This window comes from Hyla sarda, chromosome 6, assembly GCF_029499605.1.
Source record: "Hyla sarda isolate aHylSar1 chromosome 6, aHylSar1.hap1, whole genome shotgun sequence".
Lineage (NCBI taxonomy): Eukaryota > Metazoa > Chordata > Amphibia > Anura > Hylidae > Hyla > Hyla sarda.
In genome coordinates this window covers 53,800,000-54,073,497 of record NC_079194.1, presented here as the reverse complement: position 1 = coordinate 54,073,497, position 273,498 = coordinate 53,800,000, and the positions used below count along the sequence as shown (strand labels likewise).

Below are 273,498 nucleotides of genomic sequence, written 5' to 3'. Positions count from 1 at the left end.
AATTAAACAGATTTGTAAATGACTTCTATTAAAAACTATTTATCCTTCCAGTACTTTTTAGCAGCTGTATGCTACAGAGGAAATTCTTTTCTTTTTGAATTTCTTTTTTGTCTGGTCCACAGTGCTCTCTGCTGACACCTGATGCCCGTAGTAGGAATTGTCCAGAGCAGGAGAAAATCCCCTTTGCAAACCTATGCTGCTCTGGACAGTTCCTGATACGGACAGAGGTGTCAGTAGAGAGCACTGTGGTCAAGACAAAAAAGTAAATTCAAAAAGAAAAGAATTTCCTCTGTAGCATACAGCTGCTAAAAAGTACTGGAAGGGTAAAGATTTTTTAATAGAAGTAATTTACAAATCTGTTTAACTTTCTGGCATCAGTTTATTTTAAAAAATAAGTTTTTCACCACTGGACTACCCCTTTAAAGTAGAAAGAATAGGGAGAGGTGCATGGTAGCAGTCTTCACTCCCTGGCTTGCAGCAATCTGCATCATGTGGCCCCATTATAAGTCTATTGCAGCATTTTCCAACCAGAGTGCCTCCAGCTGTTGCAAAACTACCACTCCCAGCATGCCCGGACAGCCTTTGGCTGTCCGGGCATGCTGGGAGCTGTAGTTTTGCAACAGCTGGAGGCACCCTGGTTGGAAAATACTGGTCTATAGAGACATCCTGTGAAGTGGGATGTAGACTGCCTGGAGCCAGTGAGTGAAGAACGCTACTGAGTGCTTCTCCTTGCTTATTCTACAAATTGATGAGGGTCTCAGTAAAAGCGATACATGCCCTACTAGATATACAAATAGAAGGTTTGCAGCAGCACTCTTGGTCAGAAAAAGTGCATTTTTTGATTAAAATTTGTCCCCCTCATGAGCAGGAGTGCTGCTGTAAACCTTCTATTTGTATACTGTGTGTTTGCCACAGCAGCGTGCACCCGTGTATTAGGTGCTGGCTATTTTTGTGAGTTTTTTTTGGAATGCAAGTGAGGGGGAGTGGCAACCCTCCATGGATCCTGCACAGTGGCGTTGCTAGGGTTGGTGTCACCCGGTGCGGTAGAAAATGGTGTCACCCCCATACCTCCCCCCCCCCCCCCCTCAGTAAGTTTTTAGCCTGTTGTGACAGACACCACTGTTGTAGTGCATTGTGAGAAATTCCAGTATAATAATCAGATATACCAGTTGCCACAGAATGGGAAAGTGTTAAAGAAGTTTTCACCATTGAAATATACAGCTCCCAGAATAACTTAAAGGGGTACTCCACTGGAAAACATTTTCTTTTATATCAACTGGTGCCAGAAAGTTAAACAGATTTTTAAATTACTTCTATTTAAAATCTTAATCCTTACGGTACTTATAAGCTGTTGTATTCTCCCCAGGAAGTTGTGTAGTTCTTTCCAGTCTGTCCACAGTGCTCTGTCTGTCCATGCTCTGTCTGTCCACCGCCACACACTGTACCCTCTGAATATAAATCTGCCACATACTGTACCCTCTGAATATACCGCCACACACTGTGCCCTCTGAATATAAATCTGCCACATACTGTACCCTCTGAATATAAATCTGGTGGTGTTGCTAGTTGATGATGGGGGTGCTAGTACTGGGGAGGTGTTGCTGGAGGATGATGAGGGTGCCACTGGCCATCCCCCCTGGCAGTATCACCCCCATCGTCCATCGGCAGGATCATCCCCCTGGCAGGAGCACCCCCATCATCCACCATCAGGATCTGCTGATGGAGGTGCTGCTGCTGGGGGGGGGGGGGGTTGCTGGTGGATGATGAGGGTGCTACTGCCAGGGGGGGGGAGCATTAGGTAGGCAGCAGTTCCCCCACTTAAGGTAGGTAGCAGTTCCCCCACATTAGGTAGGTAACAGTTCTCCACATTGGGTAGGTAGCAGTTCCCCCACATTAGGTAGGTAGCAGTTTCCCCACATTAGGTAGCATAGATTCCCCACATTTGGTACCAGTTACCCCACATTAGGTAGTAATTTCCCCACATTAAGTAGCACAGATTCCACACATAAGGTAGCACAAATTCCACACATTAGGTAGAAGTTTCCCCACATTAGGTAGCACAGAATCCCCACATTAGGTAGCAGTTTTCCCACATTATGTAGCAGCCTTCACACATTAGGTAGCAATTTTCCAACATTAGGTAGCAGTTTCCCCACATTAGGTAGCATAGATTCCCCACATTTGGTAGTAGTTTCCCCCCATTAGGCCGCAGGTTCCCTTGTATGTTCCCCACAATAGGTCAAAGTCTCCCCACATTAGATCGCTGGTTCAAACAAACCCCCCCTCCCCCCACACAAAAAAAAAACACACACACACACAACACAGAGACACACACACACATAGATAGATAGAGAGAGACACACACACACACAGACAGAGAGCCACACACAGAGATAGCGACAGACACACACAGTCACACACACAGAGAGACACACACTCACAGTCACACACACACAAACAGAGAGAGACAGACACTCACTCACCCATCCAGCGCAGCGCTTCTTCTCTCCGGTCGCTCAGCGAGTGACGTCACGTCCTCCTGTGCCAGCCCTGCGGAGGGACGTCGGACCGGCGCAACAGAAGACGTGGGGGCGCAGGCCGGTTCACTGTGCAGGTGACGGGGGGGGGGGGGGGGGGGGGGGCTGTGCTAGTATGGAGACGCAACAAGTGAGGACCGGGGGGGGATGCTCTTACAGAGGCAGCGCAAGTGGGGGGCTGCTAGTATGGAGACAGGCAGCGCAACTGAGGACCGGCGGCGTACCTGGTGTCACCCCATCAGGATGGTGTCACCCGGTGCGGGCCGCACCCCCCGCACCCCGGTCGCAACGCCACTGATCCTGCATGTCACCCAGTAAGAGGCAATGGGGGAGATTTATCAAAACCTGTCCAGAGGAAAAGTTGCTGAGTTGCCCATAGCAACCAATCAGATCGCTACTTTCATTTTCTAAAGGGCCTGTGCAAAATGAAAGAAGCGATCTGATTGGTTGCTATGGGCAACTGGACCACTTTTTCCTCTGCACAAGTTTTGATAAATCTTCCCCTATATGCCCAGCAGAGGTGAGCGTCTTAGGGTCCTATCCCAAGTGAGGCCACCTCCCCGTGGTGGATGGGGGACACATCTTGATCAAAAAGTGCCCTAAGAGCCTCCATTTTTTGCTGCCGAAAACCTTCTGTTTGTATACTTTGTATTTGCCACAGCAGCGTGCACCCATTATTAGGTAGTTGTGCTGGCTATTATTGCAGGTTTTTTTTGCCTCACCAGATACATTATACAGGTGAATCTTGAAAAAATGTGAATATTGTGCAAAAATTCATTGTATTTCATTAATGCAACTTGAGAGGAAAGAAAGCATGAAGTACTCCGGTGGAAAAAACACATTTTTTTTTTAAATCAACTGGTGCCAGAAAAGTTAAACAGATTTATAAATGACTTCTATCTCAAAATCTTAATCCTTCCAGTACTTATCAGCTGCTGTATACTACAGAGGAAGTTTGATTCTTTCTGTCTGACCACAGTGCTCTCTGCTGACACCTCTGTCCATGTCAGGAACTGTCCAGAGCAGGAAAAAATCCCCATAGCAAACCTATCCTCCTCTGGACAGTTCCTGACATGGACAGAGGTGTCATCAGAGAGCACTGTGGTCAGACAGAAAATAAATTAAAAAAGGAAAAGAACTTCCTTTGTAGTATACAGCAGCTGATTATACAGCAGCAGAAAATCCCCATAGCAAACATAAGCTGCTCTGGACAGTTCCTAAAATGGACAGAGATGTCAGCAGAGAGAACTGTGCTCGTGATGTCAGCAGAGAGCTCTGTGTTCCAAAAAGAAAATAATTTACTATGTAGTATTCAGCAGCTAATAAGTACTGGAAGGATTAAGATTTTTAAATTAAAGTAATTTACAAATCTGTTAACTTTGTGGCATCAGTTGATTTTAAAATAATATGTTTTCCAACGGAGTACCCCTTTAATGAAGCACAGTGGACCAACACCAGCAGATGACATGGCTCCCCAAATCATAGTAATGGGGGAGGGGGGGTTGTCATGAGCTGTAACCTGTATTACTAAAAGAAATTAACTTTGCACCATATTCTATTTTTTTGGGTTTCACCTGTAAATGCTAAAAATGACAGAAGAGCACCTTATAATGTGATATGTTTTATATATCATATGGATAAACCAGGTGAGAGAAAAAATCGCTGTCGGGCAATTGCTTACCTGGTGTTGTTGTGTAGTTAAATAATTACTAATAATTTAATGTGTAAAACGTGACTTTAATTCATACTATGGATAAATATGAGCCAAAATGAAAAGAAAGGGTTAAAAACCCAGCACAACTACACTAATGTGTGTTTACATTCATAGTCGCTATATGAACATACACTATATGTCAACGGTAACCGGGACACACCTTCCGTGTGTGTCCAGGAGCAAACAGTGTAATGTGCTGTTGTCAAAGACACTAACTCCCCCTAACATGTTTCATCACCTTAGTGATGTCCTCAGAGGTTATGGGGGGGGAAGTGAGAGGAAATGCATTGGCAAGGTTTGTTTTTTTTTTAAAGAGGTTATCCAGGAATAAAAAAAAAACAGGGCTAATTTCTTAAAAAAAAAAAAAGCTTCACCTCTGTCCCAAGGTTGTGAACAACTTGGCTCCATTCACTTCAAAGGAACTGAGCTGGAGAACCACACCCAACTGGGAGACAGAAATTACCTCTGTTTTTCTATTTCTGCATAACCCCTTTAAAGGGGTTGTGCGCTGCCCTGACTTTCGGAGCTCTGCTCACAGCGTCCAGAAGTTCATTACTCCGAACGCTGTGTGCGGGCTTCCGTGTTCGCGGCCCCTCGTGACGTCTCGCCCGCCCCCTCTACCAAAGTCTATGGGAAGGGGGCGTGACAGCGGTCGCGCCCCCTTCCCATAGACTTTCGTTGAGGGGGCGGGCGAGACGTCACGAGGGGGCGGGCGAGACGTCACTAGGGGGCGCTGACAAAACCACTTGACATGAGGAGATGAATCACCAGGAAAAAGGCGCTGACATAATTAATCAGAAATAGAAGGCAATACAGAACATATCACTGGATCAGGGAGTAGATACAGAATACACCACCAGACAGCCAGGAACTATACAGTCACAATATTAGGTCACAAGGAACAAGATTTTGTGTAGCATTACTATCTGGTATATTATGTGAGGATAATTGTTAAATGTATATTATAGTTTAGTTTTTTGCTTTTTTGTCAGTATATGGGATTTGTTGTGGGGAGTGGAGGGAACCCAAGCTTCATAGAGGGAGTATTCCATACTTTACGCTATTGTAACAGATCATGTATATTTATCAAGTGAAGATTCAAAGTGATAACTATTGTCTTCCTTGTTTTATCAGGATGAAATTTTCAGAGCCATGGCCAAGTGGGGAAAAATGGTAAGACCTCTCTGCTACAGGCTATCTACTGGAATTATAGTTTATGGGGTACTCCGGTCAAAAACTTTTCTTTTTTTTTTTTTTTTTTTTTAATCCACTGGTTCCAGAAAGTTATACAGATTTATAAATTACTTCTATTAAAAAAAATTTTTAGGAGCTGTATACCACAAAGGAAATGCTTCTCTTTTTGGATTTCTCTTCTGTCACGACCACAGTTCTCTCTGCTGACCTCTGCTGTCCATTTTAGGAACTGTCCAATGCAGCATATGTTTGCTATGGAGATTTTCTCCTGCTTGGGACAGTTACTAAAATGGACAGCAGAGACCAGCAGAGAGCACTGTGGTTGTGACAGAAGAGAAATCCAAAAAGAAAAGCATTTCCACTGTAGTATACAGCCCCTAAAAAGTCCTGGAAGGATTAAGATTTTTTAATAGAAGTAATTTACAAATCTGTTTAACTTTCTGGCACCGGTTGATCTAAAAAAAAAAACAAAAAAAAAATAAAGTTTTCCATGGGAGTACCCCTTTAGGTATAAAATTGTTCTTTTACTTGATCTTGGTAATTGCATGACTGCTTCTGTGCATAAAGGACGAATCTGCTATCCCCACTTACCATTTTTGCTACTGATAGACCAGCACTACTCTTTTTATAGAGACCAACAACAGCCTCCTCTGTGTGTTGCTCAGCTATAAATCATATAAATCAAGAAACAGACTTTCAGCACTCACCAAGAACATTATAGTCAGGTGTTCTATTGCAGCACAATTGGTCTGGACGCAGACTGGGTAGCAGCCATTTTGCGCACCTCCATGCTCTTTCTATGGCCCAAGGAAGTGACCCACTCTGTGTCCAGACCACATGTGCTGCAATAAGACGCCTGACTTTAATGTTCCACGAGTGCCACAAATCTGTTTCTTTACACTCTGCCTTGCATAATCTTTATTGAGATATATGAAAGCGCCCAGATCCCAGACACCAGGCATGACTAACACAAACGTTATGTTATTTTATATCATAGGGGGAATGGCATAAATTAAAGGAAAACTGTCAGGAGAGTCACCCGCACTAACCAATGGTACTGGCTAGTAGTTCGGGTGATGCTAATTAAAACTATGCCTACCATGCCCGGATCTATTGCGGCATTCGTCTGTTATCTTCATAATTGCGATTATGCAAATGAACAGTCAGTGGTACGGGAGGAGTTACTGTCAGCGGCCACGGCCATCTTGGATCATCAGCACATGCTCAGTAAGAGTGAATACAGAGCAGGGAAGCAGAGGGGATTGTATGGATACGTATGAGCCGGCCGAGCACTGAACGAACAGAGCTGACGTCACAGTGCCCGAGGCAGACATTGTAACTCCGTCCATGCCACTGACTGCTCACTTACATAATAACAATTATGAAGATAACGGATCAACACCGCAACAGATCACTCGCACTACCGGCCAGAACTACTGGTTAGTGCGGGTGACTCTGCTGACAGTTTCCCTTTAAAGCATACCTGTCAGGTCCCACACAAAAAAACAAAACTGTTATATGTTACTCAGTACCTCATCCTGATCATGGACATGTAATTTTTTATGTCTCTATCACCCATATTTCACTAAAATAGCATATTACAGCTGCTCAATGTCTTTTCCATCTTGTCAAAGGGAGGGGGCGTGCCTATCTCTTGCCTTCACTGTGATGACTCCTCCCCCTCCCTCACTCTGCCTACAGCTTTTGCAAAACTACAACTCCCAGCATGCCCAGACATCCTTTGACGGTCCAGGCATGCTTGAAGTTGTAGTTTTGCAAAAGCTGGAGGTTTGGTAAAACTGTGTTACAGCAGTGTTGCTGCAGGCCTTGTCCATCAGCCATCTCGTGTCCATGACCCTTGGACACCCTCATGCTGCAGTGTCCCAAGAGGTATGGGGATCCCTAGTGGTGGGATTTCAAATGCAGTTTTCTTTAATAAAATGTGAAATTGTAAAGAAATATATTAGAAAAACTATTGTTTTGCCAAGATGTACAACATATAAAAAGTTTTTATGTCTGACAGTTCCCATTAAAAGCAAAAACAGAAAACACCAAATTGAATTAGTACAATCCCCCCACCAAAAAAAATTGTAAACAAGAACCCCCCAAAATGAAGGCAATACAACGTCTGACTAAAAAAAAAAACCCCTGATATGTCAATGGAAAAATTAAAGGTAAGGGCCAAAATGTGGGTTGGAAGAAGGTGTTAAAAACAAAAGAAATCTGCCAATAAATAAATAAAAAATAATCAGAACAAAAAAAATTTGAAATAATAAAATATTTATTAGATATAAATGATGGTCAATTTCACTACATTTTGCACAAAAAAAATTACAACAAGGATTTCTTTGTGGGTCCTAAAGATATCTGCTTTAGAGATGAAATGATTCGGTAGTAATAACATCAACAACTTCTAAAGGTGTCACATCTTCTACCACAGTGTACGGTAAAATTTCACTTTCAGGGGAAACGATTTCATGTTTATACAATATATAACAATGTTATCTAAGACAAAAGACTCCCGTGCCAAAACTGTGGTCTGCAAATGAGTTTAACAGCGAAAGGAAATGGGCAGATCGCCGAAGAAGAAGAATAAACACAAGTCAGCGAGTATCTGGGATATTTATGGCCGCAGCGTGTTCATTTTTCACACTAACATCCTCATGTAAGAGCTTTATAAACAAAACACATGCCCTGTGTGAAGACACAATGCAATCCTACAGGAGACTTTTTAGTCACGGAGAAAAGCTTTAGAAATATTTCACCTACCAATTATTTAAAGGGGTACTTCGCCCACAGGCAAAGGATAGGGGATAAGATGTCTGATCGCGGGGGTCCCGCCACTAAGACCCCCCGTGATTTCCGTGCCGCCACCGTGCCGCACCCAGCATTCTAAACAGTATGTTTAGAACACTGGGTTTGGGAGGCCGGAGACATGATGTCATGCCACGCCCCCTCCATTCATGTCTATGGGAGGGGGTGTGACAGCCGCCACGCCCCTTCCCATAGACATGACTGGAGGGGGTGTGTCGTGACTTCACGTCTCCGACTGTCCTTATCGGGTACGGGTCCTGCACAGAGATCTCGATCAGACAACTTATCCTCTATCCTTTGGATAGGAGAATAAGATGTCTGTGGGTGGAATGCCCCTTTAGGGTACGTTCACACGGGCAGATTTATTTGCTGGTTTCCCGCTGCGTATTTGAAAGAGGGCGGGCTCTTCTCGGCTGTCTGCAGCAGATTTTCCGCTGCGTAATTTCCGCTGCGGAAAATCCGCTGCAGACCCTACTGACTTCAATGGGGCTTGAGGCGGATTTTCCGAAGTGGAAATTCTGCAGCGGAAAATCTGCTGCGGACAACCGCCCACTTTCAAATACGCAGCGGGAAACCCGCAAATAGATCCGCCCGTGTGAACGTACCCTTAATATGTAATCCTTATGGAAGAGGGTAGATAATGTGATATTTTTTTTTCTTTACTTTAAAAAGTTGCAGAAAATATGTGTAATCTGTTTTTTTCTGGAGCCTGGCAACTACTCTATTATTAGCAGAAGGGATGAGGAACACAGAACGTTTAGGTGCCTGAATGAATGGAGAAAGTACTAGGAAACCCAGCATACCGTGCAGCTAGCAGCAAGATCACATGATCGCAGGATAGCTAATCATTGCCTGCATTATATGACATACAGCTCCCAGGCCAATCAGGAGACAGCATAGTGGTGGTTTTAAGAGGCTGGTAAAACCCTATACCAGTGTCTTCCAATCAGGGTGCCTCCAGCTGTTGCAAAACTACAACTCCCAGCATGCCCGGACAGCCAAAGGCTGTCCGGGCATGCTGGGATTTGTAGTTTTGCAACAGCTGGAGGCACCCTGGTTGGGAAACATTGCCCTTTGCGCTGCATTGCAACCGCCATCTTGGAGAGAAAGCTGTGAGAGTGCAGTGCACAGGAACTACTGATCCCAGAAAGCCTTTACAATTCTAATAGAAAGCAAGCTGGGCAAAGCATTGAACAGTGGGCTGACCTGTATTAAGTGTTTATAGTGAATGTTAAAGGGGTACTCCGGTGGAAAACTATTTTTTTCATATCAACTGCCTCCAAAATGTTACACAGATTTCTAAATTTCTGCCATTTTTGAGAGTTTTTTTTAGTAGTTTTTTATCTGCATTAAAAAAAATGTATATTATTTTTTTGTAGTTGTTGTTGTTGGTATATTGATGTATTCTTTCTGGATAACTTATCTGATTTAATAAATGACATTGAACTTTATACTGTGGATCAGTACAATAACGGTACAATACCAAATGTATATACTTTTTATTATGTTGTACTTCTTTTGAATAAATAAAATATTTTATTCTGACACCTGTAAATCGTATTCTCTTCTACGGACTTTAGTGAGGGATCATTTTTTTAGGGTGAGATGTAGGTTTTTATTGACACAATTTTTTGGGTAGATGGGACCTTGCGATCACTTTTTAAACCATATTTTTGGGGAAGGCTAGGTGACCAGAAAACAGTAATTCCAGCACTGTATATTTTTCTCTGATTGCATTCACCATTCACCATGCAGGATAAATCATTTTAAATGCTTTTCTTTTATATATTGAATAGGTTAAACACTTGTGGGTTTCCTATGTTTAAAAAAAACAAACAAAAAAAAATTAGGGGACATAAAGGTGTATTCTGGTGAAGAACATTTTTTTTTTCTCCTATCAACTGGCTCCAGAACGTTACAGAGATTTGTAAATTACTTCTATTAAAAAATCATAATCCTTCCTTATCAATTAATCCTTTTTTTTTTTACTTTATTTTAGCATCAATATATTTAATCAGACATTCAGGAGTCTGTGAAAGCTGAATGACACACATAGTGACAGCTATGTTGATCAGCATCCAGCTTTACTAGGAACAGATAGAAAATGTATGCATAAAAACTACTGTGCAGTGATTTGCAGTCAGGCTGCTCCCAGACTCAGAGCAGATGAGTCATCACAGTGAGGGAGAGAGATGGACACGCCCCCTCCACATGGCAAGATAACAAAGCAAGTGAGCAAGATATAAATGCTATTTGTTGGGGATATATAGGTCCAAGACAAATAAAAATATTTGTACATGATCAGGATTAGGTACTGAGTAACATATCCCTTTTTTGCACTATGACAGGTACGCTTTAACTTTCTGGAGCCAGTTGATATGAAAAAAATAGTTTTTCACTGGAATATCCCTTTAAGCAATTACTTGATTGCTTGTACAATACAATACAATACAATACAATAATGAGACCAAAAGAAGAAACTTCAAAAGGAGAAATTCCAACACTCCAGGATGGTAAAGAAAAATATATCCAACTTTATTAAAAATATATAATTAAAACAGGTCCAGGCAGACTACAATAACCAGTAAAACCAACACATTTTGGGAAATCCTTTCTTACAGTCTGTGACTGATGTGTTTCAGAAAACCCTTTCTCAAGGTCTGTGATAGACATTGAGAAATGGTTTTTTTTTTAAATGCTTGCTTTACTGGTCATTGTAGTCCGTCCAGACCTGTTGTAACAATATTTCTTCAATTAAGTTGGATATCTTTTTTTATATACCATCCTGGATTGCTGGAACGTCTCCTTTTGGAGTTCTCTTGATATCTTTTCCAGACGGTTGTTGGTTTTCATTGCATCATCGGACGCTGGATACATAAAGTGGTGAGCTGTTACTTTTCTCTGTTTACCTTATAATACAATTCTACTGTATTTCAGTGTATTGTTCTGTGACCTTCAGCAGGGTATACTAGAAGCATTAAGATGGCTGGGCATGCGGTCTTCATCATAACTGAAAAAAGTGTGAGTGGGTTGTATGTATTATTCTACACTGAGTAGGCTGCCATGTTTATCACTCAGCACCCATTAATTGTGTTGCATGGGCCAATCGGATGACAGAGAGGGTCACCACTGGCTCTCTAACCAGGTAAACGTCATAGTGGCTATTGATCATGGCAGCTAGGGGGTGAAACGGACGGGATAAGAGTTATTACCAATCAGATCCATTGAACTTGAAACCAGACTCAACATACAATGCTACTTCGGCTGTCTGGGCATGCTGGGAGTTGTAGTTTCGCAACAGCTGGAGGCACCCTGGTTGGGAAATACTGCACTAGCGGTGTCACAAGAATGCTGCAGCACTACGCAAATAGCGTAGGGCTAACGTAGGCAGCGATAGGAGCCTAGCGTTAGCCCTACGCTATTTGCGTAGTACTGCGCATGCGCAGAATAAATTAACTTTGGGGGAGTAGCCGACTCCGGGCGGGGAGGCCGGCACAGCCCACAGTGACTCATGTTAGCGATGAGTCACCGGGCGAAGATGGCGCGGGATCGTGAAGAAGACGCGGTCGAGCGTCATCAAAGGACCCAGCTTCCAGCCAGATGGAAAAGCGAGGAGAAGTCCGGGAAGAAGCCGACATGGACAACGTGAGTATATTACAATGTGATATAACTTTTATTAATGCTTCATTTCCCCCATAAACAGGTTGCGTCAGAGTACTCCTTTAAGATTTTTTAATAGAAGTAATTTACTAATCTGTTTAACTTTCTGGAGCCAGTTGATATATATAAAAAAAAGTTTTTCCCTGAATAACCCCTTTAATCCTCACTTTTTCCAATTTTTGGGGCTTCAGAACCAATTACCAGGTTTCCATAGAGTTATGGTCTCAACATACAATGGTCGTCCTGGAACCAATTCATATTGTAACTTGAGGGATTACTGTACATCTAATGTTGGGAATCAGTTAATGCGGTTATTCTGCAATACTGACAGATGATACAGACGTCAGAATAACTAGGAAGTTTACAGGAGAATGCATGACATCACCACTTTGATATTAAAAACTTAATTTCTTAGTCTCTTTGACTCTTGTCCCAGATTTTTGGTTTTTCCGTGCTCGATTTTTTTCTTCCGCATGATGATATTATCATTATTGTTTCCACAGTAACAGGATACCTAACAAGACTGCGGTCAATGAGCAGGGCCTCTGGGGAGCGACGGCCTATAAATATTTCAGATGTGTATATATACTTTACAAAAACTGACGGATGAAAAACACCAAGAAAGGGAAATGGGGTGACCTTAATCTGATTTTCCCACGGGTTTTGGATGAGTACATCAAATGTTTAAACACTTGGAAGTGACGAGAAAAAAACATCTCAGATCTTTCTATCACATATGGTAATCTTTATGAGGAGCTGCGACAAGGAACAGATGGCTGTAGATTTGTCAGAGTGTCCTGTCCTTAATATCCGGGGAATTAGAGAGAATTTGTATTTTCATCAATAAAATGTTATTAGAAAAAAAAATATATATATAATAATAATAATAAAAAAATATATATACGGTATATATATATATATATATATTAAATGGGATGAGTATTTAACTCAGGGAGAGTTCACCACTCCTTTCAAGGGCCACTAAGCACTCCGCAAGCATTCTGGGTAGGGGAATATGCAAATCAGCTCATTACATCACCTTTTCAGGCGATGTTCCCTAGTATCAGCTTAGCTCCAGTTACGGAATATAAAAAGCTAATTGGGATTAATGCCAAGCCAGAACTCTCTCTCCAGAAGGAAAGAGTACCCATCTGCAGACAGCTATTTCGGGGTACTATGTGATATATATATATCTATCTATCACATACTGTAATATAATATAGTAAATAATATAAAAAAAATCACAGCTTAGAGTTGCCATCTAAAGAGCTTTGTTTATTTGTATTGTTATGTTGTGCGCTTTACTGAAAGGACGGTAAGTATTAAAGGGGTATTCCAGGCCAAAACTTTTTTTTTATATATCAACTGGCTCCGGAAAGTTAAACAGATTTGTAAATTAGTTATTAGCTTCTGAAGTTGAGTTGTTGTTTTCTGTCTAACTGCTTTCTGATGACTCACGTCCCGGGAGCTGTGCAGCTCCTATGGGGATATTCTCCCATCATGCACAGCTCCCGGGACGTGACATCATCATTGAGCAGTTAGACAGAAAACTTCAGAAGCTAATAACTATTGGAAGGATTAAGATTTTTTAATAGAAGTAATTTACAAATCTGTTTAACTTTCCGGAGCCAGTTGATATATATATATATATATATATATATATATAAAAAAAAGGTTTTGCCTGGAATACCCCTTTAAAGGTGATCAGAACATTTTGTTGCGAACGCTTGAAGCGGGAGTCAGGGGTCATGACGTCATGGCCATGCTCCCTCGTGACACCACGCCCCCTCCCATAGACTTGCATTGAGGAGGCGTGGCCGTGACATCATGACCCCCCCGCCGCCGGCACCCAGCATTCTAAATGAACGCCAGGTGCTGCACAGAGATTGCGGGGTCCCAGCTGCGGGATCCCTGTGATCAGACATCTTATCCCCTATCCATGATACGATGTCTAGGGGCGGAGTAACCCTTTAAGTTCAGGGTTCTGGCTGAATGAAGAATATTCCTGCTTTATTGAGGTAATAAACTTGGACATGACAGAAAAAAATTTCACACCATTAGTTTCAATGCATATAAATCTGCCCTCTCAAATATCACAATGCAATGCATATGTCTTTTTTTTTTTCTTCTCCTTTATTTGTTTCTCAGTAAACTATGTATCCCTCTCACACATACACAGTCCCTTAGGTTAAAAAGAGAGATAGATGCATAAAGTTCAACATTTTTCAGATCAGTTATTCATCAATCATGGCTAAATTGACTATAACCCTAAGGCCAGGTTCACACAGCATAATATTCTCAGACGTTTTAAATTTTTAGGTCATACCGTATATACTCGAGTATAAGCCGATGGGGTGGGCGATTTTTCGTGCTGAAATCACCCCCCTCAGCTTATACTCGAGTGAACTCTCCGCCCTCAGTGGTCTTCAACCTGCGGACCTCCAGAGATTTCAAAACTACAACTCCCAGCAAGCCCGGACAGCCATCGGCTGTCCGGGCATGCTGGGAGTTGTAGTTTTGAAACATCTGGAGGTCCGCAGGTTGAAGATCACTGCCTGGGCCTTCGCTTCGCGCCCGGCCGCGGAATAATGACGTTGCCTTGACAACGACGCACAGGGACGTTGCTTATGATCGTCCCTGTGCGTCGTCATCAAGGCAACGTCATTATTCCGGGGCAGGGCGTGAAGCGCGCAGAAGAGGGCCCCCCCCGGTGAAGATGGACAGCCCGGAACGACTATCCCTCCCCACCGGATGGTCCCTGCAGCACAGATGGCCCGGACTAGCTCACCCTAATGTCCCGCCGAGCGGAGGTGAGTACAAAACTAAAGGGGGGGGGGGGGAAGGGGATCTGTCCGGGCATGCTGGGAGTTGTAGTTTTGGAACATCTGGAGGTCCGCAGGTTGAAGACCACTGTTAAATCAGACATTGACAAGATGATGAAGGGGGGGGGGTGGGATGATGACAGGGGGATGATGATGAAGGGGGGATGATGAAGGGGGGATGATGAAGGGGGGATGATGAAGGGGGGATGATAAGACCCACGGTTGGACTGGTTCTTGCAGCTGTAAATCAGACACATCAGCTACCGACCTCAGGCGGTGTTCTCACAATCAGTTTTTAACGAGCAGTTTTTAAATCTAAAAACAAGAAAGAATTTTAAATAAAAAGTCTCAGTCTTGTGTACATTTATATAACCCTTAAAAGGTGAAAAGCTTTTTTTTTTTTTTTTTTTTTTTAAATCAACTGGTGCCAGAAAGTTAAACAGATTTGTAAATTACTTCTATTAAAAAAATCTTAAACCTTCCTGTACTTATTAGCTGCTGAATACTACAGTGGAAATTCTGCTGACATCTCTGTCCATTTTAGGAACTGTCCAGAGTAAAAGGAAATCCCCATAGCAAACATATGCTGTTCTGGACAGTTCCTAAAATGGACAGAGATGTCAGCAGAGAGCACTGTGCTCATGATGTCAGCAGAGAGCTCTGTGTTTCAAAAAGAAAAGAATTTCCGCTGTAGTATTCAGCAGCTAATAAGTACAAGAAGGATTAAGATTTATTTTTATAGAAGTAATTTACAAATATGTTTAACTTTCTGGCACCAGTTGATTTAAAAAAAAAAAAAAAAAAGTTTTCACCGGAGTACCCCTTTAAAGGGGTACTCCACTGCCCCAGCGTTCTGAACATTTTCTTCCAAATGCTGGGTGTGGGCTGCAGGGGTCGTGACATCCCCAGCGGCGGGACCCCACGATCAGGCAAATTATACCCTATCCTTTGGATAAGTTGTCAGCATGGTAGTACCCCTTTAATTCTCACTTTTTCCTATTTTTGGATGACATTTTGGTGCCTTTAGAACCAATTACCAGGTTTCCATAGAGTTCTGGTCTCAACATACAATGGTTTCAACATACAATGGCCGTCCCAGAACCAATTAATGTTGTAACTTGAGGGTCCACTGTATATAGTAATGTGCAAAAGTAAGGACACTGTAAAAGTAGGTTTTCATTTTAAGCATATGTGGATATATCAATATTTGATCTCCAGTCATGAGTACAGGGATGCAACTAAAGAAACTAAAAATAAAATAAAATTCACACATATGCTTCTGAAATGTGTAGGAATGTAAAAACTGCTTTTGCCCCTTTTGAAACAAAAGACCTCCAGGAGGAATTTCTTCTCTCGGTGAATTAGTCTTTGTCACCGACTTTAGAATAACGTTGATTCAGAAGCCCTGGTGTTCAAGGGGAAAGGAAAAACAAACACGTAAAAGTTAGCACCTCCAAATAAGTGACAGAAATCCTGAGGCAAACAAAGATACAACAGCAATGTGAAGGCACTAACATGGAAACATGCAGTATTTTATTAAATTTTTTACCATTTTAGTGGAATATGCCCATAGCAACCAATCAGATCGCTTCTTTCATTTTTCATAGACCTTTTTAACCTCTTAAGGACCCATGACGTAGTGGTACGTCATGAGTCCGCTCCCGATCTATAATGCGGGACCACGGCTGGGACCTGTGGCTAAAAGCACGCAGCACTGATCGCGGTGCTGCGCGCTATTAACCCTTTAGACGCGGCGTTCAAAGTTGAACAACGCGTCTACAGTGAAAGTAAAACCATGCCGGTTAGCTCAGGGAGCTGTTCGGGATCGCCGCGGCATCCCGAACAGCTTACGTGACAGCTGGAGGATCCCTACCTGCCTCCATGCTGTCCGATAGCCGAATGACTGCTCAGTGCCTGAGATCCAGGCATGCGCAGTCAAGCGGCAGAATCATCGATCAATGGTTTCCTATGAGAAACCAGTGATCAATGTAAAAGATCAGTGTGTGCAGTGTTATAGGTCCCTGTAAGGATTCCTCCTTGGGGATTAGCTCCGGGATCGTCCTGGTCACTTGCCACGGGACTCGTTCCTCACAATAACACCACAGACCACAGTTCCGCATACAAGTCTGGCTCCTCGCCAGCTTTATTTCCACAGGTTGCAGGTAAAACAAAACATAAACAGGAACAAAATAAAGTCCTAGACTGTCTGGTCACTGACTACATATATCAGCATGCCCTGACTACGAACTGGTGAGCTACCCTCAGCCAGTTAAACATATGACTCCTGCAACCTGTTACTCAGAGTTCACACCACTTCTTCGACCACTCACAGCACCTTCTGCGTGTTACCTAAACAGGGCCTGTGTGTCTCCCCTCTAACAGCCAGCATACTGTTTCCCAGGGAGAGCCCCAACTATTCTGTTTCCTTTCCTTTTGAACATTCTTTCCCTTCCTGATACCTCATTAATCAGGCCACAGGTGGAGCATTCTGCAGAGTTAGCAAGGGAAATACACCCTTTCCTTGCCACACTGCCACAGTCCCTATTGGAGCTATAACACTGCAAAAAAAAGTGGGAAAAAAAAGTGAATAAAGATCATTTAACCCCTTCCCTAATAAAAGTTTGAATCACCCCCCTTTTCCCATTAAAAAAAAACAAATAATAATAAAAATAAACATGTGGTATTGCCACGTGTGAAAATGTCCGAATTATAAAAATATATCGTTAGTTAAACCACACGGTCAATGGCGTACGCGCAAAAAAATTCCAAAGTCCAAAATAGTGCATTTTTGGTCACTTTTTACATCATGAAAAAAATGAATAAAAAGCGATCAAAAAGTCCAATCAATACAAAAATGGTACCGCTAAAAACTTCAGATCACGGCGCAAAAAATTAGCCCTCATACCGCCCCATATAGGGAAAAATTTTTAAGTTATAGGGGTCAGAAGATGACAATTTTAAACGTTTAAATTTTCCTGCATGTAGTTATGATTTTTTCAGAAGTGCGACAAAATCAAACCTATATAAGTAGGGGATCATTTTAATCGTATGGACCTACAGAATAAAGATAAGTTGTCATTTTTACCGAAAAATGTACTGCGCAGAAACGAAAGCCCCGAAAAGTTACAAAATGGTGTTTTTTTCTTAAATTTTGTCTCACAATGATTTTTTTGTAAAATGACTGACATCATTACAATGTAGAATTGGTGTAGCAAAAAATAAGCCATCATATGGATTTTTAGGTGCAAAATTGAAAGTTATGATTTTTTAAAGGTAAGGAGGAAAAAAACAAAAATGCAAAAACGGAAAAACCCCGGGTCCTTAAGGGGTTAAAATTGAAAGAAGCAATCTGATTGGTTGCTATGGGCAACTCAGCAACTTTTCCTCTGCACAGGTTTTGATAAATCTCTCACATGGTGTCAACAGAAAAGGGCCTTATTTAACCCCTTAAGGACTCCGCACATTTGGGCCCTGAGGACACAGTCAATTTTCATTTTTGTGTTTATTTTATTTATTTTTTTCCTCTTGGCCTTATTAGGCTGTGTTCACACAGTGTTTTTCCAGACATATTTCATTTGTTAAAAAATGCACTTACATTAATGTGCTCCATGGAAGTCTATGGGGAAGTGGTTGTCTGGGCACACAATGGGCCTCATTTACTAAGCTGAAACCGACCAGTTTTTGGCTGGTTATTTTGTCTGAGACATGTCTGCACCAGTGTGTGCCAGTGTGCGCCTGAAAAATCAGACAAACCCCAAAGGGGGCGTGGTCTGTCGCGAAAGGGGTGTGGTCGACCAAAAGGGGCGTGGTTTCACAACCCGACCGATTTACTATGGAATTCACAGAAAATCCTGTGGATAAATGGCTGGAAATATCGACCTAGAAAAAGCTGGTCAGAAAATGTTCCCGACTTTTCCCAATAGTAAATAGAGAGGGATCCTGCATGTCTGAAACAACTTTTCCCACTAGTAAAAACCCGAAACTCTTAGTAAATGAGGCCCAATATGTAAAAAATACAGTTACATTTTTGCAGCAGCATGTCACTTATTTACACGGCTGCAAAAATGCGGATGTATTTTTTACACATTGCGTGATAAATTTTACAAATTAAATACAGTGATCCCTCAACTTATTGTATCCCTCAAGATACAATATTCTCACCATACAGGGGTCTTTTCTGGACCATTGTAACTTGAAACTAGACTCAACATACAATACTACAGACAGCCCAGATCTGTGATACATGTCAATGGCTGGAAGAACTGACCAATCGGAATGGGCATTCACTTCTAAAACCCCTGTATTACTGAAGTGCATGCACTGAATTCCTGTCTGGTAGCGCCCCCTACAGTACAGGGAGGTACTACACGTTCTGTACTACTCTTTACCTGTGCCACAGTTAGCTGCTCCTTTGGACATCAGGTGAGGGCGGCTCCATTTAAAAAAAACATTTTAGGACATTGTGTACTGTACAGGACCCTGAAGAAGCTCCTGTCCTCTACATAGACAGTGATTACAGCTCCCAGCAGATCTTTCTTTTTTTTATATATATAAGGATTTGCTTTATCTATATTAGTTATCTACTTATTTTTCTTTAACCTTCACTTTTACCTATTTTTGGATGACATTTTGGGGCTTCAGAACCAATTACCAGGTTTCCATAGAGTTATGGTCTCAACATACAATGGTTGCCACTATTGCCTCATGAAAATGCTGTGGGAGCGGCGAAACATGTAGAGGCTGGCAATAGAGTAGCATTTTAAGCGATATCTGACTGGCCAAATACAGTGTGGTCACTGCAGGACCATATACATTTCAGAGGAGGTTTTTACCCCCAAACCATCATATATTTATCTTTATCAGTGGCCAGAAGGGTATCAGTTTTCATCACTTCTTTGTGTTGGTCGTCTTTACATTAAATATTTTATATGCCAAAAATAAAAGTGAAGTTTTAGGGGTTCAATATAATTTAGAGTTTTTCACCCCGGGCGACGGCCCAGGGGTTTAGTTAATTGTTGACTCCAGTTTTTGGAACAGTTTGTTCCAAACACTGAGCAGCAGAGTACCCCTTTACTTCCTCAGCATTGAGATCTCCATGTTTTTATGCTGTCGGGTATAATCTTCATTGGTGTAAACCATTTCCTAATAAACCTGAAAGCTTAGAGACATACAATACTCACATGCTATTGTTACGCCGAGCGCTCCGGGTCCCTGCTCCTCCCCGGAGCGCTCTCGGCGCTCGTCTCTGTGCAGCGCCCCGGTCAGACCCGCTGACCGGGAGCGCTGCACTGGTGTCACCGGCGGGGATGTGATCCGCGTAGCGGGACCCACCCGTCTGCGGGTCGCATCCCAATCTCCTCACCTGCCCCGTCCTCTGGCTGTTCAGTCCCGGTGCGCGCGGCCCCGCTCTCTAGGGGCGCGCGCGCGCGCCGGCTCTCTGAAATTTAAAGGGCCAGTGCACCATTAATTGGTGCCTGGCCCAATCAGTACCTGCACCTGTGCCATGTATATAAAACCCACTTCCCCTTCCTGTTCTTGCCGGATCTTGTTGCCTTGTGCCCTGTGAAAGCGTTTAGTGTGTTCCCAAGCCTGTGTACCCAGACCTTCTGCTGTTGCCCCTGACTACGACTCTTGCTGCCTGCCCTGACCTTCTGCTACGTCCGACCTTGCTCTTGGCCTTGTCCCTGTGTACCGCGCCTGTCCCAGCTGTCAGCTGGGGTTGAGTCGCTATCGGGTGGACCGACCTGGGGGTTACCTGCCGCTGCAAGTCCATCCCGCTTTGTGGCGGGCTCTGGTGAAAACCAGTAACCCCTTAGACTCCGTTCCCCTGGTACGGCCCACGTCATCACCTCACTGACACAGAGGGTCCACCACCAGTATCCTCGCTGCATACCAGTCCGGATCCTGACAGCTATTTTTTTGTAGTATTTTTGTAATGTCAAACCTTTCATGATACCTCCTGTGGAATATTGATAGAATATTTCTTCAGTCCACCCTCCTAATGTTCTTCCTTTACTTGCAGTTACCTTTTTGCTGAATGTTTTCTTTCTAGTCTTCTCCCCCGAGATGCACTCGTCTTATAACAGCTGGATGGTACCATTTCATTCTGTCTTTAGATTATGAAGTCTCATGCATTTTACATGTAAGAAATTTGACGCTCTGGACACTCCTGGACATTGTCACACACAGGCAGTGACCTACATTTCTACCCTGTGAGTGTCCGTCCCTGCACAATAAAAGAGACCCAATTACTGCCTTTAAGGGACTTGGTTACATGAATTTATGTGTCCCTATCTGTCCTTTTGGATTTTTTCAGTTTATTTGAGACCCTCAAGAAACGAAGGCACCAATGCCCAGTTGATGGAATGTTACATTATAATTGAACCCCAGGTGAATGCAAACTGTACTCTTCATTGACAGTGTTATAGCCAGACAGCCAAACGTTCTACAGTTCACATTTGCCTAAAAATGAGTCAATTATGTGGGAACTATTAAAGGGGTACTTCGGTGGAAAACAATTTTTTTTAAATCAACTGGTGCCAGAAAGTTAAACAGATTTGTAAATGACTTCTATTTAAAAATCTTAATCCTTCCAGTACTTATCAGATGCTGTATATTACAGAGGAAGTTGAGTTGTTCTTTTCTGTCTGACCACAGTGCTCTCTGCTGACACCTCTGTTCATGTGAGGAACTGTCCAGAGTAGGAGCAAATCCCCATAGAAAACCTCTCCTGCTCTGGACAGTTCCTGACATGGACAGAGGTGTCAGCAGAGAGCACTGTGGTAGACAACTTAACTTCCTCTGTAGTATAGAGCAGCTGATAAGTACCGGAAGGATTAAGATTTTTAAATAGAAGTAATTTACAAATCTGTTTAACTTTCTGGCACCAGTTGATTTAAAAAATAAAATAGTTTTCCACCGGAGTACCCCTTTAACCTGTTCAGGACCCAGGGCGTAATTTTACGCCCCGGCGCCCTGGTATTTAAGGACCCAGGGCGTAAACTTACGCCCTGACGTTTTCCGAAATCCTTCAGCAGGCATCCAGGGCAAACGCCGAACGGGGCCATGTAGGTCCCCCATGTCGGTGATCGCCGAAAATCGCAAGGGAAATCGCCCTTGTGATCTGCGGTGATACCGGGCTGATCAGGTCTCTGTGACCCGACCGCCCGGTAATTTTGCATGATCCCGGCTGTCACAGACAGCCAGGACCATGCTGAAGTATAGGAGCGAGGTGGCAAGCCTGCCACCTCCTCCGATCCCCTGCGATCCGTCGGTTAACTAACCGACCAATTGCAAGGGGGGGGGGGCGGTTACTTCCTCCCGTCCTGCCCGGCCCCTGAAAGTCCAGAGAGGACAGGAGGAAGACCGGAGGACGCGGCGGGGGACGGGGGAGTGCTGGGGACCGGCCCCGGTACTTACCTTGTCCCTGAAGACCCGGATCCCGGCGATGAAGACGGCGGCGGCGGCGACAGGTGAGTGGATCTTCAGCCGCGGTCGGGCCCTTTACAGCAATGCACGTCGCCGTAAAGCGAGATGCATTGCTGTAATGGGACCCTGTATACTACAACTCCCAGCATGCCCAGACAGCCCTTGGCGTCTGGGCATGCTGGGCGTTGCAGTTTTGCAACATCTGGAGGTCCACAGTTTGGAGACCACTGTGCCCTTCCAGATGTTGCAAAACTACACATCCTCAGCATGCCCTTATAGTCCAGGCAGCTGGGAGTTGTAGTTCTGTAACATCTGGCCCTTCAGATGTTGCAGAACTACAACTCCCAGCATGCCTGGACAGTTTTGGCATACTGGGAGTTGTAGTTTTGCAACATCTGGAAGGGCACAGATTGGGAACCACTGTATTAGTGGTCTGCAAACGGTAGTCCTCCAGATGTTGCAAAACTACAACTCCAAGCATGCTGGGAGTTGTAGTTCGGCAACATGTGGCTCTAAAGATGTTGCCGAAATACTTCTTCCAGCATGCCTGAGAATGTTTGGGAGTAGTGGTTTTGCAACAACTGGAGGCACACTGGTTGGGAAACATTGTCTGTTTCCTAACTCAGTGTTTTCCAACCCGTGTGCCTCCAGCTGTTGCAAAACTATAACTACCAGCATGCACTGATAGACTGTACATGCTGGGAGTTGTAGTTTTGCAACAGATGGAGGTCCCCCCCCCTGTGAATGTACAGGGTACATTCACATGGGCAGGGGGCTTACAGTGAGTATCAGGCTGCAAGTTTGCGATGCAGCAAATTTTGCTCGGCAGCTCAAACTCGCAGCGGGAAACTCACTGTAATCCCCCGCCCGTGTGACTGTACCCCAAAAACACTACACTAACACAAAATAAAATAAAAAGTAAAAAACACTACATATACACATACCCCTACACAGCCCCCCTCCCCTCCCCAATAAAAATGAAAAACGTCTGGTACGCCACTGTTTCCAAAATGGAGCCTCCAGCTGTTGCAAAACAACAACTCCCAGTATTGTCGGACAGCCGTTAACTGTCCAAGCATGCTGGGAGTTTTGCAACAGCTGGAGGCACCCTGTTTGGGAATCACTGGCGTAGAATACCCCTATGTCCACCCCTATGCAAATCCCTAATTCAGGCCTCAAATGCGCATGGCGCTCTCTCACTTCGGAGCCCTGTCGTATTTCAAGGCAACAGTTTAGGGCCACATATGGGTATCGCCGTACTCGGGAGAAATTGCCTAACAAGTTTTGGGGGGCTTTTTCTCCTTTCACCCCTTATGAAAAGGTGAAGTTGGGGTCTACACCAGCATGTTAGTGTGAAAAATTTAATTTTTTACACTAACATGCTGGTGTTGCCCTATACTTTTCATTTTGACAAGAGGTTAAAGGGAAAAAAGCCCCCCAATATTTGTAATGCAATTTCTCCCGACTACGGAGATACCCCATATGTGGGCGTAAAGTCCTCGGGCGTGCACAACAAGGCCCAGAAGGGAGAGTGCACCATGTACATTTGAGGTGATTTGCAGAGGGGTGGCTGATTGTTACAGCCGTTTTGACAAACGCAAAAAAAAAAAAAAAAACACATGTGACCCCATTTCGGAAACTACACCCCTCACAGAATGTAATGAGGGGTGCAGTGAGAATTTACCCCCCACTGGTGTCTGACAGAGCTTTGGAACAGTGGGCTGTGCAAATAAAAAATTTTGTACAGCCCACTGTTTCAAAGATCTGAAAGACACCAGTGGGGGGTAAATGCTCACTGTACCCATTGTTACGTTCCTCAAGGGGTCTAGTTTCCAAAATGGTATGCCATGGGGGATTATTTTGCTGTCCTGGCACTATAGGGATTTCCTAAATGCGACATGCCCACCGAGCAAAATTTGCTCTCAAAAAGCCAAATATGACTCCTTCTCTTCTGAGCATTGTAGTTCACCCGTAGTGCACTTCTGGTCAACTTATGGGGTACCTCCAAACTCAGAGGAGATGGGGTTACAAATTTTGGGGGGTATTTTCTGCTATTAACCCTTGCATAAATGTGAAATTTGGGGGGGAAACACACATTTTAGTGACATTTTTTTTTTTTTACGTTTGCAAAAGTCGTGAAACCCCTGTGGGGTATTAAGGCTCACTTTATTTCTTGTTACGTTCCTCAAGGGGTCTAGTTTCCAAAATGGTATGCCATGTGGTTTTTTTTTGCTGTCCTGGCACCATAGGGATTTCCTAAATGCGACATGCCCACCGAGCAAAATTTGCTCTCAAAAAGCCAAATATGACTCCTTCTCTTCTGAGCATTGTAGTTCGCCTGAAGTGGACTTCTGGTCAACTTATGGGGTACCTCCAAACTCAGAGGAGATGGGTTTACAAATTTTGGGGGGTATTTTCTGCTATTAACCCTTGCAAAAATGTGAAATTTGGGGGGGAAACACACATTTTAGTGAAATTATTTTTTTTTTTAACGTTTGCAAAAGTCGTGAAACCCCTGTGGGGTATTAAGGCTCACTTTATTCCTTGTTACGTTCCTCAAGGGCTCTAGTTTCCAAAATGGTATGCCATGTGGGGGGGGGGTTTGCTGTTCTGGCACCATAGGGGCTTTCTAAATGCAACATGCCCCCCAAAAACCATTTCAGAAAAACGTACTCTCCAAAATTCCCTTGTCGCTCCTTCGCTTCTGAGCCCTCTACTGCGCCCGCCGAACACTTTACATAGACATATGAGGTATGTGCTTCCTCGAGAGAAATTGGGCTACAAAAATAACAATCCATTTTCTCCTTTTACCCCTTGTAAAAGTTCTAAAATTTGGTTTACAAGAATATGCGAGTGTAAAAAATGAAGATTGTGAATTTTCTCCTTCACTTTGCTGCTATTCCTGTGAAACACCTAAAGGGTTAAAATGCTGACTGAATGTAATTTTGAATACTTTGGGGGTGCAGTTTTTATAATGGGGTCATTTGTGGGGTATTTGTAATATGAAGACCCTTCAAATCCACTTCAAACCTGAACTGGTCCCTGAAAAATTGTGATTTTGGAAATTTTGAGAAAAATTGGAAAATTGCTGCTGAACTTTGAAGCCCTCTGGTGTCTTCCAAAAGTAAAAACACGTCAATTTTATGATGCAAACATAAAGTAGACATATTGTATATGTGAATTAAAAATTTTTTTGGGGAATATCCATTTTCCTTACAAGCAGAGAGTTTCAAAGTTAGAAAAATGCTAAATTTTCAAATTTTTCATCAAATTTGGGGATTTTTCACCAAGAAAGGATGCAAGTTACCACAAAATTTTACCACTATGTTAAAGTAGAATATGTCACGAAAAAACAATCTCGGAATCAGAATTATAACTAAAAGCATTCCAGAGTTATTAATGTTTAAAGTGACAGTGGTCAGATGTGCAAAAAATGGCCGGGTCCTAAGGTGTAAAATGGCTGGGTCCTTAAGGAGTTAATAGTTCCCACATAATTGAAAAATTTTTGGGCAAATGCGTACTGTAAAATGTTTGTCTGTCTTTCAAAAAGAAAAGAACTTCCTCTGTTGTATACAGCAGCTGATAAGTACTGCAAGGATTTTAAAAAAAATTAATAATATTCATTTACAAATCTGTTTAACTTTCTGGCACCAATTGATTTAAAAAAAAAAAAAATAGTTTTCCACCAGTGTACCCCTTTAAGTCTAAGGAAAGAATAATTCTTGATGCTATAAAAGAAGAGAAGTCGACCAGTTGTCACTTTTCCTACAAACCTACCTATACTAAGACCAATCCTTAGACTCTGCTGCTACGACAGGTGGTTTAAAGTAATTTTTTACAAAAATGAACACAAAGCCCACACTTCTCAAGGTAAATTCCTCAATCAGCAATGCTGCAGGTATCTCTTTGGCGAGAATAGCATTTCTTTATATCAACAATGGAAAACAGGGAAGTGCTATAAAACTTAAAGGAAAACTGTTAGCTTGCTCCCCCCGCACTAACCAGCGGTACTGGCTATGATGGCTACTGTGCCCAGATCCGCCCGGCCAAAATCTTCATTTTTCCTTGTTATGTGCTAACTGGCACAGGTGGGGTAACTGGCATTCTGACATCATCGGCCACCGGCCGTAGCACCACCCAGCTCTTCAATATTCCTCCCCTCCGCCTCTCCCTTTTCATTACAGAGCGGGGAGAAAAGGGAGAGAGGCGGAAGGAGGGAAAGATTATTGATGAGCTGGGTGGCGCTGCGGCCAGCAGCCGCTGACGTCAGAGTGCCAGTTACCCCGCCTGTGCCAGTACCACTGGTTAGTGCGGGGGAGCAAGCTGACAGTTTTCCTTTAAAACTGTCAGCTTAAATTAAATTAAATACATAAAATTCACACCAGTAGTTGCATGTATGACACTATGTCAGGTAAGGTGACCTGAAGTAGACGACACCACTAAACAGAAATTATTCCCACAATATTGTTGCATGATGCTTAACACCATCCTTCCTACGCATTTCAATCATGCGGCATGCATTACATCATCAGGGGGAATTAGCAGTGTATAAAAAGCATAGGTAAGGCTATCAAGCATGAAGAAGTGGTGGCTTGCAATAATTACAGTAAGGGTGCATTCACACCACGTTTTGTACATACGGGTGGCGGATCCGGCGGGGGGAGGGGCAAACTGGGCGCTCCCGTACCCCGGCCGGATCAGCCCGTGACTCCATTTACTTTAATGATATGACCAGAGTCAAACGGTGATTGAGTATTGAGTATTGAGCCGTATACGGTTTCGGACCGGAGCTTAAACCGTAGTATACTACGGTTTTAGGTCCGGTCAGGAAACCACATACGGCTCAAAACTGAGCAGACCGGAGTCACCGTTTGACTCAGGTCGGATCATTAAAGTAAATGGAGTCACGGGCTGATCCGGCCAGGGTACCGGAGCATCCGGTTTGCCCCTCACCCCACTCACCCCCCCCCCCCCCCCGGATCCGGCACCCGTATGTACAAAACGTGGTGTGAATGCACCCTAACAGCCAACACTCCAGTTTGGGAGAATTTCTAATGCATTATTAGCTGAATAGAAGTCTTTGACCTTGAAATGGACGATTTGGGGGCAGGTTATGCTGAACTCTGGTCAACAACTTGGTTAACATAACACCTGCCGTTTCACTTGCACTTTCTTTGTGCAAATAATCTCAATCTTTAAAATGACATGTTAACTGTTGGTTACAAACAAGTCCTGTAGAAACAAGTGAGTGAATTAATGAATATTTTCCTTTATTTAAAAATAGGTCCCATTGCCAAGTCATTGTAAGTGTTGTGGGAATCCATAATAAAACACGGGCTTGTTTCCTGTAATCAGGTTAAAGGGGTACTCCGGCTCTAAGACATTTTATAATCTACCCAAAAGATAGGGAATAAGATGTCTGGTCGCAGGGACTCCCGCAATCTTCCATGCAGCATCCTGCTATCATCACCCTCCGGAGCGAACATGGGACAACTGTGATCAGGCATCTTATTCCCTATCCTTTGGATAGGGGATAAGATCTCTTAGGGCCGGAGTACCCCTTTAAATCTAAGCAAAGTAGTCACGACCGTACAGCCCGGTCGGGTTGATGACACACTAGGGATACTCCACCCTTTAAGCCCATCTTAATATGTAAACCTTTCCTGCCCAGAACAATCATTTGGAAAGGCTTGCTCAGGAAATCCCATCACTGCTCAGAAGTTATTGTTATCAGCATGTAGGAAGATATTCCAGTAACTGAGATATCCCGAGCCTCCCATCATATTTATAACCATTTCATGACCGGGCGGTGCACTGACCTGTACCACAAGGCATATTTAATAGAAACAAGCCAAAGCAAAGGGCATAACCAGAAATCACGGTCAGATATAGGCCCCCACCTTTTCGAAAGCCCTAAAAACTTTACTAATTTTATTTATTATTAAGTTAATGTTTAATGTCATTTTATAACACGTTTATAGGGGGAGCTCCATTAATACTGATGAACCCGGCAAGCAGAGATGGGCGAATTTTTCAAAAATTGGATTTGGGCGATTCGTCAAATTTTCCGAAAAAAATTGGCTCAATCCGAATATTTTTGCGGCGAATCACTATTTAAAGCGGCTATTTCTGGCCTACAGAATCGCTATTAGAATCACTGCCGCAGAGCGGCACAATGACAGAGTCTGGATGTGGCAGAAGGGTCGGGAGACCATATAGCGTCACAATTGAAGAGAATAAAGAGATTTTTTTTACAGTAATACACCCCAGTATGGTTGCAATAGAAAAAAAGTATTCTCTCTCTCTCACTCTCTCTCTGAACTGTTCCTGCCTGCACTATGGTTGCTTTCAGTCTTTGAATGGGGATTGCTCCCAGTTCTGAACTCAATTGGTAAATTCTGAAACAACTTCTGAACTGTCCCTGCCTGCACTATGGTTGCTTGCAGTCTTTGAATGGGGAGTGCTTCCTGTGATAATCTCCATTGGCAGACTATGAAACGACTTCTAAACTCTCCCTGCCAGCCTGCAGTTATGTGGACTTCAGGTCAATGGATTTCCCCTGTGCTGATCTGTATTGTCAGTAATGCTGATTAGTGACCGCACAGTGTCTGTTCTCTCTCAAGCCAGAACAAATGCGTGCTTGATGTGAATGCATTCACCGCTGTAAAGTTCTGTATTGGCAATAACGATGATTAATGACCTCTGGAGGATTCTGGCTTAAAAGAAAAATGTCAGGTCAGACATTTCTTTTTTAACCATAGTAGCAAAGAGCATGTCAGGTGTGGTGGGCAAACCTGAGACTTTATTATATGTTAACTTCAACTCATATTGTTCACTTCAACTATGTATTGCCTTAGTAAAAGTTCCATTAGGAGCCTCCGTTGCAGATGCCATAAAAAAATCCCAGGTGAAATAGAGGAGCATACAGCGCTATTTTGTCCTATAAAAATCCAGGCATTGTAATGGTAACCCAATGGACCCTATTACAATCAATGGGATCAATGGCCCCATTGGTGTTTACCATGCAGGTGATACAGTCCTATTGTTATTTTGTTGTTCTGCTCCTATCCGGAAGCAGAACAACAAAACTAATAAAATTGCCTTTTTTCCATCAGCCAAGTGTAAAAGAGGTGGGACCTAACTGCTCAAGTGCCAGCCCCTCCTTGACTGATATACAGGGCTCTAAATATCATGGATGGCTTTGAGGCGAATGTGAGAAAGAAGGTGTGCCAGGTTGTGGCACTTAAGCAGTTTGGCCCCATCTCCTTGACACTTGGCTAAGAAATTAAAAAAAAGGCAGTTTTATAGCAGCAGAACAACAAAAATAACAATTGAGGCTGCAACCCCCTGTGATGGACATCAATGGTTCCTGACAGATCCCTCTGACTGTGATAGGGTCTGTGGCAGCGTCTGGACACTTGGCTGAAAAGGAAACAGCATGCAACAGTGTCTGCAGCTCTTAGCAGAAAATAGGGCTGACAAATTCCCAATTACAATTTAATTTAATTACATTTACAAGTTCCTGTTACCATAGACTTACACTATACAAAAATGGATCTGTCAGGATCATCAGGACAGAAAAATGAGACAGTCTTGTTTTGTCTGTCCTGGTGAAAAAAACTGATCGTGGTGGAAACATGTGAAATAGCAGGCCCATTTAAAACCTATAATTCCTTCAATGGATCCAATCACAAAAAGTTTGAAAAAAAACAAGTTTGGGTAAAAAAAAAACTGCCAACAGGACCTAATATCAGCATTAGTTTTAATAAATGTCCCCCTCTTTTATGGTGCATGAGCCCCCCAGTCCTGTCCCAGTTTATTCTTTTGTGTCTAATAAATTGTGTCACATGAATCGGTGTAGATAGACTAATATTGTGCTCCTGCACCCTGGAGTATGTACAGATACTACTGTATATATAAAGAGACTAATGAAGTGTTATACTGTGATGTGTGTTAGGAGACTGGTGATCTGCTGAATATGCTGAGAAAGAGAGACAGCAATGTGTGATGTGCTAGAACTATGTGCGCAACATTAATATTTATATAGCTGCACAATTCAGCCACAGTTTCAGAGAGTTACTATATACAGTAACCCCCCGACCTACGATGGCCCCGACATATGATAAAATCGACATACGATGGCCTCTCAGAGGCCATCGCATGTCGATGTCAGCATCGACATACGATGCTTTTATATGTCGGGGCCATCGCATTAACTGCTATCCGACAGCGCAAAATGCTTAAGCTGCTATCGGATAGAAGTTTAAGCATCCCTGGCAGGTTCGCTTACCTATTCCCGCTGCTCCGGGTCCACTTCGCGATCCTCCGGTGTCTTGCGCATCTTCTCCAGGGTCCGGGCCTTGCTTTCCGGCGTCGTTATTGCGTCACTATGCACGCCGCGACGGCGCAGCAGCGTAATAACGTCACCAGAAAGCGAGGCCCGGACCCTGCAGAAGATGCGGAAGAAGCCGGAGGATCGCGAAGAAGACAGCAGAGCAGCGGGACAGCATCGGGAGCCCCTGGGAGACCATCGGGAGCGGTGAGGACCTGGTCCGGCGCGACGGGGACAGGTGAGTACAGCTTCCTATACTTTACATTGCACGGATCCCTCAACATACGATGGATTCGACAAACGATGGGTCGTTTGGAACGAATTACCATCGTATGTTGAGGGACCACTGTATATATATATATATATATATATATATAGATAGTGCCATACAGTGCCCAGAAAAAGAATATATACATTTGCTGGAGATATTTTAGCAAATTATTACATTTAACATTGCTAAACTTGCGAAAAAAATTACCCATATAGATACTGTGTCATACTGTGCACTGGAGCACGCTTGATAGAGAAAAACATTTCTATTACTATTTTCTTCAACTTAGTTTTCAGCTTTTCTGTGTAGACTACAACAGGTCAGCAGAGTCATCTCATTAGATATTAAGACCATTAAGCAGGCTGTGAATATTATAGGTCATCTGTATGCAAGGTAATGGTCTGAAGCCAGACACCCCATTAAAGTTAAAAGGTAACAGCTGCCCATTGAATGATTTGATCGGCAAAGAGTGCAAGGAGTTGGGCCTCCATGAATCGGATATTGATGGCCTATCCTGAGGATTGAAGCCGGCAATAAAAACCAAAACCTGGAAAACCATGTTTACGCCTTGATTAATATGTAATAATAAAGGAACTGAACTAGTATTTTTTTTTTTGTTGTTGTTGCCGTTTTGCTTAGGCAAGTCTTGTTACCATCTATCTAACAAAGTACACTGCAAGGGAACACTTAAACAACACAATGTAACTCCAAGTCAATGACACTTCTGTGAAATCACACTGTCCACTCAGGACAATCAATTTCACAATCAATTTCATATGCTGTTGTGCAAATGGAACAGACAACAGGTGGAAATTATAGGCAATTAGCAAGACAACCCCAATAAAGGAGTGTATCTGCAGGTGGTGACCACAGACTACTTCTCAGTTCCTATGCTTCCTGGCTGATGTTCTGGTCACTTTTGAATGTTGGCGGTGCTTTCACTCTAGTGGTAGCATGAGACGGAGTCTACAACCCACACAAGAGGCTCAGGTAGTGCAGCTCATCCAGGATGACACATCAATGCGAGCTGTGGCAAGAAGGTTTGCTGTGTCTGTCAGCATAGTGTCCAGAGCATGGAGGCGCTACCAGGAGACAGGCCAGTACATCAGGAGACATGGAGGAGGCCGTAGGAGGGCAACAACCCAGCAGCAGGACCACTACCTCTGCCTTTGTGCAATCAGGAGAACTGCAAGAGCCCTGCGAAATGACATCCAGCAGGCCACAAATGTGCATGTGTCCACTCAAACGGTCAGAAACAGACTCCATGAGGGTGGTAGAAGGGCCCGACGTCCACAGGTGGGGGTTGTGCTTACAGCCAACACTGTGCAGGACGTTTGCCATTTGCCAGAGAATACCAATATTGGCAAATTTGCCACTGGCACCCTGTGCTCTTCACAGATGAAAGCAGGTTCACACTGGGCACATGTGACAGATGTGACTGGAGTCTGGAGACACTGTGGAGAATGTTCTGCTACCTGCACCATCCTCCAGCATGACCGGTTTGGCGGTGGGTAAGTAATGGTGTGGGGTGGCATTTTTGGGGGGGCCCCACAGCCCTCCATGTGCTTGCCAGAGGTTGCCTGACTGCCATTAGGTACCGAGATGAGATCCTCAGATCCCTTGTGAGACTATATGCTGGTGCGGTTGGCCCTCCTAATCCAAGACGATGTTAGACCTCATGTGCCTAAAGTGTGTCAGCAGTTCCTGCAAGAGGAAGACATTGATGCTATGGACTGACCCGCCCTTTTCCCATACCTGAGCACATCTGGGATATCATGTCTTGCTCATCCATAAACACCACGTTGCACCACAGACTGTCCAGGAGCATGCCGAGATGTTGTAGGGAGGTCATACTGGCACGTGGAGGCCACACACACTACTGAACTTTGAGTATGACTCCATATCCAGACCTCCATGGGTTGATAAATTTGATTTCCATTGATAATTTTTGTGTGATTTTGTTGTCACCACATTCAACTATGTAAAGGCGAAAGTATATCATACGATTCGTTCATTCATTCAGATCTAGGATGTGTTATCTTAGTGTTCCCTTTATTTATTTTTTGAGCAGTGAACAAATCGCACTATAAATAGACAGAATTTCAGATCCCACCATTTGTTTAGTAGAACACCACATGGTGTGGTGGCAGGTGTGTGATGCCGGGCAGATATTGTTTCCCTAGGGGCAGATGGCATTAACCCCTTGTATTCATTACGCCATGGCATGGTTTAGCCTATAACCACCCGAAGGTATACCGCTGGATCCTGGGCTAGGCACAGGGGCAATAAAGACTCATACACCAAGTTACGGACAACGGTAGCTTTCCTGAGGATAGACAGATGGTAAAGTCTATGCAGTTTAGTCAGGGCCCAACGAGGTGACTAGTGATGCGGAGACCTTAAGGGCTTGCCGGGACTTGTAGTAGGACTGGACAATTGAATGCAGACCACGCTGACTTGACAGATAAAAGGGACTGACTTGACTCACAAATCTGTGACTTTAGCTTACTTGACTTGATTGTAGCTGCAGGACTTGACTTTGAGGCCTCCAACACTCTGGACACACACACTAGGCACGACTGCGCACGACCTCAGCTTAGCAGAAGAGCAGAGCTCAAAGAGAGAGAAGCTCCACCCAGGGCTTATATGGGGGAGACTAGCAGGGAGCCCATAGGTCACTCTTGGGATCACCTGGTCACTGGTACCTCCTGGGTAACAATCACATGACATATCACATGGTATAACTCTTAAAGCAACGTTACATTTTATAACACTTTACATGGTAAAACATATTTACAAAGGGGAAACAAGTAAAGGGGGCCTTGAGGACACTGAAGGAAGCTGCCTGACAGGACAGCAGGAGCACGGGGTAAAAACTCCCATACTGGGCCAATGCAATGGCATAATGAAAGAGGACTCTCCTCACTATTATTGGGTAACTGGGTTTCCTATTGATCCAATCAGGGACTCAGGAACCCACAGTAAATCAGCAGTTGAGACCTCAAAAGGCCCCAGTGCTGTCTGTACAATAGGCCTGTTGTACACTAAGGGGAGTATTTATCAAATGGCAGAAAGTAAAAAAAAAAATTTAGATTTTTTTGCCATGGACGCCAAATGGGCATGGCTTCAAACAAAGGCTCGCTGGTATTATATAGAGGCATCCACCTGAGTACAAATCCAGTGAATCTGTGTGCTGGGGGGGGGGATTAATTTAGTATCATTCCCCCCCCCCCCCCCCCCCCCCCAAGTGCTGTACTAATAACAGCCTGATTCATAGTGACACAGAGGATAATGTAATAGCATAAAAAAGAATGCTAATACTGTTATAACAAACATGTCACACCATAAATTCCTTACCGGCATAGAAAATGTCATAAAAATAAACATGGGGAAAAATGACAGAATTGCATGTACTTGTGCTTTACAGGAAAGAATACACCAATCACCAATGGGCATCAATAGTAGGCATCAATACACCAACCACAGAGCAGCATCATAACTGGTCCCAGATAAAGCATTGATATATAAGGACACTTTAGGCCACCCAGACAGAACAGGTAGAAAGGAACAAACAAAGTCCTATTTAAAGTATAAGAGACAAGTGTTTTTTGGTGTCAGTGTCGTGTGAACTGGGTGCTCTATAAACCCAGGAATACAGCAGTCCTCAGAAAAAACCACGTACACCAATACAGTGATCCCTCAACTTACAATGGCCTCAACATACACTGCTCAAAAAAATAAAGGGAACACTAAGATAACACATCCTAGATCTGAATGAATGAACTAATCATATGAAATATTTTCGTCTTTACATAGTTGAATGCGCTGACAACAAAATCACACAAAAATTATCAATGGAAATCAAATGTATTAACCCATGGAGGTCTGGATATAGAGTCACACTCAAAATCAAAGTGGAAAACCACACTACAGGCTGATCCAACTTTGAAGTAATGTCTTTAACCTGTTAAGGACCCAGGGTGTACCTGTACGCCCTGAGTCCGCTCCCGATCTATAACAAGGGGCCACGGCAACGGCCGGGACCCGTGGCTAATAGTGCGCGGCATTGATCGTGCTGCCGTGCGCTATTAACCCTTTAGACGCGGCGTTAAAAGTTGAATGCCCCGTCTAAAATGAAAGTGAAACCATGCCGGTTAGCTCAGGGAGCTGTTCGGGATAGCTGCGTTGAAATCGCAGCATCCCGAACAGCTTACAGGACAGCTGGAGGGTCCCTACCTGCCTCCTCGCTGTCCGATCGCCGAATGACTGCTCAGTGCCTGAGATCCAGGCATGAGCAGTCAAGCGGCAGAATCATCGATCACTGGTTTCTTATGAGAAACCAGTGATCAATGTAATAGATCAGTGTGTGCAGTGTTATAGGTCCCTATGGGAGCTATAACATTGCAAAAAAAAAGTGAAAAAAAAAGTGAAAAAAAAAAGTGAATAAAGATCATTTAACTCCTCCCCTATTAAAAGTTTGAATCACCCCCTTTTCCCATAAAAAAAAAAACAGTGTAAATAAAAATAAACATATGTGGTATCGGCGCATGCGTAAATGTCCGAATTATAAAAATATATCATTAATTAAACCGCATGGTCAATGGCGTGTGCGCAAAAAAATTCCAAAGTCCAAAATAGTTTGTCACTTTTTATATCATGAATCAATAAGTCCTATCAATGCAAAAATGGTACCGATAAAAACTTCAGATCACGGCGCAAAAAATGAGCCCTCATACCGCCCCATAAGCGGAAAAATAAAAAAGTTATAGGGGTCAGAAAATGACAATTTTAAACGTATAAATTATCCTACATGTAGTTTTGATTTTTTCCAGAAGTACGACAAAATCAAACCTACATAAGTAGGGTATCATTTTAACCGTATGGACCTACAGACTAAAAAGAAGGTATAATTTTTACCGAAAAATGTACTGTGCAGAAACGGAAGCCCCCAAAAGTTACAAAATGGCGTTTTTTTTTTTCAATTTTGTCTCACATTGATTTTTTTTTCGTTTTGCAGTAGATTTTTGGGTAAAATGACTGATGTCATTACAAAGTAGAATTGGTGGCGCAAAAAATAAGCCATCATATGCATCATTTTTAGGTGAAAGATTGAAAGAGTTAGGATTTTTTAAAGGTAAGGAGGAAAAAACGAAAATGCAAAAACGGAAAAACCCCGGGTCCTTAAGGGGTTAAAACAAGTCAAAATGAGGCTCAGTAGTGTGTGTGGCCTCCATGTGCCCGTATGACCTCCCTACAATGCCTGGGCATGCTCCTGATGAGGTGGCGGATGGTCTCTTGGGGGATGTCCTCCCAGACTAAAGCATCCGCCAACTCCTGGACAGTCAGAGGTGCAACGTGGCGTTGGTGGATGGAGTGAGGCATGATGTCCCAGATGTGCTCAATCGGATTCAGGTCTGGGGAATGGGTAGGCCAGTCGATAGCATCAATGCCTCCCTCTTGCAGGAACTGCTGACACACTGCAGCCACATGAGGTCTAGCATTGTCTTGCATTAGGAGGAACCCAGGGCCAACTACACCAGCATATGGTCTCACAAGGGGTCTGAGGATCTCTTAAAGCCTAAACAGGATTGGCCATTTCCAAAGGCTGTCAGGGCATGCTGGGAGTTGCAAATTTTGCGACAGCTGGAGGCACTCTGTTTGGAAAACACTGGAGTAAGACTTCTAGTATACTGTGTTTTATATGGCATTAAGGCTTCCAGTATACTGTATTCCATAAGGGGTTAATGTTTACAGTATACTGGATTCCAGAGCCATCACTTGCATATTACATCCGTATTAGGAAGAACTTGTCTCTGTCCATCACCATCTGCAAATATTTTTGAGAGGTGAGCAAAACCAGAGGTTAAGTAGATAGAAAGGAAATTTAGTAAACTAAAGAAGACATTGTACACATCCTAAAAAAAAAAGTATGAGAAAGGAAGTGAAGAGATGGAATGGTAAAGACAGACAGTGCAAACATTCCTCCTTAGACGTCATTGATACCAGGAAAGGCTCTCTAAGTGTATGTATCTCCTAGATTTTTTTTTTTTTTTTTGCTGATTAGAACCAGATACTGGAACATGATCTTTTTTCTAATCAGTTTCTATTTTCTAATAATATTTTTTTTTTATAATGGGGGCCTGCTCCATTGACATCAATGGGAAAGGTTTCTGGGCATCCTCTGTGACCTTTAAAGGGGTACTCCGGCCCTAATACATCTTATCCCCTATGCAAAGGAAAGGAAATAAGATGTCTGATTGTGGGAGTCCCTGCCCTATGGGGACTAAACAATTGTATATGTGTGTATACATATATACACTGCTCAAAAAAATTTAAGGAACACTAAGATAACACATCCTAGATCTGAATGAATTAACTAATCGTATAAAATACTTTCGTCTTTACATAGTTGAATGTGCTGACAACAAAATCACACAAAAATGATCAATGGAAATCAAATTTATCAACCCATGGAGGTCTGGATATGGAGTCACACTCAAAATCAAAGTGGAAAAACAGTACAGGCTGATCCAACTTTATGTAATGTCCTTAAAACAAGTCCCAATGAGGCTCAGTAGTGTGTGTGGCCTACACGTGCCCATATGACCTCCCTACAACATCTGGGCATTCTCCTGATGAGGTGGCGGATGGTCTCCTGAGGGATGTCCTCCCAGACCTGGACTAAAGCATCCGCCAACTCCTGAACAGTCTGTAGTGCAACGTGGTGTTGGTGGATGGAGCGAGACATGATGTCCCAGATGTGCTCAATCGGATTCAGGTCTGGGGAACGGGCAGGCCAGTCCATAGCATCAATGCCTTCCTCTTGCAGGAACTGCTAACACACTCCAGCCACATGAGGTCTAGCATTGTCTTGCATTAGGAGGAACCCAGGGCCAACCTTACCAGCATATAGTCTCACAAGGGGTCTGAGGATCTCATCTCGGTACCTAATGGCAGTCAGGATACCTCTGGCAAGCACATGGAGGGCTGTGCAGCCCCCCCAAAGAAATGCCACCCCACACCATTACTGACCACCCGCCAAACAGGCAGCAGAACATTCTCCACAGCGTGTCCAGACTGTCACATGTGCTCAGTGTGAACCTGCTTTCATCTGTGAAGAGTACAGGGTGCCAGTGGCGAATTTGACAGTCTTGATGTTCTCTGGCAAATGCCAAACGTCCTGCACGGTGTTGGCACAACCCCCACTTGTGGACATCAGGCCCTCATACCAGCCTCATGGAGTCTGTTTCTGACCATTTGAGTGGACACATGTACATTTGTGGCCTGCTGGAGGTCATTTTTCAGAGCTCTTGCAGTGCTCCTCCTTGCACAAAGGTGGAGGTATCGGTCCTGCTGCTGGGTTGATGCCTTCCTACGACCTCCTCCACATCTCCTGATGTACTGGCCTGTCTCCTGGTAGCGCCTCCATTCTTTGGACAGTACGCTGACAGACAAAGCAAACCTTCTTGCCACAGCTCGCATTGATTTGCCATCCTGGATGAGCTGCAATACCTGAGACACTTGTGTGGGTTGTAGACTCTGTTTCATGCTACCACTAGAGTGAAAGCACCGGCAGCATTCAAAAGTGACCAAAACATCAGCCAGGAAGCAAAGGAACTGAGAAGTGGTCTGTGGTCACCACCTGTAGAACCACTTCTTTATTGGGGGTGTCTTGCTAACTGCCTATAATTTCCACTTGTTGTCTGTTCCATTTCCACAACAGCATGTGAGATTGATTGTCAATCAGTGTTCTTCCTGAGAGGACAGTGGGATTTCACAGAAGTGTCATTGACTTAGAGTTACATTGTGTTGTTTAAGTGTTCCCTTTATTTTTTTGAGCAGTGTATATTTTATGGCTCCACAATATATCACAATCCTAAGTGAATTGTGATAATTGGGGACTGCGATATGTTGATGAAGCCCTTTGCTAAATTTTGTGATTAACCCCTTCCCGCAGAATGTCATATATAAACGCCGGGTTGTGCAGTGCGTTCGCGCATCCCGGCGTTTATAAATGACATTCAGTTAACCCGGCGATGCGCAGCACCGCACGGGTTAACTGGCAGAAGTCCCGCTGTTTCCAGCAGGGGACAACTTCTGCTTCACCCCCAGGACCATCAATTGATGGTCCTGGTCAGCGATCACTGTGATTGGTCCCTGTGGACCAATCACAGTGATCTGGGGTGAAAGTTCAGATCCCCCGCACTGCCCGCCCCTGGAAGTCGGGCAGAACGGGGGACGAAGGCTGCGGGGGCTCGCGGGGACCTGCGGCATTCGGGGGGAACACGCGGGGACCGGCGGACTTACCTGATCCAGCGGCGGGACCGAGGAGCAGCGCGGGACCGGCCACGTGGACGAGCAGCGACGGGTAAGTATGTGGTCCTCAGAGGCAGCAGTGAAGATCTTCACTGCTGCTTCTAGGAGTCTGAAAACTACAACTCCCAGCATGCCTAGACAGCCTTTGGCTGTCTGGGCATGCTGGGAGTTGTAGTTTTGCAACATCTGGAGGGCCCCAGTTTGGAGACCATTGTATAATGGTCTCCAATCTGTGCTCTTCCAGCTGTTGCAAAACTACAACTCCCAGCATGCACTGACTGTCCAGGCATGCTGGGAGTTTTAGTTAAGCAACATCTGGCCCTTCAGATGTTGCCGAACTACAACTCCCAGCATGCCCTTCAGCTGTCTGGGCATGCTGGGAGTTGTAGTTTTGCAACAGCTGGAGACACACTGGTTGGGAAACATTGTTTCTAACTCAGTGTTTCCTAACCTGTGTGCCTCCAGCTGTTGCAAAACTATAACTCCCAGCATGCACTAAAAGACCATGCATGCTGGGAGTTGTAGTTTTGCAACATCTGGAGGGCCCCAGTTTGGAGACCATTGTATAATGGTCTCCAATCTGTGCTCTTCCAGCTGTTGCAAAACTACAACTCCCAGTATGCACTGACTGTCCAGGCATGCTGGGAGTTTTAGTTCAGCAACATCTGGCCCTTCAGATGTTGCCGTACTACAACTCCCAGCATGCCCTTCAGCTGTCTGGGCATGCTGGGAGTTGTAGTTTTGCAACAACTGGAGACACACTGGTTGGGAAACATTGCCTGTTTCTAACTCAGTGTTTCCTAACCTGTGTGCCTCCAGCTGTTGCAAAACTATGACTCCCAGCATGCACTAACAGACCATGCATGCTGGGAGTTGTGGTTTTGCAACAGCTGATGCAAGCCCCCCCCCCCCCCGCCCCGCCACCCCCGTGAATGTACAGGGTACATTCACATGGGCGAGGCTTTTACAGTGGGTTTCTCGCATCTTGAGATGCAGCAAATTTTGCGCTGGGAAACTCGCTGTAATCCCCCGCCCATGTGACTGTACCCTAAAAACACTACACTACACTAACACAAAATAAAATAAAAAGTTAAAAACACTACATATACACATACCCTTACACAGCCCCCCTCCCCCAATAAGAACGTCCGGTACACCACTGTTTCCAAAGCAGAGCCTCCAGCTGTTGAAAAACAACAACTCCCAGTATTGTCGGACAGCCGTTGACTGTCCAGGCATGCTGGGAGTTTTGCAACAGCTGGAGGCACCCTGTTTGGGAATCACTGGCGTAGAATACCCCTATGTCCACCCCTTTGCAAATCCCTAATTTAGGCCTCAAATGCACATGGCGCTCTCACTTTGGAGCCCTGTCGTATTTCAGGGCAACAGTTTAGGGCGACATATGGGGTATCGCCGTACTCGGGAGAAATTGCGTTACAAGGTTTGGGGGGCTTTTTCTTCTTTAACCCTTCATGAAAAGGAAATGTTGGGGTCTACACCAGAATGTTAGTGTAAAAATTTTTTATTTTTTACACTAACATGCTGATGTTGCCCTATACTTTACATTTTCACAAGAGGTAAAAGGGAAAAAAGCCCCCCAAAATTTGTAACGCAATTTCTCCCGACTACAGAGATACCCCATATGTGAGCGCAAAGTGCTCTGGGGGCGCACAACAAGGCCCAGAAGGGAGAGCGCACCATGTACATTTGAGGTGATTTGCACAGGGGTGGCTGATTGTTACAGCGGTTTTGACAAACGCAAAAAAAACAAAACCCCACATGTGACCCCATTTCGGAAACGACACCCCTCACAGAATGTAATGAGGGGTGCAGTGAGAATTTACCCCCCACAGGTGTCTGACGGATCTTTGGAACAGTGGTCCATGAAAATGAAAACTTGTACAGCCCACTGTTCCAAAGATCTGTCAGACACCAGTGGGGGGCAAATGCTCACTGTACCCCTTGTTACGTTCCTCAAGGGGTCTAGTTTCCAAAATGGTATGCCATTTGTGTTTTTTTTTGCTGTTCTGGCACCATAGGGGCTTCCTAAATGCGATATGCCCCCCGAGCAAAATTTGCTCTCAAAAAGCCAAATATGACTCCTTCTCTTCTGAGCATTGTAGCTCGCCCATAGTGCACTTCAGGTCAACTTATGGGGTACCTCCATACTCAGAAGAGATGGGGTTACAAATTTTGGGGAGTATTTTCTGCTATTAACCCTTGCAAAAAGGTGAAATTAGGGGGGAAACACACATTTTAGTGGAAATTTTTTTTTTTTTTTTTTACATATGCAAAAGTCATGAAACACCTGTGGGGTAATAAGGCTCACTTTATTCCTTATTACATTCCTCAAGGGGTCTAGTTTCCAAAATGGTATGCCATGTGGGTATTTTTTGCTGTTCTGGCACCATAGGGGCTTCCTAAATGCGACATGCCCCCCGAGCAAAATTTGCTCTCAAAAAGCCAAATATGACTCCTTCTCTTCTGAGCATTGTAGTTCACCCATAGTGCACTTCAGGTCAACTTATGGGGTACCTCCATACTCAGAAGAGAAGGGGTTACAAATATTGGGGGGTATTTCCTGCTATTAACCCTTGGAAAAATGTGAAATTTGGGGGGAAACACACATTTTAGTGAAAAAAAATATATATTTTTTACATATGCAAAAGTCGTGAAACACCTGTGGGGTATTAAGGCTCACTTTATTCCTTGTTACGTACCTCAAGGGGTCTAGTTTCCAAAATGGTATGCCATGTGAGGATTTTTTGCTGTTCTGGCACCATAAGGGCTTCCTAAATGCAACATGCCCCCAAAAACCATTTCAGAAAAATGTACTCTCCAAAATCCCCTTGTCGCTCCTTCCCTTCTGAGCCCTCTACTGCGCCCGCCGAACACTTTACATAGACATATGAGGTATGTGCTTACTCGAGAGAAATTGGGCTACAAATATAAGTATACATTTTCTCCTTTTACCCCTTGTAAAAATTTAAAAATTGGGTCTACAAGAACATGCGAGTGTAAAAAATGAAGATTGTGAATTTTCTCCTTCACTTTGCTTCTATTCCTGTGAAACACCTAAAGGGTTAAAATGATGACTGAATGTCATTTTGAATACTTTGTGGGGTGCAGTTTTTATAATGGGGTCTTTTGTGGGGTATTTCTAATATGAAGACCCTTCAAATCCACTTCAAACCTGAACTGGTCCCTGAAAAATAGTGAGTTTGAAAATTTTGTGAAAAATTGGAAAATTGCTGCTGAACTTTGAAGCCCTCTGGTGTCTTCCAAAAGTAAAAACTCGTCACTTTTACGATGCAAACATAAAGTAGACATATTGTATATGTGAATAAAAATTTTTTTTATTTGTAATATACATTTTCCTTACAAGCAGAGAGCTTCAAAGTTAGAAAAATGCAAAATTTTCAAATTTTTCATCAAATTTTAGGATTTTTCACAAGGAAAGGATGCAAGTTACCACAAAAATTTACCACCATGTTAAAGTAGAATATGTCACGAAAAAACAATCTCGGAATCAGAATGATAACTAAAAGCATTCCAGAGTTATTAATGTTTAAAGTGACAGTGGTCAGATGTGCAAAAAACGCTCTGGTCCTTAAGGCCAAAATGGGCTTGGTCCTGAAGGGGTTAAACAGTGGCCCGCACAGCGGTAAGCTAAGCTCCCGTACAGCATGGCCCGGCTCGACCCTCCACTGCCATGGGGACTATTACTTGCATTCTTGTGATTGCAGACACCGATCAATGCTGTGCCATAGGCAGAGCATTAATCAATGCTATCGGTGCTACACTACTACAGGTTGCTGAGGCTGCTTGTATTTTAGGAGCGCCAATCAGACAGGACGGACGAAGGTAGGGAACCTCCGCCCATCCTCTCAGCTGATCGGGTCCCGGTAGCATTTTTCCGTGGGTGTCCCAATTAGCTCCACTAAGCTATCGGCAGTCACTTTGGCATTTAAGATGCTGCAATCAATTTTGATTGTTGCATCTAAAGGGTTAATGCCGAACATCACTCAGATCAGTGATGTTCAGCATTAACCAGTATGAAGCGAGCTCAGGAGCTTCATACACCTGCTGCATGACTGTGCTGTTTATTAACGGCGACCAGCCGTGGTGGGGTTAACCTCCTCCCAGTACTGGACACTGCTAGGAGAGACCGTGCGCGGCACAGTGGAGGGCCGAGCCGGGCCATGCTGCACGGGAGCTTAGCTTACCGTTGTGCGGACCACTGTTTAATCGCAAAATTTTGCGAAGGGCTGCATCGACATATCCCAATCCCCAATTATCGCAATTCAATTGGCATTGTGGTATATCATGGAGCCCTAATACATATATATATATATATATATATATATATATATATATATATACACACACATGTGGTTGCGGGGTGTGTGGTGCAGGGCAAATGTTGTTACCCTAGGGGCAGATGGCACTAACCCCTTGTATTCATTACGCCAGGGCGTGGTTTAGCCTTTAACCACCTGAAGGTATACCACTGGATCCTGGGCCAGGCACGGGGGCAATAAAGAATCCGATGCCAAGTTACGGACAACGGTAACATTACTGAGGGTAGACAGTTGGTAAAGTCTATACAGTTCAGCCAGGGCCCAAGGAGGTGACCAGTGATGCAGAGACCTTAAAGGGGTTATCCAGGACAAAACTTTTTTTTATATATCAACTGGCTCCAGAAAGTTAAACAGATTTTTCTATAAAAAAAAATCTTAATCCTTTCAGTACTTATGAGCTTCTGAAGTTAAGGTTGTTCTTTTCTGTCTAAGTGCCCTCTGATGACACGTGTCTCGGGAACCACCCAGTTTAGAAGCAAATCCCCATATCAAACCTCTTCTAAACTGGGCGGTTCCCGAGAGACGTGTCATCAGAGAACACTTAGACAGAAAAGAACAACCTTAACTTCAGAAGCTCATAAGTACTGAAAGGAATTTAGATTTTTTAATAGAAGTAATTTACAAATCTGTTTAAATCTGAAGTAATTTACAAAACTCTATCGCAGTGAGTTAGGCCCGAGCCTTGCGGCAACGGCTGAGTAATTCAGAATAGAGAGTGTATCAATCCCCAGACACTCTGCAGCATCACCGGACCTAATATAACCCCTAAATACGGACCGATCTGCAAATATCTACCCTAAATTCAGAGACTTTCTAAATAGCTCAAGGTCTGCAACAACTGTCAGTCACCGAGCAATATACGGACTGTTTGTTTGAGACTGTTACTGTGCCTTGGATGTATCGTAAGCACTTAAGTAAAGTTGTTCAAGGTCAATCTCCTTGTGGACCTTCAGTCATTTCATGCACCTATCGTTACTGGGAAGGGTGGCGATAGGCCGGAGCATTACCTCAGCATACCAGCCCTCAGCCTGGCGTCACAAACTATAGGGTTAACATTAACCCCTCATATACCGATACCATACCACCACTATCATACACCCCCCAAGGGCTACCACAAAGCCTTTTTGGCGTTGCACGAATAGGATTCGGGTGTGTGCCTGCTATTGCCACTAGTGAAAGTGTACTCCCCCCTAAGAAGTGAACTTTATTAATGTACTGTGATTTATACACCGGAGTAAGGGGTTGCGCACACGGTGCTGTGTGGAGGAAGTGCGCATGTAAAGTAAGGGGGAGGCGAACAGTACAGCGGAGCTACTACGGGACATCCCGGCGCACGTGATCCAGAGGCCCCGTCCACCGAAGCTCTCAGTGCCGCGGCGCCCATCTTGTCGGAGCCTAGTGCCAGAAACCAACAAAGAGAGACAGCTCAGCGCGGGAAAAGGCGCAGAGTGCGACAACGGGCTGGAAGCTGTGAGGAACCAGAACAGTACGGGAATCTGAGACATCAGATTGCTGAATTGAAGTCCCGCATAGAGTCGATTCAGCTGTCGATCAACGCACTCAAATTTCAATTAAAGGCTGTTGAGTTTCAGGTCACTGCTCTCAAATTTGAAATCTACGCTCTCAAGTTTGGGACCTAGGAATCCAAGATCTATGTAAAGGGCCAGCATACCAAATACAGAGATGTCAGAACCTGCAGTCCCACAGTCCCGCCTGAACAGCAAGGGGGCAATGCAATGGGGTCTCCATCCCAAGCCAGAAGAATGTTGCCGCCTTCACCAACGCTCTCGACCTCACAAGGACGTGCTCTGCCTGTGATGCCAGCAAGACCTCCAGCACAGGTGGAACAGGACCCAACCAGTCCACCTTCAGTCTCTCCCTATGTGTTGGGAGCCCCAGTCGCTGCACCTGTCTTCTTGGGGAATCCTGTGCTTTCCACCTACAATGGTGACCCTTTTACATTAAGAGACTTTAAAGAAAAATTCTACAGCCTCTTTGCATTTTATACACTTCCCCCTCATCAACAGGTACAGCTGCTTCTGGGACAACTCCAGGGACCCACCTTGGAAGAACTTCGCACCTGGCCAGCGGCTGATAAGGCCACAGTGGGACAGATTTTTGAAGGACTTTTTCAAGTGTTTGAATCACATTCCCCCTCGGAGGTACGCCTCCGACTCTATGAACGATGCCAGAAGCCAGGTGAGACCCTTCAAGCATATGCAGTGGCTTTGCAGAGCGCATTAGAGGCAGTACAGCAGTTGGACGTCATCACACCCGATCAGGGCAATCGAGTACTGATGGACCGTTTTATAGAAGGGGCGTTAAACAAATGGGACAAGGCCCAACTTAGGATGCTGGCCGTGCAAAATCCCGACATGGCTTTCCCAGCTTTTAAGAGACTTGCGGTTAAAGTAATAGAGTCGGGACCTCAGACTGAGGAGATTAGTGTCCCCGCTGCTGAATCTCCGGGGCCCGCGCCCCAGCCGCCTGTCCCTTCTCAATCTGCCCCACCAACACCTTCTTCTAGTCCTTGGACAGCTGACTTACAAGACATTAAATAGGACATTGAACAGTTAGCCAAGGCCTTTAAAGAAATGGCGGTACGGCCAAATCCTTCTAGATCTGCAACACCACCACCTAAGAAGAATGACCCTCGCCCTGTTACTCCATCTAGTATCCCTCCTGTGAGACCACCTGGGAGTCAGAGACCCGTCTGTAGCTATTGTAACAAGAAAGGACACTGGAAGAGCCAATGCTGGGCTTTAAACGGGCATCCCCTGGAGTCGAGGACCGCACCCCAGGAGTAGAGGTTGAAGGTCCAGAATAAACCACCGACAAGAAGGGGCTGTCTATGTATGTAGCTTCTTGTCCTTATGTACAGGTGATGATTGAAGGTGTCCGGTTACAAGCTCTGATAGATACGGGATCTCAGGTATCCACTATTCCACAGGGGGTTTTCTATAAGTACTGGGGCCCAGAAAGGTTGTGTGACCCTCAGGAAGCGGAGTTCAGAGTAATTGCAGGGAACGGGAAACCAGTACCCAGGCATGGTTACTGGAAGCCCACGTGCAGGTGGGAAAACATGTGTTAGGAAGACAGGTGGTGATAGTCACAAATGTTAGGGATGAGGGGGCAGCTGATTTCATTTTAGGCATGAATATTATGAGGCACTGTTTTGATGATATTGTCTGTGCACTGCATGCATCTCTCCCTCACTTGTCACCCCCAGGCCGGCGAGCTGCACAACACCACCTCAAAATCCTCCAAGCAGAACAGAAATTCGTAAATCATCAAGGAGAAATCTGTCGAGTAAGGATTCAAGATATCCGAGCCGTTAGTCTACAGCCACAGACAGAGACAATTATTTGGTGCCGTACCCGACCCGGGGGGAAAAAATCAAGATTACCAAGCGCTCTTGCAACCCCTTCTACTGGAAGATTGTCCCTTGTTGCGAGCTGCTAGAAGCCTGGTAACCGTACGGAATGGGAAGGTCCGAGTGAGACTTATTAATCTCTCTCAAGTTGCGGTCCAACTACCCAAGTATACCCCAGTGGCTACTCTATACCATCTAGATGTCCGAGATGTAGTCTCAAAGTCACAGGTGGTCCAACGAGGACCTGACCAGAATCCTGCGGAACCTTGGTGGAACCAACTACAGATAGGAGACGAAGATACCCCCAAGGAACAGGTGGAAGGAGTCATCCAGGTGGCTAAGAAACATCAAGAAGCTTTCAGCAAATTCCCCACAGACTTTGGCAGGACCACCATGATCAAACATAGGATTCTCACCGGAGACAATCCACCCATTAAAGAGAGACATCATCCTGTGGCTCCTGGGATGTATCAGACCATAAAGAAAATGCTCGTGGAGATGAAAGAGGCCAATGTCATCCAGGAAAGCCAGAGTCCGTGGGCTGCACCTTTGGTCCTGGTGAAGAAAAAAGATGGAACTATCCGCTTTTGCGTGGATTCCCAGAAATTGAACAACATAACTCATAAGGATGCCTATCCTCTCCCATGCATCGAAGAATCCTTGACTGCGTTGGGGTCTGCCGCCTACTTTTCCACACTGGATCTGACGAGCGGCTACTGGCAGGTGCCAATGGCAGAAGAGGACAGAGAGAAGACCGCATTTGTGACCCCCATGGGTCTCTTCGAGTTTAAAAGTATGCCCTTTGGACTACTTTCCAACGCCTGATGGAGCGATGCTTGGGGCACCTTAACTTCCAGAGTGTTTTGTTGTATTTAGATAACGTCATAGTCTACTCTCAAACATATCAGGAACACCTGGATCACCTGAAAGAAGTTTTCCAAGTCCTTATCCGACATGGACTCAAGGTTAAACCTTCCAAATGTCACTTGCTAAAGCCACAAGTGCACTACTTAGGACATGTCGTCAGTGCTCAAGGAGTCCAGCCTGATCCAGACAAAGTGAGTGCTGTGAAAGAGTGGCCTACACCCAGGACGGTGCGAGACGTCCGAAGTTTCCTGGGCATTGCTGGATATTACCGGCGTTTCATCCCCCATTTTGCTCAAATTGCTGGACCCTTGACCGAATTACTGAGAGGGACTGCCCGGGATAATTATAATGGGAGGCTTCCCATCCAGTGGGCCGAAGAACAAGAAGATGCCTTTCGAGCCCTGAAGTATCTCCTCACGGAACCCCCCATATTGGCGTATCCTGACTACAGCCTGCCATTCCGTTTATACACAGACGCTAGCTTTGAAGGTCTGGGGGCGGTCTTATCTCAAGTGCAAGATGGCAAGGAGAGGGTGATTGCCTATGCCAGCTGGCATCTTCGAGGTGCTGAGAAGAATGATGCTTACTATAGCTCCTTCAAGCTGGAGCTCCTGGCCCTGGTTTGGGCTATTACTGAGAAGTTTAAAGACTATCTGGCTGCTACTCCCTTCACGGTCTACATTGATAACAACCCCTTGGCCCATTTGAACACTGCTAAGTTGGGAGCCCTTGAACAACGTTGGGCCTCTCGGTTGGCCAACTATGATTTCAACATTAAGTACCGCAGCGGAAAAAACAATGTTGATGCGGATGTACTTTCTCGCATGGCCCCGGGAGAAGCACCTCCTACTGAAGATGTGTGGGAAGATGTAGAAATGCCTCCCTTCTACCGAAGGTTCGTGAGCCAGAATGCTCTAACTGCCCAGGTGGGTGACGGACCTGAATCTCCCAAAGTTTCTGAAGATCTGTCCACCTGGAAGACACTTCAGGATGAAAGCAGAGTTATCGGGGACCTCCTCGACTATTGCCTCCACAAGAAAGTGAATACTCGGGTGCGCAAGGCCCACGGAGACTTTGAATTGAAGCGGCTGTGGCGGCAGAGAAATCGCCTGTTCCTGCACAAGGGGTTGGTCTACCGAAATTCCCTGGACCAAGTCTCAGGAGACCGCATACACCAGATTGGGGTTCCCAGGAGGAATGCAGCCATGGTTCTGAATGCCTATCATGATCAGTCTGGACACTTCGGGGTCCATAAGACAGAGATCACCGTCAGAAGGAGATTTTACTGGATTGGGATGCGGGGAGAGATCGAGAAATGGAGTGCTCCGTGTGCAACGTGATAAAGAACCCCCGGAGGGACGCAAGAGCCCCTTTGCATCCCATCTGTACAGTAAGGCCGAATGAAATTGTTGCCCTGGACCATGTGAAGCTGGCCCCCACTCGATCTGGCTATTGTCATGCTCTAACAATGGTGGATCAATTCTAAGTGGGTGGTCGTGGTCCCCGTCAAGGATCTTACCGCCAAGACTGCTGCTCAACTCTTCTATCGACACTGGATCCAACCTCTGGGGTGTCCCGAATCGGTCCTCACAGATCGGGGAACTGCCTTTGAAGCCCAGTTGTTCCAGGAACTTTGCCGGTTGCATGATTGCAAGAAGCTCCGGACAATGGCCTACCATCCCCAAGGGATTGGGCTCTGCGAGAGGATCAATCAAGTGTTCATCCAGATGCTCAGTTCAGCCTCTGTCTCGAAGCACGAAGAGTGGCCTCAGCTGTTGCCTGAACTCCTGGAAATTTACAACAACACTGTTCACTGCCCTAAGGGGTACACGCCCTTTTTCTTGATGATGGGCCGACACGGCCAATTGCCAAAGGATAGAACCTTCGGGCTACAGGCACCTTTCAACAATTCTCCTCAGGCTTCCCAAGGTTGGGTGTCAGAGCATCGACAAAGAATTGAGGAAGCCAAGGACATCGTTGAGAAGAAAATGGGTGAAGTTCATGAACGCCAGCAGAAAGATTATAATCGACATGCTTCGGCTCAGCCCTTGCAGCACGAAGATAAAGTGTGGCTCAGAAAATTTCCTAGAACCCATAAATTGGACTCCCTGTGGGAAACAGAGCCATACACCATTACTGCGGTTCCTTATCCTGAAACGGACGTGTACGAGATACAAAAAGACGGGTTCGAGCCACATGTGGTTCACCGGAATAGGATAAAAGTGTGCCTGAAAGATGCTTGACCCATCTCCTCCTACTTCTGATCCTCCTGCTACTTCTACTCCACCTCCACCAAGGCCAATGAGAGAATATGTGCCGGGAGAGGGAATTCATCCCACTATGGACTTTCCTTTGTTCCCATCTCAGCAGCCCACCATGTATTGGGGCATACCGTTCCCAGCTCCATCCAGTCAGCCGACACTGGTCGCACCATCCAGTCAGTTGCCAGTAGCTGTTGCCCCCTGTCAACCACCATTGGTTGCTACACCTAACATCAGTCCTGCTCCAGTGACTGCTCCAGATATTGAGGCCACTACTCCATCTGTCTTAAGAGAACCCCTCAGTTCAACCGAAGACGTTGCTTCCGTTTCCAGCCCTCCAGCTGGTCCCTCAGGGACTGAAGTTCTTGAAGAATCCTCAAGTGAAGGAACTCCTGATGACTCGGAGGTGGTGTTTCGGCGGTCTCAAAGGACTACACAGGGCAAACTACCCATAAGGTACAAGGATACAAAGAATAGAGGAAACTGGAAGCTTGATATCGCGCTGCTGTAATAATTTGAAGGATGAGTTCAGGTAGGTTTATTTATTGGTATACACACAACGCGTTTCAGGGAATGAATATCCCTTTCATCAGGCGTGATATCCAGTAAAAGAACATAGCGGTATTTAACAGGTAATTTTGTGACGTGTACAGCAAATGACGTTTTTCACAAACAAAGGGACGTTATCCACACACAAAGAACAATCATCACAAACTATTGATATTAAATCAATGAGTAAGCTGTTACGCCGAGCGCTCCGGGTCCCCGCTCCTCCCCGGAGCGCTCGCTTCACTCTCCCCGCGGCAGCGCTCCGGTCACGTCCTCTGACCCGGGGCGCTGCGATTCCGCTGCCAGCCGGGATGCGATTCGCGATGCGGGTAGCGCCCGCTCGCGATGCGCACCCCGGCTCCCCTACCTGACTCGCTCTCCGTCTGTTCTGTCCCGGCGCGCGCGGCCCCGCTCCCTAGGGCGCGCGCGCGCCGGGTCTCTGCGATTTAAAGGGCCACTGCGCCGCTGATTGGCGCAGTGGTTCCAATTAGTGTGTTCACCTGTGCACTTCCCTATATCACCTCACTTCCCCTGCACTCCCTTGCCGGATCTTGTTGCCTTAGTGCCAGTGAAAGCGTTCCTTGTGTGTTCCTTGCCTGTGTTTCCAGACCTTCTGCCGTTGCCCCTGACTACGATCCTTGCTGCCTGCCCCGACCTTCTGCTACGTCCGACCTTGCTTTTGCCTACTCCCTTGTACCGCGCCTATCTTCAGCAGCCAGAGAGGTGAGCCGTTGCTAGTGGATACGACCTGGTCACTACCGCCGCAGCAAGACCATCCCGCTTTGCGGCGGGCTCTGGTGAAAACCAGTAGTGGCTTAGAACCGGTCCACTAGCACGGTCCACGCCAATCCCTCTCTGGCACAGAGGATCCACTACCTGCCAGCCGGCATCGTGACAGTAGATCCGGCCATGGATCCCGCTGAAGTTCCTCTGCCAGTTGTCGCTGACCTCACCACGGTGGTCGCCCAGCAGTCACAACAGATAGCGCAACAAGGCCAACAGCTGTCTCAACTGACCGTTATGCTACAACAGTTACTACCACAGCTTCAGCAGTCATCTCCTCCGCCAGCTCCTGCACCTCCTCCGCAGCGAGTGGCCGCTCCTGGCATACGCTTATCCTTGCCGGATAAATTTGATGGGGACTCTAAGTTTTGCCGTGGCTTTCTTTCCCAATGTTCCCTGCATCTGGAGATGATGTCGGACCTATTTCCCACTGAAAGGTCTAAGGTGGCTTTCGTAGTCAGCCTTCTGTCCGGAAAAGCCCTGTCATGGGCCACACCGCTCTGGGACCGCAATGACCCCGTCACTGCCTCTGTACACTCCTTCTTCTCGGAAATCCGAAGTGTCTTTGAGGAACCTGCCCGAGCCTCTTCTGCTGAGACTGCCCTGTTGAACCTGGTCCAGGGTAATTCTTCCGTTGGCGAGTATGCCGTACAATTCCGTACTCTTGCTTCAGAATTGTCCTGGAATAATGAGGCCCTCTGCGCGACCTTCAAAAAAGGCCTATCCAGCAACATTAAAGATGTTCTGGCCGCACGAGAAATTCCTGCTAATCTACATGAACTTATTCACCTAGCCACTCGCATTGACATGCGTTTTTCCGAAAGGCGTCAGGAACTCCGCCAAGATATGGACTCTGTTCGCACGAGGCGTTTCTTCTCCTCGGCTCCTCTCTCCTCTGGTCCCCTGCAATCTGTTCCTGTGCCTCCCGCCGTGGAGGCTATGCAGGTCGACCGGTCTCGCCTGACACCTCAAGAGAGGACACGACGCCGTATGGAGAACCTCTGCCTGTACTTTGCTAGTACCGAACACTTCCTGAGAGATTGTCCTATCCGTCCTCCCCGCCTGGAAAGACGTACGCTGACTCCGCACAAAAGTGAGACAGTCCTTGATGTCTACTCTGCTTCTCCACGTCTTACTGTGCCTGTGCGGATGTCTGCCTCTGCCTTCTCCTTCTCTACAGTGGCCTTCTTGGACTCTGGATCTGCAGGAAATTTTATTTTGGCCTCTCTCGTCAACAGGTTCAACATCCCGGTGACCAGTCTCGCCAGACCCCTCTACATCAATTGTATAAATAATGAAAGATTGGACTGTACCATACGTTTCCGCACGGAGCCCCTTCTTATGAGCATCGGATCTCATCATGAGAGGATTGAACTTTTGGTCCTCCCCAATTGCACCTCGGAAATTCTCCTTGGACTTCCCTGGCTCCAACTTCATTCCCCTACCCTGGATTGGTCCACTGGGGAGATCAAGAGTTGGGGGTCCTCTTGTTCCAAGAACTGTCTAAAACCGGTTCCCAGTAACCCTTGCCGTAACTCTGTGGTTCCTCCAGTAACCGGTCTCCCTAAGGCCTATATGGACTTCGCGGATGTTTTCTGCAAAAAACAAGCTGAGACTCTACCTCCTCACAGGCCTTATGATTGCCCTATCGACCTCCTCCCGGGTACTACTCCACCCCGGGGCAGAATTTATCCTCTCTCTGCCCCAGAGACTCTTGCCATGTCCGAATACGTCCAGGAGAATCTAAAAAAGGGCTTTATCCGTAAATCCTCCTCTCCTGCCGGAGCCGGATTTTTCTTTGTGTTCAAAAAAGATGGCTCCCTACGTCCTTGCATTGACTACCGCGGTCTTAATAAAATCACGGTTAAGAACCGCTACCCCTTACCCCTCATCTCTGAACTCTTTGATCGCCTCCAAGGTGCCCACATCTTCACTAAATTGGACTTAAGAGGCGCCTATAACCTCATCCGTATCAGAGAGGGGGACGAGTGGAAAACGGCATTTAACACCAGAGATGGACACTTTGAGTATCTGGTCATGCCCTTTGGACTGTGCAACGCCCCTGCCGTCTTCCAAGACTTTGTCAATGAAATTTTTCGTGATCTGTTATACTCCTGTGTTGTTGTATATCTGGACGATATCCTAATTTTTTCTGCCAATCTAGAAGAACACCGCCAGCATGTCCGTATGGTTCTTCAGAGACTTCGTGACAACCAACTCTATGCCAAAATTGAGAAATGTCTGTTTGAATGCCAATCTCTTCCTTTTCTAGGATATTTGGTCTCTGGCCAGGGACTACAGATGGATCCAGACAAACTCTCTGCCGTCTTAGATTGGCCACGCCCCTCCGGACTCCGTGCTATCCAACGCTTTTTGGGGTTCGCCAATTATTACAGGCAATTTATTCCACATTTTTCTACCATTGTGGCTCCTATCGTGGCTTTAACCAAAAAAAATGCTGATCCCAAGTCCTGGCCTCCTCAAGCAGAAGACGCCTTTAAACGACTCAAGTCTGCCTTTTCTTCGGCTCCCGTCCTCTCCAGACCTGACCCTTCCAAACCCTTCCTATTGGAGGTTGATGCCTCCTCAGTGGGAGCTGGAGCTGTTCTTCTACAAAAAAATTCTTCCGGGCATGCTGTCACTTGTGGTTTTTTCTCTAGGACCTTCTCTCCAGCGGAGAGGAACTACTCCATCGGGGATCGAGAGCTTCTAGCCATTAAATTAGCACTTGAGGAATGGAGGCATCTGCTGGAGGGATCAAGTTCTCCTGTTATTATCTACACCGACCACAAGAACCTCTCCTACCTCCAGTCTGCCCAACGGCTGAATCCTCGCCAGGCCCGCTGGTCTCTGTTCTTTGCCCGATTTAATTTTGAGATTCACTTTCGTCCTGCCGATAAGAACATTAGGGCCGATGCTCTCTCTCGTTCCTCGGATGCCTCTGAAGTTGAACTCTCTCCGCAACACATCATTCCACCTGACTGCCTGATCTCCACTTCTCCTGCCTCCATCAGGCAGACTCCTCCAGGAAAGACCTTTGTTTCTCCTCGCCAACGCCTCGGAATCCTCAAATGGGGTCACTCCTCCCATCTCGCAGGTCATGCGGGTATCAAGAAATCTGTGCAACTCATCTCCCGCTTCTATTGGTGGCCGACTCTGGAGACGGATGTTGTGGACTTTGTGCGAGCCTGCACTATCTGTGCCCGGGATAAGACTCCTCGCCAGAAGCCCGCTGGTTTTCTTCATCCTCTGCCTGTCCCCGAACAGCCTTGGTCTCTGATTGGTATGGATTTTATTACTGATTTACCCCCTTCCCGTGGCAACACTGTTATTTGGGTGGTCGTTGATCGATTCTCCAAAATGGCACATTTCATCCCTCTTCCTGGTCTTCCTTCTGCGCCTCAGTTGGCTAAACAATTTTTTGTACACATTTTTCGTCTTCACGGGTTGCCTACGCAGATTGTCTCGGATAGAGGCGTCCAATTCGTGTCTAAATTCTGGAGGGCTCTCTGTAAACAACTCAAGATTAAATTAAATTTTTCTTCTGCATATCATCCCCAGTCCAATGGACAAGTAGAAAGGATTAACCAGATCTTGGGTGATTATTTGCGACATTTTGTTTCCTCCCGCCAGGATGACTGGGCAGATCTCCTCCCATGGGCCGAATTCTCGTATAACTTCAGGGTCTCTGAGTCTTCCTCCAAATCCCCATTTTTCGTGGTGTACGGCCGTCACCCTCTTCCCCCCCTCCCTACTCCCTTGCCCTCTGGTCTGCCCGCTGTGGATGAAATTTCTCGTGACCTTTCCATCATATGGAGAGAGACCCAAAATTCTCTCTTACAGGCTTCATCACGCATGAAGAAGTTCGCGGATAAGAAAAGAAGAGCTCCCCCCGTTTTTTCCCCTGGAGACAAGGTATGGCTCTCCGCTAAATATGTCCGCTTCCGTGTCCCTAGCTACAAGTTGGGACCACGCTATCTTGGTCCTTTCAAAATTTTGTGTCAAATTAATCCTGTCTCTTATAAACTTCTTCTTCCTCCCTCTCTTCGTATCCCTAATGCCTTTCACGTCTCTCTTCTCAAACCACTCATCCTCAACCGTTTTTCTCCCAAATCTGTTCCTCCCACTCATGTTTCCGGCTCCTCGGACATCTTCTCGGTCAAAGAAATTTTAGCTGCCAAAAAGGTCAGAGGGAAAAATTTTTTTTTAGTGGACTGGGAGGGTTGTGGTCCTGAAGAGAGATCCTGGGAACCTGAGGACAACATCCTAGATAAAAGTCTGCTCCTCAGGTTCTCAGGCTCTAAGAAGAGGGGGAGACCCAAGGGGGGGGGGTACTGTTACGCCGAGCGCTCCGGGTCCCCGCTCCTCCCCGGAGCGCTCGCTTCACTCTCCCCGCGGCAGCGCTCCGGTCACGTCCTCTGACCCGGGGCGCTGCGATTCCGCTGCCAGCCGGGATGCGATTCGCGATGCGGGTAGCGCCCGCTCGCGATGCGCACCCCGGCTCCCCTACCTGACTCGCTCTCCGTCTGTTCTGTCCCGGCGCGCGCGGCCCCGCTCCCTAGGGCGCGCGCGCGCCGGGTCTCTGCGATTTAAAGGGCCACTGCGCCGCTGATTGGCGCAGTGGTTCCAATTAGTGTGTTCACCTGTGCACTTCCCTATATCACCTCACTTCCCCTGCACTCCCTTGCCGGATCTTGTTGCCTTAGTGCCAGTGAAAGCGTTCCTTGTGTGTTCCTTGCCTGTGTTTCCAGACCTTCTGCCGTTGCCCCTGACTACGATCCTTGCTGCCTGCCCCGACCTTCTGCTACGTCCGACCTTGCTTTTGCCTACTCCCTTGTACCGCGCCTATCTTCAGCAGCCAGAGAGGTGAGCCGTTGCTAGTGGATACGACCTGGTCACTACCGCCGCAGCAAGACCATCCCGCTTTGCGGCGGGCTCTGGTGAAAACCAGTAGTGGCTTAGAACCGGTCCACTAGCACGGTCCACGCCAATCCCTCTCTGGCACAGAGGATCCACTACCTGCCAGCCGGCATCGTGACATAAGCGCCTTACAAAAAATGAATATAGCGGCAGTCCAAATATAGAGCAAGTTTGTATAAAATATGAAAAAGATTATGAAAATCATTACAATATCACAATCTCAAAAAATATTTCAAAAATGTTTTTGCCACTCAGGATTCCAAAAAAGGAACCTCATCTGTGGATTTTCAGTCATCTGAAAATGTTGATTGTGATAATGACACCTTGGCTACCCCAAACACCAATGTTAAACATACAGTGGTCCCTCAACATACGATGGTAATTCGTTCCAAACAACCCATCGTTTGTCGAATCCATCGTATGTTGAGGGATCCTTGCAATGTAAAGTATAGGAAGCTGTACTCACCTGTCCCCGCCGCTCCGGACCAGGTCGTCACCGCTCCCGCTGCTGTTCCAGGGGCTCCCGATGCTGTCCCGCTGCTCCGGTGTCTTCTTCGCGATCCTCCGGTGTCTTGCGCTTCTTCTGCAGGGTCCGGGCTTAGCTTTCTGGTGACGTTATTACGCTGCTGCGCCGGCGCGGCGTGCGTAGTGACTTAATAACGACGCCGGAAAGCAAGGCCCGGACCCTGGAGAAGATGCGCAAGACACCGGAGGATCGCGAAGTGGACCCGGAGCAGCGGGAATAGGTAAGTGAACCTGCCAGGGATACTTAAACTGCTATCCGACAGCAGCTTAAGCATTTTGCGCTGTCGGATAGCTCTGGACTTCATTTCCAGTTTGAATACTAACGACTGGGGATTGATTTTTACACCTAGTATTTCACATACCACTTGTGTGTTTTTAGATTTGGAAATTTTTAAAGATGACAATATGCAACTAAAAACACGCACACATTTTAAGAAAGTCGACGTGAATAGTTTTCTTAATTTTAACAGTTGTCACTATCCAAAATGGATCTGTAATGTTCCTTACGGTCAGTACCAAAGGATCAGAAAGAATTGTAGTGATGATCATGATTTTATTAAACAATCCAAGATACTTCAAGACCGTTTTCTGGAAAAAGGGTATCCAAAAAAAATCCTGTATACAGCATATATGAAAGCTGGTCTTTCTAAACAGATTGATTTAGTTTCAAAATCTCAGAAAAAGAACTTCAAACAGAAAAATGCTACCATTTCTGACCCCCATGGTAATAAATGGAAATACAATTTTATTACCACTTACAATAATGTTCCAATGAAAATACACAAGATTTTAACCCCTTAAGGACCGGAGGTTTTTCCATTTTTGCATTTTCGTTTTTTGCTCCATGCCTTTAAAAAATCATAACTCTTTCAATTTTGCACCTAAAAATCCATATGATGGCTTATTTTTTGCGCCACCAATTCTAATTTGTAATGACGTCAGTCATTGTGCCCAAAAATCTACGGTGAAACGGGGAAAAAAATCATTGTGAGACAAAATTGAAAAAAAAAATGCTGTTTTGTAATTTTGGGGGCTTCCGTTTCTACGCAGTACATTTTTCGGTAAAAATGACACCTTATCTTTATTCTGTAGGTCCATACGATTAAAATGATACCCTACTTATATAGGTTTGATTTTGTCGTACTTCTGGAAAAAATCATAACTTCATGCAGGAAAATTAATACGTTTAAAATTGTCATTTCTGACCCCTATAACTTTTTTATTTTTCCGTGTATGGGGCGGTATGAGGGCTCATTTTTTTGCGCCGTGATCTGAAGTTTTTAACGGTACCGTTTTTGCATTGATAGGACTTATTGATCGCTTTTTATTCATTTTTTCATGGTATAAAAAGTGACCAAAAATGCACTATTTTGAACTTTGGAATTTTTTTGCGCGCACGCCATTGACCGTGCGGTTTAATTAACGATATATTTTTATAATTCAGACATTTACACACATGGTGATACCATATATGTTTATTTTTATTCTTATTTACACTGTGTATTTTTTTATGGGAAAAGGGGGGTGATTCAAACTTTGATTAGGGAAGGGGTTAAATGATTAACTTTTTTTTCCACTTTTTTTTGCAGTGTTATAGCTCCCATAGGGACCTATAACACTGCACACACTGATCTTTCACATTGATCACTGGTTTCTCATAAGAAACCAGTGATCGATGATTCTGCCGCATGACTGCTCATGCCTGGATCTCAGGCACTGAGCAGTCATTCGGCAATCAGACAGCGAGGAGGCAGGTAGGGACCCTCCTACTGTCTTGTAAGCTGTTCGGGATGCTGCAATTTCCAAACAGCCCACTGAGCTAACCGGCATGGCTTCAGTTTCACTTTAGACACGGCGTTCAACTAAAGGGTTAATAGCGCGCGGCACAGTGATCAATGCGCTATTAGCCACGGGTCCCGGCCGTTGTTAGAGGCCAGGCCCGACCCGCTATGACACGGGGCCACGCCGTGGCCCCGCGTTATAGATCGGGAGCGGACACATGACGTTCCAGTACGTCATATGTCCTTAAGGGGTTAAAGGAACATTGTCCTATTTTACTTGCAGACCCTATTCTTAAAAAAGTTCTCCCCAGACAACCTGTTTTAACTTTTCGTAGAGCTAAAACGCTCCGCAATCCTCTAGCGCCAAGTAGGTGGAAAACTGTCCCTAAAGAAAATAAGATTAAAAATATACAATCTACATTAGGGGCACACCGATTACTGGGTACTTTCAGATGCGGGACCCCCAGATGTCTATGTTGCAATTGAATCCCGAAATCCGGCACTGATTTTATATGCTCTCGATCCACTGACGAAAGCTTTAGAATTGGGGAATATAACAACTGCGGCTCCTCCTTTGTCATTTATTTTTTGACATGTCATTGTGGAATCCAGTACATCGGCCGTACTGTACAAAATTTACGCTCTAGAATGAACAAACACCGGTCTAATATTTCTAATAAGTTCATGAAACAAAGTGTGTCCCGGCATATTGCCCTTTCGCAGGATTGCGACAGTGAGCGATTGTCGGTGTGTGTAGTGGAGTCTATAAATGAAAATTGTCCCAATCGTTATCAGCAACTTATTAACAGGGAGTCGTATTGGATTTTTAGATTTAATACGATGTGGCCCGAAGGGTTAAATGAATGTATAGAGAGAACAGATTAATTGCCTTTTTTTATATGTGCACATGTATATTGTGTATATATGTATATTTTGTATATTTTTATATATTTGCTATTTATTATATTTATTTATGTGCTATGTGATGATGGATCCATATTTTTAGTATTTTTTCAGATTGTGATATTGTAATGATTTTCATAATCTTTTTCATATTTTATACAAACTTGCTCTATATTTGGACTGCCGCTATATTCATTTTTTTTAAGGCGCTCACTCATTGATTTAATATCAATAGTTTGTGATGATTGTTCTTTGTGTGTGGATAACGTCCCTTTGTTTGTGAAAAACGTCATTTCCTGTACACGTCACAAAATTACCTGTTAAAAACCGCTATGTTCTTTTACTGGATATCACGCCTGATGAAAGGGATATTCATTCCCTGAAATGCGTTGTGTGTATACCAATAAATGGTTAAACCTACCTGAACTCATCCTTCAAATTATTACAGCAGCGCGATATCAAGCTTCCAGTTTCCTCTATTCTTTGTATCCTGCTATGCACACCGGTGATCCAGCGGTGATCCAACTGTCAGTCACTGAGCAATATACGGACTGTTTGTATGAGACTGTTACTGTGCCTTGGATGTATAGTAAGCACTTAAGTAAAGTTGTTCAAGTTCAATCTCCTTGTGGACCTTCAGTCATTTCATGCACCTATCGTTACTGGGAAGGGAGGCGATAGGCCGGAGCATTACCTCAGCATACCAGCCCTCAGCCTGGCATCACGAACTATAGGGTTAACATTAACCCCTCATATACCGATACCATACCACCACTATCATACACCCCCCGAGGGCTACCACATATACATTATATAGGAGGATCGCAACAGGTGTCAGAAGTGACACCCGGGGTGATCTGTCTATTAGTACAGGTACTACTACTCCCATCATGGAACAGTCTTTTCCTAAACTGCATACAGAGATCCTCACTGAACTAAACTGCTCCTTCCCCCTCCCATTGAGCATCGAAGATGGAGCTGGAATGTGGAGAGATAAGAAATATTTATTTCTAGACGCAGAAGGAGATTTAACCAATAAAGTGCTTTTGCAGACGTCACTATCACCTAAATAAACCTTGTACAGTTTTTTTCTGGTTAATACAACTGACAGCTTGTGTTGTACTTTCTAGCGTATGCACCGCTTCGCTAATCAGGAAGGGGGCAGATCTTCACTGGGTACAACCAGGATCTATTTCAGAAGTACTACCTAAAAAATTTAAAAAATAAAGAAAAAAAGGGGAAAAAAAGTTAAACACACATACACCCACTTTATTAAATACATTATTAAAATATGGGAAAATGTATGTATATACCAGTCCTCAAGAACACTAGGGATGTGTAGAATAAAGAGAAAAGAAAATGGTGGATCTAATTAAGATTTATTAATATATGTATATAAGTATGTAAATACAAATAAATCGCCAATCACTCTGCAGGGCCCTTGCAGGAATTAATTGGTAATATTCAATTAAGATATAAATAAAAATGCAGATAAAAATAAATCATATAGCAGAAATGCACCAATGTCCACTACAGTGGTTAGCAACATGTCTCTTTTGGTTAGTAGTCACTCTTGGTCACAGTTAAGTCCAAGGATATCAAATTAAGAGTCACAGTTCAGTAATCAACTCCTATGAAATCCTGTGAGTCATATTAGTTACTGTAGCCAAATATAGCAATAGTGGCGATAATAGCAGCAGTTGTAGCAATTATGGCAGTAGTTTGTAGCAACTTTGTTGCGATCATAAGATGTAGAGTATCGGTGCACAGCACCACTCACCCTCCTTCTCGGCTGTTAGCGATCCCGGCAAGCAGTGATGTTCACAGGTAGTGATCTCGGCAGACCGCGATGTCCTGTAGGTGATAAGAGCTGTTTGTATTGCCGGTCTGGATCGTAGCCTAGGTGAGTGGTTCTCCTTATGATCTTATGATCGCAACAAAGTTGCTACAAACTACAGCCATAATTGCTACTACTGCTGCTATTATCGCCACTATTGCTATATTTGCCTACAGTAACTAATATGACTCACAGGATTTCATAGGAGTTGATTACTGAACTGTGACTCTTTTAATTTGATGTCCTTGGACTTAACTGTGACCAAGAGTGACTACTAACCAAAAGAGACACGTTGCTAACCACCGTAGTGGACATTGGTGCATTTCTGCTATATCATTTATTTTTATCTGCTTTTTTATCTGCATTTTTATTTATATCTTAATTGAATATTACCAATTCCTGCAAGGGCCCTGCAGAGTGACTGGCGATTTATTTGTATTTACATACTTATATACATATATTAATAAATTTTAATTAGATCCACTATTTTCTTTTCTCTTTATTCTACACATCCCTAGTGTTCTTGAGGACTGGTATATACATACATTTTCCCATTTTTTGATTAGGCATGATTGGGTGAAGGCATCACCTTTAACCTCGAACACTCTCCTTACCTTTATCTTTAAGTGAGCTACACATCCTATTATCCACATTATTAAAATACATTACAAATATATTTTTTTTAATAAATTTTGTAAATTTTTAAATAATTTTTACATTTAAATGGCCCCTTTCTACATTTTTATTATTGTTGGCTACATTTTTAGTTCCCTGCCCGCCCACATAAATTGAACCCAGTTTAAAAATTAATAAAAATGTTGTTATAAAAAAATATAAATTTCGTTAAATACAATTTTTTCCATCCCTACTGTATCTTTTTTTTTTTTTAATGGTACCCTACAAAATTTTATTAAAAAAAGGTATCTCTATCCCTTTTTTAGGATCACTAAAGTGCAAAAACAGAATAAAAACTGCCTGCAAAAACCCCAAATTTAAAACCCACATGGCGTTTTTCTTGGTGTTTTTTCACTACCATAGACTTCTATGGGAGGAAAACCCCAAGCTTTTCCCGGAAAAAAAACGCCAAAGTCTCAACAAGAAGTCGTTTTTGAAAAACTGCCAAGGAGCCAAAAATAGCTGGAAAACGCCAAAAGGATTGAAAATAACGCCAAACTGAAAAACGCTGAAAGTGGATATGGCATTTTGCAGTTCCCTATTGACTTGCAGCTAACATCTGTCCGCAGCATTTTTTCACCAAAAAAACGCCATGTGGCAGAATGGGCATTTTTATTGGAGTTTTTGAAAAAAAAACATGGAAATCTAGCCTTAGTCCATTAAAAACTTTACAAGATTTTGCAGCATTCTATGATTTTGCATTCGCATCACTGGACTAATAGGCCTGCTCCAAACTACAGGGTGAGCCATTTATATGGATACACCTTAATAAAATGCTCGGACCTGGCACGTTCCCTGAGTTTTTCCAGCAAGATGGTGCACCACCACATTATGGGTGTCAGGTCCGAGCATTCCTAGATGAACAGTTTCCTGGAAAGTGGATTGGTCATCGTGGGCCAGTTGAATGGCCCCCAAGGTCTCCTGATCTGACCCCCTTAGACTTTTATCTTTGGGGTCTTCTGAAGGCAATTGTCTATGCTGTGAAGATACGAGATGTGCAGCACCTGAAACTATGGATACTGGAAGCCTGTGCTAGCATTTCTCCTGCGGTGTATATAGTAGTATATAGCAGTGTATACGGATACTGGAAGCCTGTGCTAGCATTTCTCCTGCGGTGTATATAGTAGTATATAGCAGTGTATACGGATACTGGAAGCCTGTGCTATCATTTCTCCTGCGGTGTTGCTATCAGTGTCTGAAGAGTGGGAGAAGAGGGTTGCATTGACAATCCAACACAATGGGCAGCACATTGAACACATTTTATAAGTGGTCAGAAACTTTTAAATAACTCATGAAAGAATAAAGTTACGTTAAAACCAAGCGCATCATTGTTTTTCTTGTGAAATTCCCAATAAGTTTGATGTGTCACATGACCCTCTTCCTATTGAAAAAACAAATGTTGGATTCAAAATGGCCGACTTCAAAATGGCCACCATGGTCACCACCCATCTTGAAAAGTTTCCCCCCTCACATATACTAATGTGCCACAAACAGGAAGTTAATATCACCAACCATTCCCATTTTATTAAGGTGTATCCATATAAATGGCCCACCCTGTACTATCCTCTCTAACACAGAGATATAAGTATAAGGCTTTTAGTTAATATGTAAATGAGGTTCAGCCCAGGGGTGTTCCCAAACACAGCAATACCTCAGGATTAAGCAGCCCATCTCCTCTTATTCACCCCCTCTGTGCCCACTTGCATACACCTACCACCCTTTGATTGACAGTGGGCATGTGGTGAATGAGAGAACATGAGCTGCCTAATCCTGGGCCCTTGCCATGCTGGCACTTGAGCCTAATTTATATATTAACTCAAAGTATTATATCTCGTCTCGGGAAAGGACTATGGATCCTAACATCTGTATCCCTGGAATTCTGATGAGAAGCCCTATTTAGCCATGGGCTTAATTGTACCCCTAAATAGCTACTGACAGGTCTGCTTTAACAGGACCGAAAAATGTGACCCTATTGTGTAATAAAAATTAAAAAAAATAACAACACTTTTTGGCCTCAACCAAATCTTTGTTTAGGCTTTCCATAGTTCTTGACTCAAGCAATGATGCTTTGCCAGGTAAGCTGCATGCTGGCCACCAACAGTGCCCAGTAGACCTCAATGAGTAAGATGGCAACCAATTGGTTTCTGGTATGGTGTCCAACAATTAATTGGACAACATAGTGCTGGTTGTCATCTTATTTTTAAAAATATTTTCTTAAAAAAACCTGATGTTGTTCATCCATTATCATCCATTATTACCAGTTACATCCGTTTTTTTTTTAATTACGTTTTTAACCCTTTTTTGTAAAGCTGTACTGAGCATGCTCAGTACAAAAAAACGGATGTGAAAAAACCTGACAATAACTGAAGATAACGGATGGTTGTTTTTTTTTTTTTGAATGCCCGATTCCCGTAGACTTCAATGTTAAATTTTAACGTCTGGTTTTTCACCATTTTTTTTTTTTTTTGCCGGACCACCGTCTTTTGGGCAAAAATAACTGTCATTAGTAAAAACAGACATGCCTGATGCAAAAGGATGTTCAAAAAATCCCTTTGACATGAATGGGATTTCTTGTCGGACGTTTTCTGGACTTTTTGCCGGGAGTAATAACAGAGGTTTTTTACAGGATGATACCTGTAGTGTGAAAGGGGCTTTATTTTGTGCTGAATTTGTACTGTAATCTGTGATTGAGGCTTCTAATGGAACCTCAGAGACATATGTTTACATGGATTTAACTATGACAACACTCCAGTGAAAACCTATAGATTAGTTAAAGGATCCATTTAAAAATATATATCAAACAGACGTTCCAAACAGAAAGGATACAGAAAAATGACACAAAAAGGCCCTGAGGTGTTCTCAATGTAAATGGGTGATTTATCAGGCATACAACAATAACTCTTGTAATATAGATAAAATATATACAGTGTTTGGGGTTTTGGGTTCTGAACACACAGCTATATTATGGTCCTCTTCAGATGCCTTAAAAAATAAGTTTTTCCTGACTTTACTCTTTTGTGCACTAAATGTATAACTCAGTAGCCTATTACATGTCCCTGTCCACAGAGGTAGATGACAATGACAAGAAAAAGACACCTGCACTAAACCAGAACTTAAAGGGGTTATCCAGGAATTGAAAAACAGAGATCATTTCTTTCAGAGACCGCTCCCTGTCTGTCTCCAGGTTGGGTGTGGTTCTGCAGCTCAGTTCTAATGAGAATGGAGCCAAGTTGTAATACCACACCCAAAGTGGAGACAGACAGGGAGCAATCTATGAAAGAAATTAGGCCATTTTTTTTATTTCTGAATAACCCCTTCCCACAAATGTACATGGCATCCCAACGGCAGTATTATTAGTACAAAGAATGTAATGGTATATTCGGTTGATGGCACTGTGCCCTGGCAATCAGCAGTGGGTGCCAGATGTAATATACGGCCAACATCCTTCTACTGGAGTTGCCTTTAATTCCAGTTGTTCAACCCCTTTGGTGCAAGGGTCAACAGCTATCATGGCATGTAAAGAGTTTGATAGACGGAGGGTACTCCCTCAGTCACCACACTTCTGCATCTCTTGCTATCTAGAGTACTGAACAGAGAGCAGTCTAAAGATGGGCAACAAAGAACGACATTGCATTGTGCACCTCTGCTATAATATGTTATGGGGGTTTATCCAATGTTACAACTTACCACTTATCCACAATATAGGTCATAGGTGCCTAAACGGTGGTATATTTAACTCCCGCTCCATTAAAACAGTGGCACTTGTGACCCCTGATCTTGTGATTGGTGGGTTTTAGCAATCAGACACACATCCCTCATTATCTTAGGCTTAGGATTGGCTTAGTGGCCACATCTTTGTGTTGAGAAAGAGACAAAGGAGTGGTGAGCAGTGGGGACCGGGCACCATTGGATTGGCAATGGTGGGGGATTGTGGTAGGTGAGTTTAGTTTTATTTATTTATTTGGCCCGACCTGGCCATTTTTAGAAGTAAACATATATTACAAGAAAACCCTTTTAATGTTTTACTTTGGTAGAACTGTAAAATATGTGGAGGTTGACATTTGATGTCGTGAAATTTTTAGTTTTCTCTAATGTGTCTTTCAAATAATTGCATAGTTACCATCTTTCACACTCAGAGATGTGTAGACGACATCTTCATGCTGCAATGTTGTATAGTAAGGTCACCAGCCCATTCTATCATTCCATTTCACATAGAGTGTATAGGGCGGCATTTCTTTTTTTTAGTGTGGCAAAACTGCAACTCTTAGCATCTCTAGGGCCACAGTTTGAGACCACTGGTTTAAATAAAGGACAGAAAGTGTTAAAGCAGTTTAGAGCAAGTTGCAGTAACTAGATGATTTGCTATAGCAACAGGTTTAAGTTAAAAAATGCAATGTTTAAAAAAAATAAAAATCAAAAAAGAAATCTTTCTAATATTTAGAAAAAGATTTGGTATAAGCCTACATATTATTTCACATCTCCTTACCATCACAGTTCTCGCATACACTATACAGATGTAGCAAACGTTAAATGGACATTTAATGCCCAGATGCCCAAACTTTAAATTCACATTTAACAGAAAACAACCGATTAAAATAGTTGGGGTTAAGTTTGCTGCATCACGTTATGTAATGTACTGAATGTCAGGTTAAAGGTAGCTACATCGCTGTATAAACACACACGATCAATTAAACTGATACCATATTCGCTAATGGGTGGGGAATGCCAAAGTATGGATTGTATCACAGTAGAGCCCTTATACTTCAGTCTGTGTCTAAGTAACAATTTAAATCCTGGAGCTGACAGCAATGTGCAGTCAGTGTTTTGCATCCAATTGCTAGCGCCACCAAAAATGTATTTGTTTTGCATCAAGAGTCCAGCATGGGTTTATACAGTGTTGTTATACTTCGGCCTGTGTCAGAGTGACAATTTGATGACAGCACTGTGCCCCATTGCTTTGCATCTAATTGTTAGTGACACCAAATTTAGTATTGTCCTAGATCAAACATTTATACAGCACCGTTATACTTTATAGTTCATAAGGTTGAAAAAAGTCTAGAGTACATAAAGTTCATGGTTTTTCTTTCTTTGTTTAAATGTCATCAGAATGTCCAATTTTATTGGGGTAAATTTTATTCAGATGTAAATTTTGTTATAAGCATAGTAGTAATAGAAGTAGTAGTAATACCGGCAGTAGTACTGTATGAAACTTCAGGGACAAGGAAGGAGGTATGTGGCTTTATAGTGCTTGTGGTAGTGTAACCAGTGGTAGAAGTAGCTGCAAAAAAGGTAGCAACAGTAATACAGTATGGAAGGTGATGGATGAGGCTGGATATACAGCTCTGTGGGTGTTAGTAGTAGCTGCAGCAGTACAGTATAGAACATGATGGACAGGGGGCACATAATACTTGCCTTGCCCCAGGTGCTTCCAACCAATGCTACACCGCAACATCTTGCTATACCACAACCATCTCACAGCTTGCATATCTTTTTCAATGATGAGTGTCAGTGAGGGCCTCATGTTTGTGTTTTGGCTAAGGCCTCACAAAGTCTACAGCTGTCTTTGTGTGTATTGCTGGGATCATCACTATAAAGGGCATGGTATGGGGTTGTATTGGTGTTTATTCAGCATCAGTATGGTAGCATCATTCAGTCGTTATGTGGTGGTCATGATAGTGTTCATGGTGTGAAAAAATTATTTGTCCCTTGTATAGTGGTGTTATTGGTGATATTGGTGCATCATCTGGATGATGGTATTATTTAATCAATGCAGTAGTAATGTGTCGTCCTTGTGTGGAGGTATTATTTTAAACCCCAACCCTTGAAGAAAAAAAACACCACTCTCTCTACATTAAAGGGGGTGGGAGGGTTATAGCTATGGCTCTGCTGCCAGCATTACTGCAGAGGTTTAGGGGGTGGGGGTCAGTCTGTCAGTGCTCAGACCATAAGCTGCACACTCCATCAAATTGGTCGGCATGGCTTTCATCCAAAGAAGAAAGCCTCTTCTAGAGATGATGCACAAGAAAGTCCACAAACAGTTAGCTGAAGACAAGCAGACGAAGGACATCAATTACTGGAACCATGTACTGTGGTTCACTGATACCAAGATAAACGTATTTGGCTCAGATGGTATCAAGCCTGTGTGGTGGCAACCAGGGGAGGAGTAAGACAAGTGTAACTTGCCTACAGTCAAGCATGGAGAGGGTAATCAGTGTGCAAGCACTCTTCACATGCAGTGGTCATGGTTTGACCGCAGAATGTGAAAGGTTAATCTACCCGGAGCAGAGGTTTCACCACTATCATACTGGTGGCCAAGTCCCAGTGATCCCTGCACAGAAGATCAGCACAAGCTTGGTCTAGCTGTAATGATAGCCATAAAAAGGCTTATCTGCACATTTTAACAGGTTAAAACATGTTTTTAGACAAATTACTATCATGCTCATGGCTTCAACATAGTAAGAATAAAAGAAGACATATTTTTGGGTACATTTCAGATTAACAAATGACGGTTTAACGGTCTTAACGTAGACGGCTGGGAAGTGGATACGCTGACCTGTGTGGACAATGGCTGAACCGCACCAGGGAGCGGAGTCTAAGGGGCTGCTGGTTTTCAACAGAGCCCGCGCAAAGTGGGATGGTCTTGCTGCGGCAGGCGCACAAAGATCTGGCACCCTATTAGAGAGGTGCCGGTCTAATATAGAGTCCGCCCAGAGAAGAACCAATTATGGGCATACTGGCCCTTTAAATTTAGCAATACCGGCGCGCGCACCCTAAGGGAAGGGGATGCGCGCGCCGGCAAAGGAGGACAGAGGAACAGCCGGGCGCAGAGCAAGGTGAGGGGACGCTCGTGACTCGCATGTGGGTGCTTCCCGCATAGCGAGTCCCGGAGCCACCGCAGGCACGGAGCGTTGCCCCTAGCAACGCCCGGGACACGTGAGCGGGCCCGTCCCACACCGCCAGTTCGGGGATGGGCAGAAACAGGGGAGAGGGAGCGCTCACGGCCAGGATGGATGGCTGGAGCGCTGCCCCTAACAGCAATACATTAAGTGAATATGTTTTACTGATAGCATATTGTAGTAGTGTGCATTCATCCATCTGCTGAATATTTTTATCATTTTAATATTACTTTCCTGTCACAAGGGCCCTGTGTCAGGATTGATTCACAATTATTGATACACATATTGTATGCATCTATTTTAATAAAATTAACATATAATTGAAGCACGGTCTTTATCTTAGTAAATTTCTATAATGTACCAGTAAATACTGCTGATATCCTTGAGGTTTTAGTTATATCTATTTTCTACTATACATATATATATATATATATATATATATATATATATATCTTCTTTTGACACCTAGGGTATAGGTGTATATCCAATATACCTCGGAGAATCTAATTGTGAGCTGTACTATTTTTATTTCTCGCTAAACAAATACACTATAGTTACACTTTAAACATTATTCTGATACCACGGTGTACATAAACAATGGCGGCCATCTCTACTCTCTACCACACAATGTTGTGATGATTGAGTCACTGAAGTTCAAGAACGGTTTGTTTTATTTTGTAAATATAACAAGTTACAATTACTAGATTTCATTTTGGTCCAGGGATTTTTTTCTGATTGCAATATTCAGAGTCGGGAAGGAGTTTTTCTTCTTAATATCAGGTTATTGACATCCACCCCATAGGAGATTTTGCCTTCCTGTGGATCCACATTGTAGGATTATAGATGAGACTAGATGGATCTGTGTCTTTTTTCAACCTTATCAGCTGGTAATATGGTTTTGACCAAATCTCTTTTCTGCTTTGGACATTAGCTGAAGATAGCGATAGAAATATAGTTAATTCCTGGAGCGTCTATGACTAACGGTGATCTCACCACTCCACGCACATTTCCCGGCTTACTCTACGGCATTTAACAAACTCTGTATCCTTCGTCAGAGCTCAATGTTCAAACAGCAGAATCCACCATGAAATCCTGACGAAAGAAACAGACATGTTGGAGGAATAAAAAGAAAATCTTATCTACAAAGGCTTCTGCGCAGCAGCTTATCTGACCATTTATGTGACACTGTAGCCATCAAATTAATTCTATTTTGGGATCCCAGACACAAGGTTATTAATATTCTGACAAGAAGACAGCACATGTACTATATATGTGCTGCCAATGTCCGATGTAATGAACAGTTTAGCTGCAGTCATGTATTATTGATTTCACACAACACAAAGTGTACAATTCTATATTATACTAAAAAAAAAAATTTTAGCCCCTATCCAAAGGATAGGGGATAAGATGTCTGATCGCGGGGGCCCGCTGCTAAGACCCCCCGCAATCTCGCTGCAGCACCCGCATTCTATGCGGGTGCTGAATCTCCAGTTTCGGAAACCTCCGGGTTTCCGGGACTAGGGACGTGATGTCACGCCATGCCCCCTCCATTCATGTCTATGGGAGGGGGCGTGACGGTCGTCACGCCCCCTCCCATAGACATGAATGGAGGGGGCGTGGCGTCACGTCCCCAGTCCCGGAAACCCGGAGGTTTCCAAAACTGGAGATTCAACACCCGCATAGAAAGCGAGAGCTGCAGGGAGATTGTTACGCCTAGCGCTCCGGGTCCCCGCTCCTCCCCGGAGCGCTCACGGCGTCTTTCTCCCTGCAGCTCCCCGGTCAGTCCCGCTGACCGGGAGCGCTGCACTGTCATGGCCGTTGGGGATGCGATTCGCACAGCGGGACGCGCCCGCTCGCGAATCGCATCCCAGGTCACTTACCCGTTCCCGTCCCCTGCTGTCATGTGCTGGCGCGCGCGGCTCCGCTCTCTAGGGCGCGCGCGCGCCAGCTCCCTGAGACTTAAAGGGCCAGTGCACCAATGATTGGTGCCTGGCCCAATTAGCTTAATTGGCTTCCACCTGCTCCCTGGCTATATCTGGTCTCCTCCCTTGCACTCCCTTGCCGGATCTTGTTGCCCTTGTGCCTAATGAAAGCGTTTTGTGTGTCTAAAGCCTGTGTACCAGAACTTCTGCTATCCACCCTGACTACGAACCTTGCCGCCTGCCCCCGACCTTCTGCTACGTCCGACCTTGCTTCTGTCTACTCCCTTGTACCTCGCCTATCATCAGCAGTCAGAGAGGTGAGCCGTTGCTAGTGGATACGACCTGGTCACTACCGCCGCAGCAAGACCATCCCGCTTTGCGGCGGGCTCTGGTGAAAACCAGTAGTGACTTAGAACCGGTCCACTAGCGCGGTCCTCGCCAATCCCTCTCTGGCACAGAGGATCCACTACCTGCCAGCCGGCATCGTGACAGTAGATCCGGCCATGGATCCCGCTGAGGTCCCTCTGCCTTATATCTCTGATATCACCACGGTGGTCGCCCAGCAATCCCGACAGATCGCCCATCTAACCCACCAGCTGTCGGAAATGTCCACCATTGTGCACCAACTTCAGTCGCAACTTCAGCAGCAATCATCTCCTCCGCCAGCTCCTGCACCCCTTCCGCAGCGAGTGGCCACTCCTAGCCTCCGCCTGTCCTTGCCGGACAAATTTAATGGGGACTCTAAGTTTTGCCGTGGCTTTCTTTCGCAATGTTCCCTGCACATGGAGATGATGTCGGACCAGTTTCCTACTGAAAGGTCTAAGGTGGCTTTCGTAGTCAGCCTTCTGTCTGGAAAAGCCCTGTCATGGGCCACACCGCTCTGGGACCGCAATGACCCCGTCACTGCCTCTGTACACTCCTTCTTCTCGGAAATTCGAAGTGTCTTTGAGGAACCTGCCCGAGCCTCTTCTGCCGAGACTGCCCTGCTGAACCTGGTCCAGGGTAATTCTTCCGTTGGCGAGTACGCCATACAATTCCGTACTCTTGCTTCTGAACTATCCTGGAATAATGAGGCCCTCTGCGCGACCTTTAAAAAAGGCCTATCCAGCAACATTAAAGATGTTCTGGCCGCACGAGAAACTCCTGCTAACCTGCATGAACTCATTCATCTAGCCACTCGCATTGACATGCGTTTTTCTGAGAGACATCAAGAGCTTCTCCAGGAAAAAGACTTAGATCTCTGGACACCTCTCCCACAGTCTCCACTGCAATCTGCGCCTAGGCCTCCCGCCGAGGAAGCCATGCAAGTGGATCGGTCTCGCCTGACCCTGGAAGAGAGGAATCGCCGTAAGGAAGAGAATCTTTGTCTGTACTGTGCCAGTACCGAACATTTTTTGGTGGATTGCCCTATCCGTCCTCCACGTCTGGGAAACGCACGCTCGCACCCAGCTCTCGTGGGTGTGGCGTCTCTTGATGCTAAGTCGGCTTCTCCACGTCTCACGGTGCCTGTACGGATTTCTACTTCAGCCAGCTCTTCCCTCTCAGCCGTGGCCTGTCTGGACTCTGGTGCCTCTGGGAATTTTATTCGGGAGTCCTTGGTGAATAAATTCCGCATTCCGGTGACCCGTCTTGTCAAGCCACTCCACATTTTCGGGGTCAACGGAGCCAGGTTGGATTGCACCGTGCGTTACCGCACGGAGCCCCTCCTAATGTGCATCGGACCTCATCACGAGAAAATTGAATTTTTGGTCCTTCCCAATTGCACTTCCGAAATTCTCCTTGGACTACCCTGGCTTCTACACCATTCCCCAACCCTGGACTGGTCCACTGGGGAGATCAAGAGTTGGGGTCCCTCTTGTTCCAAGGACTGCCTTAAACCGGTTCCCAGTACTCCCTGCCGTGACCCTGTGGTTCCTCCTGTATCCGGTCCCCCTAAGGTCGTTAGGGACTCTGCCTGCCACAGAAAATGCCTCTCCCCCCCTCCCAGTCCCTTCAGGCAAGCCTCTGTGTCCCCTCATGGCTCCCGTCCTTGTGTCTCCCTGCCCCGTGCCAAGCTTCACCCTCTGCCCTCCCTCCCCATTCCTACTCCTGCTGTACTGCCTGCCTTTGAGGAAACCATCCATTCCTTCCCGGTGTCCTCATCCCAGGGGAGGCAGTCACCGGACAAAAAAAAGGGGAGACCTAAGGGGGGGGGTACTGTTACGCCTAGCGCTCCGGGTCCCCGCTCCTCCCCGGAGCGCTCACGGCGTCTTTCTCCCTGCAGCTCCCCGGTCAGTCCCGCTGACCGGGAGCGCTGCACTGTCATGGCCGTTGGGGATGCGATTCGCACAGCGGGACGCGCCCGCTCGCGAATCGCATCCCAGGTCACTTACCCGTTCCCGTCCCCTGCTGTCATGTGCTGGCGCGCGCGGCTCCGCTCTCTAGGGCGCGCGCGCGCCAGCTCCCTGAGACTTAAAGGGCCAGTGCACCAATGATTGGTGCCTGGCCCAATTAGCTTAATTGGCTTCCACCTGCTCCCTGGCTATATCTGGTCTCCTCCCTTGCACTCCCTTGCCGGATCTTGTTGCCCTTGTGCCTAGTGAAAGCGTTTTGTGTGTCTAAAGCCTGTGTACCAGAACTTCTGCTATCCACCCTGACTACGAACCTTGCCGCCTGCCCCCGACCTTCTGCTACGTCCGACCTTGCTTCTGTCTACTCCCTTGTACCTCGCCTATCATCAGCAGTCAGAGAGGTGAGCCGTTGCTAGTGGATACGACCTGGTCACTACCGCCGCAGCAAGACCATCCCGCTTTGCGGCGGGCTCTGGTGAAAACCAGTAGTGACTTAGAACCGGTCCACTAGCGCGGTCCTCGCCAATCCCTCTCTGGCACAGAGGATCCACTACCTGCCAGCCGGCATCGTGACAGAGATCATGGGAGGTCTCAGCAGCGGGCCCCCGCGATCAGACATCTTATCCCCTATCCTTTGGATAGGGGATAAAATGTTTTTGCCCGGAATACCCGTTTAAATTATATCTTACTTTTTTTTGTAAAGACTTTACGTGCATATTTAGGTAATCCCCATGAATAAGTTAAAGATTTAACACATTTTCCAGACCACAGTATCTCAAGTTTTCATAATAGAATTTTTTACGGATGTTTTGCGGCTCACTGCTGCTTCACAGTAGTCCTAGCCTTAGTAAATGTAAAGGGCACTGTCACTTAGAAAAACTCTGAAATACCACAGGCACATGTCAAACGTTTTGTTTGGTCTGGATCTCAGTGATGAGACCCCCACCAATCAGAACAAGTTGGTGAGCAAATAGCAATGCCGCACACTTCTCCCTGCTTGTTCTCCTGAACGTTGGTGGTCTCATCACTAAGACCCTGACCTATCAAATCTTTTGACATGTCAGTGACATTTTTGACAGTGCTCAGTTAAAGGGGTTATCCAGGAAAAAACGTATATATATATATATATATATATATATATATATATATATATATATATATATATACCGTATTTATCGGCGTATAACACGCACTTTTTAGGCTAAAATTTTTAGCCTAAAGTCTATGTGCGTGTTATACGCCGATACCGCCCCAGGAAAGGCAGGGGGAGAGAGGCCGTCGCTGCCCGATTCTCTCCCCCTGCCTTCCCTGGGGTCTAGAGCGCTGCTGCCGGCCCTTCTCTCCCCCTGGCTATCGGCGCCGCTGCCCGTTCTGTCCCCCTGACTATCGGTACCGGCGCCGATAGCCAGGGGGAGAGAAGGGGCAGCGGCACCCATTGCCGGCGCCGCTGCCCCGTTGCCTCCCCCCATCCCCGGTGGCATAATTACCTGGGTTGGGTCCGCGCTGCTGCAGGCCTCCGGCGTGCGTCCCCTTCGTCGTTGCTATGCGCCGTGCATAGCAACGACGCAGGGGACGCACGCCGGAGGCCTGCAGCAGCGCAGACCCGACCCAGGTAATTATGCCACCGGGGATGGGGGGAGGCAATGGGGCAGCGGCGCCGGAAATGGGTGCCGCTGCCCCTTCTCTCCCCCTGGCTGTCGGCGCCGCTTCTCTCCCCCTGGCTATCGGCGCCGGCAATGGGGCGCCGGTACCGATAGTCAGGGGGACAGAACGGGCAGCGGCACCGATAGCCAGGGGGAGAGAAGGGCCGGCAGCATGGCTCTAGACCCCAGGAAAGGCAGGGAGGGGAGAAGCGGGCAGCGACGGCCTCTCTCCCCCTGACTTTCCTGGTGATGTATCGGGGTATACACGCGCACACACGCACCCTCATTTTACCAAACTTTTTTTACCCAAATATCCTTGGTAAAATGAGGGTGCGTGTTATAGGCCGGTGCGTGGTATACCCCGATAAATACGGTATATATATATATATATATATATATATATATATATATATATATATATAGCAATTTCAACAAATCACCGCACAAGTAGGTCTTGGATCAAAATAAGCTGGTGGTTTTATTCCCAAATAGAATGCAACGTTTCGGCAATAGCCTTTATCAAGCATTCGCCTTTATCAAGCTATTGCCGAAACGTTGCATTCTATTTGGGAATAAAACCACCAGCTTATTTTGATCCAAGACCTACTTGAGCGGTGATTTGTTGAAATTGCTGTCCATTTTTCCTGGGCTGGCAGCCTGGGCAACCACTTGCACGTAGGGTGGTCCCCAGTGCGGTCGTACCTGCTATATATACTGGCTCCAGAAAGTTAAACAGATTTGTAAATTACTTCTATTAAAAAATCTTAATCCTTTCAGTACTTATCAGCTGCTGAAGTTGAGTTGTTTTTTCTGTCTAAGTGCTCTCTGATGACACGTGTCTCGGGAGCTGTCCAGAGTAGAAGTAAATCCCCATAGCAAACCTCTTCTACTCTGTGCAGTTCCTGAGACAAGCAGATATGTCAGCAGAGAGCACTGTTTCCAGACAGATAAGAACTACTACCTCGAGGGGCCTGACGAAGCACTGATTGCGCGATACGGACCGTCGCCCATCCCACTTCCCCACTTCCCTGTTCCTGTCCGCTCTCCCGCACTCCATGAAAACGCCAAGAATTCTTTGATGCAGTAAAGAAGTTTTCTACAGCAAGACCGGGTGAGTGCTCCATTTTTTCTACATCTCTGCACTGGATATATACTTCATTTTACATGTGAGCACCTGAATGGTCATGCAGCTGTAGGAGTTTAGTTAATATTCCCATACGTGAAGTAGCAGTGCTGGGTACCTTCTATATTGGACTGAGGTGATTATAATAATATTAAGGGCATTACAGCTTGCTAGTTTTGCATAGTGTTATTACTTAGTCAAAAAAGAGATTGTGATGTATAAATAGAGATAAAGCAGGGAGTCCATTTACTTTAAAGGGTTATTCCCAGATTTTACTTCTCATCCCCTAGCTGTGGGACAGGATACAGTATAGGTGGCAGGGGTCTGGCTACTAAGACCCCCAGTGATCTCCAGCATGGTGCCCCACCTATTCTCCTGAACAGAGCAGGGGTCGAAATGCTCCCTCCTCGTGTATCTCTGGTTCTCACATAGAGATGCATCAAGAGAGTGTGTTGAACCCCGCTCCGTGCAAAAGAAAAGCTGGGGGGTCCTGCAGGAGATCTTGGGGGTTAGCAATGGCCAGACCCCACACGATCCAACATGTATCCTCTATCCCATGCATAGGAGATACAGTAAATGTCTAACCCTTTAACCCCTTAAGGACCCGGGGTTTTTCCGTTTTTGCATTTTCATTTTTTCCTCTTTACCTTTAAAAAAATCATAACTCTTTAAATTTTGCACCTAAAAATCCATATGATGGCTTATTTTTTTGCGCCACCAATTCTACTTTGTAATGACGTCAGTCATTTTACCCAAAAATCTACGGCGAAATGGAAAAAAAAATCATTGTGAGACAAAATTGAAAAAAGAAAAAACGACATTTTGTAACTTTTGAGGGCTTCCGTTTCTACGTAGTACATTTTCCGGTAAAAATGACACCTTCTCTTTGTTCTGTAGGTCCATACGATTAAAATGATCCCCTACTTATATAGGTTTGATTTTGTCGCACTTCTGGAAAAAATCATAACTACATGCAGGAAAATGTATACGTTTAAAATTGTCATCTTCTGACCCCTATAACTTTTTTATTTTTCCGCGTATGGGGCCATATGAGGGCTAATTTTTTGCGCCGTGATCTGAAGTTTTTAGCGGTACCCTTTATGTATTGATACACTATTTTGGACTTTGGAATTTTTTTGTGCGTACGCCATTGACCGTGCAGTTTAATTAATGATATATTTTTATAATTCGGACATTTCCGCACGCAGCGATACCACATATGTTTATTTTTATTTACACAGTTTTTTTTTTTTAAATGGGAAAAGGGGGGGGGGGTGATTCAAACTTTTATTAGGGAAGGGGTTAAATGATCTTTATTCACTTTTTTTCACCTTTTTTTTTTGCAATGTTATAGCTCCCATAGGGGGCTACGGCACTGCACACACTGATCTTTTACATTGATCAGTGGTTTCTCATAGGAAACCATTGATCGATGATTCTGCCGCTTGACTGCTCATGCCTGGATCTCAGGCACTGAGTAGTCATTCGGCGATCGGACACCAGGAGGCAGGTAGGAGACCCTTCTCGTGTCTAAAAGCTGTTCGGGATGCCGCGATTTTACTGCGGCGATCCCGCACAGCTCCTTTAGCTAACCGGCAACGTTTTATTTTCACTTTAGACACGGCGATCAACTTTGAATGCCGCGTCTAAAGGGTTAATAGTGTGCGGCACTGCGATCAGTGCTGCGCATTATTAGCCACGGGCGCCGGCCGTTGTTAGAGGCCGGACCCGACCCGCTATGCCGTGGCCCCGAGTTATAGAACGGGAGCGGACTCATGACGTACATGTACGTCATGGGTCCTTAAGGGGTTAATGGTCCAAAAATAGTCAGGCGATCACAGTGGATGATGTCAATCGGTGCACCCTACTGTATATACAGGCACCACTGTCCTGCAAACAAATGCTAGAAAACTCCTATAGGGTCGTGCACCCTTTCCTATTTATATTAAATTGTAACTTACTGACAGTTGTAAATTTGTGCATAAGATAAACATAGGATTAACATTTTATCATATAAAAAGTTTTACAATACAATAACCCCTAAACTATCCTTCCAATCCTTCCTCTTGGGGGTAAGAAAGAGAAATGCAATATCACGATATAGGAGAGAAATAGCTGTTCACACAAACCGTAAGTAAAAGAATTTTACTGACATCCCAATCGACCTTGATGTGTAGCAGAGGTTCACATTAGAGATGAGCGAACTTACAGTAAATTCGATTCGTCACGAACTTCTCGGCTCGGCAGTTGATGGCTTTTCCTGCGTAAATTAGTTCAGCCTTCAGGTGCTCCCGTGGGCTGGAAAAGGTGGATACATTCCTAGGAAAGAGTCTCCTAGGACTGTATCCACCTTTTCCAGCCCACCGGAGCACCGGAAAGCTGAACTAATTTACGCAGGATAAGTCATCAACTGCCGAGCGGAGAAGTTCGTGACGAATCGAATTTACTGTAAGTTCGCTCATCTCTAGTTCACATCTCCAATTAGTATACTAAATGACTCTCTCTCTCTCTCTCTCTCTCTCTCTCTCTCTCTCTCTCTCTCTCTCTCTATCGTTTTCCATTTTTCACACTTTATTACCACAGAAGAAACCTTGATGCAATATAAATTCCTTAACCCATTGTTTCCAATCCTCTATCTTGGGTGAATCATCCTACATCCAAATCTTTTATATTTGTTTTCTTGCTCTATACACCTCTCTTTACACCGATATTTGTTGTTTTGTTACAGTTCCCTATCTTATCTACTTCTAATACACAAATGAGAAGATTCTTCTCTGCTGTCACTCCATAACTTTCAATAACCAATATATTCCCCTAATTAGGGCTGGGCGGTATACCGGTTCATACCGAATACCGAAATTTTTGTGCTGCACGATATGAATTTTAACCCATACCGCAATACCGGTTTGCACCCCCCCCCCCCAACTCGGGAATGAATGAATTAGCCCAGTGCTGTGCTGTCCCCACATCAGGGAACAAATCCTATGTGACCCGCGAGCGCTGTTCTGCCCCCCAATTAATTATTAGCCCAGCCCAGCGCTGTCCCCATCAGGGTACTACTCACATGTCACTGCATGCGCTGCCCTCCTCATCCTGTTTGTTGCGGCCAGCGCTGACACTCTATACCAGTGGTCTCCAACCTGCGGACCTCAAGATGTTGCAAAACTACAACTCCCAGCATGCCCGGACAGCCGTTGGCTGTTCGGGCATGCTGGGAATTGTAGTTTTGGAGGTCCGCAGTTTGGAGACCACTGCTCTATACTGTGCGGTATCCCTATGCCCGGGCTGCAAAAAATCAACAAAAATTTTTTTTAACTCACCTCCCGTTGGTCCGGTACCGGCCTCCCTTGTTTCCTGGGGACGTGAACGTCGGAGAGCCGTCAGCCTATCACCGGCCATATCGATGTTCCGCCTCGTCCGGTGATAGGCTGAGCCCACTGTCATGTAAGAAGCCGGGCATAGGGATACCGCACAGTATAGAGTGCCAGCGCCGGCGGCCGCAACAAAAAGGGCGAGGAGCGCAGCGCATGCGGGTGACATATGTGAGTATTTAACCCGATGGGGATGTGGGCTGATAATTAATATGGGGGGGGGGGCTAGGAAATACCGTTATATACCGTGGAACGGCGAAAAGTTTAAAAAATACCGTGATACACACATTTGGTCATACCGCCCAGCCCTACCCCTAATACCTCTTCGGAATCTACACATTAGGTGAATAAATTCTTTGTTGTTTCTGCATTGCATGCACTTTTTTGAGTCCCATTTTATTTATTTTGGATTAGGTGTGCTCTATGGACTATGTGTAAACGAGATATATTGTACAAGTATCCAATAGGAAAAAGAAGCGGAGCACTCACCAGACCTTGAATGCAGGTTGACTTTATTGACCGAAACGATCAAAGGCACATCGGGGGGGGGGGGGGTACAGACAGGGGAGTGTAGCTTAGAGACGCGGGGGTATCCTCTCAGTGACGGACCGTTGCGCGCCGAAGCGCTTCTCCAGACCCGTCTGGAGAAGCGCTTCGGCGCGCAACGGTCTGTCACCGAGAGGATACCCCCGCGTCTCTATGCTACACTCCCCTGTCTGTACACCCCCCCCCCCCCCCCCGATGTGCCTTTGATCGTTTCGGTTAATAAAGTCAACCTGCATTCAAGGTCTGGTGAGTGCTCCGCTTCTTTTTCCTATTGGATACTTGTTCATACTGTCTTATAGCGTAGCAGCACCTATATGTACCTCCAGCAGTTGCAAAGGGAGAAGTCAAAAAGGGTCCCATCTTTTCCTGTCCTAAAGATACAGAGAGTGGTGCCGAGCTTGCTTCGTTATATATACGAGATACATTGTACATTGAGAGTTAAACATTAAATCCAAGGATATATTTGCTAAATCTTTATTCCACATTTCCCCTGAGATCTCCGCCACCACCACCTCCTCCCATGTGATTCTGCTATGGTTAGTTGAATCAAAGCTTCTCACAGTTTCTCATTAATGTCTATATCCCGGCTGTTCCTCTTTTTTGCACGTCTATTCATCAAGATAAAGATCAGTATCACTAAATAAGCAAAGTCCAACTACAATGTTATTCTCATCTACTGCAATACAGATTTTATTTGGAACTACTAAATACTGGAAATGTAGGACACCAGGTAAAACCAAATTGACAGATTCAAATGATCAGATCCCATAATACAATCCTATATTGGCCCAAACATTGTTAGTCCTAAAATCTTCACAATTTCCACTTATATATCACATATCACATATATGACATCCCTGATGCATTACCTTTTAAATATTATGGGGAGATTTATCAAAACCTGTCGAGAGGAAAAATTGCTAAGGCCTCTGAAAAATTAAAGAAGCGATCTGATTGGTTGTTATGGGAAACTCAGCAACTTTTTCGCTGGATGGGTTTTGATAAATCTCCACCTATGATTCCAACTATTTCTTCCTCATAGGGCCCATTGTAATAGTATATCTTTAGGTTCTTACAGTTTTTCTTAACTCCCCTCTTGGAACCATTTTGAGGCTAGGATTCCACTTGGTTTTTTTTCCCAGTGTTTTTTTTACTGAAAAAAAAAAAAAATACGCCAGAGAAAACGCCAGTGCAATTTCCTGCGTCTGACTTTGCATTTGAGTTGAATTAGCATTTTTGGCCCCTTTGGCGTTTTTTTTTTTCAAAATGTGTTGGGTGCCAAAAAAAAAAATAAAAAAAAGGATGCAGTAGGGATGGGAAAAAATGTATTTAAGGAAATTTTTATTTTTTATAATGAACTTTTAATTAATTTTTAATAAATAGTGTGTGTTTCACTTTTTTTTCTCAATTTTTTTAAACATTTTTTAGGTAGTTCTACTACTCCCAGCATCAGACTGTTCCATGATGGGAGTAGTAGTACCTGTACTAATGGGCATATCGCCCCAGGTGTCAATCCTGACACCTGATGCGATTGTCCATAATATAGCAGAGATGCGGCTGTATACAGCGCTCACATCTCTGCTCTGTACTCCGGCCAGTGATGTGAATAGAACATCACTCATTCATATTTTCCGCCCAGAGTGGTGATTCGCCGGATGGTTGCAGCCAATCACAGCTCAGAGGGATGTTCTGTTCACATCACTGGCCGGAGTATAGTGCAGAGATGCGAGCGCTGTATAGAGCCGCTCCACATCTCTGCAAAAGATAGGACGATCGCAGCGAATGTCAGGAGTGATAACCGCTGTTATCTGTCCTTAATTACAGGTACTACTACTCCCAACATGGAGCACACTCTGCTCCATGTTGGGAGTAGTAGTACCTGCAGTTAAGGAAAGATCACAGCGGATGTCACTTCTGACACCCGCTGTGATCCTCCTGTATAATGTATACAGTGGGGATCAAAAGTTTGGGCACCCCAGGTAAAAATTTGTATAAATGTGCATAAAGAAGCCAAGGAAAGATGGAAAAATCTCCAAAAGGCATCACATTACAGATTAGATATTCTTATAATATGTCAACAAAAGTTAGATTTTATTTCCATCATTTACACTTTCAAAATAACAGGAAAAAAATGGCGTCTGCAAAAGTTTGGGCACCCTGCAGAGTTAAAGGGGTTCTCCGGTGCTTAAACATCTTATCCCCTATCCAAAGGATAGGGGATAAGATGCCTGATCGCGGGAGTCCCACCGCTGGGGACCCCCGGGATCATGCACGCGGCACCCCGTTTGTAATCAGTCCCCTGAGCGTGTTCGCTCCGGGACTGATTACCGGTGACTACAGGGCGGGCGGCGTGTGACGTCACACTCCGCCCCTCAATGCAAGCCTACGGGAGGGGGCGTGATAGCTATCACGCCCCCTCCCGTAGGCTTGCATTGCGGGGCGGATGCAAGCCTAAGTTAGCATCCAAAATTTGCTGAAATTTTATTGAATCCATTTTTCCTTCTACTCTCGAGATGTCCCTGTGCCACTGGCTGCAATACAACCCCAAAGCATGATTTATCCACCCCCATGCTTAACAGTTGGACAGAGGTTCTCTTCATTAAACTCTGTTCCCCTTCTTCTCCAAACATACCATTGCTCATTCAAGCCAAAAAGTTCAATTTTAACCTCATCGGTCCACAGAACTTGTTTCCAAAATGCATCAGGCTTGTCTATATGTTAATTTGCAAAGTTCAAACGCAGATTTTTGTGGTGAGGACGTAGAAGAGGTTTTCTTCTGATGACTCTTCCATGAAGACCATATTTGTACAAGTATCTCTTTATAGTGGAATAGTGTACCACAACTCAAGTGTCTGCCAAATCTTTCTGGAGGGATTGTGCAGTCAAACGTGGGTTTTGAATTGTTTTTCTCACAAGCCTGCAAGCTGTTCTGTCTGTTATTTTTCTTGGTCTTCCAGATCTTGATTTAACTTCCACTGTTCCTGATGACTGTCATTTCTTAATTACATTCTGAACAGAGGATATTGACATCTGAAAACGTTTTGCTATCTTCTTATAGCCTTCTCCAGCTTTGTGAGCATCAACTATTTTCAGTTTCAGATTTCTAGACAACTGCTTAGAAGAACCCATGGTGCTGATTGTTGGGGCAAGGTCAGATGAGTCTGGGCATTTAAAACCTTTGAGATTGACATCACCTGGTCTTCCTAGATGATGATTGAGAACAATCCATGACACTGGCAGGTCTCAGCTTTGCAAAGGGGGCAGTGCATGCTATAAATTCTGCAGGGTGCCCAAACTTTTGCAGATGCCATTTTTTTGTTTTCTGTTATTTTGAAAGTGTAAATGATGGAAATAAAATCTAACTTTTGTTGACATATTATAAGAATGTCTAATCTGTAATTTGATGCCTTTTGGAGATTTTTTCCATCTTTCCTTGGCTTCTTTATGCACATTAATACAAATTTTTACCTGGGGGTGCTCAAACTTTTGATCCCCACTATAGAGGAGGGCGGCTGCTCTTCTATGGTCCCTGCACTGCCGTATATATACACCCATTTATATTTCCCACAGAGAGCTGTGAAACCATCTGGCCAATCACAGCTCTCTGCAGGAAATATGAATTGGTGTATATATACAGCAGTGCAGGGGACCATAGGATAGCGGCCGCATCTATACATTATACAGAAGGATCGCAGCGGGCCCGGAGCGATCTGTCAATTAATACAGGTACTACTACTCCCATCATGGAAAAGTGTGTTCCATGCTGGGAGTAACATAGTAACATAGTTCATAAGGTTGAAAAAAGACCAGAGTCCATCAAGTTCAACCTATAACCCTAATAAGTCCCTATTCCTTCCCGACTCCAAATATGGCAGTCAGAATAAATCCCTGGATCAACCTTCTGTCCCTATAAATCTAGTATACACAACCAGTAATGTTGTTACTCTCCAAAAATGCATCCAGCCCTTTTTGAACTCTATTACAGAGTTCACCATTCCCACCTCCTCCGGGAGAGAATTCCACAGTCTCACTGCTCTTACAGTAAAGAACCCCAGTCTGTGCTGGTGTAGAAACCTTCCTTCCTCTAGATGTAGAGGATGCCCCCTTGTTATTGATACAGTCCTGGGTATAAATAGATCATCGGAGAGATCTCTGTACTGTCCCCTGATATATTTATACATACCGTATATACTCGAGTATAAGCCGACCCGAGTATAAGCCGAGACCCCTAATTTCAACCCAAAATCCCAGGAAAAGTTATTGACTCGAGTATAAGCCTAGGGTGGGAAATACCTCATCCCCCCCTGTCATCATCCAGACCCGTCATTAACATCCTCATCATCATCCCCTTGTCATCATCCCACACATCCCCCCTTCATCATCCCCTTATCATCCCACACATCCCCCCTTCATCATCCCCTTGTCATCATCCCACACATCCCCCCTTCATCATCCCCTTATCATCCCGCACATCCCCCCTTCATCATCCCCTTATCATCCCACACATCCCCCCTTCATCATCCCCTTATCATCCCACACATCCCCCCTTCATCATCCCCTTGTAATCATCCCACACCCCCCCCTTCATCATCCCCACCCCCCTTCATCATCCCCACACCCCCCCTTCATCATCCTCTTCTCATCATTCGCCCTCAGTGGTCTTCAACCTGCGGACCTCCAGAGGTTTCAAAACTACAACTCCCAGCAAGCCCGGGCAGCCATCGGCTGTCCGGGCTTGCTGGGAGTTGTAGTTTTGAAACCTCCGGAGGTCCGCAGGTTGAAGACCACTGCGGCCTTCAACATCATCCAGCCCCCCTCTCACCCCCTTTAGTTCTGAGTACTCACCTCCGCTCGGCGCTGGTCCGGTCCTGCAGGGCTGTCCGGAGAGGAGGTGGTCCGGTGAGGAGGTGGTCCGGGCTGCTATCTTCACCGGGGGCGCCTCTTCTCCGCGCTTCCGGCCCGGAATAGAGGCGTTGCCTTGACAATGACGCAGAAGTACGTTGGCAATGAACGCACCTCTGCGTCGTTGTCACGGCAACGTGACTATTCTGAGGCCGGGCCCGAAGCGCTTAGAAGAGGCCTCCCCGGTGAAGATAGCAGCCCGGAACCACTATCCCACCGGACCACCTCCTCACCGGACAGTCCTGCAGGACCGGACCAGCGCCGAGCGGAGGTGAGTACTCAGAACTAAAGGGGGTGAGAGGGGGCTGGATGATGTTGAAGGCCGCAGTGGTCTTCAACCTGCGGACCTCCGGAGGTTTCAAAACTACAACTCCCAGCAAGCCCGGACAGCCGATGGCTGCCCGGGCTTGCTGGGAGTTGTAGTTTTGAAACCTCTGGAGGTCCGCAGGTTGAAGACCACTGCGGGTGGGGGAGTTCACTCGAGTATAAGCCGAGGGGGGTGTTTTCAGCACGAAAAATCGTGCTGAAAAACTCGGCTTATACTCGAGTATATACGGTAGTTATTAGGTCTCCCCTAAGCCTTCTTTTTTATAAACTAAATAACCCTAATTCTTATAATCTTTCTGGGTACTGTAGTCCTCCCATTCCCCGTATTACTCTGGTTGCCCGTCTTTGAACCCTCTCCAGCTCCACTATATCTTTCTTGTACACTGGTGCCCAGTACTGTACACAGTATTCTATGTGTGGTCTGACTAGTTATTTGTACAGCGGTAGAATAATTTCCTTGTCGTGGGCATCTATGCCCCTATTGATGCACCCCATGATTTTATTAGCCTTGGCAGCAGCTGCCCGACACTGGTCACTACAGCTAAATTTACTGTTAACTAAGACTCCCAAGTCCTTTTCCATGTCAGTCGTCCCAAGTGTTCTCCCATTTAATACATAATCCCAGGCCGGATTTTTCTTCCCCATGTGCATTACTTACATTTATCAGTGTTGAACCTCATCTGCCACTTCCCAGCCCAAACCTCCAACCTGTCCAGATCTATTTGTAACAGTGCACTGTCCTCTATTGTGTTTACCGCTTTACAGAGTTTAGTGTCGTCTGCAAAGATTGCTACTTTACTATTCCACCCCTCCACAAGGTCATTAATGAATATATTAAATAGGACAGGACCCAAGACGGACCCCTCAAGTACCTCACTCGTAATAGTCACCCAATCAGAATAAGTACCATTAATAACCACCCTCTGTTCCCTATCATTGAGCCAGTTATTTACCCACTTACACACATTCTCCCCCAGCCCAATCCTTCTCATTTTATGCACCAACCTTTTATGTGGAACCGTATCAAATGCTTTCAAAAAATCCAGATATACGACATCCAGCAATTGCTCCTGGTCCAGTCTGGTGCTCACCTCCTCATAAAAGCTGATCAGATTAGTTTGACAGGATCGATCCCTCATAAAGCCATGATGATATGGAGTCATACATTTATTTTTATCAAGGTATTCCAAAATAGCATCTCTTAGAAATCCCTCCAACAATTTACATACAACCGAGGTTAAACTAACAGGTCTATAATTCCCAGGGTCACCTTTTGACCCCTTCTTAAATATTGGCACCACATTTACCATGCGCCAGTCCTGGGGAACAGTCCCTGTCACTATAGAGTCCCTGAATATTAAAAATAGGGGTCTGTCTATTACATTACTTAATTCCTTTAGAACACGGTGGTGAATGCCATCTGGACCTGGGGATTTGTCTATTTTGATTTTTTGTAGGCGGCACTGTACTTCTTCCTGGTCAGAAAGGTGACCTGTACTGGGGAGTTTACCTTATCACACTGTATTTCACCTGGCATTTCATTTTCCTTTGTTTAATATATTTGTTTAATATATTTGCTTTTTCCTGATCCACGTTTATAATTTCTTCCTCATCATTTTTTAAAGGGCCAACACTTTCATTTTTTACATTTTTGTTATTTATATAGTTAAAGGGGTACTCCGGTGAAAACCTTTTTTCTTTTAAATCAACTGGTGGCAGAAAGTTAAACATATTTGTAAATTACTTATATTAAAAAATCTTAATCCTTCCTGTACTTATTAGCTGCTGAATGCTACAGAGGAAATTCCTTTCTTTTTGGAACACTGATGACATCACGAACACAGTGCTCTTTGCTGACATCTCTGTCCATTATAGCAGATGCATGCTAAGGGCAGCATGGTGGCTCAGTGGCTTGCACTGCTGCTTTGCAGTGCTGGGGACTTGGGTTCAAATCCCACTAAGGACAACAATAAATAAAGCATTATTATTGTTATATTAACGTCAGCAGAGAGAACTGTGCTCGTGATGTCATCAGAGAGCATTCCAAAAAGAAAAGAATTTCCTCTGTAGTATTCAGCAGCTAATAAGTACAGGAAGGATTAAGATTTTTTAATAGAAGTAATTTACAATTATGTTTAACTTTCTGCCACCAGTTAATTTAAAAGGAAAAAGGTTTTCACCGGAGTACCCCTTTAACCCCTTAACCCCTTAAGGACGCAGGACGTAAATGTACGTCCTGGTGAGGTGGTACTTAACGCACCAGGACGTACATTTACGTCCTAAGCATAACCGCGGGCATCGGAGCGATGCCCGTGTCATGCGCGGCTGATCCCGGCTGCTAATCGCAGCCAGGGACCCGCCGGCAATGGCCGACGCCCGCGATCTCGCGGGCGTCCGCCATTAACCCCTCAGGTGCCGGGATCAATACAGATCCCGGCATCTGCGGGAGTTCGCGATTAAAATGAACGATCGGATCGCCCGCAGCGCTGCTGCGGGGATCCGATCATTCATAACGCCGCACGGAGGTCCCCTCACCTTCCTCCGTGCGGCTCCCGGCGTCTCCTGCTCTGGTCTGTGATCGAGCAGACCAGAGCAGGAGATGACCGATAATACTGATCTGTTCTATGTCCTATACATAGAACAGATCAGTATTAGCAATCATGGTATTGCTATGAATAGTCCCCTATGGGGACTATTCAAGTGTAAAAAAAAATGTAAAAAAATGTAAAAGTAAAAGTAAAAAAAAAGTGAAAAATCCCCTCCCCCAATAAAAAAGTAAAACGTCCGTTTTTTCCTATTTTACCCCCAAAAAGCGTAAAAAACATTTTTTATAGACATATTTGGTATCGCCGCGTGCGTAAATGTCCGAACTATTAAAATAAAATGTTAATGATCCCGTACGGTGAACGGCGTGAACGAAAAAAAATTTAAAAAGTCCAAAATTCCTACTTTTTTAATACATTTTATTTAAAAAAAAATTATAAAAAATGTATTAAAAGTTTTTTATATACAAATGTGGTATAAAAAAAAGTAAAGATCATGGCGCATAAAATGAGCCCCCATACCGCCGCTTATACTGAAAAATAAAAAAGTTATAGGTCATCAAAATAAAGGGATTATAAACGTACTAATTTGGTTAAAAAGTTTGTGATTTTTTTTAAGCGCAACAATAATATAAAAGTATATAATAATGGGTATCATTTTAATCGTATTGACCCTCAGAATAAAGAACACATGTCATTTTTACCAGAAATTGTACGGCGTGAAAACAAAACCTTCCAAAATTAGCAAAATTGCGTTTTTCGTTTTAATTTCCCCACAAAAATAGTGTTTTTTGGTTGCGCCATACATTTTATGATATAATGAGTGATGTCATTACAAAGGACAACTGGTCACGCAAAAAATAAGCCCTCATACTAGTCTGTGGATGAAAATATAAAAGAGTTATGATTTTTAGAAGGCGAGGAGGAAAAAATGAAAACGTAAAAATTAAATTGTCTGAGTCCTTAAGGCCAAAATGGGCTGAGTCCTTAAGAGGTTAAGGACGCAGGACGTAAATGTACGTCCTGGTGCGGTGGTACTTAACGCACCAGGACGTACATTTACGTCCTAAGCATAACCGCGGGCATCGGAGCGATGCCCGTGTCATGCGCGGCTGATCCCGGCTGCTGATCGCAGCCAGGGACCCGCCGGCAATGGCCGACGCCCGCGATCTCGCGGGCGTCCGCCATTAACCCCTCAGGTGCCGGGATCAATACAGATCCCGGCATCTGCGGCAGTGCGCGATTTGAATGAATGATCGGATCGCCCGCAGCGCTGCTGCGGGGATCCGATCATTCATAACGCCGCACGGAGGTCCCCTCTCCTTCCTCCGTGCGGCTCCCGGCGTCTCCTGCTCTGGTCTGTGATCGAGCAGACCAGAGCAGAAGATGACCGATAATACTGATCTGTTCTATGTCCTATACATAGAACAGATCAGTATTAGCAATCATGGTCTTGCTATGAATAGTCCCCTATGGGGACTATTCAAGTGTAAAAAAAAATGTAAAAGTTAAAGTAAAAAAAAAGTGAAAAATCCCCTCCCCCAATAAAAAAGTAAAACGTCATTTTTTTCCTATTTTACCCCCAAAAAGCGTAAAAAATTTTTTTTATAGACATATTTGGTATCGCCGCGTGTGTAAATGTCCGAACTATTAAAATAAAATGTTAATGATCCCGTACGGTTAACGGCGTGAACGAAAAGAAAAAAAGAAAAAAAAGTTCAAAATTCCTACTTTTTTAATACATTTTATAATAAATTTTTTTTATAAAAAATGTATTAAAAGTTTTTTATATGCATATGTGGTATCAAAAAAAAGTACAGATCATGGCGCAAAAAATGAGCCCCCATACCGCCGCTTATACGGAAAAATAAAAAAGTTATAGGTCATCAAAATAAAGGGATTATAAACGTACTAATTTGGTTAAAAAGTTTGTGATTTTTTTTAAAGCGCAACAATAATATAAAAGTATGTAATAATGGGTATCATTTTAATCGTATTGACCCTCAGAATAAAGAACACACGTCATTTTTACCATAAATTGTACGGCGTGAAAACGAAACCTTCCAAAATTAGCAAAATTGCGTTTTCGTTTAAATTTCCCCACAAAAAGTGTTTTTTGGTTGCGCCATACATTTTATGATATAATGAGTTATGTCATTACAAAGGACAACTGGTCGCGCAAAAAACAAGCCCTCATACTAGTCTGTGGATGAAAATATAAAAGAGTTATGATTTTTAGAAGGCGAGGAGGAAAAAATGAAAATGTCTTTCCGTCTCTATTTTTACGGCTTTTATCTGTTTTTTACATATTTTACATTTTTCTCTATAGCTTTTTAATGCTTCTTCACTGCCGTCCTGTTTTAGTAATTTAAATGCTTTATTTTTGTCATTTGTTGCCCCCTTAACATTTTTATTCATCCATATTGGTTTTCTATTATTTCTGACCCTTTTATTCCCATAAGGTATTTCTATATACATATATATATATATATATATATATATATATATATTATATTATGATCACTATTTCCTAGGTGTCCTTCTACTTGCACATTAGTTACTCTATCAGGTCTTTTGGTTAATATTAAGTCTAGTAGAGCGCCCCCTCTGGTCGGGCCCTGCACCATTTGGGACAGATAATTGTCTTTAGCTATAGTCAGAAACCTGTTTCCTTTATGAGATTCACAGGTCTCAGTCTCCAGTTTATATCAGGATAGTTAAAGTCCCCCATTATTATCACCCCATTCTGATTTGCTGTCTTGTATATTTGCTTCAGTAATTGATCTTCTTGCTCTTATAGCAAACCCCTATCAGAATTTTTTTGTTTTTATCTCCATATATTTCTACCCATAATGACTCCACATTATCGTTTCCCTCCCAAATATCCTCCAGCAGTGCGGCCTTCAAATTGGACTTTACATAAAGACAGACTCCTCCCCCTTTCCATTTTGTTAGATCCTTCCTGAATAGACTATAACCCTGTATGTTGACCGTCCAGTCACTACTATGTCATAATCCTCCTCAGAAATTTTCAACTCCAGTTCGTCAGTTTTATTGGACAGACTTCTGGCATTAGTCAACATGCACTTCAATTAGTAGTAGTACCACCTAAAAAATGAAGGGAAAAAAGGGAAAACACACACACACACACACACACACTACATTTTTATTATTGTCGGCTATATTTTTAGTGCCCTGCCCGCCCACATAAATTTATCTTAGTTTAAAAATTAATAAAAATGTATTTTAAAAAATTGCATCACTACTGTATCTTTTTTATTATTTCTTTTTTAATGGTACCCTCCGAAATGTTGTCACTTTTTTTGTCCAAAAGAGAATAAAAACCGCCTGCAAAAACGTCAAAGTCAAAACACACATAACGTTTTTCTTGGCGTGGAATTCCAGCCTAAAGAGAACCCCTGACATTTTCTTAAGACTTTTGAAGATGCCACAGGTCTGTTACGCCGAGCGCTCCGGGTCCCCGCTCCTCCCCGGAGCGCTCGCTTCACTCTCCCCGCGGCAGCGCTCCGGTCACGTCCTCTGACCCGGGGCGCTGCGATTCCGCTGCCAGCCGGGATGCGATTCGCGATGCGGGTAGCGCCCGCTCGCGATGCGCACCCCGGCTCCCCTACCTGACTCGCTCTCCGTCTGTTCTGTCCCGGCGCGCGCGGCCCCGCTCCCTAGGGCGCGCGCGCGCCGGGTCTCTGCGATTTAAAGGGCCACTGCGCCGCTGATTGGCGCAGTGGTCCCAATTAGTGTGTTCACCTGTGCACTTCCCTATATCACCTCACTTCCCTTGCACTCCCTTGCCGGATCTTGTTGCCTTAGTGCCAGTGAAAGCGTTCCTTGTGTGTTCCTTGCCTGTGTTTCCAGACCTTCTGCCGTTGCCCCTGACTACGATCCTTGCTGCCTGCCCCGACCTTCTGCTACGTCCGACCTTGCTTTTGCCTACTCCCTTGTACCGCGCCTATCTTCAGCAGCCAGAGAGGTGAGCCGTTGCTAGTGGATACGACCTGGTCACTACCGCCGCAGCAAGACCATCCCGCTTTGCGGCGGGCTCTGGTGAAAACCAGTAGTGGCTTAGAACCGGTCCACTAGCACGGTCCACGCCTATCCCTCTCTGGCACAGAGGATCCACTACCTGCCAGCCGGCATCGTGACAGTAGATCCGGCCATGGATCCCGCTGAAGTTCCTCTGCCAGTTGTCGCTGACCTCACCACGGTGGTCGCCCAGCAGTCACAACAGATAGCGCAACAAGGCCAACAGCTGTCTCAACTGACCGTTATGCTACAACAGTTACTACCACAGCTTCAGCAGTCATCTCCTCCGCCAGCTCCTGCACCTCCTCCGCAGCGAGTGGCCGCTCCTGGGATACGCTTATCCTTGCCGGATAAATTTGATGGGGACTCTAAGTTTTGCCGTGGCTTTCTTTCCCAATGTTCCCTGCATCTGGAGATGATGTCGGACCTGTTTCCCACTGAAAGGTCTAAGGTGGCTTTCGTAGTCAGCCTTCTGTCCGGAAAAGCCCTGTCATGGGCGACACCGCTCTGGGACCGCAATGACCCCGTCACTGCCTCTGTACACTCCTTCTTCTCGGAAATCCGAAGTGTCTTTGAGGAACCTGCCCGAGCCTCTTCTGCTGAGACTGCCCTGTTGAACCTGGTCCAGGGTAATTCTTCCGTTGGCGAGTATGCCGTACAATTCCGTACTCTTGCTTCAGAATTGTCCTGGAATAATGAGGCCCTCTGCGCGACCTTCAAAAAAGGCCTATCCAGCAACATTAAAGATGTTCTGGCCGCACGAGAAATTCCTGCTAATCTACATGAACTTATTCACCTAGCCACTCGCATTGACATGCGTTTTTCCGAAAGGCGTCAGGAACTCCGCCAAGATATGGACTCTGTTCGCACGAGGCGTTTCTTCTCCTTGGCTCCTCTCTCCTCTGGTCCCCTGCAATCTGTTCCTGTGCCTCCCGCCGTGGAGGCTATGCAGGTCGACCGGTCTCGCCTGGCACCTCAAGAGAGGACACGACGCCGTATGGAGAACCTCTGCCTGTACTGTGCTAGTACCGAACACTTCCTGAGAGATTGTCCTATCCGTCCTCCTCGCCTGGAAAGACGTACGCTGACTCCGCACAATGGTGAGACAGTCCTTGATGTCTACTCTGCTTCTCCACGTCTTACTGTGCCTGTGCGGATGTCTGCCTCTGCCTTCTCCTTCTCTACAGTGGCCTTCTTGGACTCAGGATCTGCAGGAAATTTTATTTTGGCCTCTCTCGTCAACAGGTTCAACATCCCGGTGACCAGTCTCGCCAGACCCCTCTACATCAATTGTGTAAATAATGAAAGATTGGACTGTACCATACGTTTCCGCACGGAGCCCCTTCTTATGAGCATCGGATCTCATCATGAGAGGATTGAACTTTTGGTCCTCCCCAATTGCACCTCGGAAATTCTCCTTGGACTTCCCTGGCTTCAACTTCATTCCCCTACCCTGGATTGGTCCACTGGGGAGATCAAGAGTTGGGGGTCCTCTTGTTCCAAGAACTGTCTAAAACCGGTTCCCAGTAACCCTTGCCGTAACTCTGTGGTTCCTCCAGTAACCGGTCTCCCTAAGGCCTATATGGACTTCGCGGATGTTTTCTGCAAAAAACAAGCTGAGACTCTACCTCCTCACAGGCCTTATGATTGCCCTATCGACCTCCTCCCGGGCACTACTCCACCCCGGGGCAGAATTTATCCTCTCTCTGCCCCAGAGACTCTTGCCATGTCCGAATACGTCCAGGAGAATCTAAAAAAGGGCTTTATCCGTAAATCCTCCTCTCCTGCCGGAGCCGGATTTTTCTTTGTGTCCAAAAAAGATGGCTCCCTACGTCCTTGCATTGACTACCGCGGTCTTAATAAAATCACGGTTAAGAACCGCTACCCCTTACCCCTCATCTCTGAACTCTTTGATCGCCTCCAAGGTGCCCACATCTTCACTAAATTGGACTTAAGAGGCGCCTATAACCTCATCCGCATCAGAGAGGGGGACGAGTGGAAAACGGCATTTAACACCAGAGATGGACACTTTGAGTATCTGGTCATGCCCTTTGGACTGTGCAACGCCCCTGCCGTCTTCCAAGACTTTGTCAATGAAATTTTTCGTGATTTGTTATACTCCTGTGTTGTTGTATATCTGGACGATATCCTAATTTTTTCTGCCAATCTAGAAGAACACCGCCAGCATGTCCGTATGGTTCTTCAGAGACTTCGTGACAACCAACTCTATGCCAAAATTGAGAAATGTCTGTTTGAATGCCAATCTCTTCCTTTTCTAGGATATTTGGTCTCTGGCCAGGGACTACAGATGGATCCAGACAAACTCTCTGCCGTCTTAGATTGGCCACGCCCCTCCGGACTCCGTGCTATCCAACGCTTTTTGGGGTTCGCCAATTATTACAGGCAATTTATTCCACGTTTTTCTACCATTGTGGCTCCTATCGTGGCTTTAACCAAAAAAAATGCTGATCCCAAGTCCTGGCCTCCTCAAGCAGAAGACGCCTTTAAACGACTCAAGTCTGCCTTTTCTTCGGCTCCCGTCCTCTCCAGACCTGACCCTTCCAAACCCTTCCTATTGGAGGTTGATGCCTCCTCAGTAGGAGCTGGAGCTGTTCTTCTACAAAAAAATTCTTCCGGGCATGCTGTCACTTGTGGTTTTTTCTCTAGGACCTTCTCTCCAGCGGAGAGGAACTACTCCATCGGGGATCGAGAGCTTCTAGCCATCAAATTAGCACTTGAGGAATGGAGGCATCTGCTGGAGGGATCAAGTTCTCCTGTTATTATCTACACCGACCACAAGAACCTCTCCTACCTCCAGTCTGCCCAACGGCTGAATCCTCGCCAGGCCCGGTGGTCTCTGTTCTTTGCCCGATTTAATTTTGAGATTCACTTTCGTCCTGCCGATAAGAACATTAGGGCCGATGCTCTCTCTCGTTCCTCGGATGCCTCAGAAGTTGAACTCTCTCCGCAACACATCATTCCACCTGACTGCCTGATCTCCACTTCTCCTGCCTCCATCAGGCAGACTCCTCCAGGAAAGACCTTTGTTTCTCCTCGCCAACGCCTCGGAATCCTCAAATGGGGTCACTCCTCCCATCTCGCAGGTCATGCGGGTATCAAGAAATCTGTGCAACTCATCTCCCGCTTCTATTGGTGGCCGACTCTGGAGACGGATGTTGTGGACTTTGTGCGAGCCTGCACTATATGTGCCCGGGATAAGACTCCTCGCCAGAAGCCCGCTGGTTTTCTTCATCCTCTGCCTGTCCCCGAACAGCCTTGGTCTCTGATTGGTATGGATTTTATTACTGATTTACCCCCTTCCCGTGGCAACACTGTTATTTGGGTGGTCGTTGATCGATTCTCCAAAATGGCACATTTCATCCCTCTTCCTGGTCTTCCTTCTGCGCCTCAGTTGGCTAAACAATTTTTTGTACACATTTTTCGTCTTCACGGGTTGCCTACGCAGATTGTCTCGGATAGAGGCGTCCAATTCGTGTCTAAATTCTGGAGGGCTCTCTGTAAACAACTCAAGATTAAATTAAATTTTTCTTCTGCATATCATCCCCAGTCCAATGGACAAGTAGAAAGGATTAACCAGATCTTGGGTGATTATTTGCGACATTTTGTTTCCTCCCGCCAGGATGACTGGGCAGATCTCCTCCCATGGGCCGAATTCTCGTATAACTTCAGGGTCTCTGAGTCTTCCTCCAAATCCCCATTTTTCGTGGTGTACGGCCGTCACCCTCTTCCCCCCCTCCCTACTCCCTTGCCCTCTGGTCTGCCCGCTGTGGATGAAATTTCTCGTGACCTTTCCATCATATGGAGAGAGACCCAAAATTCTCTCTTACAGGCTTCATCACGCATGAAGAAGTTCGCGGATAAGAAAAGAAGAGCTCCCCCCGTTTTTTCCCCTGGAGACAAGGTATGGCTCTCCGCTAAATATGTCCGCTTCCGTGTCCCTAGCTACAAGTTGGGACCACGCTATCTTGGTCCTTTCAAAATTTTGTGTCAAATTAATCCTGTCTCTTATAAACTTCTTCTTCCTCCCTCTCTTCGTATCCCTAATGCCTTTCACGTCTCTCTTCTCAAACCACTCATCCTCAACCGTTTTTCTCCCAAATCTGTTCCTCCCACTCCTGTTTCTGGCTCCTCGGACATCTTCTCGGTCAAAGAAATTTTAGCTGCCAAAAAGGTCAGAGGGAAAAATTTTTTTTAGTGGACTGGGAGGGTTGTGGTCCTGAAGAGAGATCCTGGGAACCTGAGGACAACATCCTAGACAAAAGTCTGCTCCTCAGGTTCTCAGGCTCCAAGAAGAGGGGGAGACCCAAGGGGGGGGGTACTGTTACGCCGAGCGCTCCGGGTCCCCGCTCCTCCCCGGAGCGCTCGCTTCACTCTCCCCGCGGCAGCGCTCCGGTCACGTCCTCTGACCCGGGGCGCTGCGATTCCGCTGCCAGCCGGGATGCGATTCGCGATGCGGGTAGCGCCCGCTCGCGATGCGCACCCCGGCTCCCCTACCTGACTCGCTCTCCGTCTGTTCTGTCCCGGCGCGCGCGGCCCCGCTCCCTAGGGCGCGCGCGCGCCGGGTCTCTGCGATTTAAAGGGCCACTGCGCCGCTGATTGGCGCAGTGGTCCCAATTAGTGTGTTCACCTGTGCACTTCCCTATATCACCTCACTTCCCTTGCACTCCCTTGCCGGATCTTGTTGCCTTAGTGCCAGTGAAAGCGTTCCTTGTGTGTTCCTTGCCTGTGTTTCCAGACCTTCTGCCGTTGCCCCTGACTACGATCCTTGCTGCCTGCCCCGACCTTCTGCTACGTCCGACCTTGCTTTTGCCTACTCCCTTGTACCGCGCCTATCTTCAGCAGCCAGAGAGGTGAGCCGTTGCTAGTGGATACGACCTGGTCACTACCGCCGCAGCAAGACCATCCCGCTTTGCGGCGGGCTCTGGTGAAAACCAGTAGTGGCTTAGAACCGGTCCACTAGCACGGTCCACGCCTATCCCTCTCTGGCACAGAGGATCCACTACCTGCCAGCCGGCATCGTGACAAGGTCCTTTTTAACCAACTATTCAAGAAGTAGGGTTTAGAATTTAGAATAGCTAGACCTCCCTAAAAAATAAATAAATAAGGGGAACCTGTCAGGTGCCTTAACAACCCCCCCCCCCCCCCCCATAAGCTTTCCCCAGGACCTGGTAGCAGTAGGGCTGTACCCATATGTTTCCTCTGATGCCACACTATCACAGAGAAACTACTTTAATCACCAATCCCAGCCCAGCACTCAACCAAGTGTGTCAACCAATTCTAAGTGGCCTGAGGGTGGAGGCAGCTGTGGCTCCGCCCCCATGCCTACTTACCTCTACTTACCCCGCACTGGGAGCAGTGATTAAAGTAGTCTAAAAAGGGCAAAATCACTGAGGAAAAAAAAATGCCATAAAAACATATAGCCAACAACCAAACCAGTCTATAGTTATCAGAGGGGTGGACAAAGGGGACAGCATAGTTATACAAGACAGAACAATCTATATAGAAGACACTACCAGGATTCGATTTGATGACCATTACTACATTAAACTCATTACAGACCCAACACCCACATATGTACAGGAATTTGATCACCTAATAAATAATGCCTATATGGATGGGATAAAAAAATAAAAGAGAGAGAAAAGAAGAGGACCACATAAATATTTTACATCCTATGGCATATTTTTACCACCTTCCTAAGGTCCATAAAGACATACAAAACCCCTAGGGCAGATAAACTCTTTTAAAATGCAATCTTTTGCAATACCTTGATATCCAGCTCCAGAAATACGTTATTTCTCTACCTCCTTGTCAGGATTCTGCTAGTGTCATTTTACTTCTACAAGACACAAAGTGCCTGCAAATAAGTAATATGTCCCTTGTTTTTATGCACACAAATAATTCAACCTTTTTTTATACATTATATTTTTATACACAGTGTTCACAGACAACCACGTTCCCATGGACATCAATTTTTCAGACATTGTTTTATTTAAAGCGTTCCCGTAAGATCCAAGAATTTTTTTTTTAAATATATCACTCAGTACCTAATCCTGACCATGTACATCTAATTTATATGTGTCTAGCACCTTTATTTATTTTTTTATTACACTTTTAATTTAGCTCAATAGTCTGAATTCCCCTCACAGGGAGGGGGTGTGGCCTCACTGTGCAGGTCTCCGCCCCCTCCCTCAGTATGCTGTCCGCTCACATCTCCCCTAGCATTAGCAAAACTACAACTCCCAGCTTGTCCTCACTGACAGTAGCGGGACACAAGATGACAGTGGGAGGATTTTTACTCCAGCTGGGAGCCCTGCACTCACAGCTGTCAATCAAGGAAATGTGTCCATGACATAGGTGATGACGCATGGACACAGCAGGACTAGTATATATCCAAGCAGGCAGGGGGGGCAGTTGTTTGACTGGCTTATTCACTATGAAATACAGAACATTTTCTAATGAAAGCAATTGCAAAATCTATTGTTTTTGCATGCTTTACAACATATCAAAAGTTTTTGTATCTGACGGTGTCCATTTAAATACGCCTAAAATATCTGAACATAGCCTAAGGGACCTGACAGGTTCCCTCTCAGGACTGTAACTTTTTTTTAGCCTCTTAACAACCCATGACGTGTATACACTTAAAGGGGTACTCCACTGCCCCAGCGTTCGGAACATTTTGTTCCAAACACTTGGAGCGGGTGGCGGGGGTCACGATGTCACGGCCATGCCCCCTCAATGCAAGTCTATGGGAGGGGGCATTGCAGCCACCACGCCCCCTACTATATACTTGCATTGAGGGGGTGTGGCATGACGTCACGACCCCAGCAGCCCACAAACAGCGTTCGGCAGTGGAGTACCCCTTTAATGGTGCCCTTATGGAGGTTTAGCCCTTAGCTGTTTTTAGTAGCTAGGGCTGCTGCTAATAGCAAGTGACCAAAAAGGAATGGGATCTAAAGTGCGCTTCATTTTTGTTTTGGGTCTTCTACCACTATTTAAACCTCTACAGTACCAAAGCACACTGTTCAGTATTTTCTAAAAATATTAGTAAGTTGAAAAGTTTTACCCATATTTGGGACCCAAATAGAAGCAGTGAAGCTAGACATCCAGCATATTCCCATTGCGAGCCCATGAACCAAAACGGTAACATATAACAAACTGGAATCTTCTCATATATTAGAACCTAATTATTCTCCTCATAGTTTACTTCTTCGTCCAACACACACATCCGCTGACGAAAGCTATTCTCTAAACACTGTCAAAAAAAGTTTTCGTTTTTTTTTTTTTTTCTGGAAAGAACATTTTCCATGCATTTTCTTTTGTTTCTATGACAACCACCAAAGCACCTTCACTTTATCATTATCATGAATAAATTCTATTTTTAGTTGGACGGTTGCCAGAGATACCTGCAGATGTTACATTTCTATGGACGCCGGCTTTACCCGCACGGCACAAAAATTCCATAGAAATAATTCAATTAGAGAGTTCTTTTTGAGGAAATATAGAAAATGACAAAAGGAAATGGATGATTCATTTATGGAGAAGAGAAGATCAATTTCTGCCTCGAGCCACAAGTTGGGGGAATCTCTTGTACGCTTTAGGCGTAGGAATTTCCATGTATTGTATGATACAAAGAAATGAGGTTGCACAATTCTCTAACATGAACCTTCGGTAAAGCTAAAGAATGCAGAAGTCGCTTGCCTTAAAACCATTCTATATTCAGTGGTCAAAAAATACCAAGATATAAATGACCTACGGCTTTTCCTGCGCGGATGTCTACAGCGGGTGAAATAAGTATTGAACACGTCACCATTTTTATTACTAAATATATTTCCAAAGATGCTATTGCACAGTAACGTGAAATATTATGGTTACACATAAACCACTCGTAATCACCTTAAAGGGGTTATCCAGGAAAAAAACTTATATATATATCAACTGGCTTCACAAAGTTAAACAGATTTGTAAATTACTTCTATTAGAAAATCTTAATCCTTTCAGTACTTTTTAGCTGCTGAAGTTGAGTTGTTCTTTTCTGTCTAAGTGCTCCCTGTCTCGGGAACCGCCCAGTTTAGAAGCAAATCCCCATAGCAAACCTCTTCTACTCTGTGCAGTTCCTGAGACAAGCAGAGATGTCAGCAGAGAGCACTGTTGCCAGACAGAAAACAACAACTCAACTTCAGCAGCTGATGATTATTGAAAGGATTAAGATTTTTTTAATAGAAGTCATTTACAAATCTGTTTAGCTTTCTGGAGCCAGTTGATATATAAAAAAAGGTTTTTTCCTGGAATACCCCTTTAAGGAAATATACACAAATCATAAAGAGAAAAATGTGCCGTAAAACGTATCTTTTAAATAAACTACTGAAAAAAATCCACCCAAAATTAGAGAGTGAGGAAATAATATTTAATCACCATATTCACACAGATAAGACGTCATCCAGCCCACTGTCTGGACTAAATAGTGCCAATATGGGTAATATAAGATGTCTGATCATGGGGGTCCCCCCGCTGGGACCCCCACGATCTCTGTGCAGCACCCAGCCTTCTTTTAGCATTCTGAGTGCGGGCGGCTGGGGTCGTGATGTCACAGCCATGCCCCTTGTGACCTCACACCACACACCCTCAAAGCAACTCTATGGGAGGGGGCGTGGCGGCCGCGAAAATCCTTTGATAAATCTCCCCCAATATGTTTAGTTTGTGTTTGCATGATACAGTTGACATGTTTTTACTTTTTGAAGACTTTAGAGGGCTTCAAACTTTAGCAGTAATCTTCAAATTTTTCATGAAAATGTCAAAGTCAGAATTTTTCAGGGACTGGTTCAGTATCGAAGTGAATTTGAGGGTCTTTATGTTAGAAATACCCCATACTGGACCCCATTATGAAAACTGCACCCCTTAACCTCTTCAGGACGCAGGGCGTTAAGGACACAGGGTGTACAGGTAAGCCCGGGGAATTTTGGTCCCCACCGCTAGCCAGTCCGGGACCGGCGCATCTCTGAGGGGGGTCCTGAGACCGAGTCAATTCTGACCAGTGTTCTACGGCGTTTCCGGGTCATGCGGGTCTCCGGTGACCGGGAAAATAAGGGTTACCGGGGGGATGCAAGACACCCTCGATCCCCCAGAAGTGATAGGAGTGAGGTGGCAGTGGTGCCGCCCCTCCTATCCCTACTATTGGTCAGTCAGAAGCGACCGACCAATAGCAGATCGGGGCGGGGGGGGGGGGGTAAAGTTTGGTTTCCCCGCCCTGCCCACCCATGATAGTCAGGGCAGAGCGGGGAAACCGTGATGTGAGCGGTGGTGGAGGTCCCTTACCTTGCGGCGATCCTCCAGCTTGCACGGCGTGTGGCCTCTAAACTGTAGCTCTCCAGATGTTGCAAAACTACAACTTCCAGCATGCCCAGGCAAATTTTCCGCCGCAGCTCAAACTCCTAGTGGGAAACTCACCGCAAACCCCCGCCCGTGTGAATGTACCCTAAAAACACTACACTAACACATAATAAAGGGTAAAACACTACATTTACACCCCCTTACACTGTCCCTCCCTTCCCCCAAATAAAAATGAAAAACGTATTGTACAGCAGTGTTTCCAAAACGGAGCCTCCAGCTGTTGCAAAACAATAACTCCCAGCTTTTCCGAACAGCCAATGACTGTCCAGGCATGCTGGGAGTTTAGCAACAGCTGGAGGCACCCTGTTTGGGAATCACTGGCATAGAATATTTTTGATAGCGGAGCCAATTGTAACGCTTGCATCCGAGTCCACCCCTATGCAAATCCCTAATTTAGGCCTCAAATGCACATGGCTCTCTCACTTCAGGGCCCTGTCGTATTTCAAGGAAACAGTTTAGGGCCACATATGGGGTATTTCCGTACTCAGGAGCAATTTCTCTACAAATTTTGGGGGGCTTTTTCTCCTTTTACCTCATATGAAAAGGAAAAGTGTGGGTCCACATCAGCATGTCAGTGTAAAAAAATTACAATTTTTACACTGACATGCTGGTGTTGCCCTATACTTTTCATTTTCACAAGAAGTAAGAGGAAAAAAGACCCCCAAAATTTGTAACGCAATTTCTCTTGAGTATGGAAATGCCCCATATGTGGACGTAAAATGCTCTGCGGGCGCACAACATGGCTCAGGAGTGAGAGCGCACCATGTACATTTGAGGCCTAAATTGGTGATTTGCATCGGGGTGGCTGATTTTACAGAGGTTCTGACAAACGCAAAAAAATAAATATCCACGTGTGACCCCATTTTGGAAACTACACCCCTCATGGAACATAAGTGGTATAGTGAACCTTAACACCCCACAGGTGACGGATTTTCGTTAAAGTTGGATGGGAGAATGAAAAAAAAAAATTCACTAAAATGCTGGTTTTACCCTAAATTTTTCATTTTCACAAGGGAAAATAGGGAAAATAGGGAAAAAAGCCCCCCAAAATTTGTAGCCTCATTTCTTCTGAGTATGGAAATACATAATAAACGCAAAGGGAATGTATGATTTTGTGTCCCAACCACGTAGTACAAGATATCACCTCAGCATGAGAGATCCAAAATCATAAGAACAACTAATAAGTGCTGAAAATAAGAGGTGTGCCTAATGCTTAGCTTTTATTTGGTTATACTAAAAACTACCAAACTGTAGTGCCTGTGTAAACCAACACCTTATGGAAAACAAAAAATGGTCATCACAATAACAACTGCACATGAAAATGCTCTTCTGGGCCCTGTCAGCCTATCATGTGCTAAATAATATATAGAACCGATTCTGGCACCACAGGGGGCTTTGTAAACGCACATGGCCCCCCACTTTCATTCCAAACAAATTCTCTCTCCAAAAGCTCAATGGCGCTCCTTCTCTTCTGAGCACTGTAGTGCGACAGCAGAGCACTTGACATCCACACATTGGGTATTTCCATACTCAGAAGAAATGGGGTTACAAATTTTGAGGGGCATTTTCATCTATTACCCCTTGTGAAAATTTAAAATTTGTGGAAAAAACTGCATTTTAGTGAAAATATTTTTTTTCCATTTACACATCTGACTTTAACGAAAAGTCGTCAAACACCTGTGGGCTGTTAAGGCTTACTGTACCCCTTGTTATGTTCCTTGGGGTGTAGCTTCCAAAGTAGTATGCCATGTGGGATTTTTTTTTTTTTTTTGCTGTTCTGGCACCATAGGGGATTCCTAAATGCGACATGCCCCCCAAAAACCATTTAAGTTAAATTTGCTTTCCAAAAGCCAAATGTGACGACTCCTCTTCTGAGCATTGTAGTGCACCAGCAGAGCATTTGACATCCACACATGGGGTATTTCCATACTCCAAAATTTGGGGAAAAGCCAGCATTTTAGTAAAAAAATAATAATAATAATTTTATTTACACATCCGACTTTAACGAACAGTCGTCAAACACCTGTGGGGTGTTAAGTCTCACTGGACCCCTTTGTTACATTCGTTCAGGGGTGTAGTTTCCAAAATAGTATGCCATGTGTTTTTTTTTTATTTTTTATTTTGCTGTTCTGACACCATAGGGGCTTCCTAAACGTAACATGCCCCCCAAAAACCATTTCAGCAAAATTCACTCTCCAAAATCCCATTGTCGCTCCTTCTCTTCTGAGCCCTCTAGTGCACCCACAGAGCACTTTCCATCCACATATGAAGTATTTCCTTACTCAAAAGAAATTGGGTTACACATTTTGGGGGGATAACTCTCCTTTTACGCCTTGTAAATATTTTAAAAAAATTGGCTCTACAAGAACATGAGTGTAAATTGTTGACTTTTCTCCTTCACTTGCTGGTAATCCTGTGAAACACCTAAAAGGTAGAACTTTATGAATGTCATTTTGAATACTTTGAGGGTGCAGTTTTTATAATGGGTGTTACGCCGAGCGCTCCGGGTCCCTGCTCCTCCCCGGAGCGCTCGCGGCGTTCTCCTCTCTGCAGCGCCCCGGCCAGACCCGCTGACCGGGAGCGCTGCACTGACACTGCCGGCGGGGATGCAATTCGCATAGCAGGACGCGCCCGCTCGCGGATCGCATCCCAATCCACTTACCTGTCCCGGTCCCCGGCTGTCACGTCCTGGCGCGCGCCAGCTCTCTAAGTTTAAAGGGCCAGTGCACCCACCTGCTCCACGCCTTTATAACCTCACTTCCCCTTCCCAGCATTGCCGGATCTTGTTGCCCTTGTGCCTAGTGAAAGCGTTTCCTGTGATTGCCTTACCAGTGTTTCCAGACCTTCTGCCGTTACCATTGACTACGAACCTTGCCGCCTGCCCTGACCTTCTGCTATGTCTGACCTCGCCTCTGTCTAGTCCTTCTGTCCCACGCCTTCTCAGCAGTCAGCGAGGTTGAGCCGTTACCGGTGGATACGACCTGGTTGCTACCGCCGCAGCAAGACCGTCCCACTTTGCGGCGGGCTCTGGTGAATACCAGTAGCAACTTAGAACCGATCCACCAGTACGGTCCACACCAATCCCTCGCTGACACAGAGGATCCACATCCAGCCTGCCGAATCCTAACAATGGGGTAATTTATGGGGTATTTCGAACATGAAAGACCCTCAAATACACTTCAAACTGAACTGGTCCCTGAAAAATTCTGATTCCTGAGTCTACAGTCTCTGATGATTAGCTTTCTTCACCCACATAGTGAAGCAACTTTAAAGGGGTATGCCGGAGGAAAACTTTTTTTTTTTAAATCAACTGGTGCCAGAAAGTTAAACAGATTTGTAAATTACTTCTATTAAAAAAAAAATCTTAATCCTTCCAGTACTTATTATCTGCAGAATACTTCAGAGGAAATTCTTATCTTTTTGGAATACAGTGCTCTCTGCTGGCATCTCTGTCCATTTTAAGAACTGTCCAGAGCAGCATATGTTTGCTATGGGGATTTTCTCCCACTCTGGACAGTTCTTAAAATGATGTCAGCAGAGAGCACTGTGCTCATGATGTCAGCAGAGGGCACTGTGTTCCAAAAAGAATTTCCTCTGTAGTATTCAGCAGCTAATAAGTACTGGAAGGATTTAAAAAAGTTTTCCACCGGAGTACCCCTTTAATAGCCGAATCTAATTTTTCAAAAATTCGCTCATCTCTAATAGAGACATAAATTTTAGGGACTTTTTCCTAATCCGCCAACTCCTTATTCTCAAAAGGGTACCGTATATTCCGGCATATAAGACGATTTTTTAACCCCGACTTTTGGGGTCCGGGATAGGAAAACTTATGACTATCTGCCCGGGCCGGCTCCCGTGTGCGGGGGCCGGCCAGAGCAGATAAAAACTAATTACTGATACTAAAAACCAGGGTGTCTCCAGCTGTTGTAAAACTACAATTCCCAGCATGCCCGGACAGCCTTTGCCGGTCCGGGCATGCTGGTAGTTGTAGTTACACGACAGCTGGAGGCACCCTGGTTTTTAGTATCACGGGAGAAGATAATCATAGCTTTTCCTATGCCGGACATCCCTGTCTCCCGAAAGATCTTTTCGGGACATAGGGATGTCTGCCGGTCACTCACCATTCCCCGACTGGCGCGCGTCCTCCTGCGGTCCTCCTCCGCTTCTCCGCCTCTATGGTTGTACGCACGGGACGTCAGTGACGTCCCCCTGCGACCATAGAGACGCAGGAGGACGCACGCCGGCCGGGGCCTGATGAGTGACCGGCCGCGCGTCATCTTCTTCAGTGATCCCGTCACCGCTCCTACAGGCCTGGGACTGCTGCTATGGTCCATAGCAGTAGATGGTGACCCCGGGCCGGATGAGCGGTAATCAGAACACTGTGGGGGCAGTACAGACATACAGCCTCCAGCCATACATTGTATATGGCTGGAGGCTGTATGTCTGTGAGGGGGGGGGGGGGGGGGGGGAGACTGTCTACTAATGTGATGGAGCTGCCTACTAATGTGGGGTAACTCCCGACCTAATGTGGGGGAACTGCAACCTAATGTGGGGGAAGCTGCCTACTATTGTGGAGGAACTGCCGACCTAATGTGGGGGAACTACAACCTAATGTGGGGGAACTGCAACCTAATGTGGGGGAACTGCAACCTAATGTGAGGGAGTTGGCAACCTAATGTGGGGGAACTGCCAACCCAATATGGGGGAACTGCAACCTAATGTGGGGGAACATGCTGCCTACCTAATGTGGGGGTAACTATACTGCTTACCTGATGTGGGGGGAACTACAAGGTACTGTACATCGCGGTAGAAGGGGTAGTCTTATACGGCGAGTATATCCCAAACTCTATATTTTAACTGTAAAAGTTGGGGGTCGTCTTATACGCCGGGATATATGGTACCTACTTTTTAGGGCCCTAAGCATTATAAAAAAAAAAAAAAAAAAAAGCTTTTTTATCCGGGTTATCACATTCCTTCTTAACCCCTTAAGGTCCATTTTGGCCTTAAGGACTCAGACTATTTAATTTTTACATTTTCGTTTTTTCCTCCTCGCCTTCTAAAAATCATAACTCTTTTATATTTTCATCCACAGACTAGTATAAGGGCTTGTTTTTTGCGCGACCAGTTGTCCTTTGTAATGACATAACTCATTATATCATAAAATGTATGGCGCAACCAAAAAACACTATTTTTGTGGGGAAATTAAAACGAAAAACGCAATTTTGCTAATTTTGGAAGGTTTCGTTTTCACGCCGTACAATTTATGGTAAAAATGACGTGTGTTCTTTATTCTGAGGGTCAATACGATTAAAATGATACCCATTATTACATACTTTTCTATTATTGTTGTGCTTAAAAAAAAATCACAAACTTTTTAACCAAATTAGTACGTTTATAATCCCTTTATTTTGATGACCTCTAACTTTTTTATTTTTCCGTATAAGCGGCGGTATGAGGGCTCATTTTTTGCGCCATGATCTGTACTATTTTTGATACCACATTTGCATATAAAAAACGTAATACATTTTTTATAATTTTTTTTAATAAAATGTATTAAAAAAGTAGCAATTTTGGACTTTTTTTTTTCGTTCACGCCGTTCACCATACGGGATCATTAACATTTTATTTTAATAGTTCGGACATTTACGCACGCGGCGATACCAAATATATCTATAAAATTTATTTTTTACGCTTTTTGGGGGTAAAATAGGAAAAAACGGACGTTTTACTTTTTTATTGGGGAGGGGATTTTTCACTTATTTTTTACTTTTACATTTTTTTTTACACTTGAATAGTCCCCATAGGGGACTATTCATAGCAATACCATGATTGCTAATACTGATCTGTTCTATGTATAGCAGCAGTTTCAGTTTCAAATAGAGTTCGGTATAGAGCTGGGATATGGAGATAATTATAGATAGATGCAAGTAGAATACACAATTCTAGACGCGTTTCAAGGCCTCGGGCCTTTTCTTCAGTAGAGGTATAGGTGTATGGTTTGTGCGGGAAGAGTTTTTTTTATAGTGTGAACTGTGATTAGTGGAAAACCAGAAAGTCTGGAAATTCCAGGTTGTAGGTAAATTCAGGAACTGGATCATATAGGAAAAGGAGAAAAATAGAGAAAATTAGATAGTAGAGGTAAAAGAGTATGTAGATATGATATATGGATAATGAATGTGTAATTGAACGTGGAAGGCTGGAAAAACAATGGTTCAATGTGGGTATTAAATAACTTCAGTTAGTTAGCAGACTCCTATATATATGTATATATAGGGTATATTTAAAGGACTAGGTCTAGTGATAGCTTATGGAATAAATAGACAGCATAATATCAAGAAAAAATATATAGAAAAAATATATATATAAAAGTGAAAAATGGTTTGTAACATGAGAACATAAAAATGAAAAAATGGATGACTATGGAGATAAAAATGTGAATAATATAAATGATAAAAATAATCATAATGATAATAAAAAGGTAGAGATAAAAAAATAAAAATAAAATAAAGTAAAAAAAATAAAATATTAATAAAAGATATAAATAAATAAAATGAAAGTAAATACAAGTGTAGTAATGGTTAGCGGGACTGGAACAAAAATGGTTGGTGGAACTGAGACAAAAACAAAAATACATGCAGATGTGGAACACCGGAGATGTAATGTTTCTTGGGTGGGGCTCAACCACAGGACCGTCGCCGAGTCGATATGCGACCAGTCGGCGACGGGTCATGGGAGAGAGCCCAACCACAAGTACTAAAGGAATCCGAAGATCTCCAGCTCAGCATTAAGACCTTTAGGGATCAATGTGTCGAACTCGAAGATCTTGCCGGATTCAGCCTTCGACATACGAGTAATAAAATCGCCACCTCTCCAGCAATTGTTTACTTTTAAAAGAGCTGTAAAGAAAAATTGAGAAGGATCTTGAGCATGGCATTCCGTAAAATGAAGTGACAGCGGATGAGTCTTGTTTCCTTTTTTAATATTATAGATATGCTCTGATATACGGATTTTTTGTTTCCTTTTGGTTCGTCCGATATACTGTTTGCTACAGGTACATTGTATTAAATAAATAATTCCTTTGCTGTGGCAAGTGAGACAGTCTGTGATTTTATAGGTGAATTGGTTAGTTTTTGATGACATTTCTGTAATGGTTTTGGGTGAATTTGTGATTTTGCAACCTGAACAGGATCCACATTTGTGGAATCCTTTTGTCTGAAGCCAGGTGGAAGATGAGATGGAAGGTGGTTGACGGATGGTGGGGGCTACTTGTATGCCCAAATTGTGAGCCTTGGTGTAAACTATAGGAGGATGTGTGGGGATGGTATGACCAATGGCTTTGTCGTCTTTTAAGAAATGCCAGTTCATTTTGATGATCCTTTCAATTTCTTTGTAATTTCTGTTAAAGGGTAGGATCAGTTTGGGGATATCGCCTTCAGATGGAGGGTCAACTGGTTTGGGATTGAAAAAAGATAATCTATCTAGGGTCCAGGTATCGTTTAATGCTTTGCCTAAAATGGTTTGGGGGTAGTTTTTATCCAGGAACTTATTAGTTAAAACTTGTGCCTCTTCCTCAAATTTGTTATCAAATGCACAATTTCTCTTCAATCTCTGGAATTGACCTTTTGGGACATTTAAAAGCCATCTAGGTAAGTGGCAACTATTAAAAAGTATAAAACTATTTTTTGCCACAAGCTTGTGGTATGTGCTACACATCAATTTTTGTTTGTATCAATGGTAATTAAAAGATCTAAAAATTCCAAAGTGCCTGTGCTTATATGCGGTGTAAATTTTAAGTTTAAAAAATTGGTGTTTATTTCCTGGATAAACACAAATTTTTTTAAACTTAAAATTTACACCGCATATAAGCACAGGCACTTTGGAATTTTTAGATCTTTTAATTACCATTGATACAAACAAATTGGTGTGTAGCACATACCACAAGCCTGTGGCAAAAAAAATTTTTATGTACCTGTGGCAAACAGTATATCGGACGAATCAAAAGGAAACTAAAAATCCGTATATCAGAGCATATCTATAATATTAAAAAAGGAAACAAGACTCATTCGTTGTCACTTCATTTTACGGAATGCCATGCTCAAGATCCTTCTCAATTTTTCTTTACAGCTTTTAAAAGTAAACAATTGCTGGAGAGGTGGCGATTTTATTACTCGTATGTCGAAGGCTGAATCCGGCAAGATCTTCGAGTTCGACACATTGATTCCTAAAGGTCTTAATGCTGAGCTGGAGATCTTCGGATTCCTTTAGTACTTGTGGTTGGGCTCTCCCCCATGACCCGTCGCCGACTGGTCGCATATCGACTCGGCGACGGTCCTGTGGTTGAGCCCCACCCAAGAAACATTACATCTCCGGTGTTCCACATCTGCATGTATTTTTGTTTTTTGTTTTTGTTCCAGTTCCACCAACCATTTTTGTTCCAGTTCCACCAACCATTTTTGTTCCAGTTCCACCAACCATTTTTGTTCCAGTTCCACCAACCATTTTTGTTCCAGTCCCGCTAACCATTACTACACTTGTATTTACTTTCATTTTATTTATTTCTATCTTTTATTAATAATAATTTTTTTTTATCTCTACCTTTTTATTATCATTATGATTATTTTAATCATTTATGTTATTCACATTTTTATCTCCATAGTCATCCATTTTTTCATTTTTATGTTCTCATGTTACAAACCATTTTTTCACTTTTATATATATATTTTTTCTATATATTTTTTCTTGATATTATGCTGTCTATTTATTCCATAAGCTATCACTAGACCTAGTCCTTTAAATATACCCTATATATACATATATATAGGAGTCTGCTAACTAACTGAAGTTATTTAATACCCACATTGAACCATTGTTTTTCCAGCCTTCCACGTTCAATTACACATTCATTATCCATATATCATATCTACATACTCTTTTACCTCTACTATCTAATTTTCTCTATTTTTCTCCTTTTCCTATATGATCCAGTTCCCGAATTTACCTACAACCTGGAATTTCCAGACTTTCTGGTTTTCCACTAATCACAGTTCACACTATAAAAAACTCTTCCCGCACAAACCATACACCTATACCTCTACTGAAGAAAAGGCCCGAGGCCTTGAAACGCGTCTAGAATTGTGTATTCTACTTGCATCTATCTATAATTATCTCCATATCCCAGCTCTATACCGAACTCTATTTGAAACTGCTGGAAGCCCCCAGTATTGGGACCACTGCGGCTTCACTGCCACTCTGCGCGCGTGCAAGCGCTCAACTACACGGGGCGCGCTGCACGCACTCCCACCGCTACCTTGAACGCACCGCTCTATTCCACCAGCCAAGGACCTTCGGCTTACCTACGAGGCCGGTGCCATCCGTGCCAGCCGCGGACCTTGCGGAGAGGACAACTCCAGCGCTACCTATAACGCTGCCGGACACAGGAGATACAGACCTTCACTGCCGGAGGCCTGACACCTCCGTGCCACATCACCGAAACAGCTCCTCTGCCGATACCAGCAATACCAGCGGTCGCAAGGGTGGTGAGTGGTGCTGTGCACCGGACTTTCGTTATCCTTCACATCTGTGAGACAGTTTGTTACACTGCACTACCATCGGCTAATTCATTGAGATTGGACACTGCAACTGTTACAACAAGCCGTTATTTGACAAAGTATTTGGCTATCGGCATCACATCGTGCTTATAAGAGACTGAGCAGTTAAGAACACTGTTAACTGATTATTATTGATGCCAACATTGGATGAACTATAGATGCAAGTTTTATTCTATTTTATTTTATTCTCTCTATTGAATTATTAATTCATTGATTTTATACACTTTTATTATTCTATGCTGCGCCTTTTGTCCCATGCAAGGACCCTGCAGGGACACTAGATACCAGCGAATATCATGACCTTTAATAAATATATTATATTTTTTCAATTAATATCTGGATCTCCATCTATTCTTATTCTTTACATTCCACTAACTTTCTTTTACATATACCTTGAGGACTGGTACCTAGTTGATTTATCAACTAAATCGTTTTTCTGTACTATTTAGATCTTTGGGTGAAGGTAACACCAGTTAACCTCAGGTATATTCACCCACTGAGTGAGCTACACCTTCTTTTATCTAAAGAAAAAATTTGCCCTAGACCCCAACATGTTGAAGGGGAAAAGAGCTTCTCGGGGGACCAAGGCCCCAGACCGGCCGGTCCCTGAAAACACCTCCCCAGCCCGACAGACAGGCAGGGAGGGGCAGGAAGGAGCGCCCCTGAAAAATCAGGGGGAAAATGAAGCCACCATAGAAGGGACTGACAAGACTGTCGAGAGCCAAAGGAGACCTGTCCCACTGGAAGAGAATCAGCAGGTGATGAAAGTGGGCAAATGGCACGGCCTCCACCAACCGACCCAGGACATCCATGCAAAAGCGAATGGAAAACTGGAGCAGGGTGCCAAAGTCACCGGACTCTAAATAAGAGAGTCAGACGATTGTTCGGCAGAGGCTGTGTCGAACTAGAGCTCCAGGAGAGGGTTGGACTTGTCCCGATAGACCATCCAACCGAATTGAGACAAGGACTGGAGGTTGAGACCAAGACTCTCCAGGATCTGGGCCCTGTCTGGAGCTCTGATCAGGAGGTCATCCAAGTCAGGGATCACGGAAACAACTGATGTACGTATTAAAGGGCTATCAAAGGCGCCAGGACTTGGAAAGGGTCCGTGGAGAAGTGGCCAGACTGAAATGGAGAGCCACAAAAGAAATGACCATCCGTAACTGCAAAGCAGAGGTACCGCTGATGACCACAAAATGATGAGACGTGGAGGCAGGCATCTTTGATGTCCACCGAGGAGCGAAAACTCCCCTTGAACCATGGACGCCAACACTGAATGGTGGGACTCCATTCGGAATGGGAAAACAGAAGATGCTGGCTGAGATACTCGAGGACCAAAATTGGGCGAACAGAAACGCCTTCCTTGGGGACCACAAAGAGGTTGGAATAAACCTCGAGAACGTTCCCCTGAAGGAACTGGAACAATTACTCCCCGGATAAAAAAAAAAGAGCTGGAGCGTTACCCGAACTGCCTTCGCTAGAGAGGGGAACCAGAGGGTCCAGGAAAGAAAAAGGCAATCCCAAGGAAGGGAAGCAAATTCAATCCTGTATCCATCCGTTGACTACCACATCCCTGACCAAGGGATCCTGAATGTGCGTGGTCCAGGCATCCCGGAAGAGTAAGAGGCAACCAACCACTCAAGAAAAGGTCGGTGGGTGGGGCGACCCTTCAGGCCGAGGAAGGCCTATGGGTGGGATGGGTCAGGAAGGGGGGAGCCCTCTACCCGTGAAGGCGCCAGGCTGGACCCTTTGTTGGAACCAAAGGTCTGCAGGACCGGAAGGAGGAGTTCCGATGGAAAGTGGTTCTGCGAGCCTAATTCAGAGGTATAAGGAACTCTTACCGCCCGTCGCCTCCCTTCTTGAAGGCGGTGTCGGCATTCAGGCTATAAGCCACATGGAGCGACGGAGGGCTACCAAGTAGCCTGTGGCAAAGGCAGCACAGCGGCTACGCATGGGAGCAGAACACAGAAAAAACTCCGGCTGAGGAACATCGGAGAGCTAGTTCAGATAGATCCTCCGGAGAAATCCTGAATACTGCATCTGACATCCAGGCAGAAGCAAAAGCAGGAAGAAAGGAGGGACCTGCTGTCTAAAAGGCAACTTTAGCCAAAGTCCCCACCTTTTTGTCCGAAAGGATCCTGAAAGGCAGCCGTATAAGTCAACGGCAGGACAGTTGCCTTAGAGAGGCGGGAGACCGGTAGATCCACAGTTGGAGAGGAGGTCCACCAAGCAATGAGGTCCTTGGCGAGGGAATACCTTGGGCACAATGAAAGGTAACTTCTGGAGCCACGTCTGAAGTTCCTGTGTCCTCTAGATGGAAGGTGTCTCTTATGGCCGAAACCAATGAGTGCACCATGTCCGACATATCCATGCAGTCCTCTGGGTCAGAGGCCGAATCGGAAACTTCAACCACAAGTTCTCCAGGTGAATGGGAACGTGTGAGGTGGTCCTCGAAGAGGGAGAAACTGACCTGGTACGCGGGTCTGGAGAACCAGAGCGGCGACCATAGGAGCGTCCTCCAGGGGAGCGATGCTTGCTACTAGCTGGAGTAACAGGGCAATGCCTGTGAGGGGAGTGCACGTGCCTGCCAGGAGACTCGGGGGATGAGTCAGATAAAACAGCCTTATGACGCTGCAAGAGAGTCAGTCTAGAGGGAGAGCGGGACCCTCTGGAGGGCCGGAGTAGGGAGGATCCCTCCAAAGGCAGTCCCCACAGAACTGGAACCCTTCACAGGGTAGTCTGGGGAAGCAGTGTGTAGTAGAACAAACGGGTTCAGCAGAACCATACATTTTAGCGATACAGCCCCTAAAGGTGTAAAAAGTAACCTCCCGAGCTGTTTACAGGGAGGAACCTGTCTGGGCTCGGACATAAGTCTCACCCAGCAAGGGCATCCTGATTAGCCCTGAAAAATCCCTCTGTGCGCACACCGCACCGATAATTTGCGCGCTCTGGGGAATGCCCGCCAGCCACAGGTGGGCGGAGCTAAGTCCGTACAGGGCTCGCGGTCAAAGTACATGCGGCCAATAGTGGCGCAAGCTCCCGGCCCCAAACGCATATGTGAATGACAGGGGAAGGGAGCGGGCGAACACAGCCGCGGCTCGCAGGTGGGTGGGGCTTAAGACCGTGCAGAGCCCGCGGCTGAGAACATGAGGCCGGGAGATAATGGCGCCCACTCCCAGCTCTAAGCCCATATGCGGTCGCATGTGCGAGCGCAATGGGAAGAGAGTGGGTGAAAACACCGTAGGCAGTTTTTTCACGCGCGAGATGCGGCTGAGACTGAAGCCGGCACTCGCAAGTGAAAGTCGGCAGCCGCGGCTGCTGAGGTAGGGAGCTGGCCATGGTGTCTGAATACAGTTCTCACACGAACGCACTGTCTGTTTATATTTGTTCCCTGTCTCTGCCATATCCCTATATCGCTCTCTCCATATGTCCCCCAACCTGAAACTAAGAGAGGGCTGCAAGTCCCTCTTGAATAAGCCCCCAGACCACCATGAAGGGGTTGCCCAGGAAAAATAAAGAGTGGGCCAAAAACTAGGGGTCTCCAGAGGTTGCAAGTCCACACCTAAAAGGAGGAAATACTCACCTCAGTCTGAAGAACTTACCTCATGAAGTCTTCTCTATGAAGTCTTCAGCCAGCTTTAGTTACCTGCATCATGCCGGGCTACCATGTGCGAGCGAGGCGAGCAGGAAGATAGGGGGACCCGGACCTATGAGGTACAACCCCAGGCGCTGACCGTTGGCGAGAGAGGGTGAACATCGCATATACGCAATGTCTGTGCCCCCCTCAATCGCAATGGGGAAACAGTCAGCCGCAGTTCCTGAGTCCCCACCTGAAAACAGGAAAGAAAACGGAATAAAAAAAACTAACACATCCCTAAATCTAGGAAAATAATAAAACATAAGACCTGGTCTGGAGAGAACTCCAGACCATGTCCACCTCCTTAGACACTAAGCTAAAACTGATTAGCTCAGGGTCTGGAGGCGGGTATATCCTGCTGGGAGGAGCCGACTTTTTTGTTGCCATAGTGTCACACCTCCTAGAGACAGCAGCATACACCCATGGTCTGTGTCCCCTAATGGGGCCAATAGAGAAAAGAGGATTCTTCCCCTGATTCAGCAGACATGGGAACAATTGCCTCTTTGCCTGAACCTGCTGTAGGAGTCACAGTACATACAGGAGTTTCAGGAACAGGTGTCATTGGTAGTAGAGTAGCAGGAATAGACAAATTAGCTGCCCTGAGGGAATTCTGAATTTCTCCTGATCATTTATTTCAAAACAAATCAAAAACTGTTAAATAAAAAGTGGGGAAAATTTTTGTACAGTACTCAGGTAGATGCTGGTACCGAGGCTGGGGGGTCTTCTTTTGATGAACTCATGTCTTTAGCTTGCCCTTCACTTAGGATAGCTGCCTGGTTTCCACAATGATGACCTTCCTGTGTACAAAGGGCATCTAAATATTATCTGACTCTTCCTCTGTACCAATGCCCTGGGGTCTGATGTCACTTCCGGGGTTCCCAAGCAGCTGAATGGCCCCACGTCACTTCTGCCACCCTTAATAATGGTCCTGCGTCATCTCCGGCCTCCCACAGAAGGCCCCATTTTGAGATGCGCACAGAGAAGTAGAGCCCTGAATGCCACTCCTCCACCTCTCACCCTAGCATATAACACGACCACGCTGCACCGCACCACCTGAGCAGGTAATGGGATGGGTGATAATCATAGAGACAGACTTTAAAGGAAGGTCTATGATGCCACAGCACCCCAGGGGAATAAAAAGCATTGCCTCCAGCCAAATCCACCAGAGACAGGGACTCCTGCCTCAATTGGCTTCCATGGGACAGGAAACCACTGAGGCAGGAGAGGAGGGCTCTTCCTTTCATCCTGCAGGTTTACTGTCCCTAGGGGTAGAGTCCTCTCTCAGGTGGTGCTGTCACAGCAACCAGAAATGATTCTGATTATAGAAATGGTTATCCTATTCTTTGGAACTATAGTTTCAGCAAGCATTTTGGATACAATAACATACAGGATTTACCAAGGCTTTTGAGCCCCTTCCCGACATTTGACATACTACATTAAATGTCAAACTTTCAAAAGGTTTCCACACATTTATCTTTTTGTTGGAAATGGTGAAGGCGGAAGGAGTAGTAACTAGTTGTGTCTTAATGTGTCATGACCAGTTATGTCTGGCAAGTCTATGTAGAAAAGTGATTTCATTTATTTCAAAACAAATCAAAAACAGTTAAATAAAAAGTGGGGAAAATTTTTGAACGCCCCTTATACATGTATGTTCACTCTCCATACTTTGGTGCTAGATGATATCTGCAATGGTGATCTTGCCATCTAAGAAATTAGATGACAGGTGCTGCCCGAACAATCAAATGATCTAGGAGAACTAAAAAGTATTAAAGAAAAAAATATTTTTTCATATACAAAAGAATTACCCCTTTCTAAATAAATAAATGAATGAAAATTACAAAAACAAACAAACAAATATATTGCATATTGTTAATAGGTGTGGAAATATCCCAATTAATAAAATAAACCCACAAAAACAAAAAAAATTATTTTGTGGTCAACTCACATCCCACTAAACATCCCCCCCAGGCTGAGCACAGTTTGAATAAAAAAAACTAAATAATAATAATAATAATGAAAGGAGAACAAAACGAAAAATTTACTTGGATTACCAATTCTCCAATAGAAGTTATCTCGACATCCCTACCATACTCTGTCCAGAACACCTCCAGCTTTAAACATAACTCCGGGAGCAGTCCCATACACAGATACTCCTTTTCGGTAGTCGCGCAAACATACTATGGACTCATCATAGCTTCCTACATAATTGCAGATCAGTTACAGTGCCAAAGCTGACCGCTGTCCTCCATTAAAAGTGACTACAATGTGCAAGTAAGCATCAGAGGTGGACCAAGCAATGGAAGAAGCATGGTGGGATAAATCTAATTTTCTTTAATAAACACGTGGACGGCAGGATGTGTGTGTCTCTCGTATCTGGGGAAGATGGGATTAGGATGAGGAGGCAAGCCGGCAATGAGCTTTGTTGCTGACCTCTGAGATACCATGAGACACCTTGAAGGGTCTTTAAACCAAGCATCAGAATAGGGAAGAAAGGGGATTTAGGTGGCTTTGAACATGGCATGGTTGCTGATGCCAGATGCCTAACAATCTACTCGAATAGTAAAGCACAACCATCTCTAGGTGTTACAGAGAATGGTTAAAAACAGAGAAAACATCCAGTGAGTGGCAGTTATGTGGACAAAAATACTTTATTGATGTCACAGGAAGATGGACAGATTGGTTCGAGATGACAAAAAGAGGCAACAGTAAGGTTACATTACCAATACAGAATGTCTGTCTGGCACCAAGACCTCTCGGACACGCCCCGTCACCACTGCAGGACTATCTTCTGCGGCTTTAACATGTATGACCAGATGTTTAGGCAGCAGAAGAAAGTCCTGCAGAATATTATGCAGGCCATCAAATGTTATGACTAAACCTAAGTTCCTATCTCCATTGTAAATTCTATTTCTGTTCGGTCATAAAAATCCGAAAAACAGGATCCAAGCTGTGACGGATCAGTCATGACAGACCCCATAGATGGTGTCTGGTCATGGTGTCTGTTGTTTTGACAGGAAGAATAGAGCTGCGCACTGCACAACTGTTCCAGTTTAAGAGCCCCCGAAACAGATGTGAACAGATTTTAATGTTTTTTTTAAAGAATACAGGGTTGTGTTTTTATACAGAATCTCCATCCCCTGAATTAGAAGAGAGATTATTTGATCTAGCTGCCGGATGAAGCATTTGGGCAAATATTGTTCAATCTGTCCAGTGATTAACATTTGGAAAGTGGATGCCCCCCTTCCCCTCTCGACATATATGTATTAAATACTATTCATCCCCCCCCCCAGCCTAATTTCCATTTTATCAATGTCAATTGTGGGGGAAAAACCCTTTTAACAAAATGTACTAGGATTCTAACCTAGATTAACCAAAGTTAAGAACTCTTTTTGTGTTGATATTCGCTGACCTCTTGTGGTCATTTTATTGTATTATGCAGCTACGTGGCCTCACACTACATATGATGTGAACTTAGTGACTAGTATATACTAGAGTATAGATTGAGGATGTAAAATGTCACATTTTTAAATATAGGTTTCTTATGCCAAGTTAACCCAATTTATCTCTATATAATGACCTGCTCATTCGTACCACAAGGTTGGTTAGGTGTTCAAGTGGAAAATGACATGACTCCAAGACTATAGGTCTTTTTCCTCATAGTTGAAGAGAATGGATACATTTAACAATTTTTTATTCTTGCTTTGCACAAAAGATATTTTCCACATAGGTCTCCATTAACCCCTTAAGGACTCAGCCCATTTTGGCCTTAAGGACTCAGACAATTTAATTTTTACGTTTTCATTTTTTCCTCCTCGCCTTCTAAAAATCATAACTCTTTTATATTTTCATCCACAGACTAGTATGAGGGCTTATTTTTTGCGCGACCAGTTGTCCTTTGTAATGACATCACTCGTTATATCATAAAATGTATGGCGCAACCAAAAAACACTATTTTTGTGGGGAAATTAAAACGAAAAATGCAATTTTCCTAATTTTGGAAGGTTTTGTTTTCACGCCGTACAATTTATGGTAAAAATGACATGTGTTCTTTATTCTGAGGGTCAATACGATTAAAATGATACCCATTATTACATACCTTTATATTATTGTTGCGCTTAAAAAAAATCACAAACTTTTTAACCAAATTAGTACGTTTATAATCCCTTTATTTTGATGACCTCTAACTTTTTTATTTTTCCGTATAAGCGGCGGTATGGGGGCACATTTTTTGCGCAATGATCTGTACTTTTTTTTGATACCACATTTGCATATAAAAAACTTTTAATACATTTTTTATAATTTTTTTTTTAATAAAATGTATTAAAAAAGTAGGAATTTTGGACAATTTTTTATTTTTTTCCGTTCATGCCGTTCACCGTACGGGATCATTAACATTTTATTTTAATAGTTCGGACATTTATGCACGCGGCGATACCAAATATGTCTATAAAAAATGTTTTTTACGCTTTTTGGGGGTAAAATAGGAAAAAACGGACGTTTTACTTTTTTATTGGGGGAGGGGATTTTTCACTTTTTTTTTACTTTTACTTTTACATTTTTTTTTTACACTTGAATAGTCCCCATAGGGGACTATTCATAGCAATACCATGATTGCTAATACTGATCTGTTCTATGTATAAGACATAGAACAGATCAGTATTATCGGTCATCTCCTGCTCTAGTCTGCTCGATCACAGACCAGAGCAGGAGATGCCGGGAGCCGCACGGAGGAAGGTGAGGGGACCTCCGTGCGGCGTTATGAATGATCGGATCCCCGCAGCAGCGCTGCGGGCGATCCGATCGTTCATTTAAATCGCGAACTGCCGCAGATGCCGGGATCTGTATTGATCCCGGCACCTGAGGGGTTAATGGCGGACGCCTGCGAGATCGCGGGCGTCGGCCATTGCCGGCGGGTCCCTGGCTGCGATCAGCAGCCGGGATCAGCCGCGCATGACACGGGCATTGCTCCGATGCCCGCGGTTATGCTTAGGACGTAAATGTACGTCCTGGTGCGTTAAGTACCACCTCACCAGGACGTACATTTACGTCCTGCGTCCTTAAGGGGTTAAAGGGGTACTCCACCCCTAGACATGTCTGATCCCAGGGGGTCCAGCTGCGGAGACCCCCGCGATCTCCGGGCCAATGCTGTGGCGCTACGGAAGCCTGGGGCTTCCGTGATTGTGATGTCACGCCCCCTCCCATGGACACCAATGGAGGGGGCGTGGTGGCCGTGTTCACCAGTCATGTGGCACAGAGCAGAGTTCACTCCGTGCACCAGATAACTGACTGGGGTGCCGGGACAGATATCACGGGGGTCCCCAGCGGACAGACATCTTATCACCTATCCTTTGGGTAGGGGGTAACATGTCTAGCAGCGGAGTATCCCTTTAAAGAATATTTAGCATGAAAAAAAAGGTGACATTACTTTTCTGAATACTATTTTTCTAATTAAAAGGAGCCTTATAGGCGTTTTCTGATATTGAAACCTATGACCTTTCATGCTTTTCTTTTGCTTCTGAAACAAACTGCTCTGTTGTCTTCATTGGCCCATCTTTCTGTACATCCTGTTATGAACTTCCTGTTCCAGCAGAACTCTAGACAAAAATTCTGCTCTCTCTCCTGTGAGTGTAGTGGGCAGAGCTTATACTTAAAGGGGTACTCCGCTGGAAAACATTTTTTTTTTAAATTTAAATCAACTTGTGCCAGAACATTAAACAGATTTGTAAATTACTTCTACTAAAAAATCTTAATCATTCCAGTACTTATCAGCTGCTGTATGATCCACAGGAAGATCTTTTCTATTTGAATTTCCTTTCAGTCTGACCACAGTGCTCTCTGCTGACACCTCTGTCCATGTCAGGAACTGTCCAGAGTAGGAGAGGTGTTCTATGTGGATTTGCTTCTACTCTGGACAGTTCCCAAAATTGACAGGGGTGACTGAAGTCAGACAGAAAAGAAATTAAAAAAAGAAAAGAACTTCCTCTGAAGTATACAGCAGTTAAGTACTGGAAGGATTAAGATTTTTTAATAGAAGTAATTTACATCTGTTTAACTTTCTGGCACCAGTTGATTTAAAAAAGGGAGATCTAAATGGCTGAATTTTTCAGCTAGAGTGTACAACAGAAACAGAAAGTCAGCTCCACAGGAACTTGGGCTAATGGAGACTAGAGTAGACCATATGACTGGCCAATTACACAAATAGCTATTCAGCCAAATACATGGCAGCAACTGAATTCCTTTAGGGCATGTAGATGTGGTCAAGACAACTTGCTGAAGTTCAAACTGAATGGTGATGAAAGAGGTTTACAGGGGGCTTTGAACGTGGCATGGTTGCTGGTGCCAGATGGACTGGTCTGAGTATTTCAGAAACTGCACATGTACTGGGATTTTCACGCAAAACCATCTCTCTCTTTACCAATCCAATAGATCACCTTCGGGATGTCATAAAACAGGAGATTTACATCATTGTGTACCCGAAAAATCTGCAACTGTTTGATGCCATCATGTCTATATGGAGCAAAATGTTTCCAGCACCATGTAGAAAGTATTCTAAAAAGAATTATGGCAATTCTGAAGGCAAAAGAGAATCCAACCCAGTACTAGTAAGTTGTAACTAATAAAGTGGCCAGTGAGTGTATGTTCATTTATTAGACAGTTGAAAATTGATTTTACTGTCATAAAACCCCTTTACAATCAACATGTAACATACGCATGGATTCTGAAGCCAAATTTTCTGCCTTTTCATTTTGTCACATGAAGAAGAACTTGAAGTTTCCTACAATTGCCTTATTGCTGAGTTATCAAACACCAAACAAAATCCAACAGATTGAAACTACACTGCTAAGATAACACATCCTAGATCTGAATGAATGAACTAATCGTATGAAATACTTTCGTCTTGACATAGTTGAATGTGCTGACAACAAAATCACACAAAAATTATCAATGGAAATCAAATGTATCAACCCATGGAGGTCTGGATATGGAGTCACACTCAAAATCAAAGTGGAAAACCACACTACAGGCTGATCCAACTTTATGTAATGTCCTTAAAACAAGTCAAAATGAGGCTCAGTAGTGCGTGTGGCCTCCACGTGCCCATTTGACCTCCCTACAAGGCCTGGGCATGCTCCTGATGAGGTGGCGGATGGTCTCCCAGACCTGGACTAAAGCATCCACCGTTGGTGGATGGAGCGAGACATGATGTCCCAGATGTGCTCAATCTGATTCAGGTCTGGGGAACGGGCGGCCAGTCCATAGCATCAATGCCTTTTTCTTGCAGGAACTGCTGACACACTCCATGAGGTCTAGCATTGTCTTGTATTAGGAGGAACCCAGGGCCAACCGCACCAGCATATGGTCTCACAAGGGGTCTAAGGATCTCATCTCGGTACCTAATGGCAGTCAGGCTACCTCTAGCAAGTACATGGAGGACTGTGCGGCCCCCAAGGAAATGCCACCCCACACCATTAGACCCAGCACCAAACCGGTCATGCTGGAGGATGTTGCAGGCAGCAGAACGTTCTCCACGGCATCTCAACACTGTCATGTGCTCAGTGTGAACCTGCTTTCATCTGTGAAGAGCCAGTGGCAAATTTGCCAATCTTCGTGTTCTCTGGCAAATGCCAAATGTCCTGCACGGTGTTGGGCTGTGGAGTCTGTTTCTGACCTTTTGAGTGGACACATGCACATTTGTGGCCTGCTGGAGGTCATTTTGCAGGGTTCTGGCAGTGCTCCTCGTTGCACAAAGGTGGAGGTAGCAGTCCTACTGCTGGGTTGTTGCCCTCCTATGGCCGCCTCCACGTCTCCTGATGTACTGCCTGTCTCCTCTGGACACTATGCTGACAGACACAGCAAATCTTCTTACCACAGCTCGCATTGATGTGCCATCCTGGATGAGCTGAACTACCTGAGCCACTTGTGTGGGTTGTAGACTCTGTCTCATGCTACCACTAGAGTGAAAGCCCCGCCAGCATTCAAAAGTGACCAAAACATCAGCCAGGAAGCATAGGAACTGAGAAATGATCTGTGGTCACCACCTGCAGAACCACTTCTTTATTGGGGGTGTCTTGATAATTGCTTATAATTTCCACCTGTTGTCTGTTCCATTTGCACAACAGCATGTGAAATTGATTATCAATCAGTCTTGCTTCCTGAGTGGACAGTGCGATTTCACAGAAGTGTGATTGACTTGGAGTTACATTGTGTTGTTTAAGTGTTCCCTTAATTTTATTTGGAGCAGTGTATTTCTATATATATTTAGAACATGTATGAAACGCACAGAACTTAGAAAATGTCAAATGATTAAAAAAAAAAGGCAGTGTCATGTAATAAGCCCTGGCACCAGTAAGAAGGCTGGGCCCTGGCCATTACAGGACCCTGCTGCTCAGTGTGTCACCAGCAGAGGCCAATGATAAGATCAGCGCAGTCTGATGTGTCAGGCCCTAGAATGCAGAGCCCAGAAGATGGGAGACCGAGATCAGCGCACATGGGAAGCAGTGGAAGATAAGTTTTTTGTACCCTGGGCAGAATGGAGAGAGAAAATCAGTGGAGTACCCCTTCAAATATCATCTCCTACCCCCTCTTTAATTTGATTGTGTGGGCCAAAATAGAAGAAATATTATATATATATATATTTTTTTTTTTTTTTTTTTTTTTATAGTCCATAGGTGGTTTATTTTGCTTTAAAATCGAAAACTTTCATTCACCAACATGTTTTGCCATTCTTACCTGTTTATAACAGTCCAAGAAGTTTTCTCACATAGGAAACAAATATAATACTCTGACATCACAGTATTTGAATATTAAATTCTGGCCAGACTGTTTTTTATTTTATACAAGATTTACATAAAAGCGCTGCTAAACACAGCAGCTTGCCACACAGAATACATCCATATCCATACAATCCATATATGCATTTGATAGCCGAAAATCCAGCTTTTTAAAGAATAGAGCTTAAGTGGGTAAAGAAATCAAACTCTGTAGCAGGTTGCGCAACGGTCAAAAAGAGTGAACAAAATATTTTTAAAACTGTTTTTTCAAAAGTCTGTCTTTCCCCGTACATAGTTTTTATTTTTAAAATTAAATTTAATCTGAACCATAAAAAGATTTTGCGCCTTTCCTTTTTCAGATTAAAAATATATTTATATATTTTGTTTAATACTTCCCCCCCCCCCCCACATTAAATTACACAGACGTTCTCCCTTGTCATAGCGTGTAGACTGTTTTATGGACTGCGAGATACCGCTCGTGTTTATATGTCACCGAGTCTGTGACGGAAATGTTTAAGCGAAGTAGAAGGCAATGTCCACCCATAGAACTGGAGCACATCGATTTTTTTAGTGGACTACGGTGTGATGATCCCCTTTATTTAAAAGCTTTACCTAAAAGACAGAAAACAGAAATAAAATTACTAGAAATCACAGTCTAAGTAAAATGAAAAATAAAACATCACCATAAAATCATTAAAAATAAATTAAAAAGGGGTACTCCTGAGAGCTAAACCCATAACCCATCCTTTTCCTCTCACCAACCTATTTAATTGTCTAAATATCATTCATTAACTATATAGAGCAGTTCTCCCGCTTTCATTTTTTACTTGCATGAAGGGAGTGAGAATAAAATGTTATCCAGCCATCCACTGTGCCTGTCCAAGTCCCTCTATGAAAGCAGCCCCCATCCTCCTGAGACACCCAGACCATGTGGTTTCTGCCCTGCACGGATGACTCATGCTCCCTTTAGCTGGGAGATGTGTGCAGCGCCAGCCAATCACACACTAAATCTCTCTCCTCACAAAGGAGGGTGAGGGCTGATCTCAGAGAGGGAGTTTGAAAGCAGTGAGAACAGAGCTGCAATGGCTACCTGGAAATGTAGTATTCGTACTGAAAAAAGGATGGCAAAATGGCAAAGAATATCAAGCAGCCAGAGGAGACAACAGGGGCCACAGAAGCAGTGTATATCAGGCAGAATAGTTTACAGGGAACATAGTTTACCGTATATACTCGAGTATAAGCAGAGTTTTTCATGCTGAAAACGCCCCTCTCGGCTTATACTCGGGTGAACTCTCCGCCTGTCAATTCCTTCTCAGGGGTCTTCATCCTGCGGACCTCCAGATGTTGCAAAACTACAACTCCCAGCATGCTTGGAGTTGTAGTTTTGAACCATCTGGAAGTCTGCAGGTTGAAGACCACTGCCGGGCCCTCATCATCATCCAGACCCCCCATTAGTTTTCTACTCACCTCCCCTCTGTGGGAAGGAAGGGTGAGCTGGTCCGGGCCATCTATGCTGCAGGGACCGTCCGGTGGGGAGGGTTAGTCTGTCCATTTTCACCGGAAGGACCTCTTCTCCGCTCCGTGCCGGTCCCAGCCTAGTGACGTTACCTTGACGATGACGCACAGGGACGTCTGTGCGCAGCAGACGTGCCTGCGCATGAACGTCCCTGTGCGTCATCGTCAAGGCAACGTCACTAGGCCAGGGCCAGCCCGGAGCGGAGGCGAGTAGAAAACTAAAGGGGGGTCTGGATGAGGACGAAGGCCGATGGCTGTCCGGGCATGCGGGAAGTTGTAGTTTTGAAACATCAAGAGGTCCGCAGGTTGAAGACCACTGATGAAGGGATTGACAGGCGGTGATGATGAAGGGGGGGTGATGATGACAGGGGTCTGGATGATGACAGGGGGAGGATGACGGGGGTGTTAATGACGAGGGTCTGGATGATGACAGAGGGGGGGGAGGGGGATGATGTATTTCCCACCCTAGGCTTATAGTCGAGTCAACTTCCTGGGTTTTTGGGGTGAAATTAGGGGCCTCGGCTTATATTTGGGTTGGCTTATACTCGAGTATATACGGAGCACACTTTTAAATATAAAAAGGTCATTTTTTGGGTGACCCATTTCCTTTTAGGAATTTCCCTTTTAGATCCTTTAGCTGCAGAAACATACCAACCACAGAGCTGCAAAAATTCTGTGACATGACATTATATTTTTAAATAAAAATACACATTGAAATCTCCTTGCAGGTCCTTGCTAAATAGGGTACTGCTTAGAATATAAAATAGGAAGTACTGTTAAAGTAATTTAAGATCCTACAAGTGTGTACAACTTCATGGTTAGCAAACTGCCTTCTTATTTCCAAAAGTAACAGCTTAAATGGGCAACAGAAAAGGTTGGGTATAGGGAAGCAAGGGATTTGGAGCTCTGTATCGGACATAACCCAGAGGACTGAGGAGATACTATGAAATCTAGTTGCATGGAACGTTACACCTAAGAGGTGGACATGCACTTTACACCTGAAGTAGTGAGTGCCCTATGTTGACAAGTTTGTATTTTATAAAGTCATCAAGTAACTATTTATTTATTTTTTTTTTACACATTTTTACATCAAAACATTAAAGAATTCTTAAAAAAATAAAACAAAAAAACAGCATAAAAATTAGAATTGTAATATAGGATATTAGGGCTCCAACTAGAAATACAATATATAGATATATACACCGACTACACACTGGCGACCATTTGGCTTACACTTCTGAGTCGTGTGCAGCAGAAAGTAACAACAACCGTAACGGTGGGGAGATGCAAACACATTACGATAAATGAAGTTCCTAGAACTGCTCTAAGAATGCTTTCTTATTCTTAATATCTCTAACTCTTTTATACATCTGTAATTCAGGTTAAGTGGTAAAAAAAAAATTGCTTTTCCATGTTAAGGGTATGTTCACACTGAGGAATTGGAGAGGAATTTCCACAAGTAATTCTGCTCGCTTTTCCTCTCCAATTCATTCAGCAGTGAAAATCCCCATAGAGTTGTACAGAATTTCTGCCCCTCAGTTCACACTGAGGAATTTCCTCAAGCAGAATTCTGACGAGGAAGTCTGTTCCGCTTGAAGAAAGATCATGTTCTTTCTTTCAGGTGGAATCAGCGTCTTACTCCCATAGAGATGAATGTTAATTTTTTTTTTTCAGTCAGAATCATTTCCACACGGAATTGGTGCGGAATTTCCGCATGAAAAAAAGAGGTATATATATATGACAGTGTAGGGTCCGTCCCAATGAGCCACCTTATCGCGGTGGGACGGTCCAAGCTATTTGACCGCCGGGGGAGACAAATTTGCGAGCTAAGTGCCTCACTATTTCACATGTGCATCTATTACACCATAGCTGTATAGCTCTCCATGTTTTAACTGCATATTCCTGTTTCATCTATATCTTTGTGCTGGCAGTGTGCTGCTGCATTCTTCTGTTGATATATATATATTATATAGATATATATATATATATTTATTATACTCTTCTCCTCAGCTTGAAATTTTCTTCATTTCCGCGTGTGGAATTCCGCTCGAATTTCCGTGCGAAATCTCTGAGTTCTTGTGGAAAAGTAACAATATTTTGAGGCAGAAAATTTCAGCTTGATTTCCGCCCCAATTCCTCAGTGTGAACATACCCTAAAAGAATGAATGTAAAATGTCTGACATTTCATAGCATGTGAATCATAGATGTGTGGGTGTCTCCCCATCATTGAGACTCCCCAATGATCACTAAAATAAAGGGGTAGTAGGTGTTCCACTGCAGTAGTGATTGACTTTGCTCAGGTTAATTTGTAGATTCAATCAGATCACTCTATGAATAAATAAAGTATTTTGTATCTTACTTCATACATCCAGGAGACAAAAAAAATTCCATATTATCCAAGCATCATGGACAGAATGATGATCACCCTAGAGTGCATGTATACAGGAGTGGTGACATTTATGACCATCTCTACCTACAGCATCTGTTGTATGTACCATTTGGATCGGTTATAGCTACCACTTTCAATGCTGTTATACAGCACAGCATTGTTCAGTATATGCAATCGAAAGATTGCATGTAATAGTGCCCTATTGGGACTAAAATATTGTATTAAAAAAAACAAAAAAAAACACTTTGCCCATTTTTTTCAATAAAATAAAAGTAAAACAAACAAGTATATGTGGTATCACCATGTGCATAAATGTCCATAAAAGTTGGTGAAATGGCACAAAAAAAAAATAAAGATACCAGCATTGCCGATTTCTGGTTACTTGATATAGCAGAAAAGTACAAAATGATAGAGTTAAACTACATATCAGAACACAAAAAAAAAATGCAGCTTCATACATCCCCGCATAAGGAAAAATAAAATGTATAGGGGTCAGGGGAGGACAATTTTAGGCATACAAATTTTTGTACACAAAAGTTATACATTTTTTTAAAGTGGTAAAATAAAACAAAACGTATATAAATTGGGTACTGTAACCATATGGACCTACATATACAGAAATTTGCTAATTGTTTTTATTTTGTTTTGTTTTTTAGGTTCTGCACCACAAATTGCTTTTGTTTCACAGTAGATTTTGTGGTACACTTACAAAATGCAATTGGTGGAACAAAAAAAAACAAGCCCTCATTTGAGTCTGTAGGTGGAAAATTGACTATTATGGCATGAGAAGACGAGGAGGAAAAAAAAAACAGCAAAAGTAAAAAAAAATCTGATACCCTTAAGGGGTTAATGGGCACCAATAACATCCAGATGAAGTTATGCAAATGGTAGGAGAAACCTGTCAAGGTAAGAAATATAAGAATAGAGGAGCATTCTTAGCATAACGTTTTTCTTTCATGTACGCAAGATGTTACCTTTATTCTGTACAGAGGAGTCTGCATTATCCAAGGTTACTTTATATTCTGTACTTTGATATATAACAATAATTGTGTTCATCCTTATAAGATCACATCCAAGAGTGGTCTTAAAAGGGTTATCCAGGAACAGAAAAAAAAGAGCTAATCTCTTTCAAGAACAGTTTCACGTCTGGCTCCAGGTTGGGTGTGGTATCACATCTTGGCTCCATTCACTCCAACCTGGAGACAGACAGGGAGCGGTTTGTGAAAGAAATAAGCTCTGTTTTTCTATTCCTGGATAATCCCTTTAAAGCACTGAATAAAGATTAGATAAGGAACTTATATAGGGGCATCAGGGCATGATGGCTAGTGTTGTTGCCCCTTTTAAAGCTGACTACACTGTATAAGTCGATAAGGAGGGCCAGTGGGTAGGTCTTTTATGTGTACATATCCCTATTTTTTTTATTCATTATGGCTGTGGTGATTGTACCAGATTTGGTTTACATAATTTTGACTTTTAAATTAAATGGGCACTGTCAGAAAAACTTTTTATATGTTATTAGGGAAAATGTAAGACCTTTTGTAATTTGGTTGTTTACATTTTTTTAATATTTAATAGAGAAATGGGCTCATGAAAATCCCACCACTACTGGGTCACTAACCAGTCCTGCAGCAGCATCAGGCTTGTCCATGAGTCATGGACAAGAGAGGATTAATGGACAAGGCTGCATTGGGAGGCTGTGTGTGCTTTTAAAATGAGTGGACACTGCAACATTAAATAGGCAAATGCAGGGACTTGAGAGACTGCAAGCTTAGTGGTAGTGTGACATTTATTATAATGTAGGTATTTAAAGGGGTATTCCAGGAAAAAAACTTTTATTTATATATCAACTGGCTCCAGAAAGTTAAACAGATTTGTAAATAACTTCTATTAAAAAATCTTAATCCTTCCAGTACTTATGAGCTTCTGAAGTTAAGGTTGTTCTTTTCTGTCTAAGAGTTCTCTGATGACACGTGTCTCGGGAAACACCCAGTTTAGATGAGGTTTGCTATGGGAATTTGCTTCTAAACTGGGCGTTTCCGGAGACACGTGTCATCAGAGAACTCTTTGACAGAAAAGAACAACCTTAACTTCAGAAGCTCATAAGTATTGGAAGGATTAAGATTTTTTAATAGAAGTAATTTACAAATCTGTTTAACTTCCTGGAGCCAGTTGATATATAAAAAAAAGTTTTTTCCTGGATAACCCCATCTTTCGACAGCGAGTAAAATAGGCAGCTTGTATTGCAGTCAAAAACTACCAATGATGGTACATATTTTAAGTACTGGAAATAAAGAATACACTTTATAAGGGTGGTTCAAATTAGGGATCGACCGATATCGTTTTTTTAGGGCCCATACCGATACCGATAATCGGTGCAGGTTAGGGCCGATAGCCAATAACTTATACCGATATTCCGATATAAGTTATCGGCTATTTAACCCCCTGCGACACCGCTGCAGATCATTGATTTAAAGCGGGCGCTTTAAATCAATGATCTGCAGTGGCTTTTGCGGGGCCATAGGCCGCCGCCGCCACCACCCGCTTCTCTCCCCTACCTGCCAGGGTGCTCCGGGCCATCCATCCATCGTTCCTGTAGTGTCCGGGGGCGTTCCGGGTGGAGGGTGGTCCGGTCCGGGCTGTCCTTCTTCTCCGGCGGTCATCTTCTCCACTCCGGGCAGGCTCCGGCCTAGTACGCTGCATAGACGTCGCTGCGCAGTGACGCCCGTGCGCAGCGACGCACCTGACGTCACGGCGTAGCGGCGTCTATGCATCGTACTAGGCCGGAGCCTGCCCGGAGTGGAGAAGAAGACCGTGGGAGAAGGACAGCCCGGACCGGACCACCCTCCACCCGGAACGCCCCCGGACACTACATGAAGGAAGGATGGCCTGGACCACCCCCATTACGGGTAAGTTTAATTTTTTTATTCACTCGGAGGGTGGGGGAGGGGCCCGACCGGTATAGCGGTATGGGAAAAAATCCATACCGGTATACCGCCTAGCATCACGGTGGGGGGTGCGACGCGGTGCGGTGGGTCGGAGGTGCGGCGGGTCGAGGGGGTGGCGGTCGCGGTGCGGTGGGGGGCGGTGCGGGGCATTATCGGCTTATCGGCAAGATAATTGCCGATACCGATAATGCCCAAAATCGTGATTATCGGCCGATAATATCGGCCATACCGATAATCGGTCGATCCCTAGTTCAAATATACTTTATTTTAAACTGTAAAGGGATTTACATCCAATGGGTTGGGTATTGGTGTTCAGGCACAGACATAACCAAAGAGGATGAGGAACATCTTTTAATAACATCCTTAACTAGTGATAGTGAGTGGTTGACCCCCGCAGCCCAAACACAGGGTTCAGAACATTTACTTCCAAACGCTGGCCAGTGGAGTACCCCTTTAAAGAAAAAAACTTGTAAAGGGTATTACATTTACATTGATGAAAAGAGGGACACTTGTCTAACAATAAAGTGCCTCTTTTTATAAGGGACAGTGGCCTGCAGTAAAGTAAGAAGGAATCAAAGTGGCCTCCTCAGAATCTGGTAGATAAGAAATGGAAACCTGGTTAAAGTAGATCCCTGAGTGATGGGCACATTATGGTAACTAAATTTAGAGACAAAACAGACGTCCTCAACCTCATATCTATTCATGTGGACAGCAGCACCCCACAGCCCTGTGTGTATACAGCAATAGGGCCAACACATGGAAGGGGCAGACCTAGCTGATCAATTGTTACAGCCATACATCGCTATAAGATATTATCCATTTAAATCATTCTCCATGAATTTTTAAACCCATTTGCTCTCTTCATATACACAAAAACATTTTACCCCCAAGATATATGCCCTGAGAGGTGTAGTTTGTAAAATGAGGTAACTTTTTGGGATGTTTCATTGTACTGGTACTTTAGGGGATCTACAAATGAGACATTGTGGCTGAAAAACATTCTAATAAAATCAGGGCTTAAAATCAAGGTGCTCTTTGGTTTTAGAGAATTGTGTTTGAGTCATGTGACACACTGGGGATTTCTTCAAACTGCAGAATTTGGGAAATAAATACTGGGATTTGTTTTTCTGTTAACCCTTGCTGTGTTGCAGTAAAAAAAAATATTCAAAATGGAAAATCTGTAAAGTAAAAAACAATAATAAATAAATAAAAAAAAATTTCCCTGTGGAACGCTGAAAGGGTTTTAATTGATGTGATAGGTGCAATTTCTAACATGGGATCATTTATGGGGACTAACACATGGGCCCCACAAAGTTACTTTACAAGTGAATTGGGATCTAAAAAGTAGGTTTGGAAAATTTTCTGTAACCTACTTTTCTGTTTTCTGTAACCTACTCACTATGAGGTTAATATGCAAAAACTTTTGATTTGGGTGCCACAGGAAAAAAAAACTAGAAAAAAAAAAAAAAGTAACATTCAAAAAACATAATGTAACTTTAACCCCACCAGGACCAAGGTCATACAGATACACCTTCGCGTCCTGGTACCTAAGGACTGAGGGCGTACCTGTACACCCTGATCCCGTTAACAGGGTTTAAACTGTTCTCACGAGCCGAGAACGCTCGTGAGAATGTTCTCCCGGTGGGTCCCGGTTGCTACGGGCAGCCAGGACCCAGGGTCAAAGTTGATCTCGGCATCTAAACTGCGGGGGTTAATGGTGCCAGTAGCTCAGTGGAGCTGATCGGGACATCCATGGCGACATCGTGGGTCCCAATCAGCTGAGTGGATGGCGGGAGGGCCCTTACCTGCCTCCTCCCCATCCGATCGGTCTTCTGCTGCTCTTAGCATGCATAGCAGGCTTGAGCAGCAGAGCACCGGTAACACTGATAAATGCAATGCTATGGCATAGGATGGAACAGTGTATGCAATCAAAAGATTGCATGGTATAATTCCCTATGGGGGCTAAAAAAAAAAAAGTGTAAAAAAAGAAAAAGTTAATACAAGTGAATTAACCCCTTCCCTAATTAAAGTTTGAATTACCCCCCTCTTCCCATTTTTTAAATAAAATAATGTAATTAAAAAAAAAAAATCATATGTGGTACCATGATTCCCTGTGATTCCCTTACCCGTCCGCGCTCCAGCAGGCTCAATTCAGGCATCGGGTCTTGCAGGCTGTGCGGCCAGTAAAGAATGACGAGTGATGTCCCCTGCCGGCTCCTCTGCGCATTGTCAGGATCGTTACCCATCATTCCCTGCAGCCGGTGCTGGAGAGTGGCTGCAGCGCCAGGTGCTTGTTAATGTTCAGCAGCCGCAGCCACATTAGAACAGTCACCAGCGGCAGCTGCAGGGAATGAAGAGCGACATCCCTGATGCCGAGCAAAGGAGCCGGCAGGAGAAGTCACTCGTCATTCTTTTCCAGCCGCACAGCCCGCAAGACCCACCGCCGGACCTGAGCCTGTCAGAGCACGGCCAGGTAAGGGAGTATAAAAATATAAAAAGCAGGGGAGATGTGTTAGCCCACAGCTGCCTGTCTCTGTTTTAAAGTGGTTGCGGCCGGGCTGCTGATCTTTAACAAGCAGCCGGCACTACGGCCACTTTAAATTAGTGACCAGCACATTTATCTGCATATCACACGTAGGTAGGGTTTTTGCCTTAAAAGTTTTTATATATATATATATATATATATATATATATATATATATTGCAAGTTACAGCAAGACTGCCATGTTATCCGTGTACAAGACTATATAAAGGACATTGTTTACTGACATCTTTCATTCATACCTTTAAATGCTGTGATCAAAATTTATCAGTCTAAGGGGTTAATGACGGGAAGTGAAGAAATCGCTGCTCCCTATCATTAGCAGTGAGTGTGCTTCATAGTTGCCGAACACTCCTTTTTCACCCTGGGGCGTAAGTTCCAGATGGCAAGGGCGTATTTATATATAAAGATATATGCAATATATACAAGCAGATCTACTATGGCAGGCACAGAGGCCTAGTAAAGGCCTCTGTCACCACAGTAATCGATTGGGACCCTGCAATCACATAGCAAAGGTGCAGATTGGGTAGCCTAGCCAGTCATATTTCCATTTAAAAGCCCTGATCGCGGCACTGAAGGGGTTAAATGACCGATATCAGTGTAATTGCTGATGTCAGTCATTAGCATTACTAGGTATGAAGGGTGCTCAGTTTGTGAGTGCACATCATACACTGCATCCCGGATCCAGACATACCAGGTAAGCGGTTTAGCAGCAAGGAGTTAAAGGGGTATTCCAGGAATTTTTTTATTTGACTATGCTACAGGGTCTGTAAAGTTAGTGTAGTTCATAATATAGTGTCTGTACCTGTGTGTGACGGTTTTCTCACAATTCTTATGTGATTTTCACCTCACTATTTATTTTTAACAGCAAACAAAATGACTTGATTTTTCCCAGCTTGCCATGTGGCCGAGACATGACTCACTAGTCAGCTGATGACAGGGAGCCTGTCTGCTTCAATGGGTGGAGAGAGCAATCTGCAAGTAATGCAACAGCTGTAGGCACCCTGATTGAAAACCACAGATCTTTTCTTTCAATGGGTGGGGGGTGGCTGATGTGTGGGAGGGAGGAAAATGGAATTGTGGGATTTTTTGTCATTAAAAGAAAAGTCAAACAGGAAATACAAGTTCACAAAAAGCTAGCCACAGTATTATGATAATCTCACAACATAGCCATTTAGCCCCAAGACAAGTGCAGATCCTTCCTAAGCATGTCCATTACTGTCTGCCAGGTACGTACTAAAATCACCTTATGGTGGAGAACCCCTTTAAAAACCAAAAAGGTGATCTGATTAGATGCAGTGGGCACAAGATTCTATAAAAGCTTCTCCCACTGTAAAAAAAAAAAAGAAAAAAAAGAATAAAAAAAATAAATAAAATAAAAAACACAGGATACTGACGTTGTTAAAAAGGACCTTGTAAGAATGCAAAGCCTATCATGTATGTAGCCGCACAAGACCACTTTGCAGAACGCAACCCCCACTACCCACCTGTGCTTGAATTTTATCTCCAAATTTAGGCAAAATTTCCCCCCTCAGCCCTGCTCAGGCTGTTCTGCTGACACACCCTTTATTGTCTTGGTCTAAGAAAAGAAAAGAAAGGAGGTAAAGAGGAATCAAGAACATAGTGCAAACATGAAGTGCCTGCCAAAAGAGAGAAATTCCTCAAAATGTACAAACACAGAGAACACAGAGGATACTTTAAAATAACGGAAAGAGAGACTTTCCTTAAGACTCTCGAGCAAAGTTTGTAACAGCTCCCCCTCGTAGTAAGCGCGTGGACCAGGCCGGGACTCCGCCCCCACAAATGGAAATGAAGAAAGGATCGTCCAGCGCTTAACTCAGGGAACAGGTACTTTATTGAGATGCCATGGAGAACATACAGGTACACGAAAACTTGTGACGCGTTTCGGCTCAAGTCACTGAGCCTTAGTCATACAATTTTGTATGACTAAGGCTCAGTGACTTGAGCCGAAACGCGTCAAGTTTTCGTGTACCTGTATGTTCTCCATGGCATCTCAATAAAGTACCTGTTCCCTGAGTTAAGCGCTGGACGATCCTTTCTTCATTTCCTTAGACTCTGTTTAAATCTGCATCCATGGCTCTATCTCTGTGTTTCCTAAACAGGGTGCCTCCAGATGTTGCAAAACTACAACTCCCAGCATGCCTGGACAGCCTTTGGCTGTCCAGGCATGCTGGGAGTTGTAGTTTTGCAACACCTGGAGGCACCCTGGTTGGGAAACACTGCTCTATCTGGACTGCCAAAAGAAATCGACTGACCCCATTTTACATGGATAGGGTTATACGGGCACCACTGGTATCCATTGTGTGACAGATCAAATTTCACTGTTCTGTTTATACGACTGATATGCTTAGATATACTACATCCTCTAGTCGGGTGGTCTTCAAATTGTGGCCTTCCAGCTGTTGCAAAACTACAACTCCTGTTGGCTGTCCAGGCTTGCTGGAAGTTGTAGTTTTGCAACATCTGGAATTATACAGTTTAGAGACCACCGGTCCAGTCTCTCCGCACTTCACTCCACTTCAGTGAAATTCTGCAAAAAATAAAAAAAATAAAATAAAATAGGTCTTTTAATTTGGCAGAATTTTAGGCGGAATCCCACTGATGTTTCCACTATTTTCAGGATGTTCACCCGTGTTTTTTTTTTTTTAACATATTCCGCCATGTGCACATGGCCTTAAAAATTCTCGCCATTTCCTTGTCAAAATCCTCATTAATTACTTGACAGTTCGTCAATTCCTAGAATTTCTGCATGGATTTTCCATAATTCCGTACGGAATTCTCAGCACAAGATTGACAGGTCAAGTTAATTATTGAATCAGAAATTAAAAGGAATAGTCCAGCTAAGAGAAATGTATCCCCCGATCCAAAAGAATAGGGGATAATGTCATATTGCAGGGGTCCGACCCCTGCCCCCTCAATGCATCTCTATGGGAAAGCCAGAGATACTCGAGTACAGCACTTACGCTCTCCCATAGAGATGCATGGAGGGTGCTTGCCGACCCGGGGAGGGGGGATTGCTCTTGGGCTGCAGAGATTAAAGGGGTACTCCACCCCTAGACATCTTATCCCCTATCCAAACAATAAGGGAGTGATGTCTGATCGCGGGGGTCCTGCCGCTGGGGTACCCCACGATCTCTGCTGTGGCACCCCAGACATCCGCTGCACAGAACGAGCTTCTGGATGACTGGCGATGCAGGGTGGAGGCTCTTGACGTCAATGTAGGTCTATGGGAGGGGGCGTGACTACGACTCATAGACTTGCATTGAGTGGGCATGGCTGTGACGTCACGAGCCTCCGACACTGCACCCGACGCTCTAAAGGAACGCTGGGTGCAGGAGGGAGGTTGCGTGGGTCCCAGGCAGCGGGACCCCCGCGATCAGATGGTGCGCACCAAAAATTCTTAAGCTGTGGGACAGACAATGCAAGGTTTTCGTGATGTTAGAAGCGGTGAAATGTGCGCCAAAAGCCTGTGAAAAGTTTTTTTGTTTCCTTATTTGAAAACAAGTCGGAAAAGTACCAGTGACGTTCCCGCCCTAGTATCCCGTCTTCATATCCTGACTTTTAAAGGGGTACTCCGCCCCTAGACATCTTATCCCTTATTCAAAGGATAGGGGATAAGGGGTCTGATCGCGGGGGTCCCGCTGCCTGGGACCCACGCAACCTCCCTCCTGCACCCAGTGTTCCTTTAGAGCGTCGGGTGCAGTGTCGGAGGCTCGTGACGTCACAGCCATGCCCACTCAATGCAAGTCTATGAGTCGTAGTCACACCCCCTCCCATAGACCTACATTGACGTCAAGAGCCTCCACCCCGCATCGCCAGTCATCCAGAAGCTCGTTCTGTGCACCGGATGTCTGGGGTGCCACAGCAGAGATCGTGGGCTTCCCCAGCAGCAGGACCCCGCGATCAGACATCAATCCCTTATAGTTTGGATAAAAGTCAGAATATGAAGACTGGAACGTCACTGGTACTTTTCCGACTTGTTTTCAAATAAGGAAACAAAACAAAAAACTTTTCACAGGCTTTTGGCGCACATTTCACCGCTTCTAACATCACGAAAACCTTGCATTGTCTGTCCCACAGCTTAAGAATTTTTGGTGCGCACCATCTGGCACCTGCCTAACTTTTTAAAACATGCATTGGTGAGATGGAAATCTGTTCACAGAAATTCTCTACAATGAATAAAATGACTTTCAAACAAGATGTTTTGTTAGGTGAAACAGTGTTCTACTATTCATTCAGCTTTCACTATTTATTTATTCTTCCCAGTATGTTTGACGTGATGTTCTCAGATTAGAAAGAGGGATTTTAAAATGAAAGAAGTTGCAAAGGAGTTTCCCAGGATTTTTTATTTTTTTTTGGTCAGTGTGTCTTAAAGGGGTATTCCAGGAAAAAAAAATATTTTTTTTAGATCAACTGACTCCAGAAAGTTAAACAGATTTGTAAATGACTTCTATTAAAAAATCTTAATCCTTTCAGTACTTATGAGCTGCTGAAGTTGAGTTATTCTTTTCTGTCTAAGTGCTCTCTGATGACACCTGTCTCGGGAGCTGTCCAGAGTAGAAGCAAATTCCCATAGCAAACCTATTCTGCTCTGTGCAGTTCCTATGGGAATTCGCTTCTACTCAGGACAGCTCCCGAGACGCGTGTCATCAGAGAGCACTTAGACAGAAAAGAACAATTCAACTTCAGCAGCTCATAAGTACTGAAAGGATTAAGATTTTTTTATAGAAGTAATTTACAAATCTGAGCCAGTTGATAGATCGATAGATAGATAGATATATCTATCTATATCTAAGTTTTTTCCTGGATAACCCCTTTAAAATTAAATAAAATAATGAATACGCGCCTTCTTTATCCCCCTGCTGATGTCTGGGTCCCCTCTACTCACTACGGTGGGCCAATGCTGCACAGCTAGTCACTGGCTAAACCAGTGTTTCCCAACCAGGGTGCCTCCAGCTGTTGCAAAACTACAACTCCCAGCATGCCCGGAAAGCCTTCGGTTGTCTGGGCATGCTGGGAATTGTAGTTTTGCAACAGCTGGAGGCACCCTGGTTGGGAAACACTGGGCTAAGCAGACATATGCTGTGTCGACAAGTTACAAGAAAGCGGTGAGTAGTGAAGACTTGGGTACCATCAGCAGGGGCAAGTGAGTATATATTATTTTAATTAAGGCACCCTAACCAATTTTACACGTTTTTTTGGTTCTCACGAAAAGCCCAGACACAGGTAATGGTGGGGTTTGTGGAATAAATCAACACACAATCTAATTACACAAAGATTTTTGTGTGGGTCAGGTTGGTGATCACATGTCCCAATTCCAGTTATAAAACATACAGATGCAGCTGTGCTGTAATAAAACATATTGTGCTGTAGGACTAGCGATGGTAGGCGTGCATGATATAGGCAAAAAAAATAAAAATAAACAAATCATAAAGACAGAGTACTTCTTTAAAAGGGAAAAATGTAATCAACTGGTGCCATAAAGTTAAAAAGATTTGTAAATTACTTGATTTAAAAATCTTAATCCTTTCAGTACTTATGAGCTGCTGTATGATCCACAGGAAGTTCTTTTCTTTTTTGATTTTTCTTTTCGGTCTGACCACAGTGCTCTCTGCTGACACCTCTGTCCATGTCAGGAACTGTCGATTCTTTAATTCTTTTACTTAAACTAATGACTATACAATATCCTTATAATTTTTATATTTCAATTTTATAGATAGAAAAACTATAGTATACTATAGTGTTTGTTCGATTCTAATTCTTTACGGATATGATACATTGTTTTGTAATGTTCTTTTGGCTGCGTTTTGTTTTCATTGGCCAATATTTCTTGTTGTAAAAATTTTCTCAAAAAACAATAAAAACCATTTAAACCATGTCAGGAACTGTCCAGAGTAGGAGCAAATACCCATAGCAAACCTATCCTGCTCCGGACAGTTCCTAAAATGGACAGAGGTGTCAGACAGAAAAGAAATTCAAAAAGAAAAGAACTTCCTTTGGATCATAAAGCAGCCGATAAATACTGGAAGGATTAAGATTTTTATATAGAAGTAATTTACAAATCTTTTGGTATATAATACACTAGCGCTGTAATTTTTTTCAATTACACATCCGACTTTAGCAAAAAGTGGTCAAACACCTGTGAGGTTTTAAGGCTCACTGTACCCCTTGTTGTGTTCCTTGAGGGGTGTAGTTTCTAAAATAGTATGCCATGTGTTTTTTTTTTTGTTGTTGTTCTGGCAGCATAGGGGCTTCCTAAATGCGACATGCCCTCCAAAAACCATTTCAGCAAAATTCGCTTTTCAAAAGCCAAATGTGACTCCTTCTCTTCTGAGCATTGTAGTGCGCCAGCAGAGCACTTGACGTTCACACTTGGGGTATTTCCATACTCAGAAGAGATGGGGTTACAAATTTTGGGGGACATTTTGTCCTATTATCCCTTGTAAAAATTAAAAATTTTGGGGAAAACTAGCATTTTAGTGGAAAAAAATAAATAAATCATTTACACATCCAACTTTAACAAAAAGTCGTGAAGCACCTGTGGGGTGTTAAGGCTCACTGGATCCCTTGTCACGTGCCTTGAGGGGTGTAGTTTCCAAAATAGTATGCCATGTGTTCTGTTTTTTTGCTGTTCTGGCACCATAGGTGCTTCCTAAATGCGACATGCCCCACAAAAACCATTTCAGAAAAACTCTCTCCAAAACCCCATTGTCGTTCCTTCCCTTCTGAGCCCTCTACTGCGCCCGCCGAACACTTGACATACACATATGAGGTATTTCCTTACTCGAGATAAATTGGGTTACACATTTCAGGAAGATTTCTCTCCTTTACCCCTTGTAAAAATTCAAGAACTGGGTCTACAAGAACATACGAGTGTAAAAAATGAAGATTTTGAATTTTCTCCTTCAATTTGTTGCTATTCCTGTGAAACACCTAAAGGGTTAACAAACATTTTGAATGTCATTTTGAATACTTTGAGGGGTGCAGTTTTGATAATGGGGTCATTTGTGGGGTATTTCTAATATGAAGACCCTTCAAATCCACTTCAAAACAGAACTGGTCCCTGAAAAATGTGGATTTTGAAATTTTTGTGAAAAATTGGAAAATTGCTGCTGAAATTTGAAGCCCTCTGATGTCTTCCAAAAGTAAAAACATGTCAACTTTATGATGCAATCATAAAGTAGACATGTTGTATGTGTGAATCAATATATAATTTATTTGGAATATTAATTTTCCTTATAAGCAGAGAGCTTCAAAGTAAAAAAAAATGCAACATTTTAAATTTTTTCATAAAATTTTGGAATTTTTCACCAAGAAACAATGCAAGTATCGACACAATTTTACCACTAACATAAAGTAGAATATGTCACGAAAAAACAATCTCGGAATCAGAATGAAAGGTAAAAGCATCCCAGAGTTATTAATGTTTAAAGTGACAGTGGTCAGATGTGCAAAAAATGGCCGTGTCGTACAGTAAAAATTGGCTGGGTCCTTAAGGGGTTAATAACAGTGGCTCGTGTTCCTTTTCATAGGCTCCCTGAGATGACAGAATGCACACAATGAAGCAGAGGGCATTTCCTTACCTTGTGCTTGGCGCACCGCACGGAGAAGTTCTCTTCATTTAGTAAACATTCTGCAACAAACAGAAGTGAACACATTTTAAAAAGGCGGCCATATTCAATGTGACTTTTATTCTGTTTCGCAGCGATTTAACTAAAAACTTAGATTTTTATTTTTTAGGACAGTTACAGAAATTGTTTGAGACTTTACACTTATTTGCTGCAGAGTTTAAAAAAATAATAAATAAATAAAAAATATTCAAAGTGTGTTTTTTATGCCGTTTACCTAGAGGTCAAACACTGCGATGTTTTCTTGATTCTTTAGGTCAGTACAATTATAACACCAAACCTGTAAACTTTTCTATAGGATTTAGACTAGGTTTACAGGTTTACACACAGGGGTTTTTTTCTGCAATTTTTTGGAAAGCTGCCACTGCAGCTGTTCAGCCAAAGCCAGAAGTGGATTCAAATAGGGAGATTTATCAAAAGCTGTGTAGAGGAGAAGTTGACCAGTTGTCCATGGAAACCAATCAGATTGATTCTTTCATTTTTAAGAGGCCCTGTTAGAAATGAAAGAAGCGATCTGATTGGTTGCTATGGGCAACTTTTTCTCTGCACTGGTTTTGATAAACCAAAAGGAAGGACTTATATACTACTTCTTCCTACTGGATCCACTTCTGGCTTTGGCTTAAAACCTGCAGTGGCAGCTTTCCAAAAAAAATGCCTTGATCCATTTTAATCAATTTTTAGGAATTTTTTCTTTCATGCCATTCACCACACAGGATCAATAATTTTTTATTTTAACAGTTTAGACAATTCTGCATGCAGCCATACCAAATACGTTAACCCCTTCCCGCTATAGGACGTATGCATACGTCCAATCATCCGACATGTTCGCGCAATTGGACGTATGCATACATCATAGCGATCTCCGGCACTACCGCGGGCAGCGCAGGAGATCGGTGACGGGACCCGGCTGTCAATCACAGCCGGAGTCCCGCCGCAGCTGCCGTAGCCGCGATCACGCCGGTCTTGGCAACATTAACCCCATAGATGCCATGATCAATCCTGGTCATGGCATCAATGGTGTTGACAGGGGGAGAGCTCTCCCCCTGTTCTCCAATGGCGGCACCACGATACAATCGCGAGTCGCTGTTGGTTGCTATGGCAGCAGGAGGTCAGATCATGACCTCCTGTATGCCTGCTACGGAAGCCTGTGAGATCCAGCCAGAGGCTGTAGTGTGTGCAGCTCATCAGGTCATACTGTGCTGCAGTACAAATGTATTGCAGCATAGTATAACATGTAAAAAGTGTAAAAAATAAAAGGTTCTTCAATAAAAGTATGAAGTGTAAAAAAAAAAAAAAAAAAAAAAAAAAAAAGGTTTTTTTTAAATGCCCCTTTCCCAATAAAAGCCCTGTATAATCACCAAAAAAGATCAAAAACACAAATCATATACATAAATAGGTATTGCCACGTCCCTAATGACGCGTACTATAAAACTATAATGTAAATTATCCTGCACGGTGAACGCCGTAAAAACATAACATCCCAAAAAAAGCGCATAATTCGCCAATTTTGGTACAAATAGCGGAATAAAAAAAAAGATCAAAAGGTAGCACGTAGCACAAAAATGATACCAATAAAAAGTAAAGCTCATCACGCAAAAAATTAAGCCCTCACTCAATGACGTCGGACGAAAAATAGAAAAAAGTTACAGCTGTTAGAAAATGAATGGCAGAAAAAGAATTTTGCTCAGAAAAGGAAAAAGAACATGGAAAGCGACAAAATGGGTATCAACATAATCGTACTGACCACAGAATAAATATAACATCACTTTTACCGCACAGTGTACACCATAAAAAAAAAGAAAAAAACAGACAGAAATTTTCCAGTTTTTCATAATATTTTGACGTTTTTCACAAAAAATGCACCATTTATATAAAGTATAATATGTCACGAAAAAACTATCTCAGAATCGCTCCGCTCAGAAAAAGCGTTCTAAAGTTATTACCATTTAAAGAGATACATGTCAAATAAAAAAAATAAAAAAGAGCCTGGTCATAGAGGTAAAAAATGGGGGGTTAAAGGGGTACTCTGGTGGAAAACTTTATTTTTATTTTTTATCAACTGGTGCTAGAAAGTTAAACAGATTTGTAAATTACTTCTATTAAAAAATATTTATCCTTCCAGTACTTATTAGCTGCTGAATACTACAGAGGAAATTCTTTTCTTTTTGGAACACAGAGCTCTCTGCTGACATCATGACCACAGTGCTCTCTGCTGACATCTCTGTTCATTTTAAGAATTGTCCAGAGTAGGAGAAAATCCCCATAGAGAACATATGCTGCTCTGGACAGTTCCTAAAATGGACAGAGATGTCAGCAGAGAGCACTGTGTTCCAAAAAGAAAACCATTTCCTCTGTAGCATTCAGCAGCTAATAAGTACTGGAAGGATTAAGATTTTTTTTAATAGAAGTAATTTACAAAATCTGTTTTCTGCCACCAGTTGATTTAAAAAAAAAAAAAAAAGTTTTCCACCGGAGTACCCCTTTAAGATTTTCTTTTCCATTTTAGAAATGCGAAAAGGGGGCAAATAGAATTTTTATTTTTATGGGCAATGATTCGATTGCACTGAACTAATTCATTCCATAGGTGATCTGCTCATACAGCTTGCCTATGGCAGACTAAAGAAGCAAATCAGTCACAGCAGCTACGAAGGCCTTTTAAACAACGAAGCCCATTACAACCCTGAATCCCCAATGACCCACACCGAATGCTGTCTGCGATGGAGAGCACTCTGTGTCCGCCATTAGCGGCGACTGTCTACTTTTCTAATAAAGCCGACAGCTTTCAGATATGGAGCAGGCTTGGCTCGCGAGCCCTCTCACATCATGGCACCATGACGGATATATCAATCATGCGTCATTACTGGGGACAAAACACTGCAAAGGTTCAAAAAGGTAACAAAACCATATCCACCTAAAACAGGATAGCAAAATAAGCAATAAACAAAAAGAAAGTTTAGCCTGCGTATACGGATTTATCCTCAGCATGTGTCCTGTTACAATGTAACTCCAAGTCAATGACACTTCTGTGAAATCACACTATCCACTCAGGGAGGAACACTGACAATCAATTTCACATGCTGTTGTGCAAATGGAACAGACAACAGGTGGAAATTATAGGCAATTAGCAAGACAACCCCCAATAAAGGAGTGGTTTTGCAGGTGGTGACCACAGACCACTTCTCAGTTCCTATGCTTCCTGGCTGATGTTTTGGTCACTTTTGAATGCTGGCGGTGCTTTCACTCTAGTGGTAGCATGAGACGGAGTCTACAACCCACACAAGTGGCTCAGGTAGTGCAGCTCATCCAGGATGGCACATCAATGTGAGCTGTGGCAAGAAGGTTTGTTGTGTCTGTCAGCGTAGTGTCCAGAGCATGGAGGCGCTACCAGGAGACAGGCCAGTACATCAGGAGACGTGGAGGAGGCCGTAGGTGGGCAACAACCCAGCCGCAGGACCGATACCTCTGCCTTTGTGCAAGAAGGAGCACTGCCAGAGCCCTGCAAAATGACCTCAATGTGCATGTGTCCACTCAAACGGTCAGAAACCGACTCCATGAGGGTGGTATGAGGGCCAGACGTCCACAGGTGGGGGTTGTTCTTACAGCCCAACATAGTGCACGACGTTTGGCATTTGCCAGAGAACACTAAGATTGGCAAATTTGCCACTTGGGCCCTGAGCTCTTCACAGATGAAAGCAGGTTCACACTGAGCACATGACAGACGTGACAGAGTCTGGAGACGCCGTGGAGAACGGCAGCACAGCCCTCCATGTGCTTGTCAGAGGTAGCCTGACTGCCATTACGCACTGAGATGAGATCCTCAGACCCCTTGTGAGACCATTTGCTGGTGCGGTTGGCCCTGGGTTCCTCCTAATGCAAGACAATGCTAGCCCTTATGTGGCTGGAGTGTGTCAGCAGTTCCTGCAAGAGGAAGGCATTGATGCTATGGACTGGCCCGCCCGTTCCCCAGACCTAAATCCGATTGAGCACATTTGGGACATCATGTCTCGCTCCATCCACCAACGCCACGTTGCACCTCAGACTGTCCAGGAGTTGGTGGATGCTTTAGTCCAGGTCTGGGAGGACATCCCTCAGGAGACCATCCGCCACCTCATCAGGAGAATGCCCAGGCGTTGTAGGGAGGTCATACACACTACTGAGCCTCATTTTGACTTGTTTTAAGGACATTAAATCAAAGTTAGATCAGCCTGTAGTGGGGTTTTCCACTTTGATTTTGAGTGTGACTCCATATCCAGACCTCCATGGGTTGATAAATTTGATTTCCATTGATAATTTTTGTGTGATTTTGTTGTCAGCACATTCAACTATGTAAAGACGAAAGCATTTCATACGATTGGTTCATTCATTCAGATTTGTTATCTTAGTGTTCCTTTTTTTTTTTTTTTTTTTTTTTTGAGAAGTGTATATAACCAGCTTAAGGCTGGGTTCACACTACGTATTGTCCATACGAGGACCAGCCCCATCTCATTCATTTGAATGAGCCAGCCGGAGTCAGAAAGTAACTAGTGATAGTTCAAATGAATGAGATGGGGGCTTGGTCCGCCAGGGATATGGGAGCACCTAGTTTTTTCATCTCCCAGCCGGATTCGGTCCCAGTATGGGCAAAATGTAGTGTGAACCCAGCCTAACACAGATCAGATTTTAAAATGGTCTGTGTCTGAATGCCTAGTGTCCCAATTGAACGCTCAGAGAGAAGAATTATCTGAATGTAAACTATAATAAATAATAATTATAATAATTTTTATATATAATAGATAGATAGATAGATAGATAGATAGATAGAGATAGATATTCCACAACACTGTACAGAAACTCCTCACACTGGTCCCTGGCCCAAATAGGGCTCAAAATTTTATTTCAAGTTAATCAATCAGTGTGTTTTGGAGAGAGGGAGGGAACCCAAATAACTGGAGGAAACCCACACAAACATGGGGCTCTATTCACTGTCTATGGGACTTCTGAACATAGCCAAGATCAGCGCTTGGCAATGTTCGGAAGTCCCATAGAGAATGAATAGGGGAAGCAGTTGAGCATTAGCACTGCCTTTACAGAAACAATTGGCTTCCGTTCTAGTAATCAGTGGAGGTCACAGTACTTGGTCCCCACTGATCAGCTACTTCTATCCTAGCCGGTTATAAGGAGAACTTTTATTCTTGTGAAAACACCTCAAGGGTCTATTCACACATCCTGTGCATATTTAGGGTGCGTTCCCACCTGGCGTATACGCAGTGTATTTCACTCTGCACAAAATTTGCAGCTGCAGGAAATACGCTGCGTATTCCTCGCTCACTATACACACAGGGCTTTCCGGCGGCAGCCCTATGTGTGCAGTGAGTTTTGGAGGCGGAGCCGCGCTTCACGGCTGAGCCGTTCGCCGACATGACTGAAGCACGGCTCCGCCTCCAAAACTCACTGCACACATAGGGCTACCGCCGGAAAGCCCTGTGTGTATAGTGAGTGAGGAATACGTTGCATATTTCCCACTGCTGCTGCAAATTTTGCACAGCGTCAAATACGCTGAGTATACGCCAGGTGGGAATGCCCTTGATGTGCAGGATTTAAGTGTAAACTAAATGACTGAACACAGCTTTAAATCCTGGACATCAAATCCTGCACAGAATACTGTATGTGTGAATAACTTTTTAGAATGAGTGGCATAACCTAGGGTTATGCCATTAATGTCTACATTAAGATATAAAAGAAACAGTTGTCAAGCCATCACCAAGAAGACAATGTTGTCAGTAATCCAGCCCTTACCAGAGTCCATGGCACATGGGAAGTGATAGCAGCAGACACAACCCTTATTATAACAGCCTAGGGTGGCTCCAGGCTCCTGGCAGTGAGCGCAAATCTGGACAAAAAAGAAGATATGTTATAGGTTAACAGTAAATTAATTTAACAAAGTGTGAAACAAAAAAGCAGAGTGTTAAGACATCTGTAATGCTAACATATTTAGCAGAAACTAGCATTAAAAGTGCACACACTTTGTGCCTGATATCATTAGTTCCCAGGAAACACAAGAACATTGGTCCAATCTAAAGACTGGTCAACCCCACTTGATTCATTTTGGCATCCCCCTTTTTAAGGCTACATTCACATCTATAAAAGGAACCTATGTCTATGTTATACCCACATATATTGTGGCATACCAATGCTGTGTCCTGTCCATCTCCATGTGCATACAGTCACCTGCACTCTGGAGTCCAGCAAAAAATGTCATAAAAAAAAAATTAAAAAAAATGGAAAAAAACACCACACACCTGTTAATCCTCGGAAACTAATAGACCAAGGTCTGTCCACTGAAATCAATGGACCCGGCAGGCATATGCTGCAGTATATCGGCATATTAATCTGCTGGTATCCAACATATACCCCAAAGGATACTTTACAGGTGTGAATGTACCCAAAGGCTAAATCGTATTGGGAATTGTGAAATTGTCGCCAGATCATTTATTTCTATAAATTGGTGGTTTTGCTGTGCTGTATAATTGCTATTGGAAATCAGAAATCCAGACCCTGACTTCAAAGAAGGCAATGGTAGAATAGTGGGCTCATCCACAGCAGCTGGTGGTGGGGCGGAGGAAGGGTTGAGGCATTTACTAAATACACTTTCATACCAAATCTTAGTTTTCACCAGGGTCGTCCATGATCTTTTTGGGCATATGTACTTCCCAGAGCAACAGTACCCCTCTATGTGACAGAAAAATAAAACTCCCAGAAGAGTGCCTCTCGCTGAACCAGCCTGACCTCAGTGAGTGAAATACATGCCCAAAGGAAGATTTCCTTGGCAATAAGTTAGAGAGGCAGGAGCTTTGGCTTCACCTGAGCCTTTTACCAGACCAGTTAACACAGCATTAAAATATTTCGGTTATAAAATACTAGAGAAATTATACTGAAATGATCAGAAAGCCTAAATATAAAGTGATCCATCTCTCTGCCACAGTCATCCTGAACACCAAGCTGATGACTTCAGTATCTAAGTAAGGCTCTGTTCACATCTCACATTGCCTTCTATTGAAGGTGTACATTGGGGTATTCCACGACAAGGGGCTGCCATATATGCGGCCCAGAGGCCACATGAAGCAGCCAATGCCATTCTGTGTGGCCACCTGGACACAGCAATGTTGGTTTATAGGAGCATATAAGCTTGAGAGGTGACAGTCTATGCACACAGTTTATGGGAGGTGTGAAATGCTAATGTTTTACTTCAGGCGCCATGATCTACAAAAGGAGAGAGCCACATGCCTGATCTCCGCTTCTGATTAGGGTGAAGGAGACCTCATTTGACCGACATGTGGGATAAAATCCTGCGATTACCTTGCCACTGAATTTCGGCAACAGCCCCAGACAAGACTGGGTCTTGTCTGCTACCTTCCTGTACTGATCTTGTTCTTGCTTCACGTAAAGTTGATTAAAATGCACATTTGTCAGGTTTGAAGGGTTCTAGATGCATGGCCAGCGAGTCCACATTAGTGCCGAGCCACCACGCCTCTCGCCCCCTTGCCACATCCTTCAATTTACACACAGGACTACAGTGGCTGGATAGTGCTAAGTGTCAAGGCCGTGACACAGGTGAGAGGTGTGGTGGTTTGGCGGTGGTGAGGACCTGCTGTCTACATCTCTAGGACCCTTTTTACCTGCTAGAGGACACAACACAAATGTATGTCATGGTGCCCTTGTACTTCGCTCACCATGATGTAACATTCATGAAGCGAGTGCAGGAGTTCCTTTCCTTTCATGCATGGTGGGTCCAACCTCACCCCAATAGCAGATATCAGGGCTCCAACTTTTTCTTTTTCAATTTCCCTGCACAAATAATTTCTTTTTGATTTGACTGTATATTTCACAGTAAAATAAAAGATGCCATTACAAAGTACAATTTGTATCGCTATAAAAAACAAACAAGTCATCATGGCCTTATTGATGGCAAAAATAAAGTTATGGCTCTTGGAGAGAAAATAAATGTAAAAACACAAAAATGAAACAGCTTGATGCATAGAAACAGCAGAAAAGAAATAGTAGATGCAGATAGGGATCTGTATACATCTCCCTTATTAGCCTTAGGTCCACCTAGACACTGTAATAATATGACATTTAAAAAACTAAATATAGAAAATGTAAAAGGCCTTTGGCGACACCACCCGAGACCTGATCTTGGGAGGTAGATTGGGACGGACTACAACATCAGCGTACAAGGCAGATTTTCCTGCGCTTTTTAGTGCATATTCCATGTGGATTCCACCTGTAAACCACATCTCATAATTTCTGATGGGTATGCCTCAGGTTTTCAATTGATGTGTGGCGTAAATTTGTTGTGTGAATATGCCCTTAATCTCTTTATTTCATTTTGATCAACTGTGCTTCATATTACAATTAAACACAGAGAAATATATAAAGAAATGTTTCTCAGGATATCAGCCATTATACCTATTCCCACTGCCATGTGTCTGCCTATTAGGGCTGGGTTCACACCACGTTTTCAGCCATACGGGACCGCATACGGCTGGGGGGGGGAGCTAAAACCTTGTGCTCCCGTATCCCTGCCGTATGCCGACTGTATGTAATTCATAGGTTATAGGTCCGGTGGAAAACCGCATACGGGGCAAAAATGAGCCGACCGGAGTCAGCGTTTCACTCCAGTCGGCTCATTGAAATGAATTACCGTATTTTTCGCCGTATAAGACGCACTTTTTCTTCCCCAAAACTGGGGGGAAAAAGTTGGTGCGTCTTATACGGCGAATACACCCCTATTGTGGCTGTCCCTGCGGCCATCAACGGCCGGGACCCGCGGCTAATACAGGACATCACCGATCGCGGTGATGCCCTGAATTAACCCTTCAGACGCGGCGATCAAAGCTGACCGCCGCGTCTGAAGGGAAAGTGACACTAACCCGGCTATTCAGTCGGGCTGTTCGGGACCGCCGCGATTTCACCGTGGCGGTCCCGAACAGCCCGACTGAATAGCCGGGTTAGTGCTTACAGGACACCGGGAGGGACCTTACATGCCTCCTCGGTGTCTTCTCCATTCAGAGATCCCCTGTATGGCCGGCGCTCTCCTTCCTCGTCTTCACGTCGTCGCGTACGTGCGTCGGCGTGCATAACGACGTGATGGGGGCAACAGAGAGCGAGGATACCCGGCCGGCAGCAGAGACGTTCCGGAGTGACGGGGACACGGCGACAGCGATGGAGCGACATCCAGGGCAGCGGTGACGGGTCCGGAGCGGCGGGGACACGTGAGTATTACCTCCTATGCAGTGGTCTTCAATCTGCGGACCTCCAGATGTTGCAAAACTACAACTCCCAGCATGCCCGGACAGCCGTTGGCTGTCCGGGCATGCTGGGTGTTGTAGTTTTGCAACATCTGGAGGTCCGCAGGTTGAAGACCACTATTGGGTTCAAAATCTTTAATTTTTTAGATTTTGCACCTAAAAATAGGGTGCGCGTCTTATACACCGGTGCGTCCTATAGGGCGAAAAATACGGTACATACAGTCCGCATACGGCAGGGATACGGGAGCTCCCGGTTTTAGCTCCCCCAGCCGTATAAAGTCCCGTATGGCTGAAAACGTGACGTGAACCCCGCCTTACATAACTTGCTGCAGCAGAAACCTCACCCCTCTCCACTAAGACAAAAAGAAGCTATGCCCCTTACAAGGCCCCATCCGCTCAGCTGGTCACTAGACACAAATGGAACAGACCAACAGGAAATACAGACCTGCAAGAGTGGGTCCAAAATATGAAAAAATTAAAAAATCTTTACATGAGCTGACTTCACACAAACCTTTTTTTTCACTGAATTTTTCTTGGACGGGAAAAAAAAATACAAAATTGCACCTTTTTGTACTCATGAAGCAGTTTGCTTTCATTATTTCAGCATTTTTGCAAAATAAAAGTAAATATTAAAAAAATGATGTATATCTACTGTATATACATCCCATATAGTATTTTTTTTTGGGGGGGGGGGGGGAGGGGGAAGCTGTGTGGTAACCTACCCTTTTAGTTATTTTGTTTTTTTCTGTGTCGGTTCCCATCCTTGTTTTGACTAAAAATACTGATCAAATAAATTGTGTGAACCAAACCATACTCCAAAAATATAGCCCTTTTACTTTTAGGGGAGTATGGATAACTTCTCAGATTCTGCTTTCAATGGCAACCATCGCATCCAATTCCCCCTAGTTCTAAGACAAACTGTGGGGAGCCATTGGGTTGCCATGGTTTAGTGAAGGACTTTAGGCCATGATAACACTCCAAAAGAAGGGGGAAGAAATACAATAGAAAACCCCTACTTTAGATATTTTTTTATATAATAAATGATAAACTATAAACAAGTAATTGGCATAACCAAGTCCAAAAATGTCCGCACTAACATTACAGTCATATGTAAAAGACATTAGGGCAACATGAGCCTTCCTTTTAGTATTTATTTAGTTTTGCATTTAAATTAACAATCACCACCAACAAGGTGAAACATGAACAACACCCTCCGTAAGCCCAAGACCGACTCCAGTACAGTGACAGGGGTTCAAAGTATGCAAAAACATTCACCAGTAGAAAAGAAGGGTGCATCAGGGACCCAACCGGAGAAAGACCAACTCAGACAAACCACACACACTCACACAAGCACTCATCCCGGGAACCCCAACAACCCCCTCCCACAAAAAAACAGCAGTACGCTATAGAAAACTTACTGGGACTATCTAGCCGGGGGTCAGCTGACACAGTATGTAAAAGCCAGGGGGTCCATACCTCGTCAAATTTCTTAGGGCACTTAGATTCACATACAATGCCTGGTACAATGGGACATATTTGTTAACTATAAAAGGCATTTCCAGGGATGCCATAACATTCCTTCATGTCCGAAAAAGATAAGAAAACCTGATCCGCCCCAAACAGGTGGATCACAAATTTGACTCCATGGGACCCCCAGAACCTGGCCTCCTGTAACCCATGCAGGTGAGGTAAATGTACATTCCCCTACAAGGGTGCCCTAGGAGATACCAGAGGCCGCGGAAATTTACTTAACACGGACCACACTTTAGCTATAGTTTGAAGGGGAAAAGGAAAGGAGGAGTGACAGTGATGCCTAGATACTGAGAGCTTCATAGGAACCCATTACTTCTCCAGCTGAGGTCATCGCCGAGTTCGACAAATCCAGATCGATCCACCACGCTGCATAGACCAGTTGGGAGGCAAGAAAATAGTTATATACATCGGGGGCAGCTAAGCCGCCATGCCGCTTAGGAGCCTGGAGAAGAGTCCGGCCGAGCGTGGGAGGATTTCCCTGTCAGTAGAAGGATCCCAGAGCACCACACAGTGTATTAAAATATTTCCTTGGGGGGGGGGGGGGGAGATAAGGGGAGCTAAATGAAAAAGGTAAAAGGAATTTAGGAAGATAAATCATTTTAAATATATTGATCATGCCAGCTAGGGAAAGAGGGAGCGAGGACCAGGCAGTCAACCGCTCCAAAGTGGAGCACAAGAACGGCACCAAGTTCAGGGACAGATAGTCTATTAGGGATGCAGTAACCTTCACTCCTAGGTATCTAAAACGGGGGACCACCTGCACACCTGCTGGAAGAAAGGAGGGGGACTCCAGGCGATAGCGCCATTAGGGAGGACTTAGCCCAGTTGACCCACAAGCCGGAAACCAAACTAAACCGGTCAAGGAGATCAATAAGAGACTAGAGAGAACCCCCTGCATCCACCAAGTACACCAGTGTGTCATCTGCATAAAGGTAAACCTTCTCTACAATAGACCCCCTGGGAATATCGCACATAGTAAGGTCTTTACGGATGGCTGCTATAAAAAGGCTCAACCGCCAGCGCAAAAAACAAAAGGGAGATAGCAGGCAACCCTACCTCGTCCCACGACCCAGAAGAAAGTTAGTGCAAATACGGGCCTTAGGATTATCATATAACAAGCAAACCCAAGCACAGAATCAGGGACCAAACCCAAACATACACAATACCTCCCACAGATAGGGCCACAGCACCAAGTCAAAGGCCTTATAAATATCCAGACTAACCACCACACCAGTAGTAAAGCCCTCCCCCACCGCTGCGATGTTGAGCTGCAGGCACTTCTCATTACCATCAGTAGCCCTAACCGACATATGAATGATAGCATTAATGACTCCATATAAGCGAGTCGCCAGCACACTAGCCAAGATCTTAATATCAACTAGGGATCAACCGATTATCGGTATGGCCGATAATCACGATTTTGGGCATTATTGGTATCGGCAATTACCTTGCCGATAAGCCGATAATGCCCCCCCCCCCCACCGTAGTGCTGGGCGGTATACCGGTATGGATTTTTGCCCATACCGCTATACCGGTCGGGCCACTCCCCCACCCCCCGAGTCAATAAAAAAAATTAAACGTACCCGTAATGGGGATGGTCCGGTCCATCCATCCTTCCTGTAGTGTCCGGCGGCATTCCGGGTGGAGGGTGAACCGATCCGGGCTGTCCTTCTCCGGGGGTCCTCTTCTCCAATCCGGGCAGGTTCCGGCCTAGTACGCTGCATAGACGCCGCTACACTGTGACGTCAGGTGCGTCGCTGCGCACGGGCGTCACTGCGCACGGGCGTCACTGCGCAGCGGGGTCTATGCTGCGTTGCTAGGCTGGAGCCTGCCCGGAGTGGAGAAGAGGACCCCCGGAGAAGGACAGCCCGGACCGGTTCACCCTCCACCCGGAATGCCGCCGGACACTACAGGAAGGATGGATGGCCCGGGCCACCCTGACAGGTAGGGGGAGAGAAGCGGGTGGTGGCGGCGGCAGCCTATGGCACCGCAAAAGCCACTGCCATGGGCGCTTTAAATCAATGATCTGCAGCGGTGTCGCGGGGGGATAAATAGCCGATAACTTATACCGGAATATCGGTAAAAGTTATCGGCTATCGGCCGATCACTAATAACATTCTAAAAGGGGATTAGGTCTATAAGAATCAGGAAGCAACAGGTCCTTTCCAGGCTTAGGGAGCACTACAATCAACGCCTCTCTCAGAGTCCGGAAGAGAATCTACAATAGCTACTATCAGCATGAGCCTTCCTTACATAAGGCTAAATTGCTGTCCTGCTCATGAGATGACACACAGACGCACAATGTCTTACTAGAGCGATAAGAATTGCAATACAAAGCACCATAAAATTACAACATGACCAGGACAAACATTTAAAAAACTGAATTTGATTGATACAACGTATATTAGAAAGAACTTTTCATGGCACAATAAATAAGCTTTATTTGCTGAAACCAGATTATCCCCTTAAATCCCTTGTTGAGTTTTATGAATAGAATCATGTAGAATCACGCCACAAGATATTTTCTGCATTGTTTCATTGTTTTCATACGGTCCAAGCCTAAGTATCCCAAGTCATATCTATTTAGAAACCATAAAAGTTGATCTTAATCCATAAGCAAACAAAATTCAAGCCAAAAGGACAATCCATTCCTGTGTGTTTGGACAAAGAATTCGGCTTTAAAAACAACACAACAATTTAGATTTTGTCTATATAACACAGAATAGGTTAATATAAACACAGTAAAACAAATACAACCATGGATTTCTCAAGGGTTCCACCTCACTAGGGCAACACAACAATATCAGCTCGTAAGGAAATCATTTATAGTATACTGCACAAAGTGGTTGAAATGTGGATTTATGGAACTATTATTAGGTTCATGTTGAATGGATTAGGCAGTGGCTGGTTTTTTATCAACTGGTGCCAGAACGTTAAACAGATTAGTAAATTACTTCTATTAAAAAAAAATCTTAATCCTTCCAGTACTTATTAGCTGCTGAATACTACAGAGGAAATGGTTTTCTTTTTGGAACACAGTGCTCTCTGCTGACATCATGACCACAATGCTCTCTACTGACATCTCCGTCCATTTTAAGAACTGTCCAGAGTAGGAGAAAATTCCCATAGCAAACATATGCTGCTCTGGACAGTTCCTAAAATGGACAGAGATGTCAGCAGAGAGCACTGTGCTCGTGATGTCAGCAGAGAGCTCTGTGTTCCAAAAAGAAAACCATTTCCTCTGTAGTAGAGAGACCCTAAAATTACTGGTAAGATTAAGATTTTTCAATAGAAGTAATTTTCAAATCTGTTTAACTTTCTGGCACCAGTTGATTAAAAAAAAAAAAAAGGTTTCCACGGGAGTACCCCTTTAATGGAGAATATTCAGAGCAAGGTCTTGTTACCAGTGGGGACCTCAGGGATCTGTACTGGGACCAATATTGTTTAATATCTTTATTAGAGATATTGCAGAAGGTCTTGATGGTTCGGTGTTGGTCTTTTTGCTGATAGGGTTGATGTTCCTGGTGGGATACGCCAAATGGAAAAAAGTTTGGGTAAACTAGAGGAATGGTCAGAACTCTGAACACTGACATTTAATGTGGACAATTGCAAAATAATGCACCAGGGTTGTAATAACATAAGGACAGAGCATATAATATGTGACACAGTCCTGACCTCAGTATCTGAGGAAAGGGATTTAGGGGTCATTATTTCAGAATATAAAATGTAGTCAGACAATGCCATAGAGCATCGGGAAATGCTAGCAGAATGCTTGGGTGTATAGGGAGAGGTATTAGCAGTAGAGGGAAGTGCTCATGGGTGTATAGGGAGAGGTATTAGCAGTAGAGGGAAGTGCTCATGGGTGTATAGGGAGATGTATTAGCAGTAGAGAGGGAAGTGCTCATGGGTGTATAGGGAGATGTATTAGCAGTAGAGAGGGAAGTGCTCATGGGTGTATGAGTGCACACTTGGAGTATTGTGCGCAGTACTGGAGGCCGTATCGCCAAAAGGATATAGATATTCTAGAGAGAGTTCAGAGAAGATACTAAACTAGTACATGGATTGCAAGATAAAACTTACCAGAAAAGGTTAAAGGACCTTAAAATTTATAGAAGAAAGAAGAGACAGAGGGGATATGATAGAGACTTTTATATACATAAAGGGAATCAACACAGTAAAGGAGGAGAGGAGATTTAAAAGAAGAAAAACTACCACAAGAGGACATAGTTTTATATTATAGGGGCAAAGGTTTCTGCAGTAATATCAAGAAGTATTACTTTACTGAGAGAGTAGTGGATGCATGGAATAGCCTTCCTGCAGAAGTGGTCGCTGCAAATACAGTGAAGGGGTTTAAGCATGCATGGGATAAGAATAAGGCTATCCTTCATATAAGATAGAGATAGGTATAAGGCTATCCTTCATATAAGATAGGGACAGGTATAAGGCTATCCTTCATATAAGATAGAGATAGGTATAAGGCTATCCTTCATATAAGATAGAGACAGGTATAAGGCTATCCTTCATATAAGATAGAGACAGGTATAAGGCTATCCTTCATATAAGATAGAGATAGGTATAAGGCTATCCTTCAGATAAGATAGAGACAGGTATAAGGCTATCCTTCATATAAGATAGAGATAGGCATAAGGTTATCCTTCATATAAGATAGTGATAGGGATAGGTGTAAGGATATCCTTCATATAAGAAAGAGATAGGTATAAGGCTATCCTTCATATAAGATAGAGATAGGTATAAGGCTATCCTTCATATCAGATAGGCCCGGGACTATTTATAGTATTCACAATAATGGACAGACTAGATGGGGCAAATGGTTCTCATCTGCCTATGCTCTCATTCATTCCCCCTCAAGCCTCATATTCACATCCCTTTTATAATAAAGCTCCTGCCAAACTGACTATTCAGTGAAAAGTGCAAAATGTCGACCAGATCGTGAAATCCTTATATTTCTGAGTGAACTTAATGGTGCGGATTGGCTCATGGCTAGGCCTACAAGGCTTCTAGGACTCAAAGGATTGCTTATACAAAAGGTCCCATTAGGGAGATTAAAACAAAAAAGTGTAAAACAAATGTTCTTTAAAATATAAACTCCTGTCATATTGAACATTAAAGTCACCTCATTTAGTAAATAAAAAAAATTGTAAACAAAAAAATGTTTTTTTTATATATTTATATCAGACACAGAGGGGATTAGTTTCCATTAGTTTCCCTTTAATGTTATAAAGTTAAAAGGTGTTCTCAGCTCTTCAGAATGTCACAAAACACACAGGCGAGTGTCATTCTCTGGAACATGAAATCATCCAGTTAATGATCATTGAAGAGATTCTGTCACCCTTGTTTCCAGTATATGTGTGAACACAGATTCAATCCCAGCGCTGTCATTAAGATTCCGCTGCACAATCCGCTATTTAAGCAGTGGAGCCTCTGCCGCTGAAATTCTGCCAGTGAAAAAATGACGTTGCTCATTCTTTCGATGGAATCACGCAGAATACATTGCAGTCTATGGGGACAGCAATGTCCGCACGGTCCTAGAGCTGACTGATCCAGACTGTGCCGGACACCTTCGAAATTACCGGCTGGAGTAATCCCAGCTGGAGGTTCCTATCTGTCACATACAAATCACAGGTGACGCTGCCCACACACTGCAGTAGGGATTCACATGTGTCTCATACCGTTAGTGAAGTGCTCAACAAATCCCAGGCGTCAGGTCGCTACGGCAACTGAAAATTTCATCCTGGCATCAAGGATTTTGTCAGCCCTTTCCAAGAACCCCTTCCTGCCCCATGATATACATTTATGTCATGGGTCAGGTAAGGGAGTATGATGGCGGTACCGACTGCCATCTGGAGCTGACAATAATGACAGACATGGCAGATCACTTGGATGTTAATCATTTAACTGTTTAAATGATCGCAACAATTAAAATGTATAGCACACATACTGTAGCAATAAGGCACAAATCTCATAAATCAATGTAATGCTTAAAGGAAAACGGTCAGCTTTCTCCCACTGATCAGTTTCATGCTTACCGTGCCTGGATCCACCGCACCGTTCTGCAGTAATCTTCTACATTCGGTATATGCTAATGAGTTGCAAACTGGCACCGGCCGGGCTAACTGGCACTCTGACGTCAGCGCGGCAGTGCCACCCAGCTCATCAATATTCCTCCCCTCCGCCTCTCCCTCTTCTCCCCGTTCTGTAATGAAGAGAGAGGGGAGGAATAGAGATGAGCTGGGCGGCGCTGCAGACGAGCGGTGCTGACGTCGGAGTGCCAGTTAGCCCGGCCGGTGCCAGTTTGCAACTCATTAGCATATACCGAAAATAGAAGATTACAGCAGAGCGGCGGATCCAGGCACGGTAAGCATCAAACTGATCACCGTCCCCCGCACTACCAGCCAGTACTGCGGGGGGGGAGAGAAAGCTGACAGTTTTCCTTTAAGTGTAAAAATATTTCTGAAAATGTTTTTAATCCATCCCCCCCCCCCCTGCACTTTTCAGTAACAATGACACATTCACTTCTGTAGGTCCATATGATTCCATTGACACCCAAATTATATAGGTTTGGTTTTGTTTTATTTCTTTTAAAAACTTATAACCACTTTTTGTACAAAAATGTACATGTTTAAAAATATCCTCTTCTGACCCCTATAACCGTTTTATTTTTCCAGACACGGGGATGTGTGCAGGCTAATTTTTTGAGCCATGATCTTAATTTTTTAGCGGTACCATTTTTGTTTTGGTAGGACTTTTTGATCGCTTATACATTTTTTAGGGTATACAGTGACCAAAAGTAGGCAATTCTGGACTTTGGTATTTTTTCTGTCTCCAGGTTGGGTGTGGTTCTGCAGCTCTGTACCATTGAAGAAGTGAATGGAGTCAAGTTGTAATATCACACCCAACCTGGGGACAGACATGAAAGAAATAAGGTGTTTTTCTATTCCTGGATAACCCCTTTAAAGTATTGTTATATTTTCATAGTTAGGACATTTACGCATGCAGCGATACCACATGTTTAAGTATTGTTTACATTTTTTAATGGGAAAAGGGTGTGTGTATAACTTGCATACACTAACTTTTTTTTTTTTTTACACTATTTTATAGTTCCCCTATTACATGCAATCTTCAGATTGTATACACTGTTCAATGCTGTGCCGTAGCATAGCACTGATCATTGTTATCAGTGCTCCATTGCTCCAGCCTGCCATGGCTGACTGGAGCTTTGGATTACCAATCAAATGGCGAGGAGGCAGGTAAGGGACTCCCACCTTCCTCTCAGCTGATCGGGACACCACCGTTTTCCCGTGGTGGTCCCGGTCAGCACCGCTGAGCAGTCAGGAAGTGATTTCACATTTTAAACCACTGAAACTACCTTGCTATTACCTGCGCTCAGCTCCTGACCGTGCATCACAGAAGGGGAGTGGGACAAGGACATACAGGTACGCCCTTCGTCCTTAAGAGGCTAAATTAGGACACTCCTAATACCACATGGTCAACATGGTAAATTAAAACATTCAAATGCCGCAATTGCTGACTTTTAGTCACCTCAGATCCCAGAAAAATGTAAAAAGTGATCAAATAGTCAATACTAAGCAATAGTGGTACTAGTAAAAATAACAGCTTGAGGCGAAAAAACTTTAAAATCACACTGATCGTTCAAAAAAAAAATCCTGGCTCCTAGTTCAAAACACTACTTTAGGGTGATTTAGATCCATAAAATAAGTTTGTGTTAAGCGTACAGGACAGTCGGAGAGGCAGAGCCCGGGGTCTAGACTCTGCTCTAGGGCCACAATGCCTCTCTCTGCTTACATCCGGTCCACACAGTAACCAATGATGTCGCATGCATGGTAGAACTACACTGGGCAATCGTGGGTTATCCCTGTGTGTCAATCAAGGGGACGGGCGGACGTGAAGTAAGCGGACATAACGTTCCTAGATGTCTTTTTCATGGATATACATCACCCTAAAAGCTAAAGGTATGACTGGATTATACTTGTGAAGCCCTATGGCAATGGGTGAGCTACTTCCCGTGTTTTGTACATGACAGATGCATTTTATCTGCTAAAGATCAGATGTGACTCGCTAATGGCCCAGAATACAGCATTTTTTTTTTCATAAAATGAAAAATTAAACCCCCCTAGTTGGGACAACGCAAAAAAAAATTATATATTTAAAATAAAAAAATCTACGAAGCATAAATACAGAAATGTCTAAACCACAAAATACAATGTTAATCCACATAGTGAACACTATAAGGGTACGTTCACACGGGTGGATTACCTGCGGAATTTCCGCAGCATATTTGCTACGGAAAATCTGCAGCGGATTCTGCTACAATTGACTTTAATGGGTCCAAAGAAAAATCTGCCTCTATTGCAGATTTTCTGCTGACCCATTGAAGTAAGTGGTAGCAAAATCAGCTGCGGATTTTCTGCAGCAAGTATGCTGCGGAAATTCCGCAGGTAATCTGCCTGTGTGAAGGTACACAAAAAGGAATCTAAAAAAGGAATTTGATTACGACACATCACACAAAACATGGAACAAATCCTATGTATCCCAAAACACTGCCAATAAAAGCAGAGAAATGGACGGACCTTTTGGCTGGCCAGGGAGAAGGAGTGAGAACCGATGCGATCATACACCTTCAACATGACAAAAGTTATTTTTAAATGACAGTATCGATCGAATGTAGAAAAAAAATAAAAAAAAAGGTAAAAAAGTTTAAAAATGAAAATCCCCTCAAAATTTTAAAAAAATAAAATAAAATAAAATTGTAGGGGTCAGAATAGGGTTATTTTTAGCATATCATAATTTTACTACGTTGCCCAGCCTGCCCAATAAAACAATAAAAACTTCAACTTACCTTCTTTATCTCTTAGCCCCCTTTCACACTACCATTATGCCCCATCAATTACTTTTATTTATTTATTTTTTTGGAGTTTGATGCCCATCATTTTGACAGGTCATAACGGCCAATAACAGGTCCCAATGGACCCCATTATAGTCAGTGGGGTCTGTTGGGCACCGCTATCTTCATAGAGAATAGCGGGAGAAGAAGACGGTGTAAGCACTATTTTTTTCTCCTGCTATTTATGATCCGAAAATAACTGGCGTCACACTGCCCGAGACAAACGGCAGTGTGAATGTAGCCTTAGCCTCCAATATCAAGACCCTTCGTCTCCGCTTACACTTTGCTTCCCCAAAGCAGATGGGGCATCCCATTGCTGCTCAGCCAATCATTGGTCGCAGCTTTTGGGAAAACAGAGTCATCAGCTGCAGACAGGGGGGCCCAATACCGGAGTCTAAGAGGGAGAGAGTACAGTGAGATAAAAGGGGTTGTCCCAGCTTTCTCCGCTCTGTATGGAGTGACTGGAGGTAGTCAGGAAAGCCAAAAGCAGCTGAAGTGGGAAAGCTACACAATTTGAACCTCGCCCATTGACTCCCATAGTCCCGCTGTTCACGTAACAGAGTATCCCGCTAGACTATGCCAACTGCGCAGTTCTAATTAAGGTCTATGGGAGTTGCGCAAATTGCATAAACTTCGTCCGTTTTTTTTTCCCTACTCGCCTACTTTCGGCTTCTTGAGGGTGATGCGGAGGAGGGGGCGATATCTAATCTGCTGTGGGATATACTGAAGAATTCTTTATAAATGCTTTGCTGATTTAACTACAATCCAAGGCAACAGAATAAATAAATACAGAGGAGGAGATTAGTGTGTGTACCTGCTGAGAAGTTTAAAATTTTATGTTCTTTCTATATTTAATGTTTCTTCCAATTTACTATTCTCCTTTAGGTTTATATTGCCACAAAAGATATTTAAAGTATGGTAAAATTTATAATACATCGTGCCTGTCACAAGCAATGAAAATTTTGCAGACTGCATCTGTGAATTCGAGGGTAAACAGAGCCTTATCCGCAAAGCTTTTTTTTGAACATTTATTTTTTTTGTACATTATTATGGGGGCTGCCATCTTGCCTGAGCTGTTTTTTTTATTTTTTATTTTTTTTTATTTTTTTTTTACAGCATTTGGAGAAATGCTTTACTGCATGACCCCCTAGACAACAATAGGTAGGTCACGTCCTAGTCACATGAATTGATAACTTGTCAGTGTATGCTCTGTGATCTTTAAAAAGGTCATTACACAGGCAGGGGGAAGGCTGAGCTCCTATTGTGTCCTCTATCTACTGGTGTAACCTTTCATTATAATGCTGTACACATCACTTTTCAACTTTTCCTTATCACCACAGACAGCACAGGAAGTCTCAGCTTAGTTTAAGGCCTGGTGGTGAAACTGAAAACTGCAAGATTTCAGGATTATTTTAAAATACAGACAGTGAAATGGAAAATTAGAAATTATGTAACAAAAGTTTTATTTCCAAATTTTCTGCAGCTCCCTTCCATTATACTACATATAAGGGCCTGCATTATTGTATTTCATAGCTCATAAGAACTGGATATTTTTTGTAAGGGTGCATTCACACCACGTTTTTGCAATACAGTTCCCATATACGTTTTCAATGTGAAAACCCTACGGAAGCGTATTGAAAACCGTATGCCAAAAGATGCATCAAGTTGTGTCCATTTTGCATCCTAAAAAAGTCACCGAGAAGTCGTCCTCATGATCAATACAAAATATTATTTAAAATATAACTTTTAATGTACTACAGACTAAAATTAGAAGATAACAATTGAACTAAGGTATGTGCTACTTGTACTAAATAGTGCTAGGGAGCCCGGGGGTGTGCAGACCCAAATCTTGAGGATAGATAAGTGAACCACGCCTATAATAGATACAGATGGATGATCTAAGATAGGAGCGACTAAGTTCCTGAATTAGAGGATGTAAATATATGATTATTCAACAATGAAATAATTCAAGGATTAGAGAGATGGAGGGATATGTGCCCACTATGATAAATATACCCATCCCTCTTTCCCTGCCTTTTGAGGGACCCACCTCCTTAACAGGGTGGCCTCAACCACGGTGACGTTCCCTGCTCTCACTAAGTGAGGGGAAAAACAACAAAATGAGACAATAGATAGAAGGGGATAGGGCTGCACAACCCAAGGCTCCAAAAACAAAGTGTGTGTGATAACCACAATAGTGCAAAAACAATCAAAAAATAACCCAACTCCAACGCGTTTCACCTGTCAAATTTAAACAGGGTCATCAGGGAGAACAGTTGCACCAAACATAAATATTAGTGATAGTGATAGCACAAAAACAGGGCACTTATGATGACCAAGTATTCCCTCAGAACGCAGCGAACCAAACCCAGATAGTGGCTAGTTCCTCCAAGTTTGCCCTCTTAGTGTGGGATGTACACTAGGTGCATGAGGTATGCCACATATATTAAATTATGCCCTATGCAAAGTAGAGGCTATTAATAGCCATGATGTTTACTCGTTACAGCCATGTACACAAACATATCAAAAAATGCCACAGAAACAACAGTTGTGATATGAGCCTTGTTGGGTTTTTTTACGGCACCATTTCCCATAAACGTGTGATGTTTTCTGGCAAACTCCTTCTGGAGCAGTAGACCTACCTGTACACAATCTTCAGTGTCACCAAGATGTTTCCCCTCATCTTACAAAATTTTCTAGATCCACAAGAATTAAAAATATATGACACACTCTACTTTTTTAGTCTCATATCCTTTTAAGGTTCTTTTCTACGTACTTGTTTATTTTAGGAAATTTTAAAGGGGTATGCCACTTCCCCTGTGTTTGGAACATTTTTTTCCAAATGCTTGGTGCGGGCGTCGTGACGTCACGGCCATGCCCCCTCAATGCAAGTCTATGGGAGGGGGCGTGGCAGCCGCCACGCCCCCTCCCATAGACTTGCATTGAGGGGGCGTGGCCATGAGGTAACAAACCCTGCAGCCCGCACCCAGCGTCCAGAACAAAAAGGTTCAGAATACTGGGGCAGTGGCATACCCCTTTAAGATTTCTTTTCATCTCCTCAGCAGATTCACAAGAATGGAGGCCACCTGACCGAATATGACCCCTCACTTAAACAGGTTCGAAAACATCTTTCTTAAAACCTGAGGATACCAGTTATCACTCTACTATACATCCCCCTCTCCCCTACACATCAGGCGCATACATCATTAGATATCAATCAGATCTAGGCTCCTGTAATGAAGTAGATGAGGCAGTCATGGTTCCCGTCCCTCTTCTATAAATGTTCCCCTTTCTCATCATCAAAGCAGCATCCGAGCACTAAATTTAAAAAGGACATGCTCCACGTCAGGCACAAAACCTGCCCGAAGGTCACGGGATTCTGGTTCAGGGCTATATGGTTTGCTTTAAACTTGTTTCCACATTCCCCAATCTAAAACTTAATCCCCTATCTGAAGTTTTTCTAAGCCACTAGTACACCTTAAAGAGGTTTTCCCACAATCTGGCCTTTTACTGAACCCCCTTGTAGCCTCTCCACATACCGGGGACAACTTGGGCTTTTTGCTTTCATCCCTCAGTTCTCATTGCTCATGGCAAAAGTGTTAGTTGGGTGGTCCAGCAGTGTGGCACATGTGACCAATGTTTTGCAGTAAAAAAATTTTTTTTTTAAATAATACATCACCCACCAGCCTTAAAGGGGTTTTCCGGGGAACTAAACCCATAGCCCATCTTTTCCCTCTCACCAACCTACTTATTTGTCTAAATATCATTCATTATCAAATCCACCTAGTTTCTTTGCAAATCCCTCAATAAGACTAGCCCCCACCCTCTTGGAAGACAACCACCACATGATTTCTGTCTGGCTTCACAGCCCCTGCTCCCCTCCCTGTGTGAGGATCTTGCCAGCTTCTCCTGTGAAGATTCTCAGTCACAACTCAGCACAAAATGCTGCTCTTTGCCTGCTGTAGATCAAATCACTGACTGTTGAAATTCAGAGCATAGAATGATTTATTGCTTGGGGGCAGGAAGAATAGTTTGAAAGAAAAGACATGTAGTGTCTTGCTGCTGACAACAACAAAGAATGCACACAGTAAGAGCAACTGGCTGGCAGACATTACACAGAGCCGCACTGGCTGCTGGGTGTTGTAGTCGGGGCTGCAAGCAAGGAAAAAGAATATTCGGGAGACAACAGGGGCCACAGGAGCTTGCAAAATCACATGGATAACTACAGGGGACACAGAACACAGGTATTGTGGTGACTTTGGGGAATTTTTATTTTGCTTAACTTCCCTTGAGCACCCCTTTAACCCCTTAAGGACCAAGCGTTTTTCCACTTTCGTTTTCCGCCTTACCTTTTAAAAATCATAACCCTTTAAATTTTGCACCTAAAAGTCCATATGATGGGTTATTTTTTGCACCACCAATTCTACTTTAAATCTACAGCAAAATGGAAAAAAAATCCATTGTGCGACAAAATTGAAGAAAAAAGAAACCATTTTGTAACTTTTGGGGCTTCTGTTTCTACGCAGTGCATATTTCGGTAAAAAGGACATTATCTTTATTCTGTAGGTCCATACGATTAAAATGATACCCTACTTATATAGGTTTGATTTTGTATTACTTCTGAAAAAAATCATAACTACATGCACGAAAATTAATACTTTAAAATTGTCATTTTCTGACCCCCATAACTTTTTTATTTTTCTGCGTATAAGGCAGTATGAGGGCAAATTTTTTGCGCCATGATCTGAAGTTTTTATCTTTACCATTTTTGTTTTGATCGGACTGCTTTTTATTAATTTTTTTATGGTATAAAAAGTGACAAAAAATACGCTATTTTGGACTTTTGAATTTTTTTGCACAAATGCAATTGACCGTGCGATTTAATTAACTATATTATTTTTATAGTTCGGACATTTAAGCACACAGCAACACATGTATATATATATATATTTTTTATTAGCTACACATGGGCCATTTCTTTCCTAGCAGCCTCCCAGTCTGACTGAGAGAGCATGGTAAGTGAGCTATTACACCTTGTTCACACTGGTGTGGTGCTGTGCGGCGTCCGTTGCTGCCATGGCGCCGTGTCTGCGGGGAGGTGCGGCCCATAGACTGGTTTGAGTTGGGGCCGCATTGGGGCCGCTCTGCCAGTGGGTCCCCCCCCCCCTGTGGGCACTGGTGTCGCGGCGGTGGTGGTCGCCGCCTGGTGCTGCGCCATTTTATGCTAGGGACTTTAGGGACCCACTCTAAATAGGTGGCCTTGACGTGGCGAGTGGGCTCGTACTTTTTGATCAAAAATGTATGCTGACAACCTGTTAGTTTTTGATATTATGCTGAGAAGCAATCAGATCATTATACAAGATTGTAGATGTGCGCCATGTCTGTTTTTCTACCCGAATTCACACTGTGATTTCTATCCCCTCTTTTTTTTGTTTGAACATGTGCTGCACTCTTCCCCACCCCCTCAGCCCAACCCTATATAAGTAGTAGTTAGCTACACATGGGCCATTTCTTTCCTAGCAGCCTCCCAGTCTGACTGGGAGAGCATGGTAAGTGAGCCATTACACCTTGTTCACACTGGTGTGGTGCTGTGCGGCGTCCGTTGGTGCCGTGGCGCCGTGTCTGCGCGGAGGTGCGGCCCATAGACTGGTTTGAGTGGCATTGGGGCCGCTCTGCCAGTGGGTCGTTCCCCCCTGTGGGCACTGGTGTTGCAGCGGTGGTGGTCGCCGCCCGGTGCTGACGTCATGCGCCGTGCAGCGCATAGCAACGACGCAGGGGACGCAGACCGAAGGCCTGAAGCAGCGCGGACCCGACCCCGGCAACAGGTAATTATGCAACCGGGGATGGGGGGAGGCAACGGGACAGCGGCGCCGGCAATCGGTGCCGCTGCCCCTTCTCTCCCCCTGTCTGTCGGTGCTGCTTCTCTCCCCCTGGCTATCGGCGCCGGCAATGGGGCGCCGGCCCCGATAGTCAGGGGGAGAGAACGGGCAGCGGCGCCGATAGCCAGGGGGAGAGAAGGGCTGGCAGCAGGGCTCTAGACCCCAGGGCAGGCAGGGGCAGAGAAGCCGGCAGCGCTTCTCTTTAAAGCGCCCGCTTTAAATCATTGAACTGCAGCGGCTTATCGGCGTATAACACGCACATAGACTTTAGGCTAAAAATTTTAGCCTAAAAAGTGCGTGTTATACGCCGATAAATACGGTAATGCCCCAGATGGATATGTCCTCCCCAGTTGGTAGGAAGGACGGGCTCCCTCAGTACAGGGCCCTAAATAGATATGTCCTCCATTAGGTAGAGCTCCCCAGTAGGTACACAGGCCCCCAGATAATATCTCAGCCAGGGTGCCTCCAGCTGTTGCAAAACTACAACTCCCAGCATGCCCGGACAGCCGAAGGCTGTCCTGAGTAGACAGGTTAGCCCCTAGTGGTAGGCATGTCCTCCCTTATATAGTAAGTAGCCAAGTTTAAGTTAGTAACTCGCTGCTACTTACAACTCCCTGTTCCCTGCGGGGATTTCCTGGCGGAGGTACGCGCAGTGAGTGATGTCATCGAACGCGCCACGCAGGATGTTACTCATCGCACGCACCTCCGCCAGGAAGGCTCACTATAGGCTGCAGCATACAGCTGCGGTGTATAGCAGTTTAGTGACGGGGAAGGACAGTCTTTCCCCACATCATATGTATATTCTTGCGGCATTTAGCGCTGCTTGCCCGAAGCAGGGCTAAAAGCCTGACAAATTCACCTGCCCAGCGCCCGGAACTGCATGTCCCGGGCGTCGGGCAATACAATTCCCACATTCCTGAATGTTATAGCCCCCATAGGGATCTATAACATGCATCACATTGATTACAGGCACTGTACAATGCATTGCATTGATCAGGGTTATCTGTGCTTGATTGCTCAAGCCTGGATCTCAGGCTTGGAGCAATCAAACGCCAATCAGACAGCGTGGTACTAGGTAGGGAGCCTCCCACTGTCCTCTCAGCTGTTCGGGACGCCGCGATTTAACTGCAGCGGTCCCGAACAGCTCAGCTGAGCTAACCGGCAGCATATTCTCCCGTTTTAGACGCCGAGATCAACTTTGATTGCGGCGTCTAAAGGGTTAATACAGGACATCAGCCCGATCAGCGATCTCCGGTATTAGCCACGGGGCCACGCAGATACGAAGCGCGCTCCAATGATGGTTCCGGGGGAAGGATGGGTGTTTAGATTTTGCAGCAACTTTAGAGCTGGAGACTTTCACATGTATGTCGGTAGTCCCATGCACTTCCGGCAAACCAGTCTTCTGATTGTGATAGTCTATGGGCAAGTCTGAAGCTAAGTTTTCATGAAATATAAACACATATCATGATGACGGGACCATCATCGGAGGTACGCTTTAAGCCTAGCTGTACTAGACTGTGTGCTCGCTAAGGGTTGCGATAATCATGCATGCTCAGTGACACAGCATAGCGAGAAGAAACATTGTGGAGTGACGCAATCCACTCTGGGATGTCAGCTTGTAGAGGCAACCATACAACACCCACTAAGTCCTGTGCAATAGTCCTATTAATCAGAAATTGGCTCAGGCACGGTACTTACAGTTGCCTCAGTAACTGTACCGCCCAATGTGGAATGCATCTCTTTACACCCTATCTGAACTGGAGTTTGTCTTTACAGGTATCCTTTAAAGGGGTTATCCAGGAAAAAACTTTTTTTTATATATCAACTGGCTCCAGAAAGTTAAACAGATTTGTAAATTACTTCTATTAAAAAATCTTAATCCTTTCAGTACTTATGAGCTGCTGAAGTTGAGCTGTTTTTTTCTGTCTAAGTGCTCTCTGATGACACGTGTCTCGGGATCCACTCAGTTTAGAAGCAAATCCCCATAGCAAACCTCTTCTACTCTGCTCTCTGCTTGTCTCGGGAACTGCACACTGTTGCCAGACAGAAAACAACAACTCAACTTCAGCAGTTAATAATTATTGAAAGGATTAAGATTGTTTAATAGAAGTAATTTACAAATCTGTTTAACTTTCTGGAGCCAGTTGATATATAAAAAAAAGTTTTTTCATGGAATACCCCTTTAAGTTTGTCACTTCTGTCTCTCTGGTCACAAAACCAAAACATTGAAAAGTCCTGAAACATTTATTTTCTGATAAGTTGAATTTTTCTAATCTGTTTTAATTAAAAATTTTTACCATTTGGGTTCCGCAATTGACTTCACCAAAACTAAATTGCATACATGATTGCTCAGGAGATGGAAGGAAGGAGTTGGAGACTCTGCAACTTCCACGATGTAAAAAGTGACAGATATAGACGCGACACAAACTGTAGAACCCAAACAGTTCAAATTTGTTAATAAAAACCCATTACAATTTTTTTTTTCACATAACGGCATTTCAGCAAATAAATATGCCCTCAATAAATATCCATAGTCTTCAACCCTTTAAAAGGACACAGCCCATTTTGGCTTTGGGGACACAGGAAATTTTTTATTTTAGTTTTTTCCTCCTTGCATACTAAGAGCCGTAACACTTATTTTTCCCCCTACATTGTTTTTTGAGCAACAAATTGTACTTTGTAGTGAAACCTTTTATTTTACCATAAAATATATGGCACAACCAAAAAATTATTATTTATGGTGGGAAATTGATTAACACAATATTTTTTAGTTTTTATGCAGTGCACTTTATGGTATGTTCTCTTTATTCTCTGGGTCAACTCAACTAAAATTATACCCATGTTTACATGCTTTTCTATCATTGTACTACTTTAAAAAATAAAACAACTCCACAACAAAATTAGTATAACTTATTTTTTTTCATATACGGAACCGTATAAAAGCGTTTATTTTTTCGCTGTGATCCGTAGTTTTCATTTTCACCACTTTTGCATACATGTGACTTTTTAATTACCGTATTTATCGGCATATAACACGCACTTTTTAGGCTAAAATTTTTAGCCTAAAGTCTACCTGCGTGTTATACGCCGATAAGCGGGCGCTTTAAATCAATGAACTGCAGCGGCTTTTGCAAGGGCAGAGACCTGCTGTCTTCTCTGCCCCTGCCTGTCCTGGGGTCTAGAGCCCTGCTGCCGACGCTTCTCTCCCCCTGGCTAACGGCGCCGTTAACCAGGGGGAGAAAAGCGGCGCCGGCATTGGCGGAAGCGGCACCGACAGACTGGGAGAGAAGGGGCAGCGGCACCCATTGCCGGCGCCGCTGCCTCCTTGCCTCGCCCATCCCCGGTTGTATAATTACCTGTTGCCGGGGTCGGATCCGCGCTGCTTCAGGCCTCCGGTGTGCGTCCCCTGCGTCGTTGCTATGCGCTGCGAGACACAATGACATCACTAGTCATTGCGCCGCACGGTGCAGTGCATAGCAACGACGCAGGGGACGCACACCGGAGGCCTGAAGCAGCGCAGACCGGCAACAGGTAATTATACAACCAGGGATGGGGGAGGCAATGGGGCAGCGGCGCCGGCAATGGGTGCCGCTGCCCCTTCTCTCCCCCTGGCTATTGGCGCCACTGCCCCATTGCCGGCACCGCTTCTCTCCCCCTGGCTATTGGCGCCGGCAATGGGTCCCCGGCACCGATAGTCAGGGGGAGAGAACGGGCAGTGGCGCAGATAGTCAGCGGGAGAGAAGCGGCGGCAGCAGGGCTCTAGACCCCAGGAAAGACAGGGGGAGAGAAGCGGGCAGCGACGGCCTCTCTCCCCCTGCCTTTCCTGGGGGCTTCTGCGGGGTCAGAAACAGTGTATCGGGGTATATATATGCGCACACACGCACCCTCATTTATCCTTGGTAAAATGAGGGTGCGTGTTATAGGCCGGTGCGTGGTATACCCTGATAAATACGGTACATTTTCTTTGTTCTGGGATGTGATGTGACTGAAAATCTGCAATTTTGAACTTTGGTATTTATTTTATGTTTATGCCGTTCACTGTGCACGATCAATATTATATTTTAACTCTTTAAGGACTGAGCCCTTTTTCACCTTAAGGACTGAGCCCTTTTTTGCAATTCTGACCACTGTCACTTTATGCATTAATAACTCTGAGATGCTTTTACCGATTATTCTGAGATTTTTTTTTTTCGTGACATATTCTACTTTATTTTAGTGGTAAATTTTCATCGTTACTTGTATCCTTTCTTGGTGAAAAATCCCCAAAATTTCATGAAAATTTAAAAAATTTGGTATTTTCTAACTTTGAAACTCTCTGCTTGTAAGGAAAAAGGATATTCAAAAATTATATATTGATTCACAAATACAATATGTCCACTTTATGTTGGCATCATAAAATGGACTAATATTTATACTTTTTGAAAACATTAGAGGGCTTCAAAGTAGAGCAGCAATTTTCAAAATGTTAATGAAAATTGCAAAATCTTAAGGGACAGATGTTACAGAACTACAACTCCCAGCATGCCTGGGCAGTCTAGGCATGCTGAGAGTTGTAGTTTTGCAACATCTGGAGGGCTACCGTTTGGGCCTTTGGCTGTCTAAGCATGCTAGGAGTAGCAGTTTGGCAACCACTAGGAAGGCAGCAGTAAAGATCACTTTACTGCCACCTTCCTTGATGCTCTGCGCAGTCGCCTCCCTACCTGCACCGCTGATCTCCGCTGATGCCACCAATGATCGCTGGTCCCCACCACATCTTCTCCCCCCTGTTCTGCCCGACATCCAGGGGTGGGTAGAGCGGGGGGTTTCCATGGTAACCACCCCGCCTTCAACTGCCATTGGTCAGTACTCATTGCTGACTAATGGCAGGGCATAGGAAGAGGTGGCACCGCAGCAACCTCGCTCCTATGCCTAAGGATGATTGGGGCTGTCACTGACAGCTCCGATCATCCCTATTTTCTGGGCGATCAGGTCACCAGAGACTCGATCAGCCCAGAAAAGCAGAAAATCGCATGTCTTAATTGACATGCGATTTCCTGCGATCGCCAACATGGGGGGGGGGGGGGGGGGGGTAGGGTCTCAGGATCGTGCGGATGTCTGCCATTAACCCCTCAGATACAGTGATCAATACAGATCACAGCATCTGCGGCAGCGCGGCTACATTTTATGCTGATCTGATCGCCCGCGTGGATCAGATCAGCTAAAATGGCGGACGGAGGTCCCCTCACCTGCCTCCACCGCCTTCCCGGCTTCTTCTGCTCTGGTCTGAGATCAAGCAGACCAGAGCAGAAGATAGCCGATAACACTGATCAGTGCTATGACCTATGCATAGCACTGAACAGTATTAGCAATCAAATGTTTGCTATAAATAGTCCTCTATGGGGACATAAAAAGTGTATAAAAAAAAAAAAAAGTTAAAAAAATTTAAATCCCATCCCCAAAAAGTGTAAAAAAAAAAATCATTAAAACATTTTGTATTGCCGCGTGCGTAAATGTCTGAACTATTAAAATATAATGTTAATGATATAGTGAACATAAAAAATAGTGTAATTATGTGCCAAATTATTATTTTTGTCTATTGTGGTTCTTGTGAGAAATTTGTAATAAAAAATTTATTAATTTTTTTTAAAACAGGGATTTTATACGTACTGTGACCCCCCCCAGACCTACGATGGCCCCGACATATGATAATTTCAACATGCGATGGCGTCTCGGAGGCCATCACATGTTGAAGGCAGCATCAACATACGATGCTTTTGTATGTCGGGGCCATCGCATAAACGGCTATCCGGCAGCGCAGACTGCTTCAGCTGCTGCCGGATATCCGTTTAAGGTGCCCCGTGTGGGTGTCACTCACCTGTACTGGCGCTCCGGACCGTCCTCTTCGGGATCTCCTGCATTGCCGGCGCTCGCCATCGTCGTCATCACGTCACTGCGCACGCTGTCCCGTCATCCAATAGGTGCGGCGTGCGCAGTGACGTGATGATGGCGATGAAGGGACGCAGCAGAGACTGTCCGGGGACACGCCGACAGCGATGGAGGGCGACATCCAGGGCAGTGGTAAGCGACCCACTTTTTCCAAAACGGAGCCGCCAGCTGTTGCAAAACAACTACTCCCAGTATTGCCAGATAGCCACGAACTGTCTAGGCATGCTGGAAGTTTTACAACAGCTGGAGGCACCCTGTTTGGGAATCACTGGCGTAGAATACCCCTATGTCCACCCCTATGCAAGTCCCTAATTTAGGCCTCAAATGCGCATGGCGCTCTCACTTTGGAGCCCTGTCGTATTTCAAGGCAACAGTTTAGGGCCACATATGGGGTATCGCCGTACTCGGGAGAAATTGTGTTACAAATTTTGGGGGGTATTTTCTGCTTTTACCCTTTTTAAAAATGTTACATTTTTGGGAAAAGAGGCATTTTAGGTAAAAAAAAAAATTTTTTTTACATATGCAAAAGTCGTGAAACACCTGTGGGGTATTAAGGTTCACTTAACCCCTTGTTACGTTCCCCGAGGGGTCTAGTTTCCATAATGGTATGCCAAGTGTTTTTTTTTTTGCTGTTCTGGCACCATGGGGGCTTCCTAAATGCGGCATGCCCCCAGAGCAAAATTTGCTTTCAAAAAGCCAAATGTGACTCCTTCTCTTCTGAGACCTGTAGTGCGCCAGCAGAGCACTTTTCACCCCCATATGGGGTGTTTTCTGAATCGGGAGAAAGTGGGCTTCAAATTTTGGGGGGTATTTTCTGCTATTACCCTTTTTAAAAATGTAAAACTTTTGGGAAACCAAGCATTTTAGGGAAAATTTTTTTTTTTATTTATTTATTTTTTTTTTTTTTACATATGCAAAAGTCGTGAATCAGCTGTAGGGTATTAAGGTTCACTTTACCCCTTGTTATGTTCCCCAAGGGGTCTAGTTTCCAAAATGGTATGCCATGTGTTTTTTTTTGCTGTTCTGGCACCATAGGGGCTTCCTAAACGTGACATGCCCCCCATAAACCATTTGTCGCTCCTTCCCTTCTGAGCCCTCTACTGCGCCCGCCGAATAATTAACATAGACATATGAGGTATATCCTTACTCGAGAGAAATTGGGTTTCAAATACAAGTAAAAATTTTCTCCTTTTTACCCCTTGCAAAAATTCAAAAATTGGGTCTACAAAAACATGCGAGTGTAAAAAATGAAGATTGTGAATTTTCTCCTCCACTTTCCTGCTATTCCTGTGAAACACCTAAAGGGTTAAAACGCTGACTGAATGTCATTTTGAATACTTTGAGGGGTGCAGTTTTTATAATGGGGTATTTCTAATATGAAGACCCTTCAAATCCACTTCAAACCTGAACTGGTCCCTGAAAAAAAGCGAGTTTCAAAATTTTGTGAAAAATTGGAAAATTGCTGCTGAACTTTGAAGCCCTCTGGTGTCTTCCAAAAGTAAAAACATGTCAATTTTATGATGCAAACAAAGTAGACATATTGTATATGTGAATAAAAAAAAATATTTGGAATATCCATTTTCTTTACAAGCAGAGAGCTTCAAAGTTAGAAAAATGCAACATTTTCAAATTTTTCATCAAATTTTGGGATTTTTCACCAAGGAAGGATGCAAGTTACCACAACATTTTACCACCATGTTAAAGTAGAATATGTCACGAAAAAACAATCTCGGAATCAGAATGATAACTAAAAGCATTCCAGAGTTATTAATGTTTAAAGTGACAGTGGTCAGAATTGCAAAAAATGGCTGAGTCCTTAAGGTGAAAAAGGGCTCAGTCCTTAAGGGGTTAAGCACAACAATAATAGAAAAGTATGTAATCATGGGTATCATTTTAATCGTATTGACCCACAGAAGAAAAACATGTCATTTTTACCGTAAATTGTACAGCGTGAAAATGAAACCTTCCAAAATTAGCAAAATTGTGGTTTTCTTTTTAATTTCCCCATACAAATAGTATTTTCTTGGTTGCGCCATACAATTTATGGTAGAATAAGTGATTACAAAGGACAACTGGTCACGCAAAAAACAAGCCCTCATACTAGTCTGTGGATGAAAATATAAAAGAGTTACGATTTTTACAAGGCGAGGAGGAAGAAACTAATGCAAAAATAAAAATTGGCTGCATCCTTAAAGGGGTACTCTGCCCCTATACATCTTATTCCCTATGCAAAGGATAGGGGATAAGATGTCAGATCACCGGGGTCCTGCTGCTGGGGACCCCTGGGATCTCCGCTGTGGCACCCCACTATCATTACTGCTCAGAGCGAGTTCGGTCTGTGTGTAATGACGGGCGATACAGGAGACGGAGCAGCCTGACATCATGGCTCCGCCCCTCGTGACATCACTGCCCGCCCCCTTAATGCAATTCTATGGCAGGGGACGTGACGATCGCCACGCCCCCTCCCATAGACTTGTATTGAGGGGTCAAGCTATGACGTCACGCGGGGCGGAGCCGTGACGTAACAATGCTCCGGCCCCTGTATTGCCCGTCATTACGCGCAGAGCGAACTCGCTCTGTGTAGTAATCATAGCGGGGTGCCACAGCGTAGATCCCGGGGGTCCCCAGCTGCGGGACCCCGGCGATCTGACATCTTATGCGCTTTAAGGTCAAAAATGGACTTGGTCCTTAAGGGGTTAATATATATATATATATATATATATATATATATATATATATATATATATAATTTTTTTTTTTTGTTTATACTTTTTAGTCCCCAATCAGGGACTATTTATTGCAATCTTTAGTTCAGTGCTATGCATATGCTCAAAAGCAGACCAGAGAAGAAGACCCCATGATGACGGCAGTAGGCAGGTAACGAGACCTTCGTCTACCATCTTGGCTAATCTGAACCCTGCAGCCGTGCCACGTGAGATCAGTTCAGGCACCGGAAACTGTGTACTTCTAGGGGTTAAAGAATGCTTAGACTGGTTTCTTTATTAATAACTCATTCATTCATATGCAAAATTTTCAGAACATCAGGAGAATGATTTACATTTTTTGCGTTGTCATTTCCCTTTCTTGCCATGTTTATTTTTTTTATTCCTGTACTTTGTTTTGTTCATTTAGTTCTACTCCTGCACATGACCAAATAAACCTCCTTTTTCCCTACTTTTTTCCAAGTTGCAGAATTCCCTTGTCAGTTTGCTCATGAATAAAAAAAAGGTTTTAAACCAAAGGCACAATATAAACTGTAAGCAAAGACTTCTTCAGATCACTTACCATCTCTCTGGCAACATCACAAGCCTCCTGCAATCCATACAATCGTCCACAAACAAAGTAGACACCATTGGCCCAAAGGACACATGTCTCATGCATCCAGAATTCATTGCTGTCAAGAGGTAGCTGGGGGATCTGAAATCCTTGGTCAGGGACTCCATCTGCATTCACTGACCCACTTGAGTCCAAAGAGACCAGTTCATTAGAATCAGTGGTCTTCCTACGACAAGGTACAGCATGCCTTGAAGAAGTACAGTCTCCTGAACGGTTTCGGCGTTTGTAACGGGGGTGTGCAGACAAACTGCGTTGTTCCCTGACTTGCTCTGGCTCTTCTTCCTCTTCATCAGAGTCACTTTTAGAAACATCCAATGTGTCTTTATGTCGAACCTTCACTGTTTTGGGGGTTTCGGATGACTTTTTGGGTGGTGGGTTCTTGGACAGAGTAGATGCATATTCCTGTGTATAAAAAGGACCAAACAGGTCACCAAGATTCTTGTAGTTTGCCCATTTTCCACAGAAACAGCAGACAAGATGTCCGAAAGAGGCAGATTCTGTTACAGCTGGCCCCTGTACCATAAAGCTTGAGACAGGAAGAACTTTACTCTCAGAGGTTTGTGGAGATGTAGATCTTTGATCTTTCTGTCCAGAAGTGACTTTTTTCCATCTTTGTTCTTCCTCTTCAGCATTGATAATGACACAGGATAAGCCAACATCCTCTTTGTTTTCCACATGGATATAGGGGTAAAACGATTTGGGTTTGGTCTCTGTTTTGTCAAGCGTTTGAACGGCATACTTTAATTTGATCTCTGGTTCAATGGGAGCCACTATAGGAGCTGCTTGCTTACCTCTCCTCCGCCTTGTGGTCCCAGGTTGCTTCCTTCTTTCCCTTCGCCTTCTTTTTGGTTTAGGCTCGGCCTCTAATCCCTGCTCTGAAACTGACGACATTTTTTGAGGCAAAGGTGCCGGGTCTATTGCAAGGGGAGGCTGAAGCTGCTGCTGGTCTTGCACTTGTGACTGCTCTTCCACTTTCTGCTGTACATTATTCTGCTGCTGCTGTTGTTGTTCTTGAAGCTGTTGCTGCTGTTGAAGCTGCTGCTGCTGTTGTTCTTGAAGTGGCTGTTGTTGTTGAAGCTGTTGCTGTTGAAGCTGCTGCTGCTGTTGTTGAAGCTGCTGCTGTTGTTGTTGAAGCTGCTGTTTCTGTTGTTGAAGTTTCTGCTGCTTTTTCTGCTTGTTAACACTACCAACAGGACGACCTCTCTTTTTTCCAGATGGAAAATATCCTTTTGGAGGCGTTATAGCTAGCTTCGGGGTAACGGGACATGGTGCATTTACTATCTTCTCCTTATCAGGCATCTCATGAAGTTGAGGCTGTGACACAGAGCATTTCTGTTCCAAGGCTGAAGAGTTTCCCATTGTTTCCAAATAATGGTTTGATGCTTGTTGTACTAAAGGTAAAGATTGGGAGAGGTCTTTGGTTTCTATAAACTGTTCTTCTATTTCTTGTTTAATCTGTTTGCCATCTTTACCAGTCCAAGCCTCAAAGGACTGTGGTGAAAGATTCAGAATTTTTATATTGTCATTGTTCGAGTTATCTGGTACAGCATCCACTATTCTTTCCGCCGTCTCTTCCATGAAGTCACTAACAGCTTCAGAGGGTTTACCCTTGAGAGATAATATATCATCAAGTGTTACAGGCTCAACAGCACTCTCTGAGCAACTTGGAGCTGTACTCCGACGAACATTTGGAGATGTAATTTTCTGCACTATGGCTTCTAACTTAAGACCCCTTCCTTTGCGGGGAGGGAGAATTTTCGTCTTGGTTGGACTTGATAGAGTCACTGCTGTGGGACTCCTCTGCTCAGGACCAGATTTGGATTGCTCTTCTGTCATAGAGAAGAATTCATTTTCATTTCCCCTTGGAGATCGAACGTGTGAGGTCATTGTCCTGTCAGAACCTTCTTTTGAAGAAGCAATAACAGGACGTGCTTTGTCATCAGGCAATTGCCTTTTGCTTGGAATCGGTGAGATGAAAGAACGTACTTTCCTTCGCATAATTAAGGGGTTATGGTGTGATACTTCCTCTTGTCCTGAAGAACGATGAGCATTACAATCAGGTTTAGAAAGTTCAGTCGTTTCACCTGCCCTAGGACCAAGTGTTTCGGGATCCCTAGTGGGGCTGAATGGCTTTTGATTTGCACTAGCTGGAGATGCAGATTTTTTAGCAGGAGAAGACTGTCGTCCTAGGTGCCATCCTGCTGAGTCTCCTGGAGGAGTTTTTTGACTATTTCGTTTGAAGTCCCCAGCTGTGGAAGAGGTGCTTTCGGTCATACGCATTTGGCGGCTAAAGTCTACGTTGCTGGGATCAAATGAACTTGGTTGGCTATAGGATAACCCTTCATTTTCACTCCTACCAGGACTTCGCACATGAAAGGAATCCTGTCTTGGGCTCTTTCTTTGTAAATCCTGACGATGCTGTGATGCTGAAAGTATAGCCTGAGCAGAGCTTCCCAACCATTCTTTGTATTCCTCTTGTGGATACATGTGTCTTTTGTAATGAAGAGATGTAAATGATGGATGAGGCTCTCCATAAGAACTTGCTCGTGAGTTAGTATGGTAAGCAAGGGCAGAGTTATCAGCATTCTGAAAAAAAGCAGAGTACAAAGCCTCTCTACTTGCTCGTTCTGAAAGACTCATTTGATGAATCTCTGTTGAGCCACGACTTCTTCCAGGAGACATTTTTGACTTCTCAATAAGATCTTGAGATTGTGCAGGTGATCTTCCTCGAGATCCTACTCTCCCAGTTCCTCTTTTGGGATTTGTTGAACGGCCGTGCGAGCTATATTCTTGACTGGAATCAAATGTCATGGATCTAGGACTTGCATTTCCTCTGGGGGATTCTTTGGAGCTGTATGGTACACCTTGCTCTCCTGCTCGTTTTCTGATAATTTTTGAGGAATCTGTATCTTCGGCTTTAGCAACTCCACTGTGGCTATTTGACTTTTCTAAAGACAGCATTCCACTAGGCAAAATGACAGACTGGCCTGCTCTGCCATCCTGTGCTCTTTCTTGACTAGATGCCACAAGGTGAGAGGTAGCTGGATCGCGCACAAGCTGCCTAAGTGGGGAGATGTCACAGATAACAGATCTTCTTTCTGAGGGACCGCTAGTGGGCTCATGGCAGGGAGCTGGAGTTTCTCCCTCAAACTTTCTGGCGTTCGGATAATCTGCCAAATTGATTTGTTTTATTTCTGATGTGTTTTTCCTATCCCACTGTCCCCAATGTGAGGATTCTACATGTGGTGCTAAGGTCTTTCCAAGCATACTGCGATTAGGTTGCTCATTGGCTTGGCTCATAAGAACATTGGGTCTTGACGATACATCAGAACTTTCAGTAACTGGAGGCTGGTCTTGAGCATTTCTTACATATCTTCTTTCTTGCTGATGGTGCCCTTGAAGGACTTCCTGCAAAAGGCTTGGATACTTATCATTTCTTCCTGTTTTACGTTCACTCTGCCCACCAAAAGTTCCCGTATCTGAATTTTTAGGCTGTTGGGGCAAACTGGTATTCCGCGTGATAGATGATGTTTCCTTGAATCCAAATCCAGCTCCAACAGGTGATTTATCAGTTTCTATAACAGGTACATTACATACTGAAGCAGAGCTAATATCAACTGAATTATGTTCTCCATTCTGGGCATTCAGACAAGTCTTAGTATCTTCCTCTTTTGCTGTTTCGGGCTCTGGTGATGGATCAGGGTCTGGTGATGGATCATCAACATTAGTAATGACTATTGGAGCCTCATCAACTACTATCTCTGATCTATTTGTCACAGTTTCTGTTGAGACAATGACTCCGACAGCCTTTTCACTTGGTTTGGAAATTTCCTGATAGGTTTCGTCTAACTCTGGTACTGTATCAATATCTGGAACTGAAGTCTTGCCTGGAGGTTCATTCTGCCAAGTGTGTGCAGGTGAGGGCAGTTTCTCTGAAGGTGGTCCCTTATAACCTGCTTCTGAGCTAGTGCTCTGACCACTTAGCTGCCGCACCCTTTCACCTGGATCACCTGTACTACTAGAACAGCTGCCATCCAATGACTCTGCCATTGGAGATTTCAGTTGCTCCTCAGCTTGGGATGAGGTTTCAGAGTTGGCACAGCTGTCAGTTTTCCGAGAAGTCCTTTTACCACCTTTTTTGTGAGGGGCTAAAGCATCAGAAAGCAACATATGTTGAACTGTATTAGGTAAGTTGGCGACCTGGCTGCTGAGTGCACTAAGACTACTTAGACCTGGATCTGTTAAACGCTTTTCATGTTGACCTTCTACACCATACCCTTTAAAACTTGAAATTTGCATGTTAGGACTTAACTGTGGCATCATTGGCAACATACGATTTCTGGATTGTATTGGGACATTTCCTTGACTACACTGAATGCTTTCACCACTGGTCATCAGTGGTGATGGTGTGGAGCTGCAAGTTGGGGACTGTACTACAGAAGCAGCTGGAGAAGGATTAGAGATGGGGCTAAAGTTCTGCTGGAACTGCATAGGCGATCGTACAGGAACTTCAGATTGATTATATTGTCCAGTCTGATTCTGAGTAAGTAACTTAGAAGAGTTGGAAAACTGCATTAAATGAGAAGGGTTTTGCTGCTGTTGTGGTTGCTGTCCCTGACTTCCTCCTTGAGACATCTTAGCTGCCTCAAAGTTTTTTAACTGTTGGCTGGTATAACTACTATATGATTGTTGTGTCCCATAGGAGGATCCAGACATATGACTCTCATATGGAGAGCTAGTACCGCCAGGGCTGTAGCCTTCATAGCTTGTTCCAGATTGTCCAAACCTCTGAGCAGGATAGGAACTAGATGATGATCCAGGTGAGGACTGATAATGTTGACCAAATTGCCCCATTCGAAGGGGAAATCCAGAAGGAGAGTTGAGATTGGCAGAACGCTGGATCTGCTGTAGATGTGAGGCTGCTGTGGGTGCAGGTGGATTACTAGCTTGAGAAATAGGCTGATGTGACTGATAAAGTTGATGTCTCAGCTGCTGACTAGGAACAAGTGAGGAATATTGTCCGCCACCTGGAGAGAAGGACCCAGGAAAATCTTGCGAATACTGAGAAAGACTAGCTGAAGAGGGATGCTGCCCAGCAAATTGGCTGTGGTGACTCTCCCTTCCATAGTGACTGCTGTAGCCTGCGCTGCTGGTAATGCTGTTTCCTTGGGGTGGACCATAACTTTGCACTGAACCAGGAAGCCGACGCTGCTGTGTCTGCCCCCCAGGGGTGCCTGCTTCTTTGTTGGCTAGGTAATAAAAGTCACCTGACTCTTTGCGGTAAGCTTGAAAATTTTGTAGGTTAGTATTTTCTCCTGGAGCAATAGCAGTAGGAGTGGCTGTCCCGCCTCTACGTCCTCCATAGCCGCCTTGAGATAATTGAAGCTGTTGTCGGGGGCTGAACTCTTCCAGCCTTGAAGCTCCATGAGATTCTGGCGGATACGTTGGAGGATTTCCATGGTAGTTACTCTGCTCTCGGAAGGACTGCATGGTGCCAAGCTCTCACTTCCTACAATACAAATAAAAGACAAAAATATATTTAACAATTGTTGCTAAGAAATACATACTATTTAGTGTTAACCTAAATATAAGTTTTTGAAAATCCTAGATTATGAGAACTCTTGTTATACTGCTGAAGCTTGTGCTGCTGGTACCATTTCCTGGCCCATAACTTTGCATTGGGCCATGTAGTCAACACTATTGTGTCTGCCCCCTGCGGTGCCTGCTCCTTTCTTGCCTAGACTTCCTGCTCTCCATTATTGGCAGAGGCTGAATGTCACCGACTACCTTCTCTGCAGCTATAGACTGTAGCTGCATCTCACTGACATTACGCTATCTGCCACTGGCTGAAGCTGCATCTCTCAGATGTCCTGTACCCCCACAGCTGCATCTCACATCCTTCCATCCATTGACCAAAACTGCACCTCACTGATGTCCTGCTCTGCCTATGCCTTGTACTTGTGTTTACACAATATTTTATGCAGGGTGTCATATTGATACTTATGTTACTAATAACATAAGTATCAAAACTAAAGACAAATTTACACACAATTAAAACCTAGACTACAAGTCAATTGTAATAACCATAATTCTTTTAATTTTTCTAACTACATGGCCATATGAGGGCTTGTTTTATGCTGGATTAATTGTACTTTGTAATAACTGCACTTATTTTACCACAAAATGTACAGAAAAAATAATACTAGTTGTAGTGTGAAATTGAAAAACGCAATTTAGCAAATTAGAGGTTTTTCGTTTCTAGCCAATTTATATAGGTTTTGTTTTATTTTACTACTTTAAAAAATTAACTTTTTATTTAATTTTAAGTATGCATAAAATTTTCCTATTATAGCCCTGTATGTGGTTCATTTTAGTACAGTGATCTGTAGCATTTGTCGGTACCAAGTTTGTTTAGATGGGTATTTTTGATAATTTTTTTTCTAGTGTATGTAGTAACCAAAAATAAGCAATTCTGGCCATTCTCCATGCGGGATCATAAACATAAAATTTTAAGAGTTTGGACATTTCCACACATTGTGATGAATATGTTTTTGTATAGTTTTTTATTTAACAATTGGGAAAGGGGTGATTAAAATGTTCTTATATTTTTAACAAAATATTTTATATTATTAAGTTCACATTTTTTAAGTCTCCATAGAGTGAAATAGCATAGCACTGATCAGTATTATCGGCACTCTGCTTATACAGCCTGCTGTGGCATGGGTGGAAGGGAGGCAAGCAGAAGCCCTCCAGTAGCTATATTAGCTGATCGGACCACCACACTGCGGAGCTCCCAGTCAGACTCCCAAAGGCCAATGGCAGGGACCCAGTTTTATCTTGAGTGATCTCTTGTGCTGTATGCCATAAAATAGAGCAATGTAATTATTAAAACATTTGTGTATATCTTGTGAAAAGGAAACCACTAAATCATGATCCTTTTGGCTCATATAAAGGTAAGAAAACCCTGGGTGACCAGCAGGCAATATGAAAGCAGTTTGCTGCCATAATGATCGCACTAGTGATCACACGTGAAAAAACTTGAGGACAGTGAAAGGCTGTACGCACCAAAGGAAGACTGGGCGGCTTCCCTGTTTATACATTAGGATGTCATCTCCCTAGTTGCTTTGCCCATATGGCTCCTATTTCCAATTATCATAAATCTTAGCCTGCATTCAGGCTCAGCAAGGTTCCAATGTAAAAGGGGGGAAATGTATCATTGCTTTACTGGCCATTTTGTGGCTGTGATTTGGCGCATTTTTTTTGTGCATCGAAAATTCTGAGCAAAAATCCTCCCACTTCCCGCTATCTTGTGTATGGACCCCCGGCTCCCCCACACCCTCTTAAAACCCTCAATGTGTGCACACGGAAGTATTTTGACCATTTCATAATTTTTTTTTTGCATATTTTCCAACTCCAAACCGTATAAACCTGAATACAGTGGTCCCTCAACATACGATGGTAATCCGTTCCAAACGGACCATCGTTTGTTGAAACCATCGCATGTTGAGGGATCCGTGTAATGTAAAGTATAGGACAGTGGTCTACAACCTGCGGACCTCCAGATGTTGCAAAACTACAACACCCAGCATGCCCGGACAGCCAACGGTTGTCCGGGCATGCTGGGTGTTGTAGTTTTGCAACATCTGGAGGTCCGCAGGTTGTAGACCACTGTTAGACGAAGTTGTAATCCCCTGTCCCCGCCGCTCCGGACCGTCACCGCTTGTCACCGTTGCCCGGGATGCCGCCGTCCATCGATGTCGCCGCGTCCCCTGCTTCCTGGCATCCGCGCTCTCCGACACCGCCATCACGTCGCTACGCGCGCCGCTCCTATTGGATGACGGGACGGCATGCGCAGCGCCGTGATGAGGTCGATGGAGAGCGCCGCCGATGCAGGGGATCCCAAAGAGGACGCGCCGGAGCCCCGAGGACAGGTGAGCGATCGTCAGCGGTCCACACAGGGCACCGTAAGCGGCTATCCGGTGCCAGCTGAAGCAGTCTGCGCTGCCGGATAGCGATGGCCCCGACATACAAAAGCATTGTATGTTGATGCTGCCTTCAACATGCGATGACCTCTGAGAGGCCATCGCATGTTGAAATTATTGTATGTCGGGGCCATCGTAGGTCGAGGGGTCACTGTACATATTGAATTTAAAAAGGAAAACAGTCATCCTGTTCACCCACACTAAACCCAAAACAATGGGTTACAGTGCGAGTGAACAGAAGACCGATAAGAGGTCAGTGAGATAAATAGGTACCTGTAGTCCTGAGATCTGTTCCTCTTCTATCCCCGCTGAATTGCGCACAGGAGGTGGGCCCGCCAGATAAATTTTAATATTTATTGGCGCTGGTTATGAGAGCACTCAGTAGGCACAAGCGAGCACGTGACCAGTGCCAATGAATATTCAAATTCACCTGGCAGGCCTGCCTGTTGTGCACAATTCGGCGATGATAGCAGAGGATCTTCGGAGGGACTACTGGTACTTATTAAACTCATTGACCCCTCATCGGTCTCCGGTTAACCCGCACTGTAACCAAGTGTATTGGGTATAGTGTGGGTAAACAGGATGACCGTTTTCCTTTAAAAAGGAGAAGTCTCATCCTCCAAAATCCTGAAAAAGGTATCCACTATCGGCAGGATAGGAGATAAGTTTTAGATCATGGGCGACCGACCACTGGGCCCCCCGCGATCTCCTGTATGGGCTATCCGTTCTCTCTGGGAGCCGCGCATCGCGACCCCCGACCCCTACATATATCGCTATGGGAGAGCAGAAAATTGCCGAATGTATAAGGGATAAGTTCAGAATTTTAAAGGATAAGATATCTCCTTTAAACATATCAGGTGATGTGGATTTGTGTAATGAGGGAGAATGTGGCCTAAATAGATAAAAAACACTATATCAAGGTGTATATAATTATTCAGCTTCTTTTTCTCATGCAAAATGGGACCAAAAAATAAAAAAGGTATTTAACGGACTAAGCTAAAAATTGTAAACAATCTTTCTGTGGGATGCTGTACTCTTTAAATTGCTAAGGCTAGGTTCACATGGCCCTTGTCTCCCATCCTGCTATTCTCCCGTCATTGCTGCTAAACGGACCATACTAACAAACGAATGCAAACTCATGCAAAAGGATATTAAGGGGCATCCTGTTGCAAATCGATACCTCAGTGTCTCTCCCCCCCCTCCTCCTCGACACCTCAGTGTATCTCCCCCCCCCCTCCTCCACGACACCTCAGTGTCTCCCCCCCCTCCTCCACGACACCTCAGTGTCTCCCCCCCCCTCCTCCACGACACCTCAGTGTCTCCCCCCCCTCCTCCACGACACCTCAGTGTCTCCCCCCCCTCCTCCACGACACCTCAGTGTCTCCCCCCCCTCCTCCACGACACCTCAGTGTCTCTCCCCCCCCCCTCCTCCACGACACCTCAGTGTCTCCCCCCCCTCCTCCACGACACCTCAGTGTCTCCCCCCCTCAGTGTCTCCCCCCCCCCCCTCCTCCACGACACCTCAGTGTCTCCCCCCCCTCCTCCACGACACCTCAGTGTCTCCCCCCCCTCCTCCACGACACCTCAGTGTCTCCCCCCCCCTCCTCCACGACACCTCAGTGTCTCCCCCCCCCTCCTCCACGACACCTCAGTGTCTCCCCCCCCTCCTCCACGACACCTGTGTCTCCCCCCCCCTCCTCCACGACACCTGTGTCTCCCCCCCCCTCCTCCACGACACCTGTGTCTCCCCCCCCCCTCCTCCACGACACCTGTGTCTCACCCACCTCCTCCACGACACCTGTGTCTCCCCCCCCCTCCTCCACGACACCTGTGTCTCCCCCCCCCCCCTCCTCCACGACACCTGTGTCTCCCCCCCCCCTCCTCCACGACACCTGTGTCTCCCCCCCCCCTCCTCCACGACACCTCAGTGTCTCCCCCCCCCCTCCTCCACGACACCTCAGTGTCTCCCCCCCCTCCTCCACGACACCTCAGTGTCCCCCCCCCCTCCTCCACGACACCTCAGTGTCTCCCCCCCCCTCCTCCACGACACCTCAGTGTCTCCCCCCCCCCCCTCCTCCACGACACCTCAGTGTCTCCCCCCCCCCTCCTCCACGACACCTCAGTGTCTCCCCCCCCCCCTCCTCCACGACACCTCAGTGTCTCCCCCCCCCCCTCCTCCACGACACCTCAGTGTCTCCCCCCCCCCCTCCTCCACGACACCTCAGTGTCTCCCCCCCCCCCTCCTCCACGACACCTCAGTGTCTCCCCCCCCCCTCCTCCACGACACCTGTGTCTCCCCCCCTCCTCCACGACACCTCAGTGTCTCCCCCCCCTCCTCCACGACACCTCAGTGTCTCCCCCCCCCTCCTCCACGACACCTCAGTGTCTCCCCCCCCCCCCTCCTCCACGACACCTCAGTGTCTCCCCCCCCCCCTCCTCCACGACACCTCAGTGTCTCCCCCCCCCTCCTCCACGACACCTCAGTGTCTCCCCCCCCCCTCCTCCACGACACCTCAGTGTCTCCCCCCCCCTCCTCCACGACACCTCAGTGTCTCCCCCCCCCTCCTCCACGACACCTCAGTGTCTCCCCCCCCCTCCTCCACGACACCTCAGTGTCTCCCCCCCCCTCCTCCACGACACCTCAGTGTCTCCCCCCCCCCTCCTCCACGACACCTCAGTGTCTCCTCCCCCCCCTCCACGACACCTCAGTGTCTCCTCCCCCCTCCTCCACGACACCTCAGTGTCTCCTCCCCCCTCCTCCACGACACCTCAGTGTCTCCTCCCCCCTCCTCCACGACACCTCAGTGTCTCCTCCCCCCTCCTCCACGACACCTCAGTGTCTCCTCCCCCCTCCTCCACGACACCTCAGTGTCTCCTCCCCCCTCCTCCACGACACCTCAGTGTCTCCTCCCCCCTCCTCCACGACACCTCAGTGTCTCCTCCCCCCTCCTCCACGACACCTCAGTGTCTCCCCCCCTCCTCCTCCACGACACCTCAGTGTCTCCCCCCCTCCTCCTCCACGACACCTCAGTGTCTCCCCCCCTCCTCCTCCACGACACCTCAGTGTCTCCCCCCCTCCTCCTCCACGACACCTCAGTGTCCCCCCTCTCTACGACACCTCAGTGTCCCCCCCCTCTACGATACCTCAGTGTCTCCCCCCTCTACGATACCTCAGTGTCTCCCCCCTCTATGATACCTCAGTGTCTCCCCTCTCTATGATACCTCAGTGTCTCCCCTCTCTATGATACCTCAGTGTCTCCCCTCTCTATGATACCTCAGTGTCTCCCCCCTCTATGATACCTCAGTGTCTCCCCTCTCTATGATACCTCAGTGTCCCCCCTCTCTATGATACCTCAGTGTCTCCCCCCTCTACGATACCTCAGTGTCTCCCCCCTCTACGATACCTCAGTGTCTCCCCCCTCTACGATACCTCAGTGTCTCCCCCCTCTACGATACCTCAGTGTCTCCCCTCTCTACGATACCTCAGTGTCTCCCCCCTCTATGATACCTCAGTGTCTCCCCTCTCTATGATACCTCAGTGTCTCCCCTCTCTATGATACCTCAGTGTCTCCCCTCTCTATGATACCTCAGTGTCTCCCCTCTCTATGATACCTCAGTGTCTCCCCTCTCTATGATACCTCAGTGTCTCCCCCCTCTATGATACCTCAGTGTCTCCCCTCTCTCTGATACCTCAGTGTCTCCCCTCTCTATGATACCTCAGTGTCTCCCCTCTCTATGATACCTCAGTGTCTCCCCTCTCTATGATACCTCAGTGTCTCCCCCCTCTACGATACCTCAGTGTCTCCCCCCTCTACGATACCTCAGTGTCTCCCCCCTCTACGATACCTCAGTGTCTCCCCTCTCTATACCTCAGTGTCTCCCCCCTCTACGATACCTCAGTGTCTCCCCTCTCTATACCTCAGTGTCTCCCCCCTCTACGATACCTCAGTGTCTCCCCTCTCTATACCTCAGTGTCTCCCCCCTCTACGATACCTCAGTGTCTCCCCCCTCTACGATACCTCAGTGTCTCCCCTCTCTATACCTCAGTGTCTCCCCCCTCTATGATACCTCAGTGTCTCCCCCCTCTACGATACCTCAGTGTCTCCCCCCTCTACGATACCTCAGTGTCTCCCCTCTCTACGATACCTCAGTGTCTCCCCTCTCTACGATACCTCAGTGTCTCCCCCCTCTATGATACCTCAGTGTCTCCCCTCTCTATGATACCTCAGTGTCTCCCCTCTCTATGATACCTCAGTGTCTCCCCTCTCTATGATACCTCAGTGTCTCCCCCCTCTATGATACCTCAGTGTCTCCCCTCTCTATGATACCTCAGTGTCTCCCCTCTCTATGATACCTCAGTGTCTCCCCTCTCTATGATACCTCAGTGTCTCCCCTCTCTATGATACCTCAGTGTCTCCCCTCTCTATGATACCTCAGTGTCTCCCCTCTCTATGATACCTCAGTGTCTCCCCCCTCTATGATACCTCAGTGTCTCCCCCCTCTATGATACCTCAGTGTCCCCCCTCTATGATACCTCAGTGTCTCCCCCCTCTATGATACCTCAGTGTCTCCCCCCTCTATGATACCTCAGTGTCTCCCCTCTCTATGATACCTCAGTGTCTCCCCTCTCTATGATACCTCAGTGTCTCCCCCCTCTATGATACCTCAGTGTCTCCCCCCTCTATGATACCTCAGTGTCTCCCCTCTCTATGATACCTCAGTGTCTCCCCTCTCTATGATACCTCAGTGTCTCCCCTCTCTATGATACCTCAGTGTCTCCCCTCTCTATGATACCTCAGTGTCTCCCCTCTCTATGATACCTCAGTGTCTCCCCTCTCTATGATACCTCAGTGTCTCCCTCTCTATGATACCTCAGTGTCTCCCTCTCTATGATACCTCAGTGTCTCCCCTCTCTATGATACCTCAGTGTCTCCCCTCTCTATGATACCTCAGTGTCTCCCCCCTCTATGATACCTCAGTGTCTCCCCCCTCTATGATACCTCAGTGTCCCCCCTCTATGATACCTCAGTGTCTCCCCCCTCTATGATACCTCAGTGTCTCCCCTCTATGATACCTCAGTGTCTCCCCTCTCTATGATACCTCAGTGTCTCCCCCCTCTATGATACCTCAGTGTCTCCCCCCTCTATGATACCTCAGTGTCCCCCCTCTATGATACCTCAGTGTCTCCCCTCTCTATGATACCTCAGTGTCTCCCCTCTCTATGATACCTCAGTGTCTCCCCTCTCTATGATACCTCAGTGTCCCCCCTCTATGATACCTCAGTGTCTCCCCCCTCTATGATACCTCAGTGTCCCCCCTCTATGATACCTCAGTGTCTCCCCCCTCTATGATACCTCAGTGTCTCCCCTCTATGGTGCCTCCTCCGCCTCACACTTCACTATCTCCCGCCTTTCCCCCTCGGTCTCCGCCGCTCCTGCCGTCACGATGTCAGTACAGTCGGATGCGCAGGCTGCCCGGGGCTCCCGTCTCGGCCGTGTACACACAGCGCGGAGGAGAGGCGGCACCGCCCGCACACCCCATGTCCCCCCCGGTACGGTCCCCGCCGCCGTCCCCTCCGGTATTACCTGCCAGTCCTCCGCCGCTCTCAGCTCTTTCTCATCAGTTGCACACACATCACGGCCATCCTCTCCTCTGACATCACTTCCTGTATCTCCTGCTAGGTCGCACTTTTTTCCCTTCACCTAGCTTTATTGATAAGAGGACACAGAGCCATACTATACTGAGCGGACACAGAGAGCTGTGTACACACCGGGTACTGCGGCCGCTATAGACTGTGGAGGAGCAGCGTACGCTACTATCACCCCGGGATCAGCTGACATGGTGGTCTGCAGGCTCTGTGGCCTCCTTATTGTTTACCAAGTACAGCGCCATGAACCGTCTAGTGGCTGTACCTGGTACAGCACGTAACTTACTGTCAATTGTACCGATTCAGAGAGCGGCAGTACCGAGTATGGCCACTACATAATGTTGGGCGCTGTACCTGCTAGGCATTGCGGCCTATACAGTACATGGTTTACAAGCTATAGCGTTATACATTTTGTAGTGGTTATACCAGGTACTGCAGCTTTCTGAAACAGTCGAATTCTATATGAAATCTTTTTTTTTATCAATGGGATTTTTATTTCTAAAGGTTTTTTACTTTGTAAAATTGTGTGCTAAATAAGCGCCAATTCCAGGTGTGCTCCGGGTATGGTGTTTTATTATGGCGTTTATCCTCCCGTAGACTTCTATAGGTGGGAAAAAATACATTTGTAAATGTATGTTGGCTTTTTTATTTTTTTTCTGGCATTTTTCTCCCAATTTTTGGAGAAATCCTTGAGTCACATGATGAAAGAATTACACGACTTGAAATAAGAAAAAAAGTTTATTGCTCTCATAGAGAGACAAAATAGAAATCAAATTAAAAAAAATCCTATTCTGATACACACTGGTTCTGAGTTACATGTTTTGTCGGGTTGTGCGGCAGAATTTGGCGCATTGCGCCACAAATTGTGTCTGCGCGAGAATTTGCACCAGAATTTGCCCCCAAAAATCCGACCAACTCTCCATTTCACTCAGAAAGCCCAAAAAGGGTCATGGCTGCTGGTAAAAGGAGGCAAGGCCGAGGAAAATGGGGCATGTCCCAAATTTTTTTTTTAAATTCGCAACTTATTTACTAAGGTTTCTACAGAAAATGTGGTGGATTTGAGGAAAATCAGACCAGAGCCTGTGTAGAAAAAAAACAAATTGTAAGAAAAAGGGCAAAATGTAGGGAAACCTTTGTAAATACTGTGGAAGAATACTTGTCGGGAAACAAAACCCATAAAGAAAACTAAACTTCACTTTTGTAAATTTTAGGGCCACTGTGTTTGGAAAAAGAAAAAAAGCCCCCAAAATTGTGGCCTGAAAGAGAAAAATCAGTTTAAAGTGTTGTTTTTTTTCCAAGCCAAAAACAAACGTCAAAGAAAAAATTGTGTCTGTTTGTAGCTTAAAGGGGTACTCCGCTTATCAGCGTTTGGAACAAACTGTTCCGAACGCTGGAGCCCGCGCCGGGAGCTTGTGACATCATAGCCCCGGATCTTCATGGTGTCACTCCCCGCCCCCTCAATGCAAGTCTATGGGAGGGGGCGTGACAGCTGTCACGCCCCCTCCCATAGACTTGCATTGAGGGGGTGGGGCGTGATGGCATGAGGGGGCGGAGCTATGACGTCACAAGATCCCGTTGCCGGCTCCAGCGTTCGGAACAGTTTGTTCCAAATGCTGAGAAGCGGAGTACCCCTTTAAGCTACAAACAGACACAATTTTGTCTCTGGTGACCCGATAGCCCAGAAAATAGGGATGATCGGAGCTGTCAGAGACAGCTCCGACAATCCTGAAGGATAGGAGCGAGGTGGCAGTCTCTGCATGCTGGGAGTTGTAGTTTTGCAACATCTGGAAGGGCACAGATTGGAGCCCACTATACAGTGGTGTCCAAACTGTAGCCCTCCAGATGTTCCAATACTTCAACTCCAAGCATGCCGAGACTGTCCAGGCATGCTGAGAGTTGTAGTTCAGCAACATCTGGCCCTTCAAATGTTGCCGAACTACAACTCCCAGCATGTCTGGGCATGCTTGGAATTAAAGTTTTGCAACATCTGGAGGGCTACAGTCTGGAGACCACTGCACAGTGGTCTCCAAACTGTTCTCCTCCAGTTGTTGCATAACTACAACTCCCAACATGCCCTTCGGCATGCTGAGAGTTGTAGTTTTGCAACAACTGGAGGCATACTGGTTGGGAAACATTGTCTGTTTCCTAACTCAATGTTTCCCAACTTGTGTGCCTCCAGCTGTTGCAAAACTATAACTCCCAGCATGCACTGACAGACCATGCATGCTGGGAGTTGTAGTTTTGCAAAAGCAGGAGGTGCACGTTTGGGAAACACTGAGTTAAGTAACAAACTCTCAGTGTTTTGCAGCCAGTGTGCCTCCAGCTGTTGCATAATTACAACCCCCAGCATGCACAGACAGCTGAAGTGCATGCTGGAAGTTGTAGTAGTATGCCTCCAGCTGTTGCATAACTACAACCCCCAGCATGCACAGACAGCCAAAGGGCATGCTGGAAGTTGTAGTAGCATGCCTCCAACTGTTGCATAATTACAGGTCCCAGCATGCCCTTCTGCTGTTACTGCATGCTGAGAGTTGTAGTTTTGCAACAGCTGGAGGTTTGCAGGGTACATTCACAGGGGCGGGGGTTTACAGCGAGTCTCTCGCTGCAAGTTTGAGATGCAGCAAATTTTCCACTGCAGTTGAAACTCCCAGTGGGAAACTCACTGTAAACCCCCCGCCCGTGTGAATTTACCCTAAAAACACTACACTACACACTTACACAAAATAAAGGGTAAAAAACACTACATATACACATACCCCTAGGCAGTCCCCCCCGCCCCCCCAATAAAAATGAGAGCGCACTATGTACATTTGAGATGATTTGCACAGGGGTGGCTGATCGTTACAGCGGTTCTGACATAAACACCCTCATGTGACCCCATTTTGGAAACTACACCCCTCGCGGAACATAACAAGGGGTATAGTGAGCCTTTACTACCCACAGGTGTTTGAAGAATTTTTGGACATTAAAATGAAAAATGTGTATTTTTTCCACTAAAATGCTGGTGTTATCTTACATTTTTCCTTTTCACAAGGGGTAATAGGAAAAAAGCCCCCCATAATTTATAACCCCATTTCTTCTGAGTATATAAATACCCCATTTGTGGATGTAAAGTGCTCTGCTGGCGCACTACAGGGCTGAGAAGAGAAGGAGCGCCATTGGGCTTTTGGAGAGAGAATTCGTCTGGAATTGAAAGCCATGTGCGTTTACAAAGCCCCCATGGAGCTAGAACAGTGGGGTCCCATTTTGGAAACTACACCCCTCACGGAATGTAATAAGGGGTACAGTAAGCATTTACGCCCCACAGGTGTCTGACAGATTTTTGGAACAGTGGTCCATATAAAATAAATAAAATGTTACGAAGGTCTGTCAAAGGCCAGTGGGGTGTAAATGCTCACTGCACCCCATATTACATTCCGTGAGGGGTGTCGTTTCCGAAATAGGGTCACATGTGGAAGGGGTCCATTGTTCCGACTTCCATTCCAAACTAATTCTCTGCCAAAAGCCCAATGGCGCTCCTTCTCTTCTGAGCATTGTAGCTCGCCCACAGAGCACTTTACATCCACACATGGGGTATTTCCATGGGGTTACAAATTTTGGGGGACATTTTCTCCTATAACCTCTTGTAAAAATTGTAAATTTGGGAACAAAAGAGCATTTTAGTGAAAAAAAAATAATTTTCACTTACACATTCGCCTTTAACGAAAAGTCGTCAAACACCTGTGGGGATAGAGGATAAGATGTCTAGGGGTGGAGTACCCCTTTAAGGCTCACTGTACCCCTTGTTACGTACCTTGAGGGGTGTAGTTTCCAAAATAGTATGCCATGTGGGTTTTATTTATTTTTTATTTTATTTTTTTGCTGTTATGGAACCATAGGGGATTCCTAAATGGGACATGCCCCCAAAAATCATGTTAGCAAAATTTGCTTTCAAAAAGTCAAATGTAACGTCCACACATGGGGTATTTCCATACTCAGAAGAAATGGGGTTGCAAATTTTGGGGAGCGTTTTCTCCTATTACCTCTTGTAAAAAAAAATTAATTTGGGGAAAAACCAGCATTTTTGTGAAAAAAAAACTCATTTACACATCCAACTTTAACGAAAAGTTGTCAAACACCTGTGGGGTGTTAAGGCTCACTGTACTCTTGTTACGTTCCTTGAGGGGTGTAGTTTCCAAAATGGTATGCCATGTGTTTTTTTTTTTTTTGTTTTTTTTTTGCTGTCCTGGCACCATAGGGGCTTCCTAAATGTGACATGCCCCCCAAAAACCATTTCAGAAAAACTCACTCTCCAAAATCCCATTGTCGCTTCTTTCCCTTCTGAGCCCTCTATTGCACCCACAGAGCACTTTACGTTCACATATGAGGTATTTCCTTACTCGAGAGAAATTGGGTTACAAATTTTAGGGGGTTTTCTCTCCTTTTACCCCTTAAAAAAATTCAAAAACTGGGTCTAACTGAACATGCGACTGTAATAAATGAAGATTTTGAATTCTCTCCTTCACTTTGTGAAACAAACAGGAATAACAAACTTTCTGAATGTCATTTTGAATACTTTGAGGGGTGCAGTTTTTATAATGGGGATATTTATGTGGTATTTCTAATATGAAGGCCCTTCAAATCCACTTCAAAACTGAACTGGTCCCTGAAAAAAAATTTGGAAAATTGCTGCCAAAATTTGATGCCCTCCGATGTCTTCCAAAAGTAAAAACATGTCAACATTATGATGCAAACATAAAGTAGACATAATGGGGGACATGTATCATTTCCAGTGTATAATAGAAGTTTTTTACCCCCTCTGCCTGTTGTCTAAATTTGGTGCAGCTGCGTTAAATTTATCATTCTTGTGCAGCTACTTTCTTGAATTGCGTTTAAATTTAGAATTCTCCTCAGAGCATAAATTTACACCGCAGCTCTATTTAGTAGGAGCTTTGTCTGCAGCGTATCTGCACCTAAACAGTAAGTTTTGTCCTCGTTATTAGTTTTAGAATTTTTTTTCTTCATTATGTAGAGTTTTAATCTCACAATAATACCACTTTTTGCACCCAATTATAACACATCAATTATACCAATGTCCTTATTCTTCATTTAACATCTGACACCCCTGTGCAAATCACCTCAAATGTACATGGTGCACTCTACCTTATGGGCTTTGTTGTGCGCCCGCAGAGCACTTTGCGCCCACATATGTGGTATCTCCGTACTCTGGCTAAATTGTGTCCCAAAAAATGGGGGTCTTTTTTCCCATGTACCTCTTGTGAAAATGTAAAGTATGCGGCAATACCTGCATGTCAGTGTAAATAATTTTATTTTTATACACTAACATACTGGTGTAGACTCCAACTGTTCCTTTTCATAATGGGTAAAAGGAGAAAAAGCCCCCCAAAATCTGTAAGGCAATTTCTCCCGAGTACGGCGATACCCCATATGTGACCCTAAAATGTTGCCTTGAAATACGACAGGGCTCCAAAGTGAGAGAGCGCCATGCGCATTTGAGGCCTAAATTAGGGTTTTGCATAGGGGTGGACATAGGGGTATTCTATGCCAGTGTTTCCCAAACAGGGTGCCTCCAGCTGTTGCAAAACTCCCAACATGCCTGGACAGTCAATGGCTGTCCGGCAATACTGGGAGTTGTTGTTTTGCAACAGCTGGAGGCTTCATTTTGGAAACAGTGCCGTACCAGACGTTGTTCATATTTATTGGGGAGGGGAGGGGGGCTGTGTAGCGGTATGTGTATATATAGTGTTTTTTACTTATTTTATTTAAGTGTAGTGTAGTGTAGTGTTTTTAGGGTACAGTCACACGGGCGGGGGTTGACAGCGAGTTTGCTGCATCTCAATCTTGCAGCACTCCCTGTAAACCTCTGCCCATGTGAGTGTACCCTGTCCATTCACATTGGGGGGAGGGAAACATCCAGCTGTTGCAAAACTACAACTCCGAGCATGCTGGGAGTTGTAGTTTTGCAACAGCTGGAGGCACACTGGTTGCGAAACACGGAAACAGACTCAGTGTTTCGCAACCAGTGTGCCTTCAGCTGTTGCAAAAACTTCAAATCTCAGCATGCAGTGACAGCAGAAGGACATGCTACAACTCCCAGCATGCCCTTTGGCAGTCCGTGCATGCTGAGGGTTGTAGCTATGCAACAGCTGAAGGCACACTGGTTGCAAAACACTTCAAAGTTTTTTACTTAACTTAGTGTTTCCAAACCAGTGTGCCTCCAGCTGTTGCACAACTTCAATTCCCAGCATGCATGGTCTGTCAGTGCATGCTGGGCGTTATAGTTTGGAGGCACAGCTGGAAGCACACGGGTTGGGAAAAAGAGTTAGGAAACGAACAATGTTTCCGGACTAGTGTGCCTCCAGCTGTTGCAAAACTATAATTCCCAGCATGGCCAGACATGCTGGAAGTTGTATTTCGGTAATATCTGAAGGGTCAGATGTTGACGAACTACAACTCCCAGCATGCTTGGGCAGTCTGGGCATGCTGGGAGTTGTCATTTTGCAACAGCTGGAGGTCCACAGTTTGTAGACCACTGTATAATGGTCTCCAATCTGTGATCGTCCAGATGTTACAGAACTACAACTCCCAGCATGCCTCGACAGAGTGGGCATGCTGAGATTTGTAATTGTGGAACCTCTGGAAGAGCACAGATTGGAGACCATTATACAGTGGTCTCCAAACTGTGGCCCTCCAGATGTTGCAAAACTACAACTCTCAGCATGCCCAGAAAGCCAAAGGCTGTCTAGGCATGCTGGGAGTTGCAGTTTTGAAACTCCCAGAGGCAGCAGTGAGATCGCTTTACGGCGATCTCACTGCTGCCAATGAAGATGCCGCCCTGCTGCTGGAAGTTCATCACCGGGACGCACCACCGCCGGGACCGCCTGGAGGTCGCCGCTCGCACTGGGACCGCTCGGGACAACGCATGGCCGGGTAAGTGACGCTGGGGGACGGGTAAGGGACACTTAGCAGAGCGGTGTGTTCCCCGATCCCCGTGATCCGGACTCACACACGGAGCTGCTAAGTATTCTCATAGCGAAACGCTGCTATCAGCTAGTCAGATTTGACTAGCTGATAGCAGCGAACGCTGGGGGGGGGTTGATGAAACCCCCCGTGGTCACATGGTAAGATGGCTGGCTATCAGTGATAGCCACCATCTTACCGGGCGCTGGGGAAAAGTATAATGGAAAGCAGTAAATGTGAAAAATAAAAGGAGAATGATCTACAGTGTTAAGTGGATTACAAAGCTATTTTAATGTGACGGAGCTTGTTCAATGATAAGTAAGATGTCAAACATTTCCTATGTAAATGTATTAAATTGTTGGATCATAAAATACCAATATACATGTGATCTAATGAATAACTGAACTGTAAACAAATATTCTATATGCAAATTATTTTAAAAGTGCTTTGGAATAACCAAGGAGTAAAAATATAAAGCAAACCAAATGAGGAATTGAGATAGGAAAGTAAAAACATTCTGGTGGTTCCTTAGTAGAACTTTCCTTCAGAAATAGAAAGGATCGCTACGTGCAGTTAAAGATGGCTTATATTTGCGGGGAAAAAGACGCACTTGCGTCAAAATTTTTGGTGCAAAGGAAAAGAACGCAGTTAATAAATCCATGTGTACTATAGATGTCACTCCATGGTACCCTGATTCAGCCACATCTGGAGGACATGCTCTACCAAAACGTGCGCAAAAAAATGCGCAAAAAAAAGGGCTTGTGCAAAATTTTGCGCAAAAAAATACTCACAAAACAGGGGTAAAATCTTTGATACATGTCCCCCATTGTGTATGTGAATCAATATAGAATTTATTTGGCATATACATTTTCCTTATAAGCAGAGAGTTTCAAAGTAAAAAAAAATGCTAAATTTTCAAATTTTTCATAAAAGTTTTAAAATTTTCACCAAGAAATTATGCAAGTATCGACGAAAATTTACCACTAACATAAAGTAGAATATGTCATGAAAAAACATTCTAGGAATCAGAATGAAAAGTAAAAGCTTCCCAGAGTTATTAATGCTTAAAATGACAGTGGTCAGATGTGCAAAAAATGCTCGGGTCTTTAAAGTGAAAATGGGCTGGGTCCTTAAGGGGTTAAAGGAGTTTGCCCCAATGACAACCTGTCACCTATCCTGTGGATAGTTAAGTCTGACTGGTGTGGGTGTAACCAAAAGGCCCTCTACTGACCACGATAATGAGGACTCTGAATGGAGCAGTGGTCAAGTATGTGAACTGCCGAGCCATAGAAACTCTATGGGACTGCTGGAGATAGCTGAGAACATTACATGGCTACAGGGTTTGAATGAATGAAGACCCCGCCCCCAAAGCAAAAGAAAGCACCAACAATATAGAAAAAAATAATCTTTATTTAAATCAAAAGTTAAAATCACCTTTAAAATGCATTCAAGAGAAATGTAAGGCACATGATAATACAGGAGGAAGAATATTCGGGGGCGAATGGCGAAGCTAAGGCACTTAAAAAGACGGCTAAAACGGTCCTGCAACGATTATACACAGCACAAACATGTCAAATAGACCACAGATAAAGAAAAGTACAGTAACGGAAGTAAACATACATACCCCAACATACCCTTCGCTGTCAAGTTGCTTCTTCAGGGGTTTGAAGGAAGTAGCACTAAATATACTTGACCACCACTCAATTCAAACAGCGGCAGGAGGTTGTGGATAGGTGATAAGTTGTCCTTGTGGACAAACTCCTATAAAAGCAGCCAAACAAGGCAATAGGGTCAGCATCGTTGCAACGGTCAGCTACTGCCTAAGAGGTTATTCACACAGGGCGGTTGTGTCACAAGGGATGGTTTTATTTAAAAAATTTAAAAATTCTCTTCTACAGGAGTTAACGCTCGGAACGCTGGAGCCCGCGCCGAGAGCTCGTGACGCCATGCCCCACCAACTCAATGCAAGTCTATGGGCGGGGGGCGTGACAGCCATCGGCGTGATGTCATGAGGGGGCAGGGCTATAACATCATGAGCTCTCGGCGCCGACTCCAGTGTTCCCAACAGTTTATTCCAAACGCTGAGCAGCGGAGTACCCCTTTAAATCTAATAAAAGTACATTTATACGTGACACGTCATCAACAAAACTATCATCATGCAATGTTAACCCAGAAGGCATAAAAAACTCCTATGAAGGTTACTATAGTCAGCTGTTTTGGTGTTCCCACCTATTTCTTAGTACAGAATAGTGTACTTGTTTGCCGGGTGAGTGGTCTTTGATGTAGAAGTTGGGGGATATTGTTTCTCCGGCTGGCATAAAAAGTCAGGCAATGCTGTAGTGCCAACTTTCGGAGGTACAAAAAAGAACCGTGCCCTGTTTTGATGAGGGGCAAGAACCCCAAAGAGCAGATTTATATATATATATATATATATATATATATATATATATATATTAAAATAACTTATTTTCATGTAAGTGTATGATACAGAAATAATATATATTCAAACTCAAAAAATAATTTCACTAATAATGAAGCAAAATTCTGTCAATGCAAAATACATTTTAGGATCCCTAAAATGGTAATAAATGGTTAATAGAATGAAAAAAGTAGAACGAAAACACACAGCCCCCCCCCCCCTTCAAATAAAAAAAAATAAAATTAAAAAGACATACAAATATTATCAAGACTGGAGATTGAACAGACATGTGATTCAAACCACCGTCACGGGTGGCATTTCCTCCCGCAGGCTCTAAAGCTCCTTATTATATCTGAGCTATTTCAATCCATGTTACCATAGAAACAACAAGGCCGCAGCCTCAGCTCACAGTGAAGTTGTACGGGAACGGGAAAGTGTTTACACCTTTTCAATAGAAAATTTTAAAATAAAAACATTCAAAAGCTTGTAAAAGGATTAAAAGGTTAGACACGTCTCCCTTGTCCAATATCGTAACATTACACGTGCATCATATAAACCAGACAAACAAAGGCACACAAGTCCCAAAGAAAAGTTATATATATATATTATTATTATTATTATTATTATTAATAGTATAATAAAAAAATTACAACAATTAGGTTAAACTCGATTGTCTTTTATCAACTATGTTACTATGTAACATCTGTAACACACAGTGAACACTGTAAAAAAAAATCTCTCACAAAAAAAATAAAAACAGGAAAGAAAGTGTTAGGGGCAGCACTTCGTGAGCGCACCCCTTCTGTTTGTCTTGATGGCTCCGTGACTGCTTTGCTGGGTGCTCCCGAATGCGAGCTTCATGCATCCCCTCACCTTCCTCCGTCCCCAGCCTCTCTTCTGTTCTGCTTTACCGGCGCGCGCATCCCCTTCCCTTAGGGTGCGCGCGCGCCGGTGTTGCTGGATTTAAAGGGACAGTACACCCTTAGAGAAAGCGTTACCTTGTGTGTGCCATATAGTGTTCCTGACCTTTCGCTTGTGACCTGACCTTGCTCCTTTGCCGCCTGCCTCCTGACCTTGTGCCTGTGACCTGACTACGCTGCTTTACTGCCTGCCTCATGACCCGTGCTTCGTCTGACTTCGCCTTCATCTGTGCCACGCTTCATTTGGGCAACCTGTGTGGATGGATCGTGCCAGGGGTAGCGACCTGGGTGCCGCCTGCCGCAGCAAGTCCATCCCGTTTTGCGGTGTGCTCTGGTGAAAACCAGCGGCACTTTAGACTCCACTTTCTGGTACAGTTCAGTCATAGTTCACACAGGACAGCGGATCCACTACTATTCAGCCGTTATGGTAAGATCTTCACAGAAAGCAATCAAAAATTCATATGTAAACCAAAACATTACCAATAAAAGCTTCATATGTAACCCAAAACACTACCAATTAATAAAATAAAAAACAGCTGTTAGGCAAGGTTTCCAATTAACTCCCACCCCCCACAAAAATAGGACAAAAAAGACCAGAACACTTACACTCCCCCCCCCCCCCCCCCCCATCCCCGACACCCCCGCCCCCGCAATCACACATCTTATCCCCTATCTTTTGGACAGGGTATAAGATGTATAGGGTACACCTTTAAGAAGGCTGGAATTTCGTAAGCCAGCCAAAAGTAGAAACCTGCCAGGGATTTACAGTGCCTTGCAGAAGTATCCCCCCCCCCCCCCCCCTCTTGACTTTTTTTGTATTTTGGTGCCTCACGACCTGGAATTAACATGGATTGTTTGAGGATTTTGATCATTTAGTTTACAGAACATACCCACAAAAAATAGGACAAAATAACAGAAAAAGTTAATGTGCATAACTATTCACCTCCCTAAAGTCAATACTTTGTAGATCCTTTTGCGGCAATCACAGCTCCAAGTCGCTTTGGATAGGTCTCTATGAGCTTGCCACATCTTACCACTGGGATTTTTGCCCATTCCTCCTTGCAAAACTGCTCCAGCTTCTTCAAGTTGGAAGGTTTGCGCTTGTGAACAACAATCTTTGCTTATGCAATTCTGGCTACTGAAGAATGAGACCTTTGTCTTGAAACGCGTATAGCCCTGTTTGCCATCTTTATCTACTTCTATCAGCACCTTTATCATTATCGGATACCCACGATACAGCCCTCTGCAGCGCTGCAGTACCCTCATCTTGGACTACTAATGGGATCGCGCGCGCGATCCAGCACGAGGACGCCAGCTCACTTACCTGTTTATACCATCCAGCAAACGCTACGGCCGGACGCAGATCCGTGCCCACCTGTACCCCGCCGGGACCGCTGGAGCAACCACCTCTGGGCCGGAGGCAGCTCTGTGCCAGCTCCGAGCGCCATCATTACCGCAGGACAGCGTGAACTACATCCCGTTGCGGACTACAGGTACCACACTGTATGTACAGCGTTTTCGGAAACTCCTTTAAAACATTGTGAACAAGTCTGGCACTCTATATCATTACCTGCTGCACGGACATCACTTTATCATAGACTATTTCTTTAGCAAATTGACATTCATTTAAAGGTGGCTGATTGTGATATATAATTTTGCATATCATCATTTTATATATTTTTTATTAGTATATGTTTTTTTAACAGTTGTAATACATCTCGTGCAAGGGCCCTGCACTGATGTATATTACATTATGAATAAATGTGTTATATCTTTTTATGTTTCCAACTTTGATTCAGGACTATTAAGGAATATATATCTAATTTCCATCTTTTAATTCACTACAGTATTATTTTTATCATTTTTAGAATTTCTTAATTTTTCATTTCATCCATTTTCATCTCTTTTCTATTTTTCTTTCCTATTTTCTAATTTCTTATTTCTACTGGCTCTAGAGGACTGGTTCTTGTATACACTTGTTGTTATACATCCTTTTTCTATAAATCTTTAAGTCTGACCACAGATTTTCGATTGGATTAAGATCTGGGCTTTGACTTTGCCATTCCAACACATTTACATGTTTCCCCTTAAACCACTCAAGTGTTTCTTTAGCAGTGTGTTTGGGGTCAATGGCGGAAATGTATTAATGTTAGTGTAGGTAGAAGTTTTTTGTATATCGTTTTGGTTGGTCTAAATTTGGTGCAATTGCACCAAATATACCATACTTGTGCAAGGCACATGATAAATTTTGTGCGAAGTTCTAAATCTCCACACAGTTCTATTTGTACACCTGAGCTGCACCTCACAGGAAAAGTGGACACAGGGATTTTGCTCTATTGCTTTGAGGCTCGGATTCCATTGAGGTTTTTGTTCTCCAGCATAAACGCCAAAAAAACTATCACACCTTTTTCCTGTGTTTTGTCAGTTTTTCATGCGTTTTTTCTTGCGTTTTTGCTCGTGTGTGGAAACAGTCATTTTTGTACCCTGTGGCAATTTTTTCACTGCCTTCACCGTACCACTCCATGGGTTGGATGCAGAGCGCCCGGTCAACAGAGTGTAAGGAGGTAAGGAGTGATGTATAGCATATACATATATATATAGGGTGCAGAGCATCACTACCTACCTCCACCAGCTGTATAGTATACAGGGGTGCAAAGTGTACCCATGTATACTATACAGGAGCCCAACAAGGAAAGAGTTAACCCACGCTGCTGCTGAGCAGTTCTGGGTTAAGTCTTTGTGCGCTATCCTGTATATATAGCTGTCTATAGATGACTGTATATACAGGATACAGTAGGCAGATGTCAACAATTGGAGGCTCCCTGTTTAGAAATACCCCAGGGGAGAGCGCCCCCAAATTTTTTTTTTTCTTCTCATTTCAGATACGTGAATGCGAAGGACTATGTCAGATTCGGTGGATTGCGACAATGACCAGCATTTTAAAAAATGTCAATAAAAGGGTTAACGATTTATTCAATGTGTCGTGTTTTATAGAATTTTATTTTCAGGCTTAGTATTGGAAGCCGTCTTGTAGACAGAATTCATTACTAAGCCGGGGCCTAGCGTTAGCCCCAAAATCAGTAAGCGCTAACCCCCAATTATTACCTCGGTACCCACCACCACAGGGGTGCGGGGAAGAGCCAGTACCAACAGGCCCGGAGCGTTAAAAATGGCGCTCATGGGCCTATGCGGTAACAGGCTGGCGTTATTTAGGCTGTGGAGGGCCAGTAACAATGGGCCTCGCCCACCCTGGTAACGTCAGGCTGTTGCTGCTTGGTTGGTATCTGGCTGAGTGAGATATATCTGGATAGCATGCGGCGAGCAATTACTCACGACCACCACGTTCAGGTCTTCTTTCAGATCTTTATTTGCACGATTTCTTTTCGATCACATTAGATATTTTCTTCAAACATATATGAAAACTTTGGGGTATGATGGTTTACATCACGATAGGATTAGATGACAAAAACCTCCTCTCCAGCCTGCCGCACTACTTTGCGGGGAAAAAAACCTTAATCATGCGATTTGCTGTATACTGAATGACTGTTCACACATCAGAGTAACCTATTGCTATTGAATGTACTCACTGATATGGTGTAGATCCGCTCAAATCCTCGCCCCTTGTTCCCATGCTAGGACTGGAGGGTGGCGTGCCCTTCTGAAAACGAACAGTAATATAGAAAAGTATCCAGCACCAGGAGGGCAGGTAAAATTTGTCTTTAATTGTGGCATCAGTAAAATAGGATACACCGGAACATAGTAGCCTACGCGTTTCGGGCTGTAGTGCCCTTAGTCATGGCATCATTGCCATGACTAAGGGCGCTACAGTCTGAAATACGTAGGCTACTACGTTCCGGTGTATCCTATTTTACTGATGCCACAATAAAAGATTAATTTTACCTGCCCTCCTGGTGCTGGATACTTTTCTATATTGCTATTGAATGTGGTATCTGGCTGATACTGAAAATAGGAGGAACAACACACATTTTTTATTTATTTATAAAAAAAAACACATATGGTTCCCCCTATTTTTAGTATCAGCCAGATACCAACCAAGCAACAACAGCCTAATGTTACCAGGGTGGGCGAGGACCATTGTTACTGGCCCTCCCCAGCCTAAATAATGCCAGCCTCTTACCGCCTAGGCCCAGGAGTGCCATTTTTGATGCTCTGGGCCTAGATACATAGTTCATAAGGTTGAAAAAATAGTCCATCAAGTTCAACCTATAACCCTAATGAGTCCCTACTGAGTTGATCCAGAGGAAGGCAAAAAACCCTCATACTAGAGGTAAAAATTCCTTCCCGACTCCAATTATGGCATCAGAATAAATCCCTGGATCAACGTTCTGTCCCTATATATCTAGTATACATAACCAGCGATGTTATTATTCTCCAAAAATGCATCCAGCCCCTTTTGAACTCTTTTACAGAGTTCACCAAGACCACCTCCTCCAGGGGAGAATTCCACAGTCTCACTGCTCTTACAGTAAAGAACCCCCCATCTGTGCTGGTGTAGAAACCTTCTTTCCTCTAGACGTAGAGGATGCCCCATTGTTATAGATATAGTCCTCGGTATAAATAGATCATGGGACTAAATAGATCATAAATAGATCATCTGTACTGTCCCCTGATATATTTATACATAGTTATGAGGTCTCCCCTAAGCCTTCTTTTTTCTAAGCTAAATAACCCCAATTCTGATAATCTTTCTGGGTACTGTAGACCTCCCATTCCCCATATTACCCTGGTTGCCCGTCTTTGAACCCTCTCCAGCTCCACTATATCTTTCTTGCACACTGGTGCCCAGTACTGTACACAGTATCCCATGTGTGGTCTGATAATTATTGGAAGGATTAAGATTTTTTAAGAGAAGTAATTTACAAATCTGTTTAACTTTCTGGAGCCAGTTGATATATAAAAAAAAGTTTTTTCCTGGAATACCCCTTTAATTCCTTTAAAACACAGGGGTGAATGCCATCTGGACCTGGTGTTTTTTGGATGTGGCACTGTACTTCTTTCTGGGTTAGACAGGTGACCTGTACTCAGGAGTTTACCTTATCTCGCTGTATTTCACCTGGCATTTCATTTTCCTCGGTGAATACTGTTACGCCTAGCGCTCCGGGTCCCCGCTCCTCCCCGGAGCGCGTACGGCGTCTCTCTCTCCGCAGCGCCCCGGTCGGTCCCGCTGACCGGGAGCGCTGCACTGTCATGGCCGTCGGGGATGCGATTCGCACAGCGGGACGCGCCCGCTCGCGAATCGCATCCCAGGTCACTTACCCGTTCCCGTCCCCTGCTGTCATGTGCTGGCGTGCGCGGCTCCGCTCTCTAGGGCGCGCGCGCGCCAGCTCCCTGAGACTTAAAGGGCCAGTGCACCAATGATTGGTGCCTGGCCCAATTAGCTTAATTGGCTTCCACCTGCTCCCTGGCTATATCTGATCTCCTCCCTTGCACTCCCTTGCCGGATCTTGTTGCCTTGTGCCAGTGAAAGCGTTTAGTGTGTCCAAAGCTTGTGTACCTGAACTTCTGCTATCCACCCTGACTACGAACCTTGCCGCCTGCCCCCGACCTTCTGCTACGTCCGACCTTGCTTCTGTCTACTCCCTTGTACCGCGCCTATCTTCAGCAGTCAGAGAGGTTGAGCCGTTGCTAGTGGATACGACCTGGTCACTACCGCCGCAGCAAGACCATCCCGCTTTGCGGCGGGCTCTGGTGAAAACCAGTAGTGACTTAGAACCGGTCCACTAGCACGGTCCTCGCCAATCCCTCTCTGGCACAGAGGATCCACCTCCTGCCAGCCGGCATCGTGACAGTAGATCCGGCCATGGATCCCGCTGAGGTTCCTCTGCCTTATATCTCTGATATCACCACGGTGGTCGCCCAGCAATCCCGACAGATCGCCCATCTAACCCACCAGCTGTCGGAAGTGTCCACCATGGTGCAGCAACTTCAGTCGCAACTTCTGCCTCTGCTACAGCAGCAACCATCTCCTCCGCCAGCTCCTGCACCCCTTCCGCAGCGAGTGGCCACTCCTAGCCTCCGCTTGTCCTTGCCGGACAAATTTAATGGGGACTCTAAGTATTGCCGTGGCTTTCTTTCGCAATGTTCCCTGCACTTGGAGATGATGTCGGACCAGTTTCCTACTGAAAGGTCTAAGGTGGCTTTCGTAGTCAGCCTTCTGTCTGGAAAAGCCCTGTCATGGGCCACACCGCTCTGGGACCGCAATGACCCCGTCACTGCCTCTGTACACTCCTTCTTCTCGGAAATTCGAAGTGTCTTTGAGGAACCTGCCCGAGCCTCTTCTGCTGAGACTGCCCTGCTGAACCTGGTCCAGGGTAATTCTTCCGTTGGCGAGTACGCCATACAATTCCGTACTCTTGCTTCTGAACTATCCTGGAATAATGAGGCCCTCTGCGCGACCTTTAAAAAAGGCCTATCCAGCAACATTAAAGATGTTCTGGCCGCACGAGAAACTCCTGCTAACCTGCATGAACTCATTCATCTAGCCACTCGCATTGACATGCGTTTTTCTGAGAGGCATCAAGAGCTCCGCCAGGAAAAAGACTTAGATCTCTGGACACCTCTCCCACAGTCTCCATTGCAATCTGCGCCTAGGCCTCCCGCCGAGGAGGCCATGCAAGTGGATCGGTCTCGTCTGACCCTGGAAGAGAGGAATCGCCGTAGGGAAGAGAATCTTTGTCTGTACTGTGCCAGTACCGAACATTTTTTGGTGGATTGCCCTATCCATCCTCCACGTCTGGGAAACGCACGCTCGCACCCAGCTCTCGTGGGTGTGGCGTCTCTTGATGCTAAGTCGGCTTCTCCACGTCTCACGGTGCCTGTACGGATTTCTTCTTCAGCCAGCTCTTCCCTCTCAGCCGTGGCCTGCCTGGACTCTGGTGCCTCTGGGAATTTTATTCGGGAGTCCTTGGTGAATAAATTCCGCATCCCGGTGACCCGTCTCGTCAAGCCACTCCACATTTCCGCGGTCAACGGAGCCAGGTTGGATTGCACCGTGCGTTACCGCACGGAGCCCCTCCTAATGTGCATCGGAACTCATCACGAAAAAATTGAGTTTTTGGTCCTTTCCAATTGCACTTCCGAAATCCTCCTTGGACTACCCTGGCTTCAACACCATTCCCCAACCCTGGATTGGTCCACAGGGGAGATCAAGAGCTGGGGTACCTCTTGCTTCAAGGACTGCCTTAAACCGGTTCCCAGTACTCCCTGCCGTGACCCTGTGGTTCCCCCTGTATCCGGTCTCCCTAAGGTCTTTATGGACTCTGCCTGCCATAAGAAGTGCCTCTCCCCCCCTCCCAGTCCAGTCAGGCAAGCCTCGGTGCCTCCTCATGGCCCTCGTCCTGGTGTCACACTGCCCCGTGCCAGGCCTCGCCCTCTGCCCTCCCTCCCCATTCCCACTCCTGCTGTACTGCCTGCCGTTGAGGAATCCCTCCATCCTTTCCCGGTGTCCTCATCCCAGGGGAGGCAGTTACCGAACAAAGAGAAGGGGAGACCTAAGGGGGGGGGTACTGTTACGCCTAGCGCTCCGGGTCCCCGCTCCTCCCCGGAGCGCGTACGGCGTCTCTCTCTCTCCGCAGCGCCCCGGTCGGTCCCGCTGACCGGGAGCGCTGCACTGTCATGGCCGTCGGGGATGCGATTCGCACAGCGGGACGCGCCCGCTCGCGAATCGCATCCCAGGTCACTTACCCGTTCCCGTCCCCTGCTGTCATGTGCTGGCGCGCGCGGCTCCGCTCTCTAGGGCGCGCGCGCGCGCCAGCTCCCTGAGACTTAAAGGGCCAGTGCACCAATGATTGGTGCCTGGCCCAATTAGCTTAATTGGCTTCCACCTGCTCCCTAGCTATATCTGATCTCCTCCCTTGCACTCCCTTGCCGGATCTTGTTGCCTTGTGCCAGTGAAAGCGTTTAGTGTGTCCAAAGCTTGTGTACCTGAACTTCTGCTATCCACCCTGACTACGAACCTTGCCGCCTGCCCCCGACCTTCTGCTACGTCCGACCTTGCTTCTGTCTACTCCCTTGTACCGCGCCTATCTTCAGCAGTCAGAGAGGTTGAGCCGTTGCTAGTGGATACGACCTGGTCACTACCGCCGCAGCAAGACCATCCCGCTTTGCGGCGGGCTCTGGTGAAAACCAGTAGTGACTTAGAACCGGTCCACTAGCACGGTCCTCGCCAATCCCTCTCTGGCACAGAGGATCCACCTCCTGCCAGCCGGCATCGTGACAAATACAGTGGAGAAGAATTTGTTTAATATATTTGCTTTTTTCTGATCCCCGTTTATAATTTCTTCCTCGTCATTTTTAAAAGGGCCTACACTTTCATTTTTGACCTTTTTGCTGTTGTTCTTCCCTGCACCCCTCTGGCGATGGGTACCGGGGTAATAATTGGGGGTTAGTGCTAGCTAATTTTGGTGCTAACGCTAAGCCCCAGCTTAGTAATGGATTCTGTCTACAAGACCGCTTCCACTACTAAGCCTGAAAATTCAATTATAAAAAACACGACACATTGAAAAAAAACGGGGGAGAGCGCACATAATCCAGCGTGTGCCTAAACAGGTAGCCTCCAATTGTTGCTAAACTACAACTCCCATCATGGCGGGCTGTAGTTAAGCAACAACTGGAGTCTCCCTGTTTGCTAATACACTGCCGGAAGGGCTCTGTTCCCATTATGCAAAACGCATAATGAGAACAGAGTCAGGCCTGGACTGTGTAGCTCCGCCCCCCAATTAAGTAATCACTAGTGGGCAGAGCAGTAAAGGTCGCAGGGGTCTCAGGAGTGAGACCCCCTTTCGATCTGTTTCGCTGCCCTTGGACTACTACTCCCATCATGGGACAGAGTCTGTCCATGATGGGTGTAGTTGCAGTACCACAGCACTTGCACATCCTCCAACAGCGGGACTCTTTTTGGACAGTTAGGACTACTACTCCCATCATGGACAGACTCCGTCCTTGATGGGAGTTATAGTCCAGGGGCTGAGGTGCAGCAGGTCATTCTACTGAGACCCACTGCGATCCGCATTTATTAAGTTAACAAGCCGGCGGCACATGCGGCTCCACTGCGTACCCCGCTGGCTCCATTGGTGGATCCAGGGGGGGGGGCAATGGGGCAATTGCCCCCCCGAGATTGCGGCCCCCCGCTCCCTAGCATGGTGGAGCCGTAGCTGTAAGCTCCGGCTCCACCATTCACTAACCTTACACACACGCTGTGAATACACAGCGTGTGAGCTGCGGGGAAGAGATCCACTAAAGGTCGGCGCGATGACGTCACATCATCGCGCCGGGCCTGGAGGACCCGTCCCCGCGGCCTGCATACTGTAAGTAAGGGCATAGGCGTGCGCACGGGGTGTGCCGGGTGTGCACAGGCACACCCTAATCACCGCGGCCGCTGCTGCAGGACTTTATTTTTTTTTCTCACTACTAAACGCCAGCCCCACCGGACATCGCCGACATCACCAGCCCGACCCCCCATCCAGCGCGGGGGCTGATGGGTCCGGCGTCAGTGCGCACGGCTGCACATGACGTCATGACGCACGCGCGCACTGTTTCTGTAGAGCCCGCACAGGAGAGGCCCGCTGCCAGGGCAAGGACAGGGGAAGCCCGGGCCCCCAGCTCTGGAGTCTGGGCTGCTGGAGAGGGCGGCTAAGGAGAGAGAGGCCGGTAAGTGGCTGCTGACCTGCTGCCATACATGATGGCGATGTAGTTCTGAATTGTGAGCCTACATTATGTAGGCTCACAGCTCAGGACTATATCCCCATCATGTATGATTGTGATTGTCTATTATATGTAGGCTCACAGCTAAGGACTACATCCCCATCATGTGTGATTGTCTATTATATGTAGGCTACATATAATAGACAGTCACAATCATACATGATGGGGATGTAGTCTTGAGCTGTGAGCCTGGGCATGTGTGGTGTGGTCAGGGCATACTGGGAGTTGCATGCTGGGAGTTGCAGTTACTACTGTAACGCCCAGCATGTCCTGATAGTATCAGGGTATGCTGGGCATTACAGTTAGTATTAACTGCAACTCCCAGCATGCCCTGATACAATCTCGGTCTGCTCTGCAGCTGTCCCAAAATTAGTTTTGGGTCAGCGGCAAAACCATAGGCTGCATCAGCCTGATACAGTCTATGGTTTTGCAGCTGACCCAAAACTACAACTCCCATTATGTTGCACTATACTCCTGAGTCCTGGGGAAGCAATGCATTAATTTTGGGACAGCTGCAGAGCAGACCAAGAATGTGTCAGGGCATGCTGGGAGTTACAGTTACTATTTGTAATGCCCAGCATGCCCTGATACAGCTTATGTTTTGCAGCTGACCCAAAACTACAACTCCCATTATGTTGCACTATACTATAGTATAGGTTATATGGTGCTACATGCTGGGGGGAGCTGTAGTTTCGGTTCAGCTGCAGAGATATAGGCTGGAATCTGGATCAAGAAATTTCCTTGATCCAGATTCCAGCCTATATCTCTGCAGCTGAACCGAAACTACAACTCCCCCCAGCATGTAGCACCATATAACCTATACTATAGTGCAACATAATGGGAGTTGTAGTTTTGGTCACCATATATTGTATCAGGGCATGCTGGGAATTGTAGTTGGTAACTGCAAATCCCAGCATTGCATTCCTTCAAGGAATGCAATGCTTGGAGGTGCAGTTACCACCTACAATTCCCAGCATGCCCTGATACAATCTATGATGACCAAAACTACAACTCCACACATCTTGCACTATATAGGAGTACAATTTAGATTATGGTGCAACATGCTGGGAGTCCTAGTTTTGGGTCAGCTGCGGACTTTTTCAACCAATCTGGTGCAAAAAAAAAATGTAATTTGGAATATTCCCCCCTCTGTGCCCCCATCTTTTAGTAAAAGCGTTCTTCTGTTTGCCAAGTAAAGAAAAACATGAGTTTTACCATTCAACTTACTATTTTTTTTTCAAATCCACATGAAATGCCTCCCCATAAACACCGACCACCAAACATACACACAAGTGGGAGGTCTAGTCAGGGCTGGTGCATGGATTTTTTACTCTAGGCAAAACCTAATTTTGACAACCCTTTGGCTCCGCCCATTGAACCCCTTGGCAAATATAAGATTAGCGGTAGAATTAGTCCCGTAAGCCTCATGGTAAATTCTAGACTTGTCCTCCTCCCTACAATTATAACTATACTGCACCTAATGTGGGGGAACTGTACTGCACCTAATGTGGGGGAACTGTACTGCACCTAATGTGGGGGAACTATACTGCACCTAATGTGGAGGAACTATACTGTACCTAATGTGGGGGAACTAAATTGCCAACCTAATGTGGAGGAACTATACTGTACCTAATGTGGGGGAACTATACTGCCAACCTAATTTGGGGGAACTATACTGTACCTAATGTGGGGGAACTATACTGCACCTAATGTGGGGGAACTATACTGCACCTAATGTGGAGGAACTATACTGTACCTAATGTGGGGGAACTATACTGCCAACCTAATTTGGGGAAACTATACTGTACCTAATGTGGGGGAACTATACTGTACCTAATGTGGGGGAACTATACTGCACCTAATGTGGGGGAACTATACTGCACCTAATGGGGGGGAACTATACTGCACCTAATGGGGGGGAACTATATTGCTCCTAATGTGGGGGAACTATACTGCACCTAATGTGGAGGAACTATACTGTACCTAATGTGGGGGAACTATACTGCCAACCTAATTTGGGGGAACTATACTGCACCTAATGTGGGGGAACTGTACTGCACCTAATGTGGAGGAACTATACTGTACCTAATGTGGGGGAACTATACTGCCAACCTAATTTGGGAGAACTATACTGTACCTAATGTGGGGGAACTATACTGCACCTAATGTGGGGGAATTATACTGCACCTAATGTGGGGGAACTATACTGCACCTAATGTGGGGGAACTGTACTGCACCTAATGTGGGGGAACTGTACTGCACCTAATGTGGGGGAACTGTACTGCACCTAATGTGGAGGAACTATACTGTACCTAATGTGGGGGAACTATACTGCCAACCTAATTTGGGGGAACTATACTGTACCTAATGTGGGGGAACTATACTGCACCTAATGTGGGGGAACTATACTGCATCTAATGGGGGGAACTATACTGCATCTAATGGGGGGAACTATATTGCTCCTAATGTGGGGGAACTGTACTGCACCTAATGTGGGGGAACTATATTCCACCTAATGTGGGGGAACTATATTCCACCTAATGTGGGGGAACTATATTCCACCTAATGTGGGGGAACTATATTCCACCTAATGTGGGGGAACTATACTGCACCTAATGTGGGGGAACTATACTGCACCTAATGTGGGGGAACTGTACTGCACCTAATGTGGGGGAACTGTACTGCACCTAATGTGGGGGAACTGTACTGCACCTAATGTGGGGGAACTGTACTGCACCTAATGTGGGGGAACTGTACTGCACCTAATGTGGGGGAACTGTACTGCACCTAATGTGGGGGAACTGTACTGCACCTAATGTGGGGGAACTGTACTGCACCTAATGTGGGGGAACTGTACTGCACCTAATGTGGGGGAACTGTACTGCACCTAATGTGGGGGAACTGTACTGCACCTAATGTGGGGGAACTGTACTGCCAACCTAATGTGGGGGAACTGTACTGCCAACCTAATGTGGGGGAACTATACTGCCAACCTAATGTGGGGGAACTGTACTGCCAACCTAATGTGGGGGAACTGTACTGCACCTAGTGTGGGGGAACTGTACTACTAACCTAATGTGGGGGAACTATACTGCACCTAATGTGGGGGAAATATATTTCCATCCTAATATAGGAAATTTATACTGCCAACCTACTGTGGGGGAACTATGCTGCCAACCTAATGTGAATACACAAATATAAAATTGTACTATTCTGATCCCTATAGCACTTTTATTTTTCTGTATATGGGGATGTATGAGGGTCATTTTTAGCGCTGTGATTTGTAGTTTTTATCGGTACCATTTTTTTTTTTGCTTTTTAGATATTTTTTATGGTATTTGAAGTGACCAAAAATGTGCTAATCTGATTAGTGCACTATTACGACTTTTGGGACCCCATTTCTGATTTTGCCCAGGGCCACGCTAAGCCTAAAACTGGCCCTGGATCCAATCCTCCTACACTATGCAAGCAGGAGTGCGTGTGTGTGTGTGTATATGTATGTGTGTGTGTGTATATATATATATATATATATATATATATATATACATGCGTGCGCGGAGTGAGTTTGTGCTTTAGGGTGCACACCCTAATGCAATAGGCTGCGCACGCCTATGAGTAAGGGTATGCTCAGGGTCCAGGGGATTAGGGAAACTGGATATGCGCCACTGTTAGGAGGAGGGGGGGGGGTCAGAGAAAAGGGAATATTTAATGAGGGTCTGCAGGGCAAAGCACAGGGGGCATTATATGTGAAGAGCACATGACAGGGGGACCCCCTGTCCTGTGCCATTCACATATAATTTCCCCTGTGCTGTGCCCCTCACATAATGCCCACTGTGCTGTGCCACACATATAAATTATATGTGTGGGGCACAGCACAGGGGGCATTATATGTGTGGGGCACAGAACAGGGGGAATTATATCATATAATGCCCCCCTGTCATGTGCCCCTCACATATAGTGCCCCCTGTGCTGTGCCCCACACATATAATGCCCCCTGTGCTGTGCCCCTCACATATAATGCCCCCTGTGCTGTGCTACACATATAAATAATGCCCCCCTGTCCTGTGCCCCTCACATATAATGCCCCCCTGTGCTGTGCCCCTCACATATAATGCCCCCTGTGCTGTGCCACACATATAAATGATATGTGTGGGGCACAGCACAGGGGGTATTATATGTGTGGGGCACAGCACAGGGGGGCATTATATCATATAATGCCCCCTGTTCTGTGCCCCACACTTATAATGCCCCCTGTGCTGTGCCCCTAAAATAATGCCCCCTGTGCTGTGCCCCTCACATATAATGCCCCCTGTGCTGTGCCACACATATAAATGATGTGTGGGGCACAGCACAGGGGGCATTATATGTGTGGGGCACAGCACAGGGGGGTATTATATGATATAGTGCCCCCTGTTCTGTGCCCCACACTTATAATGCCTCCTGTGCTGTGCCCCTCCCATATATTGCCCCCTGTGCTGTTCCCCTCACATATATTGCCCCCTGTGCTGTGTCCCACACATAATGCCCCCTGTGCTGTACCCCTCACATATAATTCCCCATCATGCGCCCCTCATATATAATGCCCCCATCTGGGGTGGTACGTTTTATTTAGAGGGTGCAGTGTGTGATAGTATTATATTTAGAGGGTGCAGTGTGTGATAGTATTATATTCAGAGGGTGCAGTGTTTGGTAGTATTAAATTTAGAGGGCACAGTGTGTGGTAGTATTATATTCATAGAGTGCAGTGTGTGGTAGTATTATATTTAGAGGGCACAGTGTGTGATAGTATTATATTCAGAGGGTGCAGTGTGTGATAGTATTATATTCAGAGGGTACAGTGTATGGCGGTATTGTATTCAGAGGGTACAGTGTGTTGTATATTTAGGGGGTACAGTGTGTCAGAATTATATTCAGAGGGTGTGTGCCAGTATTATATTCAAAGAATACAGTGTTTGGCAGTATTATTATAATTATTGTTTTCATATAGAGGATCAGAATGCGCTGACATAGTGAGGAGACGTCTGGGCATCAAGTTCTGCAAAGAGAAGATTTAGCTGGAACAAATCCTGGCGGTATGTACCAGCTGAATTAGATAAGGAAAGACTATAGAGAAGACGTCACCTGTAGTCACTGATATCATTGTGTATTCTCCTCACTATAGAGAAGACGTCACCTGTAATCACTGATATCATTGTGTACTCTCCTCACTATAGAGAAGACGTCACCCATAGTCACTGATATCATTGTGTATTCTCCTCACTATAGAGAAGACGTCACCTGTAATCACTGATCTCTATAGTGAGGAGAATACACAATGATATCAGTGACGTCTTCTCTATAGTGAGGAGAATACACAATGATATCAGTGATTACAGGTGACGTCTTCTCTATAGTGAGAATACACAATGATAAGATGTCACCTGTAGTCACTGATATCACTGTGTATTCTCCTCACTATAGAGGAGACGTCACCTGTAATCAATGATATCATTGTGTATTCTCCTCACTATAGAGAAGAGGTCATCTGTAATCACTGATATCATTCTGTATTCTCCTCACTATGTCCCATCAGAGCTGGAGTTACTTGTAAGTTCTGCAGTTATGATGGGTGAAACAACAACTCCCAGCATCCCCTTACCACTTCTTAGGTCATACTGGGAGCTGTAGTTTTAAATGGTAAAAATTTCTTTAGCACTTTCCAATTCTGTGGCAATTGGTATATTTGATTATTATTCTGACATATGAGCACGGCCTAAGAGTCTTAAACAAGGTTAGGACTGTATGATACATTTAATAATATTGTAAGTTCCGTAATCTTATTTTCTGTCCGCCAACACAAAATACTCTAATAGTGCCCCTCCCGAGACTCGACTCTGGATCCGCCCCTGGCTGGCTCCAGATGGGGAATACTGTATACGCTGTCACAATTCATAATCCCCGCCGCCTGGAAACAGGAGCCTGGAGCCGGCGGGGAGCGCAGTGGAGCTGCATGTGCTGCCGGTTTGTTAACTTAATAAATGCGGATCACAGCGGGTCTCTAGAGAATGATCTGCTGCGATCTGCTCCTCAGCCCCTGGACTATAACTTCCATCATAGACGGATTCTGTCCATGATGGGAGTAGTAGTCCTAAAAGTTCTGCAGCCGTGGGATGTGCAAGTGCCATCCCTCAGCGCTGCGGTACTACAACTACTGCCATCATGGGACAGACTCTGCCCATGATGGGAGTTAAAGTACAGGGGCTGAGGGGAAGATAGAAGCAGGTCATTCTCCAGAGAACCGCTGCGATCCGCATTTATTAACTGTACAAGCCGGCGGCACATGCGGCTTCCCGCCGGCTCCAGTATACAGCTCTCACAATTCATAATCCCCGCCACCGGGAGACAGGAGCTCTGATTGGTGAATAGCTATTGGTGCGGATTATGAATTGTGAGAGCTGTATACAGGAGCCGGCGGGGAGCGCAGTAAAGCCGCATGTGCCGCCCGCTTGTAATAAATACGGATTGCAGTGGTCTCTGGAGAATGTCCCGGTGTGATCTGCCCCTCAGACCCCGGACTATAACTTCCATCATGGGCAGAATCTGTCCATGATGGGAGTAGTAGTCCCAACTGTCCCAAAATAGTCCCGCAGCTGGGGGATGTGCAAGTGACGGCCTTCAGCGCTGTGGTACTACAACTCCCATCATGGAACGGCTCCTGTATCGCCCGGCTGTCTTGGTAGAACATTCTCCTACGTGTCCTTTTTGATGGTGTACTTTTGCATTAAAAAAAATGTATTTGTGCAAAAAAAATGCGTCTAAAAAAAATGCTACATGATAAATTAGTATCCACTGCAAAATTGTTACGTTATGCACTCTTGCCGCACACGCTGGCCGTGAGCGCATAATCCCCTTACCTACTGCTGCCGACAGGGCTGAGACTCGCATCGCGGAATGCACCCCCATGCGAGCCCAAGTCTGTCACTCTCTGGGTGTTTCTCCTGCCTCCGCCTCTGCTCCGGCGCACGTGTCCCCGTCCCCTAGGGCACACGCGTGCCGGAGCATTAAGATTTAAAGGGCCAGTACGCTCATTAGTGTAATTCACCTGTGGCTCATTTATAAATTCCTCCACCCTCCTCACTCCCCTGCCAGATCTTTGTTGACTTGTGCCTTAGAGAAAGCGTTCCTCAGTATTGCCCTGCTGTGTATCTGATCCCCTTGCTTTGTGACTTTGACCTTGCTCCTCTGCCACCTGCCTACTGAACTCCTGCTACGTCTTGACTACGCTACTGTGCCGCCTGCCCTAACCTTCTGTTATCCAGACTACGAGCTGCCTTATCCCTCCTGTTCCTCGCATCTCCTCAGCCGCCTGTGTGGTCAAGCCGTGCCAGGGGTAGCGACCTGGGCGCCGCCTGCCACAGCAAGTCCATCCCGCTTTGTGGCGGGCTCTGGTGAAAACCAGCAGAACCTTAGACTCCGCTCTCTGGTACGGTCCAAGTCATCTGCCACACAGGTCCAGCGGATTCACATCCACCATTGTTCCTGTCTTCTGAAACGTGAGTATTACAAAAATGCATTCCGCAATACACCAAAAAATAGACTACTTGCTTTTTGCTCTATCAAAAAAAAAAAAGACGCTACATATAAAAAAGAAAAAGCTTCTAAATTCCCCCCATTGTCCTACTGGAAGGTGAACCTCCTTCCTAGCCTCAAATCATGAAATCATGCACAGAGTGGTACAGGTTTTGCTCAAGAATATCCCTGTATTTAGCACCATCCATCTTTCCCTCAACTCTGACCAGTTTCCCAATGACGGCTGCTGAAAAACATCCCCACAGCATGATGCGGCCACCCCCATGTTCTTTGGGTGATGTGATGTGTTGGTTTTGCGCCAGACATAGCGTTTTCTTTGATGGCCAAAAAGTTTAATTTTAGTCTCATCAGACCAGAGCACCTTCCTCCATACATTTTGGGAGTCTCCCACAGACCTTTTCGCAAACTTAAAACCTTTATTTATTTATTTATTTTTTTTTTTACTGAAAGTAATGGCTTTCTTCTGGCCACTCTGCCATAAAGCCCATGGCTTACTGTCTTCCTATGTACAGATGCTTCAGTCTCTGCTGTGGAACTCTGCAGCTCCTCCAGGGTTACCTTAGGTCTCTGTGCTGCCTCTCTGATTAATGCTCTCCTTGCCTGGTCCGTGAGTTTTGGTGGGCGGCCGTCTCTTGGCAGGTTTGCTGTTGTGCCATGTTCTTTCCATTTGGTTATGATAGATTTGATGGTGCTCCTGGGGATGATCAAAGATTTGGATATTTTTTTACAACATAACCCTTGACTTGTACTTTTCAACAACATTGTCCCTTAATTGTTTGGAGAGTTCCTTGGTCTTCATGGCAGTGTTTGGTTACTGATGCCTCTTGCTTAGGTGTTGCAGGCTCTGGGGCCTTTCAAAAAAGGTGTGTGTATGTAATGACAGATCATGTGACACTTAGATTGCACACAGGTGGACATGATTTCACTAATTATGTGACTTCTGAAGGTAATTGGTTGCACCAGAGCATTTTATGGGCTTCCTAACAAAGGGGGTGAATTTCTAAACAATAGTTTTATTTATATATTTTTCTCATTTCACTTCACCAACTTAGACTATTGTGTTCTGATCCATCATATACGATTCAGATTAACAAAACATTGAATTTAAGGCTGTAATGTACCAAAATACGAAAAAAGTTAATACCTTTGCAAGGCACTATAAAAAGAGGTGCATGTAACTTTTTTTTATTTTACACCAAGCGCAGGGATAATAATCCCCAACCCCCTTGCTCATACATTGGCCCTGATTTACTATTGTAAACCCGACCTGTTTTGTCAGGTTGTGCCTTAACCCCTTAAGGACATAGGGCGTATCCATACGCCCCCGTTTCCAAGTCCTTAAGGACCGAGGGCGTATGGATACGCCCTGAGCATTTCTGGCCCCCACCGCTAGCCGGAGGGGAGCCGGAGCCGGATGCCTGCTGAAATCGTTCAGCAGGCATCCCGGGATATCGCCCATGGGGGTCATTATGTCCCCCCATGTCGGCGATTGCCGCAGATCGCTGGACAATTCAGTCCAGCGATCTGCGGCGGATTCCGGGTCAATCGGGTCTCCAGTGACCCGATGACCCGGAATTACTGGCTGATCGGGGCCGTCAGAGACGGCCCCGAACAGCCATTGCCAGCAGGGGTGAGGTGGCACTGGTGCCACCTCACGATCGCCCTGATTCGTCGGCCGGATTACCGGCCGACCAATCAGGGCGCCTGCTGCGGGTGTCACTCCCGCAACCCGCTCCGCCCCTCTTCCGGAGGACGTGAGCGGGTGCGGGAAGACGACCCCCGGTGCTGGGGACCCCGATACCCAGCGTCCCTGTTGGGATCGGGGCCCCAGGAGCAGCGGCGGCGGAGACGACGAGGGACTGACCTGTGCGGCTGGATCGTTGGAGGTGAGTGACAGCCTCCTGCTGTTGCTTAGCAACAGCTCCCAGCATGCAACAAGGGCATGCTGGGAGCTGTAGTTATGTAGTATGCCTCCGGCTGTTGCATAACTACAAGACCCAGCATGCCCTTCCACTGTCCGTACATGCTGGGGGTTGTAGCTTTTGCAACAGCTGAAGGCACACTGGTTGCAAAACACTGAGTTTGTTACCAAACTCGGTGTTTCACAACCTGTGTGTCTCCAGCTGTTGCAAAACTACAACTCCCAGCATGCACTGATAGACCGTACATGCTTGGAGTTGTAGTTTTGCAACAGCTGGATGTTTCTCCCCCCCCCCCCAATGTGAACGTACAGGGTACACTCACATGGGCGGAGGATTACAGTAAGTATCCGGCTGCAAGTTTGAGCTGCGGCAAATTTTCTGTCGCAGCTCAAACTGCCAGCGAGAAACTACTGTGAACCCCCGCCCGTGCGACTGTACCCTAACAACACTACACTAACACACAATAAAATAAAAAGTAAAAAACACTACATATACACATACCCCTACACAGCCCCCCTCCCCTCCCCAATAAAAATGAAAAACGTCTGCTACGTCACTGTTTCCAAAACGGAGCCTCCAGCGGTTGCAAAACTACAACTCCCAGCATGCACTGATAGACCGTACATGCTGGGAGTTGTAGTTTTGCAATAGCTGGATGTCCCCCCCCCCAATGTGAACGTACAGGGTACACTCACATGGGCGGAGGATTACAGTAAGTATCCGGCTGCAAGTTTGAGCTGCGTCAAATTTTCTGCCACAGCTCAAACTGCCAGCGAGAAACTACTGTGAACCCCCCGCCCGTTCGACTGTACCCTAAAAACACTACACTACACTACCACAAAATAAAATAAAAAGTAAAAAACACTACATATACACATACCCCTACACAGCCCCCCTCCCCTCCCCAATAAAAATGAAAAACGTCTGGTACGCCACTGTTTCCAGAAAGGAGCCTCCAGCTGTTGCAAAACAACTACTCCCAGTATTGCCAGATAGCCTCTGACTGTCCAGGCATGCTGGGAGTTTTACAACAGCTGGAGGCCCCCTGTTTGGGAATCACTGGCGTAGAATACCCCTATGTCCACCCCTATGCAATCCCTAATTTAGGCCTCAAATGCGCATGGCGCTCTCACTTTGGAGCCCTGTCGTATTTCAAGGCAACAGTTTAGGGCCACATATGGGGTATCGCCGTACTCTGGAGAAATTGGGCTTCAAATTTTGTGGGGTATTTTCTGCTATTACCCTTTTTAAAAATGTAAAATTTTTGGGAAAACAAGCATTTTAGGTAAAAAAAAATAATTTTTTTTTACATATACAAAAGTCATGAAACACCTGTGGGGTATAAAGGTTCACTTAACCCCTTGTTACGTTCCCCAAGGGGTCTAGTTTCCAAAATGGTATGCCATGTGTTTTTTTTTTTTTGCTGTCCTGGCACCATAGGGGCTTCCTAAATGCGGCATGCCCCCAGAGCAAAATTTGCTTTCAAAAAGCCAAACGTGACTCCTTCTCTTCTGAGACCTGTAGTGCGCCAGCAGAGCACTTTTCACCCCCATATGGGGTGTTTTCTGAATCGGGAGAAATTGGGCTTCAAATTTTGGTGGGTGTTTTCTGCTATTACCCTTTTTAAAAATGTAAAAATTTTGGGAAACCAAGCATTTTAGGTAAAAAAAAATAAAAAATTTTCACATATGCAAAAGTCGTGAAACACCTGTAGGGTATTAAGGTTCACATTACCCCTTGTTACGTTCCCCGAGGGGTCTAGTTTCCAAAATGGTATGCCATGTGTTTTTTTTTTGCTGTTCTGGCACCATAGGGGCTTCCTAAATGCGGCATGCCCCCAGAGCAAAATTTGCTTTCAAAAAGCCGAATGTGACTCCTTCTCTTCTGAGACCTGTAGTGCACCAGCAGAGCAATTTTCACCCCCATATGGGGTGTTTTCTGAATCGGGAGAAATTGGGTTTCAAATTTTGGGGGGTATTTTCTGCTATTACACTTTTTAAAAATTTAAAATTTTTGGGAAACCAAGCATTTTAGGTTAAAAAAAAATTATTTTTTTTACATATGCAAAAGTCGTGAAACACCTGTGGGGTATTAAGGTTCACTTTACCCCTTGTTACGTTCCCTGAGGAGTCTAGTTTCCAAAATGGTATGCCATGTGTGTTTTTTTGCTGTTCTGGCACCATAGGGGCTTCCTAAAGGTGACATGCCCCCCAAAAACCATTTGACGCTCCTTCCCTTCTGAGCCCTCTACTGCGCCCGCCGAACAATTAACATAGACATATGAGGTGTGTGCTTACTCGAGAGAAATTGGGTTTCAAATACAAGTAAAAATTTTCTCCTTTTTACCCCTTGCAAAAATTCAAAAATTGGGTCTACAAGAACAAGCGAGTGTAAAAAATGAAGATTTTGAATTTTCTCCTTCACTTTGCTGCTATTCCTGTGAAACACCTAAAGGGTTAATACACTTACTGAATGTCATTTTGAATACTTTGGGGGGTGTAGTTTTTATAATGGGGTCTTTTATGGGGCATTTCTAATATGAAGGCCCTTCAAATCCACTTCAAACGTGAACTGGTCCATGAAAAATAGCGAGTTTGAAAATTTTGTAAAAAATTTCAAAATTGCTGCTGAACTTTGAAGCCCTCTGGTGTCTTCCAAAAGTAAAAACTCATAAATTTTATGATGCAAACATAAAGTAGACATATTGTATATGTGAACCCCAAAAAAAAATATTTTGAATATCCATTTTCCTTACAAGCAGAGAGCTTCAAAGTTAGAAAAATGCAAAATTTTCATTTTTTTCATCAAATTTGGTGATTTTTCACCAAGAAAGGATGCAAGTTACCATAAAATTTTACCACTAAGTTAAAGTAGAATATGTCACGAAAAAACAATCTCGGAATCAGAATGATAACTAAAAGCATTCCAGAGTTATTAATGTTTAAAGTGACAGTGGTCAGAATTGCAAAAAACGCTCCGGTCCTTAAGGTGAAAAAGGGCTCGGTCCTTAAGGGGTTAAATGTGTCGCATCGCACTTCAAATTGTGTCTGCACCAGAATTTGTGCCAAATTTCAAAAACCTAACCAACTCTCCATTTTACTCAGAAAATTCCAAAAAGCGGCACGGCTGCAGGGAAAATGGGTCATGGTCGCCGAAAAGGGGACATTTAAAAAAATCCCAACTAGGGCTAGGCGCAGGCCGAATAATGACTCAGATGCCAAGTTATGGAACAACTGTAGCTTTACTGAGGCAGACAGATGAAATAGTCTTTACAGCTCAGTTAGGCCCAAGGAAGTGACCAGTGACTTGCGGGCTCGCTGGGACTTATAGTGGACTGGGATTAATAGCTGCAGACCCATGCTGAATTTAGACAGACTGATCTTGACTGACTTGACTAGGACTGACTAGACTTCACCCCTTGTGTAGCTTACCAGGCTTTGACATTCACCTGTGGGGCACTTGGTGATGGAAGCGTGGCTGCGTGACTTGGCCTTGGGTCTCTTCGGGACACCAGACACTCTTAGGTCTTGACTGTTCCTCAGCATGTCCTCAAAGAGACTGAACTAGCTCCTCCGAGGGTTTATATGGGGAAGCGACTTTGGAGGGGTCCTATAGGTCACCCACAAGTCATTTGGTCACTGACACCTTCCCTGGTTATAAGACTTAGCAACAACATTTAAAGGTACATATCATTATACATACATTGCAATAGATAATACAAAGCACTTGTTAACCATTTATACTACTCAGCTTAAGGGGGACTCAGGGGACACTGCAATAGAGTCCGCCAGACAGGACAGCAAGGGTACAGGATCTAATTTGTGCTGCATTTTTAGTAATGCAGATGAAATTTCTAAAAGGTTAACAAAATTAGAACAAACTGCAAAGGAACGTGGAGACGACCGTGGAAATGTAAAAATGTGTAGAAAAATGCTAATTTCTGCTCATTTTTTATTAACCCCCTGCTACCATGAGACCTGACATACAAAGAATGTAGTCTTGATTTTTACCATCATAGCAATTACTCTTCCCCCATAGACGAAGCCCTACAAAAGCCAGCCTGTGTACACTGTGCGCTCTATAGCAATCCTCTCTCCATGGCAACAAGGAGGAAGTTTTTGGGAGAGCAGCCATACATGCTAAAAGCAGGTGCTTGTTGGCACTAATCACAGCCTCTTTATACTGCAGAGCATGCAGAGACGGTCCTGGCGTCACGGCACGTGGTCTGGATCCGAGAGAGAACCAGAACAAGAGGCAAAAGACAAAATATTACAATAAATTGTCAGCTTTATAGCTCATAATGCATTTTAATTATAATTGTGCATCTCCTATACCTACTATGGGGGAGATTTATCAAAACCTGTTTAGAGGAAAATGTGCCCAATTGCCCATAGCAACCAATCAGATCGCTTCTTTCATTTTTAACAAGGCCTCTGCAAAATGAAAGAAGCTATCTGATTGGTTGCTATGGGCAACTGGGTAACTTTTCCTGTGGACAGGTTTTGATAAATCTCCCTGTCAGGCCCAAGGCCTGATTATTAAAATCCTATATGTGTATTATAATTAGAACTGTGTGATGTATTATCCAAGCCATGGGTGAGAGGTCATTCAGACGGTGTATCCTTTGTTTTTTGTGTATTGCATTTTATTGGGGGTCTGGCTGCTTGGTATCTCCTTTGAAGTCATGCACTCTGGTCCCATCATATAATCAAACAGATAAGGGGTCAGGAAGAGAGATGCCCCACCTGGTGGGATCAGAGGGGAGGGGGGGGGGATGGAGTTTCCCTCCAAAGAAGCAGAGATAATATTTAAACAATGCTAGACTCAGGGTGTTGAAGGCTGTGCCACAAGCTGACAAGACCATCCTAAGAACAGCACTCTCATGGACTGCTATATCATCATGCTGTAAGAACTTCATCTTTTGTTTTCTGAACTTGTCTTGCAAAACTCGTTTATATATTTTTGTACCTGTATGTCATTTGTTCCTGTATTTTTATATATTTAGCACTGTGATACCTTTTATCAGATTAAATGTTTAATTAATCAGCTCTGGTCTTTGATCTCTAAATATATGAGCTCACCTTTCTGAGGCAGCTCTGGTGGAAACACGTTTATCTAAGGGTTAATTTGGTGACTTGCTGAGACTAGTAGTGGATACCCAGAGGTCTGGCGGCTTTAACCCTTGCACCATCACACTCTCTCTAATGTCTTGGCTGGACCGATAGGGTGTGATCGTGACACTCCCCCTATGTGCCTATTACGGCATAATTGTATATTATAAATTACAGGGCAAAGCAATCATTACCTAAAGGGGTATTCCAGGAATCAACACCACAGGATAGGTGACAAGGTCTGATCACTGAAAACCGGTCATGGAAATGGGGTCCCCATGCCCCCTGGTTGAATAGAACAGGGGTCAGGCACATGCACTACTGCTATATTAAAAGCTATGGGCCTGCTGAAGATAGCCAGGCACCATCTTTGTTAGCCAAATAATTTAAAATTGGGTGCGTCTTATATGCCGGAGCGTCCTATAGGGCGAAAAATACGGTATCTTAATCTTGTTCTTGTTTTATGAGGCCAATAAAAAAATATATATAATATTTCTCTTTAAAGTTCTCAATAATTGCACTTGTGAAGCTGTGAAAAAAAAAATATATATATATATAATATAAAATATATATATATATATATAATATAAAAAAAAAATATATATATATATATATATATATATTTATTTCCTTCAGACAAAAGAAAATTTATAATAATGCTAATTGGGAAAAACATTAAAGAAAATAAAAACATTTGTTGGTTTAGAGAGAAACAAGGCCATAGGATTACGGGGGATAAGAATGCATTGTGTGTGGACTTATTGCCAACTATACTATATTTCTCTTGATAAGCCATTAGCTGATCATTAATCCTCATTCGTTTCATAGCATTCTGTTTCCATGGAAACACAACCTAGTAAAATGCGTAAAAGAAAAAAAAAGCTAAATAAAAGGGGAAAATGTTTTATCCCGAAGGGCGCATAATGGTGTTTACTAAAATGTGGTATTAAAATAAAAAATGACCTTCTCTCCTAGAGCTGTCTCTTGTTTTCTGGTGTGTAAATCAGGAAAGGGGTAAAGGAAATAAAGGAAGGGAGGTCGGGTAAGTACAGAGAGGAGAAGGCACGGCGGTATTTATTGTGCTTGTAAGGTGGAGGCCAACCAGATGGCTGTTTTCATAAAAAAAAAGATGCGATTCCTTTCGAGAAGTAGGTAAATTTGTATACAGTTTATTTGTCTTGATGATTATTTATTACTATAGTGCAGTGTTTCCCAACCAGTGTGCCTCCAGCTGTTGCAAAACTACAAGTTCCGGCATGCCTGGGCAGCCGAAGGCTGTCCAGGCGTGCTGTGAGTTGTAGTTTTGCAACAGCTGGAGGCACCCCGCCTGGGCAATACTGCTGTAGTGTATAGACACAAGTTATCAGTGACTGAGCCAGACCCAGTATACTGTCCCATAAGACCTATAATACCATAATAATATACAACCAGCAGTTTAACTCTTTACTTTACTCTTTACTGTAGCCAAAATACGCTACAATCCTTTCTTCTGTGTGAATCAAAAGCATACTGCATGAATAATACCATATATACTCGAGTATAAGCCGACCCGAATATAAGCCGTGGCCCCTAATTTCACCCCAAAAACCCAGGAAATTATTGACTTGACTATAAGCCTAGGGTGGGAAATACATTATCCCCCCATGTCATCCTCCCTCCCCATGTCATCATCCAGACCCCCATCATCATCACCCTGTCATTATCACCACCGTCATCATCACCCTGTCATCATCCCCCTCGTCATCATCACCATCACCGCCTGTCAATCCCTTCATCAGTGGTCTTCAACCTGTGGACCTCCAGATGTTGCAAAACTACAACTCCCAGCAGGCCCGGATAGCCATCGGCTGTCTGGGCATGCTGGGAGTTGTAGTTTTGAAACATCTGGAGGTTTGCAGGTTGAAGACGACTGCGGCCTTCGTCATCATCCAGACCCCCTTTAGTTTTCTACTCACCTTCCCTCGGTGGGAAGGAAGGGTTGAGCTGGTCCGGGCCATCTATGCTGCAGGGACCGTTCGGTGGGGAGGGTTATTCTTTCCGGGCTGTCCATTTTCACCGGGAGGCCCTCTTTTCGGCTCCGGGCCGGCCCCGGCCTAGTGACGTTGCCTTGACAACGACGCACAGGGACGTCTGTGCGCAGCAGACGTCCCTGGGCATGAACGTCCCATTGCGTCATCGTCAAGGCAAGTTAATAGTCCGGAGCGGAGAAGAGGGCCTCCCGGTGAAAATGGACAGCCCGGAACAACTAACCCTCCCCACCGAACGGTCCCTGCAGCATAGATGGCCCGGACCAGCTCACCCTTCCTTCCCACCGAGGGGAGGCGAGTAGAAAATTAAATGGGGGGGGGGTCTGGATGATGACGAAGGCCGAAGTGGTCTTCAACCTGCGGACCTCCAGATGTTTCAAAACTACAACTCCCAGCATGCCCGGATAGCCGATGGCTATCCGGGTATGCTGGGAGTTGTAGTTTTGCAAGATCTGGAGGTCTGCAGGTTGAAGACCACTAAGAAGGGATTGACAGGCGGAGAGTTCACTTGAGTATAAGCCGAGGGGGGCGTTTTCAGCACGAAAAATCGTGCTGAAAAACTCGGCTTATACTCGAGTATATACGGTAGATCAATAACAATAAAGATGAACTCATTCACCAGACTCATAATCCATTTTGTATTTCTTTTGTCTGAGCCTTGGATTTCTGCTGTAGGGAAACAGCGTATTTGTCGTTCAGTGGGGCTCATTCTTCTTATTCATGATAACAATACTAATTTATACAGTGCCAACAAATATTGCTGAGCTGTACAGAGTTTGTCATCACTTACATTGCTCCCTTCCAGCCCAATGGGGCTCACAATCTATATTCAAAGTTTTGGAGAAAATACTTTGTGTTGCTCTTCATGGGATTTGAACCCAGGATCCCAATGCAAGGTAACAGTGCTGACCACTTAGTCACCGCGCTACTCTTCTTCCTTTTTTAGATGAAATAAATGATGTCATAGATGCGGCGGATATTTTTCAATACTGCTGACAAAACTTATGCATGGAATGTGAATCTTCAACGGATCCCTCTTAAATCTGACACATGTGAAAAAGGTGTGCGATGACTCGCTCTTGCAAATAGGTGCGGTTGCAGTATAGAGGCAAGGAAACAGTATTTTCCAAATCAAAGTTCAGTGTTTTATTCACACTTGTCACACAGCAAACGGTCTTTAAATGCAGAACAAAGGAAAACGTAACAAAAAGTCCACCTGTATTCGTTAGGTGTTTGTTCACACCTAAGACCATGCCATGCGCCATCAAGCAAGTCTTTTCAAGGCCTCCAGGCAGGCTGCTCACCAGCTTCCAACCTTAGATAGAGAAAGATAGGGGTTCCAGCTCCACCAAAAAATTGTTAAAAATAGGTACCGTATTTTTCGCCGTATAAGACGCACTTTTTCTTCCGCAAAACTGGGGGGGGGAAAGTCGGTGCGTCTTATACGGCGAATACACACCTATCGCAGCGGTCCCTGCGGCCATCAACGGCCGGGATCCGCAGCTAATAGAGGACATCACCGATCGCGGTGATGCCCTGTATTATCCCTTCAGACGCGGCGATCAAAGATGACCGCCGCGTCTGAAGGGAAAGTGACACTAACCCGGCTGTTCAGTCGGGCTGTTTGGGACCGCCGCGATTTCACCGCGGCGGTCCCGAACAGCCCGACTGAATAGCCGGGTTAGTGCTTACAGGACACCGGGAGGGACCTTACCTGCCTCCTCGGTGTCTTCTCCGTTCAGGGATCCCCTGTATTGCCGGCGCTCTCCTTCCTCGTCATCACGTCGTCGCCTACGTGCGTCGGCGTGCTTAACGACGTGATGGCGGCGACAGAGAGCGAGGATACCAGGCCGGCAGCAGAGACATTCCGGAGCGACGGGGACACGGCGACAGTGATGGAGCGACATCCAGGGCAGCGGTGACGGGTTCGGAGCGGCGGGGACACGTGAGTATTACCTCCTATGCAGTGGTCTTCAATCTGTGGACCTCCAGATGTTGCAAAACTACAACTCTCAGCATGCCCGGACAGCCAACGGCTGTCCGGGCATGCTGGGAGTTGTAGTTTTGCAACATCTGGAGGTCCGCAGGTAGAAGACCGCTATTGGGTTCAAAATCTTTATTTTTTTAGATTTTGCACCTATAAATTGGATGCGTCTTATATGCCGGTGCGTCCTATAGGGCGAAAAATACGGTAACTTTAATTCATGTCATATTAAAAAATTGATGAAAAGAAAACACATGTAACAAAAAAGTGCTCTAGTGAGTTAAAAAACCCACATCCACCGACGCGTTTCAAACAAATGCGTTCTTAATCATGGCATATGGTCTGCTCACTAAGAGGAGTATAAATACACTGAGAAGTTAAGATACATACAGACAAGGTACCTCCCACATCAAGTGGGGCTTTCTCCAGCTGAACAAAATTCCAATTAAATTCCCTAGGTGAGGTCCAATAGCTTCGTACATGTTCAGACATAAGTAACACTTCCAAAAATATATATCAAACAGTGTATTGTCAGATCTTTTCCAAAAATTTTAACTTGAGATGTTAAAAAAACAAAAAAAAAAAAATTATAAATTTATACCATATAAAGTTCCAGCGTATTCCACATTATAATTATTTCCTCCAAAAACAGATATCAGTTCACATTACTGCAGTTCTTATAATAGTAGTATAGCCGATTTTTAGCATTGTCAGAATGCAGTCCTCTGTCAGCTGCAGAGAATGCACAGTGATGAATCAATCTCCCTTGTGTGGGTTCACACATGAGCAGACAAGATAAATGGCTACAAGCGTGTTCACACACAAGTGATAGATCTTTCTCCTTCCAAGTTCAAAAATAAAATAATTTTTCAAACATGTCTGATCCTTTCACAACGCAGCAACACAACAGATACAGAAATTATCGTAGGCTATTTTGTATGTTTATGCATTATTATTTTGCATAATAGTGATATGTCATTATTCAAAATGATCCGAAAACATGCCAATATCTCATGAAACTGTTAGAATATAAATGCCGCACAGATTGACAATTTTATTAACATTGGAAAAAAGTTTTTTTACTTATAGATGTTAGTTCAAACAGATGCGATTGCACCTGGACATCAACAGGTTAAATCACATACACCTTGGTGAATTGTTAGATGTTTGAAAACCCTTTTTCTCAGAAAATAGGATCCAATTCAGACACTGCACTCCTCTTAGTGAGCAGACCATATGTCATGATTAAGAACATATTTGTTCGAAACGCGTTGGTGGACGTGGGTTTTTAACTCACTAGAGCACTTTTTTGTTACATGTGTTTTCTTTTCATCAAATTTTTTAATATGATGTGAATTAAAGTTACCTATTTAAAAAAAAAAAATTTGGTGGAGCTGGAACCCCTGTCTTTCTCTATTGGATTGTATCAGCCAAGGATATGGCTTGGCTCTTGTTTCCTGTGCTCCCTGAAAATGGACATCTTCTCCCTTTATATTCTGGCAAATGGGGAGCTGAAAGTACAAACTTTTTTTCCAAACTTAGAGCAAACGTAGGGGAGAACAAAACTCTCAGCTCTCGCTGGCAGTGTGAGCTGCAACTAGCAATTCCCCCTCAGCTGGTGAAACAGGTTGCCTTTAACCCCTTAACGACCATGGACGTGTATACTTGTCCAATGGCCGTTAAGGTGGTATGGCGCGGGCTCCCAACTCGAGCCCGCGTCATACCGGCCGGCCCCCAGCTGATTCCTGTAGCTGGGGGCCGGCGTTAATAGGCGACATGCAACGATTTCCGCGAGCGACTATTAACCCTTTAGATCGCCGTCAAAGCTGACAGCGGCATCTAAAGGTGCCTTTATTCCATCCCTGGTGGTCCGGTGGGGTGGATCGCCTCCCCGCAGCGCGATCGCAGGGGGCGATCCACTGCTGAGGTAGCCTGAGGGCTTACCTCTCCTTCTGTGTCGGCTCCGGCGCTCAGGATGATATAGCCTGGCAGGACCAGGCTTTATCAATCGAGCGCAGAGCACACAGATTAATGGGGTTTTATACACTCACATTGATCTGTATGAGAAATCAAATTATTCCTCCTAAAAGTCCCCTAAGGGGACTAAAAGTGTGGGGAAAAAAAGTTTAACCCCTTGGGGACGGAGCCCATTATGACCCTAAGGACGGGAGCATTTTTTGCAAATCTGACCACTGTCACTTTAAGCATTAATAACTCTGGAATGCTTTTACTTATAAATTTGATTCCGAGATTGTTTTTTCGTGACATATTCTAATTTATGTTAGTGGTAAATTTTCGGCGATACTTGCATCCTTTCTAGGTGAAAAATGCAAAAATTTCATGAAAAATTCGAAAATTTTGCATTTTTCTAACTTTGAAGCTCTCTACTTATAAGGAATATGGATATTCAAAATAAATTATATATTGATTCACATATACAATATGTCTACTTTATGTTTGCATCATAAAATTGATGAGTTTTTACTTTTGGAAGACACCAGAGGGCTTCAAAGTTCAGCAGCAATTTTCCAATTTTTCGCAAAATTTTCTAAATCGGAATTTTTCAGGGACCAGTTCAGGTTTGATGTGGATTTGAAGGGTCTTCTGGTTAGAAATACCCGATAAATGACCCCATTATAAAAACTTCACCCCCAAAAGTATTCAAAATGACATTCAGTAAGTGTGTTAACCCTTTAGGTGTTTCACAGGAATAGCAGCAAAGTGAAGGAGAAAATTCAAAATCTTCATTTTTTACACTGGCATGTTCTTGTAGACCCAGTTTTTGAATTTTTACAAGGGGTAAAAGGAAAAAAATCCTCTCAAAATTTGTAACCCAATTTCTCTCGAGTAAGAAAATACCTCATATGTGTATGTCAAGTGTTCGGCGGGCGCAGTAGAGGGCTCAGAAGCGAAGGAGCAACAATGGGATTTAGGAGAGTGAGTTTTTCTGAAATAGTTTTTGGGGGGCATGTCCCATTTAGGAAGCCCCTATGGTGCCAGGACAGCAAAAAAAAAAACATCGCACACTATTATGGAAACGACACCCCTCAAGGAACGTAACAAGGGGTACGGTGAGCCTTAACACCACACAGGTGTTTGACAACTTTTTGTTAAAGTCAGATGTGTAAATGAAAAAAAAATATTTTTCCACTAAAATGCTGGTTTTTCCCCAAATTTTACTTTTTTACAAAGGGTAATAGGAGAAAATGCCCCCCAAAATGTGTAACCCCATTTCTTCTGAGTATGGAAATACCCCATATGTGGACGTCAAGTGCACTGCGAGCGAACTACAATGCTCAGATGAGAAGGAGCGCCATTGAGCTTTTAGAGAGATAATTTGTTTGGAATGGAAGTCGGGGGCCATGTGCATTTACAAAGCCCCCCGTGGTGCCAGAACAGTGGACCCCCCACATGTGACCCCATTTTGGAAACTACACCCCTCACGGAATGTAATAAGGGGTGCAGTGAGCATTTACACCCCACTGGCGTTTGACAGATCTTTGAAACAGTGGGCTGTGCAAACAAAAAAATTTAATTTTTCATTTTCACGTACCACTGTTCCAAAAATCTGTCAGACCCCTGTGGGGCGTAAATGCTCACTGTACCCCTTATTACATTCCGTGAGGGGTGTAGTTTCCAAAATGGGGTCACATGTGGGTATTTATTATTTTGCATTTATGTCAGAACCGCTGTAAAATCAGCCACCCCTGTGCAAATCACCAATTTCGGCCTCAAATGTAGATAGTGCGCTCTCACTCCTGAGCCTTGTTATGCGCCCGCAGAGCATTTTACGCCCACATATGGGGTATTTCCGTACTCAGGAGAAATTGCGTTACAAATTTTGGGGGTCTTTTTTTCCTTTTACCTCTTGTGAAAATAAAAAGTAAAGGGCAACACCAGCATGTTAGTGTAAAAAAATTTTTTTTTACAATAACAGGCTGGTGTAGACCCCAACTTTTCCTTTTCATAAGGGGTAAAAGGAGAAAAAGCCCCCCAAAATTTGTAGTGCAATTTCTCCCGAGTACGGAAATACCCCATATGTGGCCCTAAACTGTTTCCTTGAAATACGACAGGGCTCCGAAGTGAGAGAGCACCATGCGCATTTGAGGACTAAATTAGGGATTGCATAGGGTTGGACATAGGGGTATTCTACGCCAGTGATTCCCAAACAGGGTGCCTCCAGCTGTTGCTAAACTCCCAGCATGCCTGGACAATCAGTGGCTGTCCGGAAATGCTGGAAGTTGTTGTTTTGCAACAGCTGGAGGCTCCGTTTTGGAAACACTGCTGTACAATACGTTTTTCATTTTTATTGGGGGGGGGGGGGCAGTGTAAGGGGGTGTACATGTTGTGTTTTACTCTTTATTAGGTGTTAGTGTAGTGTAGTGTTTTTAGGGTACATTCACACTGGTGGGTTACGGTGAGTTTCCCGCTAGGAATTTGCGCCGCAGCTCATACTTGAAGCAGGAAACTTGCTGTAAACCCGCCCGTGTGAATGTACCCTGTACGTTCACATGGGGGGGGGGGGCTGGCAAACCTCCAGCTGTTTCAAAACTACAACTCCCAGCATGCACGGTCTGTCAGTACATGCTGGGAGTTGTAGTTTTGAAACAGCTGGAGGCACACTGGTTGGAAAATACTGAGTTGGGTTCTGTTACCTAATTCAGTATTTTCCAACCAGTGAGCCTCCAGCTGTTGCAAAACTACAACTCCCAGCATGCACGGTCTGTCAGTACATGCTGGGAGTTGTAGTTTAGAAACAGCTGGAGGCACACTGGTTGGAAAATACTGAGTTGGGTTCTGTTACCTAACTCAGTATTTTCCAACCAGTGTGCCTCCAGCTGTTGCAAAACTACAATTCCCAGCATGTCTGATCACAGAAGGGCATGCTGGGAGATGTAGTTATGCAACAGCTGGAGGTACGCAACTACAACTCCCAGCATGCCGAGACAGCTGTTTGCTGTGTGGGCATGCTGGAATTTGTAGTTTTGCAACATCTGGAGTGCTACAATTTAGAGACCACTGAACAGTGATCTCCAACCTGTGGACCTCCAGATGTTGCAAAACTACAACTCCCAGCATGCCCAGACAGCAAACAGCTGTGTGGGCATGCTAGGAGTTGTAGTTTTGCAAGATCTAGAGGGCAGTATAGAGATCACTGTACAGTGGTCTCTAAACTGCAGACCTCCAGCTGTTGCAAAACTACAAATTCCAGCATGCCCACACAGCAAACAGCTGTCTGGGCATGCTGGGAGTTGTAGTTTTGCAACATCTGGAGGGCTACAGTCTAGAGACCACTATAGTGGTCTCAGACTGTAGCCCTCTAGATGTTGCTATGCAACTACTCACCGTCTTCCGTCGCATCCGGGAGCCGTCCTCTTCTGCCGCACGCCGCCGCAGATCTCCGTCGTCGCCGCCGCCGATCCCCGCCGCTCCGCTGCCTCCGGAGGGGTAAGTGGACTCTGGCGCCGCTCCTCTTCGTTTTCCCCGTTCTGCCCCGCCTATTGTGGGAGGGCAGGACGGGGAAAACGAAAGTAAACCCCTCCGCCCCTGATCTGCTATTGGTGGTCGTGTCTAGACCACCAATAGCAGAGATAGGAGGGGTGGCAACTCTGCCACCTCACTCCTATCGCTTTAGGGGGATCGTGGGTGTCTTAGACACCCGCGATCCCCCTTCTATTCCGGGTCACCGGGTCACCATAGACCCGTAATGACCCGGAATCGGCGCAAATGGCAAGTGTGAATTCACTTGCGATTTGCGCCGATCGCCGACATGGGGGGGTCTAATGACCCCCCTGGGCATTTGCATGGGGTGCCTGCTGATAGATATCAGCAGTCACCCCGGCCCAGTCCCCGCCCGGCGCGCGGCGGGGGCCGAAATTCCCACGGGCGTATGGATGAGCCCTTCGTCCTTAAGTACCAGGACGCAAGGGCGTATGCATACGCCCTTCGTCCCCAACAGGTTAAAAAATGTTTAAAAAACACACACATTAACCCCTTCCTTATTTAGTTTAAATCACCCCCCTTTTCCCAAATTCCATATAAAAAAAAAATATAAACATAATTAAAATAAACATATGTGGTATCGCCGCGTCCAATCTAAATAAAATAATCGTGTACACATACCTGGATAAAATATTTAGGCTGTTTTTCATGTGGCCATAATAAATGTGCTTGCTGCACAGTGTTGTCTCCAGCAGTTAACTTTACATCCTTTGTTACAGGAGAGACATTTAGTATTAAACAATATATCAATTGTAATACTTCTTTTGTTATCTATTTAGTTTTCTGTACAGAATGTAAAGTACAATACGTGGGATGTACAACAAATTCTCTGAAAACTCAAATCAGAAAACCTCTCTCAGACATCAAACACTTCAATTCTAAACATGTATCAGCTGTGTCCCAGCACTGTGCGCAACTACATTCAGGTAATACATCCACCATACGCCTTATTGGGATCGAAAAAATTAGTATTCCCTATCGGGGAGGAGATAGAAGAAAGATGCTACTCAACAGAGATGTTTATTGGATTGTAAGATTGGCTACCCGAGTACTGCGGGGTCTAAACAGACGCCTGGATGTGTCACTCCATTACTGAAAATATGCTTTATACGTTTTTTATTTATAACAATTGTAGGAATCAGCTCACACGATGGGACGGCAATGACAGTGTTCACACAGGCATCAGGTTTCATAAAATCCAAAAGGCTGTTTATTCACAGGACTTTGGCACATAACATGCAATACAAAATAATAAACACCTAGGCCTGCACGGTTCTGACTAAGGGTGGGTTCACACTACGTTTTCTCACATACGGGAGCGCATACGGCAGGGGGGAGCTAAAACCTCGCGCTCCCGTATGCCTTCGTATGCGCTCCCGTGTGTCATTCATTTCAATGAGCCGGCCGGAGTGAAACGTTCGGTCCGGTCGGCTCATTTTTGTGCCGTATGCGCTTTTACGACCGGACCTCAAACTGTGGTTGACCACAGTTTTAGGTCCGGGGGAAAAGCGCATACGGCGCAAAAATGAGCCGACCGGACCGAACGTTTCACTCCGGCCGGCTCATTGAAATGAATGACACACGGGAGCGCATACGAAGGCATACGGGAGCGCGAGGTTTTAGCTCCCCCCTGCCGTATGCGCTCCCGTATGGGAGAAAACGTAGTGTGAACCCACCCTAACACACAGGATACCTCACTAAGCTAACACATAAAGTAAAGCAAGTCCAAAGCATAACACAGCTCACACCTGCGGGTTTTGGGAGCAGCTCCAGTGAGGCTGCATCTCCCAGTCTCTCCTCTCCCTCACTAAAAGTCCCAGCAAGTCTTTATATATGGCTTTCAATTAGTCCAGGTAACTTCAGCTGGACCAGATCAGAGAGGAGGGAAAAACTCGTAACGGACCAGGGAATGTGGACTGGACTTAACCCGGCATGGATCGTGCCTGATTGAGAAAACCAGGGGAAAAATAGACACCATTCAGCACTTTTCCATACACTTTACCACACACTAAATTTATAATATTTCTATTTTCCTATGTGGTGTGTTCCATATATTATATTTTTGCAAACCAAAGTGATATAATTTTCTTCCTATGTGCGGTATATGTGCAAACACACATATAACACACATACATATCTGATATGTGTGAATTTCAAGTTTTTGTTTTTTCTCGTGCATTATTGATTCTCTAATGATTTTTCAAATGATTTTTCATATGTGTTCGCAAGTCAAGTAGAGTAGTATATTTTGATTTCTGTTATGCAATATATTTGCAAATCTAAAAAATCTTAAAAATTAAAACATCATTCATACTGCAAATGGACACCTGAAACGCGTTACTTTTTCCTGTATGCTGGCTTTTATTCAATAAAGAAGATTTTGGCACTATTCCTCGCTGGACAATCTCCTTCTTGTATAAAAATATATGGTTAATTAGACCGCACAGTCAATGGCGTACGCGCAAAGAAATTCCAAATTCCAAAATAGCGTATTTTTTTGTCACTTTTTATACCATAAAAAAAGGAATAAAAAGCAATCAAAAAGTCCGATCAAAACTTCAGATCATGGTGCAAAAAATAAGCCCTCATACTAACCTGTACGCGGAAAAATAAAAAAGTTATAGGGGTCAGAATAGGACAATTTTAAATGTATTAATTTTCATGCATGTAGTTATGATTTTTTTCAAAAAGTACGAGAAAAGCAAACCTATATAAGTAGGGTATAATTTTAATCGTATGGACCTACAGAATAAAGATAAAGTTTCATTTCTACCGAAAAATTTTCTGCGTAGAAATGGAAGCCCCAAAAATTTACAAAATGGTAATTTTTCTTCAATTTTGTCGCACAATCATTTTTTTCCCATTTTGCCGTAGATTTTTGGGTAAAATGACTGATGTCATTACAAAGCAGAATTGGTGGCGCAAAAAATAAGCCCTCATATGGATTTTTAGGTGCAAAATTAAAAGAGTTATGATTTTTAAAAGGTGAGGAGGAAAAAACGAAAGTGCAAAAACAGAAAAATGCTTGATCCTTAAGGGGTTAAGGCCAACAAAAAGGCGGCCTGGATTGTGAGGAATGACCCCCACCCTGCAATTGGTCATTCCCAGTAAGAGCCGTCCCGGATTGGCCTTCCAGCCATACTACGGCCATAGTGTCAGTCTGTATCGCAGCACAGACACTGAATAATACCAGCTCTTACTTCACCAAAGCCAGGAGCCTTGGTGACACATATCGCCCATCTACCACAATACCTTTCACCTTCTCACCTTTGTTCAAGCCTGAGGGGGTGAACACTTGTACAACAGTGGACTCGTGATAGGGCATCGGCATTGCCTAGCAAACGACCTGCTCTGTGTTCAACCCTAAACTTGAAGTTCTGTTATGACAGAAACCACCTGTGACCCTGGCATTTTTGTCCTTGGCCTGGCACATCCACTTCAGGGGGGAATGATCCGTGACAAGACAAAATTTCCTGCCCAACAGATAATAGCGGAGAGACTTGAGTGCCCACTTAATGGCCAGGCACTCTCTCTCCACTATACTATACCTGGTCTCGGCCAGGGTCAGTTTGCGGATGAAAAAGACAACGGGATGCTCTTCCCCATTGACTTCCTAGGAGAGTACAGCACCGAGACCTACCTCAGAGGCATCGGTCAGTACCACAAATTCCCTTTTGAAGTCGGGTGTCACCAACACCGGAGACCCACATGGGGCCGACTTCAAAGCGGAAAAATCCTGCTCTGCCTGTTCATTCCAATGCACCATGACGTCCCTTCAGGAGGTTTGCTAAGGGCGCGGCCACCGTAGGAAAATGGTGGATAAACCTCACCGACCTCACCTGTCGGGTAGTGGCAGGTCGGGGCCAATTCCGAATGGCCTCTATTTTGTTTACCTGGGGTTTGACAACTCCAACCCCAATGACATACCCCAGGTATTTGGTCTCTTCCAACCCTATGGCACACTTTTTGGGGTTAGCATTTAACCCGGCCTTCCTAAGGGAGTTCACCACTGCCTGAACTTTTGAAAGGTGACTTTCCCAGTCTGTACTGTGGATAAAGATTTTGTCCAGGTCTGAAGCATACCGACGATGTGGCTGAAGTACAATATCCATTAGCCTTTGAAATGTAGTGGGAGTGCCATGTAAACCAAAGGGTAATACCTGGTACTGGAACAAACCTTCTGGTGTGATAAAGGCTGTTTTCTCTTTGGCAGCCTCCGTCAAGGGCACCTGCCAGTACCCTTTGGTGAGGTCAAAAACAGAAAAATACCGAGCCTGTCCTAACTTTTCAATAAGCTCATCAACTCAAGGCATGGGTTATGCATCAAACTTGGACACCTCATTAAGTTTGCGGAAGTCGTTACAGAACCGCAACATACCATCTGGCTTGGGAATTAAGATTATCGGACTGGCCCACTCACTCTTTGATTCCTCAATGACATCCAGTTTTAACATCTGCTGTACTCCTTCCGAGATGGCTTGTCACCACGACTCAGGTACCAGGTATGGTTTCAACCGTATTTTTACCTGGGGTTCAGTGACAATTGTTACGCACATGTATGCGGGGCTGTCACGAACTGGATGTGGATCCTTCACCTGTGTGGCTGATGACTCGAACCGTATCGGGGAGCAGAGTCTAAGGTGCCGCTGGTCTTCACCGGAGCCCGCCGCAAAGCAGGATGGATTTGCAGTGGCAGGCGACACCGAGGTCACTACCCTCGACACGACACGACCATACAGGTGACTGGGCAAGTAGAGGTACAGGAGGATAAGGCAGAGGTGTAGTCAATGTAGCAGAAGGTCAAGGCAGGCGGCAAAGGTTCAGAGTCAGTAAACGTAGCAGGAAGGTCTGGAAAACGGGTATGGCAAAAACAGGCTATGGAAATGCTTTCTCTTAGGCAATGAGCACTGAAGATCCGGCAGGGGTGTGTGGGAGGTGTAACAATTTACAATGTGCTGTTCAGGTGCATTACTAATTATGGGCCCACTGGCCCTTTAAATTTCAAAGCACTGGAGCGCGCCCTAAGGGACGGGGCCACGCGCACCGAGGCTGAGAGGAAGTAAAAGGAAAAAACGCTTTCCTCCGACAAATTTGGAATCCAGGATGTCCTTAACAATAAAAACATCAGAGGTACCAGAGATGGGAGAAGGTGAGATGTCCTTTTGAGAAAATCTGTTGTAGATGACTGGTTTCAAAAGGGAAACATGGAAGGAATTCAGGATCAAGAGGGAGGAGGGCAGATGGAGATAATAGGCCACAAGATCGAGTCTCTTCTTGACTTTATAGGGACCCAAATAGCGAGGACCAAGTTTAAAACTGGGTATCCTGAACTGGATATATTTAGAAGATAACCAGACTTTGTCACCTGGAGAGAATTCAGGAGGAGGTCGTCTTTTCTTGTCCGCTTGGAATTTCACGCGAGAAGTAGCATGTAGAAGAGTTTTTTCTGCCAGATGGATGAAAAATTCCGCAGTTGTTCATCAACGGCGGGAACTCCAGTAGAAGAAGACAAGGGGTGAGGAGGACGAGGGTGAAGTCCATAGACCACGTAGAAGGGTGAAGTACCAGTGGAGTCGGAATCTTTATGATTGTAGGAGAACTCCGCCCAGGTAGCAGATCAACCCAATCGTCTTGACACGCAGAGATGAAATGACGCAGATAGTCTCCTAAGATCTGAATCACCCTCTCAACCTGTTGATTAGATTGAGTGTGGTAGGCCGAGGAAAAATCCAGCTTAACTTGTAAGCGTGAGCAGAGGGCCCGCCAGAACTTAGACACGAATTGGACACCTTGGTCAGAGACTATATGGGAAGAAAGTCCGTGTAAGCGAAAGATATGCTGAAGAAATACCTTAGCAAGCTGTGATGCTGAAGGAAGTTCGGGTAAAGGTACAAAATGCGCCATCTTAGAAAATCGATCTACAACCACCCAGATGACTGTATTGCCTCGGGAAGGTGGGTAATGAAGTCCATAGAAATATTGGTCCAGGGAAGCTCAGGAACTGGCAAGGGCTGAAGAAGTCCCGCTGGCTTGGAACGAGGTGTCTTGTCCCATTTTAAGGTAGGCCACCAGTATTGCCTGGAGATGACCGGTATGGCCAGCCAGAAGAGAAGAATGTCCCCATTTCAAGACTCAAAGTTTCATACGGGGAGATACGTAAGTCTTTCAGGGAGGCAGATGCTGAAGACTTGCAGGAGCCACAGAGATGAGACATTCAGGAGGAATAATATGCTGCGGAGGAGATTCATTGTCATTCATTGACATCAGAGGACCCGTAAAGATCGTCAGCTCGTACATTGTTTTCTGCAGGACGGAAGTGGATATAGAAGTCGAACCTGGAGAAAAATAGCGACCACCGGGCCTGCCGTGGGTTGAGTCGATGTGTGGTCTGCAGATAGAGCAAGTTTTTGTGGTCAGAATAAATCGTAACAGGATGTACAGAGCCCTCCAGAAGGTGACTCCATTCCTCCAACACCAACTTAATGGCCAGGAGCTTGTGATCCCCGATGGTATAGTTCTTTTTTCTGCAGGGGAGAAAGTTTTGGAGAAAAATTCGCAGGTTAAAGTTTTCCCCTTATCAGACTTTTACATTAACATTGCACCTGCTCCAACTGAAGAAGCATCCTTTTCCAGGATGAATGGCTTGTTAGGTGCGGGTCTAAAGAGAACAGGAGCAGATGCGAAAGCTGATTTTAATGCTTCTTCGGCCTCAGGAGTCCAGACTTTAGAGTTAGCTGTCTTCTTGGTGAGTGCAACGATGGGGGCTACCAGAGTAGTGGGGAATGAATTGCCGATAGTAATTGGCAAAGCTGAGGAAGCGCTGAATCGCTTTCAGACCAGTGGGTTGTGGCCAGTCCAGAACTGCGGATAATTTGTTGGGATCCATTTGAAGACCTTGACTGGTAACAGTGTAGCCTAGAAAAGGGAGGCAAGTCTTTTCAAAGGTGCACTTCTCTAGTTTAGCGTAGAGATGGTTTTCCCAGAGACACTGTAACATTTGGCGGAGGTGGGAGCGATGAGACTGGACATTGAGCGGATAAATGAGTATGTCGTCCAGATAGACAAGGACACAGGAGTACAGAAGGTCACGGAAAATATTGTTGACGAATTCCTGGAAGACTGCCGGAGCATTACAGAGTCCGAATGGCATCACAAGGTATTCAAAATGTCCGTCACGAGTATTGAACGCAGTCTTCCATTCGTCCGCTTCACGTATACTAATCAGATGATAAACCCCACGAAGGTCCAGTTTAGAGAAAATCTTATCTCCTTAGACGGTCAAACAATTCCGAGATTAAAGGAAGTGGGTAGCTGTTCTTTACAATAATTTTATTCAAACCTCGGTAGTCTATGCATGGTCACAATGACCCTTTTTTTTACGAAGAAGAAGCCGGCTCCGGCTGGGGAGGAAGACTTCCTGATAAACCCCTTCTGGAGGTTCTCCTTGATGTAATTAGACATGGAAAAGTTTCAGGAACTGATAATGGGTAAATTCTGCCCCTGGGAGGGGTGATGCGGGGTAGCAAATCAATTGCACAAACATAGGGATGATGCAGTGGTAACACTTTGGCTTGCTTTTCACAGAAGACATCAGCATAGTCATGTAGAAAGAATGGCAAACTGGGCATAGGACAAGAAGAGGGAACCACTTTAGAGACTCGAATGTGGATACAGTGGTTGTTGCAATGCAGACCCCAGCAGAGAACTTCTCCAGTCTTCCAATCCAGCTGCAGGGCATGGAGTTGCAACCATGGTAGACCAAGCAAGAGAGGAGAAGTACAATGTGGGAGAACATAGAAGGTCAAGTACTCCCTATGTGAGACTCCGACCTGCATAGACAATGGTTCTGTGCGAAATAGCACGGTACAGTCCAGTCTTTCACCATTGACCGTAGAGATGTACAGAGGCTTTAACAGGCGGGACACCGGCAGACGATGCTTATGTACTAGGGAAGCATCAATAAAATTTCCCGCTGAGCCAGAGTCCAAAAAGGCAAGAACAGTGATGATGTCTTTGGAGGGAAAATCAAGCTGGACAGTCATATTTAAGCGTGAAGAGGTGGTATTAACACGTAGGGAGACCTCTCCCACAGACCCTAGGTGCGAGGGTTTCCCTGTGGCTGAGGACGCAGAGGACAGTCTTTTAGGAAGTGATCTGCACTGGCACAGTATAGACACAGATTTTCCATACGTCGGCGAGATCTCTCCTGCGGGGTCAGGCGAGTCCGATCCACCTGCATAGCCTCCACTGCGGAAGGCAACGTAGAGGTTGCGGTGGCTGCTGGAAGAGAGGTGCCAGACGAGGGAAGCGCCGAGGTCGTGCAGACTCCCTTTCTTGGCGAAGTTCCTCTCGTCGCTCAGAGAAGCGAATATCAATCCGGAATGCCAACTGTATAAGTTCATTCAGACTTCATGGCAATTCCTGGGCAGCGAGGACATCCTTGATCTGACTAGATAGTCCTCTCTTGAATGTTGCACAAAGAGCTTCATTATTCCAGGACAACTCCGATGCCAGGGTTCGGAACCGGATGGCATACTCACCAACTGTGGAGTTGCCCAGAGAAAGATTTAGCAGGGCTGTCTCTGCAGAGGAGGCACGAGCAGGTTCCTCGAAGACAGTGCGAAATTCCGTCAGGAATGCCTGGAGATTGGTAGTGACGGCATCACTGCAATCCCACAGCGGGGTTGCCCAGGCCAAAGTGCTTCCAGACAGGAGACCAATGGCGAAAGCCACCTTTGCACGTTCTGTGGAGAACTGGTCCGCCATGAGTTCAATGTGCATGGAGCACTGTGTCACAAAACCACGACAGGACTTGGGATCCCCCTCATATTTTTCTGGTAGCGACAAACGGAGCTTGGTCCCGGAGGAGACTGGAGCAGCGGGAGGCTGTACTGGAGCTGGAGAAGGAGGCTGTGGCAGTTGCTGCTGAGCAGAAAGCAACTGCTGCATAAAGGTGTGCCTGCTGGGCCAACTGCTGAGACTGGAGCGCCACGATAGGTGCAAGATCCGAGGTATCTGGCAGAGGAACCCCAGTTGGATCCATGTCCGGATCTTGATGTTATGCACCTGTATGCGGGGCTGTCACGAACTGGATGTGGATCCTTCACCTGTGTGGCTGTTGACACGAACCGTATCGGCGAGCGGAGTCTAAGGTGCCGCTGGTCTTCACCAGAGCCTGCTGCAAAGCAGGATGGATTTTCAGCGGCAGGCGACACCCAGGTCGCTACCCCCGACACGGCACGACCACACAGGTAACTGGGCAAGGCGAGGTACAGGAGGATGAGGCAGAGGCGTAGTCACCGTGACAGAAGGTCAAGGCCGGCGGCAAAGGTTCGGAGTCAGTAAACGTAGCAGGAGGTCTGGAACATGGGTATGGCAAAAACAGGCTATGGAAATTCTTTCTCTTAGGCAATGAGCACTGAAGATCCGGCAGGAGGTTTGGGAGGGGCAACAATTTATAATGTGCTGTTCAGATGCGTTACTAATTATGGGCGCACTGGCCCTTTAAATCTCAAAGCACCGGCGCACGCGCGTGCCCTAAGGGTCGGTGCCACGCGCACCGAGGCTGAGAGGAAGTAGCAGGAGCAGAGCAAGGTAATGGACGGGCCAGAACTGGCATGTCCAGCAATGCGAATCCCGGCCCCGCCGGGAGACGGGGATACAAGGACTGGGATACAAGGAGTGTAACAACAATGTCATGGCGGATGACAGAAGTACGCCCAGGAAGGTCTGAGAACATGTTGGTGTTCCTACTGATGAACTCCCTGGCCTCCTGAGTCTGTGCAGGGGAGAGGCTGTCAGCAATTTTGACTGTGGCAACTGCTTCCCTCGCAACAGACTGAGGGACAGGAAACTCGACCCCTAACAAACCTGGCCAGGGGTTGTCATCCACACTAGTCTCCCTATCTTTCCAAGGTTTCAACAAGTTTACATGGTACACTTGCTCTGGCTTTCTTTGCCCGGGCTGGTGTATCCTGTACGTCACCTCCCCTACCTTTTTGATCACTTCGTAGGGACCTTGCCACCTGGCCAGAAATTTACAGTTGACCGTTGGTACCAGAACCAGAACCCAATCTCCCGAGTTAAAATTCCAAGCCTGGCAATTATAAGCTCTGCTCTGAGCTCGCTGAGCTGCCTCCATATGTTCCCTCACCAGGGGCAACACTGTTTCCATCCGTTCCTGCAACTGAGTGACATATTCAATTACACTTTTATGCAGACCACCTGGATGTCTGCCGTATAGCAGGTCGAAAGGCGAGAACCCAGTAGAAGCCTGAGGCACTTCTCGCACTTCAAACATGGGGTAATAAAAGATCCCAATTTTTTACATCTCTGGCAACCACCCACTTCAACATATTTTTTAATGTTTGGTTAAAAAGTTCTACCAGGCCATCCGTCTGCAAGTGATACACGGAGGTCCGTAGCTGTTTTACCTGCAGTAACTTACTGAGCTCTTTTATTACTTTTGACATAAACGGGGTGCCCTGGTCAGTCAACACCTCTTTAAGCAGTATATAGCGGAAAAAAGTGGAGGTAGCGCCGGGTGCAGTGTAGGTCTCTAGCTGGTGTAGGTAGGTACCCGGGTGGAAGGTAGCGTGTCCCTTGCCGGTGATGGTAGCTTGGTATGCAGGCCTGCAGCGTGAGGACGGAGCCCAGGGGTGGGTTCGTATGTAGAATGCAGAAAATGTTGAAAAATGCTGCGGTGGCGCTTCCAAGGAATTAACCCGAAGTCGTGGGTATAGGTGTAAAGTAAATAATTGATTTTTTACAGCATAAAGAAAATAAATGAATAAAGCAAGACGCGTTTCGGGAGTCACAGCTCCCTTTTTCAATTGCAGGTGGTTGCTGTGTGGCCAGGTGTGGGAATTTAAATACAGGAAAAAATGGGGCCAAACCAGGTGAGCTGGTGACGTCATGTGGGATGGATGCCGGGGCCAGGTGTGGACTGGGCAAGAGAGACCTACATATGAAAACATTTTCAATAAAAGAGCATAAAAACCACGTAAAACATGAAAAAATGCATAGGTATAGTCTTTTACAGGAGTATTTAGAAGTTCAAATAGAACCGCGAGGAATGTTCGTATTAGCGACCAATCAGAGAGCTGCCGGTGTTGTTGGGACCAATCAGGAGGCAGTGGGTGGAGGCTGTCATCGCTGTGCTGGGTTGCCGCTGCAGGTATTGAATGGAGACGAGCCTCTAGAGGTTGATTGGTCGCTAGATGTGGGATAGTGTAAAGGCGACCATTCAGGATCGTGCCGTACATGACTGTGTATAGTTACGCTGTCATGGGGGTAAGTCCATGTGGGGGTGTTGTCCAAAATAGGGCATGGGGATAGTGGGCTCGATTCTGATTGGCTATCCGTGATATCGAGTGAGCCAATCAGAGGGGGGACGTATAAGTCCGGGTTCCAGGTTGCTGCCGCTGGTGGCGGTAAGGTGTCTTTCAAATATGTCAGCTAATTGCTGCTGGGATGGTCCGGGCGGTGGCCAATCGGAGATGAAACGTGTATATCCTCTCCGGGAGATTCCTAGAGGCATCGACGGCAATTATTTTTTGAAGAATACGACCAATCACTGCTGGGCAGGTCCGGGCGGCGACCAATCGTGAAGAAGGAGGTGTTTTGGTGAACAATCATGAAGAAGGAGGTCTTTAAATGCTGTCAGGGTCTGGTATCAGGCTTTAACTTCGTCCGGTCCGGCTGTCATCCGATCTGGTGGTCATCGGGGTCCGGATATCGCTTGGAATTTTTCATGGAAGGGCTGTGAGACCTGTAAAAAATGGAGAGATGGAGATAGAGAGAGAGAGGGGAGGGGGGAAAAACAGGAGGCTTCTGCGGCGGCTTGGTATCATCTTGTCCCGCAGTGAGGAGGCATCTGTTGCGGCTGTCATGATGTCATCGGAACCCTTCGGCTTGTCTTTAGCTGGCATCGGTGAGGTAGGTGGGCTTGTATTCCAACAGCAGTGGGTGGAGGAGTGGATTAGGTGACATTTTCGATGTATTCATTCAAACCCGAGGGTGTTAAAGTTTTAAGGGTGAAGATCCAGAAATGTTCCTGTTTTCTCAGCACTGCGAAGCGGTGGGCAGTGTCAGCGGAGATGTGTTCAATAGGTGTGATGGTGTGGCACCTGAAATCGCTGCTGTGCTTTTCCGCTGCATGCCTGGAGACACTGTGGAGTTGGTACCCCTTGGTGACATTGGATCTGTGCTTGTTAATGCGCTGATTCAGTGGTTGGATTGTGCGCCTGACGTACTGAAGACCACAGGGGCACTCAAGGAGGTAGATCACGTAGGAGGTGCTGCAGTTAATGAAACTCTTGATGGGGTAAGTGATGTTGGTGACCCTGCAGGTGAATTTTGTGCATTTGTTAGCAATGCTGTTGCAGCATTTGCAGAGAGGTGTGTTGCACTTGTGTGAACCGGTGACAGGTGGGGTGTCCAGCAGGGTGGTTTGCTTCTTTGGTGCTTTGAGCTTGCGCGGTGCCAGCATATTTTTGAGGGACCTGTTTTTTCTGAAAGTGATGTTGGGTCTAGGTGGCAGAATGTCTTTGAGGAAGGGGTCCAGCAGGAGAGTTTTCCAATGGTCAGTGATGATCCTTTTGATGAGTTTGTGATCATCATTATAGGTGGTGATGAAATTGAAGGAGTGGATTTGCTCAGGTAGGTCATTGTTGGTGACTTTGGGTTTCAAACACTCTTTTTGTGAGAATTTGCTTGCCTTGAGCTTGCTTTGGTTGATGAGTGAGGTAGGGTAGCCTTTGGATTTGAAGCGCTGGTCCAGGATTTTACTTTGGTTCTCGAAGTCTGAAGGTTCGGTGCAGTTTCTTCTGATTCTTTTGTATTGACCAAAGGGGATGTTCTCTGTCCACTTTTTGAAATGGCAGCTGTCATAGTTGAGGTAGCTGTTCCCATCCACTGACTTGAAATAGGTCTTGGTTTGGACTCGGTTGTCCTCGGTGTGGTAGACGATAACATCCAGGTATTCGAGTCTGAGTGGTTAGAGGTGAACTTGATGTTCCAGGAATTTTCATTCCGGGAAGTCAGGAAGTGGTTGAGGTTTCCTTGGAGCTATCCCAGATGATGAACATGTTGTCTATGTATCTTTTGTACAGTATGCAATGTTTGAACAGTTCATGTTTGTACAGTACAGTCTCTTCAAAATGTCCCATAAAGAGGTTAGCGAGACTTGGTGCGAATCGGCTCCCCATCGCTGTGCCGCAGCACTGGTGGTAAATGCGGCCGTTGAATTGGAACGCATTGTTCTGCAGGATGAAGAGGATGTTGTCCAGGATGAATTGGCGCTGGAGTGATGGCATGGTGGGATCACTTTGAAGGAAATGGGATACTGCAGCAATGCCCAGGTGGTGGTCAATGATGGTGTACAGAGAGGTAATGTCCATAGTCAAGAGGCTGTAGTGTTTTTTTCACCTTACATCAAGGATAGAGTTAATGAAGTCTGTGGTATCCCTAGTGTATGAGGGTAGTGCTTGGACATATGGCTGTAGGATGATGTCCACATATTGTGACAGGTTTGATGTCAGGGAGTTGATGCTGGCGATGATTGGTCTTCCGGGTGGGTTCTTTTGGTCTTTGTGGATTTTTTGGCAGGTAGTAGAACAGCGGGGTGTCTGGTTCTGTGATGTTAATGTAGTTGTACTCCTGCTTGGTGATGATGCCTTCTGTGAGGCCGTGGTTGAGCAGTTTAATGAGCTCTTTTTGTTGGTTAGTGATGGGGTTTTGTGTCAACTTGCTGTACAAAGTGCGGTCGGAGAGGAGCCTATGTGATTCCTTCAGGTAGTCGGTTCTGTTGAGCAGGATGATGCCGCCGCCTTTGTCGGCCGATTTGATAATGATGTCAGGGTCATCTGCCAGTTCTTTTATAGCTTTTCTCTGTAGAGATGTGAGGTTGCTGGAGCCCTTGGGTTTGTTGGAGGGTTTGGAAAGTCTCTCAAACTCACTGGATACTCTGGCGGCGAAGGTATCAATGAAATTTCCTTTGTGATGAGTAGGAAAGAACTGGGACTTGGGTTTGAGTCCACTGTGATGCGGTGGAGGAACCATCAGTGTGGCAGGAACCGGCATCTGTGCAGCTGCAGTTGTCTCCTTGGCGTAGTGGCTGGGTAGGTTGAAATGTCTTTTAAGGGTTAATTTCCTGATGTAGGCATTGAGATCCCGGAACAGGGTGAAATCATCAGGTCTGGCTGATGGGCAAAAAGACAGACCTTTTTGGAGGACACTCTCATGGTGTTTGGTGAGAGTTTTGCTGGACAGGTTGGAGATTTTCACTGTGTCCAGGTGGGTGGAAAACTCTCCTGCTGGACCCCTTCCTCAAAGACATTCTGCCACCTAGACCCAACATCACTTTCAGAAAAAACAGGTCCCTCAAAAATATGCTGGCACCCAGCAAGCTCACAGCACCAAAGAAGCAAACCACCCTGCTGGACACCCCACCTGTCACCGGTTCATAGAAGTACAACAAACCTCTCTGCAAATGCTGCAACAACATTGCTAACAAATGCACAAAATTCCCCTGCAGGGTCACCAACATCACTTACCCCATCAAGAGTTTCATTAACTGCAGCACCTCCTACGTGATCTACCTCCTCGAGTGCCCCTGTGGTCTTCAGTACGTCGGGCGCACAATCCAACCACTGAATCAGCGCATTAACAAGCACAGATCCAATGTCACCAAGGGGTACCAACTCCACAGTGTCTCCAGGCATGCAGCGGAAAAGCACAGCAGCCATTTCAGGTGCCACACCTTCACACCTATTGAACACATCTCCGCTGACACTGCCCACCGCTTCGCAGTGCTGAGAAAATGGGAACATTTCTGGATCTTCACCCTTAAAACTTTAACACCCTCGGGTTTGAATGAATACATCGAAAATGTCACCTAATCCACTCCTCCACCCACTGCTGTCGGAATACAAGCCCACCTACCTCACCAATGCCAGCTAAAGACAAGCCGAAGGGTCCAGATGACATCATGACAGCCGCAACAGATGCCTCCTCACTGCGGGACAAGATGACACCAAGCTGCCGCAGAAGCCTCCTGTTTTTCTCCCCTCCCCTCTCTCTCTCTCTCTCTCTATCTCCATCTCTCCATTTTTTACAGGTCTCACAGCCCTTCCATGAAAAATTCCGAGCGATATCCGGACCCCGATGACCACCAGATCGGATGACAGCCTGACCGGACAAAGTTAAAGCCTGATACCGGCACCCTGACAGCGTTTAAAGACCTCCTTCTTCATGATTGTTCGCCAAAACACCTCCTTCTTCACGATTGGTCGCCGCCCGGACCTGCCCAGCAGCGATTGGTCGTATTCTTCAAAAAAGAATTGCCGTCGATGCCTTTAGGAATCTCCCGGAGAGGATATACACGTCTCATCTCCGATTGGCCACCACCCGGACCATCCCAGCAGCGATTGGCTGACATATTTGAAAGACACCTTACCGCCACCAGCGGCAGCAACCTGGAACCCGGACTTATACATCCCCCTTCTGATTGGCTCACTCGATATCATGGATAGCCAATCAGAATCGAGCCCACCTCCACCCACTGCCTCCTGATTGGTCCCACGGACACCGGCAGCTCTCTGATTGGTCGCTACTACGAACATTCCTTGCGGTTCTATTTGAACTTCTAAATAGTCCTGTAAAGACTATACCTATGCATTTTTTCATGTTTTATGTGGTTTTCATGCTCTTTTATTGAAAAATTTTTAATATGTAGGTCTCTCTTGCCCAGTCCACACCTGGCCCCGGCATCCATCCCACATGACGTCACCAGCTCACCTGGTTTGGCGCCATTTTTTCCTGTATTTAAATTCCCACATCTGTCACCTGGCCACACAGCAACCACCTGCAATTGAAAAAGGGAGTTGTGACTCGCGAAACGCGTCTTGCTTTATTTATTTATTTTCTTTGATTTCTTTATGCTGTAAAAAATAAATTATTACTTTACACCTATACCCACCACTTTAAGTTAATTCCTTGGAAGCGCAACCGCAGCATTTTTCAAAATTTTCAACACCTCTTTAAGTAAGCCCACTCGGAAAACATCTCCACTAGCTTCTTAGCTATGAGTTTGGCCGAGGTATGTCCCAGAGGCAGCGCCTCGGGATACCTAGTCACATAGTCCAGGACTACCAGGATGTGTTGGTGCCCCCTAGAGGATTTTGGCAACGGGCCTACCAGATCCATAGCGATCCGTTCAAATGGGACCTCGATAATCGGGAGAGGAACCAGGGGACTAGTGCTGGGCAGTATGACCAAAAATGCATATCACTGTATTTTTGTAAGTTATGGCGGTTCCACGGTATTTAACGGTATACCCCCCCCCCCCCACCCCCGACCACTGCGCTTTAAATGAATGAGATGCCGGCCGCAGCGCTTTAAATGGTTAAGTTGCCAGCCATTGCGCTTTAAATGGTTAAGTTGCCGGCCGCCGCTCTTTAAATGGTAAAGTTGCCGGCCTCCTGCACTTTAAATGAATGAGATGCCAGTGTGAGGTTGCAAAATTCCACTTCACACCGGCCACAGCGCTGGAAACGATTAAGTTGTGAGCCGGAAGCTGTCAACTCCTCCTGCAAGTGCTAAAAGCCAGGCTTTTAGCGCTTGCAGGGGGAGGTGACAGCTTACCGCGGCTCGCATCTCATTCATTTAAAGCGCTACGGCCGGCAACTTAACCATTTAAAGCGCAGCGGCCGGCAACGTAACCACTTAAAGCGCAGGCGGCCAGCAACTTAACCATTTAAAGCGCCGGTGGCCGGCAACTTAACCATTTAAAGCACAGGCGGACGACAACTTAACCATTTAAAGCGCAGCGGCCGGCAAAGTAACCATTTAAAGCGCCGGCGGCCAGCAACTTAACCATTTAAAGCGCAGCGGGCGGCAACGTAATCATTTAAAGCGCAGGCGGCCGGCAAAGTAACCATTTAAAGCGCCGGCGGCCGGCAACTTAACCATTTAAAGCGCAGCGGCCGGCAACGTAATCATTTAAAGCGCAGGCGGCCGGCAACTTAACCATTTAAAGCACAGGTGGGCAGCAACTTAACCATTTAAAGCGCTGCGGCCCGCATCTCATTAGTTTAAAGTGCCAACATCTCACAGGAGGACTGGGAGAACATATGATTATTTCCCCGATGTGGGGACAGCCGCTGCGGCTGATAATTCATTCATTCATTTGAGGGGGGAGGGTCCCGACCGGTATTGCGGAATAGGAGAAATTCATATCGTGCAGGAAAAACATACCGGTATTCGGTATGAACTGGTATACCCCCCAGCACTACAGGGGACTACAGTAATGTGGCTGAGGGCTAGTTATTTGGCATGTTGGGCAAGATTCACAATACCTCACGACCTCTTTATACACACTGGGCCAGTAAAAACACTGCAAAATTCGGTCCTGCGACTTCTGCTGGCCCAGGTGCCCCCCTGAACATGATGATGGGCTAACTCTAACACCAGTCTCCGATATGCTTTAGGTACCACCAATTGTTTCACATTCTCACTTCACACCTGATTTACCTGGTATAACATCCCCTGATGGACCACAAAGTGGGGTAACACAGTCTCGGCCCCCGGTTGTGGTGCACCTTCTACAATTAAGACATTCTCCCAGGCTCGAGATAATGTCAGGTCTTGATGCTGTGCTGTACCGAAATTTTCTCCGAAGACATTGAGGTCTGCCAACTCAGGACGTGACGGCAGCTCCTCCACATCTCCTACCATTACATGCAGTAGAGACGTCTCTGTCTCTTCCACCGTAGGAGTGGTCACCCCAACTATGGTTGCTTCCAACTTAGGTTCCTAGAGTTCCGGGGTCACCCCTGAGTAGGGCCAGTCTATTGGGGACACCCCTGCCTCACAGGTCTGGGGAGCTCTTATCTGGGGCAACAAAGATACAAACACTGGAAAGTCTCTCCCAATAATCAGTTTGTGTGGTAACTTTGTAGCCACGGCCACCTCATGAGTCCATCGGCCGTTTGGGGTTGACACGGTCACCAGGGCGGTGGGATAGTCTTTTAGGTCACAGTGGACACACAATACCCCAGCCAGTAGTCCGTGTGTGGCACCAGGTTGGAACTCACTAGGGTCACCATACTCCCCGAGTCCAACAACGCCTCCACAACACAACCTCCCACCTTCATCTGGCGGAGATGACTCGAGTCTCCTGCCCTGGGGATACCAGTGGCACACAGTCACTGTGCATACAGGGACGGCCGGAGTACATAGTTTGTGTCCATTGGTTCTTGACGCTGGGGACAATTAGCCCTAACATGTCCCGGTTCGTGACAGTCCCAACATAGCAATGGGGCAGGGCTTTTGGGGCTTTCCAGGCGCCTGGGCAAAGGTGGGGACCTCCTGGGTTTAACCGCCCCCTCCCGCAGTTTTACGGTGGCCTTGAACCTCTCTACGAGGTCAACCATACCCAGTGTATTGCTAGGGGACGCTTGGCCAATCCAGCTCTGGAGGGTGTAAGGAAGAGCCCTCCAGAACATATCGGCCAGGAGACGGTCCAGCATGGCAGTGGGACTCAGGACCTCCAGCTGTAGCCACTTCTGCAGCCGCTGCAACAAGTCATAATATTGTGGCCAGGCAGGCTCAGCCAGCTTATATTCTTACTGCCTTACTCTCTGGGCCCGGACCCACACATTTAACCCAAGTCTTGCCAAGATCTCACCCTTGACAATGTCATAATCCTCAGCCTGGTCATAGAGTAAGTCAAAATATGCCTGCTGGGATCCAGATGTCATTAACGGAGCGATGACCTCAGCCCACTGGTCCCGAGGTAACCTCTCTCTCACGGCCACTTTTTCAAAGACCGCCAGGTAGGTTTCGACATCATCCGCGGGGGTCATCTTTGGCAACACTATCCAAACAGCCTTCCGGGCATCAGGGGTAGTCCGGGTCGTCACTGTGGCTTAAAGCACCATCACCTGTTGTAGTAGCAGCTGGTTGGTCTGCTGCTGGTGCTTGTTGGCCTCCTGCTGGTGCCTGTTGGTCTCCCGCTGTTGCAAGTTGGCCTCACCCCGGCCTCCATTTTGGCAAGACTGCAAACACCGGATCACTGCAGACGCTGGAGAGTCACTTATCGGCAGTTTTTTGCCCCTAGCAACAACTCCAGCGGGTTCTTGGCTTGGTACTTGGCAACCGCGTACTGCAATTCAACTGCGGCCCTCACTGCATTGCCCACATCCTCCACCAAATGTGAGGACTCGCTCTTGCAAATAGGTGTGGTTGCAGTATAGAGGCAAGGAAGCAGTATTTTCCAAATCAAAGTTCAGTGTTTTATTCACACTTGTCACACAGCAAACAGTCTTTAAATGCAGAACAAAGGAAAACGTAACAAAAAGTCCACCTGTGCCATGTCATGCACCATCAAGCAAGTCTTTTCCAGGCCTTCAGGCAGGCTGCTTACCAGCTTCCAACCTTGGAGCAAACATAGGGAAGGACTGCATAGGGAAGAACTCAGCTCTCTCTGGCAGTGTGAGCTGCAACTAGCAAATATCCCTCGGCTGGTGAAACAGGTTGCCTTTAAGGCCAACAAAAATGTGGCCTCGGCTGTGGGGAATGACCCCCACCCTGCACTTGGTCATTCTCAGTAAGAGCCATCCCGGATTGGCCTTCCAGCCATACTACGGCCATAGTGTCAGTCTGCATCGCAGCACAGACACTGAATGAATACCGGCTCTTACTTCACCAAAGCGAAGGAGCCTTGGTGACACATTTCGCCCATCTACCACGATACCTTTCACCTTCTCACAGGTGTCCTAGATCATCAGATATTAGTAAAAAAAAAAAAAAAACATTAAAAATGTTAACTTAATATTGGCATAAACAGGGGATCGATGACTTGGAGCTGGTCCCTTTCTTGCGCTAAAGTGCATGGGCGTTGAAGTTAGCAAAACAAACAGAACTGTACAAAGTCGGGGAACAAGTCAGAAACATAACAGAAATACAATAACCAACAAACAGATATCAATACAAACTAGGCAGGATATAGCATACTGGCATACAGAAACCGGGATCAAGATTAACAGCAGATATGATAATATCTTCCTTCTGGCTAGAGGAAGAGAGCTAGTCGCACGAAACAACTTGTTCCGGTCCTCCCCGTCCTCCACTTCAGCTCCCTCGCCTGTTGCCTCCATCATATCTGCAATAATTGAATAAAGACCTGACTGGTGAGTGCGGCCTTCTTCCGTGTTCTTTGTTCTCCGTGCTATATGCTACTTGCTTGGCTTTGCACCTCCGCTACAGGCTTGCTGTGAGTCACGTCCCGTGTGCTGCCCTGCGCTCCACCCGACGCTTAGTCTCATATGTGCCGGCTTTCTCCTCTTGTCTACCGACTAATATGAACAAGACTCAGGGGTGTGGAAATTTTTTTAAAAACTACTTGTCCATGGGACTAAAACGAAGCAGAATCTGCTTGTCCCTCATAACAATCCACTTGTCCTGGTACAAAATAATTGTAACCCAAATAGTATGTAAATAAGGTCTTTTATCAATAAAAACTTGATAGGCAGACCAGTATGTCACCCCATTAAGTGATAGGGTCCCTGATAAGTAAGTCCGCCCCATTAATGGAATACTGCAGTGCAAAATAACTGATCCTGGAGGGGGCATTTCAGCAGCCGTGTCATACAGGGACGGACCATTCTCTTCATGCCGTTTGCTGGGGCCTCATACAAGAGATGGGGGGTTGTCCCAGCGGTCAGACCCCCGCGATCTATCACTTATGGGGATAAGTTATTTTGCACTACAGTATTCCTTTAAGTAGGGGATCTCCGCTGCGGGCACCCCGCTATCATTACTGCACAGAGCACGCTAGCTCTGTTTGTAACGACCAGCGATACAGGGGCCACCCCCTCAATACAAGTCTATGGGAGGGGGCGTGGCGACCATCACGCCCCCTCCCATAGACTTGCATCAAGGAGGTGGGCCGTGACATCATGAGGGGGTGGAGCCGTGATGTCACGATGCTCCGGCCCCTGTATCGCCGGTCATTACGCACAGAGCGAGCGTGCTCTGTGCAGTAATGATAGCGGGGTGCACGCAGTGGAGATCCCGGGGGTCCCCAGCAGCGGGACCCCGGCGATCTGACATCTTATCCCCTATCCTTTGGATAGGTGATAAGATGTCTAGGGGCGGAGTAACACTTTAAGGGTAGGGGCGAGTGGTGCGATTTTTGAGTGAGGCTATTGCACGAGCAGTCATATACCTGACCCCTACATACAGAAACGAGAATTAACAATGGACAACAGACGCGGACACAAGTGTCAACACGGACTTTGGTTCACAAAAACGGTAACAAAAAAAAAAATAACTTTGTATCACTAAATAGACTTTTCAATCTTCTTGTCACGATTCGGCTGGCAGGAGGTGGATCCTCTGTGCCAGAGAGGGATTGGCGTGGACCGTGCTAGTGGACCGGTTCTAAGTTACTACTGGTATTCACCAGAGCCCGCCGCAAAGCGGGATGGTCTTGCAGCGGCGGTAGTAACCAGGTCGTATCCACTAGCAACGGCTCAACCTCTCTGACTGCTGAAGATAGGCGCGGTACAAGGGAGTAGACAAGAGCAGGGTCGGACGTAGCAGAAGGTCGGGGCAGGCAGCAAGGATCGTAGTCAGGGGCAACGGCAGGAGGTCTGGAACACAGGCTAGGAACATACAAGGAAACGCTTTCACTGGCACAATGGCAACAAGATCCGGCGAGGGAGTGCAGGGGAAGTGAGGTATACATAGGGAGTGCACAGGTGAACACACTAATTAGACCAACTGCGCCAATCAGTGGCGCAGTGGCCCTTTAAATCGCAGAGACCCGGCGAGCGCGCGCCCTAGGGAGCGGGGCCGCGCGCGCCGGGACAGGACCGACGGAGAGCGAGTCAGGTACGGGAGCCGGGGTGCGCATCGCGAGCGGGCGCCACCCGCATCGCGAATCGCATCCCGGCTGGGGGCGGTATCGCAGCGCACCCGGTCAGTAGATCTGACCGGGGCGCTGCAGTAGCGAGGATGTTGCGAGCGCTCCGGGGAGGAGCGGGGACCCGGAGCGCTCGGCGTAACACTTCTCCCCTAAGAAACACAATGGGGGTAGGGGGGACAAAGGACAGCAGTGAGGGGTTCTGGTTACTGCAAGACAGGAAAGCTGGACAATCATCAAAATGAAGACACTAAGTGCTATACGTTACTCTAGAGCAGTGGTCTCAAACTGTGGCCCTCTAGATATTGCCAAAACTTCAACTCCCAGCATAACCGGACAGCCAACGGCTGTCCGGGCATGCTGGGAGTTGAAGTTTTGCAACACCTTGAGGGCCACAGTTTGAGACCACTGCTCCAGATGTTGCTCTACCACGTTACAGGACAACTGATGTCCACTGCAGGAGACCACATCAGATGGTGCAGCTCAAGGAACCTCCGGTAGGCAAGAGGAACCCTCCATTTACTGCTTTTGTTTTTGCTGCAATGACGTGAATAGAAGACCCGGTGACCCAGTTTATCTCATTCACACAGGTCCGCTCACACTGTTACTGTACTTACATCTCCCTGCAGCAGTCTATAACGAGACTTCCTTGTGGGGATGCGCGCAATATGTGACGTCATCACAGGCGCCGCACGGGACGTCAGCGTCCCGACATCCTGAGCTGCGTATGTGATTACGTCACCAATCGCGCACATCCCCGCAAGAAAGTCTCGTTCTAGACTGCTGCAGGGAGATGTAAGTACAGTAACAGACAAAACCGGGAGATGCAGGGGATGAACAGGTTAACTGAATGTCATAACACTAAACGGGTCAGGAAATCAAGAGCACTGTTCACACTGGACTCAGAACAAGGGACACACTAGACGCCCTAATCCAAGCATGGAGGGACATCAATACCAAAGCCAAATAGGCTCCTAGCTAGTGGGCACCAAGTGATCAGGATACTGGCATAGAAGGAAACAAAAATCCTAAATACAAGCAAACACGGGTACAGACACACGGGGGCGGAGTCATGACATCACCATACTCTGGCCTCGTGGTCGCCACCCGGCTGTTTGTAAGCTGGCACCGCGGCATGCAGCTCAAACAGGGGGGTGGCAAACACAAGATTGCGGGGGTTCCCTGTGGCGGGACCCCCGCGGTGAGACATCTTATCCCCTATCCTTTGGATAGGGGATAAGATGTCTCAGGGCCGGAGTACACCTTTAAGTCTGGTAGACAGGATAGAAACAGCCTATTCTGTCCATCCAGGAACTAAAGGTTCGTCACTTAAGTTCCCCCCTGTTATTTGCAGTACTATGTCATTCAGGCTTTAAACACTCTGCTGCCATCTACTGGTGATTTAGTGGAATTGCCATAGATTTAACTTTCCCATCATCACAGCTGGACATGTTATAAATATGTATTAGTTTATTTTTCAGGGGGTGTAAAAGACAAAGAGAAAAAAAAAAAAAAAAAGATGCACATCCACTATTTGTATTTTGATCTACTTGCTTCTCAGCATAAATTAAAAAACTATCAGGTTGTTATTATACATTTTGATCAAAAAGTACAAGCCCACTCGCAGCGTCAAGGCCACCTAGTCAGAGTGGGTCCCTAACCTAACACTGGCGTAGCACCGGGCGGTGACTACTGCCTCCGAGACACCAAGCCCACAAGGGGAATGACCTTATGGCCAGGTAGCCCCACTGCTGCCCGACCAAGCCCCTGGCTCCGGGCCACTTCACCCCACAGACAAAGCATAATGGTGACAATGAACGTCACAGAGCACCACTCCAGTGTGAACACCTACCATGAGCTCCCTAACAGAGGGCTGGGAGAATGTTAGGAGGAAAACCCATATGCAGTCTCCTACTGATTAAAAACACATGGGCCGAATGGGTGGAGCGGAGTGATGGTCATGGAAGAGGGGAGAGACTACAATGTACAACACAAAGAGAGAGAAAACACAGCCGCACATCCACCATTTGTATTTTGATCTACCTGCTTCTCAGCATAAATTCAAAAACTAACAGGTTGTTAGTATACATTTTGATCCAAAAGTACAAGCCCACTCGCCACGTCAAGGCCACCTAGTCAGAGTGGATCCCTAACCTAACACTGGCGTAGCGCCGGGCGGTGACCACCGCCTCCTAGACACCAAGCCCACAAGGGGAATGACCTAATGGCCAGGTAGCCCCACTGCTGCCCGACCAAGCCCCTAGCTCCGGGTCACACCACCCCACAGATAAAGCATAACAGGGACAATTATTATTTTTAGAGGGTGCTTATTTTTGACATTCCTTACACTCGCTCTGTCAATCTCTCTTGTGGCAACCAATTGCAATTTGCAGGCAACCACAAAAGAGGCAGAGCGTCCTTCCTCTGTGCTTTGACGCATGAGTAATGTCATCATGCGCCAGAGCACAGACCTGAGAAGACAGAAGAGGCCACACTACGGATTGCGGGATCTAGGTGAGTATATATATTTTAACCACCTGGAGGAGGGGGTGCTGCTGCTGTTTTTAACCACATAGGATGGGGCTGCTGCTTTTTTTTAACTACCTAGGAAGAGGGTGCTGCTGTTTTTAACTGCCTAGGAGGGGCCGCTATTGTTTTTAACCCCCTAGGAGGGAGGTCCTGCTGCTTTTAAACATCTAGGAGGGGTCTGTTGCTGTTTTTAACTACCTAGGAGGGGGCCGCTGCTGTCTTGATCTACCTAGGAGGGGGCCACTGCTGTCTTTAACCACCTAGGAGGGGGCCACTGCTGTTTTTTACAACCTATGAGGGGGCTGCTGCTGTTTTAAACTACCTAGGAGGGGGTCGCTGCTGTTTTTAACCCCCTGGGTGGAGGCTTCTACTGTTTTTAACCACCTAGGAGGGGGGTGATGCGGCTTTTAACCACCTAGGAGGAGGCTGTTGCTGGGTTTACTACCTAAAGGGGGCAGTTATAACTACCTCAAGTGGGCTTCTATTACCACCAACTAAAGGGAGCTGCTATTACTACCTAAAGAGAGCTGCTACTACTATTTCCTCCTAAACGGGGCTGCTACTACTACCTAAAGGGGCTGCTGCTATTATTACCTAAAGGGGGCTAGTACTACCTAAAGGGGGCTTCTCCTATTACTACCTAAAGGGGGCTGCTGCTATTACCTAAAGGGGCTACTACTACTACCTAAAGGAGGCTTCTGCTAGGGCTGCAGCTATCTACAGGGGGACCTATTTACAGGTGGCACCTACCTTCTCGGGGCACCTGTGTAATGGGGGAAAAAAGGTAAAAGGACCTGTCTATCTACTGGAGTGATCTATCTACGTAATGTGGGGTCCCTACCTACTATTCCCCAACCCACTTATCTACCCACTCTATGGTATAGGACACTAAAACGGTTAATACTGTTTGGAGCGCTATAGGTGCTGAAAAAGTGCGGAGTCTAAAAATGTTATCTGGCAGGTTCTGTGGAGATGAGTTGTGGCTGGAAGAAAACATCATGACGGTATGGGCCGAATGGAGAAGAAAAAGGAAAGTAAAGGACTCCAATTAGAGAAGATGTCACCTGCGAGTCACCTGATGTAACTGTATGTTATAACTTATACGGTCTGCAGAGCCCGTGCAGAACTAGTGTCACCACTGTTTGTGTACAGTAGTGTTATTCAGTATCAGTATGGTGGTATTATCTAGTCACTATATGATGGTAACGTGTAGTCATGGTGTGGTACAATTATTTGTTCCTTGTATAGTGATGATATTTATATGATACTGATCTGTGTATAGTGTTTTTCTCAGTATCATGGTATTATCTAATCACTATATGGTAGAATGGTGGTGATCATGGTGTGGTGCACTTATTTTTCCCTCGTATAGCGGTGTTATTGGTATCTGTATAGTGTTTTTATATATTATAACGGTATGATGGTATTCGTCACTGCAGTAGCAATATGTTGTCCTGGTGTGGAGGTATTATTTTATGTTTCTAAACCCCAACCCTTGAGAAATGCTTCCTGAATGTATACCCTGCCATTCTTCTAAATTCACAGGCCCGGAATTGGGGGGCCTTACGATCGAGTTTTGCCTAAGGTCTCACAAAGTATAGAGCCGCCTTTGGTAAACATCATGCCAACATGGTCAGAGTAAAAGGTTAAATTACTAGCCCAGAGCAGCACCCTAAGAGGCCTTTTGTATCCGCGATCAGGGGAGTACAGCCAGTACTCCAGTAAGGGCCCCAAGCCCCCACTGCACCCCCCTGCAGCTGCCACAGCACAGAAGCAGGGGACCGATGTTTACACAGTGGTCTCCTGCTTCCATGGCCGGTCCAGGATGCATTAAACTATAAGCATGTCTTACAGACACGCCTATAGTTCAATGCGGCGCTCGGGCTTGGCTGATTGATAGAGCGAAGAGCCGTTGGCTCCTCGCTCTGTCAATCAGTCTTGTGGGCCGCCCACATTATGCAGGCACCGACAAGAGGCTCGGGCTTCCATCCTCTGTGCTCCGGCACATGAATGACATCATCATCATGTGCCGGAACACAGACCGGAGAAGAAGACAGAAGAGAAGAGGCCATGCACAGTGTTGGAGCCAGGTAAATATGTTTTTTTTTTAACTATTGTTATCTAAGGGGGCTAGTGATAACTACCTAAGGGGGCTACTGATAACTACCTAAGGGGGCTACTTATTCCTACCTAAGGGGGCTAGTGATAACTACCTAAGGGGGCTACTGTAAATACCTAAGGGGGCTACTGATTACTGCCTAAGGGGGCTACTGATTACTACCTAATGGGGCTACTACTATTAATACCTAAGGGGGCTGCGGAATATTACTACCTAAGGGGGCTACTACTATTAATACCTAAGGGGGCTGCTGGCTATTACTACCTAAGGGGGCTACCGATTACTACCTAACAGGGCTACTGCTATTGCTACTTAAGGGGGTGCTGCTGGCTATTACTACCTAAGGGGGCTACTGATTACTACCTACGGAGACTGCTGGCTATAATTACCTAAGGGGATGTTGCTGGCTATTACTACCTAAGGGGGCTGCTTCTATTACTACTTAAAAGGGGCTGCTACCACCTAAAGGGGGGGGGCTACTACTGTAAATGGGGGGGGCTGCAACTATATACAGGGGGACCTACCTACAGGAAGTAACCCCTATTTATAGGCGGCTGCTACTGCATACAGGGTGTAACTATGTACAGGGGGCAGCTATCTACACGGACACCTACCTACAGGTGGTACCTCCCTACTCAGGGCACCTGTGTAATGAAGGAAACTATGTGAAGGGACCTGTCTACTTTCTGGAGCGACCTAACTACCTAATGTGTGAGGGACGGACCTACCTACTCTTTTCCAGCCAGTTTATCTAGCCACTCTATTATTACTGTATGGAGCGTTATAGGTGCAGGAAAAGTGAGGAGCCTAAAATGTTTGTCTGGCAGGTTCTGTGGAGACGAGTTGGAAAAGGAAGAAGTCATCATGACGGTCTGGGCCTGAAGGTGAAGAAAAAGGAAAGTGAATGACTCCGATCAGAGAAGACATCACCAGATGTAACTGTATGTAATCCCCCCTTAAATGATCTGCAGAGCTTGTGTAGAGCTAATATCTACCACTATATGGACACTGTATGGGGGGAATATTTCCTCCTATTGGTTTCAGTATTGTTTTTTTCATTGATGATTGGGAAGATAGTGGGCAGGCCCTGGGGGGGCATAGGTGGGGAGGAGTCATGGGGGGTTACAGGCCTTGAACTGTGTAAGGGGCCCCAGCATTTCTGATGGCAGCCCTGCTCTCAGCGCTGAAGTCAGGAAAGTTAACAACTCTTCCCATCCCAGGGAGAATTAACACAGAAACTGTTCAGACACAAATAATGTCTGAACAGGGCCCAAAGCAGAAAATACAAAATACAGATAAACAGACATTACAAATATACATCCCAATTGGCTGAATGGGCAGGTTGTGGTGGGGTCAGAATGGCACAAAACCAGGAAGAACCAGTGGAGCACCAGGAGATTCAGTGTGGCAGCTGTGGGGTACAGCCCTGCATCAGTATTGGGATCCCACGTGTCCTGCAGGACCCAATAAAATACTTGCGGGCATGGGCGGTAATGAGGTTGTTGCGGGCGGGAGCCGGCGGTCACAGAACATACAGAGGGTCCTTCAAAATCCTGTGAAGTCCTGCAAACCTCTAAAAAAGCCACAGGGGACTGGTGAAATGGCCCAGGGGGTACTATCTCTAAAAGCTGTGACAAAATGTTTGCAGGAGCGGGTGGAATTAGACACATATGTTACGGCAGCAGGCAGAAGTGGAACACACCTTGCAAGAACGGGCAGTAATGGTAAGAAATCCAGCGGGAACAAGATTAAGAAAACAGTCCTGCACAGGGCACTACTATGAGGGACTAGGTGAGTATATTGCTTATTATTTTTATACAGCCCCCAGCTGTGGACTAAATTTTTCTTTTTTGCCATGACAACCTTTTTAAACCCTTAACCCTGCATTTATTTTGGACTTCACAACCAAGGGCCATTTTTTTTGTTAACCTCACTTTATGTGCTAATAGCTTTGGGATGCTTTAACTTATCCAAATGACTCGGATTTCAAAGGGATTCTGCTGTACTGTTTACACAATGAAATTTCCACTGCAGAAACATCTGATCCTGGCGTTTGCAAAAAATAATAGACTTGTCTATTCTTTTTGCGGATGTAGCTCCAAAATTAATTGCCGTCTATACAGTGCATTTCCGAATGGCCCTAGTGCCCGACGAATTTTTGAAATGTGCGGAATGTCTGTTTGTGTCTTCTGTGCGGACATTCCGCACATTTTACACCATGTGAACATGTTCTTAGAGCAGGGGTCCTCAAACTACGGCCCGCGGGCCACATGATGTTTTCGGGACACAGGGATGTGCTCTCAGCGGCCCCGCTTTTACTTTAAAAACGTAGGGGCCGCCGGGAAGGTGGTGCACTCAGGGACTTCCCGTGCGTTCGCCCATGGCAACGGAGCGTGGAGGTGCGGAACAGCGATGAGGACGTGCGCTGGCCAGCTTGGTAAGTGTTACCAGCGGCACGTCAGCTTCGGTGCTCCAACCACCACTCCTTCGGTCCCGGGACTTACGGCTATGTCCAGACCGGAGGAGCGGTGGTCGGAGCAGTGAAGTGGGGCAGTACACAGGCATACAGCCTCCAGCCATACACTGTATGGCTGGAGGCTGTATGTCTGTGGGGGAACATACTGCACCTAATGTGGGGAAGTATACTGCACCTAATGTGGGGAACTATACTGCACCTAATGTGGGGGAACTATATTGCACCTAATGTGAGGAGCTATACTGCACCTAATGTGGGGGAACTATACTGCACCTAATGTGGGGGAACTATGCTGCACCTAATGTGGGGGAACTATACTGCACCTAATGTGGGGGAACATACTGTGTTATGTTCTTTTCAGTGGAAACTTAAAGGAGTACTCCGACGCAAACATTTTATGGGGGAAATGGAGCATGAAGCAAAGTTATATTACATTGTAATGTTCTCACGTTATCCATATGGTCTTCTTCCCGGACTTCTCCTCGCTTTTCCATCCGACCGGAAGCTGGGTCCTTTGATGACGCTCGACCGCGTTTTCTTCATGATCCGGCGCCATCTTAGCCCGGTGACTCATAGCTCCCATGAGTCACTGCGGGCTGTGCCGGCCTCCGAGCCCGGAGTCGGCTACTTCTCCCTAAGTAATTTATTCATTTATGTGCTGAGCTGAGCTGCCATAGGCTCAGCTCAGCAAACGCCTATGGCAGCGCTGACCTCCAATCAGCGCTTACGTTCCGCGCATGCATGAGGGAGAATAGGACCGGACATACTACCAGGGCATTGTGGGAGATGTAGTCATTCAGGCTGAAAAACATGTGACCAGAACCCGGAAGTACCGGGAACTTCAGAGCGGCGTTGCAAGCGAACGGCTGGACCAAATCACGCGATTGGGGGCTCTATCAAAAGGTATAATCAGTGGCTACATTTAGGGATTAGTTTATTTTTTATTGTGAGCATCTGACTACTCCTTTAACCTAAGCAAGACAAAGTCAAATGTAAGTCTATGGGATTATATTGGTCACTTGCACTTTTCTCCCTGCTTGTTCTAACAGTTGGATGTAAAAATGTACCCCCCCTCAACAAGTGCATCTTAGAAAAGTATTTGTTAACTTAGGTAGAGAAACAAGAAGAATGCATTGTGTGTGGACTTATTGCCAGCTATACTATATTTCTCTTGATAAGCCATTAGCTGATCATTAATCCTCATTTGTATCATAGCATTCTATTTCCATGGAAACAGCCTAGTAAAATGTATTAAAAGTAAAAAAAAAAAAAGAGCAAAATAAAAGGAGAAAATGTTTTATCCTGAACGGTGATTAATGGTGTTTACTAAAATGTGGTATTAAAATAAAAATTGACCTTCTCTCCTATGGCTGTGTCTTTTATTGTGGTGTGTAAATCAGGAATGGGGTAAAGGGAATAAAGGAAGGGAGGCCGGGTAAGTACAGAGAGGAGAAGGCACGGCGGTATTTATTGTGCTTGTTCTCATAATTATAGATGGAATTCGTTTAGAGAAAGAGGCACATTTGTATACAGTTTATTGTCTTGATTATTATTTATTATTGCTGTGTAGTGATTTCCAACCAGGGTGCCTCCAGCCTCCAACTACAACTCCCAGCATGACCGGGTAGCCTCTTATACTCTTTTACATTATGGAAGCTACCACCCTGAACATACAAAAAAGGTAATCCCCTATAGCTAGTTCTTAAGATTAAAAGGAATTACCAGCAATAACAACACCTTATTTCAGCAATCTTTGGAGCTTTTTGAACGGCTGAAAAATAGGGTTTAACCTAAGAAATTGTTACTCCAAGACCTTGTCAAGGTCAGGAAACAAAATCACTCTAAAAAATCTTTTAAAAAAAGGCAAATAAATTCAGCTATAATGAAGACAGGAAGTGAGAGTACCCTCGAGAGGTCCCTACTGGAGGCGCAGATCGCTTTTGCTTCTCTCTGCATGTTAAATTGCAAGATTAGAGAGACCGATCCTTACGTTTAGGAAAAGTAGGAGCTTAAGGCTACTTTCACACTGCCGTTATGACATGGCAGTGTGACGGCTGTCGGGGAACCCGGGGAGAAAAGTGAGAGAAAAAAACTGCAAGCGCCATCTTTTTTCCCACGACAAAATAATGGCGCCCGACGGACCCCATTGACTATAATGGGATCCATCAGAACCCGTTGTTGTCCGTTGTGCCAAGCCCAGATAACAGCCGTTGCTGTCCAAGCTCTGCTGTTTTACTCTCGGGCTGTGGAGATTGTTGGTATCGGGACAACCCAAAATTTTTATTTGACATATATGAAATATCTCTTAGCCATTTGGAAATTGTTCTTGAACAAACATATACACAAATATTGTATACACATAAGTCAAGTTTTATATATATTAAAGCTATATATATTGTTACACTATGCGCTCCAGACTCACACGCTGGCCGTGAACGCATGGTCCCCTTACCTTCTGCTGCCGACGGGGCTGGGACTCGCATCGCGGGACACACTCCAGAGGGAATCTGCCCGCCTGACACCTGTGTGCCAACGTCCACCTCTTCTATCTCTTGCGCCTCTTGCCAAAGAGGTTATCCAAGGAGATCGTTCTCATCTGACACAACACGAGAGGTCACGACGACGCAATGAGAATTTGTGTTTGTATTGTGCTAGCCCGGAGCATTTTCTCAAGGACTGTACAGTTCGCCCGCACCTAGGGTATGTGGGAGAGGCGTCCCTGGGTGTGAATACTACCTCTCCACGCTTAACTATTCCTGTACAAGTCTTCGCCTCAGCCAAGTCTTCCTTCAGCGCTACAGCATTTTTGGATTTTGGATCAGCAGGTGACTTTATTGATGCTGCTTTAGTCCACAAGTATCATCTTCCTCTTACTCAACTTGCCAAGCCCTTGTTCATCTCCTCTGTTAATGGACAAAATCTGGACTGTAAGGTTCACTTCCGTACTGAATCTCTTGTCATGCAAGTGGAAGTATCGCATAAAGAAAAGATTGAATTCTATGTTCTGCCACACTGTACTTCTGAGATTCTTCTTGGTCTTACTTGGCTGCAAAGCCATTCCCTGCAACTGGATTGGAGAACTGGAGTAATAATTAGCTGGGGCAATCCTGTCAAAAATTTTTCCTCCAACCTGTTCTGCGTAAAGTTGTTTCTAGTCCTACACCTTTACCTGGCCTGCCGCCACCTTACCAATATTTCTCGGATGTCTTCTGCAAGAAACAGGCTGATTCTCTGCCTCCACATCGTCCTTATGAATGCCCTATTGATCTTCTGCCTGGTACCACTCCTCCTCGTGGGAGGATATATCCTCTTTCAGTTCCTGAGACCAAAGCCATGGCTGAATATATCCAGGAGAATCTCCAAAAGGGTTTTATCCGTAAGTCCTCTTCTCCTGCTGGAGCAGGTTTCTTCTTTGTAGGGAAGAAGGATGGCTCACTCTGTCCATGCATTGACTACAGGGGACTTAACAAAATCACGGTCAAGAACCGTTATCCTCTACCTCTTATCTCAGAACTTTTTGACCGCCTACATGGTGCTAAGGTCTTCTCCAAGTTGGACTTACGTGGTGCGTATAATCTCATTCGTATCAGCAAGGGAGATGAATGGAAAACGGCCTTCAATACTCATGACGGACATTTTGAGTATCTTGTAATGCCTTTTGGTCTCTGCAATGTTACAGCCGTTTTCCAGGAGTTCGTCAACGATATCTTCCGTGATCTTCTCTACATTTGTGTTGTCGTATACCTAGATGACATCCTGATCTTCTCTTCCAACTTAGAGGAGCATCGTACTCATGTTCGTCTGGTTCTTCAGCGACTACGGAAGAATCATCTCTACGCCAAACTGGAGAAATGCCTGTTCGAGAAATCTAGTCTTCCGTTTCTTGGCTACATTGTCTCTCATCAGGGCCTGCAGATGGATCCAGATAAGTTGTCTACAGGATTGGATTGGAATCGGGCCTACGTGCGATTCAATGCTTTCTGGGATTCTCTAACTATCGTCAGTTTATCCCACATTTTTCATCCTTGGTTGCTCCTATTGTGGCTCTCACTAAAAAGGCATCTAATCTTAAATCTTGGCCTCGAGAGGCTGAAGAGGCCTTCTCCCGTTTAAAGTCTGCGTTTGCGTCTGCTCCCGTGCTTACAAGACCTGATCCAGAGAGGCCCTTTGCTTTGGAGGTTGATGCCTCATCTATTGGAGTGTAACTTGTGGGTTCTTCTCCAAGACTTTCTCTCCTGCTGAGAGGAATTACTCCATTGGAGATTGTGAACTCCTTGCTATCAAACTAGCCTTGGAGGAATGGCGACATTTACTGGAAGGTTCTTCTCATCCGGTCAACATCTACTCCAATCATAAGAATCTTCTATACCTTCAGTCTGCTCAGCGTTTGAACCCCCGCCAGGCAAGATGGTCACTGTTCTTTTCCAGGTTCAACTTCTTCATTCACTTACGTCCAGCAGACAAGAACATCGGGGCTGATGCTCTCTCCAGGTCCTCTGACGTCATTGGTTCGGACTCCATGCCTAGGCATATTATTCCTCCTGACTGTTTGATTCCTGCCGCTCCTGCTGAGATTCAGCGAGTTCCACCGGGAAAATCTTTTGTGCCCACCAGATTGAGACACAAGGTACTGAAATGGGGTCATTCTTCCTTGACTGCAGGACATCCTGGAATACGCAAGACCCTACTTCTTATTTCCCGGCACCACTGGTGGCCCCATCTTGAACATGATGTTTCTGATTTTGTTCGGTCCTGTGTAACTTGTGCCCGTGACAAAACTCCTCAGCACAGACCTGCAGGACTCTTACAGCCTTTACCCATTCCAGAGACTCCCTGGTCCCATATCGCCATGGATTTCATCATCGATTTGCCACCTTCTCATAATAACACTGTCATATGGGTCGTGGTAGATCGGTTTTCCAAGATGGCTCATTTCATTCCTCTACCAGGTCTTCCTTCTGCTCTGCAGCTAGCAAAGTATTTCTTGCTGCATGTCTTTCGATTACATGGTCTTCCACAGCATATAGTTTCGGATCAAGGGGTGCAGTTTGTCTCTAAGTTCTGGCGAGCCCTTTGTAACCGTCTGGACATCAATCTGCACTTCTCCTCGTCCTACCACCCTCAGTCCAACGGTCAGGTGGAGAGGGTTAATCAAATCCTTGAGACTTATCTTCAGCATTTTGTTTCAGCTCGCCAAGATGATTGGGTCGACCTTCTTCCCTGGGCTGAATTCTCATATAATCTTAAGGATTCCGAGTCCACGAGGTTGTCTCCCTTTTTTGTTGTCTACGGACACCATCTTCGTCTTCCTTTTCCTCACCCAGTCTCCTCCGGTGTGCCTGCTGTTGATGAGCTGGTCCGTGACTTCTCCACCATCTGGCAACAGACCCAACAGTCGTTGTCCCTAGCTTCTTCACGCATGAAGGTGCAAGCAGATAAAAGTAGAAGACCTCCTCCGTCCTTCTCTCCTGGTGACATGGTGTGGCTTTCATCCAAATACATCCGCTTCAAGATCCCCTGTTGCAAGCTCGGTCCCTGCTACCTTAGTCCCTTCCAGATTCTACAAAAGATCAATCCTGTCTCCTACAAACTCCGTCTACCTGCTACGTTACGTATTCCCAATTCCTTCCATGTCTCTCTCCTCAAGCCTCTTGTCATAAACCGGTTTTCTCAGAAGAATCCTGTCCCAACACCTGTCTCTGGCTCATCTGACGTCTACAAAGTTAAACAGATTCTTGCTGCAAAAACTGTGAGAGGTAAACAATTGTGTGTGTACAGTATACAATATATGTGTATATGTTTGTTCCAGAATAATTTCCAAATGGCTATAACATATTTCATATATGTCAAATAAAAATATAGCAGAGTTTAGGGATGTCCCGATAACAACAATCTCTGTATCCCAAGAGTAAAACAGCAGAGCTTGGACAGTTAAATCATCTTAATTATGACATTGGTTCGCAGGATGTTTAAAACTGCCAGGCAATCTCCACAGCTCGAGAATAACGCGATTAGGAGATACACCAGAAATTCCATGCAAGGTTATAGAACTTCCGGTACATCTCCTAATCACGTTATTCTCGGGCTGGGGAGATTTGCCAAGGAGTTTTAAACATTCTGCCGCCAGACTAACGTCATAGTAAAATATGATTTAACTGTCCGGCAGACAGGTGCAGAGAATAGTTATTGTAGGGGCAGTGAAAGGGGATGGGGTGGGCATGGTAAAAAGATTTATTGCGGGCTGAGAGAAGAGTGAGGAGGGAGAGACAACATTAGTGTATGGGCAGTGAGAGGGCATGAGAGGGCTCCTGCAGTGTGGAGTGTAGGGAGGACAAGTAGTCTATCACTGCTTTGGAAATTCTGGGTGCTATGCATACTGCCCAAGAGTAATTGAGCCTGAGAGTAATGCAATCAGGAGATGTACCAGAAGTCCCATGCAAATCTATAGGACTTCCGGTGCATCTCCTTATCGAGTTACCTTCTGGGGAGATTGCCCGGGACTTTAAAGCATTCTGCTGCCGGACCAACATAATGGTAAAATATGATTTAACTATCCGGCAGGCAGGTGCAGAGAATAATTATTGTGGGGGAAGGGAAAAGGGACTGAGTGGTCGAGAAAAGAATATTTATTGCCAGCTGAGAAAATAGTAAGGGAAGAGAGAAGACATCAGTGCGGGGGGCAGTAAGAGTTCATGGCAGCGCTTCTGCAGTGAGGGCTATAGGGAGGTCAAACAGTCTATCACTGCTGGGGCTTCAGAAAACTAAATAGCTTCAATACCCAGCTAATGGGGAAAACTGACTGACTACTGAGATGAGCTATCTGCCTACTAGGAAAGGGGGCTACATTGCTAATGGGGAGAACTGCCATGATAAAGGGGAAACTGCTTGCCTACTGGTTGACATATCTGCCTAATGCAATAGGAAACTGCAGCTCATCCGAAGTTAGTACTATAACTCAGCACGTCACCTATCAGGAGCCAGTAGCAACCAGTCCCCATTGGTAACAGCCTTAAAGGGGTACTCTGGTGGAAAACATTTTTTTTTTTTATCAACTGGTGCCAGAAAGTTAAACATATTTGTAAATGACTTCTATTAAAAAATCTTTACCCTTCCAGTACTTTTTAGCAGCTGTTTGCTACAGAGGAAATTCTTCTCTTTCTGAATTTCTTTTTTGTCTTGTCCACAATGCCACGTATCAGGAGCTGTCCAGAGCAGGAGAAAATCCCCATGGCAAATCTATGCTGCAGAGAGCTGTCAGCAGAGAGCACTGTGGACAAGATAAAAGAGAAGAATTTCCTCTGTAGCATACAGCTGCTAAAAAGTACTGGAAGGGTAAAGGTTTTTTAATAGAAGTCATTTACAAATATGCTTAACTTTCTGGCACCAGTTGATAAAAAAAAAATGTTTTCCACTGGAGTACCCCTTTAAGAACTGTTTAAAGCCTTTAAAACTCCATTCTGTTGAATGATGATGGAAAGCAGGATGATCGCCAGTTCATGGTTCCCAGAATGTTCACCAGCTGGCAGGTGTACGGCGTCCATTTTTGGACATCGTCAGTCATCAGTCATAACTCCGTCCCACGCCAGGCGAAATAGTGTCCCACCTCGGAAGATCTGGCACGGAAATTCTGCCGTGTGCACAGTGCAGCAGAATCCCATTGAATTCAACGGGACTCCGCTGCTCCGCACAGAAATTCTGAGGTGTGAACATGGCCTTAAGGAGACAACCGCGAAGAAGGTCCCTCTAGTGATTTAATAACATCAAGTTCTGATAGTTTGCAGGCTACACAGGTATCCTCAGTCTATTTACAATAAATAAATAAATAACTATATTCGTAAATAAAAATCAACATTCTAAACCCAGAAAAACAGTCAATAAATGTAAATCTATAGAATGAGACAGCAAATGAATGTGTATGTTAGATCCAACCTTTTGTACAGTGTATTCCAAACAGTGCATCTCCAGCTGTTGCAAAACTACAACTCCCAGCATGCCCGGAGGCTGAAAGGAGGCTTTCCTATCAATACCGATTCTGTCCACAAGGGGGACCCAGTCCTTTGTGTTTGGTCAATGGTGTAGCATTTCTTTAAGTTGCTGTTGAGGACTGGAGCGATATGTGTAAATCTGTCTGATGATTATACACAATTTACAATTTTTATATCTAAATATATATACACATATATATATATATACATATATATATATATATATATATATATATATATATATGTATATATATTATTATTATTATTATTATTTTACTTTTTAGAATGTCCCAAGAGTCCAGGTCCATAACACTGCAACTAGCTCTGGAATAGTTAATATTAAGTGTCATCAATCTTAACAGGTAAAGTCCCAGCCTTCGGTGAAAATATACATATATATATATATCTAAATCAGTCTCTCCTGCAGCCATAAAATTTAGGGTATTAAAACACAATGCGCTTGTATTGCAGTTGCTTGTATGCAATAAATATGTCTGAAATGCTGCTATTAACCTGTGATTTTTTAAATGGGCACTGTCATTATATATATATATATCTATATATATATATATATATATATATATATATATATAAATATATATATGTGTTTATGTTGTACATCTTAGCAAAACATTAACCTTTCTAATATACTTTATATTTATATGGACATTTTTCTCTCTCTTTTTTTTTTTTTTTTTAAATAGAAATTATGGGTTATAAAAATAGACCACTAGGGGTCCCCATACCATCCAGAACATAATCCTGTCTGGCTGCAGCATTATGTTTGTCCCAGCTGAAGCACAGGCTGAGAATAATTCCAGGAAGTGAGAGCGGGACAAGCACTCCTCTGTGCTCACTCCTGTCCTATCAGACTGCAGTAAGAGGAGGGGGTTGCGGAGCAGCCCGCAGTGATTGGATGAAGAGACCCAGCACAGCAGACTCAGGGAGGAAGTGAATGCATGGCGAGTGAGGTCAGGATCAGTGCATGCCATGGACACGCCTCTTCCTGAGCAGTGGATGTCAGAATGAGGGAGCAGCAGAACAGAGGGATGTGTAAGCTAAATACAGAAGCTAAACATGTAAAAAAGACATGTAAAGCATCTGCATGACCTAGTGAGTAACATACAGTATATAAGCATTCATTTTTTCCCTGTGATATGACAGATATGCTGTAATGTAAATACTGAAACAAATGCCGGTTAACTGTAGCATTTCAGAAGTGCTAAGGCCTACAGCCAACTACAGCGTAAATGCATTGTGTGTTTTGGCCCTTACTTTTTCATCCTTACTTATTCTTACTTTTTTTCCCCCTTACTTTATATATGTCCCATGACCCATCTTTCCACAAGCACAGCAAATATTATTCTGTACCTCATTCTGAGTCCAGTCCTAATGCATTTGCAAAGGTAATTTTCTTTGTAAAATACTTTTCTACTCCTGGTAGTCAAGTATAATAGGTAAGTTTGAAATTTGCACTAACTGCCTGGCATTTATTAAAGCGTAACACCAGCGTTGCTCTCCCGCCCATTCTACAGTTGCAGTACAGTTGCCGAGGCAACCACCAAGCAAGTTTCGTACACGAGTCCTATTAATTAGAAAAGCGCTTACGCATGGAACTCTGCCTGTTGTGCTACTTATCGATTTGGCTTTGGTCCAAACTTGGGAGCGGAGTCTAAGTATTCCCCTGGTTTTCACCCTTTATCCCACACTAGGATGCAGAAGCTGGACTTCAGCTGTAGGGGAGATACCAGGTCACTTCCAGCTAGAGTGGTCCTGGCTAGCTGGCAGCTAGAAAGACAGGCCAGAATGCCCTGGAGCCAAGCACGGGGGACACAGGCAGAAGGGGCTCACTGACTCTGTAGGTGGTAGTAGCACAGCAAAGCAGAGTACAATGTTGCAGAGCTGAGTAGGTGTTATAGCAAAGCTAAGTTGGTAGAACAGAAGAGCTAAGAAGCTCAGGTGCAGCCAGGTGGTCCAGGCTTGATGAGAGCACAGGCGAGGTCAAAAGTCCAAAACAGGCACAGGAGATTAGCAAGGTACAACATGATCAGGCAGAGTCAGAAAATAGGCTTAGGTTAAACACAGGATTACAGGAACAGCAGACAGGCACCTTTATTATGTGGACACACAATATTAATCAGGCCAGGCACCACAGGAAGGGAGGAGTACTCTAACATAGGTGGTGCAGGTATTGAAGTAGGACAGGAATCAGGGATTCACACAGACCCCTAAAGGGGTACTCCCCTGGAAAACATTTTTTTTAATCAGCTGGTGCCAGAAAGTTAAACATATTTGTAAATCACTTTTATTTACAAATCTCAACCCTTCCAGTACTTTTCAGCTGCTGTATGTTCCAGAGGAAGTTCTTTTCTTTTTGAATTTCCTTTCTGTCTGACCACAGTGCTCTCTGCTGACACCTCTGTGCATGTCAGGAACTGTCCAGAGCAGGAGAGGTTTGCTATGGGGATTTGCTCCTACTCTTGACAGTTCCTAAAATGGACAGAGGTGTCAGCAGAGAGCACTGTGGTCAGACAGAAAGGAACTTCAAAAAGAAAAGCGCTTCCTCTGGAGCATACAGCAGCTGATAAGTACTGGAAGGATTAAGATTTTTAAATAGAAGTAATTTACAAATCTGTCTGGCACCAGCTGATTTAAAACAAAAAATATTTTCATGGGGAGTACCCCTTTAAATATAGCCCACGTGAGCATTCTGCTAGAATAGCGTAGCAGGTAGCAGTTACGTGGGCATAGGCTCTAGATCACTAAGACGTGAGGAGTGATGGGGAGGGAGCTGGGCTTGCACTCTGCTATTGCAGTGCTCACGTGGGAACGGGCTCTCATGTCATCAGTATTTCGTGTCCCGTACAGAACATGGTTCTGTACGGTTCCTAAAGTCCCCTCAGGTAGAGTCCCTCAAGTCCACAGGGCTCTCCTGCAGGGTCCCCCTAGGTCATTATTATGATTTCTATTGTACATTAATTATGTATGTGTACTTTAGGTATTGTACAGTGAATACAAGCTATGTGCAAAGGTTAATAGGATGTTTAAACTGTATAGGACCTTCCTAAGGTCATGTGTGGTGTCCCGGCACCGTATTTCATTCTGTGCCTTGGTGGGGGGGTCCCCAAAGTTAGAGTCCCTAGGACTGTTGGGGTCCGTTTCTCTAGTTAGCCCCTAGTCACCCCTTAGTAAGTTAATATTTATAAAAATGATCATTGTAAATATGTATATTGCATTATTCACTTGTTTGGCGTCGCAGGACCTTAGGTCATGTGACCCGTTACTCAGAATTCTATGGTATGTTGAAGGACCTTAGGTGGTTCTTGTGTCACATGTTCACCCACAAAGCCGTGTAACGGTGAGTGACAGTTGTTATGGACCAATCCAAAACGGCTCAGCCCCTGCCCATATAAGGGAGCTGCAGCCATTAATCTCTCTCTTGTTCCTGCGCTGCCAAGCAAGCAGCATCATTGCTCTTGGGTTGCTGTCACTGAACAAGGTAGGACCTCCGCAACTTTCAAGTACGTTTACTAGGCCAAAGCCTTGCGGCCTCAGCCTATACAAAAGCTGTTGTACATCTACAATTCCCCGCTACTCTCCGCATGATCACTGGACCTAAATGCACCCCTAGATCCAGCAAATCTATGCTACGGAATCTTCTAACAGCTAAATTGAGCTTATCTGATCACAACCAACTGTCAATCGCTGCTCAACTAGAAATAGACTCTGTTATCTGGACTGTTATTGCTATTACCTGCTACAGAAAATCTTCAGTAAA

At 45.2% G+C, this 273,498-nt stretch overlaps 1 protein-coding gene and 1 long non-coding RNA gene across 5 annotated transcripts; both read right to left on the bottom strand.

Annotated features, from left to right (window-relative positions):
- Window positions 1–69,347: 69,347 nt before the first annotated feature.
- Window positions 69,348–110,468, bottom strand: LOC130275603 (uncharacterized). The gene is made up of 3 exons (XR_008844837.1): window positions 110,332–110,468; window positions 97,356–97,427; window positions 69,348–69,911 (listed from the first exon to the last, which is right to left on the bottom strand). It is a non-coding gene; the product is annotated as an uncharacterized LOC130275603 (long non-coding RNA).
- A 12,532-nt stretch (window positions 110,469–123,000) lies between these two features.
- TCF20 (transcription factor 20) lies at window positions 123,001–197,228 on the bottom strand. 4 transcript variants are annotated; one of them, XM_056523773.1, is made up of 6 exons: window positions 197,141–197,228; window positions 174,867–180,426; window positions 145,810–145,903; window positions 139,990–140,039; window positions 133,873–133,964; window positions 123,001–123,606 (listed from the first exon to the last, which is right to left on the bottom strand). In XM_056523773.1, the coding sequence occupies exons 2-5, from the start codon at window positions 180,405–180,407 to the stop codon at window positions 133,917–133,919; spliced, it is 5,733 nt and encodes a 1,910-aa protein (XP_056379748.1). In that variant the 5' UTR covers window positions 180,408–180,426; window positions 197,141–197,228; the 3' UTR covers window positions 123,001–123,606; window positions 133,873–133,916. The 4 variants fall into 4 exon arrangements, with proteins under 4 accessions (XP_056379748.1, XP_056379749.1, XP_056379747.1 ...); XM_056523774.1 differs by lacking the exon at window positions 197,141–197,228 and adding an exon at window positions 188,292–188,398; XM_056523772.1 differs by lacking the exon at window positions 197,141–197,228 and adding an exon at window positions 188,485–188,636 and having other exon boundaries at window positions 123,002–123,606.
- Window positions 197,229–273,498: the final 76,270 nt, after the last annotated feature.

What these genes read in the sequence shown, in the direction of transcription:
- TCF20 (XM_056523773.1), bottom strand. Translation starts at nt 180,407, where the DNA reads ATGCAGTCCTTCCGAGAGCAGAGTAACTACCATGGAAATCCTCCAACG. An exon ending in CCCATGTGCCATGGACTCTG is followed by an intron (nt 140,040 to 145,809) that starts GTAAGGGCTGGA and finishes TGTTTGTTGCAG; the next exon opens with AATGTTTACTAAATGAAGAG. An exon ending in TGCGGTGCGCCAAGCACAAG is followed by an intron (nt 133,965 to 139,989) that starts GTAAGGAAATGC and finishes TTCTTTTCTTAG; the next exon opens with ACCAAGACAATAAAGGGTGT.